At 39.5% G+C, this 284568-nt stretch overlaps 2 protein-coding genes, 1 non-coding gene and 1 pseudogene across 8 annotated transcripts; 1 reads left to right on the top strand and 3 right to left on the bottom strand.

Moving 5' to 3' along the window:
* Nucleotides 1-59051: 59051 nt before the first annotated feature.
* On the bottom strand, nucleotides 59052-221221 carry PAK1 (p21 (RAC1) activated kinase 1). Of its 6 annotated transcripts, none has more exons than XM_065937213.1 (16): nucleotides 221085-221219; nucleotides 217208-217268; nucleotides 138828-139038; nucleotides 128846-128946; nucleotides 125064-125211; nucleotides 119931-119968; nucleotides 108838-108954; nucleotides 103996-104170; nucleotides 101603-101666; nucleotides 87760-87808; nucleotides 81568-81680; nucleotides 78227-78344; nucleotides 72662-72761; nucleotides 68097-68293; nucleotides 65207-65344; nucleotides 59052-60362 (listed from the first exon to the last, which is right to left on the bottom strand). In XM_065937213.1, exons 3-16 carry the CDS (start codon nucleotides 139015-139017, stop codon nucleotides 60276-60278), a joined length of 1635 nt encoding a protein of 544 aa, XP_065793285.1. In that variant the 5' UTR covers nucleotides 139018-139038; nucleotides 217208-217268; nucleotides 221085-221219; the 3' UTR covers nucleotides 59052-60275. The 6 variants fall into 6 exon arrangements, with proteins under 6 accessions (XP_065793285.1, XP_065793288.1, XP_065793286.1 ...); XM_065937216.1 differs by having other exon boundaries at nucleotides 138828-139035; XM_065937214.1 differs by lacking the exon at nucleotides 217208-217268 and having other exon boundaries at nucleotides 221085-221221.
* On the bottom strand, nucleotides 84858-85883 carry LOC136169836 (nuclear migration protein nudC pseudogene; annotated as a pseudogene).
* On the top strand, nucleotides 145051-145123 carry TRNAR-UCU (transfer RNA arginine (anticodon UCU)). The gene has a single exon. It is a non-coding gene; the product is annotated as a tRNA-Arg (tRNA).
* Nucleotides 221222-270963: 49742 nt separating the features above from the next.
* Nucleotides 270964-271386, bottom strand: LOC136168848 (large ribosomal subunit protein eL34-like). The gene has a single exon (XM_065936558.1). The coding sequence runs from the start codon at nucleotides 271351-271353 to the stop codon at nucleotides 271000-271002; it is 354 nt and encodes a 117-aa protein (XP_065792630.1). The 5' UTR covers nucleotides 271354-271386; the 3' UTR covers nucleotides 270964-270999.
* Between the last annotated feature and the right edge of the window lie 13182 nt (nucleotides 271387-284568).

Genomic DNA, 284568 nt, shown 5'->3' with positions numbered 1-284568 from the left:
TGGAATGCAAACCAACCTTTTCCGGTCCTGGGGCCACTGGTGAGTTTTCCAACTTTGTTGGCATATTGAGTGTAGCACTTTAAAAGCATCATCTTTTAGGATTTGAAATAGCTCAGCTAGAATTCCATCACCTCCACTAGCTTTGTTCGTGGTAATGCTTCCTACAGCCCACTTGACTTCACACTCTAGGATGTCTGGCTCTAGGTGAGTGACCACACCATTGTGGTCATCTGGGTCATTAAGAAATACATAGTTCTTCTGTGTATTCTTGCCACCTCTTCTTAATATTTTAATACTCTTAATATCTCTGCTTCTTGTCATTTCAGTCCTTAATTGCGCCCATCTTTACATGAGATGTCCCCTTGGTATCTTCACTTTTCTTGAAAAGATCTCTGGTCTTTCCCACTCTATAGTTTTCCTCTATTTCTTTTCATTGCTCACACAAGAAGGCTTTCTTATCTCTCCTTGCTTTTCTTTGGAACTCTGCATTCAGTTGGGTATATCCTTCCCTTTTTCCTTTTCCTATCATATCTCTTCTTTTCTCGGCTCTTGTAAGGCCTCCTCAGACAACCACTTTGCCTTCTTGCACTTTTTTTTCTTGGGGATGATTTTGGTCACCACCTCATATACAATGTTATGAACCTCTGTTCATAGTTTTTCAGGCACTCTGTCTACCAGATCTAATCCCTTGAATTTATTTGTCACCTCCACTATGTGGAGGGATTTGATTTAGGCTCAATGGCCTAGGGGTTTTCCCTACTTTCTCCAATTTTAGACTGAATTTTGCAGTAAGAAGCTGATGATTTGACACACAGTCAGTTCTAGGCCTTGTTTTTGCTGATTGTATACAGCTTATCCATCTTTGGCTGCAAAGAATATAATCAATCTGATTTAGCTATCGATCATCTGATGATGTCCATGTGTAGAGTTGTCTTTTTTGTTGTTGGAAGCTAACTCATCTTAGCGAATGCTAACACCTTAGCTGATGGTATTGCTTTGTATTAGCTTAGCATCAATAATGTTGCCTGGATTCCATTTTGTTTGTCCAATGAACCACAGAGACCTTAAATTGACACTAGCACTCTCAGGTGCTAGTGATCTAGACAAGATCTAGACAGCAGCCCTTAGTCGTAAGCAAATAAAAGTTCTTGATATGACTTTCCCAACAGTCCTTATAGTCAACAGTCTCCCATGTTTCCCAGCACCTGTGTGCTTTATGTGCCCCTTAGATAAGACTCTCATAGGGCTTACAAGAATTTTCCTCTTATAGTATGATTTAACCAATCTGGCCCTAGCCCAGGAATCACAAAGCACTCTAGCCATAGACCCTAATAAAGGCATGTGCCTAGGTTCTGCCTCGCTCTCTGTCTACATTCTCCCTTGGCCTCCCTGGGTGGGCTCAAAGCACCGTGTACTTCCTCCAGTACCTACAAATAATAAACTTCTCCATTTTAATTTCTCTTGCAGTCTGTTGCTGAACCATCTTGTTGCTTCAGCTCACTAGCATCCTGTGCTCCACCTAACAAATGTTGCTATGATCACTCACCTAGAGCCAGATATCCTGGAATGCAAAGTCAAGTGGGCCTTAGGAAGCATCACTATGAACAAAGCTAGTGGAGGTGATGGAATTCCATTTGAACTATTTCAAATCCTAAAAGATTATGCTGTGAAAGTGCTGCACTTAATATGCCAGCAAATTTGGAAACCTCAGCAGTGGCAACAGGACTAGAAAAGATCAGTTTTCATTCCAATCCCAAAGAAAGGCAATGACAAAGAATGCTCAAACTAACGCACAACTACACTAATCTCACATGCTAGTAAAGTAATGCTCAAAATTCTCTAAACAAGGCTTCAACAGTACATGAACCGTGAACTCCCAGATGTTCAAGCTGGATTTAGAAAAGGCAGAGGAACCAGAGATCAAATTGCCAACTTCCACTGGATCATCCAAAAAGCAAGAGAATTCCAGAAAAACGTCTGCTTTATTGACTATGCCAAAGACTTTGACTGTGTGGGTCACAACAAACTGTGGAAAATTCTGAAAGAGATGGGAATACCAGACCACCTGATATGCCTCTTGAGAAATCTGTATGCAGGTCAGGAAGCAACAGTTCAAACCAGACATGGAACAACAGACTGGTTCCAAATCGGGAAAGGAGTATGTCAAGGCTGTATATTGTCACCCTGACTACTTAACTTATATGCAGAGTACATCATGAGAAATGCTGGACTGGATGAAGCACAAGCTGGAATCAAGATTGCTGGGAGAAATATCAATAACCTCAGATACGCAGATGACACCACCTTTATGGCAGAAAATGAAGAACTAAAGGGCCTCCTGATGAAAATGAAAGAGAAGAATGAAAAATTCGGCTTAAAGCTCAACATTCAGAAAACTAAGATTATGGCATCTGGTCCCATCACTTCATGGCAAACAGATGGGGAAACAGTGACAGACTTTATTTTTGGGGGCTCCAAAATCACTGCAGATAGTGACTGCAGCCATGAAATTAAAAGATGCTTGCTCCTTGGAAGAAAAGTTAGGACCAACCTAGACAGCATATTAAAAAGCAGAGACATTACTTTGCCGACAAAGGTCCATCTAGTCAAAGCTATGATTTTTCCAGTAGCCATGTATGGGTATGAGAGTTGGACCATAAAGAAAGTTGAGCACTGAAGAATTGATGCTTTTAAACTGTGGTGTTGGAGAAGACTCTTGCGAGTCCCTTGGAATGCAAGGAGATCCAACCAGTCCATCCTAAAGGAAACCAGTCCTGAATATTCATTGGAAGGACTGATGCTGAAACTGAAACTCCAATACTTTGGTCACTTGATGCAAAGAACTGAAAAGACCCTGATGATGGGAAAGATTGAAGGTGTGAGAACAAGGGGATGACAGAGGATGAGACAGTTGGATGGCATCACCAACTCAACAGACATGAGTCTGAGTAAACTCCAAGAGTTCATGATGGACAGGGAGGCCTGGCGTGCTGCAGTTCGTGGGGTCACAAAGAGTGAGACATGACTGAGCGACTGAACTGAATTCAGTAGTCATAACACACTTCCTCCAACCTTGGATAAAAAAGGTGACCCGCAGAAAAAGTTCATGGTTTTCATCATTTAGCCACATTTAACTAATCTTTCCCAGGATATGAAGAAGCTGAAGAAGACCTGGCAGGAGCAAGAAGAATGTGGGCCCAAGTGCTTCCCCATGCCAACTAAGTGAATTACTAGGTACTGACATTGCATGGAGGCTGTCATAACACCTGGGTGTATCACTGATCTTTAGAATATAAAGAAATAGCTATGATTCACTTCCTGCTTCCAAACTAAATGAATTTCTCCTGTAACTAATCCTAACACAATCTTATATTGGGAAAGGAGCTGTGAGAAATATAGACTTGGTTTAACTAAGTGGACCCCATTATTACACTACCACAATCTACTCATGGTCAACTTGATATTCATACATACCTCTATTAACCATCCTTGCTTTCTATCTTACACAATGTGATTATTTCTCAAAGAACCAAAACTATACCAATCCTCTCTCCAAAACAGGATACAAAGGTCTTTTATCACCTCTATGGGATGTTTACATCTCTAATTTAAGTACTGATATATATGGTTAACTACCATGAATGCATCTTATTTTCAATGGTAGAATGGAAGAAGAGAAAAATATATTGACACACACACACACAGAATTCTGCTCTCATGATCTTTATCATTTAGTATCATATGAGTGATGATGTTAAATGTAAAGGGAACTCTGCAGATATAATTAAGGTTAAAATCAGCTGACTTTAAAATAGTCAGTCAAAGTGGCTATCGTCACAAAATCCACAAAGAATAAATGCTGGAGAGGGTGTGAAGAGAAGGGAACCCTCCTACACTGTTGGTGGCAATGTAAAGTGGTAGAGCCACCATGGATAACAGTATGGAGGTTGCTATAAAAATTAAAAATAGAGCTACCATATGATCCTACAGTCCACTTCTAGACATATATTCAGAAAAAACATAGTCTGAAAGAATATATGCACCCCAGTGTTCACTGCAGTACTGTCCACAACAGCCAAGACATGGAAGTTGTGTCTCTCTATAGAAGAAATGTCTATCGACAGAGGAACAGATAAAGAAGTTGGGGCACATATTAATATATACAATGGAATACTAATGAGCCATTAAGAAGAATAAAATAATGCCACTTGAGCAACATGGATGGACCTACAGATTGTCATATTGAGTGAAGTAAGTCGGAGAAAGAAATATTATATGACATCCCATATATGCAGAATCTAAAAAAAAAGGTGATACAAATGAACTTACTTATAAAACAAAAACAGACTCACAGACTTAGATAATGAACTTATGATTATGGGGGGACGGGCTGTTAGCAAGTTTGGGATCAACATGTACACATTGTTATATTTTAAATGGATAACCAAAAAGGATCTACTGTGTAGCACAGGGATCTCTGCTCAATGTTATGGAACAATGGGAAAAGAATTTGAAAAAGAACAGATACATGTACATGTGTAGCTGAGTCACTTTGCTATACACCTGAAACTAATACCACATTGTGAATCAACTATACTCCAACATAAAATAAAAAGTTTTTTAAAAAAAGAATAAATGAAAAAATTAGGGAGATTACTCTGGATTATCAGACTGAATCCAATGTAATCACATAAGCTCTTAAATCAGAAGAGGAAGTCACAGAGATGATAAAGGAGAAGTCAGAGAAATTTGAGAGTGAAAAGGACTAGAAACACCATTGCTAACTTGGAAGATAGAGAATGTCACAAGCTAGAAGTTGAGAACAACTCCCATCTGACAATCATTCATGAAAGAGCACTTCATTCCTATAACCAGATGGAACTGGATTCTGCCAACAACTTGAATGAACCTAGAAGTGAATTCTCACTCAGAGACGCAGGTAAAAGTTTAGGTTAGTGGACACCTTGACTTCATTATGAGATCCTAAGCAGAGTACACAACCAACCACGCCCGACATCTGACCCAAAGAACTACGAGTAAATAAATGGATACTGCTTTAGGCCACTGAATTTGTGGTAATTTGCTATGGGAACAACTTGGAATATGGAGCAAATATGGAATATTGCCCAATAACTTTACCTATAGCTTTAGAAACAATGGGACTTCACTCTTGTGTTTTAATAACTTTTATCTGAAGATGGAGTACTGCTGTGAGGATTCTACCTGCTTCTGAGTATTGTATTCCAACTATGCATTCCAAACCTAAAGAAATAACCGCAGGGTGGGTTTGGGGATTCCAATGATTACCTACTTCCATTGATTACTCTGAGTGGTGAATTATAGTGCTGTTCTATATCTCTAGAAATTTGTATCAATTCAGAGTCAGTACCCAGTTACTGTCCCAAAAGTATTTCTCTTGGCCTGGTGCACAACCACCCTTGTAAATAGCCAGATCTTCCTTGGAGGGTGAATTATACAGTCCTATATGGGTAAATCACTTTATGCAGCAAGGCTCTTCCTCAAGGATTTCTCTTCATTCAAGAGCTAATTTACTTGGTAAACGAAATACAGACTAGGAACAAAGAATAGGAAAACAACAGAAAAAAACTAACAAAACTAAGACTTCATTCTTTGAAAAAATACACATAATTGACAAAGCATCAATAAGATTAACCAAGGAAAAAAGAGGATCCAAATAAATGAAAATTTAAATTTAAAAGGAATCTCTACAACTGATATCACAGAAAGGAACATAATAGATGACTATGAACAACTTTGATGCTTTCAAACTGTGGTGCTGAAGAAGACTCTTTAGAGTCCCTTGGATGGAAAGGAGATCAAACCAGTCAATCCTAAAGGAAATCAACTCTGAATATTCATTGGAAGAACTAATGCTGAAGCTGACGTTCCAATACTTTGGCCACCTGATGTGAAAAGCTAATTCATTAGAAAAGACCCTGATGCTAGGAAAGATTGAAGGCAGGAGGAGAAGGGGGCGACAGAGGATGATATGTTTGGATGGCATCACTGATTCAATGGATATGAGTTTGAGCAAATGCCAGAAGATACTGAAGGACAGGAAAGCCTGGCATGTTGCAGTCCATGGGTCAAAAAGAGTTGGATACGACTGAACAAGTGAACAACAAAATGCACAATCTAGAAAAAAGGATAAACTTCTAGAAACAAACAACCTACCAAGACTGAATCATGAAGAACTAGAAAATCTGATCAGAGTAAGATTTGAAGTAATGAGAAAGGAGAGTGAATCAGTAATCAAAACCCTCCCAAAAAAAGAAAAGCACATGACCAATTGTTTCACTGGCAGAGTTTAAATATTTAAAGATGGGTTAACATCAATTCTTCTCAAACTCTTAACAAAAGCTGAAGAGGAAAGAGCACTCTCAAATTCATTTTACAAACTTTTTTTTAAATGTTTTTTTAAAAAAAAAACATTTTTTACCAGCATTTTCCTGATATAAAAGTCAGATAAGGAAAGACAAGAAAAGAAACTACAGGCCAAAGTCTCTGATGAATATAGATGCAAGAATTGACAACAAAATACTACAAGTCAAATATAACAGCATATTAAAAGAATCATACACTATGATCAAGTGGGTTTGTCCCTGTAATACAAGAATAGTTCTCTACACACAAATCAATAAATGTCATCATCACATTAACATATAGAATGAAAGATTAAAATCATATTATCATTTCAACAGATGAAAATACAGCATCTGACAAATTCAATCTCCATTCACGATTAAAAAAAAAGAACTCTCAACAAACTGGGTATAGGAGGAATATATCTCAGTGAAACAAAGCCACATCTTACTCCATGGTGAAAGCTAAGAGCGTCTCCTGTGAGATCAGGAGTAAGACAAGACTGTACACCTTCACCACTCCTGACCAACAGAGCACCAGAAGTCCTAGTGAGAGCAATCAGGCAAATAAGAGAAAGAAATAAAAGGCGTCAGGGCTGGAAAGAAGTAGTAAAACCTTCTCTATGCGAAGATGACATTTTACATAGAGAAAATATTAAAGACTCCATCAAAATACTGGAAAGATCTAATTGATTAAAGTTGAAGTTGCAGGACACAAATATACAAAAATCTGCTGCATTTCTACATACTGATAATAAATACATAAAAAATTAAGATTAACAACCTTAGTTACATCAGTTCAATTCAGTCGCTCGGTCGTGTCCAACTCTTTGAGACCCCATGAACCACAGCATGACAGGCCTCCCTGTCCATCACCAACTCCCGGAGTCCACCCAAACCCATGTCCATTCCAACCATCTCATCCTCTGTCATCCCCTTCTCCTTCCCTCAATCTTTCCCAGCATCAGGGTCTTTTCAAATGAGTTACATAATCATTAACAAAAATAAAATATTTAAGAATAAATTTAATCAAGTACCTTAAAGAGCTATCCACTGAAAATTATAAGACATGAAATGAAAAGATACCTCATGTTCATAAACTGAAAGAATTAATATTGCTAAAATTTCCATACAACTGAAAGCAATCTAAGGACTGCATGCAATCCCTATCAAAATTCCAATAGCACTTTTTATAGAAATAGGATAAGCAATTCTAAAATGTGTAAGGAACCACAAAAGATCCCAAATAGCCAAAGTAATACTGAGAAAAAAGAACTAAGCTGGAGACATTACACTTTCTAATTTCAAACAATACTACAAAACCACAATAATAAATAGAGTATTGGCACGGAAATAAACACCAGATCAATGGGATGCCACAAAAAGCCCAGAAATAAACCCATGATTATACATGGTCTATTATTTTATGACAAAGGAGACAAGAACCAGGATATTCAATGAGGAAAGGACAGTCTCCCCAATAAACAGTGTTGAACAAACATGCAAAACAGTGAAACCAATATCTTATACCACATACTGAAATCAACTCAATATGCATTGAATTCTTGAACATAAAACGTCAAACCAAAGAACTCCTACAAGAAAATATAACCAGTAAGTTCCTTAATATCACCCTAGGTTATTTTTTTTTTAATTTGACATCAAAAGCAAAAGGAACAAAAGCAAAAACAAACAAGGATAACTATACCAAACTACTTCCTCTGAATAGCAAAGCAAATGGGAGAAAATATTTACAAAGCATATATCTGATTAACAGATTAATATCCTAAAAACATATACAGAGTTCATACAACCAAATATCAATTAAAATAATCCAATTTAAAAACAGAGAGGATTGGAATAGACATTTTTCCCAAGAAGACATACAGGCCACAGGTATATAAAAAGGTATTCAGCAACAACTAATCATCAGGAAAAACCAAATCAAAACAACAATTAGATATCACTTCATATTTGTTAGAATAGTTTCTACAAAAAAGACAAAATATAACAAGTGTTTGCTAGGATATGGACAAAAGGCAATCCATGTGTACCACTGGCTGGAATGTAAACTGGTGCAGGCACTATGGAAACCAGTATGTGGGTTCCTCAAAAAAAATTAAAATAGAGCTATCATATAATCCAGGAATTCAGCTTCTCAGTATTTATGAAAAACACTAACTTTAAAAGATATATTCGCATCTATGTTCACTGCAGCATCATTTACAACAGATTAAAAGAATTAGATCTGAAAGACAGAGTGCCTGAAGAACTATGGACTGAGGTTCGTAACACAGTACAGGAGGCAGTGACCAAAATCATCCCCAAGAAAAAGAAATGCAAGAAAGCAAAACGGTTGCCTGAGGAGGCCTTACAAATAGAAGAGAAAAGGAGAGAAGTGAAAGACAAGGAGAAATGGAAAGATATACCTATCTGAATTCAGAGTTCCAAAAAATAGCAGGAGAGACAAGAAAGTCTTCTTGTGTGAACAATGAAAAGAAATAGAGGAAAGAAATAGAATGGGAAAGACTAGAGACCTCTTCAAGAAAACTGGAGATACCAAAGGAACATTTCATGGGCACAAAAGATGGGCACAATAAAGGACAGAAATGACAAGGATCAAACAGCAGCAGAAGATATTAAGAATAGATGGCAAGAATACACAGACGAACTGTACAGAAAAGATCTTAAAGACCCAGATAACCATAATGGTGTGATCACTCACTTAGAGCCAGATATCCTGGAGTGTGAATTCAAGTGGGCCTTAGGAAGCATTGCCATGAACAAAGATAGGGGAAGTGACGGAATTCTAGGTGAGCTATTTCAAATCCTAAAAGATGATGCTGTTAAAGTGCTGTAGTCAGTATGTCAGCAAAGTTGGAAAACTCAGCAGTGGCTGCAGGACTAGAAAAGGTCATTTTCCATTTCAATCCTGAAGATAGGCAATGCCAAAGAATGTTCAAATGACTGTACAATTGCGTTCATTTCACATGCTAGCAAGGTAATGCTCAAAATCCTTCAAGCAAGGCTTCAATAGTATGTGAACTGAGAACTTCCAGATGTTCAAGCTGGATTTAGAAAAAGCAGAGGAACCAGAGATCAAATTGCTAACATGCGATGGATCAGAGACAAAGCAAGAGAACTCCAGAAAAACATCTACTTCTGCTTTACTGACTACACTAAAGCTTTTGATGGTGTGGATCGCAATGAACTATGGAAAAGGCTTAAAGAGACGGGAATACCAGACCACCTTACCAGCCTCTTAAGAAACCTGCATGCAGGTAAAGAAGCAGTTAGAACTGGACATGGAACAATGGATTGGTTCAAAATTGGGAAAGGAGTACATCAATGCTATATGTTTTCACCTGCTTATTTAACTTATATGCAGAGTATATTCTGCAAAATGCTGGCCTGGATGAAGCACAAGCTGGTATCACAACTGCCGGGAGAAACACCAACAACCTCAGATGTGCAGATGACACCACCCTAACAGCAGAAAGAGAAGATGAACTAAAGGGCCTCTTGATGAAAATGAAAGAGGAAAGTGAAAAAGCTGGCTTAAAACACAACATTCAAATAACTAATATCATAGCATCTGGTCCCATCATTTCAGAGCAAATAGATGGGGGAAAAGTGGAAACAGCAGCAGATTTTATTTTCCTGGGCTCCAAAATCACTGTGGACAATGACTGAAGCCATGAAATTAAAAGACGCTTGCTCCTTGGAAGGAAAGTTATGACAAACCTAGACAGCATATTAAAAAGCAAAGACATCACCTTTGCCGACAAAGGTCTGTCTAGTCACAGCTATAGTTTTTCCAGTAGTCATCTACAGATGTGAGAGCTGGACCATTAAGAAGACTGAGTGCCAAAGAACTGATGCTTTTGAACTGTGGAGCTGGAGAAGACTGTTGAGAGTCCTCTGGACACCGAGGAGATCAAACCAGTCAATCCTGAAGAAATCAACCTTGAATATTCATTGGAAAGACCGATGCTGAAACTGAAGCTCCCATACTTTCGCCACTTGATACGAGAGTCAACTCACTGGAAAAGACTCTGATGCTGGGAAAGACTGAAGCAGAAGAAGGGGATGACAGAGGATGAGATGGCTGGATGGCATCACTGGATCGATAACATGAGTTTGAGCCAGCTCTGGGAGCTGGTGATGGACAGGGAAGTCAGGCGTGCTACAGTCCATGGGGTCACAAAGAGTCAGACACGACTGAGCGACTGAACAATAATGATATAGAAACAACCTAAGCATCCACTGAAAGATAAATGGACAAAGAATATGTTGTGTGTATATACAATAGAATATTTAGCCCTAAAAGGGAAGGAAATCTTGTCATTTGTGACAATCTGATGAACCCTTGAGGGTATTGTGATTAGCGAAATACGTCAAACAGAAAGACAAATACATTATGATCCCCCTTATATGTCGAATCTAAAAAACAAAAAAATAAGCTCATAGATAGAGCAGACTGGTGGTCGCCAGAGGTGAGAGTGTATGAAATGAGTGAAGGGAGTCAATCGGTACAAACTTCCAGTTATTAAATAAGTAAGTCACTACAATGTAACATATAGCATGGTAACTACACTTGATAATACTGCATTATATATTTGAAAATTGCTAGAGAGTAGATATTAGAACTTCTCATCACAAAAAAAGAATTGTAATTATGTGCGGTGATGGATGTTAAAAAAGTTTATTGTTGTGATCATTTTACAACATATACAAATACCAAATTATTATGTTGCAGCCACCTGAAACTAACACAATATTACATCTCAATAAAACATTTTTAAAAATTGAGGGAAGTTTTATTTTAAAAGAAAACAATTTTGTATCTCAAGTCCTGTGGAATAATTTAGAATGAATCCATAAGCGAAGACTGCATGTAAATTAATGAAAAATTAGTAAAGATCCCACAAAGTAAACAAAGCAATAAAACTGAAAAGTAAATAAATTAACCAGTTCTGGAACTTAATGAATGATTAGATCAAAACAAATTCCATCTATAAAATTAAAAATGATCAAAATTAGAACATTTATAACCTCAATGAGGTACCATTACACACCAGTCAGAAATGGAAACAGAACTGCCATATGACCCAGCAATCCCATTCCTGGGCATACACACCGAGGAAACTAGATCTGAAAGAGACATGTGTACCCCAGTGTTCATCGAGGCACTGTTTATAATAGCCAGGACATAGAAGCAACCTAGATGCCCATCAGCAGATGAATGGATAAGGAAGCTGTGGTACATATACACTATGGAATATTACTCAGCCATTAAAAAGAATTCATTTGAATCAGTTCTAATGAGATGGATGAAACTGGAGCCCATTATACAGAGTGAAGTAAGCCAGAAAGATAAAGACCAATACAGTATACTAATGCATATATATGGAATTTTAAAAGATGGTAACAATAACCCTATAAGCAAAACAGAAAAAGAGACACAGATGTACAGAACAGACTTTTAGACTCTGTGGGAGAAGGCGAGGGTGGTATGTTCAGAGAGAACAGCATTGAAACAAGTGTACTATCAAGGGTGAAACAGACCACCAGCCCAGGTTGGATGCATGAGACAAGTGCTCAGGGCTGGTGCACTGGGAAGACCCAGAGGGACGGGATGGAGAGGGAGGAGGAGGGGGGATCAGGATGGGAAACACATGTAAATCCACAGCTGATTTATGCCAAAGTATGGCAAAAACCACTACAACACTATAAAGTAATTAGCCTCCAACTAATAAAAACAAATAAAAAAAAAGAACATTAATTGCTGTCAATGGCATGTTAAAACAGAAACTCTTGTATCTCTATTGTGAATGGAAATTATTAGAATCTTTTGAGAAAATATAGGCATAATCAATTTTACTAGTGTTTATTTTTCATAACTCAATCGCACTTATGGGAATCTATTGTGAGAATGTCACTTACAGCACAAAGATTTCTCTGTGCTCTCATATTAGAAACATGCATAATGCTTAACAACAAAAAACATCATGGAGAGATAAGAAAGCTTTCCTCAATCATCAGTGGAAAGAAATCAGGAAAACAACAAAACGGGAAGGACTAGAGATCTCTTCAAGAAAATCAGATACCAAGGGAACATTTCATGCATAGACTGGCTCAATAAAAGACAGAAACGGTATGGACATAACAGCAGCAGAAGATATTAAGAAGAGGTGGCAAGAATACACAGAAGAACTATACAAAAAAGATCTTCATGACCAGATAACCATGATGGTGTGGTCATTCACCTAGAGCCAGACATCCTGGAATGCAAAGTCAAGTGGGCCTTAGGAAGCATCACTAAGAGCAAAGCTAGTGCAGGTGATGGAATTCCAGTTGAGCTATTTCAAATCCCAAAAGATGATGCTGTGAAAGTGCTGCACTCAATATGCCAGCAAATTTGGAAAGTCAACAGTGGCCACAGGACTGGAAAAGGTCAGTTTTCACTCCAATCCCAAAGAAAGGCAATCCCAAAGAATGCTCAAACTACCACACAATTGCAGTCATCTCACACGCTAGTAAAGTAATGCTCAAAATTTTCCAAACCAGGCTTCAACAATACGTGAACTGTGAACTTCCAGATGTACAAGCTGGTTTTAGAAAAGGCAGAGGAACAACAGATCAAATTGCCAACATCTGCTGGATCATAAAAAAAAACAAGAGAATTCCAGAAAAACATCTGTTTCTGCTTTATCAACTATGCCAAAGACTTTGACTGTGTGGGTCACAACAAACTGTGGAAAATTCTGAAAGAGATGGGAATACCAGACCACCAGATCTGCCTCTTGAGAAATCTGTATGCAGTTCAGGAAGCAACAGTTAGAACTGGACACGGAACAACAGACTGGATCCAAATAGGAAAAGGAGTATGTCAAGGCTGTATATTGTCACCCTGCCTATTTAATGTATATGCAGAGTATATCATGAGAAATGCTGGGCTGGAAAAAGCACAAGCTGGAATCAAGATAGCTGGGAGAAATATCAATAACCTCAGATATGCAGATAACACCACCCTTATGGCAGAAAGTGAAGAACTAAAGAGCCTCTTGATGAAAGTGAAAGAGAAGAGTGAAAAAGTTGGCTTACAGCTCAACATTTAGAAAATTAAGATTATGGCCTCCGGTTCCATCACTTCATGGCAAATAGACGTAGAAAGAGTAGAAACAGTGGCAGACTTTATTTTGGGGGGCTCCAAAATCACCATAGATGATACTTCAACCAAGTAATTAAAAGACTCTTGCTCCTTGGAAGAAAAGTTATGACCAACCTAGACAGCATATTAAAAAGCAGAGACATTACTTTGCCAACTTTAAAGGTCCATCTAGTCAAGGCTATGGTTTTTCCAGTAGTCATGTATGGATATGAGAGTTGGACTGTAAAGAAAGCTGAGCACTGAAGAATTGATGCTTTTAAACTGTGGTGTTGGTGAAGACTTTTGAGAGTCCCTTGGACTGCAAGTAGATCCAACCAGTCCACCTTAAAGGAGACCAGTCCTGAGTGTTCACTGGAAGGACTGATATTGAAGCTGAAACTCCAGTACTTTGGCCACCTGAGGCGAAGAACTGACTCATTGGAAAAGATCCTGATGCTGGGAAAGATTTAAGGCAGGAGGAGAAGGGGACAACAGATGATGAGAAGGTTGGATAACATCACCAACTCAATGAACATGAGTTTTAATAAACTCTGGGTGTTGGTGATGGACAGGGAGGCCTGGAGTGCTGCAGTCCATGGGGTCACAAAGAGTCGGATGTGACTGAGCAGTTAAACCGCACTGAACTGAACAATAAAAAGTGGTTTAAGTAAGTGTATTAGAGTACTTTCATGTCAGGACATATTTTTAGACTATTTTGAATGATATTCATTAAGAGTTTTAGCAATCTGTCAAAATGTGTGTAACTATTTTAAGCAAAAAGGAAAAGCAAAATTATATATCTGGCATGAGGATAATAATGTAAAAGTAAGCATTAAAAAACTGGAAGTATATCAAGTGACTATTACTCAAAAGTAAAACTAAGTTGAATTTTATATTTTCTACTTTGCATTTTTACATTTAAAATAAAAACTTCTATAAAAAGGTCTTCCATTTTTAAAAGGCCCCATACTCAAACACATACCTTCTCCCCCAGATATCAAATAATGGGTAAGATTTTCAATAATCAGGTCAGAAAAACTGAAAGAGCTAGGAGTAGTTCAGAGTAGGAACTGGGCTACAAAAGGTGTTGAGATGGGACACTGTTTCTGTCTCCAGAGTCTTCGGAAGCCCAGTAAGGACAGAAGGAAGAAGCAGAGGCTGGAGATGAGGCAGAGACATCAGGGTTCATGGACAAAGATCATGAAGATGGACTAGTGTAGGCATCAGTAACCCAGACAAAAGGCTGAGGAGCAAGGTATCAGGGAGTCATCTGAATAGAAGGACTGGCGGCACTGGAAGCACAGAGAAAGCTTCCCGCTGAACCAGATTTGGTCTAAGAGTGAGAGTGAGCAGGGAAGGGAGGTACAGTAGCTGAGGGTGCTGAGCATCCTTACTCCTCCCCAGAGTCAGGCCTCCCATCCACCAGCTGCAAAAAATCCAACTTTGTCCACCCTCCCTCTTATGTCACCAGATCTTTTCAGCCTGAAGTAAGATCCATGTGGCTATTAGACCAAAGAGCCCTTACACAAATGGAAAAAAAAAGTGAAACTCACCAGTCAAAGCCATTGTATTCATTTGATGATTCTACCCACACGAACACCAAAAGCACAGACATGCAAAATGAAATGATCAGACATGGGTAAAATAATCGTTCTCTCTGGGAACAGAAAGAAGAAAGTATAATTAAGTTCCATTTACTCATGGTATCTCAGCAACATCTGCATACACTCATCAGAGGTCTGTATAGCTGCAGTGCAGCATTACCCTCCCTAGGCTGGAGAGACCTCTATATTCTTTTATCCCTACAGAAGCTTGTATAAGCCTATTTATAACATTTATTACACTGAAATGCAATCATGTTTCTATCTGATGCAAATTTCTTCTTTGAGGAAAAGGAACTTTTGTTACACATCTCTGTACTGCCAGTTCCTTAAATGCAGCTGGCTCTTTGTAACCATCTGTTGAATTCATCCACCTCCTGTCCACCAAATGTTTTTTCAGTGATTCATTCACTGAGTAATTCATTCATTCATTATTCATCAGGTCATTTAGCCATTTATCTTCCCACATTTGAGGAAGGAGAGAAGTAGGTAAGGGAATAAACTTTCTTTTGGAGTAGTTTATCTTGAACAAATACAAGGCCAGGGATTTCACAAGTTACTTTCATTTTCTTCATTTCTCAATACAGTTTTATAAGGTATTGGCAACCTCATGTTGCAGAAGAGAGAACTAAGTCTCAGAGAAGTAAAAGTAATTCACTCAAAGTCACAGAACCAAGAGTTATCAGATGCATTGCCCAGATCTGTGAGCCCAAAGCCAAGATGGAGGATATCTTTATGGAGAAGTGGTACAAACTGAGCCTTGAGGGTAACTCCCTGCACTGAAATTACAGCACAAATCAACCAAATCAGAGGCTGTCAAACCCTTCCTGGAAACAAAGCAAATTAGGTTTAATTTGCTACCTGAGTTATAATCCTAACATTTCTATATCACATGGATGAAAAATTCTGTTTCTTTGTGTCTTTCACACTGCTTGTATTTTGCAAAGCATGGATTTAATAATCCCTGCCTTGTGCAAAATATGGGGCTACTGTGAAGTAAGAATTAAGGAATAAAACAGAAAACATAGAGTACTAACAGACCCATTCTGATGAGAGACATTATAGGTACCAAGCCACTAAACCACAACTTCTGCTGTGTAGGACGCTGAAGAGAACAGGTTTTAACTCAGGTTATACTCACTCTCTACATAAAACCTGTGAGGACTTTGATAAACATATATCAGATAAACTTACTCCCCTGCTTACAAGCCTCCCAGATCTTCCCACTATACAAAAATATAATCCCAACTCCTCGCCATGACCCAAAGGTGCACATGATCAAGCCTTGTCCATCCCTGACCTCATCCCACTCTACACATTGACTCCATTTCTGAACTCCAGCCACGCTGGCTTTCTGTTTCTAGAATATGACCAAATCTGTTCCCACCCCAAGAGTTTCACAGTTCCTGGTTCCTCTTCCTGGAGTATTTTTGCCCTCAGATGTATACATGGATGGCTCCACCTTTATATTTAAGAGATTGCTCACGTGACATTGCTTCAAAGCAGTCTTCTCTAACCAGGTTCCCATCCACCTAACCTATTTTCCTATGTATTATCTTCAAAGCTCTTATCACTGTCTGAAACCATCTTTCTTCATTACTGTGTATTACCTAACTCATCCCACTAGAATGTGAGGTATAGGAAGGCCAGAGGCCTTAGTGGTCTTACTCACTTACACACATTCAATAAACTTGTTTTTGTTGAATAAACACATCTCCTTATTTTGATTCTCACTGTTGTCACTCTTGCTCAAAAATTCAAAGGCTCCCCACTGTTTACAGGACAAAGTTCAAATATTTTAGGCTAACATAAAGATGCTACATAATTAGATTAAAATATTCCTTTCCAATCTGATCACTTACCATTTATCACCTTACCTGCTCATAAATTCAATACTGGAAATTTGTTTTTCCCTAAACACACCACTGTGCTTCTCTGTCTCTGGACTTCTGACTATTGTGTTTCCTCCACCCAGAATCCCCTATACCATCATTCCTGTAAGTGAAAGATGACTTCACCAGTCAGTGACTCCAAGAACAATAAAATGACAGCTAACATTTATTTAGTCCTAACTGTATTCCAAGCCCAGTTCTAAGTATTTACACATTTTATCTCTTCTTTCCTCACAACAAACTCCATTGGTGGGCACTGCTGCTACCATCACCATCATTCAAATATCTGGAATGTTAGGTAACTGGCCAAGGTCCCACAGTGGTTAAGCTCTAGTTTGGAGATAGTCAATGATGAAGTCATAAATTGAATCCAGCCAGCTATATGCTAGATTTCTTCCCCTGAGCATAAACAGGGCCTTAAGAATTGCCCAGGGACTTTGAAAATTGTATAGTTTAACTCCCTCTGTAGAGAGGCTCAGAGATAGCATATAACTAGCCCTAAAGCAGAGCTGGAACAAGCACCAAAACATACTCCCAGGCAGTGGTCCAGGGACTTTTCCATTCTACCACACTGCCTCCAATGCCACCTTTCCTAGGAAGTCTACCTTTTTCTTTCACTCAATGTCCTTTATAGCTCTCCTGTAACTTACTTCATCACTCCTAAGTAATATGTGTTGCATCAATTTGCTGTTCTTCATTTTTACCATCACTTCACTAATCCAGGACACTAACATCTCTAACCTTGATTACTACTGTTGCTTTTCTCTTTGAAGGCAAAGACACCTTTCTGCATTACTCTCATACTGTTTAATGCATCTTCCACATGATCCAATAATCATTCCAAAACATAGCTCAGACAACAGTAATAGTTTAAAATCTTTAGGGACTCTCAATTCCCTACATGGAAGAAGTCCAATTCTTAAAACCACACTACATCTACCAACTCCCTCTCTATGTTCACTTCCCATCACTTCTCCATTCATATCTTCTGCTCCACCTAAAATAAACCTCAGACCAAGCCTTTTGACTCCTCCAATACCCTCTCTTTTGCCACCCTCTATTCTTTATCTATCCAATTCTTAATCACATTTCACATTCTAAACAAAGTTATTTTTGGCTCCCTCTCTTGTAACATGGACAGAGACGTGCATGCATATGAATACACACACACAATCATACCATTGTCTCAGTATATTGAGATTAATGTATACTTGTCTTTTCCTCCAGTAGACTGTGAATTCCTTGAGAGTAAGTACAATGCCTGAGGAACTTGTGTTGTCCTCAGTCACTGGTATAGAAACCAAATATCTGGGGGGGAAAGATACATGAACTGAAGGATACTCATGCCTAATGGGAAGCCTCTCATTGCCACTGCTTTCTTTGTGCTCCCCATGTCAGACAAGATAAATCAGTAATCCAACTGGTCAGAATCCTGGACCCAGCTAGACCGAGTTTATAATTAAGTGAAGATACATAATACGTCCTTTTCTCACTTCAGTGTGCTCATCACTTCATCTCTTACATCACAGTGCCCACCACAGAGGCCCAAAATATGACTTAAAGAAAGAAAAAGGTGCTCAATGAGGACAGACCACATGCTACCATTCAGCCTTACAGTGATCCTTCATTAGAGAAAAATCAAATACTTGCCTGACCAATAACAAAGGAGCACCTTATTTCCTACCTGCTGGTTTTTGTTTTTGTTTTTCCTAAGCACAGCTCCTTTGGGAAATTCACACTGAAGAGAGATTTAAAAATTCAACTATTCCTATACTCCACAGCCAAGAACATCTGATTGACCTAGATCTCACTTCTTCTTTCAGGTTCACTTACTAATAAAAGAAAAGATGAATAAGTGAATAACAGAATGACAGCAAAGAAATTAATAATAAAAGTGAAAGAAAACAAGCACATGTTTCAGTAAAATTAACTGTGGCCCCAGAATTGTGGCAGACCTTTCACAGAAGAGTTAGAGCCCCTGCCCAGTCCTGAAGACTTTAGTGAACCTGTATGAGGGTAGGAACCAGCCCATGTTCCCCAAATTAAGAAAATGTGATCCAGCTTCTTCCCATCTCTCTGTACCAAAGAGCAGCACTGTCCACGTTTAAGTTTTTTCTCCTGTTTGATTTTCCAGTGGCAGCTGTAGCAGCCAATAATGGTAGTAACAAAGCATTTGTGGTTGAAGATGTATAAAATCCATGGAGTATGCTTTTTTTGTTTTCTTGTCTGGATCTGAGGTTCAATCTTGCTGGCCTTCATAGGCATGGTTCACCTTTTTGCTGTAATGACAAATAAAACAATCAGGATCAAGTAGTTTCCTCAAATGTTTCCTACCCTACCATTCTACCGAAAGTGCCATCAAAATAGATGGATTTAAAAATTTTTTTATAATCTAGCATAATGCACTGGATTTGGTGTAGAAAATGAGAGCTTCATCCTATCTCTCCCACTATCTAGTTGAGTGTTTCCTGCAGTCATTGCACCATTCAAAGCTTAGTTTTCCTAGCTCTAAAAACGGGACCATAGTCTCTGCCCTAGCCAACTAACAGACACTGAAGGAGTCAAATTCGGTAATATGGAAAGTAAAAATTTTTTTTACTTTATTACGCTCTTGAAATAACCTGAAAACTTAGGCAACATGAGGGAGTTACATAAAAAAACACAGTTTTTGACTAATAAGTGACTCCAACACACAGCTGCCTGCCCTTCATAATCCAGATGCTTTAAAACACTTATCAGTGTTTATCAGTCTTGATCAAGAGAAAAATCTCAAAACTAGCTAGCAAAAAAGACATATTACAAGTAGAGGAAAAAAGGTAAGAATGTCTCTTAACATTCTTTCAACAATGATTTCTCATTGAAAACAACACAAGCCAGAAGACAGAGGAGCAGCATCTGTAAAAACTTAAAAAATGAAACAAATTAACCTAGAATTCAGAACTCAGCAAAAACATAAAAGATGAATGTTAAATAAAGACCTTTTCAGATATTTGAAACAATAAGAATTAATCAATAAGTGATTTATACTATGAGAAATTTTTTAAAAAAGCATTGAGTATGAAGGGAAAAGGTACCTGGTGGGAATCCACATCTCCATAAAGGTATGAAGTACACTGAAAATATTAAATATATCAATGGATATAAAATACTGTTTTTCTTATTTTAAAAATTACTTCAAAATTTAATAAACTGTTTAAATAAAAAAAAATACAATGACTATTGTAGCTTATAACAACTATTAAAGTAAAATGTATGACAATGGTTCCAAGGCCAGGAGCAGAAAATGAAACTACAGTGCTGTACAGTTCTCATACTATATATAAAGTGGTAGAAAGCAGATTCTAATATGTGAAAAAAAAGTATGCTATAAACTTCAAAGTGATCTCTGGAAAAAGGTATACATATATGATAAGTCAAAAAGGAGATGAAATGAAATCGTAAATATTACTCAATCCAAGAGAAAGCAAGAAAAAAAAAGATACATAGAACAGGAGAACAAATAGGAAGCAAATAGTAAATGCCAGATTTAAGCCTAAATACATCAGTGTGTGTTAGTCACGCAGTCATATCTGACTCTTTGTGACCCCATGAACTATAGCCCACCAGGCTCTTCTGTCCATGGAATTCTCCACGCAAGAATACTAGAGTGGCTTGCCAATTCCTTCTCCAAAATACAGCAGTAATTCCTTTCAATGCAAATGAACTAAATGCTCCATTTTAAAAAAACAACAAAATTGACTAACTGGATTAAGAGAACAAACAACAACAAGCTCCTTACAAGAGTTTGGTTTGTCAAGATAGATTTAGAAAAAAACATGGAAAAAGACAGTCCAGTACTTAAGACCCTATGCTCTCACTGCCAAGGACCTGGGTTCAAACCCTGGTCAGGGAACTAAGATCCCACAAGCTGCACCATGTAGCACAAAAACAGGAAAAAAGAAAAAGATACACCTTGTGCATATATCAGTATTCAACTACCACGATAATGCCATGGACCAAGCATGGACAAAACTTCAATCATATATAACAAAAAGCTTCTACTACTCACACATCTGAGCTGATTTGCTATCCATTCTGCTGATCTAGACCGGCCTTAGCTATTATGACCAGACAACTCTGCTCCATGTGTCACTCAACCAGGCTGACCTGAGTATGTTTTCATGGTGATGGAAGTAATTCAAGAGAGCAAATCTCAATGCGCAAGCCCATTTCAAGCTTCTGCGTCAAGGGATGTCTTGAAGTCAAAGTCAGCTCATAGTAGAGGGCACTGTAAAGTTGCATGGCAAAAGGTGTGAACACAAGGGTGTAACTAAATGAAGGATGAAAATTGAAGTCAAATGATATGATCTACCTTACTATATTATCATTAAATCAAAAAACTTTAAAGCAAAACCATTAGCAGAGACAAAGAGGGACATGTATAATGATGAAGAAATATTTTAAAAACATTTGTGGGCACCTAATTACATAGCTTCTGAAGGAGAAATAGACAAATCCACAATCACAGTAGCAAATTTAGCACACTTCCCTCAATAAATGATATAATAAGCAGATAAAAAAATGTCTGTAAGGATATAGAAGATGTTAACAATTAATAAACTAGTTTTAACTAACATTTATAAAACACTGTACTCAATGACTGCAGAGTTTTATTTTCAAGCGAAAATGAAACATTTATCAAAAAACACAATTAAGCCGGAAATCAGTAAGAAAAAGAGAACTAGAAAATCCCACACTTGGGAATTAAACACCATATTTATAAAAACCCATGGGTCAAAGGGAAATGACCACAACTGAACTGAGAAAACAGTCTGAACTAGTTAATGAACTTGCATGAACTTGGTGTGACTACAGTGTCCAAGAAAGATGTTGTGAACAAAAGTTGTGTGTCTGGGAGGAAGGTAAGCTGTTTGAATACTAAATAAAAGGCAACATTTAAAGCAGAATCATTACCATAACCATTTTCCATATGTACAGATCTCTTAACTTTGTGTATATCAGCCAGAGTAGCCAAGTTCATATGAAAATCAATAATATTTAGGGAAAGATCAATAAATATTGTTTCCCTTGCAGCTCCTTGAGATTTCCAAACCCATGTATTCAACAGTCTACTGAAATTTCCACTTATTATTTATTTCCCGTTTCAGTAAATGACACCACTCTTCACCTAGTTGCCTGAGGCAAAAAGGATTGAGATACCAGAAAAACTCACCCTTACCCCATAAAAACTAGGAAACTGGAAATATATATGTGTGTGTGTGTGTGTGTGTGTGTGTGTGTGTGTGTGTGTGTGTGTGTGTATACATATATATATATAAAACTACTATAAGACGTCAAAAAGGCAGAGATGAGCAGTGATCCTGGAGAAGAGAAACCAACGAACATGCCCTTCACACCTGCAGTGACTTGCAGATAAGCCGAGGCACCTGGCATGCAGCGGAGCTTGGTGGGCCCCCCATCCATCCCCTCTACTCACCCTCCCTCACTCCCCCACTCCTCACCTCCCCCAACCCCCGTCTTAGATGGGGACTGGGGACTGGCTCAGGTCCTCAGCATCCTCTGTAGAGCAGAGGGGATAATGGCAGCTCCAGCTTTATTGGAGGACGTGGTGAGGATGAGCTGACAGGATAGAGAGCCTCAGGTGTGCCTGCCACCTTGAGAGTATTAATGTAGCTTTCTCTTTCTGGAGATGCTTAAGGGGGAAGTATTTATGTGACTTCACCACGAGAAACCTAAATCTGGAATTCAAGCTGGAGGGGCCGACATCTCTCAAGCCAAAGGGGCCAACATCTCTCAAGATGGAGGCCAGGCAAAATGAGACGCCCAAGGCTGGAACGCGGTGGGCGTGGCCAGGGGCGTGGCCTCGGGTGTCTAGTCAGACGCTTAGACTGAATTTAAAGCCAACCGCAAACCTTAGCTCAGACCAACACGCTTTAAATGTTTTTTAAGGTATGACGTGTTTGTTTTATTGTTGGTTCTTCTAAAAATATTATTTTCGTTCTTCTAAAAATAACATAAACTTAGTTCTTGTTAATCACTTAGTTCAGGCATTTATATTCTAGCCCAGTTATTCACAGTTTCATTTTTTAGCTATTTTTTCTTGCCCCTTTTTCCCCCTAAGCTGCTTCAAAAATAGACCTGTGTAGTTTTGTTTCTTTGTTTAATCTTTGATTCACGCAGCTATTTCTCTAGCTCTGACTTTATTTCTGAGCTCTAAATTCTTGTACCCATCTGCCTACTAGTCATCTTCATCTGAATGTCCTGGGGTAGACACGTCAAATTCAGTAAACTCTCACCTGAATTGTCTTTCGCTTCTAATCCGCTCCATCACCTGCAAATGCTTCCAGATTGCCAAATAACAAGATCTGAAATCTATGCCTCATTCTTAACTCCTTCTTTTCCTCTGCAAACCCCCCTCCCTCCTAATAGGGACCAAGTTCTGCTTGTTATACTTCCTGTTCATTTCCATCCATGTCTCCTAGTTATTCCGTGTTGATTTCAATGCCTACTAGGCCTGTAATCACCTCCCTGGGTACCAACTGCTTAGTATTGCTATAGTAAGCCTTTAAGGTAGTTATAGTTACTACAGTTGACTCCCAAAGAATCTCACTACTTCCAGTTTACCTTCCCGAAAATCTACCTTTCAAAGATCAGGTAGTGAGTGATCTACAGGAGTTAGGCACTAATTGCCTTAATGTGTTTCAGTGTATGGTGTTCTAATTGGCATGCTGTGTGAAGCATTACCTAGATTGTACAAAGAGGAGGCATTATGCAGACTACATTTAGCAACTGTGTCCCTGTTGGCTGGTCAGTTAATTTGACATCTGGCAACCTCTAGTGAGAACCAAAAGCTGTTAGCTAACATAAATTTCCTTGTCCAATCACAGTCCCTATAGAAACTACAGAAAAAGAAAAGAACCTCAGCAAGAATAGAGTATTTTTTCTTTTTTTCAGATCACAGCATAAATTCAAGCTTGAGAGGATGAAAATATTAAATATATATCTTTAGAAAAATGACCTCAAATTTTTTAGAAGTGTCACTGCAGTCAATTACTCCTCTAAAGAAAATTAAAATGTATACAAATAAAAGGGAAAGTGTGAAAAGCTTAATGATAACATAAGTATCAAAGAAAAAAAGAAAATAAAATGACTTTTCTATATATTACAAATAAAACTGGACAGTTATTTGACATTTGTTTTCAACAATTATTTTTACAAAATATATGCTCAAAGTTCAGAATGATACAATTTTACTATATTTTTAATTAATCCTATAAAGCATAGTATTAGTCCCTGAAATTAAGATATTAAATAATTAAGTGTATTTCAATGCCAAATGTAAATGTATAAATAAATACATACAATATGAATGAGAATATCATGGCCTTAACTCTCAAAGCACATAGCACAGAACTTGATATTCTGATAAATCCATAACTTTTATAATGATTCCTAGTTGATTAAGATCAATATATATTAACAGGATAACATAGGCATAGAAGGATGAATGACATATGGTCACACTCTGAATGAGTGGATGGATGTCTCATCTAGTAGAGTGGATATCAGAAATAATGATCAAATGTGATAAATACCTTGTATGATGAACAAATGAAAGCTTATAGATGTTCCATTAAAAGTGATCACTTTGCTCTTGCACAGCAAAGGAAACTATAAATAAAGTGAAAAGACAACCTTCAGAACGGGAGAAAATAATAGCAAATGAAACAACTGACAAAGGATTAATTTCCAAAACATACAAGCAGCTCATACAACCCCATACCAGAAAAACAAACAATCCAATCCAAAAGCAGGCAAAAGAACTAAATAGGCATTTCACCAAAGAAGACATACAGATGGCTAACAAAAACATGAAGAAATGCTCAACATCACTTATTATTAGAGAAATGCAAATCAAAACTACAATGAGATATCACCTCACAGCAGTCAGAATGACCAGCATCCAAAACTTCACAGATAACAAGTGCTGGAGAGGATGTGGAGAAAAGGCAACCCTCTTGCACTGCTGGTGGGGATGTAAATTGATACAGTCACTATGGAAGACAGTATGAAGATTCCTTACAAAATTAGGAATAAAACCACCATAAGACCTAGCAATACCACTTCTAGGCATTTAGCCCAAAGAAACCAAAACTGAAAAAGACACATGTACCCCAATGTTCATTGCAGCACTGTTTACAATATCTTGGATGTGGAAGCAACCTAGATATCCATCGACAGATGAATGGATAAAAAAGCTGTGGTACATATATGCAATAGAATGCTACTCAACCATAAAAAGGAACACATTTGAGTCAACCCTAATGAGGTGGATGACCTAAGCCTAATATAAAAATTGAAGTAAGTCAGAAAGAGAAAAACAAATATCATTTACTAATACATATATATAGGGTCTAGAAAGATGATACTGATGGACCTATTCACAGGGCAGCAATGAAGATGCAGACATAGAGAACAGACTTGTGGACAAGGGCAGGGGATAGGAAGGAGAGGATGAGAAGAAAGGAGAGAGTGGCATGGAAGCATATACATGAACATATGTAAAATGGATAGCCAATGGAAATTTTTTGTATGATTCAGTGAACTCAAACTGGGGCTCTTAATAACCTAGAGGAATGAGAAAGGGTCAGAGGTGGGAGGGAGTCTCAAGAGGGAGCAGACATATGTACACCTATGATTAATTCTTGTTGATGTATAACAGAAATCAAACCAATATTATAAATCAATCATCAGTTAAAGATAAATAAATATAATTATTAAAGAAAAACTAAATGCAAACCTGAACATGGTTAAAATTCATTCCTAAGCTCCTTAAATTAGATCCTACCTTTCTCTCCAGCTTCATTTTCCCCCTTACTCTCCTTCATTCCCACTCATATTGAAACCCCAGCAAAAGCAAATCCCTTGCACTGCTCCCCTAGACCACTATGTGTGTTTATTCATGATGTCCCTACTGCCAGGCTGACCCACTTCCCATCCTCAACTTTCACCTTGCTAACACCTCTTGTTAGTGTAAGACTCAGTTTAGGAAGTCTTCTTTGATCATCACCACCTATTCCTCACCAGCAAACTTGGTTAAATACTTGCTCCTCTTGTCCTGTATGTCCCTTGAAATGGTTGCACCCACTAAGATTAGGTAGCAATCAAGGGATTAAGCAATCTTTTGTGATATGAAGATTGTCTGGAACTTCATTCTGATTTCTTCTTTAGACATCTTTTCTTCTTATCAACAGAGAATGAGGCATAGGTCCCCTGTTAGGGCAAATACAGACCTGATCCTGTCACTCTTGGTTTTAAAGCAGAGGCAAGTAAAACAAAACTAAAGCACACAAAACAGAATGTAGAAAAGGACACCAAAGAGCTTATCAAATAAGTCTAATTATAACATTCTTATTTCAAAGAACCTTAGTATTCAGTTAATCTCTGTGGGAGGCTTTAACTTTTAACTTGCCTGTTAAAAATCAGTAATGAAAGTTGACTTGGGGACATGATGCGTTACATAAGAAACCACAGATTCCCACTGATACTTGGGAAAGGTTATTTTCCCAGCTTTATTGTCCCAACAGAACTACTCAATCTTGTAAATTCATTATAAATCTAGTTAAATTGTTCTTTTGTAATGAATATTATTTTAAGTTTGGTGGACCCTTTCCTATCCAGACAAAATATGATGAACTCAAAAAGATTGTGTTGGAAGAATTAGTATATTTTAAGACTCCTTCATAACTACAAACTGAAAGTTTGCTAGTCATTTCTTCAAAACTCTCCTTTCCTTCTGCAGAATATAAGCTTTGAGTCCAAAAGTTTCCATAAGGAGCAAGCTAACCTGTGATTTTTTTTCCTAATGATCATTGTTACAGTACCATCTGAGGGGAAAATCTACTAAAAACAACATAAGAGAATTTGTAGTTTGCTATAGACTGTAAAGCCTAATTCAAATACTTTAAAAATGTATATTTTCTTCCTCTCTCTCTCTCACACACACACTCCCACATACACACACACACACATATACACACAAAGTCATTTGCTATTTAAACACATAGACTGATGCATGGTCACCTAGGCTGTGTGTATAGAAATTTCACAACAAAATATAAGAGGCTTATATGTTACATAAAATATTCTTATATATAAGAATATATGATATCCTTATATAATATATATACTTATATAATAATAAGTATTATAAAAGTGTAGCAAATTCCTAACTTTGCCTGCTTTTGAAAGTCTAGGCAATAGCTATCTCAATCTTTTTTTTTTTTTCTAATTACTATAAGAGCAATTTTATTCCTCACTGCTTGGAATGAAAGATGAGTCAGGACTTACAAGTCAGGAGTTGTTTTAAGTAAAGGTTATCTAAATCTTCAAAATGATAAAATTGACACAAAGAAAGGGATAAACTTGAGACCTATGGATACATGTCACCTCACCAGCTGAATGCTAGCCTCTGATTTCTCTTTCTTGGCAGCATCCTGGGGCTTGATATACATTCTAGCCATATGTGCAGCAGTGTATCAAGCCCAAAGTTTGGGCCCTATCACTGCTAAATATATATGATATTCCTGTTTTAAGAAATATCCTTATTTTTTAAAATGACTTTTAAATGAAAGATCACTGAAATTAATAATTTGTTTTTAATATACCATGATAAAGAAATATTGAACTGCAAGTCTGAAAGATACTAAATACTAATATTAGAGCTTGCTCTCTTAGCATTTTGGCAAGAAAGAAAAAGAGGCCCAGCCAGGATTTTGAACAGAGTAGCCTCAAGCAGCCTCAAGTAGATACAGGTTTTTATAAGTGTTGATTGACCTTTGATTCTGTGCCCAGAAACCAGTTACTGGCTAAGATGCACCTGGTTGTTGGTTCTTCTATAAAACCTTCAGTTTAGTACCAATAAGAGACTATAAGGTATAAAATCTGACAAACCAGGTTGTTGTTATTCAGTTGCTTATTCACATCTGACTCTTTCTGACCCCACGGACTGCAGCACACCAGGTTTGCCTGTCCTTCAGCAACTCCCGGTGTTTGCTCAAATTCACATCCATTGAGTTGGTGATGCCATTCAACCATCTCATCCTCAGTCACCCGCTTCTCCTCCTACCCTCAATATTTCCCAGTATCGGAGTCTTTTCCAATGAGTTGGCTCTTTGCGTTAGGTGGCCAAAGTATTGAAGGTTTAGCTTCAGCATCAGTCCTTCCAGTGAATATTCAGGTCTGATTTTCTTTGGGATTGACTATTGTTTTTCTTTTTTAATTATTTATTTTCATTGGAGGCTAACTACTTTACAATATTGTGGTGGTTTTTGTCATACATTGACAAAAATCAGCCACGGGTATATGTGTGTCCCCCCATCCTGAACCCCCCTCCCACGTCCCTCACCATCGCATCACTCTGGGTTCTCCCAGTGCAGTGGCTTTAAGTGCCCTGTTTCATGCATCAAACTTGGACTGTTCATCTATTTCACATATGATAATACACATGTTTCAATGCTATTCTCTCATATCATCCCACCCTCTCCTTCTCCCAGAGTCCAAAACCCCATTCTTTGTATCTGTGTCTCTTTTGCTGTCTTGCATATAGGGTCGTTGTTACCATCTTTCTATATTCCATATATATGCATTAATATATTGTATTGGTGCTTTTCTTTCTGACTTACTTCACTCTGTATAATAGGCTCCAGTTTCATCCACCTCATTAGAACTGACTCAAATGTGTTCTTTTTAATAGCTGGATAATATTTCATTATGTATACATACCACAGCTTTCTTATCCATTCATCAGCCGATGGACAACTAGCTTGCTTCCATGTCCTAGCTATTGTAAACAGTGCTGCAATAAACACTGAGATGTACGTGTCTCTTTCAATTCTGGTTTCCTCGGTGTGTATGCCCAGAAGTGGGATTGCTGGGTCATATGGCAGTTCTATTTCCAGTTTTTTAAGGAATCTCCACACTGTTCTCCATAATGGCTGTACTAGTTTGCATTCCCACCAACAGTGTAAGAGGGTTCCCTTTTCTCCACACCCTCTCCAGCATTTATTGTTTGTAGACTTTTGGATAGCAACCATTCTGACTGGTATGAGATAGTACCTCAGTGTGGCTTTGATTTGCATTTCTCTGATAATGAGTGATGTTGAGCATCTTTTCATGTGTTTGTTAGCCATCTGTATGTCTTCTTTGGAGAAATGTCTGTTTAGTTCTTTGGCCCATTTTTTGATTGGGTCATTTATTTTTCTGGTATTGAGCTGCATGAGCTGCTTGTATATGTTTTAGATTCTTTGAAAGTTGCTTCATTTGCTATTATTTTCTCCCATTCTGAAGCCTGTCTTTTCACTTTGCTTATAGTTTCTTTCGTTGTCCAAAAGCTTTTAAGTTTAATTAGGTACCTTTTGTTTATTTTTGCTTTTATTTCCATTACTCTGGGAGGTGGGTCATAAAGGATCTTGCTATGATTTATGTCAGAGAGTGTTCTGCTTATGTTTTCCTCTAGGAGTTTTACAGTTTCTGGCCTGACATTTAGATCTTTAGTCCATTTTGAGTTTATTTTTGTGTATTAGAAAGTGTTCTAGTTTCATTTTTTTACAGGTGGTTGACCAGTTTTAATAGCATAATTTGTTAAAGAGATTTGTCTTTTCTCCATTGTATATTTTTGCTTCCTTTGTCAAAGATAAGTTGCCCATAGGTGCATGGATTTATCTCTGGGCTTTCTACTTTGCTCCATTGATCTATATGTCTGTTCTTGTGCCAGTACCATAATGTCTTGATGACTGTGGCTTTGTAGTATAGTCTGAAGTCAGCCAGGTTGATTCCTCCACTTCCATTCTTCTTTCTCAAGATTGTTTTGGCTATTCGAGGTTTCTTCTGTTTCCATACAAATTGTGAAATTATTTGTTCTAGTTCTGTGAAAAATACCATTGGTAATTTGATAGGGATTGCATTGAATCTATAGATTGCTTATAGGTAGTATACAGGTAGTATACTCATTTTCACTATTTTGATTCTTCCAATCCATGAACATGGTATATTTCTCCATCTATTTGTGTCCTCTTTGATTTCTTTCATCAGTGCTTTATAGTTTTCAATATATAGGTCTTTTGTTTCTTTAGGTAAATTTATTCCTAAGTGTTTTATTCTTTTCGTTGCAATCATGAATGGGATTGTTTCCTTAATTTCTCTTTCTGTTTTCTCATTCTTAGTGTATAGGAATGCAAGGGATTTCTGTGTATTAATTTTATATCCTGCAATTCTACTATATTCATTGATTAGCTCTAGTAATTTCCCAATGGTATCTTTAGGGTTTTCTATGTAAAGGATAATGTCATCTGCAAACTGTGAGTTTTACTACTTCTTTTCCAACCTGGATTCCTTTTATTTCTTTTTCTTCTCATTGCTGTGGCTAAAACTTCCAATATTATGTTGAATAGTAGTGGTGAGAGTGAGCACCCCTGTCTTATTCCTGACTTTAGAGAAAATGCTTTCAATTTCTCACCACTAAGGATAATGATTGCTGTGGGTTTATCATATATAGCTTTTACTATGTGGAGGCATGTTCCTTCTGTGCCTGCTTTTTGGAGAGTTTTTATAATAAATGAGTGTTGGATTTTGTCAAAGGCTTTCTCTGAATCTACTGAGATAGTCATACAGTTTTTATCTTTCAATTTGTTAATGTGGTGTATCACATTGGGAGAAGGAAATGGCAACCCACTCCACTATTCTTGCCTAGAGAATCCCGTGGACAGAGGAGCCTGTTGGGCTGCTGTCCATAGGGTCGCAGAGAGTCAGACATGACTGAAACCACTTAGCATGCATGCATAAATTGGAGAAGGAAATGGTAACCCACTCCAGTATTCTTGCCTGGAGAATCCCAGGGACAAAGGAGCCTGCCAGGCTGCCATCTATGGGGTTGCACAGAGTCAGACACGACTGAATCGACATAGCAGTAGCAGTAGCACATTGATTCATTTGCAAATATTGAAGAATCCTTGCACTCCTGGCATAAAACCCACTTGGTCATGATGTATGATCTTTTTAATATGTTGTTGGATTCTGTTTGTTAGAATTTTGTTGAGGATTTTTGCATCTATGTTCATCAGTGACATTGGCCTATAGTTTTCTTTTTTTGTGATATCTTTGTCTGGTTTTGGTATTAGGGTGATTTTGGCCTCACAGAATGAGTTTGGCAGTTTACAAACTCTTCTTCTTTTGTAATTTTCTGGAACAGTTTGAGTAGGATAGGTGTTAGCCTTTCTCTAAATCTTTGATAGAATTCACCTGTGAAGTCATCTGGTCCTGGGCTTTTGTTTGTTGGAAGATTTTTTATTACAGTTTGAATTTCTGTGCTTGTGTTGGGTCTGTTAAGATTTTCTATTTCTTCCTGGTTCAGTTTTGAAAAGTTATACTTTTCTAAGAATTCATCCGTTTCTTCCAAGTTGTCCATTTTACTGGCATATAGTTGCTGACAGTAGTCTCTTATGATCCTTTGTATTTCTGGGTTGTCTGTTGTGATTTCTCCATGTTCATTTCTAATTTTGTCGATTTGATTATTCTCTCTTTTTCTCCTGATGAGCCTGGCTAATGGTTTGCTTATTTTATTTACCTTCTCAAAGAACGAGTTTTTCGTTTTGTTGATTTTTGCTACAGTTTTCTTTTTTTCTTTTTCATTTATTTCTGTTCTAATTTTTATGATTTCTTTCTTTTTACTAACCCTGGGGTTCTTCATTTCTTCTTTTCTAGTTGCTTTAGGTGTAAACTTAAGTTATTTATTTGATTTTCCTCTTGTTTCTTGAGGTAAGCTTGTATTGCTATGAACCTTCCTCTGAGCACTGCTTTTACTGAATCCTGTAGGTTTCGGATTGTCGTGTTTTCATTTTCATTTGTTTCTGTGCATATTTTGATTGTCTCTTATATTTCTTCAGTGATCTGTTGGTTATTCAGAATCATGTTGTTCAGCCTCCATATGTTTGTATTTTTAATAGTTTTATTCTTGTAGTTGGCATCTAATCTTACTGCATTGTGATCAGAAAAGATGCTTGAAATGATTTCAATTTTTTTGAATTTACCAGGGCTAGATGTATGGCCCAGGATGTGATCTATTGTGAAGAATGTTCCATGTGCACTTGAGAAAAAGGTGAAATTCATTGTTTTGGGTGAAATGTCCTACAAATATATCAATTAGGTCTAACTGGTTCATTGTATCATTTAAAGTTTGTGTTTCCTTGCTAATTTTCTGTTTGTTGATCTATCCATAGGTGTGAATGGGATATTAAAGTCTCTCACTATTATTGTGTTACTGCTGATTTCTTCTTTCATACCTGTTAGCATTTGTCTTACATATTGAGGTGCGCCTATGTTGGGTACATATACATTTATAACTGTTATATCTTCTTCATAGATTGATCTTTTGATCATTATGTAGTGCCCTTTCTTGTCTCTTTTCATGGTCTTTATTTCAAAGTCTATTTTATCTGAAATGAGTATTGCTACTCCTGCTTTCTTTTGGTCTCCATTTGCATGAAATATCTTTTTCCAGCCCTTTACTTTTAGTCTCTATGTGTCCCTTGGTTTGAGATGGGTCTCTTGTAGACAGCATATATACAGGTCTTGTTTTTGTATCCATTCAGCGAGTCTTTGTCTTTTGGTTAGAACATTCAACCCATTTACATTTAAGGTAATTGTTGATAAGTATAATCCCATTGACATTTACTTTGCTATTTTGGGTTCGAATTTATAAACCTTTTCTGTGTTTCCTATCTAGAGAAGACCCTTTAGCATTTATTGAAGAACTGGTTTGGTGATGCTTAATTCTCTTGGCTTTTGCTTGTCTGTAGAGCTTTTGATTTCTCCTTCATATCTGAATGAGATCCTTGCTGGATATAGTAATCTTGTTGGTTTTTCTCTCCCATCACTTTAGGCATGTCCTGCCATCCCCTTCTGGCCTGAAGAGTTTCTACTGAAAGATCAGCTATTATCCTTATAGGGATTCCCTGGTGTTATATGTTGCCTTTCCCTTGCTGCTTTTAATATTTGCTCTTTGTGTTTGATCTTCATTAGTTTTATGAACCTGTGTCTTGGGGTGTTTCTTTGTACTGATCACTGAGGAAGGCTTTCTTATCTCTCCTTGCTATTCTTTGGAACCCTGCATTCAAACAGGTGTATCTTTCCTCTTCTCCTTTGCCTTTCACTTCTTTTCTTTTCACAGCTATTTGTAAGGCCTCCTCAGACAACCATTTTGCCTTTTTGCATTACTTTTTCTTGGGGATGGTCTTGATCACTGCCTCCTGTACAATATCACTAACCTCCTTCGATAGTTCTTCAGGCATTCTGTCTATCAGATCTACCCCTTAAATCTATTTGTCACTTCCACTGTATAATCATAAGGGATTTGATTTAGGTCATACCTTAATGACCTAATGGCTTTCCCTACTTTCTTCAATTTTAGTCTGAATTTGGCAATAAGGAGTTCATGATCTGAGCCACAGTCAGCTCCCAGTCTTATTTTTGCTGACTGTATAGAGTTTCTCCATCTTTGGCTGCAAAGAATATAATCAATCTGATTTCATTACTGGTCATCTGATGATGTCCATGTGTAGAGTCATCCCTTGTGTCCTTGGAAGAGGTTGCTTGCTATGACCAGTGCATTCTCTTGGCAAAACTCTATAAGCCTTTGCCCTGCTTCATTCCATATCCCAAGGTCAAATTTGCCTGTATTTCAGGTATCACTTGACTTCCTACTTTGCATTCCAATCCCCTATGATGAAAAGGACATCTTTTTGGGTGTTAATTCTAGAAGGTCTTGTAGGGCTTCATAGAACCATTCAACTTCAGCTTTTTCAGCATGACTGGTCAGGGTATAGACTTGGATGACTGTGATACTGAATGGTTTACCTTGGAAATGAACAGAGGTCATTCTGTCGTTTTTGAGATTGCCTTCAAATACTGCATTTTGTACTCTTTTGTTAACTATGAAGGCTAATCCAATTGATTCTTGCCCTCAGGAGAGGATATAATGTCATCTGAGCTATATTCACCCATTCCAGTCCATTTCAATTCGCTGATTGCTAAAATGTTGATTTTCACTCTTGCCATCTCGTTTGACCACTTACAACTTTCCTTGATCCGTGGACCTAACATTCCAGGTTCTTATGCAATTTTGCTCTTCACAGCATCAGACTTTACTTCCATCACCACTCACATCCACAACTGGGCATTGTTTTGCTTTTGCTCCACCTCTTCATTCTTTCTGGAGTTATTTCTCCTGTCTTCTCCAGTAGCATGTGGGCACCTACTGACCTGGGGAGTTCATCTTTCCGTGTCATGTCTTTTTGCCTTTTCAGACTGTTCTTGGGGTTCTCAAGGCAAGAATACTGAAGTGGTTTGCTACTCCTTTCTCCAGTGGACCATGTTTTGTCAGAACTCTCCACCATGTCTGGTCAATCTTGGGTGGCACTACATGGCATGTCTCATAGGTTCACTGAGCTAGACCAGACTGTGGTCCATGTGATCAGATTGGTTAGTATTCTGAGATTGTGGTTTTCAGTCTGTCTGCCCTCTGATGGAGAAGGTTAAGAGGATTATGCAAGTTTCCTGATGGGAGAGACTGACAGGGGAAACTGGGTTTTGTTCTGATGGGTGGGGCCATGCTCAGTAAATCTTTAATCCGATGTTCCCTTCATGGGCAAGGCTATGTTCAGTTCAGTTCAGTAGCTCAGTCGTGTCCAACTCTTTGCGACCCCATGAATCACAGCACGCCAGGTCTCCCTGTCCATCACCAACTCCCGGAGTTTATTCAAACTCATGTCCATCGAGTCGGTGATGCCATCCAGCCATCTCATCCTCTGTTGTCCCCTTCTTCTCCTGCCCTCAATCCCTCCCTGCATCAGGGTCTTTTCCAATGAGTCAGCTCTTCGTATCAGGTGGCCAAAGTATTGGAGTTTCAGCTTCAGCATCAGTCGTTCCAAGGAACACCCAGGACTGAATCTCCTTTAGGATGGACTGGCTGGATCTCCTTGCAGTCCAAGGGACTCTCCAGAGTCTTCTCCAACACCACAGTTCAAAAGCATCAATTTTTCGGTGCTCAGCTTTCTTCACAGTCCAAACCTCACATCCATACATGACCACCAGATAAATCATATCCTTGATTGGATGGACCTCTGTTGGCAAAGCAATGTCTCTACTTTTTAATATGCTATCTAGGTTGGTCATAACTTTGCTTCAGGAGTAAGCGTCTTCTTATTTCATGGCTGCAATCATCACCTGCAGTGATTTTGAGCCCCAAAAAATAAAGTCTGACACTGTTTCCACTGTTTCCCATCTATTTCCCATGAAGTGATGGGACCAGATGCCATAATCTTAGTTTTCTGAATGTTGACCTTTAAGCCAACTTTTTCACTCTCCTCTTTAGTTCTTTAGAGGCTCTTTAGTTCTTCTTCACTTTCTGATGTTAGGGTGGTGTCATCTGTATATCTGAGGTTATTGATATTTCTCCCGGTAATCTTGATTCCAGCTTGTGCTTCTTCCCCAGCTTGTGCTTCTTCCAGCACAGCGTTTCTCATGATGTACTCTGCATATAATAAGCAGGGTGACAATATACAGCCTTGATGTACTCCTTTTCCTATTTGAAACCAGTCTGTTGTTCCATGTCCAGTTCTAACTGTTGCTTCCTGACCTGCATATAGGTTTCTCAAAAGGCAGGTGAGATGGTCTGCTATTCCCATCTCTTTCAGAATTTTCCACAATTTATTTGACCCGCACAGTCAAAGGCTTTGGCACAGTCAATAAAGCAGAAATACATATTCTTCTGGAACTCTCTTGCTTTTGCGATGATCCAGCGGATGTTGGTAATTTGATCTCTGGTTCCTCTACCTTTTCTAAATCCAGCTTGAACATCTGGAAGTTCACAGTTCACGTATTGCTGAAGCCTGGCTTGGAGAATTTTGAGCATTACTTTACTAGCATGTGAGATGAGTGCAATTGTGCGATAGTTTGAGCATTCTTTGGGATTGCCTTTCTTTGGGATTGGAATGAAAACTGACCTTTTCCAGTCCTGTGGCCACTGCTGAGCTTTCAAAATTTGCTGGCATATTGAGTGCAGCACTTTCACAGCATCATCTTTTAGGATTGGAAATAGCTCAACTGGAATTCCATCACCTCCACTAGCTTTGTTCGTAGTGATGCTTTCTAAAGCCCACTTGACTTTACATTCCAGGATGTCTGGCTCTAGCTGAGTGATCACACCATCGTGAGTATCTGGGTCGTGAAGTTCTTTTTTGTATGGTTCTTCTGTGTATTCTTGCTATCTCTTCTTAATATCTTTTGCTTCTGTTAGGTCCATACCATTTTTGTCCTTTATCGAACCCATCTTTGCATGAAATGTTCCCTTGGTATCTCTAATTTTCTTGAAGAACTCTTTAGTCTTTCCCATTCTGTTGTTTTCCTCTATTTCTTTGCATTGATCGCTGAGGAAGGCTTTCTTATCTCTTCTTGCTATTCTTTGGAACCCTGCATTCAAATGGGAATATCTTTCCTATTCTCCTTTGTTTTCGCTTCTCTTCTTTTCACAGCTATTTGTAAGGCCTTCTCAGACAACCATTTTGCCTTTTTGCATTTCTTTTCCATGGGGATGGTCTTGATCCCTGTCTCCTGTACAATGTCACAAACCTCCATCCATAGTTCATCAGGCACTCTGTCTATCAGATCTAGTCCCTTAAATCTATTTCTTACTTCCACTGTATAGTTATAAGGGATTTGATTTAGGTCATACCTGAGTGGTCTAGTGGTTTTCTCTACTTTCTTCAATTTCAGTCTGAATCTTACAATAAGGAGTTTATGATCTGAGCCACAGTCAGCTCCCAGTCTTGTTTTTGCTGACTGTATAGAGTTCTCCATCTTTGGCTGCAAAGAATATAATCAATCTGATTTTGGTGTTGACCATCTGGTGATATCCATGTGTAGAGTCTTCTCTTGTGTTGTTGGAAGAGGGTGTTTGCTATGACCAGTGCGTTCTCTTGGCAAAACTCTGTTAGCCTTTGCTCTGCTTCATTCCGTACTTGAAGGCCAAATTTGCCTGTTACTCCAGGTGTTTTTTGACTTCCTACTTTTGCATTCCAGTCCCCTATACTGAAAAGGACATCTTTGTTGGGTGTTAGTTCTAAAAGTTCTTGTAGGTCTTCATAGAACCGTTCAACTTCAGCTTCTTCAGTGTTACTGGTTGGGGCATAGGCTTGGATTACCGTGATATTGAATGGTTTGCCTTGGAAACGAATAGAGATCATTCTGTCATTTTTGAGATTGCATCCAAGTACTGCATTTCAGACTCTTTTGTTGACCATGATGGCTACTCCATTTCTTCTAAGGGATTCCTGCCCACAGTAGTAGATATAACAGTCATCTGAGTTAAATTCACCCATTCCAGTTCATTTTAGCTTGCTGATTCCTAGAATGTCGACATTCACTCTTGCCATCTCCTGTTTGACCACTTCCAATTTGCCTTGATTAATGGACCTAAGATTCCAGGTCCCTATGCAATATCACTCTTTACATCATCTGACCTTACTTCTATCACCAGTCACATCCATAACTGGGTATTTTTTTTAATTTGGCTCCATCTGTTCATTCTTTCTGGAGTTATTTCTCCACTGATCTCCAGTAGCATAATGGGAACCTACCGACCTGGGGAGTTCCTCTTTCAGTATCTTATCATTTTGCCTTTTCATACTGTCCATGCAGTTCTCAAGGCAAGAATACTGAAGTGGTTGGCCATTCCCTTCTCCAGTGGACCACATTCTGTCAGACCGCTCCACCATCCGTCTTGGGTAGCCCCACACGGCATGGCTTAGTTTCATTGAGTTAGACACGACTGTGGTCCTGTGATCAGATTGGCTAGTTTTCTGTGATTGTGGTTTTAGTGTGTCTGCCCTCTGATGCCCTCTTGCAACACCTACCATCTTACTTGGGTTTCTCTTACCTTGGACATGGGGTATCTCTTTACAGCTGGTCCAACAAAGCACAGCTGCTGCTCCTTACCTTGGACGAGGGGTATCTCCTCTCCCTGTTATTTGACCTGAGGCCAAACTATAGTGGAAGTAATTAAGATAATGGCCACCTCCCTCAAAAGGTCCCATGCACACACTGCTATACTTAGTGCCCCCAGCACTGCAGCAGGCCACTGCCGTCCCATGCCTCTGCCAGAGACTCCTGGACACTCACATACAAGTCTCAGTGATCAGTGCAAATGAATATAGGAAAACAACAGAATGGGAAAGACGAGAGATCTCTTCAGGAAAATTAGAGATATTAAGGAAACATTTCATGAAAAGATGGGCACAATAGAGGACAGAAATGGTATGGACCTAACAGAAGCAGAAGATATTAAGAAGAGGTGGCAACAATATACAGAAGAACTATACAAAAAGATCTTCACGACCCAGGTAATCACGATGGTGGGATCACTTACCTAGAGCCAGACATCCTGGAATGTGAAGTCAAGTGGGCCTTAGAAAGCATCACTATGAACAAAGCTAGTGGAGGTGATAGAATTCCAGTTGAGCTATTTCAAAATCCTAAAAGATTGGGCCTTAGGAAGCATCACTACACACAAAGCTACTGGAGGTGATGGAATTCCAGTTGAGCCATTTCAAATCCTAAAGATGATGCTGTGAAAATGTTGCACTAAATATGCCAGCAAATTTGGAAAACTCAGCAGTGGCCAGGACTGGAAAAGGTCAGTTTTCATTCCAATCCCAAAGAAAGGCAATGCCAAAGAATGCTCAAACTACCACACAACTGCACTCATCTCACACACTAGCAAAGTTAGTATGCTCAAAATTCTCCAAGCCAGGCGTCAACAGTGCATGAACCATAAATTTCAGATGTTCAAGCTGGATTTAGAAAAGGCAGAGGAACCAGAGATCAAATTGCCAACATCCATTTGATCACCAAAAAAACAAGGGAGTTCCAGAAAAACATCTACTTCTCCATTATTGACTATGCCAAAGCCTTTGTGTGTATCACAACAAACTGTGGAACATTCTTCAAGAGATGGGAATACCAGACCACCTTACCTGCCTCCTGGGAAATGTGTATGCAGGTCAGGAAGCAACATTTAGAACTGGACATGGAACAACAGACTGGTTTCAAATCAGGAAAGGAGTAGGTCAAGGATATATATTGTCATCCTGCTTATGTAACATATATGCAGAGTTCATCATGAGAAATGTTGGACTGGATGAAGCACAAGCTGGAATCAAGATTGCTGGGAGAAACATCAATAACCTCAGATGTGCAGGTGACACCACCCTTATGGCAGAAAGTGAAGAACTACTAAAGAGCCTCTCGATGAAAGTAAAAGAGGAGACTGAAAAGCTGGCTTAAAACTCAGCATTCAGAAAGCTAAGATCATAGCATCTGGTCTGATCACTTCATGGCAAATAGATGGGGAAACAGTGACAGACTTTATTTGGTGGGGGGGGGGGGGGGCTCCAAAATCACTGCAGATGGTGACTGAAGCTATGCAATTAAAAGATGCTTGCTCCTGGGAAGAAAAGCTATGACCAACCTAGACAGCATATTAAAGAGCAGAGACATTACTTTGCCAACAAAGATCCATCTAGTCAAGGCTATGGTTTTTCCAGTAGTCATGTATGGATATGAGAGCTGGACTATAAAGAAAGCTGACGCTGAAGAATTGATGCTTTTAACTGTGGTGTTGGAGAAGACTCTTGAGAGTATCTTGGACAGAAGTGAGATCCAACCAGCCCGTCCTAAAGGAAATCAGTCCTGAATATTCATTGGAAGAACTGATGCTGAAGTTGAAACTCCAATATTTTGGCCACCTGATGTGAAGAACTGACTCATTTGAAAAGACCCTGATGCTGGGAAAGATTGAAGGCAGGAAGAAAAGGGGACAACAGAGGATAAGATGGTCGGATGGCATCACTGACTCGATGGACATGAGTTTTAAGTAATTCCCAGGAGCTGGTGATGGACAGGGCAGCCTCATGTGCTATAGTCCATGGGGTCACAAAGAGTCGGACGCAACTGAGCAACTAAACTGAACTGAACTGAGGTATTTCGCCTTGGGTTTGTACTGTTTAGGACTCTGGGTTTCTTGGGCTTGGGTGGCTATTTCCTTCCCCATTTTATGGAAGTTTTCAACTATTATCTCCTCAAATATTTTCTCATGCCCTTTCTTTTTGTCTTTTTCTTCTGGGACACCTATGATTTGAATGTTGGGGTGTTTAACATTGTCCTAGAGGTCTCTAGGTTGTCAATTCTTTTAATTCTTTTTTCTTTTTTCCTCTCTGCTTCACTTATTTCCACAATTCTATTTTCCACCTCACTTATCCTCTCTTCTGCCTCGGTTATTCTACTTTTCATTCCCTCTCAGAGTGCTTTTGATCTCAGTTATTGCATTATTCATTATTGATTGACTCTTCTTTATTTCTTCTAGGTCCTTGTTAAACATTTCTTGCATCTTCTCAATCCTTGTCTCTACTCTATTTATCTGTAACTCCATTTTGCTTTCAAGATTTTGGATCATCTTTACTGTCATTATTCTGAATTCTTTTTTGGGTAGACTCCCTATCTCCTCCTCTTTTGTTCAGTTTGGTGGGTATTTATCATGTTCCTTTACCTGCTGAATGTTTCTCTGCCTTTTCATTTTCTTTAGATTCCTGTGTTTGGAGTGCCCTTTCTGTAGGCTGGAAGTTCGTGGTTCCTCTTTATTGTGGAGTCTGCTCCCTGTGGGTGGGGTTGGACTAGTGGCTTATCAAGGTTTCCTGGTTGGAGCAGCTTGCCTCTGTGTTCTGGTGGTGGAACTGGATCTTTTCTCTCTGGATTGCAATGAAGTGTCCAGTAGTGAGTTTTGGGGTGTCTATGGGTCTGGCATGGCTTTGGGCAGCCTGTCTTTTAATGCTCAGGGTGGTGTTCCTGCATTGCTGGAGAACTAGGCATGGTTTGTTTTGCCCTGGAATTTGTTGGCTCTTGGGTGGAGATTGGTTTCAGTGCAGGTATGGAGACTTTTGCATGACCTCTTTTCTATTAATGTTCCCTGAAATCAGGAGTTCTCTGATGTTCTCAAGATTTGGAGTTAAGCCTCCTGCCTCTGGCTTTCAGTCCTTCTCTTAGAGTAGCCTCAAAACTTCTCCATCCATATAGCACTGATGATGAAACATCTAGGTTAATGGTGAAACAATTCTCCACAGCTAGAGACACCCAGAGAGATTCACAGAGTTACACAGAGAAGAGGAAGGAGAGAGACAGAGGTCACCAGGAGAAGACGAGGGGGAGTCAAAAGGGGAGAGAGCAATCTAGCCAGTAATCAGCTCCCTAAGTGTTCTCCATGACCCAGAACAACCAGACAGATTCACAGAGTTAAGTAGAGAAGAGAAGGGGGGGGAGGAAATAGAGGTGACCCAGAGAAGAAAAGGGACAGTCAAAAGGGGAGAGAGCAATCAAGTCAGTAATCACATCCCTAAGTGAAAATGAATACTGAAGATTAGAATTCTTAAAGGTACAAAATTAATAACAAATACCAAAAAGCAAAGATTAAAAATCTAGAATAGAGGTTAGGCTCTCAAAAATACAATATAAAAAGTACAAAACAAAATCAATCACAAAAATTAAATATGTATATATATGAAATTTGCTTTAAAAATAGGGTCTTTTTTTCCCCAAGGTCATAGTAGGTTATAAAAATGAATTAAAGGAGTAGTAAAGAATTTAAATTTTTTTAAAACATTAAAAGTGATAACAGTAAAACTGTATCTAGGAATTTCTCTGGACCTGTTGTGGGCAGCGTGGAGTCAATTCAGTTTCAGATAGTTCCTTGTTCCAGCTTGTACTTGTTCTCAAGGTCCATAGGTTCCCTCCAATGCACAGTGTTAACTATAGGGTTTTAATCTGTTGCACCTGTCACTTCCAGAGAGATTCCCTCATCTTTGTTTATTTTGGCTTCCTTGGTTTGCAAGTATCTTCAGTGTCTCACTTCCGCCCTGACACAAGGGGGCGAAGGTGGTCACTTATTGAGGCTCACTTGTTCAGCTGTGTTGTGGCGAGGGAGGGACACTGCAAACAAGTATCACTGGCGTGTGTGGGGAGTGCTCACAGTGTATGGACCACACTGGGTTTGCCACAGCCCAAGGCGGCATGTGCTCCCCAGGTCTACACTGTTCAAGCTCCAGGGTACCCTGCAAGGGCGCTGACCCAAGTGGGCCCTGTGTTTCATGCACGTCCCAGGTCTGAGCCTCTCAGGTTCTCGGGTACTCCGCAAGGACACAGACCCGGCTGGGCATGCGTTTTGTGCCCTTCCCAGGTCCAAGCAGCTCAGGCAACCAGGTGTCTGGCACGTGCACTGTCCCAGGTGGACCGTGCATCTTAATCACCTCCCCGTTTCCAGCTGCTCGCTCGGTTTCCTAGGTGCACTGCAAGAGCACCATCTCAGGTGTGCCGTGTGTCTCCTCTGGGGAGCTGATCTCAGGCTGCGACCCTCCTGGCCAATGTCAAACGTCCAGGATCCCAGGAAGGCGTGGTTAGCAACTGGGAGCCTGCTCACAGTTTGGTGGAAGATGCTGTCTCTGGGACCAAGATTGCGGCAGCCCAGCTCTGGCTGTAGCACACCTGCCTCTCTGCCTCTGGCAGGGAGGGGCCTGTAAGCAGCCAGCTAGCTCTCCTTTGATATTCGCTCAATCTTTAGTTCAGTAGCAAGCCAGGCTGCCTGCTTGCGGAAAGGTTCTTTTTTTTCCTCTGGCAATCCCAGCGTTTGGGTTTCTATCTTACATTAGCTCCCTCAGATTGTCCTCAGGGCATTCAGGCCCTATCCTTACCCTAAGGACCGATGATGCAGCCCACACCTCCCTGCCCAGTCCCGGCTTGCTAGTGGCCGTCGCAAGCATCTGGGTTCCTTCTCCACTGGCAGTTGCGGTTAGACGCTTACTCTGTGGGTTTTTGGTTTTTTTTTTTCCTCCCGGTTACGTTGCCCTCGGAGATTCCAAAACTCCCCACAGACCTGCCTGTGAGAGGGTTTCCTGCTGTGTGGAAACCTGCTTCACAACTCCCTCCCCAGGACGGGTCTCCTTCCCTAGATCTTTTGCCTCTCTTTTTGTCTTTTATATTTTGTCCTACCTCCTTTCAAAGAGAATGGGCTGCCCTTCTGGATGGCTGGTGTCCTCCACCAGTATTCAGAAGTTGTTTTGTGGTATTTGCTCAACGTTCAAATGATCTTTTGATGAATTTGTGGGGGAGAAAGTGGTCTCCTGGTCCTATTCCTCCGCCATCTTGGGACTGCCCTCTAGGATTGATTGGTTTGATCTCCTTGCAGTCCAAGGGACTCTCAAGAGTCTTCTCCAGCACCACAGTTTGAAAGTATCAATTCTTCAGGACTCAGTCTTTATAGTCCAACTCACATATCTGTATGTGACTACTAGAAAAACCACAGCTTTGACTATACAGACCTGTGTTGGCAAAGTGATATCTCGGCTTTTTAATACGCTATCTAGGTTTGTTATAACTTTTCTTCCAAGCCTCCTGACAAACCACATAATTCCAAGCATTATAAAATAGGACTGCATTTGCTATGTGTCAGGGATTGTGTTAAAAGCTTTGTACACATTATTTTATTTCCTTGGAGACTTAAATACTACCATTGTACTCATTTCACAGATCTAGAAACTGAGGCTCAGAAAGGTTAAGTAGCTTCTCCACAAACACACACACGTCTGACAGACCCAAAAATTAACCCAGCATATTTGACTCTGATTACACTATGCTACACTTTCCTTAGACATATGCTGTTCAGTTAAGTAGGTACTAGCTACCTATGGATATTTAAGTTTTAATTAATATAAGTTAAATAAAATGTAAAAATCAGTTCCTTAGTCACTAGCCACATTTCAAGTGTTTATTTAACAGTTGTGTGTAGCTGTGTATACCATACTAGACAATGCAGTTACAGAATTCACTGTTGAAGAAAGTTTACTGGACCGTTCCGATCTAGAGTCACAGGTAACTGAGATGTCCTCTCTCTTTTCTGATAATGAGAATTACATAAATTACCTTGTTACTTGACTTCCAGGAAGTTTGATTCCAAAGTTGAAGCTCAAGTATAGCAATACATTAGCCCTTGTGATCAGTATATTTATGCTCATCTTTTCCTTGGTCCTGATTTTCTGACTATATTTATTTATTATTGTTTCACTGAACATGTTCTTTCTGCAGGTTTTGTTAAAGTATTGTGGAAAAGGCAGGATATAAATACAAATAAATAAAAATCAGAGGACACATGACCTGATTTTTGTATGACGTCCCTTGTGTAAGATGATGGACCAACTATATGCTGTCTTCAAGATACTCACTTCATATATAACAATACAGGCTGGATTAAAGAAAATGAATGGAAAAAGTTTTATCATGTAACTTTTATCATGTATCAAAGGAAATCAGAAGAGGCTACATTCATATCAGATAAATTATATTTCAGAGCAAAGATTATTACTAGAAATAAAAGGACATTATATAGTGATAAAGGGTCGATAATCCACAAAGAAGATATAGCAATTCTAAATGTGTATTTGCAGCAGACAACAGAATTGAAAAACATGTGAATGCAAAATTGGTAGAACTGAAAGGAGAAATGGACAGATCCACAATAACAGTTCAAGTCTTTAACACCCAAATCACAATGGACAGGGCAATTAGACTGAGAATCAGCAAATATTTAGAATTCAACAACAACATAAACAAACAAGATCTAATTAACACTTATAGAATATTCCACTCAACAGTATCAGTATATGCATTCTTTTCAAGCATGTATAGCACATATAAAACACAGGCCATATTCTGTACTTTAAAACAAACCTCAACAAATTTAAAAGGTCTTAAGTCATACATAGCATATTGTCTCATACACTGGAATCAAACTGGAAATCATAACAGAAAAATAACATAAAAATCTACAAATATTTGAAAACTAAACCACAAACTTCTAAATAATCAATGGGTCATAGAGCAAGCCTCATAATAAATTTTTTAAACACACTGAACTGAATGAAAGTGAAAATACAACACAAAAAAATTGTGGGACATACCTAAGGCTGTGCTGAGAGGGATATTTATTGCACTAAATGCATAAATTAGAAAACAGGAAGTTGCAAATCAATAACCTAAGCTCTCATCACAAGAAATTAGAAAAAGAAGAGCAAAATAAATCCAAAGCTAGCAGAAAGAAGGAAATTATAATAAGGAAGTATGGGGCAGGAGTGAAGTAGATGTGGCTATAAATAATATGTGGCAGTAAAAATGTTTGCATTTTCATTATATCAATGTTAATATATTGATTGTAATACTGTTCCATAGTTTTGCAAGGTATTACCAGGGAGGATACTGGATAAAGAGTATGTGGAATACCTCTGTATTGTTTCTTACATTCCATGTGACTCTGTAATTATCTCAAAATAAAGTTAAATTTTAAAGACAAGAAACAAAGTATTTTATAACACAAATATAAAAACAATTACCCAGAATATGCAAAGAATTTCAGCAAATAAAATATTTTTAAATGACAAAGTAGAGAAAAATGAGGAAAAGATTTGAAAAGGCACTTCACAAAAGAGCAAAAGCAATATGAAATACTACAACAGACACACCAGATTGGTTACAATGAAATAGTCTGACAGTATCAAATGTGAGTACAAAGTTGAGCAATTCGTATGGAGTCCCACACTGGTGGGAGACTAAATTGGTACAACTTCCTTGGAAAACTCTTAGGCATTATCTTAAAATGTTGAAAAGGTATGTGCCCTGTGATCTAATAATTCCACACCTAGGGTATCTTCTAGATAAATGTGTGCTTATGGGCAGAATAAACATACAAGAATGTTCACAGCAACATTCACAGTAATGTTCACAGTAACATTATGCGTCATAGCCCCAGTTAGCAAATAACTCAAATGCTCAACAGAAGAATGAATAAATAAAGTCCACAAATTCATACAACTGAATAACATGGAGCAAACAAACCCAGATGATCAGATAGTATATACACCAGGCCTCTGGAATAGGATTTACAGGAAGAAATCAACAACAGGTTTAGAAGCCCCTGTTGCTCACTGCATTTGGAGTCAGCACACAGGAATAAAAGTGATCCTGGTACTGGCATTAATATGGCTGTACAGTGTCCCTTAATCAACTCTCTCATTCACTGCCAATAAAGGTTGTTTCTTCACAAAGGAAGAGATTTAAAAACCACAGAGTGGCACTGGGATAACCCAGAGGGATGGGATGGGGAGGGAGGTGGAGGGGTTCAGGATGGGGAACACATGTACACCCGTGGTGGATTCATGTCAATGGATGGCAAAACCAATACAATATTGTAAAGTAATGAGAAACAAAAACAAAAATAGATTTCACAACTTTAAAAATAAATAAATAAATAAAAACCACAGAGTGGCTGCCTGACAAGGCTGTGATTCAATAGATGGCGTGACATGGCAGAATCATGGCTCCTAGCCCTGTTCACCACTTTATCATACATTAGGCAGGAGTGTACAGGCTCTTTCCTACAAAGTAAGGAGTAAAGGCCATGTCTTGATATGGTAGACAAGCATTCTAGTACAATTGATTTCCTTAAGTATTCAAACGTAGCTAGTTTCCATGGAGCTCAAAAGCTAACTCCTTTTCTGGGAGGCCAGCCTGCAAAGTGAAAGTCAATCAGTCGTGTCCAACTCTTCGCAACTGCATAGACTATACAGTCCATGGAATTCTCCAGGCCAGAATACTGGAGGGGGTAGCCTTTCCCTTTTCCAGGGGATCTTCCCAACCCAGGGATCAAACCCAGGTCTCCCACTGTGCGGGCAGATTCTTTACCAGCTGAGCCACCAGGGAAGGCTGCAAAGAATCTTAGGCAAGTTAGCCCTTATTTCTCAACCACTGTAGTTCTCCACCTCTGAACTTGGTGTGGCCTGTATGAATCATACCCCATTCCATTAGTAATATATACCATTTCAAACTATAGGCAACACTGGAGAATGGTTAGCATAGTTTCTAGGGCAGTGTTATCAAAGTTGAACTTTTGGAGCCACCTTGAGGGCTCATCTGCAGACTGCAGATCCAGAGGGCTATGAGAATTTGCATTTCAGAATATGGATTACTCTACTTGCCATTAATCATGATTCATAAAAATAGGGTGTGCTGATTAGGGTACAGACAGTCCTTTGGCTATAAGATTGTGAAGATTAGTTCTGTGATTTAAATGCACTCTGGTTAAAATAACAATAATAACAACAATAATAAACAAAAATAAAATCGTCCTGGCTAAGGAATTCAGGCTAATCCACTCAGTGGCGAGAACAGTCTCATAAGCTATTGGTGTGTTCAGTCTCTCAGTCACGTCCAACTCTTTGCGACCCCCTGGACTCCAGCCTGTCAGGCTCCTCTGTCCATGGAATTTTCCAGGCAAGAATCCTGGGATTGGTTGCCATTTCATTCTCAAGGGCATCTTCCCAACCCAGGGACCGAACCCATGTCTCTTATGCCTCCACACTGGGAGGCGGGTTCTTTACCAATAGCGCCACCTGGGAAGCGAGTCATAAGCTATTTAGCCAAGAATAACTGGCAGATTTCCTATCATCTTCAGCTTCAATTACCCCACCCAGAGGTAAGCCTATGTAGTGTCCTCCCCCACCCCAAAGCCAACTGGGAAGCTTTCCCTTTACTTCTGAGTCAGGTGGTAGCTATGGGCCAAAAATCACAGAAAACATGAATCAGCTCTGTTATCACCTCAAGTTCCAGGTTACGGTCCATGAAGGGAAACAGGCAACAGCCATTTGATCACACAGAAAAACAGTCTGGCGTGGGGTGTGGCGGGGTGTGGGGTGTGGGTGCGTGATTCATATTTACAGGGCTTGAATAAAGACTAACCAGGACTTGCAGAATTACTCCCAAGTCTCCAAAAACCAAGAATCCTGTTATCCCAAGAAGTGGTTCACTTCAGTTCAGTTCAATCACTCAGTCGTGTCCGACTCTCTGCCACCCCATGGACTGCAGCACACCAGGCTTCCCTGTCCATCACCAACTCCCTGAGCTGGCTCAAACTCATGTCTATCGAGTCCGTGATGCCATCCAATCATCTCATCCTCTGTAGTCTCTCATCTCTGTCCTCCTGCCTTCAGTCTTTCCCAGCATCAGGGTCTTTTCCAATGAGTCGGCTCTTCCCAACAGGTGGACAAAGTATTGGAGCTTCAGCTTCAGTATCAGTCCTTCCAATGAATACTCAGGACTGATTTCCTTTAGGAAAAACTGGTTTGATCTCCTTTCAGTCCAAGGAATTCTCAAGAGTCTTCTCCAACACCACAATTCAAAAGCATCAATTCTTTGGCACTCAGCCTTCTTTATGGTTCAAATCTCACATCTACACATGACTACTAGAAAAACCATAGCTCTGACTAGATGGACCATTATCAGCAATGTAATGTCTCTGCTTTTTAATATGCTAAATTGGTCATAGCTTTTCTTCCAAGGAGCAAGTGTCTTTTAATTTCATGGCTGCAGTCACCATCTGCAGTGATTTTGGAGCCCAAAAATAGAAAGTCTGTCACTGTTTCCATCGGTTCCCCCTCTATTTGCCATAGAGTGATGGGACCAGATGCCACGATCTTAGTTTTTTTTAATATTGAGTTTTCAGCCAGCTTTTTCACTCTCCTCTTTCACTTTCATCAAGAGGCTCTTTAGTTCCTCTTTGCTTTCTGACATAAGGCAAGTGTCTGTCATCTGCATATCTGAGGCTATTGACATTTCTCCCAGCAATACTGATTCCAGCTTATTCTTCATCCAGTCCTGCACTTCACATCATGTATTCTGCATATCAGTTAAAAAAGCAGAGTGACAATACACAGCCTTGACGCACTTCTTTCTCAATTTGGAACCAGTCCATTGTTCCATGTCTGATTCTAACTGTTGTTTCTTGACCCACATACAGATTTCTCAGGAGGAAAGAAAGATGGTCTGGTAGTCCCATCTCTTTAAGAATTTTTTGCGGTTTGCTGTGACCCACAAAGTCAAAGACCTTGGCATAGTCAATAAAGCAGAAGTAAATCTGGAACTCTCTTGCTTTTTCAATGATCCAATGGATGTTGGCAATTTGATCTCTGGTTCCTCTGCCTTTTCTAAATCTGGCTGGAACATCTGGAAGTTCTCAGTTCACGTACTATTGAAGCCTCTCTTGGAGAATGTTGAGCATTACTTTGCTAGCATGTGAGATGAGTGCAATTGTGCAGTAGTTTGAGCATTCCTTGGCAGTGCCTTTCTTTGGGATTGGAATGAAAACTGACCTTTTCCAGTCCTGCGGCCACTGCTGAGTTTTCCAAATTTGCTGGCATATTGAGTGCAGCACTTTCACAGCATCATCTTTTAGAACTGGAAATAGCTCAACTGGAATTCCATCACCTCCACTAGCTTTGTTCATAGTGATGCTTCCTAAGGCTCACTTGATTTCATATTCCAGGATGTCTGGCTCTAGGTGAGTGATCACACCACCATGGTTATCTGGGTCATGAGATCTTTTTAGTATAGTTCTTCTGTGTATTCTTGCCACCTCTTCTTAATATCTTCTGCTTCTGTTAGGTCCATCCCATTTCTGTCCTTTATTGTGCCCATCTTTGCATGAAATATCCCCTGAGTATCTCCAATTTTCTTGAAGAGAACTTGAGTCTTACCCATTGTATTATTTTTCCCATTCTATTGTTCTAGTCTTCCCCACTCTATTGTTCAAGAATCCTCTCATCCCAGGAGGTGGGGCAACAAGTAAACCTGGGACATAACACTCCATTGCTCACAGTGAATTTCACAGGCAGGTAGTGGGTAGTAATCCAATGGAGTAGGATAGAAAACTGGGAGTACATATGTGTTAGGAAACACTGGAATGCTTAGAGCTCTCCTTACTGCATCTAGTAACTGATCCAGCATTGTGACAGATTAGCAAAGAGGTCACTATAAATAAAAGGTGCATGGAAGGAAACAATGGAAAGATTGTGCAAGCATCTTTTAATTTCATGGCTTCAGTCACCATCCACAGTGATTTTTGAGCCCAAGAAAATAAAAGACCTGGCCATACTGACACCATAATCTTCAAGGTCCCAGCCTCCAGGGCAGTGAGAAATAAATTTCTGTTGTTTATAAGCTACCCAATCCATGGTATTTTGTTAAGCAGCCTGAACAAACTGACAGCCTCCCAAGATTCCCTGCCTTTGGCATACATGTACCTTTTCTCAGTTGTTCAGTCATACAGAGATCTAGGTACTGTGTTGTTGTTGTTCTGTCGCTAAGTTGAGTCCAACACTTTGCAACCCCATGGACTGCAGCAGGCCACGCTTCCCTGTCCTTCCCTTATATCCTGGAGTTCTCTGAAATTCATGTCCAATGAGTCAGTGATGCTATCTAACCATCTCATCCTCTACTACCCTCTTCTCTTTCTGCCTGCAACCTTTCCTAGAATCAGTGTCTTTTTCAATGAGTTGGCTCTTCACATCAGGTGGCCAATATTTGGAGCTTCAGCTTCAGAATCAGTCCTTCCAGTGGATATTCAGGATTGATTTCCTTTAGGATTGAATGGTTTGATCTCCTTTCTGTCCAAGGGACTCTCAAGAATCTTCTCCAACACCACAAGTCAAAAGAGCTTCAATTCTTCGGCACTCAGCCTTCTTTATGGTCCAGATCTCACATCCATACATGGCTACTGGAAAAACCATAGCTTTGATTATACACACCTCTGTCAGCAAAGTGATGTCTCTGCTTTTTAATATGCTAGCTAGGTTTGTCATAGTATCTCTTCCAAGGAGCAAGCAGTTTTTAATTTCATTGCTGCAGTCACCGTCCACAGTGATTTTGAAGCACAAGAAAATAAAGTTTGTCACTGCTTCCACTTTTTCCCCTTCTATTTGCCATTAAGTAATGGGACCAGATGCCATAATCTTACTTTTTTGAATGCTGAGTTTTAAGCCAGTTTTTCACTCTCCTCTTTCACCTTCATCAAGAGGCTCTTTAATTCCTCTTTACTTTCTGCCATTAGGGTGGTATCATCTGCATATCTGAGGATATCTCTCCCAGCAATCTTGATAACAGCTTGTAACTCATCCAGCCCAACATTTAGCATGATGTTGATAGCTTATGAGGAATGATGTTGGATTGGTGATCTCTGAAGAAGATTTAGCTTTGGGATCAGAGACCAGGCTTGATCACTAAGAGCTTTTGTGTGGCAGAAGTTTTATTACAGTGAAAAAGGACAGAAAAAGCTTCTGACATAGACATCAGAAGGGGAATGGAGAGGGCCCCCCTTGCTACTCTTATCAAGGCCTTACATACTTTTACCAGACCCAGTCATATGTCTTAAGATAACAAGATTAGTCAGAAGGTTCCTGTTAAGAAGAAACATGTCCTTGAGCAAGATACATTGTTGTCATATAATCATTAGTACAGAGCTTAAGGAAAACACACCCTTGAGCAAGATGAGTTGTTTTGTTGTATAATCATTAGCTCTGGGTTTGAAAAAAGTTAGTGTTAAAGATTGTTTTCATAACAACTCAGAGCTTAAGATAAATCTTATGTGACTAAGACAAAGCAATATAGAAAAAAAGTTTGTCCCTTTCTCCTCCTCAAGAGCCCCATACCCCTTTCTCCTCCTCGGGGACCCCAGACTTCTTATCAACCTGTCTAAGAATTAGAAACAGTGACAGACTTAATTTTCTTGGGTCCAAAATCACTGTTGATAGTGACTGCTGCCATGAAATTAAAAGATGCTTGCTCCTTGGAAGAAAAGCTATGACAAACCTAGACAGCATATTAAAAAGCAGAGACATTACTTTGCCAACAAAGGTCCGTCTAGTCAAAGCTATTGCTTTTCCAGTAGTCAAGTATAGATGTGAGAATTAGACTATAAAGGAAGTTGAGTGCCTAAGAACTGATGCTTTTGAACTGTGGTATTGGAGAAGACTCTTGAGAGTCCTCTGGATGACAAGGAGATCCAACCAGTCAATCCTAAAGAAAATCGGACCTGAATGTTCATTGGAAGGACTGATGCTGAAGCCGAAACTCCAATACTTTGGCCACTTCATGCAAAGAACTGACTCATCTGAAAAGACCCTGATGCTGGGAAAGATTGAAGGCAGGAGGAGAAGAGGACGACAGAGGGTGAGATAGTTGGATGGCATCACCAACTCGATGGACATGAGTTTGAGCTCCAGAAGTTGGTGATAGACAGGGAAGCCTGGCGTGCTGCAGTCCATTGGGTCACAAAGAGTCAAACATGACTGAGCAACTGAACTGAACTGAAGAAATTACCTCTCTTAATGTACTCTGCATAGGAGTTAAATAAACAGAGCAATGATATACAGCCTTGTCATATTCCTTCCCCAATTTTGAACCAGTCATTGTTTCATGTTCAGTTTTAACTACTGCTTCTTGACTCACATACAGGTTTCTCAGGAAACAGGTAAGGTGGTCTGGTATTCCCATCTCTTTAAGAACTTTCCACAATTTGTTGTGATCCACACAGTCAAGGCTTTGACATAGTCAATAAAGCATAAGTATATTTTTTTGGAATTCTCTTGTTTTCTCTGTGATCCAACAAATGTTGACAATCTGATCTCTGATTTCTATGCCTTTTCTAAATCCAGCTTATACATCTGGAAGTTCTTGGTTCACATACTGCTATAAACTAGCTTGAAGGAATTTGAGCATAACCTTACTAGCATGCTAAATGAGTACAATTGTCTGGTAGTTTGAACACCTTTCTTTGGCACTGCCCTTCTTTGGGATTGGAATGAAAATTGACCTTTCCTGTGGCCACTGCTGAGTTTTCCAAATTTGCTGACATATTGAGTGCAGCAATTTAACAGCATCATCTTTTAGGATTCTAAATAGCTCAGCTGATATCCCATCACCTCCACTAGCTTTATTCATAGTGATGCTTCCTAAGGCCCACTTGACTTCACACTCCAAGATGTCTGGCTCTACGTGAGTGGTTATTCCAATCATTAAGACCTTGTATAGGTCTTCTGTGTATCCTTGCCACCTCTTCTTAATCTCCACTACCTCTGTTAGGTCCTTACCATTTCTGTCCTTTATCATGTCCATCCTAGGATGAAATATTATATTGGTATCTCCAGTTTTCTTGATAAGATACCTGGTCTTTTCCATTCTATTGTTTTCCTCTACTTCTTTGTACTGTCCTTTTAAGAAGGCCTTCTTATCTCTCCTTGCGTTGACCTGGAACTCTGTATTCAGTTGGATATATCTAAGGTCCTGTAGTGAAGGATGTAATTAAGTTCCCAAATCACTTGACTTTAAGACAGTGTGATTATCTAAGTGAGATTGGCCTATTCATATAGGCCCTTTAAAAGCAGTTTTCTCTGGCATTGCCAAGAGAAAAGTGGAAATCAAAGAGCTATGTTCACTCATTTTGTGAACTGCCTGTGGGAGCCATGTGGCAAGAAACTTCAGGCAGCCTCTAGAAGCTGGCTGGGTCCTCTGCTGACAGCCAGCAAAAGAAAGAGGACCCCAGTCCTAAAGGAAACGAATTCAACCAACAACCAGAGAGACTGGAAGATGACTCCAATGCCCACATGAACTACAACCCTGACTAACACCTGGATTTTCAGCCTGATGGAGCTTGAACAAAAATCCAGCTGGAACCAAGCAGAACCCTGTGCCACCTGCCCCACCCCAGTACAAAGGCCCCCTCCATATCTCCTGCCTCTTCTTTATAGAAAAGCTGAAGTCTTCCAGGCCTTCCTGAGTCAAAAATGAGAAGGCTCAAGCAGCTAATGATTAGGACAATACAATCACAGATTCAGTGTCTGAAGCATGTTCCTGAGTTGTTCTATAGATACTGTAACTGACATCAGAGGGGGAAAACAACTGCAGGATGACTGGATTGCAACCACACTATGAACTGCTCCATATTAAGTAATACTGAATCTATGGCTAGCACAATTCCAAGAACTGGCCTTAAGAGAATGGGATTAACACTATAGTTCATAATAATGTATATATTTGTGGACATCAAAATAATTGTAGCTTGTTCTGCCTTTTTATGTAAATGGGCAACTATAATAGTCAGCAAAGAGATGGTACAGACCCATGCCAATATTTTCCACTCAAGAACATGGTGCCCTATGTCAGCATGATAGTTATAGAAGACCAACCTTTGCCCATAATCCCATAGAAATGGAATGATGTTCTAACAAGTGGTGATTTGTAAGCGGCTTTCGGCAGGAAGGGTTCACTGTAAGGTGCACCCTTTTGTCACTAACCTTAACCAGGCACCCCCATGCTCTATTTTTCTCTGGCCCTGGCATACCTTTCAAATCTTTTGATCACACAATATTTTTCCTAATCTGTTGGCTCTTTCGGTAGATCAATGAAGTAGAAATGAATTAACCAATGATCAGATCTCTTTCCCTTCAGTAATTTTGTGAATAAACTGTGTGAACAAAATAGCATCTAAAAAAAAAAATCACAAGAAGTTGACAAGCCTGCACAACAGCCTGTATAGTGGGGGATGGTGACAACTCTAACCCCCATTATTTTAATGATTAACTGATATTACTTCCCTTTTTCCCTTTAAAAACTTTCAGGGAGGGGCAGAATCTTTGGAGATGGTTTTCGGGAGACAATGAATCCACCATCTTCCCAGATTGTTGACATTCTGTTTAAAAGCAACTCCTTTCTAACATTCGTCTGTCTCTCTCTCAATTATTGATTTTTGAGCAAAGAGCAGTCAGACTTGATTCAGTAACACAACCACATCATGCTCCACCATGCTTCTTTATCATGGCCTACAGAAACTGTCAGACAGTTTCTGTTGTTTTAAGTCATGATGTTTGTGATAATTTGTCACGCAGCAATAGAAAACTAACATATAGGGGACAGATGTGTTCAGTACTCATAAAAATTAGACAAGCAGTGATTATCTGAGTAGACAGTTTCAGAGTTCTGGTTCCACACTCCGAAGGCAATGAAATGTAAGGAAATTTGCTGTTAAGTTGTGTGGAAATGAAGAATATTTCATTATGTGAGTGGATGTCTAGATATCCCCATAGTAAATGATACCGAACAAAAATTTGCATGACTCAGTGGTAAAGAATCCATCTGCCAATGCAGGAGATATGAGTTGGACCCGGGGTCAGGGGATCTCCTGCAGGAGGAAATAGCAACCCACTCCAGTAACTCTTGCCAGGAAAATCCCATGGACAGAAGAACCTACCAGGCTACAGGCCATAGGATCTCAGAGTCAGGCCTGACTGAGCGACTGACCACGCATGCACAGGTGCACAGTAAGGCCAAACAAACCCAAACATCAGTTTGGGGCAGAGAAAGGCTTACTGCAGGGCAAAGCAAGGAGAATAGGTGGATCATGTTCAAAAATCCCAACTCTCCAATGCTTCTTAGGGAAAAGTTTTTATAGGCCAAAATTTGGGATGAGGGTTGCAGGGTGTATGACTCCTTCTGACTGGTCGGTGGTGAAGTAACAGGTCAGTATTCCAAGAATCTTGTGTTCAGCCTAAAGTTGCCATCGTCTACCTGTGTAGAGGCTTTAGTTCCTACCGAAGTACTCAAAGACACTTAATGTATATTCCTTGAGAAGGAACCAGGATCCTGTTTTTAATGGCTGCAGTACAGCTTCCTGATTGTTCTTCCTTTGTTTCTGCATTTCCTTACTTTACTGACTAGAAACTGTTTGAATCTGCTCTTTGGAACTCAGGAATGTCTAGAAGGTCAAAGCCTTGATCCTGCAAATAAGAAACTAGGAATACAGAACCACTTTTGTGTCGTCCAGCAGAGCCCAATGGGGTCCTGCTTGATTACACAGTCATCACATGCTTAAATTGTTGGAAAGTTCACAGGAGAGCTAATGCTTGTGGAACACTGCACCTGAGATGGTAGTTGAACCCACATGCTGGGACTCAAACCCAGCCAAAAGCCAGATTGGGACTTGAACCCATGGTCTTTTAACTGAGATCACACAACTCATCTCAGGACTCAATGAAGCTCAGGTTCTTTACGACTCATCACAGAAAGAAATCAGTGAGAGACAAAGCCATAGATAAGAAATGGATTTACTTAGAGAGATACACATTCCATAGACAGAATGTGGTTCATCTCAAAAAGCAAGAACAGCCTTGGGGGAAAGGGAAATACACTCCACAGACAAGAGTGTGGGCCATCTCAGAATTCGAGAGGCCCTGAAATATGCTATAGTTAGTTACGGGCTGGGAAATATCAAAGGCTAATGAGTGGGAAGATTATTCCAACTATTTCAGGGGAAGGGTGGAAAGTTGCAGGATTAGGCCATCACCCACTTTTGGCTTTTCATAGTTGGTCTCAGAACCATCATGGTGCTGGTGGATGTGTCATTTAGAATATGCTAATGCATTATAATGCGCATATAATGAGGCTCAAGGTCTACTGGAAGTCAAATCTTCTGCCATCTTGGTTCTAACCAGTTTTTGTCATATTCTATGGCTATGTCAAATTCTCTGAGGGTTCTCAATTTCTTTGCCAGATCTCCATGTTGGGAAATCTATTGTGGGCCCTAGAACTTTGGCAACAGTGCAGGAACTTCTTTGGTATAAGTGTTCCCCAGTTTGGGGTCGTCCGCTCAGAGACTCTATGGTGGGGCTAATGGCAACCTCCTCCAAGAAGACTTCTGCCACACACTGTGGAAAACTCTTAAATAGATGCAAATACCAGACCACCTTACCTGCCTCCTGACTATGCAGGTTAAGAAGCAAGAGTTAGAACCAGACATTGAACAATGGACTGATTCCAAATTGGGAAAGGAGTACATCAAGGCTATATATTGTCACCCTGCTTATTTAACTTAAATGCAGAGTATATTATGAAAAATGCCAGGCTGGATGAAGCACAAGCTGGAATCAAGACTGCTGGAAGAAATATCAATAACCACTGATATGCAGATGATACCACCCTTATGGCAGTAAGCAAAGAGAAACTAAAGAGCCTCTTGATGAAAGTGAGAGAGGAGAGTGAAAAAGCTAGCTTAAAACTCAGCATTCAGAAAACCAAGATCACGGCATCTGGTCCCATCACTTCAAGGCAAACAGAGGAGGAAACAATGGAAACAATGTCAGACTTTATTTTCTTGGGCTCCAAAAACATTGCAGATGGAGACTTCAGCCACGAAATTAAAAGACGCTTGCCCTCTGGAAGAAAAGCTATGACAAACCTAGACAGTGTGTTAAAAAGCAGAAACATTACTTTGTCAACAAAGGTTCATCAAGTCAAAGCTATGGTTTTTCCAGTAGTCATGTATAGATGTGAGAGCTGGACCATAAGGAAGGCTGAGCAACAAAGCATTGATGTTTTTGAACTGTGGTGTTAAGAGAAGACTCTTGAGAGTCCTTTGGACTGCAAGGAGATCAAACCAGTCAATCCTAAAGGAAATCAGTCCTAAATATCCACTGGAAGGACTGATGCTGAAGCTCCAATACTTTGGCTACCTGACACAAAGAGCTGACTCATTTGAAAAGACCCTGAAGCTGGGAAAGACTGAGGGCAGGAGGAGAAGGGGACGACAGAGAGTGAGATGGTTGGATGGCATCACTGAAATGAGTTTGAGCAAGCTCCAGAAGATGATGAAGGACTGGGAAGCCTGGCATGCTGCAGTTGATGGAGTTGCAGAGTCAGACATGACCCAACCAATCAACTCTAAAATTCCAGAGAGGCAATTAACTAACAATTTTCAGCCCTCATTAGACTAACCAGTTTACCACTGCAGTCTAAGAGTAAAGAAGTACAATCTTTGGATCTTCATCATTTCTTCTGGAACATTATCTAATATTCCTTCTGTCTTACACAGAAGCAATCCAGTCGTACTTGTCCTTTCAGTAACTACAAGAGGATCTCGTGTTGCTCTGCATTTTTCTTCATAAGACAGTATCAGGTCTCACTAATCATCACTTTTGACCCCCTGATCTAAAAGCCATAATCACACAGCATTCTAAGAGTTGTCAGGTGATCAGTCCTCCCTGGAGTTATCGCCTTCATTTGGAGGTGGGAATGGAGTGTGTGATGGCTAATTCTGTCAACCTGACTGGGTCATCAGGAGGTTATTTCTGGGTGTGTCTTTGAGGGTGTATCCAGAAGAGTTTAGCATTTGAATTGATGGACTGAACAAAGCAGATGATTCTCCTCAATGTGGGTAGACATCATTCAATTAGCTGACAGTCTGAACAGAACAAAAATGTGAAGGCTATTTTCTGACTCTACCAATAGGACATTGATCTTCTCCTGTCCTCAGTGCTCCTGATTCTGAGGAATCAGACTTCTACCACTAGACCCACCTTTTTTTTTCCACGTACTTTTTATTTTATATTGGAATATAGCTGATTAACAAAGTTGTGATAGTTTCAGGTGGACACCACAGGGACTCAGTCAAAAATATAAACATATATCCATTCTTCTTCAAACTCCCCTCCCATTCAAACTGCCACATAACATTGAGCAGAGTTCCCTGTGCTATACAGTAGGGCCTTATTGCTTATCCATTTTAAATATAGCAGTGCAGACCTGCTTTTTTTCCTTTTTTTTTGGCCACGTCACACAGTATGCAGAATCTTAGTTCCCTGACCAGGGATTAAACCCATGCCCCCTGCAATGGAAGGGCACAATCTTAACCACTTAGTCACCAGGGAATCCCCTAGACTTCCACTAGACTCTACACCACTGCTCTCTGACTGTTTGGTCTTCAAACTACACCACTGGCTTTCATGGGTCTTCACCTTTGCAAAAGTGTTAAGAATAAAGAATACACAATAAAGTAAGTATATAGTGGTAAAGCAGCATCTTATCTGCAACTTAATCTCAAATGATTCTGGAAGAAAAAATATTTTTATAATGTATATTTTTTCTTAACTTAGAAAATATCAAAATAAGAAATCAGAAAAGAAGGGAAGGGGGAAAAGGAAAGAAAGGCATACACCAAATAGAATATTTTCATCTCCTTTTATTGAAGGAAATAAAACTGCAGAGGCAGTGGTACCTCAGAGCATGACAAGGTAGCCATTGGGGCTAATATGACAAGCCACAATGCTGGTCAGGGGTCCTACAATAATGGGAGGACCAAAACCACAAAGACAGCAGGAGGTAGCAAACATCCCCAACACCCAGTGCAAGCATTTCCATTTGCAGAGAGCTTGGCCATGCAGAGTAAAAACAGGGTCCCCTCACAGCTGGCAGACTATCATCTCAGGCCAACAAATACATCCAAAACTAACATGTAGTCTCAGATTTGGAGATCTTTCTCTTTCACCCAGTGACTAGGGCAATCACAAGATGAGTTAATCTTTTAGCTCCATGTTGCAGATGGAAAAACATGCTGAGTTCTTGAAACATCACATGGGTATAGCTGGACAGGTGCTGATGTCCAGCTTTGTTCTAAAAGCAGCTTTTTTTTTTCCCTTGACTTCTCACACTGCTCTCACCTAGCATGTGCCCTAGGAAACTTCTCAATGTTCTAAACAAAGACAGAATGGGGGCAGCAGCCTAGGGGATTTAGGGAGTCAAAAGCTGCTACATAGCCAAGATCATTTCACAAGAAATAGCATGGGGAACACGATTGGATCTAGATCCTCCCAAAAAGATGCTTGAAGCATACACAAAGAAAAATACGGTAGCTCTCCCACCCATATCAGGATCAGCTGTGTCAAAGTCATGGTCCAGAAAGAAGAGCCATTTCATGTCCTGGCTGAATATCACCCCCATGGCATTCCTTGAGCTATTCTGATTTTCAAGTACAATAATGTGTTTGGGCAGTCTGATAACAGAAAAGCAAGCACTGAAAAATATCTCAACTGATCACAAGTTGATAATGTTATAAAGTCAAAACTTTATATAGTCAAGAACTGATTGGTGCGGGGGGGGGGGGGGGAGAAATAGGAGTCCAAGGATTTATTTATGTAAGCCCTTGATCATAAATCACCCTCACATCCACAGATTGGGAGCAAATTCCTTATTTTAAAATGGCCATCATCCAATTAGTCAATTGCAGTTCTCTTCAATGCTGGACACATGGTTTTCCAGGATCAGTCTTGAAAGCACTAGACCAGGAAATGGGAGGAGAAGGCAAGGAAGAGCCTCAGGGGTTGGAATTTCCGAAATGAGCATTTATTTCACAGAAGGCTTGGCACAATGAGAAAGGGGTGATGTGGTTTTAGTGATTGTTCTTGGTTGCCTCCTTTGCTGCAGCAATCAGTGGAGTGAGGCTGGAGAGAGGCTTGGCAATCTTCAGAAATTGATGCTAGAAAGGAGAAAAAGAACAAAAGACACATAACAATTTACCATTCTCCCTCAGTAACCATTACAAGATTTTCAGGGCATCCATGTTTGTATACTGTGCAGATCATCAGCTTCAAATGGAAGGACATCTTTCAAAGATAACATGTCATTTTGAAGAACTGCTTGGCAGTATCTACCTACAGCTAAATACATGTCTATCCTATATCCCACCAATTCTACTTCTAGATCTATTTCAAAAGAAGTTTTTGAATTCACCAGAAGACACACACATAAATGCTCACTGCAGTTTTACTTATGACAGTCATAAATGAAAGAACCTAAATGTCCAAGAGACTGAAAGAACAAGTAACATTATATTCATAGAATACTATACAAAAATTACAGAGCAATAAAAAGGAATAATTGATACACTGATAATAGGACGAATCCTACAGAAGACATGCTACATGAAAGAAGACATGCACAAGAAGAGTTCATACTGTAAGATTTCATTTAATATTAGATAAATCCAAAATATGGTGAAAATCAGAACAATAATGAGCTCAGAGGGAAGGTTATTAACTGATTGTGACCCAAGGGTACACTGCTGCTGCTGCGGCTAAGTCACTTCAGTCATGTCCGACTCTGTGTGACCCCACAAACGGCAGCCCACCAGGCTCCCCCGTCCCTGGGATTCTCCAGGCAAGAACACTGGAGTGGGTTGCCATTTCCTTCTCCAATGCATGAAAGTGAAATGTGAACATGAAGTCACTCAGTCGTGTCCGACTCTTAGCGACCCCATGGACTGCAGACTACCAGGCTCCTCCATCCACGGGATTTTCCAGGCAAGAGTACTGGAGTGGGCTGCCACTGCCTTCTTCGAATGGTACACTACAATGCTGCATTTCAGAAGCACTGATTTGGGAATTTGTTGTTCTATCCTTGAGTTTAGTAAGGTTAATTAACCCAGGAAAAACTTGTTCCTTTTCCAAATCACTTTCACTGGGCTATACTGTGGGTCATACCACAACTATTAAAGAAGACTATTGTGGAAAAAACACCATTTGAAAATTACATTTATGTTTTCAGTAAAAAAAAAATTATGAAAAAAAAACATTATGGAAAATGGTCATTATAGAACTCTGAACTCGCAACTAAAAATGACTTTTCTTCATTTACTAGTGAAAAGACTTTGTGTCTTGAGGGTGTAGGATGTTTCTCCCATTGGATAAGAAACATAGGAACTAACTAATGTATTTTCTTTTCTGTCTTCGTTACCAGGACACTAAGAACCAAATTTGATGTTTAAACAAAACTATTTAATGCAAATGATTAGCATGTTTGATTCTTCTGGCCATCCTCCTAAGTCTCTTTTATTAATCATATTGTATATGTGTATACACACCCATTAAATTTTAAAATTTCTATATTTCTAAATATAGAAATATCTATAAATATTCTTTGCTAGAAGTGCTTCAAATTCTTTTTGAACAGAGATGGGATTCAAAGAGGTACTGAGAATAAGAAACTATTACTACAAAAGGAATAAAAGATCTTGGCTAAATTATGAAGATATGGATTCCAACAAAAGCCCCTATGTATTATTTCTATCCATATGTATCATTCTCACAGGAGAAACAGATGTGAAGCTTTCATGATCTGAGATTCTGAAAGTCATCGTTTAGAATATTTACAATGTACAGTAACAAGTTAGAGTCAGTGTTCTCAGATTGCATGTTTATACAACTCCCCTGAGTTGAGAAAGCAGCATGATCCAACACCCAATTAGGAGGCCTCAGTTTCCTTCTCTCTGTAATGAACAAATCAGACAAGATAAGCCCTAAGGTCTTTCCAGCTTTAATACTCGGAGCCAGGCAGTGGCCAAGAATATACACACTTGAGAGCCAAATACACATAGTTTAAATCCTGGATCCACCACTTCTCAGTTACTTTAATCAAGCAAAGCTATTGAACACTTGAAATCTCAGTTTCCTCACCTGTAAAAATGGGAATACAAAACCTATGAATCACAGGTTTATTAAAAAAGAATAGATTAAAAAAATATGTAAAGTGCTTAGCACCTAGAAAGTGGTAAAGTTTCAACACAATGCATTTATTATTTGTCATGTATTATTATATCAGGAAAAAAACTCTAGAAGGCATTAATCTTTCAGTAACTGTATTTTAATACCTGGTTAACAATATCATCTTAAGGCTTAGACTACTTGCACATTTCCCAAAGCTTAGTGTTTCCAGAAAAAACTTCATATGAAAGGAAAAGGATCCTGTATTATATATACTGCCTTTTATAAGGAGTTTTGTCCCAAAGGATGCTAGAAACTAATGGGTTTGGCAGAACCCAGATCTCATATCTAATATATCAATGCTCTATAGTCAGTAACTCTGATTACAAAGAGATGCTAAATATCTCCAGAAGGTAACATTTCAATGAAGGTTTAAGCAATTCTATTCACTTCAAACATTTTCTGAACCTATTTTTTAATTGAAGTATAGTTGATATACAATGTTATGTAAGTTTGATGTTGTTCTTTAGTCACTAAGCCATGTCCGATTCTTTTGCAACTCCGTGGACTGTAGCCCGCCAGACTCCTTTGCCCATCGGCTCTCCCAGGCAAGAATACTAGAGTGGCTTGCCATTTCCTTCTCCGGGGAATCTTCCCAACCAGGGATTGAACCTGCCTCTACTGTACTGGCAGGCAGATTCTTTACCACTGAGCCACTAGGGAAGCCACTGCATAAATCACAGGTATACAATATAGTGATTCACAATTTTTATAGGTTATACTCCATTTATAATTATTATAAAATATTGGCTATATTTCCTGGGTTATACAATATATCCTTGCAGCTTGTTCTACATATAATAATTTGTATCTCTTAATACCCTACCCATATAATGTCCCTCCCCCACTTTCCCACTCTCCACTGGTAACCATTAATTTGTTCTCTATATCTGTGAATCTGTTTCTTATGTTATATTCACTAGTTTATTTTACTTTTTAGATTCCACATATAAGTGATGTCATACAGTATTTGTTTTTCTGTCTGACTTATTTCACTTAGCATAATATCCTCCAAGTCCATCCATGTTGCTGCAAATGTCAAGATTTCATTCTTTTTTATCATTGAGTAGTATTCATCCACATCTTCTTTATCCATTCATCTCCTGATGGACACTGAGGTCACTTACATATCTTGGCAATTATAAATAACGTTGCTATGAACATTGAGTTGCATGTATCTTTTCATATTAGTGTTTTTGTTTCTTTCATATATATATTCAAGACTGGAACCACTGGGTCATATCATAGTTCTATTTTTAGTTTCTTGAGACACCTCCATACTGTTTTCCATATTGGCTGTACCAAGTTATATTCCCATCAAGCGTGTAGGAGGGTTCCCTTTTCTCCACATCCTTGTCAACATTTGCTATTTGGATTCTTTTGGATGATAGCCATTCTGACAGGTGTGAGGTGATTTCTCACTGTGGTTTTGATTTGCATTCCCCTGATACTTAGCGATACTGAGCATCTTTTCATGTGCCTGCTGACCATCTGCATTTTCTCTCTGGAAAAATGTCTATTCAGGTCTTCTGCCCATTTTTTAACTGGGTTGTTTGTAAGTTTTTTTTTTTTTCCTGAGTTGTATGAGCTGGTATATATTTTGGATATTAATGCTTTATCAGTCATATCATTTGCAAATGTTTTCTCCCACTGAATACCTATTTTGATTCAGGTCCCAGGTAAGAGGAGACCAAGGATTAATAACATAGAAGTTATGATCTACTAACAGTAAGGAAGACAGAATTGTTCATAATTAGCTTTAATGTGATGCAGTATGGTACATCCTGCCCTGCCCTGCCCTGCCCTGCATTAGTCCTCAAAATACAAAAGTTTTATGACTTTTGTATACTGACTGACTGTGCAAATCTACACGTTACTCATTGTCATTAAGTTGCATGTCACACTTATTAAATCACCAGTTGGCAATGTAGTAAAATAACACTAGTAATGAGAAATTGTAACTGAGACAAAAATGCTAAATATAGATAATGTGGTCAACTAAAAGCAAATTTTGAAACCATATAAAATAATTACACTATAACTTCAGGATTAAGCTGGTATAATATATAAAACTTGGTAAACCCCCAACTTCAGGTTCCCCACACCCTGTCAGGATCTCACTCCAAACAAGCAGACTATAGGGACCTTCCTGGTGATCCAATGGTTAAGACTCCAAGCTTCCACTGCCGGAGGGCACAGGTTTGATCCCTGGTCAGGGAACTAAGATCCCACATGCCATGTGGCATGGCCAAAAAATTGAAATAAGTGAACAAACAAGCAGACTCTCATTCCCACCATCTGTAAGGGTTTCCAATGAAGAAACTGGGAACACTTGAAATGTGGCACTAACTATCCTCTAAATGAATCTCTTCTGATATTCTTTCCTGAAAATCTATCTTTTGGGTTTATCCCAGTAAAATATAACTTGTGTAAGATTTTCATGTCAAAGAATTTCTTCTCATCAAGACTCACACTCTGCCAGACTAATTCAGGCAGAATAAAACGAGCACCAAAGGAAGATACATGCAAAGTTCAATAAGAGCTCAGAAAGTAACTCTGTAAGATACAGCCTAGGAGAAAGTACAGAGTTATAATAGGCTGAGGAAGAGCCCAAGGGAGTAACATGAGCAAAGGTCCAGGGATGAACAAGATGAGGGAAAAAGGAATGTGGGCCATGCTAGGAGAAAAGCCTAGTTCTATAACAGCCATACAAAAATGCAGCAAAAAAGCCTTGGTAATGTGACTTCCTGAATTAGGTGCCTCCCTACATAGGGACAGTTACCTGCAACAGTTCTTTAGCCGAACCTCTCTTCTCCACATCCATCTCAAGACAGCGGTTCAGAAAGTCTCGGAAGATAGCTGACAGCTTCTCTGGGTTCTGAAGCTCTGGCGTCCCATTGGTGGCGATGAGGTACAAGGCCTGGAAATACAAACAGAGAATTGCCCTGGGCTCTACCTGGGGTTCGTTCCTGGTTCCCAGACAGGCCCTCTAGAAATACAGTCGGCTGCTTTCTGCCTTCAGAAGACAAAGAGGCAGCTCTGGTATACTGGAGAGAATATGACTTAAGAGCCAAATTTCCAGTGAATTTCTAACTTCCTCATCTGTAAAACAGTGATGTTAACAGTACCTATCTCACATGTCTATAAAATAAAACAAGATAATATACTGAAAGCACTTCATAAGCTTATTAAGTGTGTTACAGATCCAAGGAATTATTATTATTATTATTGACTTAAATCTAAATGGTTTATTACACATTTAGCCTACTGAGTTAAACACCTGCCCATTTGCTGAAGGAAATTTATTATTCCTGGTGCCATCATCTCAGTCATCTATAAATTGATCTCTTCCAGCAGGAAAAGAACATATAAAGGAACTGTTCTGCAAAGGAGCAATCTGTTTCAGTGCTACCATCTTGGTTCTCTAATATGAAGCCATCCCCTGGGAAAGGTAAAGAAAAATATAATCATACTAAATCTTTTAAAGCAATCTGCACTTTATTTCATAAAGTGTTTACACAAACACTATCTCATTTAATGACCACAATAACTCTGGGTAATAGGCAGGGCAAGAATTATCATCCCCATTTCACAGATAAAGTCCTAAAACATAAAGAGAGATGCTTGGGATCATGCTGTTTACACAAGCTCATGTCCTCTGACTCTGATCCCAGTCTTATTTCTGTCACTATTACTCATCATCATTTTCAAGGCCACTCTAAGGTGGAGGAAGATGAATGGCATGTGGATCCACAGGGCAATACTGGGAGCCAAGGGAAGAAACTATGGAAGGTAGTTTTAGTTTGGTACACTAAAGCACTTTTCAATAATTAAGGCTATCCAAGAGGTAACAGGCTAAAATTACATGACTGTCTATCAGCAACAAAACTCAGGGAATTCTGGCACTGAGTGAGAGGCTGGAATAAACAACAAAATAAAAACAATCAGAATAACTCACATTTGCCCACGATCAAAATTACCAACCTACTTGTATCTATATTCACATACGCTGCTTTCCTTCTCCTATTATAATAATAAACTGTCCAAGTTCTAATTTGATGATCTTTACTTCAGTACTTGATCCAATCCCCCTGATCTACTTAAGGATATCACTATCTCTTCTACAGATGTCACATCTCTCTTGTACATGACCATTTTCCTCTCTACTAGATAATTCTCATCAGCACAAAAACATGCTATGACAATATCATCTTCAAAACAAACAAAAAAAGAAAATCCCCCTAGTCTCCACTTCAAGATATGGCTCTACTCACTTCTCTGTTAGCATAACTGCAAAATTCCTTTGAAAGAAAACGATGAAAAGTAACTGCTTATACATGTCATTTCTTCACTCTGGTGGATTTACTCTACCAGGCTTTCATTCCCACCACTCCAGTGAAACTGACTGTCAAAGTCATCAATAACCTTTACACGGACAAATCTAATGATCATTTCTTAGCATTATCTTAAATGCAGCTTAGTCACTTTTGACACTGGTCCATCCTCCTTCTCAAAATACGTTGTCCTCTTGGCCTCCGGGACACGTCTCTCAGGTCTCCTTCTACCAGGAAGGCCGCTCATTGGTCAACTTTGCTGGTTCCTCTAATTTGTAAATATGAATATATCCCAGGTCTCATTACTCTAACCTCACTTCCTAGGTGAGTGATCTCATTATCATCTACCTCTGATTTTTAAATAAACCAACTACATAATACCTACTAATAAATTTGTATTTCAAGTCCTGAATGCTCACTCTTGAACTCTGAACTCTTATGCCCAATTCTACTCAATACCTTCACTTAAGATGTCTAATAAACATTTTTTTTTGTTTTTTGTTCTTTTTGTTTGTTTGTTTTCATTTATTTTTATTAGTTGGAGGCTAATTACTTTACAATATTGTAGTGGTTTTTGTCATACATTGACATGAATTAGCCATGGATTTACATGTATTCCCCATCCCGATCCCCCCCTCCCACCTCCCTCTCTACCCGATCCCTCTGGGTCTTCTCAGTGCACCAGGCCCGAGCACTTGTCTCATGCATCCAACCTGGGCTGGTGATCTGTTTCACCCTAAATAATAGACATGTTTCGATGCTGTTCTCTCAAAACATCCCACCCTCAAGATGTCTAATAAACATTTTAACTTAACATGGTCAGAACCTTGTCCATTCTGCTTACTCACTTCAGGGACACTAGTCTCCTTGGTTTTCCCCAGGATGTATCAAGTACGTTCTCTAAACAAGTTCTTTATACACTTGATAACTCAAAAATTCTTACATCAGATTAATCTCAAGGGTCATTCCTTTTTTCTTTAATTTTTCTATTTTTTCATTCCTTTTTTTTCCTTCAGATTTCTCCTCAGATAACTTATACAAGAGGAACCCATTCTCTACCTAGAATAAAACAGCACACTTCTCCCTCCTTCCCCCTCTTACTCTCTTAAGCCCCTTACTCTTTCACAGCTCTTACCTTCTGTTACTATATATTAATTTGTTTTCTTATTATCAGAACAGTTTCTTGCCCATAAGAACTCAAATAATCACTGAATACATGAATGAATGACTGCTAATTTACATTTCCTTAAGCATGTATACTGTATCACTGCCTAGTTTGATCCAGAAAAGAAAAAACCAACAGCCCAAACATCTTGATATGGGGCTAGTAACACTCACTCTCAGAGGGTTTTCATTGAGGTATGGGGGCTCCCCTTCAATCATTTCAATAGCCATGATGCCGAGGGACCAAATGTCAACCTTAGGCCCATAGGCTTTCCGGGTCACAACCTCTGGTGCCATCCAGTACGGTGTTCCCACCATGGTGCTCCGTTTGCTCTGCTCTGGGGTGATCTGAGCACAAAATCCAAAATCAGCTGAAACAGAAAAGACAAAAACGATTCATATGCAGAGTGTTCCTTCTGTAAATACTGAATGTGTGCCTACCCCGAGATATCAAGCTCTGCCTGTGTCCTAGCCACTACATCCCTTCTCTCTACAAAGCTGGAGTCACACAACCGCCACCTTCATATCCTACTCCTAGGCTGTACCCTGTTCAGCTTTAAGGAAGAACATGAAACATGAGTTCTGCCTTCCTATCCCTCCTCAAACCAGAAACACTAGGCATTAAAGGCTAAACTGCCCATTTTGACCTTTATTACCTGCCCCAATTCTGCTTTCTTCCTGAAAACCATCCCCATACACCAGTATCTGGTTACTAGGTCCTTATTTTATTTCCTAGACATGAAAACTAAATCATCTACAACTAGGCATGAAAAAATGTGGTCCACTAGAGAAGGGAATGGCAAACCACTTCAGTATTCTTACCTTTAGAACCACATGAACAGTATGAAAAGGCAAAAAGATAGGACACTGAAAGACGAAATCTCCAGGTCGGTAGGTGCCCCATATGCTACTGGAGATCAATGGAGAAACAACTCCAGAAAAATGAAGAGATGGAGCCAAAGCAAAAACAACACCCAGTTGGGGATGTGACTGGTGATAGAAGCAAAGTCCAATGCTGTAAAGAGCAATATTGCATAGGAACCTGGAATGTTAGGTCCATGAATCAAGGCAAATTGGTAGTGGCCAAACAGGATATACCAACAGTGAACATCAACATTTTAGGAATCAGTGAACTAAAATGGACTGGAATGGGTGAATTTAATTCAGATGACCATCATATCTACTACCATACTACTACTACATTCTTGTGGTCAAGAATCCCTTAGAAAAAATGGGGTAGCCATCACAGTCAACAAGAGTCCAAAATGCAGTACATAGGTGCAATCTCAAAAATGACAGAATAATCTCTGTTCATTTCGAGGCAAACCATTCAATGTCACAGTACTCCAAGTCTATGCCCCAACCAATAATGCTGAAAAAGCTGAAGCTGAATGGTTCTATGAATACCTGTAAGACCTTCTAGAAGTAACACCCAAAAAAGATGTCCTTCTCATTATAGGCGACAGGAATGCAAAAGGAGGAAGTCAAGGAACACCTGGAGTAACAGGCAAATTTGGCCTTGGAGTAGAGAATGAAGCAAGGCAAAGGCTAATAGAGTTTTGCCAACAGAATGCACTGGTCATAGCAAACACCCTCTTCCAACAGTACAAGAGAAGACTCTACACATGGACATCATCAGATGGTCAATACCAAAATCAGACTGATTATATTCTTTGCAGCCAAAGATGGAGAAGCTCCATACAGTCAGCAAAAAACAAGACTGGGAGCTGACTGTGGCTCAGATCATGAACTCCTCATTGCCAAACTCAGACTTAAATTGAAGAAAGTAGGGAAAACCACTAGACCATTTAGGTATGACCTAAATCAAATCCTTTATGATTTTACAGTGGAAGTGACATATAGACTCAAGGGATTAGATCTGATAGAGTGCCTGAAGAACTATGGATGGATGTTCGTGACACTGTACAAAAGATGGGAATCAAGACCATCCCCAAGAAAAAGAAATGCAAAAAAGCAAAATGGCTGTCTGAGGAGGCGTTACAAATAGCTGTAAAAAGAAGAGAAGCAAAAAGCAAAGGAGGAAAGGAAAGATACACCGATTTGAATGCAGAGTTCCAAAGAATAGCAAGGACAGATAAGAAAGCCTTCCTCAGTGATCAGTGCAAAGAAATAGAGGAAAACAATAGAATGGAAAGACTAGAGATCTCTTCAAGAAAACTAGATATACCAAGGGAATGTATCGTGCAAAGATGGGCACAATAAAGGACAGAAGCAGAAGATATTAAGAAGAGGTGGCAAGAATACACAGAAGAACTATACAAAAAAGATCTTCATGACCCAGATAATCAGGATGGTATGACCACTCACCTAGAGCCAGACATTCTGAAATGTGAAGTCAAGTGGGCCTTAAGAAGCATCACTACAAACAAAGCTAGTGGAGGTGATGGAATTCCAGTTGAGCTCTTTCAAATCCTGAAAGATGATGCTGTGAAAGTGCTGCACTCAACATGCCAGCAAATTTGGAAAACTCAGCAGTGGCCACAGGACTGGAAAAGATCAGTTTTCATTCCAATCCCAAAGAAAGGCAATCCCAAAGAATGCTCAAACTACCACACAATTGCACTCATCTCACACGCTAGCAAAGTAATGCTCAACATTCTCTAAGCCAGGCTTCAACAGTACATGAACTGTGAACTTCCAGAAGTTCAAGCTGGTTTAAGAAAAGGCAGAGGAACCAGAGATCAAATTGGTAAGATCTGCTGGGTCATTTAAAAAGCAAGAGAGTTCCAGAAAAACATCTACTTCTGCTTTATTGACTACACCAAAGCCTCTGTTGTGTGGCTCACAACAAACTGTGGAAAATTCTTCAATAGATGGGAATATCAGACCACCTGACCTGCCTCTTAAAGAAATCTGTATGCAGGTCAGGAAGCAACAGTTAGAAGTGGACATGGAACAAAAGATTGGTTCCAAATTGGGAAAGGAGTACATCAAGGCTGTATACTGTCACTCTGCTTATTTAACTTATATACAGAGTACATCATGAGAAACGCTGGGCTGAATGAAGCACAAGCTGGAATCAAGATTGCTGGGAGAAATATCAATAACCTCTGATACACAGATGATACCACCCTTATGGCAGAAAGTGAAGAACTAAAGAGCCTCTTGATGAAAGTAAAAGAGGAGAGTGAAAAGGCTGGCTTAAAACTCAACATTCAGAAAATTTACATCATGGCATCTGGTCCCATCACTTCATGGCAAATAGATGGGGAAACAGTGACAGACTTTATTTTCCGGGCTCCAAAATCACTGTAGCTGGTGACTTCAGTCATGAAATTAAAAGACACTTGCTCCTTGGAAGAAGTGACCAACCTAGACAGCATATTAAAAAGCAGACATTACTTTACCGACAAAAGTTCCGTCTAGTCAAAGAGATGGTTTTTCCACTAGTCATGTATGGATGTGAGAGTTGGACTATAAAGAAAGCTGAGCGCTGAAGAATTGATGCTTTTGAATTCATGGTATTGGAGAAGACTCTTGAGAGTCCCTTGGACTGCAAGGAGATCCAACCAGTCCATCCTAAAGGAAATCAGTCTCGAATATTCACTGGAAGGACTGATGCTGAAGCTGAAACTTCAATACTTTGGCTGTCTGACTCATTTGAAAAGACCTGATGCTGGGAAAGATTGAAAGCGGGAGGAGAAGGGGACGAGAGGATGAGATGGTTGGATGGCATCACCGACTCAATGGACTTGAGTGTGAACAAGTTTCAGAGTTGGTGATGGACAGGGAGGTCTGGCGTGCTGCAGTTGGGGTCGCAAAGAGTTGGACACGACTGAGCCACTTAACTGAACTGAGGCATGACCCTGCTTTAATAAGTTCCTCCCCTTGTGCCCCAGGGTACAGACTGCTAACAGTATTCCCCTAAGCTGCCCATCTGCCCATGACACAACCTGTTTGTCTGGATTCTTGGTCCTTACACTTCTAAACACAATGTTCTGCCTGCAATTCATTCCCGTTATATTGCAATTATATGTTTACTTAACTACAAGGCCTTCAATAAGAACTATGTGTTTCAGATGTACAGAACAGACTTTTGGACTCTGTGGGAGAAGGCGAGGGTAGGATATTTTGAGAGAACAGCATCAAAACATGTATGTTATCTATGGTGAAACAGATCACCAGCCCAGGTTGGATGCATGAGACAAGTGCTCGGGCCTGGTGCACTGGGAAGACCCAGAGGGATCGGGTAGAGAGGGAGGTGGGAGGGGGGATCGGGATGGGGAATACATGTAAATCTATGGCTAATTCGTGTCAATGTATGACAAAAACCACTACAATATTGTAAAGTAATTAGCCTCCAACTAATAAAAATAAATGGAAAAAAAAAAAAGAACTACGTGTTTTTACTCACGTTTCATTCTCAGATGGCCAACCACATAAACAGACATTTTATAAAGCTTGCTAAATGAATGAATGAAAGTTATTACACTAAACTCTTTTTTCTAATTATGTATTTTATGTTTCCCATAGTAGATTGAGAACTACTTAAATACAGGCAAAAGTATCCTTGGTGCCCATCACAATAAATGTTTTTCATTGAACATATAAATGAGTGGGGAAAAAATGTCATCCTCTATAGTGCTGAGTAATATAAAGTGCCTGCATATCCAAGGAAATAGATTCTCTGGTGAGTCTTATAGCTATTCTTACATGATTACTATCCCAGAGGAGACAGGGTTCCAGAGGGAAGAGAAGCTATTATTACTCCTACTCACTTAGCTTGACAGAGCCATCCATTCCCAACAGGATGTTGTCACTCTTGATGTCTCTATGAATAACTTGGTTCGAATGCAGAAACTCCAAAGCTTGCAGGCACTGTTGAAGTGATGTGGGCAGAAGGATAAAAAAGGACAAATAATTATGAAAACTTACAGAAAATAACTAATCCAATCTCCTCATTTTATGATAACAAAAGTGAGGCCCCAGTGAGTAAAAGAACTTAATCCAAATAAATGGAAGAGGCAGGTCTAAAAGCCAGTCTCCTGTCTCATTACTAAACATACTTTTAATACTCGATGCTGCCTCATACCGTTCTTGTAAGATACTTGACCACAGTGTATTGTAACATAGCTTATAATAGTTGTAGGTACAGGAGTTCCTCCAAAGTGTTTTAGAATTGTTTATAGAATATTAGCACCTTGACAAAGAACCCAAGGCAAAAAAAAAAAAAAAAAAAAAAAACTGAGGAAGAATGGAAAGGATTTTGTAAAGAAAAAACTTCAGGAAAATGACAAATAAGAGTCACATTTGGGAAACTAGACAAGTGGAAATGATACTAGAAGCCGTGAATTTAGGAAGATAATCTTATTTTGGTGAGGAGGTAAGTTTGTATTGTTTGCTGTATTCTGGTTTTTACATTCCCAAAAACGTCTGCAGACAAATGTCCAGCAGGCAACTGCAGGTGTGAATCTTGAGTACTGTAGAGAGGCTGGACTTGAAATAAACATTTACAAGCTTTTAAGTTATGGTAATGGTTGAAATTGGCAAATGCTATAGGGAATAAAGAAGAAAGAAAAGAACCTTGGAAAACACAGAGACTCAATAGGCAGAATGAGCAATATGGCTACTGAAAACAATAATAAAAATGCCTGGTTCTGACCAATAACATTATTCTAGACAAATCTCTTATTCCCTCTGGGCTACTGTCTTCCCATCTGTAAAAGGTGAGGATCAGAAAAGATACTCTCAAGGTTACTACTCAATCTATTAGTAAGATCATAACCCAAAGGTAAATTTTAGAGGCTTCTACCCCTAAAAACATGAAAAAGATGCAAATGAATTAGAGGACACTTAAAATATTCTCAACTTAATACTTCACTTTCTAAGAATACACCAATGGCTAAATTAAAAACAAACCAATATCCAGAAGAGGCTTTCCCTGGAAAAGTAAGACCTGTTTTCCTAAGGAGGCTAGAGACTTTGGCCTCTGGACGTCAAAAATTATAAACAGAAAGGATGATTTCTAGAAATTGGAACCATCATGCATTGCTGGTAGGAATATAAAATGGTACAGCCACTATGGTAAACATTTTGGCCAGTCCTCAAAATATTAAACATAAAGTCTCTACATGACCAGAAGACCCACTTCTAGGCACACACGCAAGAGAAGTGAAAACATATCTAACCAACAACTTATCCATGAATGTTCACAGCATTATCCATAAGAATCAAAAAGTGGAACTTACCTAAATGTCCATCAGCTGATGGACAGGCAAATAAACAAATTCTTACTTGTTAATAAAAGAACATATGCTGTAAAACGGATGAGGTTTCAAAATATTATACTAAGCAAAATGAGCCAATCAGAGCACATATTACATTTATATGAAATACCTGGAACAAGCAAATCTACAGAGAAACAAAATAGACTAGTGACTGCATAAGGCTGGAAGGAATAAGAAACAGGTTGGGTGGGGGCAGCCGGGGGTGACTCTTAATAGGTATGGAGTTTCTTTTTCAGTTCAGTTCAGTTGCTCAGTTGTGTCTGACTCTTTGCGACCCCATGGACTGCAACATGCCAGGCTTCCCTGTCCATCACCAGCTCCCGGAGCTTGCTCAAACTCATGTCTATCTAGTCGGTGATGCCATCCAACCATCTCATCCTCTGTCATCCCCTTCTCCTCCTGCCTTCAAACTTTCCCAGCATCAGGGTCTTTTCAAATGAGTCAGTTCTTCATATCAAGTGGACAAAGTATTGGAGTTTCAGCTTCAGCATCAGTTCTTTCAACAAATATTCAAGACTGATTTCCTTTAGGATGGACTGGTTGGATCTCCTTGCAGTCCAAGGGACTCTCAAGAGTCTTCTCCAACACCATGAATTCAAAAGTATCAATTCTTCAGTGCTCAGCTTTCTTTATAGTCCAACTCTCACATCCATACATGACTAGTGGAAAAACCATAGCTTTGACTAGACGCAACTTTTGTGGGCAAAGAAATGTCTGCTTTTTAATATGCTGTCTAGGCTTGTCATAACTTTTCTTCCAAGGAGCAAGTGTCTTACCATCTGCAGTAACTTTGGAGCCCCCAAAAATAAAAGTCTCTCACTATTTCCATTGTTTCCCCATCTATTTGCCATGAAGTGATGGGACCAGATGCCATTCAGTTTTCTGAATGTTGAGTTTTAAGCCAGCCTTTTCACTCTCCTCTTTCACTTTCATCAAGAGGTTCTTTAGTTCTTCTTTGCTTTCTGCCATAAGGGTGGTGTCATCTGCATATCTGAGGTTATTGATATTTCTCCCAGCAATCTTGATTCCAGCTTGTGCTTCATCTAGCCTGGCATTTTGCATGAGGTACTCTGCATATAAGTTAAATAAGCAGGGTGAAGAATTTTCCACCATTGGTTGTGATCCACACAGTCAAAGGCTTCGGCATAGTTACTAAAGCAGATGTTTTTGTGGAACTCTCTTGCTTTTTCGATGATCCAACGAATGTCGACAATTTGATCTCTGGTTCCTCTGCCTTTTCTAAATTCTGCTTGAACATCTGGAAGTTCATGGTTCACATACTGTTGAAGCCTGGCTTGGAGACTGCTGAGCATTACTTTGCTAGCGTGTGAGATGAGTGCAATTCTGCGGTAAGTTTGAACACTGTTTCTTTCTAGGGTGATGCAAATGTTCTAAAACTGATTATGGTGATAGCTGTATAACTAAATATACTAATACCTTTTAAATTATGCACTTTAAATGGGTGAATAATATGGTATGTGAATTCTATCTTAATAAAGGTATTTTTAGAAAGTTGCATTATCTCTATGAGAACTTATGGATAATAGTAATGCCATGTATTTGCATAACATTTAAATGTTCTTCCAAGTGCTTTTTGATCCACGTGGTACCCCTAAGGTATACAAATTATGAACGTAGAAATTCCTAAGATAAATCACTTGAGACATATTGATTTCCCCAAGCATATATTTGCACGTATCTCAATCAGTAAAAGTCAGTTCTTCAGATGACTGAAATGAATAACATCTTAGATATTACAATAACTCTGCATTTCCAAAGGTCCCCAGAATATAAACAGATATACAGTTTATCTATGATATTAAATTTCATTGGGGAAATGTGATTAGGAAAAAATGTCTTTCAAGTTTCCTGGTGGGGGAGGGAGGATAATGAAAAAATTTGAGAAACACCACCTCAGTGGCACAATAAAGACAATAAATCAGATCTCCTAAGAATCCCAGGCCTGTGTTAATTCCATTAACCTACCTATGTATGTGTTCTAGATCCCAGGGTTTTTAATGAAAAGATGATTACATTTTCTAGGACAGTAGTGATTTCACATGACTTTATTTTTCCTAGTATTATTACAAAACCATGTAATTTCATCTGCATGCTTCTAATTCCTCTATCATCAAACCCTAGGCATACTCATCCCCATAAAACTCTGAACCTAATCTTCTAACACTTAATCATGCACTCTTTCCCTAATTCCCAAACTTTTATACTCTTAGGCTATGAGAAACTTTCAGTCTCTTATCAGCAAAGCACCCAATACACCCAACTTCTCCAAATACTCCCTTCATCCTCTCACTCTAATTTAAGATGTGGCCATCCCCTCAAGACACTGCTTCTCACGTAGGCCTTGTCAAGGTTTTTATTCTCCCTCCTTATACAAGCATTTTACAGATTTTTTTTCTTTTTCTTTTTTTTTATTTTTATTGGTTGGAGGCTAATTACTTGACAATATTATAGTGGCTTGTGCCATACATTGACATGAATCAGCCATGGATTTACATGTGTTCCCCATCCTGAACCCCTCTCCCACCTCTCTCCTCCCTCCCCATCCCATTCCGCTGGATCATCCCAGTGTACCAGCTCCGAGCACTTGTCTCATGCATCCAACCTGGATTGGCGATCTGTTTCACACTTGATAATATACATGTTTCTATGCTGTTCTCTCAGATCATCTCACCCTCCCCTTTTCCCATAGAGTCCAAAAGTTTGTTCTATACACCTGTGTCTCTTTTTCTGTCTTGCATATAGGGTTATCGTTACCATCTTTTAAAATTCCATATATATGCATTAGTATACTGCATTGGTGTTTATCTTTCTGGCTTACTTCACTCTGTATAATGGGCTCCAGTTTCATCCATCTCATTAGAACTGATTCAAATGACTTCTTTTTAATGACTGAGTAATATTCCATGGTGTATATGTACCACAGCTTCCTTATCCATTCGTCTGCTGATGGGCGTCTAGGTTGCTTCCATGTCCTGGTTATTATAAACAGTGCTGCGATGAACATTGGGGTGCACGTGTCTCTTTCAGATCTGGTTTCCTCGGTGTGTATGCCCAGAAGTGGGATTGCTGGGTCATATGGCAGTTCTATTTCCAGTTTTTTAAGGAATCTCCACACTGTTCTCCATAGCGGCCGTACTAGTTTGCATTCCCACCAACAGTGCAAGAGGGTTCCCTTTTCTCCACACCCTCTCCAGCATTTATTGCTTGTAGACTTTTGGACAGTAGCCATCCTGACTGACGTGTAATGGTACCTCAGTGTGGCTTTGATTTGCATTTCTCTGATAATGAGTGATGTTGAGCATCTTTTCATGTGTTTTTTAGCCATCTGAATGTCTTCTTTGGAGAAATGTCTGTTTAGATCTTTGGCCCATTTTTTGATTGGGTCATTTATTTTTCTGGGATTGAGCTGCAGGAGTTGCTTGTATATTTTTGAGATTAATCCTTTGTCCATTTTACAGACCTTAAATGTTTGACAGCAACGAGGAGAGAGAATACTGATTTAAACTTTGTTTCCTATTTCTTTTGCCTGGAAGTATTTTACCCTAGATTTCTGCTTGACTTACTTTCTCATATCATTCAGATCTTTACTCAAATATATGGCAAAACCTTCCCTGACTATCTGAAATAGTACCTCTTCTGTCACTATCTCTTTACTCTGCTTTATTTCCTTCATAACACATGAATAAAGCAGGAAAGCAGAATAAAAAAATATGACTAAAATATATACCCATATTAAAGAGATAAAGGAAAACAAGTGTTCACAGCAAGTATTTTTAAGAGGCTGAAATAATACATGATTATATATATGTACATATATATGAACTTTCTTTCAGAATATAGTTACCTTTAAAGAAAAAAGAATGGTGATAAAAATCTCAAAACAGGTATCATAAAAGGATAATGGGAGAGTACAACTAATTTCTCCCACCTCTACAGTGCCCAGGCTGAGATCCCATCAGATGCAGAACCCTGAGATACATAGATATGGAAGCTCAAGATATGTCCTGCTCAAGTCTGATTGGCTGTTGGCCTTACCTCACGGCACACAGCTGCGATCTGACCTTCGTCCATGCAAGTTTCCGTTACCACGTCTGTCAAAGAACCTCCAGCCAAATATTCCATGACAACCCATAGCTCATCTCCCACGAGGTAACTGCAGGGGTGAAGGTAGAGGTGAGTAGGAATACAGTGAGTAGGGTACGCTGAGCCACAGCAGCGGCTTTCAAAGGACAAGCGCATACACAGAGTGACTGCATTTCCCTCAACTCTGAAAGCTGTCCTTTTTTCTGAAGGAAAGCAGAGTCCATGGGACTGTTTCACTAGCTTAACATCTCTTAAGGATTCGACTAGAGAAAACAAAGTACACTGTACTGTGATGCTCCAAAAGTCAGAACTAAAATCACTAGGTTGAAAATGCAATAAAATTTTATTTCATCACGACACAAAGCAGTATTTCTTAAAATCAGGCATGGTTCCCACACTTCTAGAAGCAAGAAAGCAGACAGTACCCAAACGTCTGACGAAGATGGGATCTGGAGTCCATGTTACCAATATTAGGGAAGTCACTAAACATCCTTGAGAGTTCTACTAGATTTGAGATCCATGAGACCAGTACCAGGTCATGTTCAAGATTCCATCCCAGAGAGAGCGGCACAGTAGATGCCATTATTTACTGAATAAATCAATGAGTAAAATAAAAGATAACTGCAAATGTTAAATAAAGTAATGGTTATAAAAACCATTAAGAAGCTGTAGAGTTTTATACACACAGCCATTCTGCTGACAATGATCTCCATTTTGAACATCTCTGATTCTAAGAAGGGAATAAATTCAGTAAGGGTTGCAGAACCAAAGCCTCTTCTGGAAGCCAAGGGTTTCCAATTTAGTACTGTATCACTAGAGAGACTGTGGGCTGAGAAGGGCTGAAACTGATAGTTTCAATCAGGGACTGGATCACTCAGCTCTGTTATATGATAAGTAAAAAGGTCACTTAGCCTGTCAGTTTCCTCTGCTACAAAATAAGACAAATAAACAACAAAGACAGTCTAGAGCTCTACAAACTCTTGTGCTAGCTTTAGACAAAGGAGGCAGACTGGATTGGCTTGAGCTGTGTGGTATGTCATCTCATCTTCATCCCCATATTGGGACTACTGCTGGGCAGATGGGAGGCTACTGGAAAAAATAAATAGTCTCAAGTAAAGGGTAAGACTTAAATCCTGTTCTCTTGCCTATTAATCAATTCAGTCCTTTTTCTATAATATTATGCATTCTTGATACATCAAAGTCTTGCAATTTTTTTAATGTCCATGAAGAATAAATATGACAGATTAATTTCTCCTTCAATAATCTCTTATGAGAAGACTGTGGGGACTTGGACCAAAAGAGAATTCAGGACTGGGTAAAAAGCACTCCACTGGCATAAGCTTATTTCATCCCTGACAAAGAATGTGCATTTATAGACCATCCCCCAGCATATCGAAAAGACATCTGTCAACTTGGACTGCCTGGGGGGAAGACACGAGTGTACAAAAGATTATGTGGACACTGACAAAGCAGAGTCCCTTTAGCTGGGCCTCACATAATGCTCTCAAGACCAGATTCATGTTGTCTCAATTACTATGCAGTTATACACTGTGCCAAAATACCATCAAAAAAGCTTCAGAGCATCCCATATTCAGAGAAGAAAAAATATGAATGGAGTTCTCCTCTGGGAACTCACGAAAACCACAGATTCTCAAATGTAGCACTTTCACTGAATGTTCAGCTTAAGAGTACCCACTCTTCTCCTCCAGCACAAGCTCCTAGGTATGTTTTTCTATATCAGACTGACTGATGGCAGGGACTGAGCCTAATTATTTCTGACTACAGAATATAATAAGCCTCTGGAAACACTGACAAAGGCATGATAAACAAGCAATTTATAAACCTTCTAATCCCATTCCCAGAACACAGATTCATTCAACCACATGCATTTTGTTGTTTACTTACCTCCACTAATGAAGAACTCACTATTTTATGAGATAGGCCATACCCTTAAGACAGCTTTCATTTTTCCTTATCCTGAGCCAAAATGTGGTATCCTTATAACCTTCAGAAGCTTATCCATGCTTTATTCTCCATATAATAAGTTCTTAAAAGAGATGGGAGGATGAATAACTTCAGAGGATTCTTCAGAGTCAGTCATGACCTACATCATGGACAGACTATCATCTCCAAAACAGAGAAGGCCAAAGTCCAACTCATTTCCTCTTTAAAGAAATGAATGCTTACCACTTTTAGATTCAGAACAAGAAATCTGGCATAATCTGGCAGCAATGAAAACAAGTTGGCAATTCACGATAAATAGTAAGAAAAATTACTGAGAGTCCAAGACTTGGTCCAATATCACCTTCACCTCTGATGTCTCTGAAACCCAGGCAAGAAGCACTTTCTTTGTTCAGATACGGTAGAAAAGAATATAATATGATGGAAAGGGCATGGACGTTGATGCTAGGAATATTCAAATCCAAAACCCTCATTTGCTACTTACTGGCTTACTGGTCTTGGATAAGTTATTAACTTCTATGAATCTCAGTTTCTTCATCTGTAAAATACAGACAATAAACCCTACCTTATAATGAGATACTGCTAGTCACGAAAGTGCTTAGTACAAAGAAAAGCATAACACAAATATTAGCTACAACTCTTACTATTACCTTAAAGAGCAGAATTCTTACAGGCTGGAAAGATGGGTTAAAAGAATCAAAATGGAATTTAATGAAGATAACCAAAAATCTATGTTACCAGTTTAAGGCAAGCTCTTGTTAAGAGAAAAAAAAAAAGGATCAGGGATTTGAACTAACTACATACCTACTAGGGGTCAACAATGAAAATAGAACACTTAAAATTAAAAAAAACAAAATTTTAATGAACAACAACAAAAAAAGAATGAAATAAAGTTCCATAGAGTTTAGAACAAAGGAGGGGTTGTACTCTCTCCATACAGCTCAAATCTCAAACAAAACTACTGAATGTCACATTTTAAGATAATACAGACAAACTAGAAGTTATTCAGCAGGGTAAGCAGGATGCGGAAAAGATTTAAGATGCAGAATGATTTAAAGACCTTTGCATCTGACTCAGCAGATGGGCTGAAGGCATTCCCTGGGGCAGGACCAGCTGGGAAAAGCTGTAGGATGGTGGGGTTCAGCCTAACCCAGAAGACTGTGCGGCAGTTAGAGATGTCCAGCAACATGCAGGCTCAGAGGCACAAAGCTGAGCACCTTAAAAGATTCCTGAATGGAAACAATTCTGAGTGCTGGTGTTGCTTCTCTAACAGCACTACCATCCATCAGTCCCAGAGGCCTTATTTCTCTAACAGGACGACCACTCCATACCTGTCCAAGTAGTTCACAATATTTGGGTTCTTGTTTTCCCTCATGACCAGGATCTCATTAATAATCAGCTCTTTCTTCGGCTGTTGCTGAAGGTTCATCTGCTTAATGGCCACCTGAAATCAAAGTACATTCAATGTATAACCAGAATCACTCTGAATTTACTGAGCACCTATTAAGTACCAGACATAAACACTTAGGAGACAGAGATGAATAAAATATGGTCTGAGCCCTTGAGGAACTCACAGTTTATCACTGGAGACCAATGGTACTCAATGCAAAGTCCAGCAACATCAACATTATCTGGGAATGTGCTGGAAATGAAAATTTTCAGGCCCCAACCAAATCTACTGAATCAGAAACTCTGTGGGGTTTGTTTGGGTTTTTTTTGGGAGGGGAGTGGTTTGCACAAATTTTCTATTTAATGGAAAAGTTCACTTGCTAAGTATAAGGATCATTTATTACTTGGCATTGGTACTGGTGTCACTGGAGGTGAGGATAATACATGGTTATGAAGAATTTAAATGAGGAAGTAAAAGAATTTTAAAACTGATCTTTCCATTCATCTCTCTACCTTCTTAGATCTCTACTTAATCCAAGCTCAAGTACTGATAAATAGGGACTTCCTTTTCCTCAAAAACCCTGTATTTTAACAAGCCCTCCAAGTAATTCTAATGTGAACCAAAGTTTGAAGATCAAACTTGCTACAAAATACTTATATTAGAAAAAAACACTTTTAAAACTCACAATATAAAAGATGTGTGCTTTAACAAAAGCCCACACAAAATGTTACAGAAACATAAAACTGGCAAGAACTCTTTCACACTATCAATGTAGAGGCTTCATAAAGGGGAGATGCCTTTTTAAACTGTGGAAAAGTAAATCAGAGTTGACCTGGTTAAGAGAGAAGAGAAAAAGGGGATCCTTAATGTTTATGTATGAAAAAGATCTTGATAGGCTTTTTGTCTATAAAAATAAACAAATTTTCACATAATACCAACTTAAGGGATATGTGCATCCATTTTTGCACCGTGTCAGGTACTACATAGAATATTTTCAAACATATTTCATTTAATCCTCTGAGACACGTTATGACTTAAATATTACTACCAACCATGTTTGACAGATGAGGAAATTGTAATTTAAAGAGGATATGTGACTTGCAAACCCAACAATTCATTAGCAAAATCAGGATTAGACTCTCAAAAGCGATGCCCATTTATTCTGCACACAGAGCCAGATTAATCTTCCCCACTGTACACATTTGATAACACTCTCCCAGATTCAAAATTTAAAAGGTTCCTGTTCCGAGAGATGTTCTGAGAGATGTTCTGAGAGAATGTTCCCGACATTCAAAGTCCTTCTGATCTGACCTCTATCTTACTTCTCACTGTATTCTTTCATATGCTACAATGAAAGATGTAAGCTCATATCTGAGCTTCTCTCCATTTGGAACATCTTACACTGTTTTCACATGTTCAAAACCTTCTTATACTTTGTATCAGACCTAAAGAAAATTCGTTCTCCAAACCAGAGAGATTTGTTGCCTTCTTTAAAGCCCTATAGGACCGTATTTACACATCTCTTGGGGAACTCACCACACTGAATTGTATGATGACTAGTTAGGGTGTGTACCTCGAGACACTTGAGAGGTCATTTGAAAGCTCAGGATCCCTGGTGCCAAGCATAGGGCCTGACACAGTGTGTGCTCAGCAAACCTTTTTGGCAATGATGAGGAAAAGATAGAATTCAGTGGGTTGATAAATTCTTTGTTTTTAAACCACAAAGAGCATCAGCAATAGGCTACTCCATCCCACAGGACTAGACTTCAAATTATTTAAGTGTTTATTTCCTAGAAATAACAGTGAAGAACATGAACATCTAACAGAACAACTACAACTACTCATTCTAGAATCATTCAGAAAAGTAAAAGATGAATAATTCAACTTTTATGGGAAGACTCCCAACTCTATTAAATTTCTTCAAATCAAGTATGGACAGTATTCTACCAAGAGTCATTTATCAGTAAGAACAGAAACTATTTTTTTGAAACATTTTGACCACCTCTACTCCCTACCCTAAGTGAGAAAAAATTGCTTTGGAGTAGGGTCTCCTATCAGGGAAGGCTTCTGGTCTGGCTACAGTTTTCTGTAACACCTGATGTTAGCTTTTTCTAACATCTGAAGAGGAAAACACTGATCTAAAGTCCCATCACATTAAGACTGTAAGCCCTTATAACACATATTAAGATCTGGACCCTGTGCAGTTCCTAAGGCCATCCTGGAGGATGGGACAGTGCTTGTGAACTTCACAGAGGTCACTGCTAAAATTCCCTCTAAAAATAGGCTTGAAAATTAATTGTCGGATCTAGAACTAGAAGACTTCCAGCACTAACACGCTAATCTTCCTACATGTGACAGATAATAGCTCTCCTTTTCCATTGGGGAACTCCCAATATGCAGTCACTCACAAAGACAGAGCATCCCGCCAGCTCCACTAAAGATTTATACTCCCTGGGGGAGAAAATGAGGCTTTCCTGGCTACACTGCATTAGCCACCCTAATGGACTTGCTTCCATTCATAGTTTTGTAACCACAAAGCAAGCACATGACATCAAGTTTGTTTCCCGTGGCCAGCTCCTCACACATGCAGCTCCAGACTGTCCAGGAACCAGCCAGCACCAGCCTGCCTCCCATCAAGGGCTATGAGGCTCCAGAGGTCAGAAATATGACAAGGGGCCATGGTGCCAAACCTTACCACAGCCTAGCAGTCAAGAAAACACAAGCTAAGATTTTAGAATCAAAAGATTCTAACCCAGTCCTTGCTAACTGCTGGCAGCACAACCCCGCAAAAGTTACTTTAACCCCAAGCCTCAAATTCCTCATCAGCAAAAAGGAAGTAATATTGCCTACTGTGTAGGGTTCTTTTTAATATTGGTATAACCTCCTCTTTTCTATCTCTGCCTCCAATATAGCATATTTAAAATCAGCAAAATGATATCATCCTTCCTTCCTTCCTTACAATTATTTCAACACAGGTTTCTGTAAGCATTATAAGAGTTTTATATGTACACAACAGAAAGTATGGTTTCTTACACTTATACATATATATGTTTTTATTATTTATTTTTTGGGGGGGTAAATAGTTTTAATGTGTAACAGCAGGCCAGCTGGGGAGGACAATACCCTCCAAGGCCCCAGCCCTTCTCCCATGATGGCCTGGGACCTGTGTGCCAGCCAGACCTGTGCCTGCCCTGGCCCTGCAGCCCACCAGTCCCAGGGAGGGTGGGAGAGGAAAGTGGGGAGCCAGGAACTCAGCCTGGAGAGTTCAGGGGAGCAAACACAGTGGCTAGTTGAATCTAGGCTTGGAAAAGTCCATCTCTGGATGCTGATCCATGAACTTCTTCAGAATCTCCTGTTTCTTCTGAATGGGCTTCTGTCTCTGGTCATACATAATCTTCTCCACCATGCTACAGGTCTCACTATCCAGGTCTGACAGCTTGGAGTTCTCGGGGTTGATCTTAGTATTGATCTCGGGGTCACTGGATACCAAGCGGCTCTACCACTCCATCTTGTTGATCTTCTCCAAATGCACCGTCACCACCTTGCCGTCCTCGATGAGCCATGAGCTCTCCTCGACCTTCACCTTGTTGTAGAGCTCCCCATCCATGATCGCTGGTTGTCCCTTGAGCCCCACACGGAGATACCTCCGCTGGATATCCACCACCACGTCCTTCCCATTCAGCCTGAAGTTCACGCGGAATGGAACGGCCAGGTCCAGCTCCGACAGGGTCCAGGTCCAGCGGTAACTGGGCAGGTCCGCCCCGTTGCTGAGGTTGGGCTTCAGTTTCCCTTTGTCCTTCTCGTCCTCCTCCTCCTCATCCTCGCCCTCTGCTTCCCTGGGGAGCCAAGACTGCCATTTTTGAGCTGGGCCTCCTGATTATTGGCATTCTTTTTCTGGTCAATTTCCAGCTGTAGCCTCTCGACCTCCTCCTCAGTCAGTTCCTTGATCTGGGGCCCGGAGGTCTCTGACTTGGCCTCCTTGGCCAACCTGGCTGCCCGCTCCACCTTCTCCTGCCGCTCAGTCTCCTGCCAAGCTCGCTTCTCCCTCCAGGCCTTCTGTGCCAGCTGGTTGTGGTGGTTGATGGTCTGTGTGATAAGCTTTTCTGCCATGCCTTCTTCTCCTCCAACAAAGAAGTCTGTTTTGCATCGAAGGAAGCTGAAGAAAGTGTTCACCAGCTCCTGCACGCCGCCCTCATGCTGCTGCGCCATGGCCAGCAACATGCCGTCGAACCAATCCTCCTCCTGCTCCCCGCCCATCGTGCCAGCTGCTAGCCACGCTCCGAAATCCAAGCTCCACACTCACATCCCGCACTCCTTGACCCTTCGGATCGTGTCCAGTCCAACGGCTCCGGTCTGCCTTCCTTATATATGTTTTTAATGTCTGAATCTTTCATAGTTCTTAGCGTAAGTGTAGTATAAAGCAAATGATCAGTAAACACTGTGTGAAACAAATATGTGCAGATAAAACTTAATATATATGTAATTCTTAGTTTATGATGTATTTTTCAAATGCATTCCTTCACATAACTTATTTAACAGTCTTGTGAGGTGTATGTTATCATGCATATTTTATAAAGAAATAAAATTCAAGCTCCAGAGGTCAAACGACTTTTCCAAGCTTTTATAAGTAAGTAAAGGTAAACATCTGGGCTTCCCTTGTGGCTCAGCTGGTAAAGAAGCTGCCTGCAATGAGGGAGACCTGAGTTCTATCCCTGGGTTGGGAAGATCCCCTGGAGAAGGGAGAGGCTACCCACTCCAGTATTCTGGCCTGGAGAATCCCATAGACTGTATAGTCCATGGGGTCACAAAGTATTGGACACAAATGAGCGGCTTTCACTATCCACTAAAGGTAGACATCTAGTTATCTGGTTCTCACATCAAAGAAGAATTAATAAATCTTTCAACATAATTTTTTTTAAGTTGACTTACCCTCAATGGAGCCTCAGTATTTGCCTCAAACACTTGTAAAAGCCTGACAAGAGCACAGTGAGTTATGTGACTTCTCCAGTACATCATGGGGTTTCAACCACCAAACATATACAAGCAGGTCCTAATTACCTCCCTCAGAGGAGCCCAACTCTATTTTCACTGGAACAAGAGGTGCCTCTAAAGTTCTGAGCCCCATCTTTGAACTAAGACCTTTCCCAGGTAACTCCCAACCACAACCCACCTGCCAACATTCCTGCTCTGCAACCAAAGAGTACAAGGCAAAGAAACTTCAAGCATTCTAGATTCCCTTCCTGCTTTCCTTCTGCTGAAGATAAGATCTTGGGTCATTAGGCCTTAGCAATAAGATTAGAGATTTCCCAGCTTATGAAATGTGAGAGACAAAGAGGTGCCTCCAAAGGAGAACTTCAATGTCTACCAGAATCCTAGGCACAGAGTAATGGAAGACCCACTAGATTAGAGACAAGAGACAAGGTTTTAGATCTCATCTGTATCAGATTTCTCTCCTAAGCACCAAATTTGTAAAACTGCCCAACAGGCAGTTTCACAAGGTCTCTCAGGCAGTATCTAACTTCTTCAAATCTATACTTCCTCTGATCACTCACTTGGGCTTCCCAGGTGGTGCTAGTGGTAAAGAATCCACCTGCCAACATAGGAAACACAAGAGATGCAGGTTTGGTCCTTGGGTCAGGAAGACACCATGGAGAAGGAAATGCCAACCCAGTCCAGTATTCTTGACTGAAAAATCCCATGGACAGAATAACCTGGTGGGCTATATTCCATGGGGCCACAAAGAGCGGACACAACTGAGAACACACACACGTATCACTACTTGTGAGTCATCCTCACATTCACCGAACTGTCAAATCTACTTAAGTACCTCTCAAATACATCATTTTCCCCCATTTATAATGTGCTACCACCTTAGTCCAGACATCATCTCTCGCATGGAATTACCCAATAACCTGCCGAGTCACCTGTTCCACACTTATCTCTTCAAATCTCTTCTCCACCTTGCAGCCACAGTAACTTTCCAAAACCTAAGTTTCACCATGTTGAAAGACTTCTAGTCTACAACAGTAAGAAACCAGCAGAGTCCCTGTTGAGCTAAGAAGGGCTAAAACTTAACAAAAAAGAGTAAGAAACAGTCAAACTGAAGGAGCAGCAGTTGGTGGTGGATACTCACCTCCTGTCCTGTGGCTACATCCATGGCCGTGTACACAGTGCCCGAAGCGCTGAACAGGGGTGGGAAAGGAAGAAAAAACAGGTGTTAGATGAGGTGACACTTGTCAAATGAAGCTCTCCACACACAAGCTGGCAATGCAAGTGTTAATAAAAATAGTAGCAAAAAATGATCCTCCCCTTCATCTCGTCCACTCTCATGAAAGGCAGTATGTAGCAGCAAAGAGAAAATAGGCTCCAGTGCCCATCAGGAAGTGAGGAAAGAAATTAGGGACAGAGAAAGAAAACAGAGAAAGAAAGCAGAGAAACACTGAAATAATGCTAGGAAAGTGAACATGTCCATTCAAAATGACTAAAAATCTCACTTTATGCCTATGAACTCTGTATATCTGTGAGTGGTATGCAACAATATTTGTAACCTTACATGACAATGTGTCAGATTTACACAATGCAATTGAAAGAAAATTAAAATTCTATGTACTGCAAAAATGTATTCTTGGCAAGCCCTGTGATTACACTTCCCAGAGAAGTCATGTCAATTCAGGGAGAAAAGTCACTTTTAAGTTTGCCTGGAAGCCAGAAATTACGGTCATCAGCTTCCAAACTACAACTCTTTGGTTAGGATTTTATTGTAGCTACATGTCAGGAAGTTGAGATCAAAGATATGGACAATCAAATAAGGACTGGATTCTCTACATTAGCAATTACTTACTCATTACTCATAATCCTACCTCTAGCCATCTTCTGTCATAAAATTGATGTCTATATTCCTGTCCCCATTCCCCCTTATCCCACCAGATATACCATTCTTAAAAGGCAAAATGCCCAGGCCTCACAGGACTGGACATTTTCAGACTGTTTCTCCATGATTATAGAGGCTCTGAAAGCTATTTGGGCCCACTGGGTAGTACTTAATTGCTTCTACCTCTAACAGACATATAGACACATGAATTCCAAGTCAAACAAACAAAACTCTTCACTCTTAAAGGGGGAAAAAAACAAGCAAAAATTATAATAGTACCAATTTATCGTGTATATGTGATATGTATAGTTTTTTTAAGATTTTTTAATTTTTTTATTGAAGGGTAATTGCTTTACAGAATTTTCTTGTTTTCTGTCAAACCTCAACATGAATCAGCCATAGGTATACATTTATCCACTCCCTTTTGAATCTCCCTCCCAACTCCCTCCCCATCCCACCCCTTTAGCTTGATACAGACCCCCTGTTTGAGTTTCCTGAGCCATACAGCAAATTCCCGCTGGCTATCAATTTTACATATGGTAATGTAAGTTTCCATGTTACTCTTTCCATACATCTCACCCTCTCCTCCCCTCTCCCCATGTCCATAAGTCTATTCTCTATGTCTGCTTCTCCACTGCTGCCCTTTAAGTTCCTCAGAACCATTCTCCTAGATTCCATATATATGTGTTAGAATACAATATTTGTCTTTCTCTTTCTGACTCACTTCACTCTGTATAATAGGTTCTAGGTTCATCCACCTCATCAGAACTGACACAAATGTGTTCCTTTTTATGGCTGAGTAGTATTCCATTGTGTTTATGTACCATAACTTCTTTATCCATTCATCTGTCGATGGACATCTAGGTTGCTATCATGTTCTAGCTATTATAAATAGTGTTGCAATGAACAATGGGATACATGTGTCTCTTTCAACTTTACTTTCCTCAGGGTATATGCCTAGGAGTGGGATTGCTGGGTCATATGGTGGTTTTATTCCTAGTTTTTTAAGGAATCTCCATACCATCTTCCATAGTGACTGTATCAATTTACAATCCCACCAACAGTGCAACAGCATTACCTTTTCTCCACACTCTCTCCAGCATTTATTGTTTGTAGACTTTTTGATGATGGCCATTCTGACTGGTGTGAGGTGATATCTCATTGTGGTTTTGATTTCCACTTCTCTAATAATGAGCAATGTTGAGCATCTTTTTATGTGTTGTTAGCCATCTGTGTGTCTTCTTTGGAGAAATGTCTGTTTAGGTCTTTTTCCCACTTTGTGACTGGGTTGTTTGCTTTTCTGGCATTGAGTATATGAGTTGCTTATACATTGTGGAAATAAATCCTTTGTCATTTGTTTCATTTGCTATTATTTTCTCCCATTATGAAGGTTGTCTTTTCACCTTGCTTATAGTTTCTTTTGCTATGCAGAAGCTTTTAAGTTTAATCAGGTCCCACTTGTTTACGTCTGCTTTTATTTCCATTACTCTAGGAGGTGGGTCATAGCGGATCTTGCTTAGATTCATGTCACTGAGTGTTCTGCCCATGTTTTCCTCTAAGAGTTTTATAGTTTCTGGTCTTACATTTAGGTCTTTAATCCATTTTGAGTTTATTTTTTGTATGGTGTTATGAAGTGCTCTAATTTCATTCTTTTACATGTAGCTGTCCAGTTTTCCCAGCACCATTTACTGAAGAGGCTGTCTTTGCCCCATTGCATATTCTTGCCTTCTTTGTCAAAAATAAGGTACTCAGTGGTGCGTGGGTTTATTTCTGAGCCTTCTATCTTGTTCCATTGGTCTATATTTCTGTTTTTGTGCCATACTGCCTTGATGACTATAGCTTTGTAGCATAATCTGAAGTCAGGAAGGTTGATTCCTCCAGCTCCATTTTTTTTTCTCAAGACTGCTTTGGCTATTTAGGGTCTTTCATGTTTCCATATGAATTGTGAAATTTTTTTGTTCTAGTTCTGTGAAAAATGCCATGGATAATTTGATAGGGATCGCAATGAATCTGTAGATTGCGTTTGGTAGTACAGTCATTTTCACAATAGTGATTCTTCCTACCCAGGAACATAGAATCTCTCTCCATCTGTTTATGTCATCTTTGATTTCTTTCATTAGTGTCTTATAATTTTGTGTGTACAGTTCTATCCTGGAGAATATTCCATGCACACTTGAGAAGAAGGTGTATTCTTCTGCATTTGGATGGAATGTCCTGAAGATATCAATGAGAACCATCTCATCTAATGTATCATTTAAAACTTTTGTTTCCTTGTTAATTTTCTGTTTTGATGATCTGTCCACTGGTGTGAATGGGATGGTAAACTCTCCTACTATTATTGTGTTACTGTCAATTTCTCCCATTTATATCTTTTAGTGTTTGTCTTATGTATTGAGGTGCTGCTATGTTGGGTGCATAGATATTTACAATTGTTACGTCTTCCTCTTGGATTGATCCCTTGATCATTATGTAGTGTCCTTCCTTATCTCTTGTAATATTCTTTATTTTAAGGTCTATTTTGTCTGATATGAGGATTGCTACTCCAGCTTTCTTTTGTTTCCCATTTGCGTGGAATATATTTTTCCATCCTCTCACTCTCAGCCTATATGTGTCTTTAGCTCTGAAGTGGGTTTCTTATAGACAGCACATATATGGGTCTTGTTTTTGTATCCATTCAGCCAATCTGTGTCTTTTGGTTGGAGCATTTAATCCATTTACATTTAAAGTAATTATTGATATATATGTCCCTATTGCCATGTTCTTAATAGTTTGGGGTTGATTTTATAGCTCTTTTTTCATTTCTTGTATTTCTTGACTATATGTCCCTTTAACATTTGTTGTAAAGCTAGTTTGCTGTACTGAATTCTCTTAACTTTTTCTTGTCTGAAAAGCTTTTTATTTCTCCATCAATTTTGAATGAGATCCTTATCAGGTCCAGCAATCTTGGTTGTAGATTTTCCCCTTTCAGTACTTTAAATATATCTTGCCATTCCCTTCTGGAGAAGGCTTTCACTTTTCACTTTCATACACTGGAGAAGGAAATCGCAACCCACTCCAGTATTCTTGCCTGGAGAATCACAGGAACAGAGGAAGCTGGTGGGCTGCCATCTCTGGGGTGGCACAGACTCAGACACAACCGAAGCAACTTAGCAACAACAGCAGCATTCCCTTCTGTTCTGCAGAGTTTCTGTTGAAAGATCAGCCGTTTCCCTTGTATGTTACTTGTTGCTTCTCCCTTACTGCTTTTAATATTCTTTCTTTGTGTTTAGTCTTTGTTAGTTTGATTAGTATGTGTTTTGGTGTGTTTCTCCTTGGGTTTATCCTGTATGGGACTCTTTCTGCCTCTTGGACTTGATGGACTATGATTGACTATGACTTCCTTTTCCACGTTGGGGAAATTTTCAACTATAATCTCTTCAAAAATTTTCTCATACCCTCTCTTTTTCTCTTCTTCTTCTGGGACCCCTATAATTTGAATGTTGGTGCATTTGATATGGTCCCAATGACAACCCACTCCAGTACTCTTGCCTGGAAAACCCCATGGACAGAGGAACCTGGTGGGCTGCAGTCCATGGGGTCACTAAGAGTCGGACACGACTGAGCAACTTCACTTTCACTTTTCACTTTCATGCATTGGAGAAGGAAATGCCAACCCACTCCACTGTTCTTGCCTGGAGAATCCCAGGGACGGGGGAGCCTGGTGGGCTGCCGTCTATGGGGTCGCACAGAGTCAGACACGACTGAAGCTGTATAGCAGCAGCAGCCGTCTCTGAGACTATCCTCAGTTCTTTTCATTCTTTTTACTTTATTCTGCTCTTCAGAAGTTATTTCCACCTTTTCATCTTCCAGTTTACTGATTCATTTTGCTTCAGATATTCTGCTAGTGACTCATTCTAGAGTATTTTTAATTTCAGTAATTGTTTTGTTTGTCTCTGTATGGTTAGTCTCTAAATCTGCTAGATTCTTCTAGATCTTCTAGATTTTGTTAGATTCTTGCATTTTCTCCATTTTGTTTTCAAGGTTTTTGGTCATCTTTACTATCATTATTCTGAACTCTTTTTCAGGTAGTTTGCCTACTTCCTCTTCACTTACTCGGACTTCTGTGGTTTCTAGTTTGTTCCTTCATTTGTGTAGTATTTCTCTGCCATTTCATTATTTTTTTTAACTTACTGTGTTTGAGGTCTCTTCTTCCCAGGCTTCAAGGCTGAATTCTTTCTTCCTTTTGGTTTCTGCCCTCCTAAGGGTTGGTCCAGAGGTTTGTGCAAGTTTTGTACATGGTGAGATTTGTGTTGATTTGTTTTTCCTTTTTTTTTTTTCATTTATTTTTATTAGTTGGAGGCTAATTACTTTAAATATTGTAGTGGTTTTTGTCATACATTGACATGAATCAGCCATGGATTTACATGTATTCCCCATCCGGATACCCCCTCCCACCTCCCTCTCCACCCAATCCCTCTGGATCTTCCCAGTGCACCAACCCTGAACACTTGTCTCATGCGTCCAACCTAGACTGGTGATCTGTTTCACACTTGATAATATACATGTTTCTATGCTGTTCTCTCTAAACATCCCATCCTTGCCTTCTCCCACAGAGTTCAAAAGTCTGTTCTATACATCTGTGTCTCTTTTTCTGTTTTGCATATAGGGTTATCGTTACCATCTTTCTAAATTCCATATATATGTGTTAGTATACTGTATTGGTGTTTATCTTTCTGGCTTACTTCACTCTGTATAATGGGCTCCGGTTTCACCCATCTCATTAGAACTGATTCAAATGAATTCTTTTTAATGGCTGAGTAATATTCCATGGTGTATATGTACCACAGCTTCCTTATCCATTCGTCTGTTGATGGGTGTCTAGGTTGCTTCCATGTCCTGGCTATTATAAACAGTGCTGCGATGAACATTGGGGGTGCACGTGTCTCTTTCAGATCTGGTTTCCTCGGTGTGTATGCCCAGAAGTGGGATTGCTGGGTCATATGGCAGTTCTATTTCCAGTTTTTTAAGGAATCTCCACACTGTTCTCCATAGCGACTGTACTAGTTTGCATTCCCAACAACAGTATAAGAGGGTTCCCTTTTCTCCACACCCTCTCCAGCATTTATTGCTTGTAGACTTTTGGACAGTAGCCATCCTGACTGGCGTGTAATGGTACCTCATTGTGGTTTTGATTTGCATTTCTCTGATAATGAGTGATGTTGAGCATCTTTTCATGTGTTTGTTAGCCATCTGTATACCTTCTTTGGAGAAATGTCTGTTTAGATCTTTGGCCCATTTTTTTGATTGGGTCATTTATTTTTCTGGGATTGAGCTGCAGGAGTTGCTTGTGTATTTTTGAGATTAATCCTTTATCTGTTGCTTCGTTTGCTATTATTTTCTCCCAATCTGAGGACTGTCTTTTCACCTTGCTTATAGTTTCCTTTGTTGTGCAAAAGCTTTTAAGCTTTTCCTACTTTCTTTTGGTCTCCATTTGCGTGAAATATTTTTTTCCAGCCCTTCACTTTCAGTCTGTATGTGTCTCGTGTTTTAAGGTGGGTCTCTTGTAGACAGCATATATAGGGGTCTTGCTTTTGTATTCATTCAGCCAGTCTTTGTCTTTTGGTTGGGGCATTCAACCTATTTACATTTAAGGTAATTATTGACAGGTATAGTTCCGTTGCCATTTACTTTGTTGTTCTGGGTTCGCATTCATACAACCTTTCTGTGTTTCCTGTCTAGAGAAGATCCTTTAGCATTTGTTGAAGAGCTGGTTTGGTGGTGCTGAATTCTCTCAGCTTTTGTTTGTCTGTAAAGCTTTTGAATTCTCCTTCATATCTGAATGAGATCCTTGCTGGGTACAGTAATCTGGGTTGTAGGTCATTCTCTTTCATTATTTTAAGTATGTCCTGCCATTCCCTTCTGGCCTGAAGAGTTTCTATTGCGAGATAACTGTTATCCTTATGGGAATCCCCTTGTGTGTTATTTGCTGCTTCTCCCTAGCTGCTTTTAATATTTGTTGTGTTTGATCTTTGTTAATTTGATTAATATGTGTCTTGGGGTGTTTCAGCTTGGGTTTATCCTGTTTGGGACTCTCTGGGTTTCTTGGACTTGTATGACTATTTCCTTCCCCATTTTGGGGAAGTTTTCAGCTATTATCTCCTTGAGTATTTTCTCATGGCCTTTCTTTTCGTCTTCTTCTTCTAGGACTCCTATGATTAGAATGTTAGGGCGTTTCACATTGTCCCAGAGGTCCCTGAGGTTTTCCTCATTTCTTTAGATTCTTTTTTCTTTTTTCCTCTCTGCTTCATTTATTTCCACCATTTTATCTTCTACGTCACTTATCCTATCTTCTGCCTCTGTTATTCTACTGTTGGTTCCCTCCAGCATGTTTTTTATCTCATTTATTGCATTATTCATTTTTAATTGACTCTGTTTTATTTCTTCTAGTCCTTGTTAAACATTGCTTACATCTTCTCAATCCTTGTCTCCAGGATATTTATCTGTAATTCCATTTTGTTTTCAAGATTTTGGATCATTTTTATTATCAGTATTCTAAATTCTTTTTCAGGTAGATTCCCTATCTCCTCCTCTTTTGTTTGACTTGGTGGGCATTTTTCATGTTCCTTTACCTGTTGGGTATTTCTCTGCCTTTTCATCTTGTTTAGATTGCTGTGTCTGGAGTGGGTTTTCTGTATTCTGGTGGTCTGTGGTTCCTTTTTATTGTGGAGGTTTCACCCAGTGGGTGGGGTTGGATGATTGGCTTGTCAAGGTTTCCTGGTTAGGGAAGCTTTGTGTTCTGGTGTATGGAACTGGATTTCTTCTCTCTGGTGTTTGTTTTTCCTCTGATGGGCAAGGCTGAGTGAGGTGGTAATCCTGTCTACAGATGACTGAATTTATATTTTTGTTTTATTTGTTGTTTAGATGAGGCATCCTGCACAGGGTGCTACTGGTGGTTGGGTGATGACAGGTCTTGTACTCAAGTGGTTTCCTTTGTGTGAGTTCTCACTATTTGATACTCCCTAGGGTTAGTTCTCTGGTAGTCTAGGGTCTTGGAGTCAGTGCTCCCACTCCAAAGGCTCAGGGCTTGATCTCTGGTCAGGAACGAAGATTCTACAAGTGGCCCGTTTTGGCATTAAGTGAGATTAAAACAAATATCCAAAAACGAGAAATCAAAGATGAACCCCAGACAAATGGCAATTACAAAATCAGGCAAATAATAATCAAAATAAAGGAATATACACATATACATATATACCCAGGAGCAAAGTTCAAACAGTTCAACAAAAATAAAGTCCAGCAGATTGACCCAGCATACAAAAGAAATCAAAAATTATATTTACCAGTTAAGAACAAAACTAACTAAAGTGCAAACTGGAAAACAAAACTAAAGCAAGGTGCCAAGTGGGGAATAAAGCAATGAAAACAAAAATAACAAATATGTTGAGAGGAAAGAAAAGAAAAAAAGAAATAATACATATGCAAAGTAAAATAGATAGATGAAGATTTATATACATTAAAGATTAACTGCAAGGAAAAAAGAACAGTAGGAAAGGCAGACAAAGGAATAAACATAGAAAAAATATAATAGGTTTAAAAAAATTAAAATTATAAAAAAGAGAAAAGAAAAAAAATCAGAAGGAGAAAAAAAAAGGAAACTTCCACAAAACTGCAAAAATCCAATGTAGAAGCAGAAGTTTATAACAGCAATAAAAAGTGTCACTGTCAGAATGACCATCATCAAAAAGTCTACAAACAATAAATGCTGGAGAGGGTGTGGAGAAAAGGGAACACACTTGCATTGCTGGTGGGAATGTAAACTGATACAGCCACTATGTAAGATGGTATGAAGACTCCTTAAAAAGCTAGGGAAAAAACTGCCATATGACCCAGCAATCCCACTCCTAGGCATATACTCTGAGGAAATCAAAACCGAAAAAGACACATGTACCCCAGTGTTCACTGCAGCTCTATTTACAACAGCTAGAACATGGAAGCAACCTAGATGTCCATCGACAGATGAATGGACAAAGCAGTTGTGGTATATATACACAGTGGAATACTACTCAGCCATAAAAAGTAACACATTTGAATCTGTTCTGAGATCGACGAAACTACAGCCCATTATATGGTGAAGTAAGTCAGAAAGAGAAATATAAATATCGTATACTGACACATATACATGGAATCTGAGGAGATGACACTGATGAATGATTTTCAGGGCAGCAGTGGAGAAACAAATACAGAGAACAGACCTACGGACAAGGTGGAAGGAGAAGAGGGAGAAGGGCAGATGTATGGAGAGAGTAGTATAGAGATTTACAACACCATGTGGAAAACAGATAGCCAATGGGGATTTGCTATATGAGTCAGAGAACTCAAATAGGAGTTCTGCGACAGGCTGAAGGGTGGGGTGGGGAGGGACATGGAAGGGAGGTCTGGGAAGGAGGGGACATGGATATACCTATGGCTGATTCTTGGTGATGTATGACAGAAAACCACAAAATTCTGTAAAGCAATTATCCTTCAATTAAAAAAAAACATAAAAGTGAATATATGTATAACTGGTTCACTGTGCTATACAGCAGAACACTGTAATTACAACACTGTAAATCACCTATATTTCAATAAAAATTTAAGGATAAAAAAAAGGTGTGACTGAATATATACATATACATATACACCCATAAGCAAAATCAAAACAATCCAACAAAAATAAAGTATAATAGATTAACCTGGTGAACAAAGGAAACTCAAAATTACATCTACCAGAACAAAACTAAGTAAAGTACAAACTGGAAAACAAAACTAAAGCAAGTTGCCAATTGGGGAATAAAGCAATGAAAATAAAACTAACAAATATATTGAGAAGAAAGGAAAGAATAGATATGCAAAGTTAAATAGAGATTGATAAAGAAGATTTATATACATTAAAGATTAACTGCAAGGGGAAAAGAACAGTAGGGAAAGCAAACAAAGGAATAAATGTAGAAAAATATTTTTAAAAAATTAAAAATTAAAATTAAAAAAAGAGAAAAGAAAAAAATGGAAAACTCCACAGAACTGCAAAAGCCCAACGTCGAGACAGAGGTTTATAACAACAATAAAAAAATGTCACTGAGGAAAAAAAAAAGAAGCTCAAAACTTAATTTCATAGTGCCAACAAAATCAACAACAACAGAGGGGGGGAAAAAGAAAAAAAAATCCAAAAGAATTTACAGAACAAGTCAAAAGATAAGAATAATAAATGTTTTTCTTGAGTCACTGCTGTCAGAGTCCTTTCCCTCACTTAGAGTCACAGACTCCCTAGGAGGCCCTCCAACACTGTACTGATCTCTGGACCTGCTGTGGGGGAGTCTCAGAGTCTAATCTGGTCCTACTCCCGTGTGTTCTTGCCTCCAGTGTCCACAGCCATCAGAACTAGTGCGCTTTCTTCTGTGGGAGCTCTCAATGTCCTTTTATATATTCCATGGACACAGAGTCTACCTAGTTGACCCTGTGGATTTAATCTGCAGCTTGAACAGCTGGTGGAAGGCTTGGGGTCTTCTTCCTTAGCCACATTGCCCCTGGGTTTCAATTGTGGTTTTATTTCCACCTTTACATGTGGGTCGTCCACTGGGGTTTGCTCCTGAGGCTGCTCTGGAGGACTTGGGCTTGCCCGTGAGGGCCAGGTGTAGAGGTGGTGAGCTGCTCGGGTTGCAGGGGTTCTGGCTGCACCAAGTACTCAGGGGAGTTGGTGGCTATGCAGCAGAAAATATAGTGCTCTAGAAGGGTATGGCAACCAGTATTGGCCAATAAGCTCCAGTATTCTTGCCTGTAGAACCCCCCTCCCTAACAGAGAAGCCTGGCAGGCCACAGATTACAGGGTTGCAAAGAGTCAAACACTACCAAAGCGATCCTGCGCGCATAGATGCAAGACTTTTTTTTGCCTGTGACAGCTCTGCCCCAGTGAGAGTTGAGCGTGAAGGTGACCCAGTTGCTTGGCTTTCGGGAACCCTGGCAGTGCCAAGTGTGCAGGGATACGGACTGCCTCCACCGCAGGAGTTATGGCCCTATCAGTCTGTTTTCGAGCCTCTTGCAGCTTGCGATCAGAAGGCCTCTTAGGCCAGTCTTTCTCCGTAGCTCCACCCATGTAGGCACTTAGAAGGCTCCCTTGCCTGGGGTCCTACTCTGTAGACCAGCACACGGGGCACTTAAAGGGGCACCCTGGGTGGGGGTCCTGCTCTGTAGACCAGCACGTCGGGCACTTAAAGGGGCACCCTGGGTGGGGTCCTGCTCTGTAGACCAGCACGTCGGGCACTTAAAGTGGCACCCTGGGTGGGGTCCTGCTCTGTAGACCAGCACATCGGGCACTTAAAGGGGCACCCTGGGTGGGGTCCTGCTCTGTAGCTCAGTGTGTCAGGCACTGATGGGTCAGCCTCTCTACTGTTCAGCAGCTGATGTTGGCATGTGTAGAGAGAGAAGCTATGGTGATGGCCCCACCCCTCTATGTGTGACTCAGCAGTATCACCTTGCTTCCATGGCTGCCTGGCTTTCCTCCACCAGCATTTCCCACCACAATCTTCTCCCTCACATCCCCTCCATCTGTCTCTCTCTAGTCAACAGCAGCCCTCACCCTGAGATTGCTCCACAATCCCTAAACTCCAACTCCCAGCCACTGCGCCTTCCAGGGGACCTGCATCCCTGTCCAGGGTATGTATGGCTGCAGCAAGGATAGTCTGATTCTCATTTCATTTAGGCTGCCACAGATCAGCTGTTTCACTCTCAGCCTTAAATGTTTCTCCTCTGGCTCAGACAATTGCCCCGATGTAGGGATTGGAGCCCTGCTTCAGTTCCCCCACTGGCCAAAGGTCCAGTCCTACTAACACTCCTGTTTATCCCCCTAGTTGCTTCATCCTACTGAGTTTTGCATGGTTCTATATATTCCTTCCACTGGTCAGGTACTCCTGTCCACTCTCAGCTGGTATTCTGCATGCACTTCTGTGTCTGAAGGTGTATTCCTGACGTATACCATGGAGAGAGATGTACTCTACATTCACATACCCTGCCATCTTGTCTCTTATAAGAATTTTTTAGGTGGACTATTTTTAAAGTCTTTATTGAATTTGTTACAATATTGTTTCTGTTTTGTTTTGTTTTTTGGCCCTGAGAAATGTGGGATCTTAGTGCCCCAACTGCAACCAGGGGTGCAGTATTGAACCTGCACCCCTCCAGTGAAAGGCAAAGTGTTAACAACTGGACCACCATGGAAGTACTCCATGTATAATTTTAAAATAATGGAATGTGGAAACATCAGCATAGGTGCTTAATAAGTATTGCATTCTTCTCTTAGCACTAACAGACCTGTCAAGGAAGCAAGGACAAAACTTTTGCAGATAGTGCCTATTTATGGGCCACATAATTTGCATATGCATATATATAAGATATATAATCAGCAGTTTGGGAGGTGAAAGACCCTGAATCCACAATCCCTCTCCCTTAAGTGAAGAAACTGATGTCCAGAGATAGGATCTGACTTATCCACACTTGTCTGTGTACCTTTCTTCTACATTCTTAGTATCTCAGTGTAATTAGCTAAAGAAAATACCATCCCAGATTACTCAGAGGCAAGGAAAAAAATGCCTTTTCAATGTGTTAAGGCTATTTTGAGGATTAAATTAAACAATAGATGCAAATAACAGCTGTAAACTATAGAATACTGTATAAATACAACATCAGTATACTATGCATTACTTTATCTTATTTCAGAAGTTTTTCGGTACATAAGAAAGAAAACTGAGGAATTCCCTCGCATTCCAGTGGTTAAGAATCCACCCTCCAATGCAGGGGATTCGGGTTTGATCCCTGGCTGGGGAATTGAGATCCCCCATGTCGCAGGGTAACTAAGCCCACATGCCTCAACTAGAGAACCCATGTACTAAAAACTATGAAGCCCATGCACCACAACTACAGAGCCCACACACTCTGGAGACTGCACAACACAACCAGAGAGAAGCCACCCTACCACACCTAAAAATCCCCCATGCTGCAAGGAAGATCCCATGTGCCACAACTACGGTGCCACAATTTCTGATGCCCTGGCGCACCAAAAATTTAAAAAGAAAGAAAAAACAGAAAGCTTCAATGACGTCATTAACAACAATGTTTTCATTCATGTAACATTGAGCGCTTTCTACAAGCCAGATACTTTTTTCAGTTTCTTTTTAATTTTAGCTAACTGGGTATCTCTATAGAAATCTCATTCTTTTTCTTTTTAAAAGCATAACTTACCTAAACTAATCTGCACAAATCTCAAGTATACAACTTGATGAATTTTCGATATGTACACACCTACATGTTCACCATCAACCCCTCAAGGTTCCCTCATGCTACTTCCTAATCTTCCCAGACACAACCATTATTCTGACTTACATTAGCATGTATTAGTTCTGCCTGTTCTTTAACTCCATATAAAAAAATCACACAGTATTTGCTCTTTTATATCTGGCTTCTCTTGCTTAAAAACACTTTTAAGACTTATCACAGTATATTATAATTTTTTTGTTTGATTGTCTATCTCCTTCTGTAGATATGAGGGTCTCTCTGAAAGCAGACACAGTCCGATTCATAACTGTACTCATGGCACCTAGTATCTAACAGAGATTCAGCTAAGATTTGCTGAATCAGTACATTGAGGTCAAGATGCAGAAATGGAACCAGAGAGGAAGAGACATGATTTCTGTCATCCATGAGAAAAACAGGGCCCATTATACTAGCAGAAGAGTCTGTAAGGTCTGTCTTCCATTTCATATTAGTGCTGGGAAGTCTCAGCACCAGGTAAACAAGGTTAATATGGAAAAACAGAGCTATAATTTGGGAAGAAGGTTTTTGTAGTAAGAAAATAAATGGATTTTGCACTCTCAGTGCAGGGATATTTTTAGCAATAATGTCAGCTAATCACACATCTCACATATTAAAACATAACTCTGGAAACCTGAGATCAGCCTAATAAAACACCTTCAGATGGGTGAGGGGTGAGGTGGAGAATGAAGAAAAAGGTTTATAAGAGGCAAAACAAAAGCAAAATCATATACATCAGCACACATAATTTTTAGTCACTTTTCTAGGGAAACAAAAGGCGGCTACTAACCCTTGTCCAATCTTCTCAAACCGTGTGTATTTCTTCTTAGGATCACCCACACTCACTATGCTCCCTTTGAAAGAAACAGAGAACATAAAGAACATAACATAAAGAACATAACATAACATAAAGAACATAAGTTTTTCCCAGATCAACAATACAAAACAAGCTCCATATTCCCCCAACTCTGAGCCAGCAAAGATTAAAGAACTATCTCCAATAGCCCAAAACCACATTAAGACGCTTAGCTTTCCCTCTTAAAGTTCAACCAAAAATTTCACCTCCTTACCACTTTGAATAATAGTACCCTAATCCACTTCTAATCTCCTAAAAGTTATTCATTCATTTTTAAATTCATCAATTCAATAAACATTTACTCATTTTAATATGCTCACTTATTATGCACTAAGCCCTAGGTTGAGTGCAACAAATGAAGAGACAGATGAAACCCAGTTAAGGCAGTCTCTGCACTCAAGAAGCTGTAATCTCATATAGGAAACAGACACCATGTATAAAGTTCCATGAACATATAATAATTGCTGTGACACAGAAAGAAGCAAAAATATAGACCAGAAAGGCCTCAGAAGGGAAATGAATCCGCACTAATTTTTACAAGGGTTAGGAGGAATTTGCCAGGGAGAGAAAGTCAAGAAGGGGTTACAACAGAAAGTATTTCAAGTGCAAAAACACAGAGGTATGAGAAAGTTCACAGTTTCAAAAAAAAAGTGTTCTGGAGATGGTAAAACTGAGCCCCACCAAAGGGAAGATACTTCCCCTCAAGGTCACACAGCAAACTGGTGTCAGAATTAAGATTAGGAGTTCAGGTTTGGTCTCCCAGTCCAAAGCACTTTCCAATAATATCAATTACTAGGATTTGATACACTTCAAATACATTATCTTATTTGATTTACAAATGAGACAGGTATTAACATTCCTATTGAAAATATGAGAAAAAGGAGGGCCAGGGAACAGTAGAAAATTGCCTAAGACCCAAGTTAATGACTGTGCTAGGGCTTCAACCCAAGGGTCCTTAACTCTCAGGTCAATCTGTTTTTGCAAATTCTATGTTCCAAGTATTACTGTTTCTAAAAAAAAATCTGATTCAGAGAAAAAGAATACAAACAAGAGTATATAGATGACAAGGGAAGTGGCTTTTCTTATTTCATCATTTCATAAGGGCTCTGGGGAAGGGCGAGGCTTCCCTGGTGGCTCAGACAGTAAAGAAATCTACCTGAAATGCAGAAGACTCAGGTCCCATCCTGGGGGCAGGAAGATCCCATGGAGAAGGGAATGGCTACTCACTCCATACCCTTCCCTGGAGAATTTCATGGACAGAAGAGCCTGCTGGACTACAGTCCATGGGATTGCAAAAAGTTGGACATGACTGAGCAACTAACACTGGGCAAGAGCAACTTTGGAAAGAGTGAAAATTTTTTAAAAAGTCAAATAAGAATTATCAGGATGAAATCAAAAGCCACTAAGCTGAGGAACCAGAAACCTCAGCTTTAGAAAGCAATGCCAGTGGGCAGACTTCGCCAGATCAGTCACATCAAATCCTCTTTAGAAGTAGATAAGTTCAAAGAATAAATCAAAAGCCTTGTCAGATGATTTTTTCAAGCCTACAGGCCAACCCATTCCTTTCTTCTCATATGAATTCTCCTGCAGATTACTGAAAAAGAGAAACAAGCTGCCCTAATATTCCTCATCACTAAAGAAAGAAAAATGGGAGTTCCCACCTGACTACAAGAAATAGCATGCTCTGATTACAGGAGCACAAGCTGCATGCTAATCCCATATCTGTGAGTTTTTGGCTGCATGAATTTTTGCAGAGTATTTAGCATTCCTAGCCTCAAATAACTTAACTGCAAAAAATAAGGATTATAATGTCTGTCTTCACAGCCCTAAAATGAGGAATAAATGTTCATTTGGTACATACTGCAGGCTCACAAAATGTTAGTTTCCCTTCCTTCTTTTCATACCAAATGGCAGATCCGTCTTCTGCCAACAGAAGCATCAATAATCAACATAGCACTCTTCTTCACCAGGTTTAGACAAGGCCTCAGTCTTTCTCAACACCACCTTTCAGATTATATCGTAAGTAAAAGCTATTTGTCATCTCCATAAGCCAAGCCTGTGGTAAGTGATTCCCAGCCTCTGAAGTGTGCTATTCACATACTCTCTCATCACATTCCCATCCTAATGAAGCATCTAATCAGGGCTGGTGAGACAGAGGAGGTGGCTGTAGGGACAGGTGAGAAGAGGCACAGTCTGGCAAGATATAAAGCACAGCTGCCACTGACATACACCTAGCATAGAACCTAGATCTTTATAGCAACAGAATTCTCCTTGGGCTCAACCAGTCACATACCAGAGGGAAATTAAAAAACCTACTAAGTGCTTACGTAATTTCTCCAAGATCTCCTCATCGGACATCTTAGGCTTCTTCTTCTGCTTCTCAGTATTCCGGGTCAGAGCATCAGGTGGAGTGGTATTATTCTCAGTAGGTGAAATGGGAGATGTAGCCACATCCCGAGTTGGAGTAATAGGAAGTGGTTCAATCACAGACCGTGTGTATACCTGCATTGTTGGTGCAAACATTTGGTGAGGCCAGCCTCTCTTAGATTTATATGTTAAAACATCCAAAGAAGAACAAATCTCAGTAAACTCATCTCTTCTCCTAGGTCAAAATCTATGATACTCTTCCTCTACGCCCAGGCTCTGAGAATGAAATGATCTTCCTTGCTCTCAACTTTTTACAATAAGGGTTAGTGAGAGTCTGAGCACTTAAGATAATCAATATAAGCTACACAACTCTCACTCTAAAGAGTTTAAAGGACACCCTATGGGAATCCCCTTCATCTGTAAAATTCTGTTTTTTCCCAAGCTGAAATGAATATCCTGTATTCCTACAATACTTTTCACTGCTAATACAACATTGAACATTACCTTCATTTGAGTTACTCCCTCTTTAAATCCTGAATGCTCACAGAGAAAAAACTGAAATTGTTCTCCTTTGAGAGGCCATAGGATATAGTTATTTAGATTACAGACTCTGGAACCTGCCTGCCTGGACTTAAATTCCAAATCTTATTCTTATCATTTGTATGACTTTGGGCAGATTACTTAACTTTTCTATGCTTTAGTTTCCTTGTCTGTAAAATAGTGATGTTAGTGATACTTATAGAGTTGCTAATAAACCATAAATAAGCTAATTAATGTGTGAAATAAGCAGCATCATGTTCAGGAGACATTAAGCTTTCAAATTTCAGCTAATATTATTATATTGCCTATTCACTGATTTACTTAATAAGCATTTAATGAGAATCTGCTCTCTGTCTTGCTGTACAAAATGCTGCCCCATCCACTATTTCTAAGAAGGAAGTCTTGGAGAAAGTCCTAACTACAAGGCAGAAAAGGACAAATATCAGAAAAAAAGAACAATCTATATACTACTGAGGTTCAGAAGAAGTGATTACATGTTCTACCACCCTTCCCCAAGAGATGCTTCAAGGCATTTATCACTTTTTTCAGAATAATATCACAACAATTTTTGGGTTAGTCTAAAAGCTCTGTGAAGATAGAGAATCTGTGTCGTTCATCACTGCACTTCTATATCTAACCAGTCATCTAACAAAAAGTAAGCATTCAGGTAAAAGTTTCATGAATCACTGAACAAATAAATGGGGTTCTTCAGTCGGATCTTGAAGGATGGACATGGTTATAATAGGCAGAAATGGAAGAGAACATTCCACTAACTTATTGCTAGTAGAAATAGCAATGAGATGAAACATTGAGATCAGACACGATTAGTTCTTTACTGACTACTCCAGGATAGTGATTTCTTAATTTTCTATTCTTACCAGGTCAGTCATTCAGTCGTGTCTCACTCTGCGACCCCATGAACCACAGCATGCTAGGCCTCCCTGTCCATCACCAACTCCTGGAGTCCACCCAAACCCATGTCAATTAAGTAGATGACACCATCCAACCATCTCATCCTCTGTTGTCCCCTTCTCCTCCTGCCTGCAATCTTTCCAACCATCAGGCTCTTTTCAAATGAGTCAGCTCTTCGCATCAGGTGGCCAAAGTACTGGAGTTGCAGCCTCAAAATGAGTCCTACCAATGAACACCCAAGACTGATCTCCTTTAGGATGGACTGGTTGGATCTCCTTGCAGGCCAAGGGACTCTGGAGTCTTCTCCAGCACCACAGTTCAAAAGCATCAATTCTTCAACACTCAGCTTTCTTTACAGTTCAACTCTCACATCCATACATGACCACTGGAAAAACCATAGTCTTGACTAGATGGACCTTTGTGGACAAAGTAATGTCTCTGCTTTTTAACATGCTGTCTAGGTTGCTCGCAACTTTCCTTCCAAGGAGTAGCGTCTTTTAATTTCATGGCTGCAATCACTATGTGCAGTGATTTTGGAGCCCAGAAAAATAAAGTCAGCCACAGCTTCCACTGTTTCCCCATCTATTTGCCATGAAGTGATGGAACTGGATACCATGATCTTTGTTTTCTGAATGTTGAGCTTTAAGTCAACTGTTTCACTCTCCTCTTTCACTTTCATCAAGAGGCTCTTTAGTTCTTCTTCACTTTCCGCCATAAGGGTGGTATCATCTGAGAATCAGAGGTTATTGATATTTCTCCCGGCAATCTTGATTCTAGCTTGTGCTTCCTCCAGCCCAGCATTTCTCATGATGTACTCTACATAGAAGTTAAATAAGCAGGATGACAGTATAAAGCCTTGACATACTCCTTTTCCTATTTGGAACCAGTCTGGTGTTCCATGTCCAGTTCTGACTGTTGCTTCCTGACCTGCATACAGGTTTCTCAAGAAACAGGTCAGGTGGTCTGGTATTCCCATCTCTTGAAGAATGTTCCACAGTTTATTGTGATCCACACAGTCAAAGGCTTTGGCACAGTCAATAAAGCAGAAATAGATGTTTTTCTGGAACTCTCTTGCTTTTTTGATGATCCAGCAGATGGCGGAAATTTGATCTCTGGTTCCTCTGCCTTTTCTAAATCCAGCTTGAACATCTGGAAGTTCACAGTTCACGTATTGCTGAAGCCTGGCTTGGAGAATTTTGAGCATTACTTTACTAGCGTGTGAGATGAGTGCAATTGTGCAGTAGTTTGAGCATTCTTTGGCATTGCCTTTCTGAGGGATTGGAATGAAAACAGACTTTTTCCAGTCCTGTGGCCACTGCTGAGTTTTCCAAATTTGCTGGCATATTGAGTGCAGCACTTTCACAGCATCATCTTTTAGGATTGGAAATAGCTCAACTGGAATTCCATCACCTCCACTAGCGTTGTTCACAGTGATGCTTCCTAAGGCCCACTTGACTTCACATTCCAGGATGTCTGGCTCTAGGTGAGTGATCACACCATCGTGATTATCTGGGTCATGAAGATCTTTTTTGTACAGTTCCTCTGTGTATTCTTGCCACTTCTTCTTTATATTTTCTGCTTCTGTTAGGTCCATACCACTTTTGTCCTTTATTGTGCCCATCTTTGCATGAAATGCTCCCTTGGTATCTGATTTTCTTGACAAGATTTCTAGTCTTTCCCATTCTATTGTTTTCCTCTATTTCATTGCATTGATCACTGAGGAAGGCTTTCTTATCTCTCCTTGCTATTCTTTGGAACTGTGCATTCAAATGGGTATATCTTTCCTTTTCTCTTTTGTTTTTCACTTCCCTTCTTTTCACAGTTATTTGTAAGGCTTCCTCAAACAGCCATTTTGCTTTTTTGTATTTCTTTTACATGTAGACAAACTATATCTCTGGCACCTAAACATGAATTTCATGCCTTGTCCTCCTTTAGTTCTGACATGGTTCCTTGAGGGGAAGAACCCTGCCTTTTCCCTCTCTAACATTCTCTTTTTCTGGCTCCCAACACAGGTCTGCTCATATAAAAAAGGCCACTGTGATATGCTGGGATATAACCTGGACCTGGGGTCAATTACCTGCTTTCAGTTTTGGCTATTTTGCTTAGATACTTTGGATAGATCGCTTTACCTCCTCAAATCTCAACTTCTTCTTCTTCTACAAATTAGGAATTAACATTATCTTTTTAGAAAGGAATGGTATGAAGATCAAATTTATCAGTTCATTCAATACTGCCATTCTAAAACCTTTCAAGAACTATGTTAAGCACTGCAAACACACACATATGTGTGTGTTATGTGTGTGCATGTATACATATATACACACATTTACATACACAGACACACATATATATTTCCTATACTTATAAGGAATTCATGGTTTAATGGGAAAATTTTTTTAAATGAACATGCTTGCAAATCAAAGAAAACCTTTCCAATGTGACATCTCTGGACAACTCTCTGATTCTGAAGCTCATTTTCCTTAAAGTGACTTTGTAACCTACACAGGTGGTGATTCCACAGATTTTGCTTATGAATTCTAATTCTAAAATGTCACAATCCCCTTGAATTGCCTCCACAGCATCTCCCATACTCAGTCAACCAACATCTGCTTGAATACTTCCATGAATTCTCTAGTTCAGAGACAATCTTTTTTATATTACCACAGAGTTTAAGTCCTAAATTATTCTTTCATTCTGAAATTCTTGTCATAATAAAAAGTCCAAACAAAGAAACATTAGTAGAGTATCATCTAATGATAGATCAGTGCTCAGTGATGCTAAATCATGTAAAACGCAGATTATGCAAAGGATCATGGCAATTATGAAATACAAGAACCTCAAAGGAAGTTAAATAAAAATCACTGCCAATATCCAGCATCAAAATGCACTCCTGATGTCCAGGATATTAATAGCACTAATGTTTTTACAAATTCTCTAGAGTCTTTCAGTATCATCAGTAATGTCTTAAGGGCCTGAACACTGGACTTTAACTGAGAAGAAAAGGTCTATAGCAGGCTAATTTGTTGCTTCTTAGGAGACTGGAACAATTTATGTTACTTCTACACTAAGTAACATTAATTCTGTATATCTTCCTGTCTGTAAAGAAAGTAAGGCTAAGTTGGTACAAAGACCAACTACATAGGACACTTTGGGACCATCTGCAAACGAGTGATAAAGAAATACACCACTTCCTGTCTTTAATCGTACAGAAAGTACCCTTCAGTAAAGGTCGTTTGGTTATTTCACCACCTCCAAAATCTAAGGACCCCTGCCAGAGAATTAAACTTCCAGACCTTGGCACCCATCCCTTACTCCCCACCTCCGAACTGTAATAAATCACAAAAACTTACAGATTTTGTGTGCTCTGGGCGTGGAGCAATCACTGGAGGTGGGGTAGCATCATCATCATCATCTTCATCTTCTGAAACTGGTGGCACTGCAGGGGTCTCAGACACTGCCTTCACATTCTGCACAGTGAAAAAAGCCAGATTCATTAGGTTAAGCCAACATGGAACTTAATCTACCAGGGTTACCAGTCTCCCAGAAGAAACCTTCTCCTGACCCTTTCTGAATCACGCATCAGCCTCCAAGTTCTCCACCATTGTAGCCAGCCTCAGGAACTCAGCCATCTCCCCTCTCTTCTTTTAGCTATCACTCCCCCTTCAGTCCCTGGAGGGCTTCCTTCCCGCCCAAAGCTTATTTGTGGATGGGGAAACCAACTGACAGCTTCTCTACCTGCCTACCCCAAACCAAACCCTGAAGACAAGCTCATATTTCTTTCTTTTCTATGAATTTTACTCTCTGTGCTGAAGAGAGGATAAAGTACAACATGTGGGAAAGGGATCAAAAGCTCAGAATTTTACAAAGTTTGTCATTATAATTCTGTAGTCCTTTCTGATATAGTAAATAGAAGTTCTGAAAGGTCTTTGCCTCTCCTTTTCCTTCTTTACCAAAACATACTGCATCCCTTATGCTATCAGGTACCCTCACCTCAACCTGTACATACATAACATCAGGAGACCCTTGTCTCAAGAAGCAATGAGATTTTCCCCAGATCAGATGCTACCTGTTTTCTTAAGCTTCTGCCTTGCCTTAGAATGACCCTTACCAGCACCACTAATTGAATCTGCTATAATCTCAGAAACTTGATTTTCCCATGTAAACTATAACAAAGCTGGGCCAAGACTGGCAGGTTTCAGGGCAAGTCCAGGCAAAAAGATCATACCATTACTGTTTACAACACATATTCAAGAGATAAAATAGCAAGATATGAGATTTTTGATAGAGATTAAATGATTACAGTATAGGACCAGAGAAGCAATAGAGACCTTTTAGTAGATACTGATATAGTTCAACAGTTTCAGATATTTTCAGACCATCTACTTTGTGCTCAGTAAGATACTGTGATGGATGTTTTTGATATAAATGTACGAAGATGAAAAAGATGGTGTGAGTCCTAAAAGTAGCTCACCATCTGATGCAGGAGACAGATGCATGGACAATTCCCCTTCTGCTGCCATTTGAGGCCGCTGGAGAGAGGAATGTCAGAACAACATGGGATAAGTGAAGGAACTTATTTAGTTGAATATTATACTAGAGTTATGTGTGGGAGAGTGGCCTTTACCACATTTGACATACTAAGTAAGGAAATTTGGCATCCTCATAGATTCTTACAGGACCTCCAGTGCAGGACATAATTCAAAAACTGCCAGTGACACAAAAGACTACGTGGTCTATGAGTCCATTTACATAAAATGTCTGGAAAATGTAAGTTTATATAGACAGAAAGAATATCAGTGGATTCCTAGGGTTGGGCATGGGAGTTTTTTTTGGGGGGGGGGGCGGGCATGGGAGTTTGAATGAACTGTAAAAGAATACTAGGGAACTCTTTGTGGTGATGGGAATATTCCAAAAATAGATTGTAGAGACAGCTGCACAAGTCTATAAATTTAATACAATCATTGAATTGTACAGTTCAAGTAGTATGGATGAATTTTACGGTACATAAATAACAGTCAATAATGCTACCTTTTAAAAGTAAAAATTTTTAAGTTAACTAGCAGGTTCTTATCTTACATTTTATATAATACAGATATGTAAGGAGTTAAAAGCAAAAATTCCTCAGGAATGCCTGATAAAGATGGCAGATTGAACATAGGCATCTATTTCTTAAAATCTCATTAGAACTATAATAAATAATGGCCTGTTAAAGCCATTAAACTCAGAAGGTTGGGGAAAATAGGAAAGGAGGCAGGATTAGTAAAGGAGGCAAAGACAATAGATGAGAAGTAACTGTTAAGAAGACCAAATCTCAATTTGATGGTAGGCAAATTTGAAAACCAATCTACATATCTATGCTGCAAAATTAAGGCAAGAAAAAGAGTAAATGTTTTAAAAAATCAGAGAATTAGTCCAGCAAGTCTTAAAAAAAATAGGAGCTCCAAAAAGAGAAAACAAAGAAAAGAGGGGATGAAATCATCAACAACGCAGGCAAATTTCCTAAAATTGAAAGCTTGAGTTTCCAGGTTGAAAGAGTTCACAAAGCTCCTCATGAAATAAATAGGTGAATATAAAGGTGAAATTATGAAACTTCAAAGTGATGGTGACAAAAAATGTCACAAGCCTCCCAAGTGAAAAATAATTAAAAAACAGGTCAGGTACAAAGAGGCAGGAATAAAACACCTTAGAAATTGAATAGCTAATGCTGAAAACTAGATGACAAAACTGCAATGCTTCCCAAATTCTGGTGGAAAATTATTTTAAAGCAAGAATTTCATATTCAGCCAAATATCAATCAAATGGGAGGCAGAATAGAGGTGCTTCATTTTGAGACCTGAAAGATAGTAAGTATTTACTTCCCACTTACTTTCTCAAAGCTACTGGAAGATGGGATCCACCAAGCTAGGAAGCAAACTAAAAACAAGGAAGCACTGCAAGTGAAATATAAATTCCAACACAGAAATGCAAAGAAATTTCAAAGACAACAGTGAAGAAAACCCCAGAATGACAACTATTAGTTACTAGCACTTCAGTCCTAACTGGTTTTTCAATCTAATGCTTGGGTAAAAAGAATTTTTAAGTGAATATTCTTAATTACCATCAATCCAACAGGTCAGTTCAGTTTAGTCGTTCAGTTGTGTCCAAGGCTTTGCAACCCCATGGACTGCAGCATGCCAGGGTTCCCTGTCCATCACCAACTCCTGGAGCTTACTCAAACTCATATCCATTGAGTCAGTGATGCCATCCAACCATCTCCTCCTCTGTTGTCCCCTTCTCCTCCTGCTTTCAATCTTTCCCTGCATTAGGATCTTTTCAAATGAGTCAGTTCTTTGCATCAGGCGGCCAAAGTATTGGAGTTTCATCTTCAGCATCAATCCTTCCAATGAATATTCAGGACTGATTTCAGTCAGGATGGACTGGTTGGATCTCCTTCCAATCCAAGGGACTCTCAAGAGTCTTCCCCAGTACCACAGTTCACAAGCATCAATTCTTTCATGCTAAGCTTTCTTTATGGTTCAACTCTCACATCCATACACAACTACTGGAAAACCCACAGCTTAGACTAGACGGATCTTTGTCAGCAAAGTAATGTCTCTGCATTTTAATATGCTGCCTAGGTTGGTCATAGCTTTTCTACCAAGGAGTAATCGTCTTTTAATTTCATGGCTGAAGTCACCATCTGTAGTGATTTTGGAGCCCAAAAAAATAAAGTCTGCCAATGTTTACACAGTTTCCCCATCTATTTGCCATGAAGTGATGGGACCAGATGCCACGATCTTAGTTTTCTGAATGTTGAGTTTAAAGTCAACTTTTTCACTCTCTTCTTTCACTTTCATCAAGAGGCTCTTTAGTTCTTCGCTTTCTGCCATAAGGGTGGTGTCATCTGCATATCTGAGATTATTGATATTTCTCCCGGCAATCTTGATTCCAGCTTGTGCTTCATCCAGCCCGGCATTTTGCATGATGTACGCTGCATATAAGTTAAATAAGCAGGGTGACAATATACAGCCTTGACATGCTCCTTTCCCAATTTGGAACCCGTCTGTAGTTCCATGTCCAGTTATAACTGTTGCTTCTTGACCTGCATACAGATTTCCCAGGCGGCAGATAAGGTGGTTTGGTATTCCCATCTCTTGAAGAATGTGCCACAGTTTGCTGTGATCTATACAGTCAAAAGCTTTGGTCTAGTCAATAAAGCAGAAGTAGATGTTTTTCTGGAACTCTCTTGCTTTTTCGATGATCCCATGGAAGTTGGCAATTTGATCTCTGGTTCCTCTGGCTTTTCTAAATCCAGCTTGAACATCTGGAAGTTCACAGTTCATGTACTGTTGAAGCCTGGCTTGGAGAATTTTGAGCATTACTTTGTTAGCGTGTGAGATGAGTGCAATTGTGTGGTCATTTGAACATTCTTTGGCATTGCCTTTCTTTGGGATTGGAATGAAAACTGACCTTTTCCAGTCCTGTGGCCACTGCTGAGTTTTCCAAATTTGCTGGCATATTGAGTGCAGCACTTTCACAGCATCATCTTTTAGGATTGGAAATAGCTCAACTGGAGTTCCATCACTTCCACTAGCTTTGTTCATAGTGATGCTTCCTAAGGCCCACTTGACGTCACATTCCAGGACGTCTGGCTCTAGGTGAGTGTGAGTGATCACACCATCGTGATTATCTGGGTCATGAAGATCTTTTTTGTACAGTTCCTCTGTGTATTCTTGCCACCTCTTCTTAATATCTTCTGCTTCTGTTAGGTCCATACCATTTCTGTCCTTTATTGAGCCCATCTTTGCATGAAATGCTCCCTTGGTATCTCCAATTTTCTTGAAGAGATCTCTAGTCTTTCCCATTCTATTGTTTTCCTCTATTTCATTGCATTGATCACTGAGGAAGGCTTTCTTATCTCTCCTTGCTATTCTTTGGAACTCTGCATTCAAATAGGTATAGCTTTCCCTTTCTCCTTTGCCTTTAGTTTCTCTTCTTTACTCAGCTATTTGTAAGGCCTCTGCAGACAACCATTTTGCCTTTTTGCACTTCTTTTTCTTGGCAATGGTCTTGATCACTGCCTCCTGTACAATGTCATGAACCTCCATCCATAGTTCTTCAGGCACCCTATCAGATCTAATCCCTTAAATCTATTTGTCACTTTCACTATATAATCATAAAGGATTTGATTTACCCAACAAGTAATTATTATTAATATTTAGTGTTTAGCCTTTCCAAGGGTGGTAAACTAGATCATCACATGTTCAAACATACCTTTATGTTAACCTCATGCTTGAAAGCTAGTTTGATTAGGTACAGAATTCTTGGTTCTAAATAATTTTCCTCTTACCTCTGAAAATACTGCTCCTTTGACCACTACTGCTAATGAGCCACATTAGCTGTGTTTTTATTTTGAAAGCTTTGAAAATATTTCTCTTTATTCTTGGTTCTCTTTACAGTTATCTGACTTGGTAACTGGTAGGCTCTTTCACCTGAAGACTCATACCTTTCTTTAGCTGAGAGATTTTTCTTCCATTATTCCTTTATTTTTTCTACTCTAATGTCTTAATCCTCTAGTTCTTCCTCAATTTCACTGGATAATGTCTTATATCATTTATTCTTTTACCTTCCATATGCCTTTATGTTTTATATCATTAATCTACCTTTATGAGCATTTTTTAATCCTTGGAAATTTATTTCTTTAATCAGATTTTTTTTTTATCCTCTGATTGCTGTAATCCATGGGTCCGCAACGCCAGGGCCACAGCCCAGTACCAGTCAATGGTCTGTTAGGACCCAGACCACACAGCAGGAGGTGAGCAGTGGACAAGCAAACAAGCCAGCCAGTGAGCAAAGCTTCATCTGTATTTATAGCCGCTCTCCATTGTTTGCATTACTGCCTGAGCTCCACTTCTTGTCAGATCAGCAGCGCACTAGGTTCTCATAGAAGCACAAACACTATTGTGAACTGCACACATGAGGAATCTAGGCTGTGTGCTGCTTATGAGAATCTAATGCCTGATTGGAGGTAGAGTCAAGGCAATGATGCCAGTGCTGGGGAGTAACTGCTAATATAGATTATCAATAGTACAATAAATGTAATACACTTGAATCATCCCCAAACCATCCCCACTCCCCTGCCCCTAATCCATGGAAAACTAGTCTTCCACGAAACTGGTCCCTGGAGCCAAAAGGTTGGGAACCACTGCTCTGATTGTAGCATGTTTTGGGAGGTGCAATATCTATAAAATCTTTGAATATATTGGGTTGGTCAAGATGTTCATTCCAGTTTTTTGAAACGTCTTACAGAAAAGCCCACATGAACTCTTTGGCCAACCCAATATTAGAGTTCTTTTTAATTTTCTTTCCTGAATTATCAATTTCCTCTGGGATCAGTTTTATTTCTTTATCATGGTCCTTCTCTTTAATGCTTTGTTCCTCTCAAGTGTCTGGAGATCCTTGGCTCTCCTCTCATATTTATCAGTGAAAAATCAGATTAATCAGGGTATACACCTAGCATATGCTTCCACTGTAGTCATATGAGTGTGCTTCTCTGCTGTCTCTTCCTCTGAATGGGCAGTCTGATGCAGTCTGTATATGAGTTATACAGATGTGGTAACTGACAAGTATCATTTCAGAGTGTGTCAGCACGGAAGAGTATGTATGGTAGAGATTCCTCTTCTGCCAGTTATCAAAGGCATAAGAAATTTATCCTTGGGATGCAGAAATTTAAAGTATTTTTTTCCACTTCAGAGCTTCTTTTCCTTTTCCTCTACTTTATTTTTTTTTTCATTTATTTTTATTAGTTGGAGGCTAATTACTTCACAACATTGCAGTGGGTTTTGTCATACATTGACATGAATCAGCCATGGAGTTACATGTATTCCCCATCCCGATCCCCCCTCCCACATCCCTCTCCACCCGATTCCTCTGGGACTTCCCAGTGCACCAGGCCCGAGCATCCTTTTCCTCTACTTTATACCTGCTGTAGAGATTTGTAGTTAACTCCAGTTCTGCTCTGTTCCTCTCTCAGGCCACTGTACCCATATCAGGCATTCTCCTGATATGGGTAATTTACAAAGAGGCAGGGTACTTTCTTTAGAAAAGTGTCTGGTTTAAGCTTAGGATCAATCTTCTGATACCTTTTGCTCACTTAACATGGAGACTGCCCCTGCTTTTTCAGTTACAGGATTTAAATTAATTTACTCTTCAAGATGACCCAGGAATCTTTCCTGTTTTCTATATATATTCTCTCACACCATTTTCTCTGGAGCTACTTTTACTTTCCTAGGATTTTTCTCTTCCCCATACACAGAGCAGCTGTACTTTCTGCTGCTCCAGCCAATCTAATCTTATCTGCTTTCTATCTTCCATGAATTTCCAACAATGGTTCACTAATAAGCACTGTTTTTGATTTATTTTTTATGTATCTTTTCTGAACTTAAGAAATTAAGCATGGCAAGAGAGACAGAGATATGAATTCATCCCACTCAGTTCAGTTCAATTCAGTCGCTCAGTCATGTCCGACTCTGCAACCCCATGAATCGCAGCATGCCAGGTTTCCCTGTCCATCACCAACTCTCGGAGTTTACTCAACTCATGTCCATCAAGTTGGTGATGCCTTCCAGCCATCTCATCCTCTGTCGTCTCCTTCTCCTCCTGCCCTCAATCCCTCCCAGCATCAGGATCTTTTCCAATGAGTCAACTCTTTGCATGAGGTGGCCAAAGTACTGGAGTTTCAGTTTCAGCATCAGTCCTTCCAATGAACACCCAGGATTGATCTCCTTTAGGATAGACTGGTTGGATCTCCTTGCAGTCCAAGGGACTCTCAAGACTCTTCTCCAACACCACAGTTCAAAAGCATCAATTCTTTGGCACTCAGCTTTCTTCACAGTCCAACTCTCAACACAGATCCAAATTCCAGAGGTATCTTTTTAAAATGGTTGTTGCTGAATAGTAGTTCAGCCATATCCAACTCTTTCTGACTCCATGGAGTGTAGCCTGTCAGGCTCCTCTATCCATGGAATTTTCCCAGCAAGAATACTGGAGTGGGTTGCCATTTCCTTCTCCAGTGGATCTTGCTGACCCAAGGACCAAACTCACATCTCCTGCACTGGCAAGCAGATTCTTTATCACTGGGCCACCAGGGAAGCCCTTTCTAAGATGACAGTTTAGACTAAAATAAACATCTAACTACATTATTTAAAATACTTCCTTAGCCTGAGTGGAGAGTCCAAGTTCTTTCACCTGACATGATGGATCCTTAACAATGTGGCTTTTGTACATGCTGCCTCACACAAGAAAGCATTGATTGCCCTTTTCTCTGGCTGGTATCATTGCCTACATTTACCTGACACTGTGTTACTTACCTGACACTGTGTTATCAATCCTTGCTTACGTGTTCTGATTCCTCACTAAGTTGTGAGATCAAGAGCAAAGATCTTACCCATCCTTGACTCTTGGGCACTCACGGAGCCTATAACATAGTAGGTGATCATTTTATAAATGAGAGATCAGGCACTAAAATGCTAAATAATCTGAGAGATGGATCTCAGACCAATGAGCTACAAATAAAAGAATTTTAGAACTAGAAGAAACATTAAAGGTTATGTTTATTAAATGAACAAACTGTGAGGGCCCAAGAACCTTGTGCCAACTATCCTGTACTACCAAGCAGAATAAATCACTCCATCAAATATGACCCCATTGTACGTTATTCATATACTCCTCTTGTAGTCCTCATCCTTCTGTTAATTTTTTCTCAAGGACTAAGATAACGCAAAAATTTTATCTCTGTATCACCAATACCTGGGCACAAAGAAAGTGCTAAATAAATAGCTATGGTTAAATGTACAAATGAATGTTGAGGAGAACTTAATATTATACTGGTTTCTACTACTAATTCATTCACGGATAGGAAGCAAGTCACGTAATCTCTGAGTCCCAATTTGTTGTGTCATGGAGATTACAATATCATTCAAATATTTCCAACATCAAATGGCATGATTTGTGTGAAACCAATATGGAAAACGATGCCATGCTATCATAGGACAAACCATAACCCTACATATAACTAGTAAGGAAATAAAAAGAACTGAACCACAGGGATAATGTTCTGAATTGGGGAGAAAATGTCCTTGACAATCTGGCGGTTTTAATTGTAGATACTAAAATCAGTACAGGTTTTTACAAAGCAGGTGTTATCCTCTCCACCATATGGCATGAGCCCCAGGGCTCCACCTCCTCACTAAGGAACAACAGACCAAAGGCTTTACTGCAGTCTCCTTTATAAGACCTCTCTGACATCTTCTTTCTCAGTTTCCTGACACAGTGGGGAAAAAAACCCAGGACAGAGACTCAGAAGACCCTAGTTCTAATCTGGTTGTATCACAATAGCAATTATGAGTCTCCAGGAAAGTCTGTTTCCTACCTGTGAAGTGGGGATGATAATTTCTTCAAAAGGTTAATTTGTGAGGACTAATTATGTTAACATACATAAGTTACTGGGCTTCCTTCATAGCCTAGTTGATAAAGAATTTGCCTGCGATGCAGGAGACCCTGGTTTGATTCCTGGGTTGGGAAGATCCCCTGGAGAAGGAAATGGCAACCCACTCCAGTGTTCTTGCCTGAAGAATCCCATGGAAAGAGGAGCCTGGCAGGCTACAGTCCATGGGGTCATGAGAGTTGTACACGACTTAGCGACAAAACCACCACCATATAAGTTAATAACACAGTGTCTGGCACATCTTAGCTACTCAATAAATAATATCTGCTACCACTCCTTTAAAAGCATAAAGACATTTGAGCCACAAAGTACAGTTCAGCTTTCATTAACATCCCTTCTTCAACAATTTACAACTCAATAATGGGGAGAAATTTCCAAGGACCTTAACATCAGCAAGTTCTTCACCACCTTTTAACTATATCTCTTCCATTTGATGAAAAAATGAATCAGTGGAAAGCAAATGAACTGAGAATCAGTTACCTATTGCCAATAATCCTTCTCAATTTCAGTTTTATCATCTGTTATACAAGGATAATAACCTGTCTCATTAAACTCCTGTGAAGATTAAAAGAGATCATGAATATGAAAGGACCCAGGATGCTACTGGCAATGGACATGTGAACCTTTTTTTTTTAAATCACTGACTACAGTATACACGACTCAGAATAAATGAGTCTCCAATGCTGGAAGCATGACTTTTGGATTGTGACTCAGTATTATGTATGACTCCTCCACTTAAGATCCTTCAATAGCTTGTTATTACCTTTAAAAGTTAAAATTCCTACATGATCTGACCTGCCTACACTTCACATTCCAATCATAACAAACCACTCGCAGTTCTCTCTGCAAGCAAACGTCACGAACCTCCTTGCCTTAGCACATGTTATTTATCCTCTGCCTGGAATACACTTGTCTCTTTATTATTCTTCCCCAAGATTACTAATGCATTCAGTTCAGACTTCACTATCAGGAAGCTTTCCTTAAATATCCAATCTTTTATTCAGTACGTGCCATAGTATAATTTTATTCAGTATTATATCATTATGTGCCACATGCCATGGAACCTGCAACTGACAGGTGAGACACAGTTCCGGGCCTCATGCAGTTTTAGCATCCTGTACTATAACTGTTGGTGCCTTCATGACACTCACAAGGCTGGGAGATCAGGAGTTTGATCATGTCTGATTCATCCCTACACTGTCATTTCTCCACAGAGGACCTGGCATAGAAGAGCGGCTTTGCAAATGTTTAGTTAATCAACATAAAATAACCAACTTTGCACAAGAGACAGCACTAGATAAAAACAACAGCAGTAATCTAGTATAATAAGCCACAGTTTACTCATTATAAGGCCCTTTCAAATACGTCAACACCTCATCTCATCATCTGCTTTAGAAAAAGGAATTGGTAAGTTGTGAAGGTCAGAGGGACCCATGAGGTCAACAATGACTTCCATACATTCCTTCAAGTGATAGGACATTCACTACAACTTCAGAGGACTGAATGAATGACCTTAAATTAATAGAATCTGCTCCCTTCAACAATTAATCCTAATCCTGGTTTTGTAAACCCAATTAACCCAAAAAAAGGAATTCTCTTTTAAATGCAGCTATTTGAGGACATCTCCAGGTAAGGCAATGTGTATAGTCCTCATTCTACTGAGGAAAACACTGAAGCTCAGAAAGGCAAATTGGCTTTCCTAAGACTCAAAGCTAAAACTGAAAACTGAGTCTAGTAGCCAGTACTTCTGGTTCCAGGGTTAGGATTTCTAGAGCATTAATAAATTAAAGCTGGAAGGGATATCTACTGCTTATTAAGTTCAACTCCTTTACTCTGAGGCCCAGGGTGGGAGAGTGACCAAGATGAGTGCCCACCAGCCCAGACTCTGCATCTACCTCACTGACCTGATCCCTAAAAATCATGCTTGCCCATATCAGAATAGAGGAAATAAAGGCTTACCAAAGTGTTAGAAGAATTATAATCCTCAGCTGATTTATCTGCAAAAGAAAAAAGACAAGTGATTTAAGCAGTAAACAATTACAGAGAATTCTTTCTTGAGACTTAGGAAGCCTATTCAGTAAAATACTTGCCAAGCTTAGAATAACAGTGTTACTAATACTACAGTCCCAATACCATGCTAAATACTTTATACACATTACCACCTCTAATCCTTGCTACAGCTGGGTACTATTATTATGTCTATTTTTATAAATTTGGAAACTGACATTCAGTGAAGTGATTTGTCTACAAATTAAACACACAGGTTATTAGGAGTCAAGATTTGAATCCTGGTTTAATTCTAAATACTATGCTAGAACTATATCCACATTATCAAGCCTCAGTGATTAAGGAAATTTCCTCCATTCTAAGGGAAAAGGAAAGAGTTCATAACTGGTATCACCCTGAGATGTCTATAACAAATCATGATCAGCATGCAGCTTCAGCTTTTAGAAAGGATCCTTCTATACCCATGTCTATTCTCCACAAGTAGAGAAAAACTAAGCCTTAGGAAAAGAGCTTCCTGGGTAGTTCAGCTGGTAAAGAATCTGTCTCCAATGCAGGAGACCCTGGTTTGATCCCTGGAGAAGAGATAGGCTACCCACTCCAAAATTCTCACCTGGAGAATCTCCATAGATAGAGGATCCAGATGGGCTACAGTCCATGGGGTCGTAAAGAGTTGGACATGACTAAGCATCTTAGCACAATACAGTCATGTCAAGTATAATTAAAGGTATGGTCTCATTTCTGACACTAGATCTAAACTCTCTCAATATCACCAAATTTTATTAATTCTGAGATATATATTTTTTCACATTAACATTTCTGAAACAAAGATGTGTCCTACAGTCAAAGGTATTTCATGATTTAATTTAATTGGCAGCTTCTTTTTTCTTCACATATGTAAAATAACAATGCATCTTATAATCAATGATATCTTAAACTTGATAAAGTATGAAACACAGACCCAATAGAGATCTAGCAAGAGAATAAGTTTAAACACCAAGTATTACATTTGGATTTATTCTTTAATTCCTAGAAGTCCTAGAAGAAATCAATTTCATCAGTTCACCACCAATGGAATTAAGGAGAAGAAATATTATATCAAATCCTACATCTACCTCACCAAGAAACAAGCCCAGATAATGTCCAAGATCTCACATACATGAAAGTGTCAGGTATAGCTCCTGTGATCCTATAACAAATTATGAACCCACAAACTGTGATAACATGTTCTTAAAGCCAGCCCTGAATGGCAAGCTGTACCCCAGAGAAATCAAATCAGGATATAGCTTAAACATAATTCACTTGTTTTTCTTGTCCAAAAGCATATTCCATACCAAGCAGAATACTATGCCTTCACTGAACCACCTCCAAGCTTCCATCCTACTAGTGTTTTTGAGGACTGGGTATTCTGGTAATAAACATATCTCAATCGTATAAAAGAAGAGTAAGTTTGCACCTTCTAAATGAGATGTACAATTTCTATATATAAAAATTAAATTTCATAGCACAGAGTAACACAGCAGAAAGCACTTCCAATCCTTCATTTTACAAATAAATAAACTAAGATTCAGAGGAAAAGAAACTGGTTTAAGATTACATAAATCAAATGCCACAAATCCATGACAAAGAGGGCTAAAACCCAGAACATGAGGTTGTCAGTTCAGTTCAGTTCAGTCGCTCAGTCGTGTCCAACTCTTTGCAACCCCATGGACTGCAGTACGCCAGGCCTCCCTGTCCATCACCAACTCCCGGAGTTTACTCAAACACATGTCCATCAAGTTGGTAATGCCATCCAATCATCTCATCCTCTGTCACCCCCTTCTCCTCCCACCTTCAATCTTTCCCAGCATCAGGGTCTTTTCAAATGAGTCAGTTCTTCACTTCAGGTGGCCAAAGTATTGGAGTTTCAGCTTCAACATCAGTCCTTCCAATGAATATTCAGGACTGATTTCCTTTAGGATGGACTGGTTGGATCCCCTTCCAGTCAGAGGGACTCTCAAGAGTCTTCTCCAACACCACAGTTCAAAAGCATCAATTCTTCAGTGCTCAGCTTTCTTTATAGTCCAACTCTCACTTCCATATATGACTACTGAAAAAACGATAGCCTTAACTAGACAGACCTTTGTTGGCAATGTAATGTCTCTGCTTTTTAATATGCTGTCTAGGTTGCTCATAACTTTTCTTCCAATGAGTAAGCGTCTTTTAATTTCATGGCTGAAGTCACCATCTGCAGTGATTTTGGAGCCAAAAAATGAATAGAAGTCTGCCACTGTTCCTACTGTTTCTCCATCTATTTGCCGTGATTGATGAGATTGGATGCCATGATCTTTGTTTTCTGAATGTTGAGCTTTAAGCCAACTGTTTCACTCTCCTCTTTCACTTTCATCAAGAGGCTCTTTAGTTTGTCTTCACTTTCTGCCATAAGGGTAGTGTCATCTGCATACCTGAGGTTATTGATATTTCTCCCAGCAATCTTGATTCCAGCTTGTGCTTCATCCAGCCCAGCATTTCTCTTGGTGTACTCTGCATATAAGTTAATTAAGCACGGTAAAAATATACAGCCTTGACGTACTCCTTTTCCTATTTGGAACCAGTCTGTTGGTCAATGTCCGGTTCTAACTGTTGCTTCTTAACCTGCATATAGGTTTTTCAAGAGGCAGGTCAGTTGGTCTGGTATTCCCATCTCTTTCAGAATTTTCACAGTTTATTGTGATCCACACAGTCAAAGGCTTTGGCATAGTCAATAAAGCAGAAATAGATGTTTTTCTGGGACTCTCTTGCTTTTTCAATGATCCAGCGGATGTTGGCAATTTGATCTCTGGTTCCTCTGCCTTTTCTAAAACCAGATTGAGGTTGTCAATCTAGTCTAAATTTTGCTTATCACATTACCTATTAGTTGGTACAGAAAATAAAGTGCTAAAAAAACAGGAAACAACAAAAAATTGGCATGAAAAATTGTGCTTTGGTTTTAGGATTTAAAGACCCAAGTTGAAAACACACATCACTGGTGTATCACTCAATTGATATGTTAAGGCTCTATGAATAAATCACTTACTTCCCCTGAGCCTAAATAATTTCTCTGTATATGCAAAATGTGGGTAACAGTACCTGTACTGCCGTTCTCTCAATGTCATCATGAGAATCAAATGAGATAATTTACGGACAAGCATATACAAACTGAAGTAGTGTTGTCATAATTAATATGACAATAGTATGAGAAGAAAGGAAATAAGAAAAGGAGAGATAGGACATTTAAAATAACTGTGCCATAAAAAATGAGATCTACCGTATAATACAGAGAACTATATTCAATATCCTATGATAAACTGCAAAGCAATTATCCTCCAATTTAAGTTTTTAATAAATAATGTTTTTAAAAAAGGAAAAATTATCGTATGATAAACCATACTGGAAAAGAATATTTTAAAATAGAGTGAATATATAACTGAATCACTTTGCTATATAGCAGTAACTAACAACACTGTAAATCAATCATACTTCAATAAAAAAATAACTATGACAAATATACAGTTTTGCCTGGAGCTGCTTTGGTCTTCAACTTACAGAATACAAAAAATCCTTCAATGTTATTCATTTATGCACACATGCAGGAACATACACACAATTACCTGAATGTGTATATCATATACCCATATTAACTCATATATACTTAAAGTGGACTTTTTATATTCCACACATACAGAAACCCACAGAGCTGCTTCCATAAACATAAACAGTATTTGTACATATCTACACACACACACATAAAAAGAGATTATTTCAAAGACTCTGCTACTGAAGCTTTCAAAACCAGCTCCTAATCTGACATCTCCATGACAAACTCTTGAAACAAACCCTAATCTAGAAAACTTTCCTACCCATGATCTCTCACACCCATACTGCCTTGGAATAACACTCCCTCAATGGAAGAAGTGAGACAGACCCAGCGGGGACAGCTATCAGGAAGGGAATATGCTAAGGACATGTACAATGCTCTGCTGGGCACCACTATGCAGAATGAGCAAAGCTGCAGTCTGTCATCCTCACCATCTGTGCCCTTTGCTATAAGCCAGATACTTGCTGGGAAAAGCATCCTTCAAAACCAGTTAGATCAACCTGCTTCTCACTTTCCCCAAAAACCCTGACCTTTAAGAGAGACAACAGTAACACCAGCATTAAGCACTGAGCTCAGTTAAGAACAGTGGTTAAGAGACCACTAATTTAGCCACAGTAGAAAGGCAATTGGGGCTCTAATGTTTGCAAAACAAGAGGAGACTGGAAGTGGTATATACTAAAGATACTACTTGCCCTAAACTTCTAAGATGCTATATAAAAGGCTAGTTTCCAGAAATGTAGGCCTTCTTAGGACTTGCTTAAGAAAAGAAAACTCTCTCTGCCATGGAAGGAGGTATTCCAAGTAAGAGTTATTAGAAGCAAGTGGTAATTCCTAGTCCAGGAATTAGGAGACCTGGACTCTAATCCCAATTCTGGTATGAAAAACATTCTGAAAAACACAGCCCTTTATACAGAGACAAAGAATACATCTAAAGAACATTCATTATTATTGGCCTTTTTTCATTTGACTGATAAAAATTAGTTCCTTGAGGAAGAAATTGGGCTTGCCTACTTAAAATGTGTTATCACATAACTTATTGATATTGAAAACAATGATGACAACAATGGCTACATTTCCATGGTGCTATTTTATAACCTACAAAGAATTTTCACATCAATGAGCTCATTTATTCTCATTACAACCTCTTGAGATAGGAAATAACATCCCCATTTTGAAGCTCAAAGAAATGAAGTAATTACTAAAACCTAGTCAGTACCAGAACCCAGATTTTCTAACACAAAGTCTATGTTTTTAAACATAATATCACAGTATTTTTTAGAAACATGCAGTTTTAGAGTAAAGACTCAAGTTTGATGCAAAAACTCAACATCGTAGCACTCAAATTTCCAAAATTCCATCTTAGTGAAAGTCCCATCTCTACTCTTCCCATAATGTTCTTCCTTCACATCAATGGACATCCAATATGAAAACATTTTTTTTCCACTAGACTGTCCTGGACACAATCTCCATACCTGTGAAGCTCATGTACTTCTGGCTGTTGGAGGTCTTCTTTGAGTTATAAAATTCCAACACGTCCAGAACAGCCTGAGGGTTTTTCTTCTGCTCCGACTTGGTGATATTTGATGTCTGAAGCAAGCGGGCCCATTGCTCCGGCATTCCCTGTAACAGAGATATGCAAGGCTGTCAGCAAGGCACAGTCACAGGGACCCTGAAGCAAATTCAGAACTCACTGTGGAGTAGAAGATTGGTTCAAGATGGGGAAGCAGAAGGACATGTGCTCACCTCCTCCTTCAAAACTCACAACTAACTGCTGAGCAGTTAGCTAGTTTGCTGGAACCCACCAAAAAAAAAAAAAAATCCAAAGACAAAGGTGTAGCCCCAATGAGACCGTAGGACAGGCACAATCACTGTAAAATGAAATCCAATATCCGCCAGGTGGGAGACCCACAAACTGGAGAACAATTATACCACAGAAAAGTTCTGCCACTGTTGTGAAGGTTCTGAGTCCTATGTCAGGCTTCCCAGACTAGGAGTCTGGCAATGGCACTAGGAATCCCCAGAGAATCTAACTTTGAAGGCCAGTGAGATTTGATTACACAGCTTCCACAGAACTAGGGGAAACACACTCCAGTTTTGGAGAGCACATACAAAACGTTCAGCCCAACAGGACTCAGGGGGAAGGAGCAGAGACCCCACAGGAGAATGAACCAAACCTATCTGCTAGTGCTGGAGAGTCCCCTGAAGAGGCAAGCGGCGGCTGCAGCTCACCAGTGACAAGGGCGCTGACAGCAGTACTACCCATTGGCAGGAGCCCTCCTGGAGGCTGCCACAGCCCTATCATAGAGCCTTTAGGCTCCAGGGTTGGGTCACCTCAGGCCAAACAACTAACAGGGAGGGAACACAGTCACACCCATCAGCAGACAAGTAGATTAAAGTCCCTGCCCACCAGAGCAAAATCAAGAATACTATACCCAGTGAGGCTCTCATTTACATTTGACATGGAAATCAAAAGATTTAAAGACAAGCAAAAAGTAAGAGAATTTAGCACCAGCAGACCCGCTTTGCAACAAATGCTAAAGGAACTCTGGGTGGGAAAGAGACCAGCAACTTTAAAAAAGAAAAAAATATTACGTATTGTTATATCAAAACCTCATGGGTGCAGCAAACCCAAAAACTACATTGTGTGTTAGTCACTCAGTCATATCTGACTCTTTGCAATGCCAAGAACTGTAACCTGGCAGGCTCCTCTCTCCATGGGATTCTCCAAGCAAGAATACTGGAGTGGATTGCCATTTCCTTCTCCAGGGGATCTTCCTGACCCAGGGCTTGAACCAGGGTCTCCTGCATTGCAGATAGGTTCTATAAATACACATAAGCAAAAGAAAGAGCAACCCAAACACAACACTAAAGATGGTAATCAAACCGCAAGAGAACAAAGGAGAAAGGGAAGAATAAAGACCTGTGAAAACAAACTCAGAACAATTAACAAAATGGCAATAGGAATATACATATTGATAATTACCCTAAATGCAAATAGATTATATGTGCCAACCAAGACACAAAGACCGGCTGGGTGGATACAGAAACAAGACTCATATATATGCTGTCTACAAAAGACTCACTTTAGAACTCGGGATACATACAGACTGAAAGTGAGGGGTTGGAAGATGGTATTCCATGGAAATCAAAATAAAAAGAAAACTGGAGTAGCAATACTCATACCAGACAGAACAGACTGTAAAACAAAGACTGTTATAAGAGACAAAGAAGGGCACTACATAATGATCAAGGATCAATCCAAGAAGATATAAAAACTGCAAACGTATATGCACCCAACATAGGAGCACCTCAATATATAAGGCAAATTCTAACAACTGTAAAAGGGGAAATCAATAGTAATGCAATAGTAGTGGAAATTCAGCACCACTAATTATTAGAGAAATGCAAATCAAAACCACAATGACTATTACCTCACACCAGTCAGAATGTCCATCATCAAAAAATCCCCAAACAATAAATGCTGGAGATGGTGTAGAGATAAGAGAACCTTCCTACACTGTTGGTGAGAATGTAAATTGGTACAGCCACTATGGAGAACAGTATGGAGGTTTAGTTTAAAAAACTAAAAATAGAGCTACCATATGACCCTTCAACCCCACTCCTGGGCATATAGCCAAAGAAAAACATGATCTGAAAGGATACATGTATTCCAATGTTCATTGCAGCACTGTTTACAATAGCCAAGAAATAGCCAACAGAAGCAACCTAAACGTCTGACAGAGGAATAGACAAAGAAAATGTGGTATAGACAGACAATGGAATACTACTCGGCCATAAGAAAGAATGAAATGATGTCATTTGCAACAACATGGATGGACCTACAGATTGTTATACCTAGTGAAGTAACTCAGACAGAGAAATATCATATGATACCCCTTACATGCAGAACCTGAAAAGAAATAACACAACTAAGCTTGCTTACAAAACAGAAACAGACCCACAGACAGAGAACAAACTTATGGTTATGGAGGGAAAGGATGGAGGGAGGGACAGTTAGGGAGTTTGGGATCACCACCTACACACTGCTGTATTTAAAACAGATAACCGAAAAAAAAAAAAGAAAAAAAAAAGAAAACAGATAACCAACAAGGTCCTACTGTATAGCACAGGGAGGTCTGCTCAATGTTACATGGCAGTCTGGATGGAAAAGGAGTTTGGGGGAGAATGGATACATGTATACGTATAACTGAGTACCCCTGCTGTCCACCAGAAATTCACAACATTGTTAACTGGCTATCAGTCAGTTCAGTCACTCAGTCATGTTTGACTCTTGACAACCCCATGGACTGTATCACACCAGGCTTCCCTGTCCATCATCAATTCCCAGAGCTTGCTCAAACTCATGTCCATCCAGTCGGTGATGCCATCCAACCATCTCGTCCTCTGTCATCCCCTTCTCCCCCTACCTTCAATCTTTCCCAGCATCAGAGTCTTTTCTAATGAGTCAGCCCTTCGCATCAGGTGGCCAAAGTACTGGAGCTTCAGCATCAGTCCTTCCAATGAATATTCAGGATTGATTTCCTTTAGGATTGCCTGGTTTGATCTCCCTGCAGTCCAAGGGACTCTCAAGAATCTTCTCCGACACCACAATTCAAGAGCATCAATTCTTCGGTGTTCAGCCTTCTTTATGGTCCAACTCTCACATCTATACATGACTACTGGAAAAAGCATAGCTGTGACTACACAGACCTTTGTTGGCAAAGTAATGTCTCTGCTTTTTAATAAGCTATCTAGGTTTGTCACAGCTTTTCTTCCAAGGAGCAATACTCCAATATAAAATAAAAACAATCTTTTTTAAAATTTTTTTAAAAGAACTAATTTTGATAACTGATAGCACCTAAAGATGAGTTTAGTCATTCCTTTCTCTGCCTTCAGAGCTTCTCACAGGCCTCTCTTACAATACATCTTACTGTATCAGTTAACTTCTTGAGATGTTTGCTCCTCACCAGGCTATTCCTCCTTTAAAGCATGAACCTTGTCTGATTTGTCTCTGGATCATCAATGCCTACCACAGAGTCCCTGCCAAAAGGCCACTTAACCGAGGTCTATTTAAGGAATGGAGATTCAAAGGCTTCTCTGGTACAATTCTGGAAGTGCAGAAACAGTCCCTCTCAAGAACCTGAGACGATAGTAATAAGGGTCTCAGGCATCAGAAGTCTGGAAAAGATTAAATCTAACAGTGCATAGCCAGAACTCTGAAAGACCAAACGTCTTTCTGTGACCCAAAACTTACTGTAAACTCGCCTGTGACAGCATCAAAACCAACATGAATCGTGTGCTCAAAATCTGAAGGAAGAGAAATCTCTGGACGTTCCTTCTCCTTCTTTTTATTTGCTGCAAGAGAAACAAGAAAAAGGAGATAAAAGCAAGGATATTACTACATCTTTATTTATTCAGCTCTTTTGTTGAGCTCTAAGCTCTTTTAAAGGACAAGGTCTATGATACAAATTCACCTGTGTATTTACAGAGCCCAAAACCAGACCTAGATTGAAGTAGATGCTCAATTCATGATTAAAGGTTTAATTTTTCATTGAACTAAAGTAAGGCAGGAGCAGAAAGAACATTTATCAGAATGTCCTGGTTTTACCACTAATGAGTTTGTTGATTCAGGGCAACTAACCTCCTTTTTCTGAACCCTGGTTTCCCCATCTGCAAAATGAGAAGACTCAAGTAAATGATCTTATTTGGAAACAGAGCCATTGCAGATCTAATTATTTAAAATATGATTAGGTCATACTGGAGTAGGTTCAGTCCCTAATCCTGTCAACGTCCTTATAAATAGGAGATATTTGGAGACAAATGCACCAGGAGATAAATGCAGAGGTCAGAGCAGTGATTCTTCAAGCCCAACAAATTTTTCCTTGCAGCTCTCAGAAGGAACCAACCCTACAAACACCTTCATCTTGGACTTCCAGCCTCCAAACTGAAACAATAAGTTTCTTGTTTAAGCTCCTTGTTTGGGGTAATTTGTTGCAGCAGCTCTAGCAAACTAATACAATGCTCGCCCAACTAAAAAGAATTTCAGATCTTGGTATTAGCTAGACCTAGTCCATTGGAGCCTCAATGCAATTGTGTAACAAGTAGGATAGTGATACTGGTGCCCATTTGACAGAAGAAACCAGAAATTTCAAGAAGTTAAGTAGCCTTTCCAAGATACAGAGCAAGTAAGCAGCAGATCTGGGGCCAGGACTGAGGTCTTCAGGCTCCCTCCCAGCCCCAAAGCCTTTGTATTCTGTCACTCCTACTATATATAAAATAGATAATGAGGACCTACAGTATAGCACAGGGAACTCTACTCAATACTCAATAATGGCCTACATAGGAAAAGAATTCAAAAGAGTGGGTATATGTATGTCAGATTCACTTTGCTATATACCTAAAACTAACACAGCATTGTTAACCAACCCCAATAAAAAAAGTTTTTAATAAAATATTTGGTTGGAAAAAATTTTCATTCAGGCTTTGAGAACTCTGCTCTACAGACATATCCTCTACTTTATCTCCCACTACAGGAAAACCTTGTTTTACTATGCTTGGAGTTACTATACTTCACAGTAACTAAGTACTTTTTACAAATTGATAATTTGTGGCAACCTTGCATTACCAGATGATGATTAACATATTTTAGTGATTAAAGTACTTTTCAATTAAGGTATGTACACTGTTTATTTAAAAATAGATGTCCACTTAATAGACCACAGTACAGTGTAAACATAACTTCTATATTCATTTGGAAATCAGGAAAATTCATGTGACTCCTTTTACTGTGATGCTCACTCTATTGGGGTAGTCAGAACTAACCCCACAGCATCTCCAAGGCATGCTTGTACTTGGGTTTCATACAGTCTACACCAAATACACTGAACCAGTGGTAATGGTCCACCATTAGCACATAATGTGCTCTTCCACACCTCTTGACTTTGTCTCTAGTTACTCCCTTTGCCTGTAAATCCTGTCTTTCCCTTTCCCTTCCCTTGCCACACCACCACACAAACCCTTTCCTTTATCCTTGTCAGGTCTCAGCTTAAAGCTTCTGTGAAGTCTTCTCTGATCTCTGCACGGGGGTGTTCACCTGCCCCTCTGTTCCCACATCCATGACAGTTATTGCCTACTTTCAGAGTTTCTTTTCCTAAGCAGACTCAGTCTAAGTGCAGGGATCATGTCCAACTTATCACAAATCCCCAACAGCCAGCAAAAGCCAGGCATAAAACAGGTGCTCAGACACTGAGTGAAGAAAGAACAAATGATCAGACACCTAACTCAACCTGGCAAGGAATCTAAGGAATCTGCCTAAGACATGCAAATTCTCTCCAGGGCAGGACTGTATGTTTCATTTTTACCAGCTCTGACCTGAAGTATACAATCCTGTTTTAAAATCCTGTTCTGTGGTAGCTCAACACACTGGCCAAAAGATATTCTGAAGTCCTAATGCCTTCAACAGACCCAACACAACCCTAAAGAAAGGCAGTTTTTGGTCGAGGGGGGAGCTAGGGAAGGTCAGGACAAAGAGGTCTAAAAAATCCAGGCCAGTTTTGCCTCTACTATACTACATAGTGCAGGTTGTCAGCTTTCTCATCTGAAAAATGTGGAAAATGAACTAGATGATCTTAAATGCCCTTTCAGCTCCTACATTCCAAATGTCTATGAAAACAGAAAGATCAGCACTCTCAAAGCCCTGTAACTACATCTCTTCCTGACACAGCATCCCACAGTTTTAATAGGTACTTCATATATATCATCTCATATAATCACCACAATCCTGAGAATCAATTTTTATTTGGACACTATGAAACTGAAATATGGACTTGTCTACAGTTATGGAAGTAATTTAAATTTTTTCAGATGTGGCTTTAGAGTCAAGGCCCTTTTCTACTACTTTACCCCCTCTAAACAATTTCAAGCTGCATCAAGAAAACTTCCTCTGAATCAGGTGGAGAGGGAGGTGGGAGGGGGGATCGGGATGGGGAATACATGTAACTCCATGGCTGATTCATGTCAATGTATGACAAAACCCACTGCAATGTTGTGAAGTAATTAGCCTCCAACTAATAAAAATAAATGAAAAAAAAAAAAAAAGAAAGCTTCCTCTGTTATGAAGAGGAGAAATAACATTAAATAAGAGCTAACCACATATAAGATACTAGAATATTTTCCTTAATTGTCACAATCCTATGGGATATATTATTATTACTGTCATTTTACAGATGAGGAAACTTAAAAGCAGTTAAATAATTTGCTCAAGCTTATACAGCTAATAAGAGATGAATTTGAACCCAGGTCTGATTCCAAAGGTTCTTCCCTTAGTATCTTAATAAGAACCATTTGCCTACATTCCAACTGCTAGGGTTTAAGCTATTTTTACACTTGGCAATTTTCCTTCCAGAAGCAGATGCTTTGTGAAAGGGAAGGGCTTGCTATGGCCCAAATTAACCATTCATTTATGACTTAAGTCCATCTGTCTTACTCATAGCTAGAATGCACTGGACATGTTGCAAGCCTTTAGAATTACTTTCTGTTCCTAAATTTCTCCTGATCTAGTCAGTTAAAAGATTGTAGGGAAGGACACTTTTACATTATTTTTATGTTTTACCTAGATCTTTTGTTTTCCAGATCTAATATTTTTATATATTATTTCTATGATATGTTATTAATATGCCATATAATATACCCATCACAGGCACAAAATGTCAAAAAGAACCTTGGTAATGGAAACAAAGAGAGTGGTTCACAGGATGAATAGTCTATAGAAAAGAGTCCCTGGGAAATGAAATCACTTAACACTTGAACATATAAAGAATATTTGAGATAAGCAGTTTCAAGAGGCTTATCATTTTGGCCTCAGCTTCAAATATTGAGTACTTGTCCCAGAGAGCTAGGTCCATGTCCAGAGTTTAGAGTTCTGCTTCTGACATTACAGAGAACTCTTGAGAACTTCTTAGGAAACCTTTCCTTGGGTCTGCTTAGTCCTAGTGCACTAAATTTTTTAATGTGGCCCCCTCTAATAGCCCTGTCTAAACCAACTGAAAATACAGCCTACATACAAGAAGAGAAAGGTATTTTCCCAGGACCACTCTTCAATTCATTTTTGGAGGAACCTCATTAAGAGTTGTTATTTTGTACATCTCAAACAACTTTTAGGTGTTAATCACAGATTTCAAAAAAAAACCATGACAGTAAGCAATAATAGCCACAAAATTACTACCAACTGTTAATAAAGCTTCAGTTTGCATCTTTAGTTTTAATAACCCAATCAGGGACTTCCCCGGTGGGCCAGTGGCTAAGACTTTGTGCTCCCAATGCAGAGGCCCCGGGTCCCCTCCCTGGTCAGGGAACTAGATCCTATAAGCCACAACTAAGATCCAATACAGACAAATAAATAAATATTTTAAAAATAATAATAATCCACTCAACAACTCTAAGAGATAAATATTATTATGTACCCATACTACAGGTTGATTTCCCACATGGCTCAGATGGTAAAGTGCCTACCTGCAATGCAGGAGACCCGGGTTTGATCCCTGGGTCAGGAAGATCCCCTGGAGAAGGAAATGGCAACCCACTCCAACACTCTTGCCTGGAAAATTCCACGGACAGAGGAGCCAGGTGGACTACAGTCCATGCGGTCACAAAGAATCAGACACGACTGAGTGATTTCACTTTCACAGGTTAGATAATTGAGATGAAGATAGGTAGAGCAACTCACCAAAGGTCACAAAGTCAGGGATGGTCAATAGTAATAACCTCAAGGGCCTGAACTCCAACATAGCTTCTTCTACATGCACTGTGCCTTCCCTATATTGCAGGCTAAGTGAATATGAATGGATGCCATTAAATGCAAATTTGTTTTAAAATGAGTTAAAAGAACTAACCAAATCAGTTCTACCAAAGGCATTAGTCTGAACATCTATAGGATGGGAGCCTTCAAACAGTACATTGGTGTCAGAGGACTTAGAAAAATTAGAAGTCAAGACAATATTTCAAATGCCAAACACCATGCAACTATGTGTCATATGACCTCGAGCAAGTCCTTAACTCTCTGAGCACAAAAGTATCACAGTTGTAGAGTAGAAAGGTCCCTGGAATCACAGAAAAGAGCTACAATCTCACATCAACCACTCCTAACTAGACCTTGGTTAAGTTATTTAAATTGAGTTACCTCAGTTTGCTGTCTACGAAGTGAAATATTTATCTCCATGAAAAACTGGTATATTTCACAACCATCAAAGCTCCTAATATAATAAGTGAGCCAAAGAACTGATGGTCTCAAACTGTAGTGCTGGAGAAGACTCTTGAGAGTCCCCTGGACAGCAAGGAGATCAAACCAATCAATCCTAAAGGAAATCAACCCTGAATAGTCACTGAATGGACTGATACTGAAGCTGAAGCTCCAATACTTTGGCCACCTGATGCAAAGAGCTGACTCACTGGAAAAGACCCCAATGATGGAAAAGATTGAAGGCAAAAGGAGAAGAGGGCAGCAGAGGATGAGATGTTAGATAGCATCACCAACTCAATGGACACGAATCTGAGCAAACTCTGGCAGACAGTGGAGGACAGAGGAGCCTAGTGTGCTGTAATCCATGGGGTTGCAAAGAGTCAGGCACAACCAAGCGACTAAATAACAACAAATGTTATGCTTATTACTATTGTGTTAGTACTACTTGTTATTTCTACATTTATTACTATTATTTTAAGGATCAACTAAGGTGAAGAGAATGCATGTGTTTTATAAAAGCTAAAGAGCTTTACAAACATGAATTACTATTAATAAAGCAAAGTGTCACAGTAGGATTTACCCAACCACTCATTAAGACAGAGAAATTGTGACTGAGGAAAAAGAACGAATCACCTGATTTCATGAAACCAGAGATCACAGACTTACAGAAATAAAGTAGAAAAAGAAGTCTACAACCCCATCCATCCTAATATTAATATTAACCCTATCTTTGGCTAATTCCATTTGACTTCCTGATAGCATGGGAAATAAGGCTGACATTGCAAAATTCCAAGTTGCAGTATAGCTATCCAAGTTCCAGCACAAATCATTGACTTTTTTTTTTTAAGATTTATTTTTAAGAAGCCCCTCTCATGGGTTCAGCTGAGCTAATCTGAGCTCAAGGCAGTAAAACACTCCAAACTTGGAGAGATAAACACCAATGTAGTCCAGTTTTAAAATTAACTTAGCTAAACTCTTCCCAAGCTTGGAGAATTCCACTTTGGTTGTGAAAATGCAGCCAGAAAAAAATTCCAAACTAAATGCTGAAGAACTTCTTAGAATAAACCAAAGGCTCCAGATCCTAACCACAGGAACCAGACTTTCCCACATGGAATTCTGCAACTCAGCGCCACCTATCACAGGCCCTCAATTACAGCTTCTCACAATCATTTATGCATCCCTCCAGGCACACACAAAGCCATGCTGGAGGTAAGCATTAGGTGATGACTACAGACATTCTACCCATTGCCAGCTCAAGTCTCAACCACGAATGCAGCCCACGGAGAACTCTTCTTTCTCTTCTTCAAATCCCCTTAGACCCCAAGACTGTGTGCCTGCTCAGTCACTTCAGTTGTGTCTGACTTTTTGCAACCCTATGGACTATAGCCTGCCAGGCTCCTCTATGGAAATTCTGGCTCCAAAAGTATGGGTAGGACTCAAGCATCAATTTCAAAAAAGAACCATGAAAGAGTCAGATGTGTAATCTGGGTTGGGAACAATTAACAGATAGTATTCTGTGACATGGTAGATACTTTACAAAGATTTAGTTTCACACTCATTCCTGCCATCTTCCAGTTGTAAGACCTTGATAAATTTACTTTTCTCTAAGCTTTAGCCTCTCCAACTGAAAATGAATTGTTAAAGATACCATATCAAACAGGAAATGAGGTCTCCCTTTAAAAAAAATTCATATTTCTGTAGTGTTTTACAGTTTAAAAAATGCTTTTATATCCACTACATGAAATGACAATAGCCTACTCATAATATGGGATGACTGGAAATTATAATTATTCCCACCTTACAGTTAAGGATACATGGATTAAAATAAACAGGTAAAAGGACTTAAAAAAAAAAAAAACAGATTTAATCAATGTTAGAGGTAGGACTCAATTCAGGTTCTCTAAATTCAATTCTAGCTCATTATTCTGTGTAGCAGGTATAAATTCTCAAATAATTTATGAAGGGCATACTGCTTCAAAGACTGCCAACACTGCTATGCATCCCTCTAGGACTAAGTCAAGCACAAAGCATCAGGTCAACAAATACCTATTGGTTGAATGAAATCAAGCTGAATAAAATTTCCAAACAAAGGGAAAAAAACTCATTTATTTCATTTTGATGTATGCATTAATTACAGCCATCTAATAGGGCTTCCCGGTGGCTCAGACGGTAAAGAATCTGCCTGCAATGCAGGGGACCTGGGTTTGATCTCTGGGTTGGGAAGATCCCCTGGAGAAGGGCATGGCAACCCACTCCAGTATTCTGGCCTGCAGAATCCCCATGGACAGAGGAGCCTGGCAGGCTACAGTCCCTGGGGTCACAAAGAGGTGAACACGACTGAGTGACTAAGCACAGCACAGCGAAGTATTAAAGCAAAAGAGTAAAACCTATGTGTTTAGGGTACGTATAGAAAATCCAAAACTAGGGAGTGAAAAAGAGGCCACTAGACCATTTCACAAGAACTTCTCATAACTACATGCTTTCTACCTCTATGCTTTGAACTTACAGAAAACTTCTATGCTTTGATCTTGAGCTATGAGTTTTATTTTCAGGCCAGATTTGGCCTAGGGTTACTCAACAAGGATTTCTAGAAGAACTTCTGCATCTACAGCTTTATTGCTGATCAAAGTACTTCACAATGGCCTAATTTTGTTTCCCATAATATACAACCTGATCCCACTTCATATTTATATCTCATTTACATAATCATAGAATTTCAAACTGTAAGAGACTGTATTTCAACTTGTTTGACCAATTTATTATCTTTTAATTACTTTTTATTGAATGAAAGATCCTTTAAATTCTATAGCACTTTATGATTTTCAAAGGTTTCACACACATGATTTCATATAATCCCGTAACAACCCTCTTCCCTCTTCCCTCTCCCCACTGGTATCACTAATGTGGTCCCTATATCTGTGTGGCTGTAACATTTTAGATAAAGGCACTTAAGTTCACAGCCAATACCTGACCCAAACCAGGTAGCCAATTTATGAGAGAACCAAGACTATACCAATATCTAGATCTCTACCTCCCCATTCAATACATAAGGTCATCTCCTCAGTTCCCAATGATGTTTAAATGCCTCCATCAACTGCTTTTTTTTTTAAAACAGAGTTTTACTGAGATAAAATTCACATACTATAAAATTCACTCCGAGTGTAAAATTCAATGGCTCAATATGTTCACAGAGCTGGAGAACCATCCCCACAATCAATTTTAGAACACTCTCATGACCCAAAAGGAACCCCCTGAGAACATACTGTATAGCACAGAGAACTCTACTCAGTGCTCTGTGGTGGCCTATATGGGAAGGAAATCCAAAAACGAGAGGATATATGTGTATCTTTAGCTGATTCACTTTGTGTACAAGAGAAACTAACACAACATTGTAAAGCAACTATACACCAATAAAAAGTAAAAAAAGAAACTCCACGCCTCTTAGCCATCACTCCCTAATCCCATTCACCAACTCCTACAACCCTAGGCAACACTCTTACTTTTTATCTATGAGCTTGCCTGAATAATTCATATAAACAGAATTATACAATATGTGGTCCTTTGGGACTGGTTTCTTTCACCAGTTTTCAAGGTTCACCCACCCTGTAGTATGGATCAGGGCTTCATTTCTTTGTTACCACATATTATTTCTTTGTATAGATATATAATATTTTATATACCCATTCATCCTCAATGAATATTTGAGCTGCCCCTGCTTTTTGGCTATTATTAATAATGCTGCTACAAGTATCCATGTACAAGTTTTTGTGTTGACATAATTTTTCATTTCTAGGTCATACGGGTAACTCTTTATGTATTTTTTATAAGTTCCTTATCAGATATATGATTTGGGAATTTTTTCTCCAACTCTGTGGGTTATCTTTTTACTTTCTTAGTGAAGCACAAAAATTTTAAATCCCAACCTTTCCTAGACACAGGAAACTAAAAGTCAAAGGAGTTAACTGACATACTTAAGGTTAGAGAGCTATTAAGTGATGAATCCACGATTTGAACCAGGGCTACCTAAGTGAGAAGCTCATGATGACTATTTGTAGACAAAAGGGCAATTTTTTCAGCATGCCATAAGAAACAAGCATAAGAAACAAGCCCTTGTTTCTTGTGGCATAAGAAACAAGCCCTACAAACATGGCTGAGAACTTTACTTCATTTCAACAGCCACTTACATATTTGGGTGGTCAAACCAAAGTCATTTAGTCTTGTAGACAAACTAACCCTCTATTTCACTATCTTAATCATAGGATATCAGTGACTTCATTAGATACACTGTTAAAGTCCTGATTATTCTAAAAGCTTTGTTCATAAAGAGGAAATGAGCCCTGGCTGGACTACATGGTTTGTGGGAACTTAGTTCCCCTACCTGGAATTGAACCCAGGCCTCCAGTGAAAGTATCAAGCCTTAACTGAAAGTGTCAAGCCTTAACCACTGGACTGCAGGGAATCAGGGAATTCCCTAGCATTACTTCTTCCTAGTGAAGTTATGCTGAGGCCTACTTTTTTTTTTTTACCTCAGCTATTACTTGTCTTTCTAACTGATATTTAATCCCTAAATCTGGGTTGAAGTCTAGGACATATGATTAAAGAAGAGGCAATCAAAAAATCTGGAAAGAAGACCTTCCAAATGAAACTAGTTTGGGGAGAAAAAATTTCCAAATGAAGACATTTCAATATTCCTCATATTTTGTGAGGTCATAGACAGTTATGAACTTAAGAAGTAAGTAAATTCAGATTGACTGAGATCTAGCAACAGCATTAATTATTTCCCTCATATTTTGCTCAGATATAATTAATAGAGTATAAAAATGGGTCTATTTTCTATTTTACTTCAGTCATTTCAGGAAAAAAGACAAAGAAACTATTTAATGAGAAAAAGGGGGATTAAAAGAAAATTAGGTGAAAGAAGCAACAAATATTTTATTCAGGTTACAAAAAATAAAAAAAGTAAGTATACAAATGATGAGAATGAAATGAAATACTGTACTTTTATCTCCAGGTAAGATGGCTCGGTAAAATCGGTCCTTTTTTTTCTTTTCCTCTGGGTTTGGTGGCAGAGGTTTGGAACCGTGGTTTAGGGTTCCAGAGTCTTTGCTGCCAGCTCCAATCATAGTGCTGGTGTTTCTCATCGGAGGGGCTGGTGGTTTGTCTTGAATGTCTAGGCCGTTATTTGACATCGTCACCACCAGCAGCAGCTACTGGAATCAGAAAGAAAAACAAACGTCTTATTTTTGAGCAAAAGGAAATACATTTTGGAATTTTAGAAAAATCCAAATTTTACAACCCCTTCTCCAGGACTTATCTCAAGCCCTTCTACTGCATTCCATAACTACTGCTATTTTATTTAGTTCACTATACTCAAAGATGGAATACCTACTCAGTCCTAAGCACTGCTGAAAATTCACAAGGTTCTTGCTTTTCTCTTCATTCTCCTATCTAAGGCATTCCAAAGTACAAAAAACCATAATGATGTGGTTTAAAAGGCAGAAATTTGGCCTAGCTAAACTGAGTATGAATCCATGTGCTACGTACAGGCTTTAGAGAAATTCCTTAATCACTTGATGTTTCCATTTATACATTCACATGAAGATTAAATAAAAGTACGAACAGAATTCCACATAGTGAGTTCTCTGCCAAGCCTTAGTTTCGTTAACTTAGAAAAATCATTCCTTCTCTGGTAGGAACTGTATCACTATATCAAAGGTCAGTAATACTGCTGGCTTTGTAAATGGTTTTACTGAAACACTGTCATATCCATTCATTTACCTATTTTCTATGACTTCTTTCATGTTCCAATGGCAAAGCTGAGTAGCTGTAACAGACCTAAAATATTTAGGTTGTTCACAAATCTAAAATATGTGCTATATGGTCCTTTACAGGGAAAGTTTGCTGACCCGTGACCTTTATCATCATCTCTCCAGGATCTCCTTCCACTAAAATTTGACCTTGTTCTAAATATACAATGATCAACGCATAACCATCTTATCCTATACAGCACTGAATTTACAGGCGATTTCTAATGCTTCTGAGAAATAGAAGGAATAAAATCTAAAAGAAAGCAGGAAAAATCCCCATCACATGGAATCAATAGTTTTAATGAAGATAGATGTTATTACCTTAAATAAGTAGGTTTGACAATAGATATAAATATAGCCAGAGTTAATAAAGTTTTTCATTATTCTTCCATACTACAATGGAAATTATATCTTTAACCATGACCATTTAGAATATATGTTCCTTAGAGTCAAATACAACAGTGCTTTAGAAACTACAGTTTCTAATTATTTTAAAAAAAACAAGCATAATAATCAACAAGAACTTTTCAGAAATACAAATGTATTTGTTTGACCCCCATAAATTCTGATTTAGTATGGCTGGCCATAATTAAGGCCAAAATTTTATAATTTTAAAACTTAAGTGATCCCAGTGACTGCCAGAATTGAATACCACTGCTTTAGAAGTCAATTACTTCAATGCTATGGACAAAATTGATGAATTGTAGTACTGGAGAAGACTCTTGAGTCCTTAGGACTGTAAATAGATCAAACCAGTAAATCCTGAAGGAAATCAACCCTGAATATTTATCAGAAGGACTGATGTAGAAGCTGAATCTCTAATACTCTGGCCACCTGATGAGAAGAGCCAACTCACTGGAAAAGACCCTGATGCTGGGAAAGATTGAGGGCAGGAGGAGAAGGGGGCAATAAAGGACAAAATGGTTAGATAACCGACTCAATGGACATGAACCTGAGCAAACTTCAGGAGACAGTGAAGGACAGGGAATCCTGGTGTGCTGCACTCCATGGGGTCGCAAAGATCAGACACAACTTAGGGACTGAACAACAACAACAAATGGACAAAATCTACAGTAGTCTTTTTAACATTTTCTAATAAATGCAGAGCTAAATGATCCCTCGCATCCATTTTTTCCCCAAACTTTTCTCCACCTGTCATCAATGACCTTAAAACACTCACACTCTACTCAAAACACTTGAGTAACATTCCAAAATAAAAGCTAAAGTTCCTTAGCTTGCTTTTGAAGGCCCTTCCATTAGTTAACCAGTTCTACCCACCAACTTCATTCCCCACCCCTACCACTCTCTCTAATTCCCCTTACATTCTAGTCACACCCAACTTCTCTAACTTCTTTAAATATACTGCTGCTTTCACACTTTCATTCCTTTGCACATGCTGTTCCCTGTGCTTAGAATGCCAACTTTCCTATCCTCAAATTCACCCGTCCTTCAACTGCTATTTCATCTAAGAAGCCCTTTTTAAATGTTCTCATCTTCAAGACGTTAAGGTCCCCTCCTTCAGACTCCCAAGGCAATGGGTATCTTTCCAGGTTATCATATTTATTTTCACTATTATAATTATCTTCACCAGGATCCAGAACGATATCCAAAAGTCAGGCACAATTTTGTCACCTTTGCAATCCAGAAGAGTCTAGTATAATATGTGATTCACAGTGGATTCAATAAATATTTTTATTAATCAAAATTTTGACAGAGATACATATCTTGCCTTAAGGAGATCAGTACAGATGAAATTTTAAGGTCCTTCACAGTCTGATAATGAACTGCCTCACAAACTAAGCCACCATACCTGAACACAGCTTACAGTCAAATTACACTTCAGAAATCTCTGTTCTCTTGAATTTGTCAAGTAGTCTCTTACCCTCCTCTTGCCCACCCATCCCACTTCCCACCACCTAATGCTTCTTGTCGATGATTTCTCTCTTCTGACTGATGAAAACTTTACTCATCTTTTAAGGCCAAATTCAAACTTCAGCTATTTATATAATTCATCCTGACCTACCTACCTCTGGCAAACCAACTGCTCCTTACTTCTCTTTTTGAACAAAAGAAATCAAGTAGCAAGGACAATCTTGTTAATCTAGAGCAACTCTCTGGGTGGTGCACTTTTTATCCATTTCTTCCAGTTTTGTTTTGCAGATCTGCCTTCATTTTCCCTCCCAAACCCCAACGCAAGTCCCTCAGCTCCCGCAAAGAGAATTTCTACCAGCTCAGTTCTCAAGTGTACCTTCCCACTCCAGACTGCCAGTTCCAAAATTATACTCCCTGCAGCCACCTGATACCCTCAGCAGGCCCTTCTTTGCCTCTTAAGTCCTTCAACCAAAAGCTTCATTGAATATAACTCCTTTTCAGGATCACAGCCCAGGAACATGCCAAGAAAGGCTTAAATCTTTCTGATAATGCTTTTCTTCATTTTTCAGTTCTTCCACTGTGTTTGCTGAAGCTGAAACTCCAAAACTTTGGCCACCTGATGCGAAGAGCTCACTCATTTGAAAAGACCCTGATGCTGGGAAAAATTGAGGGCAGGAGGAGAAGGGGATGACAGAGGATGAGATGGTTGGATGGCATCATCGACTCAATGGACATGGGTTTGGGTGGACTCCAGAAGTTGGTGATGGACAGTGAGGCCTAGCATGCTCATGTTCATGTTCATGGGGTCGCAAAGAGTTGGACATGACTGAGTGACTGAAGTGAAGTGAAGCGTCTGTGTTTGGAAAATTGCTGGTGGTAGATCTCCACTTTCCAAAATATTCTCAATTATTAAATCCTAAAATCTATTGTTGGAATACAACCTTTGGATCCTTTGTACAGCATTTCAGCCCATGTCATCTAGCCCATTACTTGAAAACCTCCAATGATAAGAAATCTACAGTCTCACAAGTCAGCCTATTCTATCTTCAGTGATCTCATTTGGAAAGTTTTCATTTATATTAAGTTTTTATCTTCTCACACTGAATTGCAATTATCTGTTTATACATTTACCTCTCCCTACAATTCTCAGCCCTGGCAGACTTAAGATTATAAACTCAAGAAGACTTCAGTCATTTCACAATCCCCAATACCAGTCCTGGTACAGAACAGGTAATCAGTAAAGATTTGGTGAACAAATGAACAAACAAGTGACCAAATAAAATAACAACAAATGAACAAATAAACACTACTTGCACCTATTACTCCTAAATCCTATCTCAGGGCAACTCAGAAAGGCCAACTGCCTCTTACTCTGATAGAAATTTAGGTACCTGAAATCATCCCAAAATCTATTTTTTCAATGCTAAACATTGCCAGTACTTTCAACAATACTCACAGAACACAAGTTTGTGCTTTCTTGAACCTTCCCTTTGAACTTACTTGGGCTTAGTATTTCTATACTACTTTCCAGTTTCTCTGAAGCCCTCCAACCAGTCCTTTCCTATGGCTTCTCCACATGTTTTTACTCTCTTTACACTTCATAGATCCACTCACAGGTCATTTTGTTCATCTATACCTAGCACAATAATCAGAACATTTTAATAATCAGAACATCAGAAAAGGGCACAGTAATCATAACCTACGCTATCGTAAACTTTGTTTATAGGAAAACAAGTACAAAATTTCAATCCTGAGAGGAAAAAGAATTACACTTGATTCTTGAATATCATGACCAAACATATTATAAATCTTCTAGCAATCTCTGCAGGCCAAAGATTTGGGAAGATGACAAGCCAATGCCTTCTGACAAGCTGCAAGATAAAGCTAAGCCCAAGGCCAACACTAAGAATCAGAGTTCAGATAGCATCACTTATCTATATAGACAGGGCTTCCCTGGTGGCTCAGAGGGTAAAGCACCTGCCTGCAATGCAGGAAACCTGGGTTCAATTCCCGGGTCAGGAAGATCCCCTAGAGAAGGAAATAGCAACCCACTCAGCAACCCAGCAACCTTGCCTGGAAAATCCTATGGATGGAGAAGCCTGGTAGGCTACAGTCCATGGGGTCACAAAGAGTCAGATAGAAGACAAACAGACAGAGAGAAAGACAGAACAACCATGTTTACCAATGCTCCAGAGCCTCAGGGAGCCTAATAATTTATAAGCAACTAATTATAATGAAGTATAAATTGTTAATCAACTGAATGACTCTATAATAAATGCAGGATCACTGTGAGGTTTCAAAAGGGCCACTGGCAGGGTGATAAGAGTAAAAATATGACTGGAGTTAAAATCAGATGAAATTTTTAAAAAATTAAAAAAAGAAAATCAGATGAAATTTAAGTCCTGCTCTGCTTTTCACTAGCTATAGTTCTAATAGAAGCCTCTATACCTATGAGCTGCAAATTTTTGTTTCCCATGAGCATTCTCACAACAGATATGGGTCAAGAGGCAACCAGGGAGGGGAAGTATTTATGTCTGTTTTTTCTGTAAAAAGCATATAAAAACATGCATGCTCAGCTGTGTCTGACTTTATGACCCCAGGAACTGTAGTCCGCCTGGTTCTGCTGTCCATGGAATTCTCAGGCAAGAATACTGAAGTGGGTTGTCATCTCCTACTCCAGGGGATCTTCCCATCCCAGGGATCGAACCTGCATCTCCTGCATCTCCTACACTGGCAGGCAGATTCTCTACCACTGCACCATCTGGGAACATCAATCAAGCATGCTATAAAAAGCATGAAGATAGAGTGCTGAAGTAGAAAAAAGGAAAAGAAAACACTTTTCAAGTAGCCACTATGTGCAAGTATACTTTACATACTAAATAAAACCAGACAGGGATTCAGAGGAATGTGCTCACCAAAAACCACTTCTTTCTACTTTATTACATCTGGATTCCACAGCCACTAGTATAATACACAGTCAAGATAATCAAAGATTTTAAGATACCCATAACATCAAAGCCAGAAAAAAATCTTAAAGGTCATCTAATTGATCCCCTTACATAACAGGTAAGAAAACAGAGGCCCAAAAAACACAGAGAAACTGCCTAAGACTACACAGAAATTTAAAGGTGAGGACTGGAACCCAAGTCTTCAGATACGTTGCCAAAGACTTTTCCAACTATACTTGAGGTAATTCTAGCCCCTCTGTACCTTCACTGACCTGAATTATGCCACTTCTGATTTACATTTAGATCAGTCAAATCTAGCCAGTGGCAAATATAGAAATATATAAACACATTTAGGCTGGACTTGAGATTGATATTTATTAAACGTCTGCCATGAGGTAAGCAACAGAAAAGATAAAATAGTTTCTTGTTCCTCAAATAAGTCAAGTGAAAGTTATGTACACCTTTTACTGCAGCTGTGGATCCTTCATTCAAGTACAATTCAAATAAATAATTTTGAATGTGTACTTACTTATAAGGTTCTATGCCAGAAACCAGGGATATAGAGATAAATAAATGAGTAGGGGCTTAGAGAAATTCCCTGGTGGTCCAGTGGTTAGGACTCTGTGCTTCTACTGCAGGGAGCCTAGGTTAGAACCCTGGTCAGGGAACTAAGATCTTGCATGCTATGCAGTGCAACCAAAAAAATAAAAGAGGAGGGGCTTAAAGAATAAATGGGTCAGATAGTAGTCTTTGACTCTAGACTATAAGAATTCACTTGGAGCTTTTTAAAATACCAGATGACGTACTTAAGAGAGGAAGTATGCTAATACCCGCAATTTACTTTGAAATGCATTTTTAAAAAATAAGATACATAATGGTTGACCATAGGGATGTGATATAATATACATGTCAATATATAATGGAAGTGATAAAGCAAGTTAACATGAAAATATTAATGATATAAGAATCTATATGGTGATTATATATGCATTCACTATAAAATTCTTTCAACTTTGCTGTATGTTTCAGATTTTCCTAATAAAGGGAGGGAGGGGTGGATACCACTGCTTGAACTCTGATTTTAATTGGTCTGGGATAGGCCCAGACACTGAAATATTACCTTGACCAAGAAAAACAGACAATAAATAAATGAATGATTTTGATAAAGAACAATGATGGCAAGTATACTCCAGACCATAGGAATAACCTAAGTGTGAGAGTATGGCGTTGAAGAATGCAACATGAAAGTGAAAAAATAGGACACAGCAATCAGAGAAGGCCTTTTATTTTCTGTGACGCATACAGCTATAGTCAGAAAATGGTCCCTTCTAAGCAGTTCTAGATCTGTACAATGAAGCTCCGTGTTAAAAATAAAAGATGACATGGTTGATTAAGAAAAGGCTGAGAGATTGACAATGAGAAAGAAGGTATAGCCTGGAGGAGGGGATCAGCTGCTATTTGTCTGTACTGAGGACTCTGTGGTGCCTTGAGCTCACACAATGGGACTTGGGAGTTTAGGAGAGGCCTCTAAATGCCTAAACGAAGTTGCCAAAATTCTTTGAGAGCATCCCCATAGAACCTCCTGGACTAACGTCTTTACAAATAGGGTTTCAGACATCACTTAGGTCTGATATTTTAATAACTACTAACATTAGTGGCATTTACAAGAAAACTTGGAAATCTGTTTGGCTGGTATTCTTTTCCTCATTCATTCATGCAAACATTTATTCATCTCCTACTTTTTGTCAGGCTGTGTTAGGTGCTGGGGATAAAATAGTGAGTAAGTCAGAAGAAAAATCTCAGAGATGCCACCAGTCACCCAGGGTCACACAGCTAGTGGGAAACAGAGGCAGGGACCGGAAATGAAATCTGTGTGACCACAGAATCAGCTCTCTTTCTGCTGCACCATCCCTTACTGTTCACTCAAGAGGCAAAGGAATGGACCACATAACCGCTAATAATACCTCAGGCCATTATTTAAATGAACATGGGAAAGGAAAAAGGAAATAAAACCTATCTCATATATTAATCACATTTTTCAGTTCCAACAACTTAGAGCTGCTGAGACTTGCATGACCAGCACTCCACCCAAGACTGGGGAGTACATGCCCTTGACACCTGGTTATGAGAATCTGATCTTTAATTAAATCGTGCCAGGAGGTTTTCTTTGGCAGGAGCCTGGAATGTTGCAGTCTTGAATTTGCTGAGGGATGTCCTTTTGACAAGTCAAAGACATTCCCACTATGCAACCTCCAGTCACTTGCACTGGTTTAGCAACAAGAAAGCAAGTGCTGAGATAGCAGGGAGGAAAAATGGAGGCTGTTTCTGGGCATAGAAAAACTACTTTAATTTCTGACCCCCAGTTTCCTCTTTGGTAAAATACAAGTAAGACTGTCTCTTTCACAGAGTTATTATGAGAATTTAAAAGAATATATTAAAAATAAATAAATAAAAGCATATATAAAGTCCCCAGCAGGTTGTCTGACACAAAATAGATATTCAATAAATACCTGTTATCTCCAATTATCTAACCAGCTTCATGTCTTTTATCTCTAAACTTCTCATTCTAGCCCAATCTGATTTCTTGCTTTTGCCCACACTGTTCTCTCTGCCTAAAACGTCCCAACTTGTCTGCCAAGAAAATTCCTACTCATTCCTCAACACCCAGCTTGACTCACTTCCTCTACAAAACCTTCACACAGCCCTCCTATTTCTACCTTGCCCCAAATTTTATAGCATTTTATACATTATTCTGTGCAGCAGGTTCCATATTTCATGATATCAATCTCACCAGTCCATGAACAAGTCATGGAACAAAAGTAAATATGATTAATGTCTATGTCCCCAAGACAGCACAGACCTGGTCCAATTAGGTAACTAGTAATGGTTCACTGACTGAGGCAGCCTGGTTTAGAGAAGAAAAACACAGGGGCTGGAAGTATCTTATAAAGTCAGCTAATTCAAAATTTTTATTTTATAATTCCACTATGAAACCCATAGGGTATGCAACTTACCTAAGATCACTCAATGAAACAGTGCAAAGGACATGACTAGCCTGGTTATTCAGATTCTCTTAAAAATACTTTCTCCACTAATTAAAAAAAAAAAAAGAAACTTTCTCCACTAATTATAACTTGAGACAGAATGAACAAAGGGCTGTACCTGGAAAACTTGGAAAAAATTGTACCTGTAAAGCAAAATGGAAAAAGCAGAGAGACGGAGTCAAAGATTTAACTTACGCTGACCTATACCTTCACCCTCCCTCACCCTACCAATAATGCCACACATCTTTCTCACTCCTATCACCCCTGCAGATGGCTTGCAGAAAACAGCACCAAAGGTCTTATAATCCTCTTCTATCATCTTGGGAAATTCCTGACCTGCATCTCCAATGCAGGAGACAGAAGAGAGGTGGGTTCAATCCCTGGGTCAGGAAGATCCCCTGGAGCAGAAGATGGCAACCCACTCCAGTATCCTTGCTTAGAGAATCACATGGAGGGGGAGCCTGGAGGCCTACAGTCCACAGGGTCACAAAGAGTCAGACACAACTGAAGCGACTTACCATGCACACAGTCCAAGTTAACCACTATTCTCATGATCACACCCTAGACTTTATTCCCAAAACGTTCATTGACTGACATCTAGAGTGAATCATCCAAACAAAACCTCCTATTCATGTAGCTCACCTGTTCAAGAACTTCCAAAAGCATTCTTAGACTTTATTTTGAACTTCAATCTACTATCAGTTAGTCCCTACTGGCATCACATCCTTTTTTCCCTAAACATAAATCACTTAAACATCAAAAATCATCAACTCTCTAAAACTCAAAAACAAAACATGAACAACCCAATTCAAACATGGGCTAGCTAAGGATCTGGACAGACATTTCTCCAGAGAAGATATATGAATAGCCAATAAGCACATAAAAAGGTGCTCAATATCACTAATATTTAGGGAAATGCAAGCCAAAACCACAATGAGATACCACCTTACATCCACTAGGATGGCTACTATCAAAAAAACAAAACAAGACAGAAAATAACAAGTGTTGATGAGGATGTGGAAAAATTGGAACCTTTATGCATTGCTGGAAGAAATATAAGATGGTATAGCCACCATGGAAAATAGTAGAGCAAATGGTTCCTTAAAAAATTAAAATATTATTGAATTACCATATGATTCAGCAATTCTAATTCTCGGGTATATATCCAAAAATATTGAAAACTGAGTTTGGAAGAGCTATCTGTACACTCAGGTTCATAAGAGAATTATTCACAATAGTTAAAATGTGGAAGCAACTCAAGTGTTCATTGACAGATAATGGATAAGCAAAAAGTGGTATGGAATGGAATATTATTCAGAAAATGAAGGAAATTCTACAACATGCTACAACACTGATGAACCTCGAGGTATTTTATGCTCAGTAAAATAAGCCAATCACAAAAAGACAAATATTGTATAATTCCATTACAAAGACAGAAAGTATAATGGTGTTGACTAGGGGCTGGGGGAAGGGAAGAATGAGAAGTTGTTGTTTAACAGGTATAGAGTTTCAGTCTTACAAGATAAAAAGAGTTATGGGGATAGAGGGTAGTGATGTTGTGCTGTGCTTAAGTCGCTCAGCCGTGTCTCTTTGCAACCTCACGGACTGTAGCCCACCAGGATTTCTCAGTCCATGGGATTCTCCAGGCAAGGATACTGCAGTGGGTCGCCATGCCCTCCTTCAGGGAACCTTTCCAACCCAGGGATCAAACCCAGGTCTCCGGCATTGCAGGCAGATTCTTTACAGTCTGAGCTACCAGGGAAGCCCAAGGATACTGGAATGGGTAGTCTATCCCTCTCCAGGGTATCTTCCTGACCCAGGAATCAAACCTAGGTCTCCTGTGTTGCAGGCGGATTCTTTACTGGCTCAGCTACCAGGAAAGTTCCATGGTGGTGATGGTTGTACAATAATGTATTTTAACACCACTGAATGGTACACTTCAAAATTATTAAGGTGGTAAACTTTATATTATGTGCATTTACCACAATAAAAAAGAAAAAAGTAAGGAGAATTAGAATTTATCACCTAATAAATACACTACAATGTGCCAAAAGTGCATAGTGGTATCAATAGTCATATTATCCTGTTAATGCCAGGGTAAAGATCAGTTAAATGAGACTTAAGATATTAACTGTGGACACTGGACGACTGACTCTCAGTAAAATTTGTAGGATAATAAGATGGCTTATAATAGAATTTCTCTGCACATGTATATACTAAACCACCAAGATAAAAAACAAGAACAATCTACCCCCTTGCCTCCTCTTCCTTTCCAAAATTCAAGTGGCAAAATCCCAGCTTCAGGATAGTTGAGCTTAACTCTCTCCAAACTGCCTCTATACTAAAAGAGCTGAGTATCCTAGAGAACATTACCTGGTTGACTGCTGTAGCTTGAAAATTATGATGCTCTTCCAACTTAAAAGATTACCTTGCCTCAAATCATCAATTGGGATTCTCATCCACCCGTTCCCTCAGACAGTGATCCAACTTTCAATGAGAAAACAGAAATCTTCTCAGGAGAAGTCTATCTTCTTACTCCTAAATCTGTATGTTTCCCGGCACCCATACCACCCACTGTACCATACAATGAAGGAGGTGTCTCTTCTCTTATCAGAAGTTATCCTCTCCTTCTCTCTTCTCCCTCTACTCCCGCACTTGTACTCCATCTCACCTGGAATGTTCTTCTCCTTCAGCAGCTATATTAACTTCTCCCTTTCTCTCTCTCTCACACACACACACATATTCAGTCATTCAGCAAATATTAACACTCATTTAGCATCTATACTGTACCAATTCTAATCTAGCTGAATAGAAAAAAGTCACTGTGTTCATGGGCTTTATGGATTGATTAATAAGAGAAGCGACGAAATAAATAAATAAATACACAATGTCAAGTCCATAATGAAAATTAAACAGCAGTTCATGTGACTATAAATGGACAGGGATGGGGTGGTACATACGATAATGATCAGGACAGGCTTCTCTGAGGAAAAGACACTTAAGACATGGATGAAATGCAACAGCAAATCACAGTAATATATGGAAGCATTTTAAGCAGTAAGCACAAATGTCCTAGACAAGAATATTTGGGGCATGCAGAAGAGCAAAAAGGCCAGCAATACAGAAGTTGAGTGAACAAGGAGAAATGTGGTTAAGAGTTTTAAGAGTAGAGATGTAGTCAGAGGTCAGAATATGCTGGACCTTACAGGCCACAATAAATTTGGATTTTGTAGCAAGTGTGAGAAGACACTCAAGAACTAATTTATGTTTTGAATAAACCACTGTGGCTGCAGAGTACTGTCTGCAGAGGAGCAGAGGAAAAGCAGAGAGACAATTAAGAAGTTATCACAATAATTCACATGAGAACCGAGGGTGGCTTAAACAGATCGCAGTAGGCAGAGAGCATTTTGAAGGTAGAGCCAAATGACTTATTTATAGACTAAATATACAATGTGAGAAAAAAAGGAAAAACCAAGAAGATCTCTAAATTTTTGGCCTGAGTGGGTGAATACTGGGTGAATATAAACATGCTATGCATCTCCTATTCAAAGACACACACACACACACACACACACACACACACCCCTTGACACTCACATACTCCTCCAAACACTATTTATTTCTGTTCCCCTTCATAACAAAGCTTGTCAAAAGAACTGTCTACTTATACTACCTCCACTTCCTCCCCTTCTGTTTGCCAGCTAACACCCTACTATTTGGCCAAAAGCAGATTGTCAAGCCTCCTTGTCAATCATCTCCACGTTGCCAATCAAATGGTCACTACTCTGTCCTCATCTTACTCAACCTCCCAGCAGTGTTCAATATAACCGGTTCCCTTCTCTTTCAAATGCTCTACTTTTTTGGCTTCTGGGAAAGCACATTCACCTAACTTTCCCTCTATCTTTCTGTCCATTCCTATCTCCTTTGTAGACTCTTCCTTCACTAGCTATCCTCCACATGTCCCAGGCTAGGAAGGTCCTTTCCTCATACTACACTCTGTCCTAGATGTTCATCCATTCAAATGACTTAACATATTATCTATATGTTGATGATACCCTAGTTTTTATCTTTAGTCCCAAAGCTTTTTCAGACCAATAACTATCTGTTAGATCAGCAGTCTCCAACCTTTTTGGTGCCAGGGACGGGTTTCACAGAAGACTATTTTTCCACAGACAGGGTGGGAATGCGGGGGGGGGGGGGGGGGGGGGGGGATGGGGAGATTCAGTTCAGATGCTAATGCAAGCGATGATTCAGGCAATGTAAGTGATGGGGAGGGGCAGACAAAGTCTCACTTGCTTGCCTCCTGCTGTGTGGCACAGTTACTAACTTGGGTCCAAGAGTTGGGGACCACTCTTTTAAACATTTTGCCTGCATGTCTCATAAGTACCCTCGGAGAAGGCAATGGCAACCCACTCCAGTACTCTTGCCTGGAAAATCCCATGGGCAGAGGAACCTGGTGGGCTGCAGTCCATGGGGTCGAGAAGACTTGGACACGACTGAGCAACTTCACTTTCACTTTTCACTTTCATGCACTGGAGAAGGAAATGGCAGCCCACTCCAGTGTTCTTGCCTGGAGAAACCCAGGGATGGTGGAGCCTGGTGGGCTGCCGTCTAAGGGGTCGCACAGAGTCAGACACGACAGAAGCGACTCAGCAGCATAAGTACCCTAAAGCTAATTTCAACAAGTGGAATTCTGGGTTTTTTTTACAACATCTAACATGAATTTTAATTATATTTGCTTACTTATTATACATCACTCTCACTAAACAGTAAGCTTCACAAAGGAGCAACTTCATCTGTTGTATTTATCAATGTATACTTAGAAATTAAATAGGGCTTAATAACAGCAAACACCAAGATTTACTAAACCTTCTCTGTCTAGTAAATATTCACATGCTAACAGGAGAGAAAGATACATAAACCCCAACGAGAGTACAACATGGTAAGTGCCATTATGAGTGACAAGAGGAAGCACATGAATACAAAAAACGGGGCCCTTAGAACTAGACTCAATATTTTGTAATACTGATAAGGGAAAAGAATCTGAAACATATATATATATATATATATATATACACACACACACATATATATATAAAATTACATCACTGTACACCCGAAACTAACACAACATTGTAAAATCAACTACACTTCAATGAAAAAAAATAAAAATAGAAGCCCTTAACAGCCTAGGAGTCAGGGAAGACTTTCTTAAGAAGGTAACTTCAAAGGTATTTTTGCAGGATAAAAGTTAAGTACAGCTATAAAGTATCTACTATATATTCTTTTCTTTTTTATATATAATTATTTTAAACTTTATAACTCAAGATATTTATAAATATCTCCTATTTTATATATGAATATTAGAAAGATTAAAAACCAAGTACCTAGTAGGTGAACTGAGGTCAGTTCAGTTTTAATCCCTTTCCCCCTTCCTTCTTTTATTTTGCTTTTTTTTGCTATAGCACAGATATCACTAAAATACTTCTCATCCTTGCTACCTACCATTTGTTTGACCGTAAGAGTAAACACTGTGTTTCTCAGGTGGTGCTAGTGATAAAGAACCTGCCTGCCAATGCAGGAGACATAAGAGACATGGGTTCAATCCCTGAGTCAAGAAGATCCCCTGAGGAAGACTTGGCAACCCACTCCAGTATTCTTGCCTGGAGAATCCACTGGACAGAGGAGCCTGGCGGGCTACCATCTATACGGTTACAAAGAGTCGGACATGACTGAAGCAACTTAGCACACATGCACACAAAGAAAACACTAAACCTCTCAACCTCAGTTTTCAGTACCGGGCTCAATTACCAGTCTCTAAAGCAAAGCATCCTCTTTCTAGCCCCTTTCTTTCATTATTAAGGATTAAGGCTCAGCTTTAAACTAGTCAGTGAACAACCCTTGGCATTTCCTCCAGGCTGCAACATCTGAGCATTTTTCATGGCTGAAAATACACTTAGGAACAATCACAGTAACGTTTATGCAGCACTTCACAGTTTACAAAGTCTTTTCACACATTTATTATTCCATTTGATCCTTACCAACCCTATTAGTTATTAAATCCCTATTTTACAGAGACCAATGGAAATAAAATGCTTCACCTAGCTCCATCTGGTCTCTCGGCTCTATAGTCTGCCAGAAATTGAATTAAGAAATTGGAGGCACTGGGAAGACCCAGAGGGATGGGATGGGGAGGGAGGCGGGAGGGGGGATTGGGATGGGGAACACATGTAAATCCATGGCTGATTCATGTCAATGTATGGCAAAAACCACTACAATATTGTAAAGTAATTAGCCTCCAACTAATAAAAATAAATGAAAAACAACAACAAAATAAATAAATAAAATTAAATTAAAAATAAAATAAATTGGAGGGGTGCAGAAGGAGAGGGGAGCACAAATGACTTATACAGGGAGCTCAGCATCAAGTCCCCCAAGTGGCCCAGAGCCAGAAGTTAAGAAGGAAAAAGTGTGTTTCCCTTCAAAAATAATGAGCGTTTGGCCATGGCACAGTGACCTATCACAGGAGTCTGTTCTATTTTCATATCAGCAGGACTTAGAGTCTAGTTCACAGAAAGGCAGAAAGGAAAACAGAAGAAAACCCTCTGTACACTGTATGTACACACAGAGTCAGAAGATAATGTGGTATAAAAGCACAGATATCACCTTTAGAGAAGACCTGAGTTTAGGGTCCAGCTCTGCCACTTACTGAATCAAAAGTTCCCTCCTCTGCATTATTATAATTCCTTGTGCTTCTCTTACATCACATATCCTTATCACATGAGGTTTCAGATACCCACTCTTAGACTTGCACTGGAAGGCAGCAACTTAGTTCAATTTCCATTTTTGCATCCCCAACACCTGGTACCATAACTAACATAGATGGTTCAGAGAAGGTTTAAGGATGAAGATATCATATTTAAAGCTTTTTGTACATAAACACATTGTCTAGACAGTAAGTATATGTATAATAACAATCTTGCCTCATTATCTCTGCTTTCCCTCTCACTATCCCACACTGAGGACACTCTTGAAAAAAAGTTTGCTGAGGAGAAAACAAATCAGCCCAAAAGGCTAGTTTTCAGAGAGAAAGAAAATGAATGAATACGGTCCTCTTTCCCAGATTACAGTGTTTCCCAATACAACAACCTCTACCCCTAAACAACCCCTATCTTATCCTGGCCACTCTCTTCTTCAAAAGACCATTCTTCTTCCCCCTCAGGATTCCTCCTCCTCTCCCTCCAACCCACTCCTGCTATCCTCCTCTTCTTCCCTGGGTACACAGGTCTGCCTCCCTTCCTCCAGGTCAGCAAAGCTTCTAAGCTGCTAAAGAGTCTGTGTGTGTCTCCTAGTTGCTCACCATTTCCCTGGTGACTCAAAATGGTAAAGCATCTACCTATAATGCGGGAGACCCGGGTTTGTTCCCTGGATCAGGAAGATCCCCTAGAGAAGGAAACAGCAACCCACTCCAGTACTTTTGCCTGGAAAATCCCATGGACGGAGGAGCCTGGTAGGCTACAGTCCATGGGGTCACAAAGAGTCGGATATGACTGAGCGACTTCACTTTAGTTGCTCATCTCACTAAAGGAAGTTAGAGCCTCCAGAAAACTCTTGCCCTCCTCCCACCCCAGTTCCTAAGTCCTCCCCTTCCCATCTGGCTTACTCTTATACTGCCTCTGGGAAATAAGGTGGGGGACAAATCCAGGAAGAAAGATTGCTTACTGTTGGGCCCAAAGCAAGGCAAAGAGGCAGTAAGGAGAGACTGGCGCTTGGGAAAGATAGATTCATGGTGAAAAGCAAAAGTAAGGGAGCTGGGTAGGGAATAGTGTTTGGATTTCACTAACACCATAGCAAAAGTCCCTGCAAACCAGTGACCTGCCAAGAATGAGAAAGCTGAACCAAAAGGAAAAGAGAAGAAAGCCTAACCAAGAAGAGGACTCAAGAGAAAAACTGGCTATGGAGGGGAAAGAGCCAGAAAGGGAAAGTACAAGAGGAAGGGGGAGCAGGAAAAAGAAAATGGGAATGGGAGAAAAGGTGGGTAGGGGACAGAACAGGAAAAATGATCAGGAGTAGGAAGTAGAAAGGGAAGTGGTGAGAAGATAAGGTTAGTAGAGTCATAGAAAAACTGGGAGAAGAAGGCAGTCCAAAATAATCAAGGTAGGTTAGTATCAGCCTGACATGTTTCTTGGTCCCAGATGATCATGATTAAGACATTACACAGTCCCAAGGTCTGTCATTAGCTCGACATTCTAAGGAGGAAGTTCCTGAGAAGATAGCTACGTTTAAAGCAGTTTTATGCCCAAGTATCAAAGAACTGGCCAATCTGGAGAAAAACTATTAATATACCTTGACCTGCTTCTTCCCAACTGTCTCCCTACAACCAATATACCTACACTCAATACTTTAAAAAATCACCATTCTTAACCTCTGCTTTGTCTGTGAATTCACAGAGTCCTGAGCAGCCCAATAAGATGCCATTCAAAAGACTGGCTGGAAGAAAAGGTACCAAGATCTGTTTCCCAAGCTTGCCTATCTCCTACAGTGTTGAGGGGGACATTTCTGCAGTCTACTCTAGGGCTTTTACCAACTTGCCTGTCCAAAAGGCAGTCTGAAAAAAAAAAAAGGCAGTCGGGCAGTCTGAAAATGCCAGTCACAAACAAAATGTCAAGCCCTTCGCTGCACAGATAAGGAAACTGAGGCCCACAAAGGCTGCCTAAACAGGACTAATTCCCCCTCACCCCAGGTCTCTCATCTCTCAGTTCACTCCACCTCTTAACAAGTCATTTATAATACAGTGCCCCTCCTCAGCACCGGAGAGAAAAGCCCCCTCGGTCCGGCAGGACAGCAGCTAATCCAAAACAGAGGGAAGCATCACCCCGGCCGCCAAGCAGAAGGGTGCTTGCAAAGGAGCAAGGCTCCTCAGGCAGAGCAAGTTCCCCAAAACCAGCTTCCCTTTCAGAGCCTTCCCTAGCCAGGGCTCTGGTTCCATCCCTGGCCTAGCCCTGGGTGGGCTCATTTGAGCATTCCACCATAAACCCATTCTCTTACTTAGGGTCTCTTTCCTTAAGAGACCCTAAGTCTACCGGACCCGCGTCACCACTCCCCGGAAGCTAGCAGAGTCGTCCCCCCTCACCAGCACCGCCCAGCTGAGCATGCCCCATGGTGGGCCAGCATTACCTGGTCGGGGGAGCCGGCCCCGGCATCTCTGCTGCGGTTTCTGTCGCAGAGCCTAACCTCTCCCACGCCTGGTCGGCCGCGCGACACCCAGGCTCCACCCGGGCAGCTATACTTGGCTGGGGCCGGGCTCGCAGCAGCTCAGCCGCCCCAGCTCTGGCTCCGGGGAGCAGCACGCTCCCGCCCTCACAGGGCGCAGCAAAGGCTCCGCTCCGGGGTTGGAGAAGCAGAAGGGGCGGGGAAACAAGGGAGGGAAGGAGGCGGGAGAAAACCTGCTTCTCCTTTCAGTAAAGAAGCTCTGAGGGAAGGCAGAGAGACTACTACCTTCCCACCCCCGCCCTCCGTTGTTCTCTCCCACCTAGTCTCCAGCCGGGGTCTTCTCAGTGAATCCAGGCTTTCCAGGGACTGTCTGAGCTTCCTGGGTGGGCCCCAGAGTCAAGAAAGAGAACCAGAGCTCTTCTGTGCCTTTGCTTCTCCAGCTGGGTCTGGACCCCAGGGCAAGTCAAATCAAACCTACCATTCTCAATTAGGCTTCAGGCAAAAAGAGGCACCCACCCAGGGCCCCAACATAGGTGTCAGGTTCTAGTTCGAATACCCCAGGGAAAACAATGGGTGGATGCTTACAGCTGCTTCTAAGCAAAGAAATCTCTGTAGCAGCTACCATTTATTAAGTGCCATTCTGTACCACATACTCCACAAAATGTTACGTCTCTCTCACCACAACCTTAGGAACTAGTTGTTTGTTGTTGTTTAGTTACTAAGTTGAGTCCAACTCTTTTGCAACCCTATGGACTATAGCCCTCCAGGCTCCTCTGTCCCGTGGGATTTCCCAGGCAATAATACTGCAGTGGGTTGCCATTTCCTTCTCTAGCAGAATCTTCCCAACCCAGGGATCGAACCCACCTCTTCTGCACTGGCAGGCAGATTCTCTCCCACTGAGGCACCAGGGAAGCCCCACCAATTCACACGTGTGGAAACTGAGTTCTGGGCTTCCCTGGTGGCTCAGTGGTGAAGAGTGCCTGCCAGTGCAGGAGACATGGGTTCAGTCTCCAGTCCAGGAGGATCTCACATGCCACAGAGCAACTCAGCCAGGGTGCTACAACCATTGAGCTTGTGTTCTAGAGCCTATAAGCTGCAACTCCTGAGCCCACACGCAGCAACTACTAAAGCCCGTGCGCCCTAGAGCCTGTACTCCACAACAAGGGAAGCCATCACAATGAGAAGCCTGTGCACTGCAGCTAGAGAGTAGCCCCCGCTCACCACAACCAAGACACCAGTCAAAACAAAAAAACTGAGTTCCAAGAAAAATATGGTTTTGTACAGTAAGTATTTCTTAAACACATACTGTAAATCAGGCATTGTAAAGGGCACTGAGCAGAACAACACATTACAGAATATTTACCAACACTGGCCCACACCCTCTAAATCCTAGTGTTGACCCCCCAAAATTGAAATGATTAAAAAAAAAACTTTCACACATTTCCAAGTGCTTCCTAAGGGTAATTTACCTTGTCAATTACCTCTATAAACAATTGAAATGATTAAAAAAAAAACTTTCACACATTTCCAAGTGCTTCCTAAGGGTAATTTACCTTGTCAATTACCTCTATAAACTTCTCTTGAGAGATGCCAGGAGTCAAGAGTATGTAGGACCTCTTGGGGGTCATAACTAGGAGTTTGGGTTTTGTTCTAGGTTTTAGTAATGGGAAAGATTTGGAAAGTCTTAAGCATAATGACAAGGTCTAATCTATATCTTTTTTAAAATCACCGACTGCTGAATGGAAAACAGAGGAGAGGGTTATGAAAATGAGAAGTCAGTAAATTCTTTCAGAACTTTGGCCAAGAGAAGAAAGTAATGATTTAGACTAATATATTGGAGAAGAGATAAGGAGAAATAAACATATTCTAGAGATATATGGCTTGGAAGCAGTAACAAAAGTTGGTAAAAGACAGGATGTGATGAGTGAGAGATGGCAGTGACTTCCCCAAGACCACACACTGGTAAAGGACTGAGTCATTCCAACTTTGGTTCGACTCCCAAGCCTATGTTTTATTTCTCTCTGCCATGTCAATTATCTTTGTAGCAACTGCCATATCCCTCTCCCTGCAGCCTGGCAAAAAGCAGGTAACCAGTATTACATCTGATCAGAAATTTAAGTGTACTAGAGGGAAATTTAATGGAATTTATCCATTTTCCCCGACAGATGTCCACACATCCATTCAATATGCCAACATAATCTGCCTACAGAAGGATGCAGGGGAAGAACTCCAGGAGGACGAGAAAAGAGCTCTTCTGTTAAGTATCTTTCACCCTTCCCAGACCCTCAGTATCTGTGCTATTACAACTACCAAAATCTCAATTTTAGTGGAGGAGATGGAATTCCATAAAAATCTCTTCCAGCACGGAGAGAATCAGTCAATAACACAGACTAGAGGGCTCTGCTGCACTATGAGAACTCAGATTCAAAGTAGTTTTAATAATGTTCTTTTAACCCCCATACCCATGTCCTTCAATTTATGAATGAGAGGAGAACCGAAAAGAGTTCTCAGCCTTAAACATAGTTTTTCAAAGTAATCATCCATAAGCATAACATCTGACCTTACCTAATTTCCCATCCCATACAGCATCTGCTCTTATATATGGGCTCTGCTGAAACGTGAAGGAACAGAAAGCTCAAGAGCACTGAGCACTATGAGACAGTGCTTCCTAATATTCAGCCAGGTGCCTCTCTGTAAACTTCTAATTCTACCTCCTAGAGCACTCAGAAAGCATCCTTCAATGCCAAGTCATATTAAAGGCTTTCAGATATGTGTATATAATGATCTATCAAGGCCATGCACATTTTCTCTTCTCCAAAATAAACATATTCAGTTCTTTTAATCATCTGCTCATTCAACAACTATTTAAGCAAATTGTACAAGCCACTAGAGACAGACATACCAAAGAGGACCACACCTTCAAGGAGTTTATGGTTTTAGTATGCTGGTTTTTGACTCTCCGTATGTATCAAAATTACCTGGGAAGATTTAAATATATATACTTAAGTCCTAGCAGAGATTTTTACTAAATTGGTCTGGGATATAGCCTAGGTGACATATCTTATGAATATAACTCTAGCTATATATAGGTATCTATCAGAGAACTAATATTATGTGACTTCAAGACTTATTACAAAGCTACAGAGATAAAGGCAGCATGTTATTGGTGAAAGAATAGACAAATATATCAATGGAACAGAATAGAGACCCTAAATAGACATACACAAATACGGTCGACTGATACTTGACAAATAAGCAAAGGAAATTCAATGGAGAAAGAATAGCCTTTTCAATAAACAGTGTGAGAACAACTTGACCTCCACCTGCAAAAAAATTTAGACACAGACTTTACACTTTTCACAGAAATTAACTCAAAATGTATCACAGACCTAAATGTAAAATCCAAAACTATTTTTAAAAAGTCTAGAAGATAACAGAGAGAAAAACTAGATGACTTCAGAATGGGTGATGGCTTTTTATACAATAAAATCACAATCCATAAAAGAAAAAGCTGAAAACTTGGGCTTATTTAAAAATTAAAACTTTTGTTCTGCAAAAGACACTATTAAGAGAATGAAAAGACAAGTCATAGACTTGGAAAAACATTGCAAAATACATATATGATAAAGGATTTATATTCCAAATATACAAAGAACTCCTAAAGGTCAACAATAAGAAAACACACAACCCAATAAAAAAATGGACAAATTATCTAAACAGACACCTCATCAAAGAAGATATAGAGATGGCAAATGAAAACATGAAAAGATAATCCCCCATGTGTCATTCAGTTCAGTCGCTCAGTTGTGTCCAACTCTTTGTGACCCCATGAATCGCCAGCACACCAGGCCTTCCTGTCCATCACAAACTCATGTCCATTGAGTCGGTGATGCCATCCAGCCATCTCATCCTCTGTCATCCCCTTCTCCTTCTGCCTCCAATCCCTCCCAGCATCAGGGTCTTAGGGACTTGCAAATTAAAACACAACAAAATACCACTAGATAACTATTAAAATAGCTAAAATCCAAAACAGTGACACCACCAAATACTGGTGAGGATGTGGAGCAACAAGAATTCTCATTCACTGCTAACGGAATGTAAAATAGTACAGCCACTCTGAGAGACAGTTTGGCAGTTATAAAGCTAAATATAGGCTTACCAAACAATCTAACAATTGCACTCCTAGATATTTATCTAAATGAGTTGAAAAATCTATCCACAAATATTTATTGCAGCCTTATTCATAATTGTCAAAATTCAGAAGTAACCAAGATATGCTTCAAATAGATGAATGGATAGACAAACATCCATAGAATGTGTATTAAATTCAGCAATAAACAGAAATGAACCATCAAAACATTAAAAGGTCTTTACCAGCCCAGCCACCAAGAAAGCTCATTAAAAGATTTAGAAAACCCCAAATATATACTGCTAAATTAAAAACATTAGTCTGAAAAGGCAGACTCCAATTACAGAATAGTTAGGAAAAGGAAAAACTAGAGAAGCAGCAAAAAGATCAGTGCTTGACAGACACTTAGAAAGTGGTGGCAAGGATGAAGAGGACATTTTTTATATAGGAAAACTATCCTGTGTGATACTATAATAGTAGATACCTGATACTATGCATTTGTCAAAACCCATAAAACTGTACAACACAAAGAGTGAACCCTAATATAAACTATAGGCTTAGTTAATAATAATGTACCAATACTAATTCATCAATTGTACCTACTAATGCAAGATGTTAAGCATTTCCAGAGGAAGTGCTGGGAGCAGTGGGACAGATATGGAGTATGGTCTTTGCACTTATTGGTCAATTTTTCTACAAGTCTAAAACTGCTCTAAAAATAAAATACAGGGAAAGCATCAAACAAAAAAAGACTTAAGATAAATTTCATTTTCTTTTTATTAGATGCATTAGGCAAAAAATTATTCTGTCAAATTGTTGTACAAGTTTCTACACACTCTCAATTTCTATGCTTACCTCATTCCAGACTGTGAAGAGTTCAAACTCTACTTTGAGCAGTGATGCTTTAAGGCACTTTCCACTAAACACAGTTCTGTCTGCAATGAACCTCTTATTGCCTGGTTCCCCATGGGGAACATGACAGTCTAAGTACAGTCCATCCTCTATAGAATGTAGCTGGACTGTCACCTCCATTAACTATACTTCGAACTTCCAATAATTCAGCCTGAAGCTGCACTAGCTTTATAGTCACAGTAGTACCTTTGGCTGACATTGGATTCAGGCAGTCAAAACCACAATTTTCTTAAGCAGAGCATCATGCTAGGTCTCCTCTAGGCTCCCCATATGTTGCCATTTCTTTGAGACTTAAAATGTAGCACTGTCATCTTCCTTAAATTTCATCTTTTTGGCTTTAATCCACCTTGTCAAGTTCCCTTGCTCTCTCATTCACTCTCTTCTCTCTCTCTCGTGCCATCTAGCACAGTAGCTTTTCTTTCCATTCTTTATCATCTGCAAATTTACTAAGTACTCTATCTCTTCAAACATTTATCAAACACATCCCATGTGGTCTTGCCTGTACTTGGTCATCGGGATTAAATATGACCTAGAAATGGCCTATGACTCCAAGAATCATAACCAAGAAGGGAGGCTAGCATACAGAAAAATGTAAAAGGTATTGCACTAGAAAACTGAATAAACAAAACAAACAGGATATGGTGGAAGAAACTATAAAACATGAATCTTACAGTATAAAGGAGGACCACTGATGTCTTCAGCAAGAAAGAGCAGATTAAGGCACCTTCTGTTTTTAGACCTCAGTTCTCAAAAACCAGATGCTGGTTTGGTGACAGAAGGCAGACCAGTCAACTCACATGCTGTCTCTTTCAGAGGTGAGCTATAGGAAGCTTGGCTAAGCTTGGTTCCTCTGAAGAAATGAAAGACACGTGAAATTGAGGTATATTAATCAGAAGCCAGTGTTTTATTTATTACTGAGGGCTAATAGATTATAACCAAGAAAGAAACTATAGGCTAAATACATGAAAAAGCAGAATCAGATGAAGTAGAAGGGACTTTAAAAGACTAAACTATATAGTCAAAGAAAGAAATTAAATCTAAGATATATAATAACATGGCCAACTTTACAGAAGTCAGCAGTTGACTTCTTTTAAGTCCAATTACTCCTTGCATTTATATAGTCTTTTGTTTTTACAAAATAAAAAAAATCACAAACTGTTCTTTCAACCCAAGGACCTTGACTAATAATGTTTTGTCTATGAAGTCATTAGCCTAATCAGGACCTTTCAGGTCACTTAGGTCATGTAGATGCAAGCACTATTCAGTTCAGTTCAGTTGCTCAGTCATGTCTGACTTTTTGCGTCCAAGGAGTCCATGGACTGCAGCATGCCAGGCTTCCCTGTCCATCATCAACTACCAGAGTTTATTCAAATGCATGTCCGTTGAGTCGGTGATGTCATCCAACCATCTCATCCTCTATCTACCCCTTCTCCTCCTGCCTTCAATCTTTCCCAGCATCAGGGTCTTTTCCAATGATTCAGTTCTTCGCGTCAGGTGGCCACAGTATTGGAGTTTCAGCTTCAGCATCAGTCCTTCCAATGAATATTCAGGACTGATTTCCTTTAGGATTGACAGGCTGGATCTCCTTGCAGTCCAAGAGACTTTCAAGAGTCTTCTCCAACACCACAGTTCAAAAGCATCAATTCTTCAGCGATGAGCTTTCTTTACAGTCCAACTCTCACATCCATACATGACTGCTGGAAAAACTATAGCTTTGACTAAATGGACTTTTGTTGGCAAAGTAATGTCTCTTCTTTTTAATATGCTGTCTATGTTGGTCATAACTTTCCTTCCAATGAACAAGTATCCTTTAATTTCATGGCTGTAGTCACCATCTGCAGTAATTTTGGAGCCCAAAAAAATAAAGCCTCTCACTGTTTCCATCGTTTCCTCATCTATTTGCCAGAAAATGATGAGACTGGATATCATGATCTTTGTTTTTTGAATGTTAAGTTTTAAGCCAACTTTTTCATTCCCCTCTTTCACTTTCATCAAAAGGCTCTTTAGTTCTTCTTTGCTTTCTGCCATAAGGGTGGTGTCATCTGCGTATCTGAGGTTATTGGTATTTCTCTCGGCAATCCTGATACCAGCTTGTGCTTCTTCCAGTCCAGCGTTTCTCATGATGTACTCTGCATATAAGTTAAATAAGCAGGGTGACAATATACAGCCTCGATGTACTCCTTTCCCAATCTGGAACCAGTTCATTGTTCCATGTCCAGTTCTAATTATTGCTTCTTGACCTGCACACAGATTTCTCAGGAGGAGGGTAAGGTGGTCTGGTATTCCCATCTCTTGAAAAATTTTACACAATCTGTGGTGATCTACACAGTCAAAGGTTTTGGCATAGTCACTAAAGCAGAAGTAGATGTTTTATTGGAACTCTCTTGCTTTTTCGACGATCCAATGGATGTTGGTAATTTGATCTCTGGTTCCTCTGACTTTTCTAAATCCAGCTTGAATATCTGAGTTCACAGTTCATGTACTGTTGAAGCCTGGCTTAGAGATTTTTCAGCATTACTTTGCTAGCGTGTGAAATGAGTGCAATTGTGTGGTAGCTTGAGCATTCTTTGGGATTGCCTTTCTTTGGGATTGGAATGAAAACTGACCTTTTCCACTGTGGCCACTGCTGACTTTTCCAAATTTACTGGCATATTGAGTGCAGCACTTTCACAGCATCATCTTTTAGGATTTGAAAGAGCTCAACTGGAATTCTATCACCTCCACTAGCTTTGTTCATAGTGATGCTTCCTAAGGCCCACTTGACTTCACATTCCAGGATGTCTGGCTCTAGGTGAGTGATCACACCATCATGGTTATCTGGGTCATGAAGATCTTTTTTGTATAGTTCTTCTGTATATTCTTGCCACCTCTTCTTAATATCTTCTGCTTCCGTTAGGTCCATACCATTTCCTTCCTTTATTGTGCCCATCTTCGCATGAAATGTTCCCTTGGTATACATCTAATTTTCTTGAGGCAATCTCTAGTCTTTCCCATTCTATTGTTTTCCTATTTCTTTGCATTGATCACTGAGGAAGACTTTCTTATCTCTCCTTGTTACTCTTTCGAACTCTCCATTGCCTTTTGCTTCACTTCTTTTCTCAACTATTTGTAAGGCCTCCTCAGACAGCCATTTTGCTTTTTTGCATTTCTTTTTCTTGGGAATGCTCTTCATCACTGCCTCCTGTACAATGTCACGAACCTCCATCCATAGTTCTTCAGGCACTCTGTCAGCTCTAATCCACTGAATCTATTTATCACTGCCACTGTATAATAGTAAGGAATTTGATTTAGGTCATACCTGAATGACCTAGTGGTTTTCCCTACCTTCTTCAATTTAAGTCTGAATTTGGCAATAAGGAGTTCATGGTCTGAGCCACAGTCAGCTCCCGGCCTTGTTTTTGCTGATTGTATAGAGCATCTCCATCTCTGGCTGCAAAGAATATAATCAACCTGATTTCGGTATGATGTCCATGTGTAGAGTCTTCTCTTGTGTTGTTGGAAGCGGGTGTTTGCTATGACTAGTGCATTCTCGGCAAAACTCTGTTAGCCTTTGACCTGCTTTGTTTTGTACTCCATGGCCAATTTGCCTGTTATTTCAGGTATCTCTTGACTTCTTATCTTTGCATTCCAGTCCCCTATAATGAAAAGGACATCTTTTTTGGGTGTTAGTTCTAGAAGGTCTTGTAGGTCTTCACAGAACCATTCAACTTCAGCTTCTTCAGCTTTACTGGTCATAGCATAGACTTGGATTACTGTGACATTGAATGGTTTGCTTTGGAAACAGAGGTCACTCTGTCGTTTATGAGATTGCATCCAAGTACTGCATTTTGGACTCTTTTGTTGACTATGAGGGCTACTCCATGTATTCTAAGGAATTCTTGCCCACAGTAGTAGATATAATTGTCATCTGAGTTAAATTCACCCATTCCAGTTCATTTTAGTTCACTGATTCCTAAAATGTCGATGTTCACTCTTGCCATCTCCTGTTTGGTCACTTCCAATTTGCCTTGATTCATGGGCCTAACATTCCAGGTTCCTATGCAATACTGCTCTTTACAGCATCAGACTTAACTTCCATCACCAGTGACATCCACAACTGGGTGTTTGTTTCTGCTTTGGCTCCGTCTCTTCATTCTTTCTGGAGTTATTTCTCCTGTCTTCTCCAGTAGCATATTAGGCACCTACCGACCTGGAGAGGTCATCTTTCAGTGTCCTATCTTTTTGCCTTTTCATACGGTTCATGGGGTTCTCAGGGCAAGAATACTGAAGTGGTTTGCCATTCCCTTCTCCCATGGACCACATTTTGTCAAAACTCTCCAACATGACCCATCCGTTTTGGGTGGCCCTACATGGCATGGCTCATAGTTTCATTGAGTTAGACAAGGCTGGGGTCCATGTGATCAGTTCGGTTAGTTTTCTGTGATTATGGTTTTCATTCTGTCTGCCCTCTGAGGGATAAGGATAAGAGGCTAATGGAAGCTTCCTGATGGGAGAGACTGACTAAGGGGGAAACTGGGTCTTGTTCTGATGGTTAGGCCCATGCTCAGCAAAACTTTAATTTCCTGTTGATGGGCAGGGCTGTGTTCCCTCCCTGTTATTTGACCTGAGGCCAAACTATGATGGAGGTAATGAAGATAATGGCAACCTCCTTCAAAAGGTCCCATGCACGCACTGCTGCACTCAATGCCGTTGACCCTGCAGCAGGCCACCACTGACCCACGCCTTGCTGGAGACTCCTGGACACTCAGGGACAAGTCTGGGTCAGTCTTTTGTGGGATCACTGCTCCTTTCTCCTAGGTCCTGGTGCACACAAGGTTTTGTTTGTGCCCTCCAAGAGTCTGTTTCCCCAGTCCTGTGTAAGTTCCGGCAGCTCTATGGTGGAGTTAATGGCAACCTCCTCCAAAAACTCCTCCAACCCCTGATATTACCAGTTAAACATAAGAGGAAGTCGGTCAATGATGATGATTTTGGTTCTCTTAAAACAGTCATCTAATATACCATGCTTTCTTGTAATTAGATGGCAGAACCAATTGTCTATTAAGGACTATGAAGTGAGGCAGAGTATAAAATAAATAAGCAAACAATAATAGCTTACCAAAATATTTCAAGAAAAGAAATAAGCAATGGAGGGATGGAAAGAGCAGGGAAAGGCAAAAATCTACTCCTTGGCAGTCAGTTCCAAAGCAACTAACTAAATCAAAATGTACTTGAAGTTCAAACAAGGCAAAAAAGTACTAAGGAAGACATCAATTACATCTGTAGAGCTCGAAGTTTTGTAGAGGAGACAGTACCTGGGCTGGGTTTTAGGAGTAGAATTTTTTCACAGATAAAGGTACTGACAATAGGGGTGAGGATAGGGAGTCATCTTGAGGGACCACAAAAGCAAAGACCCAAAGAATGAAAAAACATGAGCTCTATTTAGGAATAGTAAATAATCTAGATATTCAAGGAAATAGTAAACAATCTCATTACTCATTCACCATTTTCTGAATTTGTTCCATACACTAGATTCAGTGCAGTCACAAAACATGAGACCTATTTCCTACCTTCAAAGACAGAGTATTTATAAAGACAACAGAAGACAAATGTGTCACTGACAGTCAAACTTAACAGATCCAAAAATCTGTTGTTTCTTCACTTGTCCCCCTTTCAATAAATGGTAATTCTACTCTTGCAGTTACTCAAGCCAAAAAATCTAATTCATCTTTGACTCCACTTTTCCTATCACCTTCACATCAAGGCCACCAGCAAATTCCAACTCTACCTTCAATATTGATCTATAATCCAATCACTTCTCATCACCTTTACTTCACTGCTACCATCTTGGTCCACACCATCAGCAACTTTTACCTAGAATAGTGTATAAGCGTGTATGTGTGTGTGCTCAGTTGCTCAGTCACGAACAATTCTGCAGTCCTATGGACTGTAGCCGGCTCCTCTGCCAATGGAATTTTCCAGGCTAGAATACTGGAGTGGGGTTCCGTTTCCTATTCTAGAGGATCTTCCTGACTCAGGGATAGTGGTACTCAGTATTTCAAGGCTAGGAAGAGAAATTTTTCTCCAAAGGAGAAATTTGGCCATGTCTAGAGAAATTTGTGCTGGCACAACTGGGGAGGTACTACTGGCATGTAATGGGTAGAGGTCAAGAATGCTACTAATTACACTATAATGCACAGGAAAGCCCCTCGTAACAAAAAATTATCTGACCCAAAATGTTAACAGTGCCACTGTGGAGAAACTCTGGCTTAGAGTTCTGCAGTAGACTCTTAACAGATCCATTCTTGCCTCCCAAAATGATCCTCTTACAATGTAAGTCTCAGACCACATCACTCTCTTCTGCTCAAAATCTTCCAGTGGCTTCCCAAATCACTCAGTGTAAAAGCTAAAGTCCTTATGAAGACCTACAAGGCCATACATGATCTTACTTCTATCCTCCTCCTCCACCCCTCATCTTACTCTGCTGTATCTCTGACCTGGATCTCCTTCTCCCTCCTTCACTCACTCTGCTCCAGGTATAACGGCTTCTACCAACAGGATATATACACTCCCACCTCTGGATCTTGGTACCTTTGGTCACCTGTCTAAAAATATTTCTCCCCAGATATCCATATGACTTGTTTTCTCAGCTCCTTCAGGTCTCTACTCAAATATCACTTCATCAGAGGTCTTCCCTGACTACTCTTTATAAAACAACAAAAACCTCTCTTCACTCCATCTCTCCTCCTACCCTCCTTTATTTGTATGCACAGCACTTAACATCAACTGACATATTTGTTTGTTTATTGGTTGACTCCCACCAATAGAATAAATGCCCCACAAGCAAAAAGTTTTCATTTATCTTCAGACCTAATAACTATTCCTTGCACACAGTAGGAGTATGGTAAGTAATGGCTGAATGAATAAGTGAAACTGGAAAGACCAGTCAGGAAGAAACTAGAAAGAACAATGAAGGCCAGAAAAGAAATGTGGATGTAATCTTAGGAATGGCCTAAAGAAGTGACTGCCCAAGAGTGATTATCTTGTCATATGTTATAAAAATCACCTTGTCTTCTCTACCAAGTAGAGAGTCTATTTTGTATCATTATAATAGTCAGAGGTATCCAAGAATGAAATGGATAACATTTAAGGTATTAATACCTCCAATCAACCTCTCAGCAGGGAGGATGCAGTAACAAAGTACTCTCCCATAATTTCCCCCTCTGGCTTATCCTTTTGAACTCTGTTCAAATGTCACCACCTCTAGAAAGGTTTTCCAGAATCCCTCAAGCAGAGTTAGTCACTCTACTTATAGTCCTCAGAGCAATCTGCCCACTAATCCCCATTTACTAAAAGTGTTTGTTAATATATTATTATGACTGAATTGTGCTCCCTCCCCCACCTCCAAAACTGATAGGCTGAAGCCCTAACCCTGTGGTGAGCCCCCCAAGCCACGCCTCCACAGGAGACCCTTCAACACCAGCAGGCAGGTTGCTTCCGTCTCCGGTGGGATCACTGCTCCTTTCCTCTGGGTCTTGGCATGCACAAGATTTGTCTGTGCCCTCCAAGACTGGAGTCTCTGCTTCCCCCAGTCCTGCGGAAGTCCTGTAATCAAACCCTGCTGATCTTCTAGGTCACATACCCTGGGGATTCTCAGGCCCTCTGTCAGATCCCCAGGCTGAGAAGCTTGACATGGGGTTCAGATCATTCACAACAGTGGGAAAACTTCTTTGGTATTATTGTTCTCCAGTTTGTGGGTTACCCACCCAGTGGTATGGGATTTGATTTTATCATGATTGCACCCCTCTTACCGTCTTACTGCAGCTTCTTCTTTGACTTTGAATGTGAGGTATCTTTTTTTGGTGGATTCTAGTGAAACTCAATAATTTGGCCACCTCATGCAAAGAGTTGACTCACTGGAAAAGACCCTGATGCTAGGAGGGATTGGGGGAAGGAGGAGAAGGGAACGACAGAGGATGAGATGGCTGGATGGCATCACAGACTCGATGGACATGAGTTTGAGTAAACTCCGGGAGTTGGTGATGGACAGGGAGGCCGGGCGTGCTGCGATTCATGGGGTTGCAAAGAGTCAGACACGACTGAGAGACTGAACTGACAGAGTGTTCAACAGCTAGTTGTGATTCTGGTGCTCTCGCAGTAAGAGATAAGCATATGTCCTTCTACTCTGCCATCTTGAACCAAAAGTCTCAGATTTATGTGTATTTACTGAATGCTTTAAGTACCAGGTAGTACCCTAAGCCTTCATGCCTTTGTTCATGCTGTTATTTCTGACTGGAATGGCCTTATCTCCCTTTGTTTCCTGGGAAACTCTTAATCTTCAGGTGTCCTCTAACTGGCCCTCTCTGAGGCAGTCCTGCCCAGAAGTTTCAGTAGGTCCTCCTCCCTTAAGATATGAGAGCACTTCATGGAAATTCCTCTCATCTATTTACCACAGGCACTGTGCATCTCCAGCCAGAATATAAGTCTCATTGATAAGGAAATGCTTCATTCACTCATTTCTGTTCCCTCAGTACTTAAAGCCTCATACATAAAAGGTTCTCAATAATTATATCAACTAAATCCAAACAAAACTAAAAAATAAAAATATAATGTATCTTCTCGCACAGCCATCCAATTTCTCTTTGTCTTGCTCTGATTCCTCTTATATCCCAGGATATATTCTTGTTTCCAAGGCTGCCTTAAATATCTCTCCTAAATATTTAAAATGCTGCAGGAACACAAGTGCTTCTTTAAAAAGATGATTATAAATAAGTTCGTTATAAACCCAAAGCAGTTTGAAGGTCTACCACGTCATCAAAGCAAAAGATAAAAGGTATGTTCCAACTGAAGGACTCCTAGACTCCAAACACTTTAAGACATGGAGCTTTCTTTAATGAGCTCCCAATCCTTCTTGCCACTGAAAATTTTCTTCTTAATTAAGCTTAGACTCCAACCATAGTGCTCCACTAGGTCAGCCAAGGCTTTAGGAAAGATGTGCCCTCTGTAACAGTGGTCTTTCACCTTTTTAGCACTGTGTGCTGTGCTTAGCTGCTCAGTCGTATCCAACTCTTTGCGACCCCAGGGACTGTAGCCCGCCAGACTCCTCTGTCCGTGGGGATTCTCCAGTCAAGAATACTGGAATGGGTTGCCATGTCCTCCTCCAGGGGATCTTTCCAACGCAGAGACTGAACCCAGGTCTCCCACATTGCAGGTGGATTCTTTACCATCTGAGCCACCAGGAAAGTCCTTTTGGCACTAGTGACCACTTTTGTGGAAGACAATTTTTCCACAGATGGGGGTGGGGAGAAGGAGGATATGGTTTCAGGATGATTCAAATGCAGTAGGGTTTGGGCTCCTATGAGAATCTAATGCCTGATCTGACAGAAGGTGAAGCTCAGGCAGTAATGTGAGCAATGGGGAGCAACTATAAATACAGATGCAGCTTTGCTCATTCACATGCCACTCACTTCCTGCTATGTGGCCTGGTTCCTAATAGCCCAAAGACTGGCACCAATCTGTGGCCAAGGGGTTGGGGATTCCCTCCCTGTTCTATAAGATATGACAATTTCTAATATTTATGCAGTTATTTACAATCAACAAAGCACAATCATACCCATCATCCAATTTAATTCTTGCACACAACCCTGAGAGATTTCTCCTCACAAGCAAACCCAGTCCCAAAGCCCTCTCTCCTGCACTGCTAACTGCACTGCTAACCATCACCAGGCCACCCTTCAACGCCACCACACACACACACACACACACACACACATACACATACACATACACATACACACTTGTTATAGCTCTTCTCATTCATACAGACAAAGTACTATCCATAGTGAAGTGTAAGGAGCCTAAGGAAAGGAACCAGGCATACCACAGTGTATAGCATGGTAAATGTTTGATAATTGTCTGCTGAATAAACAAATCAAAGTGAGTTAGACACAACAGTCAGCATTTTTGTCTTCATAAAGTAGAAATTGAGATGACTTTCCCAAATTCTCCTAGCTAAAACTATAATCAGGATGTTCTCGACTTTCAATTCAGGACTCTTTCACCACACTGCCCTTTCCAAGGACTGGGCAGTGCACAAAAGAAGTGTCCTAAACTGGGACTTGGAAATCGTGGTCCCCAGACAATCTACTTAATTTTTCTGAGCATCAGTTTCCTCATTTTTTCCAAGTGGAAACAACCACATGGTCTTTTCCTCTCAGAACACACTGTGAAGATTATATAAGATAATGTGAGTAGAAGTGACTTGGGAAGTATGAAATGATACACTTGGCCAGAGACAATTCTTAGGTTGATGGCTGGGATCCCACTTGTCACTGACAAAGTCAAAATCAGTCTTCCCTAGAAGAAACATATTTATTGTAACAGCTCTAAAAAATTGGCTTTATCATCCTCATTTTACAGATCAGAAAAAGAAGGCACAGAGAGCTTAACACTTGACAAAGACTACAAACCTAGTAAATATTAGTAAATATCAGTCCATCACATCCTAAAGATCTTCCCATTCTGCTTCCGCAACACTATAGAATAAAAGCTTTTATATTTCTTTAATCTCAGTTACCTCTAGACCGATAAAACAGTGATAATCTTGAATTGAGAACATTTCACCATCTCTCAGGCCAAATCAAACTAAGTTAGCCTTATAAGTAAGTACAGCTTGATAGCAATTTCTGTGGTGCCACACCTCAGTAGGATGAGCTAAATACTGAATATGTTTAGTATTAGAAAATGTTCTGACATCAATTTTGAAATTATTTTAGACTAAAAACCTCAAAAGTGAACTATCTATTTTTTGGAAGGTAAAGCACATTTCATTTACTGACAGATTAAAAACTGTAACTCCAGGTAGTGCAAAATACACTACTGAACCCAATTACAAAGAACTGCTGCTAATACACAAAGTTTAAGCAATGCTACACTTATTTTTGGCAAAGTGCTGCACTGTTTAGTCTGTGTATACAACTGATCATCTATGAACCAATTAGTTTAAATATTTATTTTTACCATTCATTGCTATGATTATGAAGTATGGAAAGAGCCTAGGCTTTGAAATGAGACAATTAAAACTTAGAGCAGAAAAGAAAAGCCAAGTCCTTGAGAAAGTCTAAAACTCTCCTTTGCTGATACTTCCTCCTAAATGCCTCTCTGGAGACAGACTGAATGGCAAACAGGCTGTCAGTAGACACACATTGTCATTATACTGTCCTTCATGCAGTTTGGGGTAGAGATTTTTTGGTTGTGATGTAGCTGCTATTACTTGCAGTTTTAAATACCCATATATGTAGAGCCAGCAAATTCTTTTATTTGGAATAAGAGCATAAAAAAATCATTTTAAAAAACATATTTGGAATTTATAAAAGAGAAAGACAGTGTAAATATATAATTTTATCAGAAAGAGCCCTGGTATAGGGCAGGTATCTGACCCAGCTGTGCCACGGTCCAAACTCCTTCCTACAGTCAGCCTTCTGAACCTCACAATGTCTATAAACAAATTTTAAGTAAAAACAACAGATTCACTGCTGCCATATGATCCAGCAATCCCATTCCTGGAGCTGTACCCAGACAAAACTATAATTTAAAAAGACACATGCACCCCTACAAGTACAGCAGTACCGTTTATAAAAGCCAAACATGGAGACAATCTAAATGTCCCCTGACAGATGAATGGATAAAGAAAATGCAATGTGTGTGTGTGTGCGTGCACGTGCAATGGAATATTACTCAGCCATTAAAAAGAATGATATTATGCCATTTTCAGCAACATGGATGGACCTAGAGATTATCATGCTAAGTGAAGTCAGAAAGAGAAAGACAATCACCACAGGATATCACTTATATGTGGAATCTAAAATACAACACAAACATATGTACAAAACAAAAACAGACTCACAAATATAGAGAACAGACTTGTGGATGCTGGGGGGGGGGAATGCAGAGGGAAGAATTGGGAGTTTGGGATTAGCAGATGAAAACTATTATATACAGGGTGGCTAAATAACAAGACCCTACTGTATAGAACAGGGAACTATAGTCAATACCAGATGATAAATCATATTGGAAAAGAAAATTTTAAATATATATATGTGTGTATAATTGAGTCACTTGCTTTAAAGCAGAAAATAAACACAACATTGTAAATCAACTATACTTCAATAAAATTTTTTTTTTAAAAGGCTCACAACTCAGAATTCATTATCTCAATAAGTTCCATCAGGTGCTTTCAAGGACTAGCCCATGAACCAGAGATAACAGATAAAAGTTAAACATGGAAATAGAAAGAACGAGGGAAGTACTACATCAGAAGAACAAAGGGGATTAATTTTTACCATGAAGGTCAGAGAGGCTTCACCAGGTAATCCCGCCCCTTGGAGATCCCCTCCACATTGGAGTCAGTCTCTGACATGCCACACCAGATGTCTGAAATAGGACCCCTAGGGATTCTGTCAGACAGTGAAAAAAGGAGTTGGCTAGACTGATAGAGAAGAAGGCAAAGGCAAAATGAAAGAGTAAATGTACTGAGGTTTGTCTAAGGAATGGCCAGGGACCATGACTGGAGTGCAGGATACACAGAAGAATTAATAACAAATGAGGCAGGAAAGGTACATTTGGGTCAGATCTTAGGAAATCTTTAATGTCAGCCTAAGGAACTTGAAAATTATTCTACAAGCAAAGGGAACTATTATTAAGCAGAGCTGTGGCATTTGAAATATTTTAGAAAGATCACTACAGCAGAAGTATGTAAGGTAAGGGAAGATAGCAGCAGTAAGACTGTTAGGAATCTGTTGTGTTATGACAGCCTAGTTAAGAAATGATGACGGCAACCCAACCTTGTGACCAGAGCCTTGGTAGAGTGAAAACGGCCTACAACGGGCAGTGGAGAAGGGAGCGGAAGACTAGTAAGGAGAATCGGAGGTCGAGGAGGACAGAAGGGCATCCACACAGGGGGCAGGCTGGCAGACTCAGTACAGCAAGGAGGGCATGCATATTGGGTGTGGGGATGGGTGCCTGATACACTGTGTCAGAGTCCAGAGTAAAGAAGTGAAGAGTCCAGTGGTGAAGCAGCCTGGTTTAGTGTGTTGGAACCTATACAGAATGAGGAGGGCACCCACACAGTGTGAAGAGTCTGTCATAGGGAACTGGAACCTCATTTCCTCACTGTGTCCACAGACAGGGACTGGGAGCAACACCAACCCAATAACAATAAGCATAACAGCAGCCAGACTCTGGCTTCTAAACACTACTTAACAATAAAAGAAACTATGGCTCCTTGATGAAATGGATCACTACAGGGCTGGGGCACAGAAAGCACAAATGAGTCTAGAATATCTTGTTGGGTCAGAGACAAAGGGAGTGGTCAAAATAGGACATGTCCAAAGTAGATAGAAGTAAACCTGGATGATGTTCCTACTCGCCAAATCAGGCAGAATTTGAGGATCAAAATAATGATACAGCAATAGATTGTTACCCATTGAATAAAGTAAGAAGTTATGAGTCCAAACAGGTAAAAATCATTAAATACATTGTTTGGCAAAGAAAAATATACTCATATAGTTTCATAGTACCTTCCTATAAAATACTTATTACTTATAACTTCACAGTGGAGAAGCCTGGCAGACACCATCTTGACCAAGTTAGCAAACTGAACATCAACAGTAATGAGACAGCCATGAAACGCAGAATTAGGTCTAGTTTCAATTCCATACTCTGCCATGTTGGGTTGATTATTTAATCCTTCTGAAATGGAATTTCCTCACCAGCAAATGAGATAAAGTTCTTGTGAAGTGTTGAAGAGATAATGCTTAAAGCACATAGCAAAAGTGCCATGAATAGTAGGGTTTAAAATGTGTCTATTATTTAGGCATATTTTGCTACATTTCTAAACATTGACAATCATTTGCATTATTGTTTATATTCACATTATTTCATACATTATTTACATTATTTGTAACTTAACCTCTGCGATTAAGTCACATTTATACACAATTCTACATGCATCTAGGATATCATTTACAACTAGTACGATGCCTGTGAGATTACACAATAAGTGATATTCTCTTTTCAATTTGACAGATGAGAATATTGAAACCTAAATAGAATGCATTGATGTGCCCAATGTTTAACTTACAAATATAGCTGAACCCTGAAAAATACTCGTAGTGGCCCTTCCCTCTCATAAAACTTACATGTTACCTAGGAACATAGCCTTTCACAAGGGTTATCCGTTTTCACCAGAATTTGGAATAATATGAAAGAAAATAATCCCTCTGAGATGCGAGTGTAATTAAAGCCAACTAACAGAGGTGAAAGCGTCTGCCTCCAATTCGAGAGACCTGGGTTTGATCCCTGGGTCGGGAAGATCCCCTGAAGAAGGAAATGGTAACCCACTCCAGTATTCTTGCCTGGAGAATCCCATGGAAGGAGGAGCCTGGTAGGCTACAGTCCACGGGGTGGCAAAGAGTCATACACGACTGAGCGATTTCACTTCACTAACAAGGAGTTAAGAATCTTTTTACCATTCAGAACTGGAACAGTCACCTAACTACCTAAGCCACTTGAAACTTATCAAAAAAACAAACTCTTCAGACAGACTTAGGTGAAGGAAGCCCTTTAAAAAGCAAGTAATTTCACACTATGTTAAAACTAGAAGGGATCTTAAATACCACCAAGTCCAATCTACCCATGTACAGCTGATAAAGCTGAGACCTGAAGAAGGCAAAGGAGGTATCTCAAAAAGAGTTACAATATGCCAACCCTCAGGAATTCCCTGGCAATCCAGTAGTTAGGATTCGGTGCTTCCAAAGCCAGGGACCCAGTTTCAATCCCTAAATGGGGAACTAAGATTCTGCAAGCCACGCAGTGAGGCCAAACAGAAAAAAACCAACCCTATAATCACTGGCCTGAAAATAAGGTCACTGTGGAGTTCATTTGGTAAGTATTTATCACATATCAACACACAAGGTACTGTCTTTATCTCACTCTCATTCTCAACTTTAAGCCTGTATGTTTTTCTGTCTCCTCAAATATAGTGAATGGCCCCAACATCTTAGTAATCCATGTACTTCTATAGGCTTGGTAAGTAGTTGGTGCCCAATAAGTACTTGTCATAAAACACAGTATGATCCTAGGTAGCAAGGTTTGTTTAATGTCCAAACTTCAATCAATCAATACACCATATTAATATAATAAATGACAAAACCATTAAGATCATCTTATTGATAAAGAAAAAGCATCTGACAAAAATCAACACCCTTTCATGATAAAAACACTCAAGAAACCAAGAATAGATGAAAATTTCCTTATATCTAATAAAAGGTATTCATGAAAAACCCACAGCTAATATAATATGTAATTGGTTAAAAAAAAAAAAAAAAAAAAAAAACTGCATGCTTTCTCCCTAAGATCAGGAACAAAAGAAGGACACCTGCTCTTGCCACTTTTATTTAACATTGGGTTGAGTGCAGCACTTTAACAGCATCATCCTTTAGGATCTGAAATAGCTCAACTGGGTTTCCATCACCTCCACTAGCTTTGTTCGTAAAAATTTGCCTTTAAAATTCAGACTTAAATTGAAGAAAGTAGGGAAAACTACTGGACCATTCAGGAACGACCTAAATCAAATCTCTGATGACTATATAGTGGAAGTGACAAATAGATTCAGTGGATTAGATCTGATAGAGTGCCTGAAGAACTATGGACAGAGGTTAGTGACATTGTACAGGAGAAGTGATCAAGACCATTCCCAAGAAAAAGAAATGAAAAAGGGCAAAATGGTTGTCTGAGGAGGCCTTACATATAGCTGAGAAAAGAAGAAAAGCACAAGGCAAATGAGAAAAGGAAAGATATATCCATTTGAATGCAGAGTTCCAAAAAATAGTAAGAAGAGATAAGAAAGTCTTCCTCAATAATCACTGCAAAGAAATAGAGGAAAACAATAGACTGGGAAAGACTAGAGACCTCTTCAAGAAAATTAAAGATACCAAGGGAACATTTCATGCAAAGATGGGCTCAATAATGGACACAAATGGTACAGACCTAACAACAGCAGAAGTAACTAAGAAGAGGTGGCAAGAATACACAGAAGAACTATACAAAAAAGATCTTCATGACCCAGATAACCATGATGGTGTGATCACTCACCTAGAGCCAGACATTCTGGAAGGTGAAGTCAAGCTGGCCTTAGGAAGCATCCCTATGAATAAAGCTAGTGGAGGTGATGGAATCCCAGTTGAGCTATTTCCAATCCTAAAAGATGATGCTGTTAAAGTGTTGCACTCAATATGCCAGCAAATTTGGAAAACTCAACAGTGACCACAGGATCGGAAAAGGTCAGTTTTCATTCCAATCCCAAAGAAAGGCAATGCCAAAGAATGTTCAAACTACCACACAATTGCACTCATCTCACACACTAGCAAAATAATGTTCATAATTCTCCAAGCCAGGCTTCAACAGTATGTGAACCATGAACATCTAGATGTTCAAGCTGGATTTAGAAAAGCCAGAGGAACCAGAGATCAAATTGCCAACATCCTCTGGATCATAGAAAAAGCAAGAGAATTCGAGAAAAACATCTACTTCTCCTTTATTGACTACGTCAAAGCCCTTGACTATGTGAATCACAACAAACTGAGGAAAATTCTTAAAGAGATGGGAGTACTAGACCACCTGACCTGCTTCCTGAGAAATCTGTATGCAGGTCAAGAAGCCACAGTTAGAACTAGACATGGAACAACAGACTGGTTCCAAATTGGGAAAGGAGTACAACAAGGCTGTTTATTGTCATCCTGTTTATTTAACTTATATGCAGAACACATCATGTGAAATGCCGGGCTGGATGAAGCACAAGCTGGAATCAAGATTGCTGGAAGAAATATCAATAATCTCAGATACGCAGATGACACCACTCTTATGGAAGAAAACAAAGAAGAACTAAAGAGCCTCTTGATGAAAGTGAGAGAGGAGACTGAAAAAGTTGGCTTTAAACTCAACATTCAAAAAATGAAGATCAGGGCATCCGGTCCCATCACTTCATGGCAAATAGATGGGGAAACAGTGGAAACAGTGACAGACTTTATTGGGGGCGGGGAGCTCCAAAATCACTGCAGATGGTGACTGCAGTCATGAAATTAAAAGACGCTTGCTCCTTGGAAGAAAAGCTATGACCAACTTAAGCAGCATATTAAAAAGAAGAAACATTACATTGCCGACAAAGGTCGATACTATGGTTTTTCCAGTAGTCATGTACAGATTTGAGAGTTGGACTATAAAGAAAGCTGAGTGCCAAAGAATTGATGCTTTTGAACTGTGATGCTGGAGAAGATTCTTGAGAGTCCCTTGGACTGCAAGGAGAACAAACCAGTCAATTCTAAAGAAAATCAATCCTGAATATTCACTGGAAAGACTGATGCTGAAGCTGAAGTTCTAGCACCTTGGCCACCTGATGCAAAGAACTGACTCACTGGGAAACACCCTGATGCTGAAGACTGAATGCAGGAGGAGAAGGGGATGACATCAGATGAGATGGTAGGATGGCATCACCAACTCAATGGACATGAGTTTGAGCAAGCTCCAGGGATTGGTGATGGACAGGGAAGCCTGACATGCTGCAGTCCATGGGGTCACAAAGAGTCAGACACGACTAAGCAAGTGAACTGAACTGACTGAACTGATGGTTCCAGCCAGAGCAATGAGGCAAGACAAAGAAGTAAAAGCATCCATATTAGAAAGGAAGAAGTAAAATGTTTTCTATTTGGGATGATATGATCTTGTGCATGGAAAATTTTGAGGAACCCACACAGGCACACACATATACACATACACACAAACACACACACACACACAAAAGTATGAGAATTATAAACAAGTTTGACTAGGTTGCAGGATACAAATCAACACAAAAATCAATTACATAGCTATATAATATATATATATTATATATAATTGTATAGAAATACAATGTATTTCTATACAGTTATATAGATAATTATATAATTGTATGATGATAATTTCAATAACCCAAACATTGAAATTTTTAAAAATTCCATTTATTATAGCATCATATAGCAGCAAAATGAATAAAGTAAGTAAAAAAATCTGTACACCTTGAGAAATAAGAAGAGAAGTGCAGGAGTCACACTCCCCACTTTGAAAGCTGACCACCGAGCTGCAACGTGGCACCAGCATAAAGACAAACACACAGAGAGCAACAGGACAGAACTGAGAGTTCCAGAATCAATGCTTATAACAAAAGCGAAATGACTGTGACAAAAATGCCAAGACAAATTCAATGGGTAAAGAAAATTCTTCAACAAGTGGTACCAGGCCAACAGGACATGAAGTGGAACATCTACATCATATCCAAGTAATTCAAAATGGATCCTAGCTCTAAATATTAAAGCTAAAACTACAAGATCTTTAGCAGCAAACATAGCTGTAAATATTCATGACCTTGGACTAGATAATAGTTTTTTTAGATATGGTACCAAAAGAAAAAAAAAAAACTAAATAAATTGAACTAAATCAAAATTTTGTGCTATAAGAAATAGCATCAAGAAAGTAAAGAGACAATCCATGGGATAGGAGAAAATACTTGTAAACCATGTATCTGATGAGGGACTTGTAACCAGAATAAATAAAGAACTTAACAAAAACACTAAGAGGACAACCCCATTTTAAAATGGACAAATGATCTAAATAGACACTTGTCCCATCCAAAGATATACAAGTGGTCAATAAGCACATAAAAAGTTGCTCAGCATCATTAGTCATTAAGGAAATTCAAATCAAAATCACAAAATAGATACCATTTCATACCCGATAGATAATAAAAAAAAAAAGAGAGAGAGACAGAGAGAATAATAAGTGTCTATAAGCATGTAGAGAAATTAGAACCCTCATATAATGCTATGGGAATAAACAATGCTGTAGTTCCTCTGGGAGAAAGTCTGACTGTTCCTCAATGAGTTAAACATAGGGTTACTGTATGATCTAACAATTCCACTGCTAGATATATACCTAAGATCAATAAAAATATACATCCACACACAAAAAAGTTCAGAGCAGCATTATTCGTAATAGCAGAAAAGTGGAAACAATCCAAATGTCCATCAACTGATAAAAAGATTATTAAAACATGATATATCCATACAATAAAACATTATTCAGCAAAAAATGTCACCAAATATTATTCAGCAATAAAAAGAAATGATACAAGTTACAACATGGATGAACCTTAAAAACACACTAAGTGAAAGAAACAGGGTACAAAAGGCCACATATTGTATGATTCTATTCACATGAATTGTCAAAATAGGCAAATCAAATCTAAAGAAACAAAAAGTAGATTAGTAAGTGTCCAGGGCCACAGTGATGAGGATGGGGGAGAATGGTGAGTCTCTACTAATGGATACAGGGTTTCTTTTAAGAGGACAAAATGTTCTAAAAGTGAAATACATGATGATGGTTGTACAACTCTGTGAATATACTAAAAAAAAAAAAAAAAAATTCAACTGGACACTTTAAGTAAGTGAATTTTTTGGTATGTGAATTATGTCTCAATAAAGCTGATAAACACAAACACATGATGGAGTGACATGAGCACTCTTCGCCACCCAATCTTAAGAGTCAGACCTAGGTTCAAATCCCAGTTCTACTACTCTCTACCTGCATCAACCATGACTTCTCCCTGAACCTTATTTTCTTTATTTGTAAAACTAAGGTAATAAAAGTAATCACTACCTTTGCAAAATGACTGGAAAATGAAGTAAGAAAATAGACATGAAAAGTGCCCTGCATACAGTTAATTTCCTAAGACAGTTATTTTCTCTGGATAGACATTTATTGTCACTGGTTTTACTGACCAAAACAATTGAAACAAAGAGAAAAGGACATTTTTCTCACCTAAGTAGCTTTGTGACTTTTTCCTACAAGCTAAAGAGAAAATGAGCAGAACACAAAAAGTACAATGAAGAGTAAGGAAGCTCTAAAGTTATGAACTCAGAAACTTAGTTGTGATACTGAAAAAAGAAGAGATGTAAGTAGATGCCTAAGTGCCTTCTTCCCCTAGAAGGTAAACCTACTTTGTTTCAATCCTTATACCCTCACCACCACATCATCGCTGAAATATGAAGTCACTGTTCAGGAGAGGTGACATGATTCCTATCTGGATTGGCAAGGAGAATGGGGTGTCCCTGGTTCTCAGCAGACACTTATCCTATGGTTGGAGGCCACACCAGGACACCACTGGTGGGCAACCAAAGATGGAAAGGAGAAATGAGCAGCTGTTTAATACTTTTGTTTATAGAAGGGAAAATCAAGGGATTTGCCTAATGCCCCAAAGTAAGTCCATATAATCTCAGCTGTATGACAGGTACATGGCAAGCAGTACAATGTTTTACAAAGAATTCCGGTTCTAAAGATAGGAAAAATCAGATCTAGTACCCAAACTGCTACCAAAGTGCTGTCTGACCATGAATAAATCATTCTCTCTGACTCTATTCCCTTCCCATGTGCCTACTGATTCAGAAAGTTCACAAAGTACTACACACAAGGCACTGTGCTCAGACGGTGTGGTGAACAGTCTGTTTACAAGTACGTCTGTATTTAGGAGTTTATGGTTTAGAACGCTACAGAACTCAGTTATTAAAAAAGAAATAAGCAAGTCAATTTTAACATAATTACAACTTGTAATACACAGCCAGTGTCAATCAGGAAGTGCCTAGGAGAGCAGACGAAAACCTCACCAACAAACTTTAGATTACAAATCAGGAGTGGCTCCCCACTCTCCATCACAAATAGGGGCTCAGTACTGGTCCCATCACTTCATGCGAAATAGATGGTGAAACAGTGGAAACAGTGTCAGACTTTATTTTGGGGGGCTCCAACATCACTGCAGATGGTGACTGCAGCCATGAAATTAAAAGACACTTACTCCTTGGAAGGAAAGTTATGACCAAGCTAGACAGCATATTAAAAGGCAGAGACATAACTTTGCCAACAAAGATCCATCTAGTCAAGGCTATGGTTTTTCCAGTGGTCATGTATGGATGTGAGAGTTGGACTGTGAAGAAAGCTGAGTGCTGAAGAATTGATGCTTTTGAACTGTGGTGTTGGAGAAGACTCTTGAGAGTCCCTTGGACTGCAAGGAGATCCAAACAGTCCACCCTAAGGGAGATCAGTCCTGGGTGTTCATTGGAAGAACTGATGCTGAAGCTGAAACTCCAATACTTTGGCCACCTGATGCAAAGAGCTAACTCAGTGGCAAAGACCCTGATGCTGGGAGGGATTGGGGGCAGGAGGAGAAGGGGATGAAGAGGATGAGATGGCTGGATGGCATCACCAACTTGATGGACATGAGTTTGAGTAAACTCCGGGAGTTGGTGATGGACAGGGAGGCCTGGCGTGCTGCAATGCATGGGGTCGCAAAGAGTCAGACACGACTGAGCAACTGATCTGAACTGGACTGCATTCCTTGGCTGCATGTTTCCACTTAACCGCCTGCTGATTTGTGTGGCTAGAAGCATCATGGTTAACCACAAAATATATATATATACACAAAACAAATGCCAGCTCCACTCACCAGTTTCTTCCCCTTTCTCTGAACCTCAGTGTCTACAACTATAAAATGGAGATGATTCTATCTACTTCACAATACTATTCTGAAGACAAAACAAAAAAAGCACTCTGGCACCAACCCACTCCCCTGTGTCCGCAGTGCTCACGACCAGATTAGACAGTACAGCTTTCCCATTTGTAAAACTGCAGTAACACCTGTTTAACACCTCACAGACTGCCTGTGAGGATTAAATGAGATAACACAGATTAGGTGCTTAGCGGGGCCCCTGACACAGCATTTCATATAAAATATCAGCAGTTATTAATTCACTCAATCTTATTCCCTCAGTTCACCCCTCTGTAAAACAGGGACAATAATAGTACCTAACTCACAGGGTTATTATGGAGATTAGGTGGGTTAACATATTTAAAGCCTTAGAACAGTCTCTGGCACATGGTACTTGCCATGAGATTTTTTTATCATCATCATCAAATTCATCTTAAAGGCCCATATAGTCAAAGCTATGGTTTTTCCAGTAGTCACATATGGATGTAAGAGCTGGGCCATAAAGAAGACTGAGCACTGAAGAATCGATGCTTTTGAATTGTGGTGCTGGAGAAGACTCTCGAGAGTCCCTCGGATTTCAAGATCAAACCAGTCAATCCTAAAGGAAATCAACCCTGAATATTCATTGGAAGGGCAGATGCTGAAGCTAATGCTCTAAAACTTTGGCCACCTGATGCAAAGGACTGACTCACTGGAAAAGATCCTGATGCTGGAAAAGACTGAGGGCAAAAGAAACAGCGGCAGAAGATGAGATGGTTAGACAGCATCACTGACTCAATGGACATGAATTTCAGCAAACTCCAAGAAGTAGCCTGGCAGGCTGCAGTCCATGGGGTCACAAAGAGTTGGATACAACTTAGTGACAGAAGAACATCATCATCATTAAATTTAACTTTTAGCTGTCCCCACAATTTGTATGTATATACATCACTGGTTTTCGATCAGGGCTGATCTTATTCCCTAGGGGATATTTGGCAACATCTAGAGACATTCCTAATTGTCACAACTGGAGTGGGGGTAGATACTATGGGGCAGAGGACAATGATGCAGCTAAACATCCTACAATATATAGGCCTGAGCCCCCAACATAAAACTGTATGATCTAAAATATCATTAGTCTCACCACTGAGAAACTCCAATACAGACCAAACAAATCAAACAGAAGTTCTCTCTCTCCTCCAGACACCTAGAGTATTTTATGTGAATCTTTCTTCTAGATGCTATTAAATAGATATAAAAGTTTTAGACCGGAAAGAGACTTTAGAGAGCTCCTTATAGAGCTAAAACAGACAAGTAGTTTACAAAAGAACAGAAACTCAGTAGGCAAGCCAGCACTGTTGCTCCTTCCATAGCTAATTCAGATACCTAACAAGCACTTCCTTTTTCTCTTCCCTACTCTCTCTAAGCCTCTCCCCTCTTCAACTCTCCCTCCCTCATCCACAGGTTTGAAAACAAAATCTGTTTCTTTTCTAGCATCATCAGAAGTCAGAGAAGTGCAGACATTTCTCCCCACCCTTTCATTGCCTACCTTCGCAAGGACCTGCCTCTAGAGCTTCAGGCTAGGCTCTGGACAAGAAACCAAGATTTCTTTCCATTTACCTGCCCTAGGTCCCTTCTGGCAGAGGCCACGCTCAAACTCCTTTGGTTTCTACTGTCTCCCGACGTTAGGCAGATGTTCTGCCTAAAAGTATAACTTGGGTCAGACAACTTGGGTTAATCTCCTTTTCCCTGTCTATGGGAACGAACTGGTCTCAGGGAGGGGCCAAAGGCAAGTTGTTACAGCTTACGTTGGACTTTCTCCCCAGGAAGTGGTTTTGAAGAGAAAAAAGACTGTGGGTATCTTGGTGAGGAAAACATGGAAAAAGGATATGTAAGAGAAAAACACTGAGGCCTTTAACAGAGTAAAACATGCAAGACATACCTTTAACAGAGTCTACATGCAGGACTTTTCAAACATTTCCCATGTCTAATTCCTATCAGTACTTCAAGGCCAAGTGCCTGCCTCCTCAAAAAAGTCTCCCGTGACCACTTTCATTCATGAAGATATTAAGCAAGTGTTCGTTATGTGTCAGCCACTATAGCAACTTCATCTTATTTAACCCTCACAACCTGATGTAATTATTTATCTCCATTTTAGAGATGAAGAAAATGAGGACAGCAGAGGTTAACCTGCTTACTGCTTTGGCCAGTAAGTAGCAGAGCTGCAATTTACCCCTAGATCTTTCAGACACAAAAACCTAAGCTCACAACTATTTTACTAAGTTGTTTCTCAAGACCATTTCCCCTTTCTTTGATCCTATATCTCATTTACTATCTGTATTATATATTAAGCAATTAATTTCTGACTGCCTTTTCTTAGTTTCATGCACATCACATGTGTTCCACACCCTGTGCTAGGCCTTGTGAATAAAAGATATAAATAGCAGCCTCTTCCATAAAGCAGAGTTTATCAAACTATTTTGACTACAACCTAAAATAATACAATTCAGATGGAGACCAGTACACACACACATGCACATGTGCACACACATACCTATAAATATAAAACTGAAACAAAAGTTTCAAAAGATAATCCATGTTCTTTGTGTATATAATATATCCTGACATTTCTTCTGGTATATTATACTTGACATTTTGCTTTTTTAATTTTTAAAAATGCTGGTCCAGCGTACTATGCTAAATTCACAACTCATGGGTTACGACATACAGCTTAAAAAACATAAAAATTTCCCTTCAGAGCCCCCAGGTTAAAGGGAGAAATAAGACATGAGTAATAATAAAAAATAATTACAGGAACAGTAGCCAACATTTCAGGAACTCTTATTATGTGTCTAGCATGCTGATAAGCACTTTACATGAATTACTAGAGCCAAGATCCAACCCAGGTCTGTTGGTTTGAATCCAACATTCATATTCTTTTCACCACACCACACTGCCCACGCAGCATGAAAAGTTCTATTGTAAAAAACATTTCCATGAAGCACGGAGGTCAGGGGAGAGAGGGAAGAGTTTGGAAGCTTTACAAAATGAAGATTCTGAATTGTGACCTGACAGACATTTTCAAGAATGTAGCAAATGAAAGTAATTAGCCTCCAACTAATAAAAATAAATGGAAAAATAAATAAATAAAAACAAAACATTAAAAAAAAGAAAAATAAATAAATAAAAAACAGTAATTTGTGGACCTAACTTGACCATGTAGGGACAAGGAAAATCCCCTGCTCAAGCTGAAGGAGGAGCTGATGATAGAAGCATGATGTCTACTCAAGAAAGATAAAGAAGTTCTTCTTTCCCTCCCCATTTTCCTTTGATTATAAAACTGTAGCCCAGTAAGTTATCAAGGCATGGCACCCTCTTGCCTGCCCAGTTGTAAACATCAGAAGCATCCTATTCTAATAAATCACCTCTTATCTTTCAAAAAAAAAAAAAAAAAGAATGTAGCAGATGAGCTCCTATAGGTGCTCTATAAATATTTGTGGATGGAATTCTTCTACCTTGTCTTGTGATGTAGAAAAACAGCATGGTATTTTTAGATGAAAATCTATGTAATTTTTAACTGATTCTATGTCTCTCTCAAGGGACACAGCCACATGGCACTAAAAAAAAAAGTTTCAGCATTTGGTACAACTTCTCTGTAAGAGATGTCTATGAAAAGACATCCAGGACTAGGTCCTCCTGACAAGGAGACCAAGGTCCTAATCTCAGTTCTGTCATAAGAATTTCTGTATATTACTTTAAGCAGATGTGTTTACCTCTCTGGAATTCAGTTATTAATCTATAAAATGATCATCAAAACAGACATATGATCACCAAGTTTCTTTCTAGTACTAATAAACTTGGGGGCTTCCCAGGTGGCACTAGGAGTAAAGAACCTGCCTACCAACACAGGAGACCTAACAGACATGGGTTCAATCCCCGGGTGGGAAAGATCTTCTGGAGGAGAGCATGGCAACCCACTCCACTACTCTTGCCTGGAGAATCCCATGGACAGAGGAGCCTGGTGGTCGACAGTCCACAGGGTCGCAGAGTCAGACATGACTGAAGCAACTTAGCACACACGCACACACACACACTAGTAAATTTGAAGAATAATACATTCTAATTATTCTAGTCCTAATAAACTCAGCAAATCCATGAAAAAGAAAAAATAGTTTTAATAAAAACCACTTACCTACAAAGACACGAGGATGAATCTGAGGCTCCAGTAACACGCTAATGGGTCTCTTGTCTGATCCCCTTAGCTGGAGGCGGAAGGGAAGATGCACACACAATGGCCTGACATACCATTTCATCTGCCTGAGCCTAAACTTCCTCACGTGAGAGGCCAGTGATTAGAAGCCCACAGAGCAGCAGATTTTAGTTTTAAGAGCCAAAATGTCAAACCATGAAAAGATCTGCCTCCAGCAATAGAGCACTCTCCATAGTGGATGTATGCAGATACTGGAGAGATGCTTGACAGGAACTTTGCAGAAGAAAGCTAAACGTGGAGTAAAGGCTGTGTTAGATGTCCTAGAAGGGAACATTCAGTCTTAAAATTCTACAATTCTCTCCTCACACAACAACAGAAAGATCAGCAGATTCTGGAGGGCAAAAATTACCCAAGGAGTTTTCTTTTCCATTCCCCTTCCCTCCTTCTCCAGGTCCACTGTTTCATTGTAGAAATGTAGAAAGGAGGGTACTCCAGCACCCCGAGACAACTGCTTACCCAATGGCATCAGAAAAACCAACCCCTTTCTTTACCCAGAGAAGTCTTTTAAGATCACTCAATCCACTCAGTTCCAAACTTTTTCTGAAGGCTTTCAACCTTTCTTCCAATCAAATCTTACAGAAACACCAATACTTAAACAGATTAAAAAGTAGAACTGCACTGCCTGAAAAGGAGATGGGGAAGTTCCACTTCCTCAGCCTCTTTTCCACTTCCCAATCTCACCCCCATATTCTATGAGGCTGCACTTCAAAACCCTGAGACTCTAGTGTAACACCTCCATGCTAGACTTAAGAAAACTAGGGTTCAGAGAGAACATGTCTTTATCAAGATCACACAGTCAGTGCCAAAGCTGGAACTCAAAAATCAGAGGTGCTGACTTACAGAGCAGTCAATTTCCCATATTATCACATTACTCCCTTGGGATAATCACATGCAAATCAATATGAGAGCATTTTTAAAAGCACTAAGTGAACAGACCTGTACAGTTCCCTCTGCAAAATTTCTCTTAGGGTAAAATAATCATAATGCTCAGACTTCCAAGGAAAATTTCACCACACAGCACCAACGACAAAGAAATCCTCTCATGGTCTCAACCCCTCAGTAAAGTGTCTATCTGTAAAAATAGGCATAATTATATCACCAACTTAGACTGCGAGTAGATAACTAAGACTCAGGAGGCTTCTGAAGGATTCTTTGCTCCCTGCATCCTGAGAAACCATCCCTTAAAGACATATGGAAATTCTCCTGGTATCCACCATGCATGAAACATGGAACAAAATCTGCACCTGTATATTATGGTTAACTAGGCTTCAAAGATTCTCTACAACTGTGATAACCAGCCTCCAAGACAAATAAATACCCTGCCTTCTGATATTTGCACCCTGTGTATCCTTTCTCATTAGGTAGAAGGATCAGTATGTATGATCAAAAGAATATAGAAGTTAAAGCATGTCATTTCTGAAATGTATCTTCTGTTCTGGTGGCTCTCTCCTCCCTCTCATCATTCACTGTGGGGAGGCCAACTCAAGGGCTGTAAGCTACCCTATGGAGAGGCCATGGGGCAAGGAACTGAAGATGTCAGCCTGTTAACAGCCAGCAAGAAACTGAGGCTGGCCAACCACCAGATGAGTGAGTGTGGAAAGGGATCCTCTAGGTTCAGTTGAGCCTCCAGATAATTGCAGCCCTGGGCAACAGCTTGACAGTAACCTCATTAGGGACACTGAGCCAGAACCACTCAGCCTAGTCACTCTAAGATTCCTCACCCTTAGAGATTGTGTGAGATAATAAATGTTTATTTTTTAAAGCTGTTAATTTTCAGAGGTAATTTATTTAGAGAGCAATAGATAACTAATGCAACCACAAAACTAAGGTTTCCTGGGTTTACATCAGAAAGTCCCTGTTATGAAACCAAAAGTCCAGCTGAAACAAAACCCAAGGCCTCAAGGATTGGAGCTTCCCCTTAAACAATAACTGTCTCCAATGCTTATGCATAGGGTGACCAAGTCACTTAATCTCTCTAGCTGTGATTTCCATGAATATATAGGGACATTTTCCTTGCAGAGTACTGTGAGGATTAAATGAGAATAATCTGTAAAAGTATTTTTAAAATGGTTGGAACTATACAAATTAAAGTTGTTACAAAGACTAGAAGATAACCCAACAAATCCCACTTCGAACAGTAACCAAAAGATGACACTGCTCAGTGTACTCAAATGGAAAGGACTCTTCCCTGCCACTTATCCAACTGCATTAAAAGTATCCTCCTCTATCACTGCTTCTCATAATAACAACAAGAAAAAATTACCAGTCAAGCATAGTGCTAAGTGTTATCATATCCTTTTCTCATTTAATGCTGTATTTAATCTATAGAGAAACTGAAAAAAAGAGGTTAAAATGATTTGGTTAGTAAGATAGGCAGAATTGGACTTCATATCCACACAACTCCAAAGACCATGTTCTTTCCACTAAACCAATATGCTGTTCACTACAACAAGGAGACTGAAAATATCCAATACAGAAGGCGTACAGGCCCCACTTCACAAAAAAGCTAAAAGAAATTAAACAGACAGGAAGAAAAAAATCACCTTCCAAGTTAATGAGAAAATTGAAAGGTTCAGGAAATGTGAAATCTAGTCCTGTCTAGACCAGCAAGCAATTTTAACACCTTGGGCAAGTTATAAGCCATTGAAAATTTTCTAAACCCTCACATTTACAGAGTACTTTGGATTCTACAAACCATTCTGAGTACCCACAAATATTTGACTGTCACAACAACCCTGGAAGGTAGTTTTAATAATCTCCATTCTAGGGCTTCTTTGGTGGCTCACTGGTAAAGAATCCACCTGCCAATGCCAGAGACAAAGGTTCGATCCCTGATCCGGGATGATCCCACATGCCTCGGAGCAACTAAGCCCCTGCACAGCAACTACTAAGGCTGTATTATAGAGCCCAAGCGCCACAACTACTGACACCCAGGCACCCTAGAGCCTTTGCTCCACAACAAGAGAAGTCACCACAATGAGAAGCCTGCACATAGCAACTAGAGAGAAGTCCCTGCTACCCACAACTAGAGAAAAGCCCACGCAGCAATGAAGACCCAGCAAAATAAACAATTTTTTTTTTAATCTCCATTCTATAAATGAGAAAACTGAGGCTCAAAAAGAATTCCAGTAATTTGCCTGTGGCTATTAGACAGCTGGTACATGCCAGAGATAAACATCTAGATTTCTTATTCTCGGAAGTACCTGAGACGCAAAGGTTTTAGGGAATGCACAAAGGTCACAGCAAAGGCAAGAATCCAATTTATTTCTTATTCCCCCAGAATAAGCTACAACCAGATATGCAAACCTGGAACGCTTTTTAAAAACACTAATTCCTGAACCCCATAACTACTTCTTCACCCCCTACACCTGCAAAAAAAAATATACTGGGAAAGGAAGAGGGATCTGAGCATCAACATATTTTTAAACCTTCTAGAAGTACCCACACTTGAGAACTACTGCCCTAACCCCAAGAGCCGCAAGTTAAGAAACATCATGATCCACCCTCAGTTTCTAATGTGAAATTCTCTGAGTGAAGTTATCTACTTTTTTGTAAATTCATTACATTTACAAAGCAAAACATTTTCTATTATTATAAATGACATCTAAGTTAAAATAATTTAATTTCTGTCACCTAAATTTTTATGGGCCATTCAATCAGCATCAAGACTGGTTATGTGGTATGCAGCAATAAAATTGCTTATAGAAAAAGAAAAACTGTCCACAATAGTATGCTGTGAATAAAACAACTAAGATAAAATTGAAGTAATCTTTTGTCTCCAAATGTCCCTGCTTGGGGATCTCAGAACTACTTGGTTCCACTAAGATGAATTTCCTGGAGCATTCTCTAATTAGGGTTTTTTGGATACTGCACAAATGGAGAAGGAAATGGCAACCCACTCCAGTATTCTTGCCTGGAAAATCCCATGGATAGAGGATACTGCAAAGATTTGTCTCATAACATTTCTACTTCTCTCTGCTAATTCAAATCTTACCTGACCAAGTTCTTTCCTTAACCATAAAACCCATTGCTATGGGTTTAAATGGTGTCTGCTCTTGCCTGGAAAATCCCATGGATGGAGGAACCTGGTAGGCTGCAGTCCATGGGGTCGCGAAGAGTCGGACACAACTGAGTGACTTCACTTTCACTTTTCACTTTCATGCATTGGAGAAGGACATGGCAACCCACTCCAGTATTCTTGCCTGGAGAATCCCAGGGACAGAGGTGCCTGGTAGGCTGCTGTCTATGGGGTCGCACAGAGTCAGACACGACTGAGGCAACTTAGCAGCAGCAGCAGGCAAAAAGAAAGATTTGTTAAAGTCCTAACCTCTGGTACATCAGAATGTGACTCTGTTTGGAAATAGGGTCTTTACAGATGCAATCAAACTAAAATGAGATCATGAAGGTCAGCTCTAACCCAATACAACTTGTGTCCTTATAAGAAGGAGAAATTTTGACACAACAGACAGATACACATAGAGAAAAGACTGTGAAGAGACACAGGGAGATGTTCAGCTACAAGCCAAGGAATGCCTGAGATTTCCAGAAGCTAGGGAGAGGCCTGGAACAGATCCTGCTCTTGTACATTCAAGGGGAGCGTAGCCCTGCCATCACCTTGATTTGAGATTTCTGGTTTCCAGAACTGTAAGGTTATAATTTTCAGTTGTTCTAAGCCAACAAGTTTGTGGTACTTTATTATAGCAGCCCTAGGAAACTAATCATCTACCTTTCACTAAATTCTCAGTTTGTACCCAGTTTATTAGCTGGGCTATGTAATTTTTTTAGCATATGCATCCTATATTCCTAATGAAATCAAAGCCTCTCAGGGAGAAGAACACCATTTCATATATCTTTTATATTATCTACCACTTTTAGGGAAAGACTGACCTTGGAAAAGGTACTCAGGAAACATTTTCTCACTTGATTACCTTCTGGGAAATGCTCAAAAACCACTGCTGTTTGTTTCAGAATTTGATAACCAGAAACTCACTTTTCCTACTTCTATCATTTTGTCACATTGGAACTGGCTATTTTAAAATCAAAAAAATTTTATGAGCTTTTTATGTATCTATTATATAGATAATACCACATACTCTCTAGTACTCATAAATAAAAATTTCACAAAATCACAGAACCATGTACTATTTGGGACTGGGAGAGAGCTTATAGACCATCTAGTGCAATCATGAAGTAATATCTTCTTCAAAGTACACAATATCATTTCTCTCTTTTACAGTAAATGCCACATTCTTTCTTGTCCATTGTACTTGTTACTGGTTTTCAGGGCTCCTTCTCACCACCCACCCACCACTAGGCTATAAGTACACCAAAGGTTGAGAAAAAAGCAGCAAAGTCAAAACAGAATCAATTTTTAGTCCAAAAGGAAAAATATACTGGTGAGATACATTAAGAGAATTAATCACTGAGGTACCTAATAGATTAGGTCCTAAAGACCCCACAACTGCCTGTGATGACAGGAAGTAGAGATTCCAAACAGCTCTCAGAAATTCACTTTGGTAGCTCTCAAAGGGGCAAACACAGCTTTCTGCTTAATTGACATAAATGAATTAGTAGACCCAAACCTCAAACAGACTAAGAACAACAGTCTGGCCAAGTATCCTGTTGTCCCACATCACCACTAAGTATAAAGAAAAGTCTAAGCCAGCACCAGAAAAACACTAACTCAGACTTTCAAAGAACTTCTCTGTTCCCAACAGGCTCCAATGAATTCCCAAAGGAGCAGTCTTCTAGGTTGTGCTGAGATCCATAGAAATAGGGCAGAGAAACACTAAAACACATCAATACATTTTCAAATTGATAAACTCTTGTTCTTCTCACTCAAGTGTCTCCTCCTCTATGGAGTCTTTATTGTCTCTTCTCCCTTCTTGCTTAAATAATACTTTGTACATCCCTCTATTATACATTCATCACTGAATGTTACAGCAATTCTAGTGCCTCTCTCTCTTCTAAAAGCAGACACACAATAATCCATGGCTGCAAAAAGCTCATTGTAAAGCAACTGTCCTCCAATTAAAGCTAAAAAATAAAATAAAGTTTTTTAAAAAGCTTGAACCTGCTCCTTCTCATGCTAAGACCTCATTACCCTGGCTTGTCCTAATACCAGAAAGAAAAGAAAAAAAAGATGAAACATTTTCAACTAGCTGCCTGTTTACTGTATGTTGTCTAAGAGCCATGGATCTGTACACTGTGATCCTTCTTTTTCTTTTTCAAGTATCAAGTTCTGGTCAGTATGGTAAGCAGGTACAGACAGACTTTAGAACACCCAATCCTGTTTTTCCAAGACTTAGGCCTTAATCAGGCTAAAAAGGGACTGGAAAGTTAGCATTAAAGAATCAGTGCTCTTCAAGAATCAGGAGAATCTCAGACTCCTTAAAACAGTAAGGGAAGAAAGAACTCAGAGGACATGCAGTCAACCTCCTCATTCTACAGAGAGAGAATCTAAGGCCCAAAAAGGGGTAAGGATTTGGTCACGGTCTCATAGTCTGCTACAACAAAAATCATATTTTGATTCCTAGCTCAGTATAACTTCTAATAGATCTTTTCTCTTAAAAAAAAATAATAATCTAAAAAATGAGACATAGGGAGGTAATTTGTCCAAGGCCATACACCCAGTACATGCAAAGTCAAGATCTGAACCTAGGACAGAAGATTTATCCTCTCATTTATTTTCATGGTGAAGTTTTCTCAACTCCATTATATAAATGCAACTTTACTTTCTGTTTCTTTAACTTCTTTTGAAGTTTGCTTCTAGTTAAATTTGGCAGATTAAAAATACATTTAACCTGTGTTCTTCCCCCAAATCACACTAAAATGACAGTAAAGGAATTTTTTAAAAGGGCGGGGGGAATAAACCTAAACAAAGAAAGAGAATGGGTGAGGGGGACGTCAGAAGATGAGATACTTCAACAAAATTTTAGACCATCCATAATGAATGGGGTATTTGTAATCAAAAAAGAAGGGCAAAAAAGCCATAACCCAGAACCTTGCATGGTCCCTAGGCCACAAAGATATGTGGTACTTGGACAGCAGGATCACATTCCCTGGAAAGAATCACTGGGTTAAAACACATAAAGGAATAGGCCTAGGAAGTAGAAATTACTTGCTCAAATTCACAGTGGGCTAACAAGAGCTTGAAACCCAGTCTTAATCTTCTTGTTACCCTTCGGTAACTCGTTCGCTATTAGTTAGACTTCAGCAGCCCACGGCACAAAACAAGGAGACAGAGGTGCTTCCCAAGGTCCACCTTTTGTCCTCCTTTACCAGCTACAAAAAAAGCATTGTGTTTGGGCTCTCCCTGGTGCGAGTTCAGGCTGTTAAAACAAATGGGGTAAGAACCCCATATTCCAATTCATGCTCCAACTGTCTGATTCTACAGTGCAGAAGATGTAGGTTACCAGCACCTGACAAAAATATGACAAAGCTTGAAAACGAAAGATTTCAAAAGCACTAACACTGTTTCAGGTCAAAGCTGAGCTCATCCCCCTTGCCTATGAAAGTGTAAGAGAGGCAGCTTTTCATCCCTTTTTAGAACAGAACATGCCCAAAAGTAGGTGTTGTTACATCTGCCAACCAACTAAAACAGATTTATTTTTAAATGCCTAGTTATAGGATTGCCTACAGAACCAATTAAGGCATTAATGAGTCTAAGGCCATTTCTTAATACACAGCAATAACGTTGCGTGCTTGAACTTTCATCCATCAATGCATTAAACGTCTACGTATTCAATTTGTGTTTTTCTGATGCACAGAAAGAATGCTGAATTAGGAGTCAGAATAGTTCTAAATACAGCTCAAGCTTTGGAGTCAGCACACAGGTTTGAATCCTAGTCTTCTGAATCCAATCTCTTTGGGTCTCAATTTCTTCATATGTAAAATGGACATAATACCTACATGAGAGACCTAGTATAAGGATTGAGATTATGTATATAAGACAGCTTGCACAACAATAAGTCACTCAATAAATGTTAGTTTCTTCTTTTATTAATCACCTGGTAAATACCAGGTACTTTCAACCTTCAAAGGGCTGACTGCTTTGAAAAAGTGTTTAGGGTGAAACAGGACAGGTGAACAAATAATTCCAATATAATATAATGCAAATAGGTACAATACAATACAGTAAATGCTTTTATAGTCATTGGAACAGTTATCACATAAATACTAAAAAAAAGGGGATATTAATTCTGTCTGGAACAGGAGAGTATCAGGGAAGGTACCAAAGACAGAGATATCTGAAATGGGCCTTGAAGACTGTTGAGCGAAAGAAGAGTAAGCAAAGGAAAACATCTTAAACAAAAGAAACCATGAAAAGCAGGTTAGGGAGACATGAAAGAGAACATATGGCTTATTTAAGCAACAGAAGAAAACTTAGAAGAGAGTAGAAATGAATAGGTTACACAGGACCAGAAGATTAGCATAAAGAAGGGCCAACCCATAGGAATATTCTGTGGAGAGAAAAGTGGTATGAGAGGCAAAGAGAGGTAGTCATTTGAGAAACTCTTGAGAAAAGTATTCACCAGAGGAGAACAGAAATGAAAATGGCCTAGGAATATTAATCATATATAAAGTGAGGCATTTGGAATTTAAAAATAAATGGCCTTTCTTCAAGGAGTGAAAATAACCCAGAGAGCCCAAGGAAGAAACTGCTATCTGCTGGCTAAGGAACCCAGGCTGCTTCTTCCTCTTTGAGGACAAGACTAGACTTGATGGGTGTTTGGTGCAACCAGGTTTGAGGAAGGTGCTTCTGCCACTTCCTGAAGCTTTACACAACTCAGTTCAACCTCAAAAGGGAACACTAGCCCACACAGAAACAGTCTAAAAAAGAAAACTAAAGCAGACAATAGACTTTAAGAGAAACTAGGCAGAGGACTTAAAGAGGGACAGTGAGACTATACAATATGAGAGGCTTCAATGATCTGTTATCACATTAATGGAGAAAGTAGCAATAGAACAGCTTCAAGACCATTATCTAAATGTCTGACTTGTGGGAGCCACAGAGGTCATCCAGTCCCATACCTCATTGTACAGAGTAACAGGCAAGGAGAGCTTGGCCTAAAAACAATTTAGCATACACCCTACACTTCAGGCAGGCTCTTTTACTTATCTCAAGACAGAAGAGTGAAGGATGTGTTATTTTCCCAATGAGACACTAAGTTCTTTAGAGCATTATAAAGTTTGCATTAGTTACTCTTATGGATTTCTAGAGTATATACTGCTTTCCTTTTTGATCCCATGGGTTACAAAAAATTCACCTTGAGGACTGGGTTATCTCCAGGCAAATAACATAGACTAGAAGATAGCTTCTTAATACCTCATCCCAACTGCCCCTGTCTGAATCTATGACTTTCCAGATCAAGGCATCTGGTCCCATCACTTCATGGCAAATAGATGAGGAAACAGTGGCTGACTTTATTTTCTGGGGCTCCAAAATCACTGCAGATGGTGACTGCAGCCATGAAATTAAAAAGACGCTTACTCCTTGGAAGGAAAGTTATGACCAACCTAGAGAGCATATTAAAAAGCAGAGACATTACTTTGCCAACAAAGGTCCGTTTAGTCAAGGCTATGGTTTTTCCAGTAGTCATGTATGGTTGTGAGAGTTGGACTATAAAGAAAGCTGAGCACCAAAGAATTGATGCTTTTGAACTGTGGTGTTGGAGAAGACTCTTGAGAGTCCCTTGGAATGCAAGGAGATCCAACCAGCCCATCCTAAAGGATCAGTCCTGGGTGTTCATTGGAAGGACTGATGTGGAAGCTGAAACTTCAAGACTTTGGCCACCTGATGCGAAGAGCTGACTCATTTGAAAATGATGGTGGGAAGATTGAAGGCAGGAGGAGAAGGGGACGACAGGGGATGAGATGGTTGGATGGCATCACCGACTCAATGGACATGAGTTTGGGTAAACTCCGGGAGTTGGTGATGGACAGGGAGGCCTGGCGTGCTGCAGTCCATGGGGTTCACAAAGAGTCAAACACGACTGAGTGACTGAACTGAACTGATGACTTTCCAGGGTAGAAAACGTTCAGTAACATCTATTCTGTTTCGATTCCTGTGCTGAGAATAGGAAACACAGATTTCAATCAGGTAAGACCCTTGCTTTCAAGAGGCTCCCATTTGGTAAAGAAGACAGACACGGCAATCAGTGATTATCTTTGAATCATAAAGACGGGTACAAATCTTAGGTCTATCTTTTGCTAGCTGAGGGAAGTCATTTCCTTTATCTAAATTCCTTATTTCTTATCTGTGTAACTGAGGGCAATATTATCAGCTTACCTCAAAGAGTTACTCATTAGCATTTGGCAAGATGATGTATTTAAAGTATCCAGAAGAATGCCTGGCCTCCAGTATATACCTTTAGTATGCATTAATGAATTAATGACTTATATGAGAATATCCTTTTTGTGAGGGGAGGGCGAGAGAACTCCTCAGCATTACGCTTTCCCATAATCCTGGAACATCTGAGGAAATAGTTTCCCTGACCATGAAGATCTCAAGTTCCCCAGCTCCCATGCATTATAACCACAAACCCCATCCCAGCATTAAAAACCAGAAAGAGGAACCTGGTAGGTGCCACACAGACTAGGGTTGAAGAAAATAGTTGTCTGGCGTAACCAAGACTGCAAAGGGAAGTCAACAGTAGAGTAAAACTTAAAAACCCGAAGACCTGAAATCCTTCAAATCCCTGAGGTTAAAAATTAGAAACACCTGGTTAAATATAAATATCTCTGCCAGGTAGAGCTGGTGAGAAATTAGTGGCCACCAGGGATTTATGGACCCCTATGGGTCACAGCACTTCTCCATTTCAGATATTCATTCTTTCAACAAAAAATATATTGGGTATCTACTCAAGTCAGGTGTTTGGAGTAACAGAGGATTTAGATATTGTCCCAAGACTTTGAGGTACTTACAGTGTCAGAAACTTAGATCATAATGAAAAAAAAGTTTTCACTTTTAATTAAGGTCCTGACATATTGATATTCTGTGGACTGCAGGCAGTAGTGACCAAAAAGAGCAACATCTGCCCCATTTCCATTCTTCCTCCCAAGTTTCCCGGTCACCAAGCTTCCTCCACCTTTTCTTCAAACAATTCACCACATTCAATGCCTGCCATCTCCAGAGGCTCTTCCCTGGGTTGAAAAGTCTGACTATAGACCACTAAAGTTTAGAATGGAAACCTGACTAACAGCAAAACCCATACCCTACCCCACCTATAGTTCCTGATTCAGATTCTACAAAATAGTTTCAAAGGCACAGAATGAGTTCTGCTATATCCATGCTAAGCCTTTAGAGGAACACTTCTGAGAAGGCAGAACTAAGTCATCTGAGAAGAGCTCACTCACCCACTGAACATCTATTATGTGCCAGGCACCATTCTGAACGTTTTACATACACTAAAGCCCTCAAAACAACTCTGCAATAGAAATACTATTGTTCCAGTGTTACAAAGGAAAAACTGTGTTCACAGCAATTAAGTGACTTGCCTAAAAATCACTGTTTATAGGTGATACAGCTGAAATCCGTAAGCAAATTGGCCACATCTGTCTTAAGCTCCCTTTTTTTCCAGTACATCTTACATGTTATTCTAGTAATAATAACCTATGAAGCAGGTAAGACAGTATCAGCATTATCCTGTTTTACAAAGGAGGTACTTATGGAAGTAGTATTACTTTTCTCAGGAACAAGCCAGTAAGTGGCAGAGTCGTAGATTTTACCTAGATCCTTTGCTCTCAAATCTGTGCTCTTCTCGCTACTCCAAGTTTCCTCTAATACTCACTGCCTTGCAGAGCGGTGTAGTAGAAATATATTTAACAGAATCAGAAGGGCCGAGATGTGGTCCTAACTCTGGAACTCGCTTATTGTATAACACTGAGTAATTTGTCTTCTTTTGGCCTTAGTTTTCTCATTCATAAAATAAGGGTATTAGATTGGATAATCCTTAGGCTCCCCTTCAGCTGGAAATCTAGACTTTAATTACTACCAACAAAATTATGAAAAGCGGTTTCTCTGGTTTCCTTGACACCCAACAGTAACTCTTCAAAAGAAAAAATAAAATTTAACTGTTATTTATAATACAGATAAGGTAACTTCTACTCTACGCCACAAAGTAGAAATTATCCATTCGATTTCATTCCTTCCTTCCTCAGATGTAAACACAGAAAAGGCCACAAGCCACCTAATAACTCCAGTAAGTGGCACATCTGATAATATGTCAAATGTGTCTAGGAGGGAAGAATGTGTTTATGTCAGGGCCCTTCTTCCCACTGCTGGATTCACAACACTTCCATTCACTTGGTAATCTTCCTAGGTCGGGACATCAGTTCTGCTTCATTTACAGTAGACTATCAGATAAAAACAATTTACAGGTGACTTTTTTTCTTAATAATTTTTTAATTTATTTTTGGCCGTGCTGGGTCTTCATTGCTCCGCCGGCTTTCCTCTAGTTGCGGTGAACAGGGACTACTCTAGTTGCAGGGCTCAGGCTTCTCAAGGCAGTGGCTTCTCTTGTTGCAGAGCCTGGGCTCTAGGGTGCATGCGCTCAGTAGTTGCAGTTCCCGGGCTCTAGAGCAGAGGCTCAACAGTTGTGGTGCACGAGCTTAGTTGCTCTGTATCATACGAGATCTTTCTGGACCAGGGACCAAACCCATGTCTCCTGCATTGGCAGACTGATTCTCTACCACTGAGCCACCAGGGAAGCCCCTACAAGTGACTTTTGACTAATTAATATTACAGAACCAAAAATGAAATGTAACTCCAGAAGTAATTCTTCCTTGCCAAGAAAACAGAAGAGGCCAAGAAGTAGGACCCAAGACTGGATAAATTACTTTCCTATCTTAGTTTCTTTACATGTAAAGTAAGGAAGACAGAGTCCAAGCCAATCCTTAAACACCTTTCCCACTGTAATCTAATATAATTTATAAATGTTCTATATTTAGAAAATGTGAAATGTATAAAAAACAAAAGAGGAAGAGGGCATAGTTTTACAAATTAAAAAGACCTTAGAGAAGAAAATAAAAAGCCAAGGCAGAACATAAAATATGTATGGTCACATGACCTCCAGCACATGGTAGTTATAAAAGAAAAAAGAAACCTCTATAGTCCTGTGACAGCTGAAGTAAATAATTCACATAATTCCCTCAGGATAAGACTGCAGAGGCAAAAAACCATTGCTCATGCAGCTAAACTAGAGCTGACCTGAATATGAATATGATCTGAATATGATTAGATCTAAAACAATTACTGAGAATCAGGGAACTGTCTCAGGAGGAAAGGCAATCCTAAGGGAGCACACCTCTCTTACCCTCAGAATAAAAATCATCCTGCTTTAGCCACGCATCATTATTTTCAGTAAATATTTACTTATTAATAGGCTAAATGATGAACTGAGCACTTCTGCATACCTTTGTTCATTTAATTCTCCCAACACTCCAGTAGTTATACAGTCCCTATTTTACAGAAAAGGAGTTTGAAGCTCAGAGAGGTAAAAATGACCAGGATGAGAGCCTAATCTCTGACTCCAAGTTCAATGTACTTTCTACTGCATCCCCATTACAATTTATCTCCTTCACTGGTCCCTCACACATCCCTTATCTAATCTGAAATCTCACAACAGCCTTGTGAGGCAACATGAACTGATTGATCCCTACTCACCTTTACAGGTCTGAGATGGATGCTACTGGCTGCTCAGCATCCATTCCCCTTTTCCTCCCTCTTATTAGAGCCCTGATTTTTATCAGGTATTCATTCCTCAATAACCAATGGAACTAAGGCAGTTCTCAAATTTTAGTATATTGCCAGAGTCAAAATCACCTGGAGAGCTTGTTAAAACACAGATTCCTAGACACAGCATTTTTGATACGTGCCCTGAGAATCTGCATTTTTAACAAGCTCCCAAGTGACCATGGGCTTCCCCGGTGGCTCAGAAGGTAAAGCGTCTGCCCGCAATGCAGGAAACCTGGATTCGATCCCTGGGTCAGGAAGATCTTCCTTCCTGGAGAAGGAAATGGCAACCCACTCCAGTATTCTTGCCTGGAAAATCCCATGGACGGAGGAGCCTGGTAGGCTGCAGTCCATTGGGTCACAAAGAGTCGGACACAACTGAGCAACTTCACTTTCTTTCTTTCAAGTGACCATTTTTTGAAAACCACTGTCCAAAGGGAAAGCCGACCCCAAAACTAGCTCCAGGGGTAGGTCTTCACTCTACATCCAAACCAAACATAGTAATCCCATTCTTTTTGCCAGTGAATAGTCCAAGAACGCAGGCTTAACCAACTGGCATCTGGCACATCCCTGGAATCTCTTGGTTGCTCAAGGATGGATACGTGGCCTAAGGTGGTCCAATTGGACTAAAGAGAAGAAATTTTGTCCATTTTGGGAGATGAGGTCAGTATCTGTCTCTCTGCCTCTTTCTACCTCTCCCCCTGTCTCCCTCCCTTTCCCCTGACCATTCTTTCTGTCTATGTCTCTCTCTCATCCACTGGTTAACAAAAAAAATTAGCACCATGATGGAAGGCAACTTGGGGATAAAAAGTAACACAATCTTCTACTTTTGTGTTGTTATAATTCTAAGTTGACATAAATTTCACTATGATTTTTGCCAAATTTGAGTAGAATTGCTGCTTACAGAATTCCAAATGATACAGAATCTGATTGTCAGTCAGACACGACTTAGTGGCCAAACAACAATAACTGGAAAAGGGTACAATCCACTTGAATACTCTCTACAGCAGAATATGTAAATCAATTTGCTCAACACCTATTCTAACCCCTTTCAAGCTTTGAGTACTACAGAGATTGAAAAGAAAAAAAAATAAACCCTTTATTTCCCAGATTCCGGTTTTTTTTTTTTTTTTTTCATTTTTTTACTTCCATTCTATTATATTCCATAATACTCAGAATCCCACTTCTTATCTACCAAAGCACTTAATATTTATTAACTATCAATCCAGCTAGCTTTTATCTGACAAATAATAGGTACTCCCAGACTCCCCTCTAAAAGTCATTTTGGTTCTGCTAATCAGATGCTCTCACACTAGATAATGATTTGGAACAATATTAGAGGAATGGAGAGAGACTGGGCATAGGACACCCCTTTTGCTGGAACAAACTGCAACTAAGACAGCATAGTTCTAGATCTAGCAGTTGCACCAACAGCCTCCTGATTCTGCAGCTTCTAAAGCTGCAAAGACAGTGGCATCCTTGAGAGCTCTGTTCTCTGGTGCAGTTTAGAAAGTTTATTCCTAGAAATTCAGCCTGGGTTCATTTCTTCCATTCTCCCAAAGACTCATTAATCTCTCTGGTACCCATTAATAAATCCATTTTCCTTGAACTTGTTAGAGTAGATTCTGTTACTTGCCCCCACCAATAAGAACCTGACCAATAAACTGCCCTAAAGATAACACATAATATTTACCATCATATTCCCATAACTGACCCTTTCCTTCCTTGTCTTTGCATCAATTCTTCCCTCAGTGTGGAAGGTCCTCCTATATAATCATCCCATTTGCAAAAGTTGCCCACTTCCTCCGTGAAGAGATTTACATAATGAGGAATTAACTGCGGAAGAAAGGAAGAAAACCGACTTGACAAAGGAAACTGAACCCTGAAGAGCAGTATGACATCCGGGAGAGAAGGGGCAACGTGAAGGAGAGTGTTTCAGGGGTAAAGAGTAACATTCACAAAGGCAATAAAGTATCTCTTGCCACCAAGGACTGACCCTACAAATTCACAACTTGCTAGAGCTGGGAGTGATGCTGTCCCACATACTGAGGTTTGCTTAAAAATTAATATGGATACAAGTGATTTTTACAGTCACTTGTCAGTAATTACAAAGTATAATAACTATGCACAAAAAAATATTATATCAGGGGCTACAGAAGCTAATTCCCAAAGCAGAGATCACAGTCTTCCACTCTTAAAGATTTATAGCGTAAAGGGAAACAAAAACATCTGAGATGATCCAGGACACAACACAAAATCTAAAAAGTGAAAATTCACATAAACTATAAAGAAAAAAGGTCCAAGTTACTGGAATATCTAAAAGTAGGTGTACAGATATATAAAAAATGTATCTAAAAATATTCAGAGAAAATTTTCCTAAAAGAATTCATTAACTCACCAAGTATTTACTAAGCATCTAATATATGCTAAAAATTATTTTAGGTACTTGAGGATACAGAGAAGCAAGTAGATAAGGTCCTTGCTTTTATAAGACTTAAATTCTAACTGAAGGAAAATTGGGAACAAAGGTTTTGAGGACAGGGCTATAAATTAAAGCCCTGGTCATTAGGCTCATTTTCACTCCCCTCCTCTGCAATAATAATGACAGTCAGCATTTACAGAACAATTATTAAGTGCCAGAATCTGCTAAGTACATTACAATTATTATGTCATGTAATCCTGGTAACAAACCTATGAAGCAGGTACTACTGTTAGTACCACTTTAAGGATAAGGAAACAAAAACTACAGAGGTTAAGTAACTGTGCCCAGATCACAGAATCCGGAATTGGTAGGGCCACAGGATTCATGGTTAGGTCAGTAGCAAGGGTGTTTAGCTGCTACATAATAGAGGACAAAATTATCTTTACATGAGATAAAGCTTTGTTAAAATGGGGGCATGGAACTGTTAACATGGCACGAGATTGACCATCTCTGAGGTTTTCTTTTTCCTTATCCCGTAAAATGAAGGAACAGATTCCCTAAGCAAGGGTCACTTTCAGCATCTGTTTCTATAGTTTCAAAAACAATGTCAAAAGGTTTCTAGGTGCCTAGTCCAATTGTTGCTAGTGAAAAGGTACTTTGAAAGCTGACACTATATAGTCCTTAGCCACGGGCTGGGACCCTGTGTTTCCATGCTTTCATTAAGGGGTATATTAGCATCATATTAATTGGCACAAACAGCTGTAGCACAAACCTCCTGCAGGATAGAAGCCTGGCGGCACAGAGAACAAAGGGAAAGGCAGGAAAGCAATGATTGGCTGACCTGGATCCATCTAGGTCAGGCATGGCATTTGGTCCCTCTGCATTTCTAAGTTCTCATGAATGTGGATGCCCAGGCAGCAGCCCAAAGCCTTCCTCATTTCCATCTCAATCTCCAGGAAGAATTACAATGAGAACAAGAGCTATTGAGGCCGACAACAGACTCTGAATATTAAAGTACACGCTAGGCAGGAGCTAGCAAGGAATAATAAGAGAGGTTCTCCATTAGGACATAACAAAGCACAGCAGTCTATTGTAACTCTACTCACTTACTTGCCACATAAACTCTGCACCAAACAGTACCTTCTTCCCCATCTTCAGCCACACCACGTGGCTTGTGGGATCTTAGTTCCCCTCCCCAAACAGCACCCTTTCAAAGCACTTTTCCAAATCTCTTCTATTACTGTTCACTTCTTCCTAACACTTTGCTTTATTAGGCATCTCCTATACACCAGACTCTGAGCTAGGCCCCAAAGGAATATAATGAATAATGCACAGTCCCCAACATCAGGGAACTAAACCCAATAGGGACAAAAACATACAAAGGAATTCCTGTTATCTGAGGATAGCTAATACCTAAAAATGCCAATTAAGTTAACTGATGAAAGACAAAAATTTCCTAGTAAATAAAAACAAATAAAAATTAGATGAGGCTTTTATCAAGATAAGTATAAAACAAAATTTTGTAATCTGTAATTTAACAAAATTTAAGCTGTAATCACCACCAAGGTAATTCTTAAACCAAACAACATTGGTCATTTCACATTTGGCTTTCAGAACACACCGATGAGAGGATCAATTCTGTAAAAGTATTCAAGAGCTTCACCAATTTTTCCCAAGCGTCTCTCTGAATCCTTTGTTACTCAAATCATTTTCCTCTGAGTCTGCTATTATGTCTTTATTCACATTAGTTTTTCCTTCCATTTTAAACTGGTTTAACTTTACCTAATTCTCATTTGTCAATGACATGGGTGTGTGTGGTTCAAGCCATTCTCCAGTATAACTTTATTTCAAATTCATAAAATTCTTCATGTTTTGCAGAAATTTCAGCCTTTGTTTTAGAACATACTTGCATCATATTCTTAGATGTTAATTATCCTACCATTAGAAATGTAACTACTGACAAAGAGGGTGAGGAGAACAAAGTCGAGGGGTGAGCGACAAAGGGGATGTTTGAGTGGGGACTGATTTTGTAAGTGATTGTTTGCCATGGATAACAAATGACCATCCATACATCTAAGTATAGTCCAAAGGACAGAATGAGTGCTATGAAAATTCAAAAAAGCTTAATAAATATTTGTTGACAGTGGATAAATTATTTATTCAAAAATTCAGTAAGTTTATTGAGAAGTTTATTGAGAGCCTACTACATCCCAGACACTGTTCAAGATATTGAGTATACAGCAAGGAACAAAACAAAGTATTACCCGTCTTATACCTTTTGGGCTGCTATAACAGAATAGCTGATGCAGGGAAAGATGGTTGGGTGGCATCACTAACTCAATGGACATGAGTTTGAGCAAACTCCAGGAGATAGTGAAGGACAGGGAAGCCTGGCATGTTGCAGTTCATAGGGTTGCAAAGAGTTGGACACAACTAAGTGACTGAACAACAACAACAGAATACCACGGGTAGCTCAGTGGCAAAGAATCCACCTGCAAAGCAGAAGATTCGACTTTGATCCCTGGGTTAAGAAGATGCCCTGGAGAAAGAAATGGCAACCCACTCCAGTATTCTTGCCTGGGAAATCCCACGGACAGATAAGCCTGGAGGACTACAGTCCACGGGGTCATAAGAGAGTCAGACATGACTTAGCAACTACATAACAACAACAGAATACCACAGACTATGTGGTTTACAAGCAACAGTAATTTATTTCTCACAGTTCTGGAGACTGAGAAGTTCAAAATCAAAGGACCAGAAGGTTCAGTGTTTGGTGAGAACTCTTTACCTGATTCATAGATAGTCATTCTCTCTCACAGAGCAGAAGGGGAGAATAAGGACACTAATCCTATTGTGTCCTCATGACCTCAACCCCTCTTAAAGGTCCCACCTCCAAATATCACCATATTTGGTATTTGGATTTAACATATGAATTTGGGGGAGACATATACATTCAGTCTATAGCATACCATCAAGGAATTTACAGTCATTAATGAGTATATGAGAACTAAAAGACTACAGGGAAAAAATGGCAGCTCAGTTGATTTAAGATGAATCTTAAAGAACAAAGAGCTTTAATAGCATAAAGGAAAAAGGAATTCCAGGCTGAAGGAACAAAGTGATATATGAAAGTGAATAAAATTCAGTCTTTTTAGGGATGGATTAGGGTCAAGTGAGATGAGGCTAAAGAAGTAGATGGGATCATATTGTAAAGTTCCCTGAGTAACAAACTAATTAGCATATTATTCCACCAGCAATAGGGACACACTGATGGGTTTTGAGAAGAATAGTAACAGGATCAGAAAAATTATTCCAGACAGACTAATGGATGAATAACAGGACAGAAAGACTGGTGGCCAGGACACTAGTTAAGAGCTAATTAAAAACCTAGAGGAAAGATAATTATGGTCTAAACCAGAGCACAGAAGATAGAAAGATAAAAACAAATTTGGAAAAAACTTCAGAGATAAAACTGACAAGGCTTGATAATTCTTGATAATGTGAACTCATTCATTCAGCAAATATTACAACACTCACTATATTCTGGCACCACATTAAGGTGATGTGGAACAAAGGTGAATGAAAGAGATATGATCTTCGACCCCATGGAGTGGAAAAGCTAAACATAAAACAGTCAGTAAGGATAGAATTACAGGGCATAATAAAAGCCATTACAGGGGCTTCCCTAGTGGCCCAGTAGTTAAGAATTTGCCTGCCACAGCAGGGGACACTGGTTCGATTCCTGGTGTCGCAAGATTTCATATGCCACAGGGCAACTAAGCCCCTGGGCCACAACTACTGAAACCTGCACACCCTAGAACCTGTGATCTGCAACGAGAAGCTACTGCAATGAGCAGCCCAAACACTGCAACCAGAGAGTAGCCCCCACTCGGCACAAATAGAGAAAGTCCATATGCAGCAATGGAGACCTAGTACAACCAAAAATAAACAAATAAATTAAAGCTATTACAGAAAGAAACAAAATCCAGTAAGAGGATTATATAAAGGCGATCTTCTTTAGATCAGATAGGTCCTGGTTCACAGTAGATAACCAATATTTAAAAAGAAGAAAATACTCAATTTTCTTAAAGAAGAAAAAAGAGGGGGGAGAAAGAAGCTAGACTTCTGAAGGAAACCAGAAACAGCAGTTAGGGGAAGCATACCGGGGGAGAACAGGTGTGAAGGCCCTGAAGCAAGAAAGACTTTCTCAAACTTTAGGGGATGCCAACCTCTCTGAATCACAACCACTGAGGTGGAGAGTTGCACAAGATGAAGTTAGAGAATCAAAAAACAAGGCCAAGTCACTCAAAACCTTAAAATCATGTTTAAGATTTGATATTTGGGAATTCCCTGGCGGTCCAGTGGTTAAGACTCAGCACTTTCAGTGCTTTCACCAGGGCCCAGATGCAATCCTGGTTGGGAAACTAAGATCCCACAAGAAATGCAACGTGGCCAAAAAGAAAAAAAAATTATATTTTTTTCCTAAATAAAATAGAAAGCTTTTACAGGTTTCAAGCATAGAACTCAGTTAAAAGATAATCCAAGGTAGAGACGATAGTAGTCTGGATTAGAGAGGTGACAGCAGAAATGAAGAGAGGTAGATGAATTCAAGAAATATACAGAAGTAAAATTAACAAGGTTGGGAGTGCAGTTTTCCATATGAAGGAAAGAAAAGAAGGTGGTGTCAGAGATGAATCTTAAATTTCAGGTTTGAGCAACCAAAAAACAAAAATCCCATTTAGTAAGACAGTGGTAACTGGAAGAGGACCAGGTTTATGAAAAATGACCAAGAATGTAGTTTAGAGCATATTAAGTAGGAGATGTTATAAGACTCCAAAGTAGAAATATCAAGCAGGCAATCGAATACAAGGATCTAGAATTAAGGAGAGAAATTTAAGCTAGAGGTATCTGGGAAAATAGGGAAGTTGTGATCATATATACAGTATTCAAAGGTAGGACAATGAATGAAATCAAGTAGAAAGAGAGTACAGTGTAAGAGACGAGGATCTCTCCCTTGAGGAACTGCAACATTTAAAGTCAACACTGTAGAAAAAGGCAACAAAATAAAGGGAGGAATGGTCAGAGGTAGGAGACAAACAAGGAAAGTGATAACACAGAAGGTAAAAGAATATTTTTAAAGTGGGAGTAATCAATAAAATAAATATATTGAGAGGTCTAGAAAGATAAGAACGAAAAGGAAATTCCATGGCTGCTAACAACACAAAAGAGGGCCATGCAGGCACTGTGAGCCTCTTGATGAAAGAACACACCAACACATATAAAGTGGTCATGCAAAACAAAACAAAAAACCTAAATTTTATCAAGCCTCTAGATTCTAACTTATAAGTAATATATAGGACCAAGGAACTTCCTAAACTGTAACAGGGTGATGCAAAATGCAGAGAGTGAGAAACTAAATAGGACAACTGGTTTCTTCAACAAATATTCTGAAGGGGGGGGGAGAGAGACTGAGAGGGAATTTAGAAATTAAAGAAGACATAAATGAAATATCAGCCAATCTCTCTGTGTAGCCTTTATTTCAAACTACTAAAGGAAAAAAAAATGATTTCTGCACCACAACAGAACATCTTGACGACATTAAAGGATTATGGAAAGGGAGGTGGCATATGTGTGGCTATGGTTTTGAAGTGGTTTGCTTTTTTCTTTCTTAAGTAAATCTGGCACCGTACAGGACATTATGGACTTTAGCACAAGCAGTTATAAGGTGGTGGGGACAGAAACAGAGTGGAGTAGGCTGCCAAGTAAATAGGAGGTGAGGACTTAGAAGCAGAAGTTGTAAACAGCTATTTAAAGAAGACTAGCTTTGAAAGAGAGCAAAGATAGTGCTTAGCTGAAGGCTGACATGGGATCTCAGGAGCACTACTGTGTGGTGGAGAAGAAAACTGTTTTCCTTTAAATAAAACATTTGAATACTGCTTATGATAACTCTAAAAAGCAAAACGTAACAAGATAGTGAGGTGAGGTTTCTAAGACAGGACCACAGGAATCTAAAAGCATACAAAGGATCAGATCTTTCCTTGAAAGAGAATCACTTCCTTCATGAAGGAATGGGTTCAAGTTCAAGTAGATTCTCAAATTCAGAAGTAGGAATATACAGCTTCTATTTTATCTATTCTTTTTTATTTATTCTATTTTGTGATAAATGAGACAAAGTTGGGGGGGGGGGGGGGAGTGAAAGCACAAAGAGAAAGTGACAGGTAGAGACTGAAGGGAGAACTGAAGATAACCCTGAAGGAAAGTGGCTATTTCCAGATTTAGAAAATGCGGTGGGGCGGGGCGGGGAATAGGCTTTTGGAAATGGGAAATAAGTCAGTTGAACAGACCAACTCCCAAACAAATCAATAAAAGAAAAACTGTGGTGGTATTTTCAGTTTCCAAATATTAAATCCTATTAGGTATACATATCACTGATTCAGCAACTTCACTGATTAGAATTTATTCTAAAGAAATAAACTCTGAAAGTAGAAAGCTATATATAATGTTACCGATAAAATTACAGCGTAATTTCTAACAAGGAAAAAACTTAAAATGATTGTGATGGTTAGTTTTATGTGTCAACTTAACTAGCCTACAGTATCCAGTAACTCAACTAAATACTAATCTAGGTGCTGCTGTATTTTATAGGTATTTCATAGATATAGTAAACATCTACATTCAGCTGACTTTAAATAAAGGAGATTATTCTTCATAATATGGGTGGGCTTCACTCAAAAAAAAGGACTTAAGACCAGAACTGGGGTTTCCATGCTAAGGAATTCTACTAGTTCTGTTTCTCTGGTAGAACACTTACCAACACAATGGTTTTAGGCAAAGTATGGACTATCATCTTAAATTTTATAATGGATACTCAGGTGTAACATGGGGGAAATGTTTACTGTAAGTCAAGAAAAAAAGACAAACAACAAATGTAGGTCTATATTGTGATTATAATTATGTAAGTATATTTACAAACAAGGAAAAAGAAAACAAAAGAGTTCATTTATTTGACTGATGGAATTGTGTCTGAATTTTAAATTTATTAACAGTGTTACAAAAGTTGGTTAAACAGAGCTCTGTTATTTTTAATTGATGAAACTAATGTATATGTTAAGCCTTATTAGAATTACTTGGCACTATAAAGAAACTGATACAAAACCACTGCCTGGGATAACACTAAGAAAGAAAAAAAAGAACATTCTGGAAAGCAAATATGCCTAAAAGGGCCTTAATCCAATACCATCTTTCAGTAACATAATTCCTTAACTCAAATAAAAGGAAGAAAGACCCAGAATGGCAAAGTAGCTGGAGATCCCCTTAAGAATTTTCCACATACTTACTGAGCATCAGGGCATACATTCAACTTTGACTCAGGTCAAAGGTGTTTGTACTGGGCAGCTAAATATTTAACATAGTGAGGTTTCCTCTCTCCTGGCCTCTCCCAACACCAATGAAAGGATTCTTGCATATTTGCTAAACTTGAATAAAGAAGTCATATGCACTTCAGTTTGAATGCTGGCTCCACTCTTACTCATTCAGTCAAAAACATTTATAAAACAGCTACTATATATTAGGAACTGCATCTACAACAGAGAGCAAAAAAAAAAAAAAGATACTTTTTATTTTAAGGAAATAGGTACTATGTTAGAATTCTTTCTCTTCAGAAAAATGATTCTCTGGAGAGCAGGGTCTAGTAGGCAGATATTAATCAAATAATGCCAAAGAGTAACATGTCAGATTATGGATGCTTCCCAGGTAGTTCAGTGGTAAAGAATCCCCCTGCCAATGCAGGAGACACAGGAGACATGGCTTCGATCCCTGGGTTGGGAAGATCCCCTGGAGTAGGAAATGGCAACCCACTCAGGTATTCTTGCCTGGAAAATTCCATGGACAGAGGAGCCTAGCAGGCTACAGTCCATGGGGTTGCAAAGAGTCGGACACGACTGAGCGACTAAGCACACAAAAGACATACTAATTGTCTCCAGGCCACAGGAAACTTGGACTTTCAAAAGTCTATCACAACGAAATTTTACCCTTTGCTCACCCACTTTCTAGTTTTGTTTTCAATTACTTTGTAGATTACATATAGATAACGTCTTGAACTGACCAAGCAAAATCTATCCAGATATCAAATAAAAATCTCTGAATCTGGACTGGCCAGCTAATTCCAGATGGGAAAATAATTTTAAATATAAGAAATTGTTATAAAATAATAATTCTTCAAAAAGTTATAGGGGAACTAAGAGTCCTCCCAATTATACCAAGTCCCTTTCTACCCATGCCACAGCCTGGAAATTAAAATTTTGCTCTGCTAGCCCATGGAGAATTGTTTCCACAGTGAAACACTATTACTATGGGGATCAGGGACTATTTTACTAAGTAGTAAAAGTGAGGGCGGGGAAGAGGAGGAGAGAAGGTAAAAACAAACAACAAACAAAACTAAAATAAAAAAACAACAGTCATAAAATAATTGAACTAAGAAGCTGACATCAAATTTAATACATCTATATCACAGCTAAGGAAAACTGAGGCTCAGGGTGGTTAAGTGACTTGCCATAGTTACACATTAATAATTATAAACATGTCTTTAAATCCCAACTTGATCTCTCTACTTCTAAAATTCCTCATCTGTAAAATGAGTATAGAACTGTATCACTCTTACAGGATTATTCTGAGGAGTAAATAAAAAATCAAATGTAAAGCATTCAGCACTATCCCCAGTAAAAGGTCAGTTGTAACAAGGCTGAGGGTGATGATTTGTTCCTGCTGTCATTTATCCTCAATATACAATGAGATTGGGGGTAGAAGGTGCCTGAGAAACAGGGACTTCACCATCCCAAACTCACTTTTTAAAAAGATCAGAAGGGAGTAGATGAAATGCTACCTATTATTGGTTATCTTTGTAAAATAAAACTCTGACATTTGTTGTTGTCTTTGTTTTACCTTTTATTCTTCTGTATTCTCCATATTTTCTGCAAGAATCATGTATTACTTTCATAATAAAAGAAACACAAGTATTTTAAAAACAAAGAGACCTGAGTAAAGACAATCAAACTGGAGGAGTAACTATCTGATACTATTTTAGCTTGCTGGACCCTGGTTACCAACTCCTGGTGGAAAAAAATATATGTATCTTTTTAAATGATAAAGGAAAATCCCAGAAAATGCCCACAGAATCTTAAGAGCTAAAAGTACTTTAATAGGTCACTTAGTCCAAACTCCCAACTAATAGCCAACATGAGTCAAGCACTTTACAGCTTATGAATTGCTATGCATTTATCTACAGAGCTCACCTGATCTCCCTTAAAAGTATAAGACAGCTAGTCTTATTGGGAAAAGTGTGTTGGAAAAAACATGCACTCGAGTCAGTCAAACCACAGTTGTGCTGTACAGCCTCAGGTATTTCAATTAACCTCTGTTTTCACTTCTATAAAATGGACACGAAATAATACATGTCTAAGCTAACCCAGGGAGCTGTTTAAAGAATAAAGTGAGATAACATTAGTGAAAGTACTTTGTACACTATCCAAAAGGCCGTTCATCATCTGGACCTTGCCTTCCTGTCCTTTCTTACCACTCCCCACTTCGCACCCCATCCTCTAAGTGTACTACATTACTCAGGGTTCCCCAAATTATGCTCTCAAGCCTCCTAATCGTCATACTGCTCTCTTTCAGGAAGGTTCTCCTTTCTCTTCTCTTTCTACCCCTCCCCCACTGCCTTGGTTAACCCCTGCTTATCTCTCAAAATCCAATTTAGGTTCCACTTCCATTGAGAAGGCTTGCCAAGCCATCCCTATTTCAGGTGAAGTAGATGCCTTTCCTCTGTCTTCACATACCACCAGTATACATACCCATGTGTCATTTTTTTCTCAATATAGTACAATTGTCTACAGACATGTTTGGTTCTCAACTATAAATTTAAAGGTAGGCAAAGGTTACAATCTGTTTCTTCAGGGCCCATGACAATGCCTGATGCATAATATGTGTTTAGCAAATACATGGATTTTAGATGACAATTGGAGAAGGAAATAGCAACTCACTCCAGTATTCTTGCCTAGAGAATCCTGCAGACAGAGGAGTCTGCTGGGCTGCTGTCCATGGGGTTGCACAGATTCGGACATGACTGAAGTGACTTAGCATGCATGCATGCACTGGAGAAGGAAATGGCAACCCACTCCAGTATTCTTGCCTGGAGAATCCCAGGGACAGAGGAGCCTGGTGGGCTGCCATCTATGGGGTCACACAGAGTTGGACAAAATTGAAGCAACTTAGCAGCAGCAGCAGATGACAATTAAAACAGTTTTCATACAGAAAGTACAAAAGACATTTACACAAAATATAAGGCAGTACTTTTCAAATTTGGCTGCATATCAGAATCATCTGTAAATTTTCAAGAATAAGGATTCCAGGAGACTTTGCTTAAATAGACCTGAGATACAGTCCAGGCAACTGTATTTTTTTTTCACATCTTCACAAGTAGTTGAAGCACATAGCCAAAACTAAAAACCACTGTTATACATAATACACATAAATAGTAGTCACAAAATTACAACAATTGTACCTAACATCTATATAACTTAACATCTTACAATTCATTTCTACATATTCATTTAATCTTCACAACAACCCTGTAAGTTAGGTATTATTTTTATTTTCCAAATGAAGAAATAGAGGCCTAAATAAGTGTCTGAGTAAGTCTTTGCCTAACTTCAAAATAGTGCTTTTCTTTCTACATCTATCTCCTCCCCTAGAAAAATTATAAATAATATTAATATACAAAGTACTGTGAGACAAGAGTTAAGATGAGGAAGCCATCAATCCCTTTGTGCAAATCAGAGAGAGAATGAGAAAAGCTAAATCATGAAGATACAGGCAGGCAGACAAAGGTAGAGGCTACACATATACTGTCATTTATCATCCCCAAAGATTCAAAAGGCAGATTCTATAAAGGAGAAGAATGCTCTTGCCAGCCTCAGTACTTACACAAAGTGAAAGGGAAAGGGACATTGCAGAGGACTGGAAGTGGAAAAGTGGAAGAAGCAAGCCCCATAAATAAGACTGAATTTCCCAGTGCTGCATGCAAACTACCACACACCATCTCCATGAATAAGAGCCAAAACATAATGGAGTTTTTTAAATTAAGACTTAGATCAATTTTAGAGAATTAATCAATACCAAATAAAATCATATTTATGACGGATCAATGAGCCTCTGGTTCTTTTCTGACTTATTACTACACTACTCCTAGAGAGGGGATAATCTAGAGGATCCTGACACACAGATTTCTCCCATCTCAAAGACTAGATGAGAGAGTGAAGGAAGTTATTTATAAGAGATAAAGCTTAACACTAAAGCAGAAAAATGTATTGCACCATGTTAATAAATTTACATTGGCAAAGGAAAAACAAATATTCAGGCACAAGTGACTCAGAATACAGACAAAGTCTGATCTCTCAACTTCAATGAAAAAGTGTTATCCTATAAGTCTGCAATATCATGACCATATGGCAGAGTTTTATCAGCAATTATTTTTTTTGTGGTTCAAACCATGGACTTCAGTCAGGATTTTCTTAGTGAGATGAGAGTAAGAGTTTAGAGAGCAATCTAAAAGGACATTTCTAGTACCCCAAAGTTTAGCCTCATAGAGTTTAAAAGGCCATTGCCTTTTATGATATAGTGGCAAAAATAAAGTAACACATTTAGATTTTTAAAACGTAGCTTGAAATCAATATTTAGTTATTTCCTAATGATATGCCTTTGAGTAAGACAACACCTCTATGATACTAACTCATAAAACAGAAATATCTGTCTCATAGATGGCTGTTGTGAAGCTGAATAAAAAGCACCAGGGAAGGATGTCATTCTTTTCCCTAATCATGATAAACATAAATGCATGTAAATCTTTCTTCACCAGTTGTTCTATGCACAAAGAAAGCAGGCTAAATGAAGAAAAAAAATTTTAACTTTCACAGCAATAAACTTACAAAACATTCCTAAAATCTGCCACACAGAAAAATTAAAGCAGCTGGAACAACAAACACGACACACAATTGCTTGTATCAGGTGGATTTGGACTGGAACTGAGGTCTGTCACTTTCAGCAAAACCTTGAACAAGATTCCTTCACCAGTCTAAGCCAAGCCTCCTTACCGATGAAATGGAGATACTAGCAATCATCTTACAGGTTCATTTTGAAGACTGGAAAAAATATCTCACATGGTATCTGGTACAGTGTGGTCTGCAACCTTTTTCTGCATGAAGGACTGATTTCATGGAAGACAATTTTTCCACAGAAGTGGGGTGTTCAGGATGATTCAAGTACATTACATTTATTGTGGACTCTTTCTATTATTATTATTACCTCAGCTCCACCTCAGATCATCGGACATTAGATCCCAGATGTGGACCCCTGGGTTGGAGACCCCTGCTAGTTGTTCAATAAACTGCTGTTAATAAGTTTACCACAATCTAACAACTAACTAACAAATCATACTTTTCAAAAGTGTTTTTATATTCAATACTTTTTTAGTTGCTTCATAAGCCTGTAAGCCAGTCATAGCAGCTGTTACTATCCTGATTTTACAGTTAGAACCAAAGGCACAGAGATAAAATAATTTAAAGTCATGCAGTAATATCAAGACTAAATTAAGGTCTCCTGACTTTCTCTGGGTTTCCCTAACACCCACCCAAAATAATAACATTAGTCCTCAGGAATTAAAATAAAACTTTGTATTCTTTTTGATAAACTTTTCTCTTTATTATTTAAAAAAAAGAAGTTTTTTCCCCCTACTTTCTAGTCATGATTTTGAAAAATAAAAAGGGGGGAAAGAAAATTCATTAAAATCAGCAACAATAGAATTGAGAAGTATCTCAAATTAGCAACTGCTGATTCTACCGTGATTTTTGTTTTAGTTTTCCCCAATAAAGCTGCCAACCTCTTAACTAAAAGATGTTTAAGATCTGCTTATCAAAATCATGTTTGTTTGATCAACTTAAATTTAGAAAGGCAGCTTTCTCCCATCTTTATGAATACACATCACTTTATCCCTCCATTTAACTCCTTCATTTCCATACTTTTTATATAATGCTGTAATATCTTTAATTGCTTAAGGACTTGAACCACATCCTATGTGTATCTGTCCCAGCATGGGACCCAGCACATGGCAGAGAAAGACTCAACAAGTGTTTATAAATAAAGAATAATAAATGAAGCCAATCTCCCAGAGAGAAGTTAGAAAAAGAGAAAATTGGATATGGTATCTTAGGGCTAATAAGAAAGTGAAAGAAACAAAACACTTGAAGAGCTTCACAAGGAAGAGAAACCTTTGTGTGGAGTCAAACAGGTCCTTGTATGGCTTTAAGTTATCACTAGAGAAAGACAAAAACCACAGGAGATCCGGAAGAGACAGTTTCAAGTTAAAAGGTTCAAAAGTTAAGGTGCTTACTTAAACTTGTAAAACTAAGTCCAACCCCGGCCTAGGATATTTCAACTGCAGTTTTCAGATCCTGAGAAAAAAGAACAAAAGAAGAAAAAATCATGCAGATTCTGGTGGAGAAAAACAGAAGTAAAAGGGGGGGGGGAAAGCTCAATCTATTGATAAAATAAATCCCCCAAAATGCTGGAATCCATTTGGATTTGCATACTGGAGTGAGGTTCCTCTTCCTACCGAAAACTATTCTTGAATAAACCCCAATGCAGCAGCTGGCAGTAAATAGAGTTAAATCATTTTTATATTATTCATTCAACAAATATTTGAATGCCTGCTATATGCAGTCACTATTTTAGCCCCTGGGATTACAGAAGTAAATAAAACAAAATTCTCTGCTTTCAGGAAGCTTTCAATTAAGTGAGAACAACAGATGCTATGAAATGGAATGAAACCGAATAGGATGGAATGGCATGAAACTGAACAGAATGGAACAGATGGGATGGAATGGAACAGAATGGAAGGAAATGGAACGGAAGGTCAGGCACTTTGTGCTATGGAAGAAAAAGGAGGCAGGGAGAAAGGAAGCAGGGAGGAAGGTGGCAAGGTAATGGTCTTATTAAAGGCAGATCTTTTAACCCAGTGGTTCTCAAACTTTGGCAAGTATCAGAATCACGTGGACGACTGTTAAAAACCTGGGGTCCCCAACCCTAGAGTTTTTCATCTGTACGTCTGGAATGGGACAAATAATTTTCAAGTCCAACAAATTCTCAGATTCTATTGATGATCCTGGTGCAGGGACTACACTTGGAGCTAAAATTATTCTAACCCAAAGAATTAGGTAATCTCAAACTCAAGGGCCTTGATTTGCTTTCTTCACTCATATATTCATTTCAAACACTTATTCAGTACCAGAAACTTGCAAGGCACTAAGACTAAAGAGATCCTGCCCTCAAAAAATTCACAGGTTAATATTTGCAACAGTGTGATAAAGTCAAAAAAATTTGCAACAAAGCACTATAAAGATCTATAAGAGTGGAACTGTACATAAGCCCGAGAATGGAAAAGCAACTCATTATACGGAGACAGTAGGAGGAAAAACTAAGGGACTGCTTCCCAGAAAGGGCTTCCCTGGTGGCTCAGATAATAAAGAATCTTCCTGAAATTCACGGAGACCTGGGTTGGATCCCTGGGTCAGATCCCTGGGTCAGGAAGATTCCTTGGAGAAGGAAATGGCAATCCACTTCAGAATCATAGCCTGAAGAATTCCATGGACAGAGCAGCCTCATGGGCTACAGTCCATGGGGTCACAAAGAGTCAGACACAACTGAGTGACTAACACTTTCATTTTTCTCCCAGAAGTACAAGTGCTTCTCCATAAGCAGGTGCAGGATGGCATTTTTGGCAGAAAGAATAAAACATGCAAAAGCAGAGATGAAAAGAGGGTGGCAAGGAAGTTGTAGAAAGTGAGGCTGCAAAGGCAGACAGTACTCTAATTTCTGAGAGCTTCTTATTCGTGTCAAAAAGTTTAAAATTTTATCTTTAGGCACTGACTAGTCAGGAGTCGGGATAGATGACTGGGTTTTGTTTTACAAAGATCTCTCTGGATATATAGTGCCTTCCTTTTAGAAATACTTGGACTACCTGATGTGAAGAGCCAACTCACTGGAAAAGACCTTGATGCTGAGAAAAACCAAAGGCAAAAAGAGAAGGGGACTGCAGAGGATGAAATGGTTAGATAGCATCACTGACTCAATAGACATAAATTTGAGCAAACTCCGGGATACAGGAGAGAACAGAGGAGCCTAGTCTAGCATGCTGCAGTCCATGGGAGTTGCAAAGAGTCAAACACATTAGCGACTGAACAACCACCACCTTTTAGAAAGCAGTCCTTCCTCCAAATTTAACACAGGGCCTCATACCATGTGCTTAGTAAATGTATACTGAATTGAGTACACATTCAAAAAAGCTCTTTGTCAAGTGCTACCTCACAGAAGAGAGGCAGGTCACTACCTTCCTTGCAGGACTCATTGTGACCAGAACGAGACTTGTAAAACAGGTCCAGCAGCCTCAGTAACTGCACACTACTCTCGGTATAGCTGGAGTAGAGACTAGGGGAGGCCTTCATTGTTTACAGGCCTACCTCACCCACTAGACTTTGAGCGCTCTGACAGACAGGGAATGTCTTAATAGATTCTGAATCCCCATAGCCCTAGCAGGAGACCTGAAACACAGTAGCTCTCCAGACTACAGTAATGTTGGGTAAATGAATGACTGAACAAGCAAATTTACCAGACAGACCCATGAGCTAACTGGATAAGCTTCATGGAATGTTTCATTATCTACCATTCAAAAATCCTTTTTTTTTTTTTTTTTGCCACTTTATTTTAATTGAAGGATAATTACTTTACAGAATTTTGTGGTTTTCTCTCATACATCAACAAGAATCAGCCATAGGTATACCCATGTCCCCTCCATCCTGAACATCCCTTAATCTCCCTCCCCATCCCAACCTTCTTGATTGTCAGAGCCCCTGTTTCAGTTCCTGTTCCAACTTCCCCCGTTCAGTTACAATACACACAGTATTGTAAATTTCCATGTTACTCTCTCCATACATCTCACCCTCTCTTTTTTGAGAAGTAGAGTTTCTAGTTAAGGTGAGGTGGATTTCATATGCACCTGATTCAGGATTTTCCAAATAGGAACAACAACAACAAAAATGTTAACAAGTACTGTAGTATAAATCCTACCAAGCCTCTGAGGGATTCAATGAGAAAGTTTTGCCTGAAAGGAATATGGGGGGTCTGTGCCAGCAAAAACTTCATGGGAGGTTTGGTTTGGCGGGAGGGGGGGGGGGGGGGGGCGTGCTTCAGTAAAGTCTTGAAAACTAAGTAGCACAAAAGCAAACAAGCAAAGTCCTGGACCTTTAAAACTGGAAGTGACCTGCTCAAGGTCACAAAGGAAGTAGGAGAAGTCATAAGGTAAGACTAGTGAGATATTTGTGTACTGTCACCTCCTCTTTTCCCCTGACAAAGTTTAGACAGGGCACAAAGACACAGTAGGCAAGATGAAAGATTTTTCTAGGAACAACTCTTAAAGGTTAGACTAGTGACTTCAAATTTTTATTGGTAACCACACTACTAACCCTTCTCATCACCTTTCACAGTAGTGGGGGGAAAAGCGTAAGACAGTTATCCAAAGGGCTGAATAAACAAAAAGCACTTTGCTCTCAACACCCAAAACTTCTCAAGCATTCTTCCAAAACACTCCCAGCAATGTTTGGTGTGAAAATATTCAAGACAGTAAAGGCTATAATAATCACGTCTTTTAAACTGGAGTAAGAAACAAAGTAACTCCAAATCTCGTCTCCTCGTGTTTTAACGCCACAGGTTAAGAGTATTCCCGGGATGGGGGAGGGGCGGCATAAGTCAAGCACTGTCCACTCGTATTTTTCAAGGAGTTCAACTCTATAGGTGATCCCCACGGTCAGGACAAAGGTGACTTTTCTCGTGCACAATGAACCTGTCGCCGCCTTGCGAGGTCCCCCTACGCTGTCCAGAGTTAGGATCCGAGGACCGCAAAGTTCAGGAGGCAGTCGCCCCCGGAGCCGGACCTGCGAGGTCTCCCCTCCGCTGACTTCCCCTGGGTTTCTGGGTCCCCAGGCGTCAGAGACCGCGGCCGCGCGGTAACTACACAGGGAGCCTTTGTTGGTACGGGAGAAACGGCCAGCCTCGCAAGAGACGCCCCCGCCTTCCCTCACCTGGCGCCCGCATCCGCCCGGCCGCGGCGGGGAATGAATGGGTCCCGGAACCCCCACCCCGCGCCTCCCCCACCCCGGCGCCGCAGCCCCGCAGCCCGCGACGCCAGAGGTACCGGGCGGGAGGCCGGCTCTCACCGTCCGCGCTTGTTCGGCTCGATTCGGCTCCTCCTCCTTCTCCACCCCGGTGTCCGCGGCCGAGCCGCGGAGTGAGCGCTCGAGTGTGCGCAAGGGGCCGCTTCACTTTCTCCCGCCCGCCGCCGCCGCCGCCGCCGCCGCTCGCTCGGCTTCTCCCCACCCGCTCGTGCTGGGGAGTCCCCTCAAGACAGGGCGAGGATGGGGGGGCCGGTCAGCGACCGTGGCTGGAGTCGGGGAGGCGGAGGGACCTAGGCGACGTGGCTGAGGGGGGCACTTGCTCAGAGGGGTGAGGAGCTCGGGTGGCCTTGGGGGAGGAGGTGGAGAGACAGAGAGTTCTTTGAGGGGCTCTCGAGAGCGAGGGCTGCGTGAAAGAGGGGGTAAAAGTATGAGGGAAAAAAGCGTCTGGGCAGGACGGCAGAGTCGTCCTGAGGAAGGCGCTACAGACGAGCAGAGGGGGAAGAGAGTGTGGGGGCGAAACCGTGAGGGACCGTCTAGGGTGCTGCCCACACCTTGGACTCCAGCTGCAGCGGCCACTGAGCCGCCTCCCCCACCTCAGCCGAGCTATTGTACGCCGCTGGCCGGGCGGACCGCCTCGCCCACCGGCCCCCGCCCCTCCCCCGTGAGGCACAGGCGCCGGCGGAGCCCCGGCCCGCCCCACCTCCCGCAGGTGGGAGGGGGCGGGGAGGGAAGGACGGACGCACGTGAGCCAGGCCAACCCAGGCGTGGGGGCGGGGGAGGGCCAGCTCCTGGAATGACGTCATCGGTGCATGACGCCAGAGACTGGGGAAAGCGCCCGGCTGCCGCGTGACGTCATTGCGCTCGCGTCTCTCCTCAGACTGCGCAAGGTCTACTGCTTCGGGCTCTTTCCAGGCGGAAGGCTTTGGGACGGTTTCAGGGTTGTTAATGGTATAGTCCTGGTCAAAGAGTACGGCTCACCGCCTAGTCTTATGGTCCTCTCCGCATCCGCTAGCTCGGTGCCAAGCGCTGATTTTAGAAACTACACCATCTCCTATGACCTCAGAGCCAGACGTTTATTATACTGGATTTTTTTTTTCGTGGGAGGGCTCGGTCGGAAGGAGGCAAAGAAATGGAAATGGAGGTTTCAATTGTTGTTACTGACAGAAAAAGAATGGGCTTCTTTTCCTAGTTTTTCCCTATGAAGGAGGCTGCATTCGACGCAAACCTTTTGCCTGAGCTCGGATTCTGTTTCCCAGTGACTCCTCTATTTTCTAGTGCAGTGTTTGCATACCCGCTCTGTGCCTGAGATTCCACACGACCAAAACTGTAACGTTTAACAGTAGCGAGGAAGGGTTTGGAATCAGATTGCTTTGTTTCAAATTTCAGCTATACAAATGTTAGTGATACGACTTTAACATTTCTAAGCCATAGTTTCTCTGTAAGTAGTACCTGTGTATCCTTCTTTCCGTTAATAATAGTTAAGTGCAGTTTAGCACATATTAAGTCGTTTGGAATGCTGGCTATTCTACCACCATTTCCCCACAAAATTGTGACTCACATTATTTCTTGATCTTAGAGAATGGACCGTCATTCACCAGTTCACTGACCCAGAAACCTGAACTTAGCCCCCATTCTTCCTCGCTGAGCACTCATCAAATTGGTCACCGTCTCAAGTTCTTGCCCTTCTCTTCACTCACCACCATCACCTAGACAACTGGAGCAGCTTTCAGAGTCTCCAGATTCCATCCATTCTTAATGACCAGATTATTCTTGGGTTTTGGTGTGTTTTTTTTTTTTTTTTTTTCTTTTGTCTTGGGGTATAGTGGATTAACAATGTTGTAATAGTTACAGGTGAGGAGCAAAGGGACTCAGCCATACATATACATGTATCCATTCTCTCCCAAACCAGAGTATCCTTTTAAAACCACAAATCTGATGCCTTCCCCTGTTTAAATACTCTGAAAGGGTTTTGTTGCTTTCAGGATAAAATCTAAACTCCTTAACTTAGCATTGTACAACCTTGGTGCTTACACCAGCTTGTCTAGCTTCATCTCACATGGTATATCCTTTGTTCCAGATACACTGAAATGCTACTTAATGTTCTTTGAACGTACATTTCTTCTATCTCTAGCCCTTCTCTTTTATCTCACTGGCCAAAGCCTGTTCATTCTACAAAGCCCAGCTCAAACGTCCTGTTCCTTTGTTCTTTCAATTAATATTTCTTATGTTTCTCCAGTCCATCCTAAAGGAGATCAGTCCTAGTGTTCATTGGAAGGACTGATGCTGAAGCTGAAACTCCAATTCTTTGGCCACCTCATGCGAAGAGTTGACTCTTTTGGAAAAGACCCTGATGCTGGGAGGGATTGGGGGCAGGAGGAGAAGGGGACGACAGAGGATGAGATGGCTGGATGGCATCACCGACTCGATGGACATGAGTTTTAGTAAACTCTGGGAGCTGCTGATGGACAGGGAGGCCTGGCGTGCTTCGAGTCATGGTGTAACAAAGAGTCAGACACAACTGAGCAACTGAACTGAACTGAACTGAAGTTTATCTGAACATTCACAATGCTGTCATCTTATAGTACTTCATGCCGTCTATGGCATGTAGCAGACAGTGACTCCATGTATGTGGAGTCCGTGTATGTGACTCCATGAGCTCCTTTAGAGCAAGTCATATTCCTACCCATACTATCCGTATCACCAGTATCTAGAATATGCCTGACACATAATATGTTATGAAAATGTACTTAATAAATGATCACATAGTACTTATCGTCTGCCAGATAACTGTTCTAAGCACCACCTCTTTTAAACCTCTGACAACCCTCTGAGATAGTCAATTGTTATCCTCCACCCCTCCAGTTTATTGGTGAGGAAACTGAGGTGCAGAAGGGTTAAGTAACTTAACCCAAGATCATAACCCAGTAAATTAATCCTAAACTATTTTTGGATAGTCTCAGTGGTGGGCAGAATAATGGCTCCCTAAAAATGTTCACATCCTAATTCTCAGAACCTATGAATATGTTGCTTCCTTTCACAAAAGGGATTTTGCAAGTGTGATTAATTAAAGGTCTTGAGATGAGGTTATTCTGGATTGTCCAGGTCGATTTAGTGTAATCACAAGGATCCATAAAAATGGGAAAAGTAGGCAGAAGAGTGAGGAAGCAGTAGAGTAGACTACATAAGAGGCCAGATGTGAGATGTGATTCAGTGTGAGGAGCACTCCACTCACCTTTTGAAGACAGGAAGAGAGCTACCAGCTAAGGAATAAAAATGACTCCAAAAACTGGAAAAGACAAGAAAATAGATTATTCCTTGGAGCCTCCAGAAACTAACAGAGCCCTGCCAACACCTTGATTTTAGCCCAGTAACACTTTGGACTCCTGGACCACAGAACTATAAAATAATGAATGTTTGTTGTATGAAGCCACTACAATTGTGATAGTTTGTTACAGCATCAATGGGAAACTAAGAGTCTCAAATCAAGGGTGACTGCTCTATGCTAACAAGTGAGAGGGACTGCTTGTTAGAGGTACAAGGTTCTCAGCTGCATCCTCCCAAATGTCTTCATCCCAGGCCTCAGGGTTCCACCCCCTACCTATGGAAACTGATTTTAGAATAAGAACAGCCTTATAATAAAGGGTCTCTGACACACCAAGTATTACATTCCAGGCCTGATTTTCAGCATACTCTCCTCTCTAGCTGCAGGAAAAAAGGATTTTTAAAAAATTTTCATGGAGGTCTTCTGGATCTCATACATGCCCTGAGTTGATAGGTAGATGACCTGAATCTAAAATTGTCTTTTACGATATCTAACAAAATCCAGCCAATTCCACGAATTATAATATCATTCAAGTTCTAGGGCACACAGTCTCAATGTTGACGATATATCTTCCCCAAGGAAGTAAAAACTTGTTCTTATGTGGGCAAAAAAACACCTAAGATTTTATAATGGTTTGTATCCTCCAAAGCTCAACCCTATTTGATAAAATCTTGCTTTTTAGTATTTCATTTCCCTGGCTAGAGATAATTTATTGAGTTATAGTTGATATACATTATATTCATTTTAGGTATATAATATAATGATTTGATACATGTATATATTATGAAATAATTGCCACCATAAGTTCAGTTAACATCCATCACCACACATAGTTGTAATTCTTGTTTCTTATGATGAAAACTTTTAAGACCTACTCTCAGCCACTTTCATATATACAAAACAGTATGCTCAACTATAGTCATCATACTATACATTACATCCCCTAGACTTATTTGTCTTGTAACTAGAAGTCTTTTTGCCTTTTCATACTAGATAGTGTATTAAAAAGCAGAGACATCACTTTGCTGACAAAGGTCCATATAGCCAAAGCTATGTCTTTTTCAAGTACTCATGTATGGATGTGAGAGTTGGACTAAAAGCCAGTCGTGTCTAACTTTTTGTGACCTCATGGACTGCAGCCCACCAGGCTCCTCTGCCCATGGAATTTTCTAGGCAAGAATACAGGAGTGTGTTGCCATTTCCTACTCCAAGGGATCTTCCAGCCCAGGGATCGAACCTGAGACTCCTGTGTCTTTTGCATTGGCAGGTGGATTCTTTACCACTGAGCCACCTGGGAAGCTTTAGGCTTATTGCAGAAAAATTGATGATTCCAGTGCCACAATTCAAAACAAGACTGAGTGCCAAAGAATTGATGCTTTCAAATTGTAGTACTGGAGAAGACTCTTGAGAGTTCCTTGGATGCAAGAAGATCAAACCAGTCAATGCTAAAGGAAATCAACCCTGAATATTCACTGGAAGGAATGATGGCTAAAGCTGAAACTCCAATACTTTGGCCACCTGATGCGAAGAGCTGACTCATTAGAAAAGACCCTGATGCTGGGAGAGATTGAGGACGGGAGAAGAAGAGGATGACAGAGGATGAGATGGTTGGATGGCATCACCGATTCAATGGACATGAGTTTCAGAAAATTCTGGGAGATAGTGGAGGACAGGGAAGCTTGGCCTGCTGCAGTCCATGGAGTCACAAAGAGTCAAACACAATTTAGTGACTGAACAACTAAAAGTCTGTATCTTTTGATCACCATCACCTCTTTTGCCTACCTCCCACCAAGAATTCTTCAAATTAATTTTTCTCCTTAGGGAGCATTAATTTTTTTTAAATAGCTAAGAATCCCTATGCTGAAGCTACTACATATTCTGACATACTCCTTTCGCTTGCACTTCTAGCCTCCCACTGGTTAAGAGCTTAGTCATTGTGACCACACAGCATATCAGGGGCTATCTTTGCTCAACTTATCATCAGCAACAGAGTCCTTGTTGTCATCTGATCAGTGAGTGATTCAGTTCCAGAAACTATCCTGAGGGTATTCAGCCTGAGGTCACTTCTGGTATCAACTACCTAAGTTTAGATTTCAAAAAAAAAACACAACAGAGCCTGAGATAAATACTTGGGTTCAGTTTATTTAGAAGGTGATCCTAGAAAACAGAAATGAGACAAGGGGAAGGGAAAGCCAATGGAGAGTATGTTATGGAGGGTCTCACTTCCACCATAACCTCAGAGAAACATACAGAATGTTCTAATCCCGAGATTAGAACCACTGAAAGATAAGAGCTTTTATCCACTGGCTTCCATCCCTCATTGAATGACATTATCCCCAGAGATGTTGACTCCCAAAGGCCTTGTGACTTTGCTTGTGCGTCAACTACAGGTATCAGAGAAGATCCTGAGGCAAAATAAGGAAAGATGTGAGGTGACACCAGCACCAGGAGGACAGTTGGAACTGTCTTCCACAGTTTTCAGCTGAAATCAGATGTAGGTTAAAGGAATGCGACAAGTGTAAGAACTCTGCCACAGACTAAGTGGGTTTCTTTTAAAGGTTCACGTTTTAAAGCCAGTTTAGAAGATAATGCCAAACCTATCTTCCAAAATAGTTGAACCAATTTACACACCCATGAGAGGTGTGTATGAGAGGTCCAGCTGTTTCACATCTCCACCAATACTTGGTATTATCAATCTTTATTATTTTAAGCATTCAGTGGGCATGTAGTGATTTCACATTATTATGTTTATCTGCATTCCTTTGATTACTAAAGAGGTTGAGAACTTGTTCATAAGTTTGTTGGTCATTTGGATATCCTGTTTTGTAAAGTGTCCAGATCTTCTGCCCAAGTTTTAAAATCAACTTTATTGAGGTATGAAAGTGAAAGTGAAAGTCGCTCAGTCATATCCAACTCTTTGTAGACTCTTTGGACTGTACAGTCCATGGAATTCTCCAGGCCAGAATACTGGAGTGGGTAGCCTTTCCCTTCTCCAGGGGATCCCCCCAACCCAGGGATTGAACCCAGGTCTCCCTCCTTGCAGGCAGATTCTTTACCAGCTTAGTCACCAGAGAAGCCCAAGAATACTGGAATGGGTGGCCTATCCCTTCTCCACCAGATCTTCCCGACCCAGGAACTGAACCAGGGTCTCCTGCATTGGATTCTTTACCAAGTGAGCTATCAGGGAATACGTTATGTATAGTAAAAATACACCTGTTTTAAGTGTTTAGCTTGATGATTTATGACATATGTATATCCCTTGTAACCACTCTACACCCATTCTTTTTGTTTTTTTTATACTTTAAAATTTTATTATTGTCAGTTAAATTGCATATAGGAAGGGTTTATTTTTTTTTAATTTTATTTAGTTATTTTTTTTTCAGTGGGTTTTGTCATACATTGATATGAATCAGCCATAGAGTTACATGTATTCCCCATCCCGATCCCCCCTCCCACTTCCCTCTCCACCCGATTCCTCTGGGTCTTCCCAGTGCACCAGGCCCGAGCACTTGACTCATGCATCCCACCTGGGCTGGTAATCTGTTTCACCATAGATAATATACATGCTGTTCTTTCGAAACATCTCACCCTCACCTTCTCCCACAGAGTTCAAAAGTCTGTTCTGTACTTCTGTGTCTCTTTTTCTTTTTTGCATATAGGGTTATCGTTACCATCTTTCTAAATTCCATATATATGTGTTAGTATACTGTAATGTTCTTTATCTTTCTGGCTTACTTCACTCTGTATAATGGGCTCCAGTTTTATCCATCTCATTAGAACTGATTCAAATGTATTCTTTTTAATGGCTGAGTAATATTCCATGGTGTATATGTACCACAGCTTCTTTATCCATTCATCTGCTAATGGGCATCTAGGTTGCTTCCATGTCCTGGCTATTATAAACAGTGCTATGATGAACATTGGGGTGCACGTGTCTCTTTCAGATCTGGTTTCCTCGGTGTGTATGCCCAGAAGTGGGATTGCTGGGTCATATGGCAGTTCTATTTCCAGTTTTTTAAGGAATCTCCACACTGTTCTCCAGAGTGGCTGTACTAGTTTGCATTCCCACCAACAGTGTAAGAGGGTTCCCTTTTCTCCACACCCTCTCCAGCATTTATTGTTTATAGACTTTTGGATAGCAGCCATTCTGACTGGCGTGTAATGGTACCTCATTGTGGTTTTGATTTGCATTTCTCTGATAATGAGTGATGTTGAGCATCTTTTCATGTGTTTGTTAGCCATCTGTATGTCTTCTTTGGAGAAATGTCTATTTAGTTCTTTGGCCCATTTTTTGATTGGGTCATTCATTTTTCTGGAATTGAGCTTCAGGAGTTGCTTGTATATTTTTGAGATTAATCCTTTGTCTATTTCTTCATTTGCTATTATTTTCTCCCATTCTGAGGGCTGTCTTTTCACCTTGCTTATAGTTTCCTTTGTTGTGCAAAAGCTTTTAAGTTTCATTAGGTCCCATTTGTTTATTTTTGCTTTTATTTCCATTATTCTGGGAGGTGGGTCATAGAGGATCTTGCTGTGATTTATGTCAGAGAGTGTTTTGCCTATGTTCTCCTCTAGGAGTTTTATAGTTTCTGGTCTTACATTTAGATCTTTAATCCATTTTGAGTTTATTTTTGTGTATGGTTCTACACCCATTCTGACCCAGAAAGTTCACTTGTGCCCCTTTACTGTCAATTCCATACTTCTCCCCCACCATGGCAACCGATGGTCTGCTTACTATCACTATAATGTAATTTTGCCTATTCTAAAATTTCATGTAAATAGAACTATAGGTACTCCCTTGTGTCTAGTTTCTTTCATTCAGCATAATATTTTGAGATAATCCATGTTGTTCATGTGTCAGTCAGTGCTTCCTTTTTATTGTTGAGTAGTATTCCATTGTATGGATGTACTGGGTTGGCCAAAAAGCTCATTTGGATTTTCTGTAACATCCCCCCAAAACCCACATGAACTTTTTGGCCAACCCAATACTACTACTAATTTATCCATTTAACTATTGATTGTCATTGTAAGATTTTGGCTATTATGAATAAAGCTACTATGATCGTTCATGTACAAGTCTTTATTGGGATATATATTTTCAGTTCTCTTGGATGTGAAATGGGTGGGATGTAGGGTTAAATGCATACTTAATAAAAATCACTAAACTGTCTTTCAAAATAACTATACCACTCATCCTTTTGACATGTCCCTATCATTCTCTGAGCAATTCCTTGCTTTTTGCACCAAGATGTTCTAGGCTCTTGTACTTTCTTTGAACCAGTCCTCAAACAAGTCATGTCTCCAAAGAGTTCTTACTCTTTTCATTAAGAATAGTATTTAGAAGTCAAGAGCTAAGCACTAGCTGAGCTCATTTCTAGAGTCACTATCCCCAGGTGCTCTCAGTATTTATGATTCCCGGCAGACTCATTCTCACTCTCCTTCTGACAGTCATCAAGACAGTGTGGTACTGGCACAAAGACAGAAATATAGATCGATGGAACAAAACAGAAAGCCCAGAGTTAAATCCACATACCTATGGACACCTTATCTTTGACAAAGGAGGCAAGAATATACAATGGAAAAAAGACAACCTCTTTAACAAGTGGTGCTGGGAAAACTGGTCAACCACTTGTAAAAGAATGAAACTAGAACACTTTCTAACACCATACACAAAAATAAACTCAAAATGGATTAAAGATCTAAATGTAAGACCAGAAACTATAAAACTCCTAGAGGAGAACATAGGCAAAACACTCTCTGACATAAATCACAGCAAGATCCTCTATGACCCACCTCCCAGAATATTGGAAATAAAAGCAAAAATAAACAAATGGGACCTAATGAAACTTAAAAGCTTTTGCACAACAAAGGAAACTATAAGCAAGGTGAAAAGACAGCCCTCAGAATGGGAGAAAATAATAGCAAATGAAGAAATAGACAAAGGATTAATCTCAAAAATATACAAGCAACTCCTGAAGCTCAATTCCAGAAAAATGAATGACCCAATCAAAAAATGGGCCAAAGAACTAAATAGACATTTCTCCAAAGAAGACATACAGATGGCTAACAAACACATGAAAAGATGCTCAACATCACTCATTATCAGAGAAATGCAAACCAAAACCTCAATGAGGTACCATTACACGCCAGTCAGAATGGCTGCTATCCAAAAGTCTATAAACAATAAATGCTGGAGAGGGTGTGGAGAAAAGGGAACCCTCTTACACTGTTGGTGGGAATGCAAACTAGTACAGCCACTCTGGAGAACAGTGTGGAGATTCCTTAAAAAACTGGAAATAGAACTGCCATATGACCCAGCAATCCACTCCTGGGCATACACACGAAGGAAACCAGATCTGAAAGAGACACGTGTACCCCAGTGTTCGTCACAGCACTGTTTATAATAGCCAGGACATGGAAGCAACCTAGATGCCCATTAGCAGATGAATGGATAAAGAAGCTGTGGTACATATACACGATGGAATATTACTCAGTCATTAAAAAGAATACATTTGAATCAGTTCTAATGAGATGGATGAAACTGGAGCCCTATACAGAGTGAAGTAAGTCAGAAAGATAAAGAGCAATACAGTATACTAACACATACATATGGAATTTTAAAAGATGGTAACGATAACCCTATATGCAAAACAGAAAAAGAGACACACATGTACAGAACAGACTTTTAGACTCTGTAGGAGAAGGCGAGGGTGGGATGTTCTGAGAGACTAGCATTGAAACAAGTATACTATCAAGGGTGAAACAGATCATCAACCCAGGTTGTATGCATGAGACAAGTGCTCAGGGCTGGTGCACTGGGAAGACCCAGAGGGATGGGATGGAGAGGGAGGAAGGAGAAGGGTTCGGGATGGGGAACACATGTAAATCCATGGCTGATTCATGTCAATGTATGGCAAAAACCACTACAATATTGTAAAGTAATTAGCCTCCAACTAATAAAAATAAATGGAAAAATAAATAAATAAATTCTATGTAATGAAAAAAATAAAAAATAAAAAGCAAACCACTAGGAATTCTATAGCCACAAGGAAATTAATTCTGCCAACAACTTGAGGAAGCTTGGAAACCTCTGATGATAATGCAAACCGCCAACACCATGATTATAGCTTTCTGAGAGACCCTGAGGAAAGGACCTACCTAAGTCATCCACAGACTTCTGGCCCAAGAAACTAAGATGATAAATATGTGTTGTTATAAGCCACAAAGTTTGTGATAATTTACTGAGCAAGAAAAAACTAATACAGGAAAGGCAGGAAAGAAAGGTCCATGAATTAAAGGCACTCATGAAAACTTGAGAAGGCAGAAGTAAGGCAGATCATCTTCCTGATGCTTTGGCTACAGCTGCTGGAAAGAACAGTTAGAGAAACTGGGTTTTTCTGTTACAGTATCTCAGTGGCTAATCACTAACTTTTTCACTATCTAGAGGTAGTTATTGTCATAGCAGCAGCGATAGCATCCCAGTTCCTCAGATGCAGCTATGTTGTATAGTATTGAAAATCTGTAGCTCCATTGGTGGGCTCCTGACCCGCTTGCTCCTTAATTATACAAAAAATGGCAGCTCCATTGGCAAGTCAGTTTGGCAGTGTTATTCTGAGAGTTATTCCTGAAGGTTCAGCCTACAACTTACTCCTAATTTACAACTTTTATAAGTACCTCATTTTTCCTTAAATCATTTTCTACTTACAATAGCTATGGTGATTTTTATTTCCTGCACCTAAAGCTTACCCATATACCCATCTTTGCTTGAGCTCATTTAAAAGGCTTCTGGTTCCTTGTAGCCAAGTGATCCTAGTCTAAGATACCAATGGGGTCATTAAGAGTTGATGGTTGCAACAAGGGGATACTGAGGAGGTCAGTGAGGCAAGGCTATGGTTAATTCATTCCACCAACACAGTTCACTCATCCCCTGCTCTGTGTCAGGGCCTGAAAATAAAGAGCTAGATCATGAGCATCCCTGCCCTCAAAGAGCTCAAAAAGCTACTTGGAGAGACAGATACATATATGAGTAAGTCATAGTAAAACATGTTATGACCTGTAAAGGAATTAGTTAAAGTGGTAAAAGCCTGGAGAAGACAACAATAATCTTGCCTCCCCAGGGATATTAAGAGATGGCATTTGAGCTTGCTTTTACAAGATGAGTAAGTCTAAAAAGAAGGAAGAGAAAACAGAGCCACTATCTACAAGTCTTGGTGAACTCAGAGTAACTCAGTCACTTACTGACTTTTAACCCTCACAACATTCCCATAGATAGGCATTATTATCTCTCTCTCTCTCTTTTTTAATAAAAGAGGAGGCTCAGTTCCAAAGAGTTTAATAATTTGACAGTGTCACATAACTGAATATAATAGGAAAAACACATAGGATCTACTGTAGATAATGGATAAAAATGAAGCATAAGATTATTTATTTCAGGGTATGAAATCACCTGAACAATCATTGGGAATGCAAAAGACTCCAGTCTGAGCTTTCAGGAGTGACTCCCAGGTCCTACTGGTGGGGGCCACCACAGGAGCTGTGGGCCTCCCACAATCAGAAAGCCTCTCTTAAAGCTGCTGACTCCAGAACCATGCCATCTCCTGCACTTCATCTCAGCACAAAGGGTTACCTTATGCTCTGCCTCACTCCCTACTTAACTCAGTTCCAAACTCAGGTCTTACCAAGGTAGATCTGATTTGTGGTCCTAGCTGGAAACAAGTCTGGGAAATATGATTCGGTTTTCCAATCTCCAGTTCAGGAAGACATACCAGAAGGCAGTAGCATGGGATGTTGAGTGAGCCAGTCAATCATTTCTGCCTCATTCAGTCTGATAGGATTAAGAATATTGATTCATCCTTTTCCCACTCATAATATTGAGCAGAGCTCCCTGTGCTATACAGTAGGTCCTTGTGGATTATCCCTTTCATAACTTATTTATTTATCTACCGTTTGGCTGTGCTGGGTCTCTGTTGCTATGCGAGCTTTTCCCCAGTTGCAGAGAGCAGGGGCCGCTCTCTAGTTGTGGTGCACAGGCTGCTCGTTGCAGTGGCTTCTCTTGTCGCGGACCACACGCTCAGCACATGGGCTCAGTAGTTGTGGCTCCTGGATTTATTTATTTTTAGTTGGAGGATAATTGCTTTACACTATTCTGTTGTTTTCTGCTATATATCAACAGGAATCAGTCATAGGTATACGTATATCTCCCCCCCTCTTGAACCTCCCTCCCCATCCCCCTCCTATAGGTTGTCACAGAGCAATAGACCATTTTAAATATAGCAGAGTGTACATGTCAATTCCAAACTCCCTAACCATCCCTTCCCCCCTCCAACTCTTTTCCTCAAGAGTAGATACATGCGAGACTTCCCTGGAGGTTCAGTGATTGAGAGCGTTCCTGCCAATGCAGGGGACACAGTCCGATTCCTGATCCAGGAAGATCCCACATACCAGGGGGGAGCCAAGTCCATGGGCCACAATTACCAGTCCCACGCTCTAGAGCCTGCGGGCCACAACTACTGAGCCGGTTGCTGCAGCTACTGAATGAAGCCCAACAGCCTAGAGCCTGTGCTTGCAGCGAGAGAAGCCACCACGTGAGAAGCCTGCTCACCGCAACTGGAGTAGCCGCCACTCACCGTAATAGAAAAAGCCCTCATGCACCAACAAAGACCCAGCAGAGCCATAAATAAATAAAAGTTTTAAGCAAAAGAATAGATACATATATAGTATAACTGAATCACTTTGCTGCACACCTGAAACTAAGACAAATTGTTAACCACTTATACTCCACTATAAAAGAAAAAGCTTAAAAAAAAGGAATATTGCTTAAAAAAATACTCAGTGAGTTCCCTGGTAGCCTGGTGGTTAGGATTCTGGGTTTTCACTGCCATGGCTTGGGTTCAATCCCTGGTCAGGGAACTGAGATCTGGTGTAGCTTGGCCAAAACAAACAAACAAACAAAGACCACTGCAATGATTGATAAGGCCAATCACGTGGACACTCTCATACACTATTGGTGGAAGTGTAAACAAACATAAACTTATTGGAAAGTACTTTGACAACATCTAATAATATTAGAAACATGTATTTTTTATCTTTTAAGAAAACAGCACTTTTTTAGGAGACCATCCTACCAAGAAAAAAAAAAAGAGCATAAATAAGTAAAGTTCAAGAACTCTTATTACAGTACTGTGGCTACATAAATCTGAAAACAACCTAATATCCATCAATAGGTAAATAATTAAATAATCAAATGATATATCCACACAGCAGAATACTATACAACATTAAAAGGAATTAGATGGATCTCTATATACTACACTAAAAAGATGCCCTTTATTGTTGTTGAGTTGTGAAAAAACAAGTTGTGAGAACTTTGTATAATATGATCTTATTTTTTGTTTTTGAAAATGGAGGTAAATGTCAGTATAAAAATAGGGGAAATTGATAACAGTGCTTGCTCTTGGGAACTGAAAGGGGAGAGGTAAAGGAATTGGACTTTTATACATTTTACTCCATATAATTTTTTTAAATGCAGTTATAGGTAAGATTTGCCTTTATTGGTTGAGATTTCCAGTATTTTTCATATATATATGGGGTGTGTGTATGTATCTTAGAAACTTTTTTGAAGAATAAACTATTTTCATATTTTTTATTGAAGTATAGTTGACATAATATGTTAGTTTCAGGTATACTACATAGTAATCTGACAGTCAAATGCATTACAAAATGATCTGTAAATCTGTTTTGTTTTGCTTTTATTTTTTGAGACTCCACATGTGAGATTAAATAGCATTTGTCTTCTTCTCTCTGAGTTACTTCACTTAATTTAATACCCCCTAGGGCCATTCCTGTTGCTGCAAATGGCAAGACTTCATTCTTTTTATGGCTGACTAACATTTCATTGTATGTATATACTGCATCCTCTTTATCCATTCTTCTATCAATGGACATTTAGATTACTTCCCAGAAATAAGAAAAACTGAAACTCGTAGTTCTCCAGTAAGTAGGTAGGTCCATGTTGAGATCCAAATGTGCAGGGTCAGTAAAAGCTAATCTAGCTTGACTCTGCCCTGCTAGGTGGAGGAACAAGATGGGGGAAGTACACTTTTGGGAACTGCATGAACATCTGCAAGTCCATGGAGGGGAAGGTGTGCCGAGGTCCTTATGTCTCCCTAGAGATGAATCTGCCATGAGGGCCTAGACATGGTTATAAGACCTACAGTTATGAAAATATGTAATATGATCCTTGTTCTCAAAATGTTTATCATACAAAACAGAATAATACCAATGAAAATTGATATCAGAGGTCATAATTTTTCTATAGATCTTTATTTTTTATTTTTTTTTAAGTTGCTCAGTCATGTCTGACTCTTAGCGACCCCATGGACTGGAGTCTACTAGGCTCCTCCGTCCATGGGATTTTCCATGCAAGAGTACTGGAGTGAGAAGAAAAGTGTTTTATAAATTAGTAAGTAGTTATAAAGATCTTACTAATTTATAAAACACTTTTCTTCTCACTTGATTATCTCAACAGCCCTGAGAGGGAGCCAGGGCAAGAGTCATGTCCCCATTGTACAGATGAGGAAGCTGAGACCCAGAAGAGATAATGACTTGTTCAAAGTAAATATATCAACTGCATTTTACCAACTGCTTTTATAACCATTAGTTAATTCACTAAGAACAAAGCCAGGCCTAAGAGAAGGGCCTGGGGAGAGTGGTACTAAGTTTAGCTACTGTTAATAGTGTGTTCCTATGATACATCCCATTCACCTGCTTGATTCAAGAACACCATCCAACTCAACAACATGTACAGGGCCAGTTACATTCTATTCTAAAGGAGAAGGCTGTTCAGTACATCAGTAGGGAGAATGAAAGGATCACTCTGCTCTGCTCTGTCCTCTCTTAGTTCTACCTATGTTACTCTGCATTTCCTGACTTTGCACCAGTGTTTATATTATTGTATTCAAATATTTTGTTTTGCTTTTAACTAGAATATTAATCTCCATAATGGCAAGAATGCTTAATTCTTTGGCATCTTTTAGCACTATGTCTCTTACTTTTTTCAACAGCCACTTTCAGTAAAACTACAACCTATAGTACATGTAATGGAAACAAGTTCCACACAACAGTACTTATTCTTAATCTGAGTAATGTACCCTGATATTTTGTATTGTTTATACAATTTCACTTTTTACTTGACTCCCAAATACAATCCAGGATTGGATTCTAAAACAGAAAAAAACATCAGTGAAAGAACACATGGAAACCAAATAAAATCTACAATTTCATTAATAATATTGGACCAATGTTAATCTCTCAGTTTTGATAAATGTACCATGGTTATAGAAGATGTTAACATTTTAGAGAAAGCTGGGTAAAAATATGCAGAAACTTTTTGAAGTATCTTTGCAATTTATCTGTAGATCTGAAGTTATTCCAAAAGAAAAAGTTTATTTAAAAAAGAAAACAGATATGAGGGGTAGGAGGTATTGAAATGGGTGAAAGGGGTTAAAAGGTACAAACTTCCAATTATAAAATAAATCATGGAGATGTAATATACAGCATGGCAAATATGGTTAATAACACTGTATTGTATATTTGAAAGTTGCTAAGAGAGTAAATCTTAGAAGTCCTCAATACAAGACAAAAAAATGTATAACTATGTATGGGGGTGGATGTTAACTAGACTCATTTCACAACATATATCAAATACTAAATAATTATGTTACATACTTGAAACTAGGGCTTCCTAGATGGCTCAAGTGGTAAAGAATTCGCCTTCCAATGCAGGAGGCGCAGGAGGTGCAGGAGACACAGGTCGGGAAAGTTTCCTGGAGGAGGAAATGGCAACCCACTCCAGTAGTCTTGCCAGGATATGGGCCAAGGAACCTGGCAGGCTACCATCCACGAGGTCACAAACACTCGGACACAACTGAGCAACTGAGCACAGACACACATGCACACCTGAAACTAACATGATGTTATATGTCATTATATTATAATAATAAATGCATAAATAAATTACATAAACATGAAAAACGTTCTAGCTTGACCATTTAAACTGATTTAATGACCCATTAATGGGCTGCAATTCCCTTTGAATGTTGTAGGTATTTGCTATCATTTTAGATAATGCTGGTGGGAATAGTTGTAGTGATCCATGAAAGTCCAGGATTGTTCTTTCTCTGACTCTCATCACTCCCAGAGTGCCACAGCCAACCTCTCTCCCAGCCCTTGGCCTTCTCTGCTTTGTCTTATGCTCACGTTCATCTGTATGACCTGTCTTTGAAGGGATCTCTTTGCCTGAATTCTCTGTAGACCTTGAAAGGGATACATGATGTATATTTGTTAAATAAATGTTTGAAGGAATAGCTGTGTTTCAACACTTTTATTTGAGTTTTTCTGCCTCTTCAAAATGTAGGAAATCTTTCTGTATACATAGAAATCTACTATCAAATCTTTTCTGAAAGCCTTATACAAAATAAAAATTTTCAAACTTGGCAGAAAGTCTTTCCTGACAAAAAACCTTCATGACCATCTTTGGGACTTTCAATAAGAAAGGAAGACTTTCAATAACAAAGCTCCTCTGAAAAAGGTTTAAACTGTTCTTTAACTTTTATTGCTATTTTATTTCACAAGTGACACTCATTCACTACTGAAAAAAAAAGATTAAAATGGATGAAAATAAAAAATGAAATCCTATAAGCTCACCTATAATCCCACCATAAATAAGTATTACTTAATATTTTAATATATAACTTCTTTTGTATCTGCATACATGTAAACAAATACAAATACTTTAAAAATAAATGGTCCTATTTTCCATAAAATTTTAGAGGTATCTTTCCTCAGGTTGTTCCCTCATCCTGGAATGCATTCCCTCCTTTTTCTTTTCCATCTGAATATCTCCTGATCATCTTTCTAGAGTCAACACATGATCACACCAATGGGAAGACTTTTCTTTCCTCCCTGCTTTTCTCTACCCTAGATATATTAGGTGATACCTCTCAGGTTTTCCAACGGGCCTTAAGTTATCTCTTTATTACATTTTGTATCTTAATTAGTTTTTTACATGTCTCACTGTCCCAAGAGGCAGGGAGTTCCTCAAAGGCAGGGATAATGGCAAGAACAGGTTTTGTTGAATGGTGTATGGATGGATGAAGGTGTATGGATGAATGGACAGCTGAATGAATGATGGATGGAAAGAGACACGTGATTTTTCATCTACTATGGAGAGTATCCTTAGTTTTTTGGTCTTGTGGTCTCAGCCTCAGTTACATTGCCGTGGAAGGGTCATTGGTAAAGAGAATATGGATGATTCAATCACCTTATTACTGGGGCTACAAAGACAACTCAAATGCTTGTGTTGAGTGCTTCCACAAGGAAACTTTCCAAATCCCATCAGAGCTTTGAGCAAAGTCCAGGACTCTGGCCTCTCACTCACTGGAGAGGCAACAGACCAGCTTAGCCATCCTGAAAATTAAGCATCAGGGGACCAACTTTCAGTCTCAGTTTCATGATAAAATTGCTGTGCATGGCCTTGGATACACTGCTCCCCTGCCAAAATCTTCAGTTTTCTCACTTTACAACAAAAGGAGTAGACTAGATGGTCTCTAATTCTCCTTTCAACACTCACTTTCTGTGGTCTTGTGATTTTCTCACAACTGATCCCACTCAGAGAAGAAACAGGATGGAGGCCATTGCCCACCTTGACTTAGCTGTGCTCACTGCCACTACTTCACCAAGTGCCCTTGGGGAAAATCTTTTTACTTCCCAGGGTCTCAGTTTCTTCATCTGGATTGGGAAGATTAGGTCAGCTTTTATACACTGAATGTATGCTCTAGAGTGACTATAAATGCAATTTATTTGTTGTTGTTGCTCAACCCCTCAGTTGTGTAAACTCTTTGTGACCTAATGGACTGCATAAACCAGGCTTCCCTATCCTTCACCATCTCCCGGAGTTTGCTCAAACTCATGTCCATCCAGTCAATGATGCCATCCAACCATCTGATCTTCTATCATCCCCTTCTCCTTCTGCCTTCAGTCTTTCCCAGCATCAGGTCTTTTCCAATGAGTCGACTCTTCACATCAGGTGATGAAAGTATTGGAGTTTCAGCTTCAGCATCAGTCCTTCCAATGAATATTCAGGATTGATTTCCTTTAGGATTGATGGGTTTGATCTCTGTGCAGTCCGAGGGACTCTCAAGAGTCTTCTCCAATATCACAGTTCAAAAGCATCACTTCTTCAGTGCTCAGCCTACTTTATGGCCCAACTCTCATATCCAGACATGACTACTGGAAAAACCATAGCTTTGACCAGATGGATTTTTGTTAGCAAATTAATGTCTCTGCTTTTAATAGGTTGTCTAGGCTGGTCATAGCATCTCTTCCAAGGAGCAAGCATCTTTTAATTTCATGGCTGCACCAGGAAATCACCATCTCCAGTGATTTCGGAGCCCAAGAAAATAAAAGTCTGTCACCGTTTCCATTGTTTCCCCATTTTTTGCCATGAAGTGATGAGATAAGATGCAATAATTTTAGTTTTTTGAATTTTGAGTTTTAAACCAGCTTTTTCAGTCTCCTCTTTCACTCTCATCAAGAGGCTCTTCAGTTCCTCCTCTGAGCATTTTGAGCATTACCTTGCTAGCATGTGAAATGAGCACAATTGTGTGGTAGTCTGAACATTCTTTGGCAGTACAATGAAAACTGACTTCACCAGTCCTGTGGCCACTGCTGAGTTTTCCAAATTTACTGGCATATTAGGTGCAGCACTTTCACAGCATCATCTTTTAGGATTGGAAATAGCTCAACTGGAATTCCATCACCTCCCCTAGCTTTGTTCGTAGTGATGCTTCCTATAGCCCACTTGACTTCACACTCCAGGATGTCTGACTCTAGGTGAGTGATCCCACCATCGTGGTTATCTGGGTCATCAGATCTTTTTTGTATAGTTCTTCTGTGCATTCTTGCCACCTCTTCTTGATATCTTCTGCTTCTATTAGGTCCGTAACATTTCTGTCCTTTATTGTGCCCATCTTTGAATGAAATGTTCCCTTGGTATCTTTAATTTTCTTGAAGAGATCTCTAGTCTTTCTCATTCTATTGTTTTCCTCTATTTCTTTGCATTGATCACTGAGAAAGGCTTTCTTATCTCTCCTTGCTATTCCTTGGAATTCTGCATTCAGATGGGTATCTTTCCTTTTCCCTGATAGCTCAGTTGGTAAAGAATCTGCCTGCAATGCAAGATACTCCAGTTCAATTCCTGGGTCAGGAGGATCTGCCAGAGAAGGGATAGGCTACCCACTCCAGTATTCTTGGGCTTCCTTGTGGCTCAGCTGGTAAAGAATCCACCTGCAATGAGGGAAACCTGGGCTTGATCCCTAGGTTGGGAAGATCCCCTGGAGAAGGGAAAGGCTACCCACTCCAGTATTCTGGCCTGGAGAATTCCATGGACTGTATAGTCCACGGGGTCGCTTAGAGTTGGACACAACTGAGCAACTTTCACCTTCACTTTCTCTTCTTAGCTATTTGTAAAGCCTCCTCATACAACCATTTTGCCTTTTTGTATTTCTTTTCCTTGGGAATGGTCTTGATCACTGCCTCCTCTAAATGTCACAAACGTCCATCCATAGTTCTTTAGGCACTCTGTCTGTCAAATATAATCCCTTGAATCTATTTGTCAATTCCACTGTATAATGGTAAGGGATTTGATTGAGGTCATACCTGAATGGTCTAGTGGTTTTCCCTACTTTCTTCAATTTAAGTCCGAATTTTGCAATAAGGAATTCATGATTTGAGCCACAGTCAGCTCCCAGTTTTGTTTTTGCTGACTGTATAGAACTTCTGGAGAAGGAAATGGCAACCCACTCCAGTATTCTTGCTTGGAGAATTCCACAGACAGAGGAGCCTGGTGTGCTGCAGTCCACAGGGTTGCAAAGAATCAGATATGATTGAGCAACTATCACTCACTCACTTACTCATAGAGCTTCTCCATATTTAGCTGCAAAAAACATAATTAGTCTGATTTTGGTATTGACCATCTGGATATGTCTATACATAGAGTTGTCTTTTATGTTGTTGGAAGAGGGTGTTTGCTATGACCAAAGTATTCTCTTGATATAACTCTGTTAGACTTTGCACTGCTTTATTTCATACTCCGAGACCAAACTTGCAAAATGCAATTTTTGGAAGCCCCCCATAAAAACATCTACTTCTGCTTTATTGACTATGCCAAAACCTTCGACTGTGTGGATCACAATAAACTGTGGAAAATTCTGAAAGAGATAGGACTACCAGACCACCTGACCTGCCTCTTGAGAAACCTGTATGCAGGTCAGGAAGCAACAGTTAGAACTGGACATGGAACAACAGACTGGTTCCAAATAGGAAAAGGAGTATGTCAAGGCTGTATATTGTCACCCTGCTTATTTAACGTATATGCAAAGTACATCATGAGAAACTCTGGGCTGGAGGAAACACAAGCTGGAATGAAGATTACCAGGAGAAATATCAATAACCTCAGATATGCAGATGACACCACCCTTATGGCAGAGAGTGAAGAGGAACTAAAAAGCCTCTTGATGAAAGTTAAAGAGGAGAGTGAAAAAGCTGGCTTAAAGCTTAACATTCAGAAAACTAAGATCATGGCATCTGGTCCCATCACCTCATGGGAAATAGATGGGGAGACAGTGGAAACAGTGTCAGACTTTATTTTGGGGGGCTCCAAAATCACTGCAGATGGTGACTGCAGCCATGAAATTAAAAGACGCTTACTCCTTGGAAGGAAAGTTATGACCAACCTAGATAGCATATTAAAAAGCAGAGACATTACTTTGCCAGCAAAGGTCTGTCTGGTCAAGGCTATGGTTTTTCCACTGGTCATGTATGGATGTGAGAGTTGGACTGTGAAGAAAGCTGAGTGCCGAAAAATTGATGCTTTTGAACTGTGGGTGTTGGAGAAGACTCTTGAGAGTCCCTTGGACTGCAAGGAGATCCAACCGGTTCATCCTAAAGGAGATCAGTCCTGGGTGTTCATTGGAATGACTGATGCTGAAGTTGAAACTCCAGTACTTTGGCCACCTCATGCGAAGAGTTGACTCATTGGAAAAGACCCTGATGCTGGGAGGGATTGGGGGCAGGAGGAGAAGGGGACGACAGAGAATGAGATAGCTGGATGGCATCACCAACTCGATGGGCATGAGTTTGAGTGAACTCTGGGAGTTTGTGATGGACATAGAGGCCTGGCATGCTGCGATTCATGGGGTTGCAAAGAGTCGGACACAACTGAGCGACTGAACTGAACTGACTGAATACAAAGAGAATATTTCATTTAAAAATAAACATTCAACGTCTCTGAGTAAGATTCCCTTTGTTGATATTCTCTCCTTGTTTATTCTTGGAGGCCACCATGTTGAGCTGAAATGTTTTGCTTTTACAAAAATCATTATGATTTGGAGCAAAGCAGTTCCTAAACTCATTGCAACAGTAACTACCAGCTCACACTGAATTTTAGAGCTGCAAACAAAATAATGGTTAATATCAAGACTACAACTGCTACTAAATTTTCTGCTGCTTCAGAACTTTTCATCTTTTATTCATAGAATGATAACAGTTTAGAGCTGTCTAAAGGTTGGAATTCAGTATCAATATTATATCAAACTTGAAGCTACTTTTCCATTAGAAAAACACCATAGTTATTACATTAATTATGACAGAAATATTGACCACCAATATGAAATTTCAACAATGAACAAAAATTTGGGAAAGCATTTCTCTCCGTGTAGTAAAGGATTAATAAAAAGAACAGAGAGAAGACAGGAAGGAAATACATTAAAATGTTAACAATATATGACAAGTTGCTCAATATCATTAGCCACTATGGAAATGCAAGTTAAAACTATCATGAAATATTACTGTTTACTTTTCAGAATGTAAAATATTAAAAAGACTTACCAAACCATGTGTTGGGCAAGAATTTGAAAGAGTGGTAATACATACAAGATTGGGAAATTGTTTCTTAAAAAACAATCTGGCAGTGTCTTAAAAAGTTAAATATATACCTACTAAATGATCTAGTAATTTTAACCCTAGATATTTTCTAACAGAAAACGTAAAAGCTATAGCCATAGCAAGTCTCATATATGAATATTCATAGTAGTTTTATATGTAATAGCCAAATGTTGGAGATAAACTTTTTTTCCCATTTATTTTTATTAGTTGAAGGCTAATTACTTTACAATATTGTAGTGATTTTTGCCACACACTGACATGAATCAGCCATGGATTTACATGTGTTCCCCATCCTGAACCCTCCGCCCACCTCCCTCTCCACCAGAGAGACCCTCTGGGTCATCCCAGTGCACCAGCCCCGAGCATTTGTCTCATGCATACAACCTGGACTGGTAATCTGTTTCGCACTTGATAATATACATGTTTCGATGTTGTTCTCTCAGATCATCCCACCCTCGCCTTCTCCCATAGAGTCCCAAAGTCTGTTCTATACATCTGTGTCTCTTTCTGTCTTGCATATAGGGTTATCATTACCATCTTTCTAAATTCCATATATATGTGTTAGTATACTGTATTGGTGTTTATCTTTCTGGTTTACTTCACTCTGTATAATGGGCTCCAGTTTTATCCATCTCATTAGAACTGATTCAAATGTATTCTTTTTAATGGCTGAGTGATATTCCATCGTGTATATGTACCACAGCTTCTTTATCCATTCGTCTGCTGATGGGCATCTAGGTTGCTTCCATGTCCTGGCTATTATAAACAGTGCTGTGATGAACACTGGGGTACACGTGTCTCTTTCAGATCTGGTTTCCTCGGTGTGTATGCCCAGGAGTGGGATTGCTGGGTCATATGGCAGTTCTATTTCCAGTTTTTTAAGGAATCTACACTGTTCTCCAGAGTGGCTGTACTAGTTTGCATTCCCACCAACAGTGTAAGAGGGTTCCCTTTTCTCCACACCCTCTCCAGCATTTATTGCTTATAGACTTTTGGATAGCAGCCATTCTGACTGGCGTGTAATGGTACCTCATTGAGGTTTTGATTCGGATTTCTCTGATAATGAGTGATGTTGAGCATCTTTTCATGTGTTTGTTAGCCATCTGTATACCTTCTTTGGAGAAATGTCTGTTTAGATCTTTGGCCCATTTTTTGATTGGGTCATTCATTTTTCTGGAATCGAGCTGCAGGAGTTGCTTGTATATTTTTGAGATTAATCCTTTGTCTGTTGCTTCATTTGCTATTATTTTCTCCCATTCTGAAGACTGTCTTTTCACCTTGCTTATAGTTTCCTTTGTTGTGCAAAAGCTTTTAAGTTTTATTAGGTCCCATTTATTTATTTTTGCTTTTATTTCCAATATTCTGGGAGGTGGGTCATGGAGGATCTTGCTGTGATTTATGTTGGAGAGTGTTTTGCCTATGTTATCCTCTGGAGTTTTATAGTTTCTGGTCTTACATTTAGATCTGTAATCCATTTTGAGTTTATTTTGGAGATAAATTTTGACAGTGACCGGTATCGTGGTTGGAGCAATGGTTCTATGTGTGTATATGTATGGCAAAACTTACCAAGTTGTACCAAGGTTCATCAAAAAGTGAATGGATAAACAAATTGACGTATATCCTTACAATGGAATACTACTCAGACATAAAAAGGAATAAACAACTTATGAATCTCAACAAATTATTCTGAGTAAAAGAAGCCAGAGAAAAAAGAATATACAGCATATGATTTCATTGATTAAAAAATTAAAGGGAATGTGAACTAATCTATAGTAGCAAAAAGGAGATCAGGTATTTTCTAGATTTGGGAGAAAGAGCAGGAGGTAGTGATCACAAAGGGCACTTTGGGGGGTGATGGATATGTTTGTGATCCAGACTGACAATGATTTCACAAATATACCTATATGCCACATTTATCAAATTGTACACTTTAAATACATTTAAAGAAAAAACTACATATTAACAAAGTTATAAAATATGTTGTTAGGCACCATATTTATTGCCTGTATTATATCAATATCAATATATAAATAAAATATAATAATAAATATAATAAAATATTAAATACATTTATTTAAACTAAACTGACGTTTATTTTATTATTAACCAGTTTAAAAAGAAAAGAAAAAGGGAATAAGAGCTCAGCCATTCTCAGTACTTATTTGTGAGGAAAATACAATAATGTACTTTACAAGTTTTTGTGCAGGAGCTGCTCTATGGGACAACTCACACATAGACCTATGAACCAGAAGTATTCATCAAACCAGCTAGCCCAAGTGGGAATGCTAATTGATGTGAGCTGACATGGTCCTGAGCTCATGCCACTCCCTCAAACATCGAGTTGATATGTGCTGCCACCACACACACACAGACACACACACACACACACACACACACTACTGAATCTTCTGACATTTGGGGCTTCTACAGACAGAACAGACACATTCTGGTTGCTATATCTTGTCCCCTTGACTTTTTCTTGCACTCATCTTGCAAATCTACCTTCCTACATCAGCCAACACTTCCATTCTCCACTTCTACATCTGGTTCTGAGAGTGACTGGAAGGCCTTTGAATACACACGTGCAAGATAAGCAAGCTCTGTCCATAAGAGATTGAAAGAAGTCTGTTCAGTTGGAAAAACCACTTGTAATCAGTTCATAAAAGTGAAAATAGATTCAAATAGCAGAGATGAATGTATGTAACTCAGTTCAGCTGGAGACTGCCTTTTCTGAAAGGCTGAGATAAAATTGGACACCTCTTCTTGAGAGGAGTCCCTATTTCAACTACCTATCTTGTGAAATTCCAAAGCCCTCTTCAAGATTTCCATTTCTTCCCAGTGATCTTCTGTTACCATAACCACCTGGCCTCTGGTCTCCTGGCTTCACACCTCTTCCTTTTTTCTGCAGGGCATGGATCCAGACTCAATCCTATTCTGTCTCAGTTGTTCTGACATCCTCTGTTGTGCCACAATTCAGTTCTGACTCTAAGCACCCAAAGTTGTTGTCAGACTCCACAGCACACAGTCCCCAACAAGACTCCCTCCCCTTGAGACACCAGCAGCAAGTGGAGTCCCAGACCCCCATACTTCTGACCAACTTGGCTACAAATCCAGACAGTTCCTAAATGTCCCTCAGGTTTTATAATCCAAATGATTATAAAATGACACAAAACTGAGGATAGCACTATACTTACAGTTAGAGTTTTATTATAAAAGATTCAAATCAGACCAGCCAAATGAAGAGACACATAGGGCAGGGTTTGGAAGGGTCCTGAATACACAGCTTCTGTGTGATCTCTCCTCATAGGATGAGGGCACCTCATCTTCCCAACATGAGTTCATCAACAAGAAACGTCCACTGAGCTTTGCTGTCCAAAGTTTTACAGGAGTTTCACTGATTAAATCATGGACCACATGCTTGAACTCAACCTCCAATCCCTCTTCCCTCCCTGGAGGTTGGGCTGGCCTTCTAACCAGTGGTTGGTCTTTCTGGTGATCAGTCTCTAACCAGTGGTTGGTCTTTCTGGTGATCAGTCTCTATTCTGAAGCTACTGGAAGGTCCCACCATGAGTCCCCGCATTAACGTGAACTCAGCAGTGATCTAAGGGACTCATGAATAATAAAGACACTTTAATCACTCAGGAAATCGCAAGGGTTTTAGAAGCTCCATGCCAGGAATTGTGCAAATTATTTTCTGGAACTTCCAGATGGCGTGAGTAAGACTGACCCCCATCCTATTCCAGTGATCCAAACACTGTCAAATCCAAGTCAGTAAACACAGATAATTGGTGCATCCCATATCCACGGCCAGACTGCCATTCAGGTATAAACTTGTGGGAACTCCTGTGAGTGAAGGACTCTTATCCCTGGTGTCACTGAGCTGGTAGAAAAGTCAGTCTAGCATCACTAGTGCCCATTTTTGCCACCACATGTAAACAGCCTGCTTGAGAGTGAATGATTCAAAGAAAAAGAAAAGAGAAGAAAATCAAGAGATGGAGAAAGAACACAAATACGAACGACAAAGCTTGGTCCCTGAATCCAGCCATGCCTAACTAGATATCAGGGTTTTCCCCTTAAGGCAGACTGGGTTAAATTTATGTCATTTGCAATTGCAAGAGCATTGACCAATACCTTCTTTCTTCCCCTTCCTTTTTATAAGCAATAAACCATACTACTTTCTTTGTTTCATGCAAAGCAGCTTCCCCATGTCTAAACTGGGCATATGCTGACATCTGTGCTGGCAGGGCATTTCAGAGTTTTTGCAAAGACAGTTTCCTCCATATGAGATATGTTGGTGCCAACCATTAAGATAAGCTTCTTTTCACTTTGTAACTGAAATATTTATATATTCAAGACTGTACTGTATATACAGTTTCTTATCTGCTATTTTCAGTAAACAAATATTTATATAAAAACTGTATGCTAGTCATATAGTAAGCAGATAACTCTATGTTGAGAATTTTCCCACATCATTCAAAAGATTTTCGTAAATGTCATTTATTACTAACTGGCAAAGAATTACAAGCATATAGACAGGTGTTTTTTTTTAAGATTTTCATTTTTTAGAGCAGTTTTAGGTTCACAGCAAAGTTGTGAACCCCTATTCCCATATAACCCCTGTTCCCTTACAGATAGTTTTTAAACTAAACCTGTATTGTAGAATATTAAGCTTACTTCCAAGTTTAAGTCTTATGAATAATAATAGATACCTAATGCCATCTACATCTCTCATGATTTTCTTAGAATAGATTCCTAGAGGTAGAATTTTTATAAGGACTTCATTTTATCCCCCAAAAATGCAGGAAAAAATTACCAGTTGCTTCTGTAAAACAGCATCTATCCCCTCTGGGGATATAGCCTGGAGAGAGCGGGCCTAAAGTGCCTCCAGATAGCACAAGAATCACGTTCCTTGAGTTCCCCTTCTCAGCTGTCCTTAAAGAGCTGGGGACTGACCAGGCAGCAGGCAGCCTGTCAACCCGAGAGACCTCTGGAGACATAGTTCAGATAACTGCTTGTAGAAATTGTTTGAAAAGAATGTCATTCAGGGTAAGCCTGAAAAGGAGCTGGATGCCAAGACAAGAAAGTCAAGGTTAATCATGACCCTATTTTCATTTTTAAGTCTCTTTTTCCCCTACTTTTCTTTATTTTCCTTAAGCATGTGTGGTTTATGATGGAAATTTTTAATTTATGGTCAAAATAACAACAAAATGAGTTTCTCAAATTCACTATGGGACTGGAGATAATCTGGCTCCTGGAAAAGCAGCTGTGAGCTATCTGGGTTGGTAATGCTTCCTACAAATCACTAGCTGACTCAGAAAAATACATATGCACATTAGTCACCAGAAGAACAGGGTGATTTCCTCTGGGGCCACCACAAAGAGGAATTGATGACAGTCTTCCAGACCTGGAAGAGGGCTCCAAACTGCAAAGTGTGAAAATAAGAGGTGAGTCTAAGAACAGTCAATGGGGCCTCCAAAATAAGGATTTTTGGTTCCTTGCCACAACTTTCTAAGAGGCAGAGTAGACCAAAGATAAAGCCAGCTGTTCCAGGAGGTGATGACCTCCCCATCCTGTGAAGTGTTAAGGCCCACACTGGAGGCCAGCTCTCCTGGGTGGGATGGCAGGGATCCAGCTGCAAGGCAGAATAATGGTTCTTGATCATTCTGGTCTCAGGAATCCTTTATGCTCTTAATTACTGAGGATCCCAAAGAACACAGTTTAAAAGTTTCTATCTATCAACATTTACCATATTAGAAATTAAAATGGAACATTTTAAATACTTATTACCTTATTTTAAAATAGCATTAGTGGAACTTCCTTGGTGGTCCAGCGGCTAAGACTCTGTGCTCCCAGTGCACGGGGCCTGGGTTCAATCCCTGTTCCCACATGCTGCAGCTAAGAGTTCACATGCCACAGCTGAGTTCCATGTTGCAAATGAAGACTCTACATGCCCTCACAGCAAAGATGGAATATCCCGAAAGCCCCAGTTAAGACCCAGAGCAGCCAAAAGTGGAGGAAGGAGAGAATAAGAAGAATTGAGAGTAGCATTGAAATATCTATATTCAGTTCAGTTCAGTCACACAGATGTGTCTGACTCTTTGCAACCCCATGTATTGCAGCACGCCAGGCCTCCCTGTCCATCACCAGCTCCCGGAGTTTACTCAAACTCATGTCCATAGAGTCGGTGATGCCATCCAGCCGTCTCATCCTCTGTCATCCCCTTCTCCTCCTGCCCCCAATCCCTCCCAGCATCAGGGTCTTTTCCAATGAGTCAACTCTGTGCAAAACAGACAACTAGTGGGAAGTTGCTCTATGACACAGAGAGCTCAGCCTGGTGCCCTGTGATGGCCTAGAGGTGAGATGTGGGGGGCAGCTATGGGAGGGAGGCTCTGAAGGGAGGAACACGTGTATACTAATGGGTGATTCATGTTGTTGGATGGCAGAAACCAACACAACATTGCAAAGCACTCATCCTCCAGTGATTAATAAAAATAAATATTTAAAAATAAAATAATGTTATTGATTCCTTTTATTAATACATTAACATAAAGAAAAGATTTTATGGAAAGTATATTTACTCAAAAAAACTCTAGGAAGAGTAGCATTGCCTATTTTCTTTTTAAATCTTATCACTATCTAGTTCAATAGAACACAGCTGGATTATTTTACCTATTTCTATACTCAATCTTTTGCAATATGTTCTTCAAGGTTGGTTGCAATGTGGAATCTGAAACCATGTCACTGAACCTGGGATACAACTATGATAGGATACAACCCCTATGCTCAAAGAGATCACAACTGAACAATAATAAGAGAAAACACTTATTAAGTGCTTACCATTATCCAGTTATGTGTCAAGTACTCTACACACATTACTTCAAGCAACATCTATAAAGAAAATCTACCTATTTTTATATATGAAGAAACTAAAACTTAGAGAAGTTACATACCTTATTACACCAGGTCACACAGCCTGGCAAAGGCAGGATTTAGAGTAATTTAGCCTAATTGTTCTAATCTTGGCTTATTTTAACTAGCATAATGTTTTTGAGGTTCATCCTTGATGTACTTCATTCATTCTTAAGACTGAATAATAAATATCCCACTGTATACATATATACCACACTTTGCTTATCCATTCATCTGTTGATGGATGAATCATAGTACATTTTAAATAAACAATTACTAAGTTCTGTGATGGAAGCAAGCACAGGTTCTTAGAGGGAAGTAACAGAGGAGGAGCCACTGATCCAGCTTGGGCTGGGGCAATCAGGTGCTGGTGCCTGAGCAGTGACTTGAAGGATTGATGGGAGACACCCAGGAAAAAGACAGGAAAAGGGAGGAACCATGGCCTGGAGGTGTAAGAGAACCACAGCCAGCCCCTCTGGGCTAAGTCAGGTTTGTATGGAAGAGGGACAAGAAGTAAGGCTAGAGAGGCAACAACACTGATGTTTGTTGTTACTGTTGTTCAGCTACTAAGTCATGTTCGACTCTGTAGCCCCATGAACTGCAGCATGTCAAAGTCCTCTGCCCTCCACTATCTCCTGGAGTGTGCTCAAATTCATGACCATTGGGTTGGTGATCCTATCTAACCATCTCATCCCCTGCTTCCCTGTTCTTTCTCCCTCAATCTTTCCCAGCATCAGGGTCTTTTCCAATGAGTCAGTTCTTCACATCAGGTGGCCAAAGTACTGGAACTTCAGCTTCGGCCTCAGTCCTTCCAATAAATATTCAGGGTTGACTGGTTTGATCTCCTTGCTGTCCAAATGATGTTCAAGAGTCTTCTCCAGCACTACAATTTGAAAGCATCAATTCTTTCAAATGCTCAGCCTTCTTTATGGTCCAACTCTAACATCTGTACCTGACTACAGGAAAAACTATAGTTTTGACTATATGAACCATGGATGTTACAGAGCATTTAAGACAGGCCGGGTACTGTGCAAAGTCTTTTAGATGTTTTAACTTATTTAAACATTACAGCAATCATCTTAAAAAAAAAAACAAACCAGCACTTCTTGTGTATATTCTGAGGACCAGGCACTTTTCCTTCATTCTGGAATAAAAAGATCAGTTTTCATTCCAATCACAAGAAACTGCAATGCCAAAGAATGTTCAAACTACCACACAATTGCACACATTTCACACGCTAGCAAAGTAATGCTCAAAATTCTCCAATCGAAGCATCGACAGAACATGAACTGAGAACTTCCAGATGTTCAAGTTGGGTTTAGAAAAGGCAGCGGAACCAAAGATCAAATTGCCAACATCCATTGGATCAAAGAAAAAGCAAGAGAATTCCAAAAATACATCTACTTCTGCTTCATTGACGATGCTAAAGCCTTTGACTGTGTGGATCACAACAAACTGGTAAATTCTTAAAGAGATGGAAATGCCAGACCATCTTACCTGCCTCCTGTGAAACCTGTATACAGGTCAAGAAGCAACAGTTAGAACCGAACATAGAATGACAGATTTGTTCCAAATTGGGAAAGGAGTATGTCAAGGCTATATATTGTCACCCTGTTTATTTAACTTATAGGCAGAGTGCATCATGAGAAATGCCAGGCTGGATGAAGCACAAGCTATAATTAAAATTGCCGGGAGAAATATCAATAACCTCAGATATGCAGATGACACCACACTTACGGCAGAAAGTGAACAAGAACTAAAGAGCTTCTTGATGAAGGTGAAAGAGGAAAGTGAAAAGTTGACTTAAAGCTCAACATTCAAAAAACTAAGATCACGGCATCCAGTCCCATCACTTCATGGCAAATAGATGGGGAAGCAATAGAAACAGCGAGAGACTTTATTTTCTTGGGCTCCAAAATCACTGCAGATGGTGACTGCAGCCATGAAATTAAAAGGTGCTTGCTCCTTGGAAGAGATGCTATGACCAACCTAGACAGAATATTTAAAAGCAGAGACATTACTTTGCTGACAAAAGTTTGTGTAGTCAAAGGTATGGCTTTTCCAATGGTCATGTACATATGTGAGAGTTGGACCATAAAGAAGACTGCGTGCCAAAAAATTGATTCTTTTGAACTGTGTTAGAGAAGACTCTTGAGAGTCCCTTGGAATGCAAAGAGATCAAACCAGTCAATCCTAAAGGAAATCAGTCCTGAATATTCATTGGAAGGACTGATGCTGAAGCTCCATACTTTGGACCTGATGCAAAGAGCCGATTCATTAGAAAAGACCCAGAGGCTGGGAAAGATTGAAGGCAGGAGGAGAAGGAGATGACAGAGGATGAGATGGTTGGATGGCATCACCAACTCAGTGGACATGAGTTTGAGCAAGCTTCAGGAGATGGTGAAGGACAAGGAAGGCTGGTGGGCTGCAGTCTATGGGGTTGCAAAGAGTCAGACACGACTGAGCAACTGAACAACAAGGCACTATTCTTAGTGCCTTGTGTGCAATAATACATCTAATTCCCATGACAACTCTTGAAGTCAGTGCAATTATCATTGCCATTTTATAAACGAAGAAGTAAGGCACAGAAAGGACAAAAGAATTTTACCCAAGGTTATGCTGGTAAGCAGGCATGTGAACCCGGATTTCAGCAGCCACGCTCATGATTTGACAGCTGCAAACACGAGAACAAGGTAAGGAATTTAGACTTTCATCTGGCAGCGCCACTGGACAGGTTCAGGCAGAATGCAACTTGTTCTGATTTGCATTTTATAGTCATTCTAGCAGCTATATGGAGAGTGATAGGCAGGAAAGTGACTGGAGGCAGAGGCCAGTTAGTAAGCCAAAAAAAAAAAAAAAAAAAAAGAATGAGAACAGGGCTAGGCAGTGCAAATACAGACAAATGGAAGGTTTTGAGAAATATGCAGGTCACAGAGTAGTCAGCCTATCGTGATTTACTGAAAAGGGGTCAGGGGTGACTCTCAAGTTTCTGAGAAGATGACAGAGGAATCGTGGAGATGGGGGATGCATGGTAAAAACAAGTTAAGGAGAATCTAGGGGTGAAGATGATGAGATCATTTGGGACATCTTGAATCTTTGTATGCCTAGTGAGAGAGATCTGGGCAGGAAAACTCCATGAAGGCAAAGACCTCTGTCTGTTTCATTAATTAACATGGACTAGTGCCAAGAACAGTACTTGGCATAAGAAAACACCCAGTAAGATAAACCAATGTGTAGTTGCTAAAGTAAAGAATATGGGTCTAGAGGAGAAAAGGGTGTGATCTAGAGGTTAGGAAATTGTGTTGGGAGTTGGAGCTACAGAGATTATCAATAGAATGTAAAGTGAGGAGAAGTACAAGGACAGAACTCTGGGGACACAACACTTACAAGACAGGCAGAAAGAAACTAGGGGTACCCTAGATAGACTGATGAGTGGCCAAAGAGGGAAAAACTAGAAGGGGGTTGTCAAAGGCATCTCAGATTTTTAAAGCAGAGGAGACTTTGCACTGCTTCCTAGTTTATAAGACATACTTTCTCAGATATTTCTTTTTCTTTTAATTTTAGTACAGTATCAGTTCAGTTCAGTTCAGTCACTCAGTTGTGTCCGACTCTTTGCCACCCCATGGACTGCTGCCTGCCAGGCTTCCCTGTCCATCACCAATTCCTAGAGCTTGCGCAAACTCATGTCCATCCAGTCAGTGATGCCATACAACCATCTCATCCTCTGTCGTCCCCTTCTCCTGCCTTCAATCTTTCTCACCATCAGGGTCTTTTCCAACGAGTCAGCTCTTTGCATCAGGTGGCCAAAGTATTGGAGCTTCAGCTTCAGCATCAGTCCTTCCAATGAATATTCAGGACTGATTTCCTTTAGGATAGACTGGTTGGATCTCCTTGCAGTCCAAGGGACTCTCAAGAGTCTTCTCCAACACCACAGTTCAAAAGCATCAATTCTTCGGTGCTCAGCTTTCTTTATAGTCCAACTTTCACATCCATAAATGACTACTGGAAAATCCATAGCTTTGACTAGATGGACCTTTGTCAGCAAAGTGATGTCTCTGCTTTTTAATATGCTGTCTAGGTTGGTCATAGCATCTCTTCCAAGGAGCAAGCGTCTTTTAATTTCATGGCTGCAGTCACCCTCTGCAGTGATTTTGGAGCCCAAGAAAATAAATTCTCTCACTGTTTCCATTGTTTCCCCATCTGTTTGCCACGAAGTGATGGGACCGGATGCCATGACCATCGTTTTTTGAATGTTGAGTTTTAAGTCAACTTTTTCACTCTCCTCTTTCACTTTCATCAATAGACTTTTTAGTTCTTCTTCACTTTTGCCATAAGGTGGTGTCCTCTGCATATCTGAGGTTATTGATATTTCTCCCAGCAATCTAGATTACAGCTTGTGCTTCATTCAGCCTGGCATTTCACATGATGTACTCTGCATATAAGTTAAATAAACAGGGTGACAATATATAGCCTTGACATACTCCTTTCCCTATTTGGAACCAGTCTGTCATTCTATGTCCGGTACTAACTGTTGCTTCTTGACCTGCATACAGGTTTCATAGAAGGCAGGTAAGGTGGTCTGGCATTTCCATCTCTTTAAGAATTTACTTTTTGTTAAACTTTTATTGAGTAAAAAGTACTTTTATTATAAGCTGCAATGATCTTAAGTGTATTATGTGATGAATTTTTGCATCTGTGTAGCCCCCATCTGGATCACAGTAGGAACACTCCAGCACTCAGATGTTTCCTTCACATCCCTTCTCAGTCACCACTCTTCTTCCCACTGGGGATAAGCATTCTTCTGGCTTCTATAATCTTCTATCAGTTCTTGAATTTCAATCAGTTCTTAAATTTCATATATATTAAATAATACAGTATATATTATTTTTTATCTGGCTTCTTCCTCTCAATATGATAGCTATGAGAGTCATTTGTAATATTTTGAGCATCAGTAATTAGACTTTATTTTGGGGGGCTCCAAAATCACTGCAGATGGTGACTGCAGCCATGAAATTAAAAGACGCTTACTCCTTGGAGGGAAAGTTATGACCAACCTAGATAGCATATTAAAAAGCAGAGACATTACTTTGCCAACAAAGGTCTGTCTGGTCAAGGCTATGATTTTTCCACTGGTCATGTATGGATGTGAGAGTTGGACTGTGAAGAAAGCTGAGTGCCGAAAAATTGATGCTTTTGAACTGTGGTGTTGGAGAAGACTCTTGAGAGTCCCTGGGACTGCGAGGAGATCTAACCAGTCCATCCTAAATGAGATAAGTCCTGGGTGTTCATTGGAAGGACTGATGCTGAAGCTGAAACTCCAATACTTTGGCCACCTCATGCGAAGACTTGACTCATTGGAAAAGACCCTGATGCTGGGAGGGATTGGGGGCAGGAGGAGAAGGGGACGGCAGAGGATGAGATGGCTGGATGGCATGAGTTTGAGTAAACTCCGTGAGTTTGTGATGGACAGGGAGGCCTGGCGTGCTGCGATTCATGGGGTCGCAAAGAGTCGAACACGACTAAGCGATTGAACTGAACTGAACTGAACTGAATTTGTTCTCAGGTATTTCCAAAAGTGTAATTCTCCAAAAATGTAACATCTACCTCTAAAGGAATTAAACAGGATTGTGCCTAGTAGTCACCCTACAAAATGAATGTTTATTGATTATATAGCTTTGGTTCAGTATCAAAAGAATTTAATTCTTATAGAGGAATCATTATTCCCTTTTAGCAGAATTTAGTAATAGTTTGGAGGGGAGGGAAGAATGAAACAATGGTATGCTGGTAAACCAGTTTTCCAGGGGTGGAAAGTTCTGACTAGAGATCTAAATAGACACTCTTATAGAGAAAATAGGCAGAGGGCCAACAGGTACCCAAAAAGGTGTTCAACATCACTAATTAACAGGGAAATGTAAATCAAAACCACAATGAGATATCACGTCATGCTCCTTAGAATGGCTGTTATCAAAAAGACAGGAAATAACAAGTGGTAGAGAGAATGTGGAGAAAAGGGAACCCTTGCGCACTGTTGGTGGTGTATTTATATATATGGAGAAAGAAATGGCAACCCACTCCAGTGTTCTTGCCTGGAGAATTCCATGGACCAAGTGGAGCCTGGCAGCCTACAGACCATGGGGTTGCAAAGAGTCAGACACGACTAAGCAACTAACACACACACACAAATATATATATATAATACTACTCAGCCATAAAAAATAATGAAATCTTGCCATTTTTGACAGTATGGATGGACCTTGAAGGTAAGCCAGGCAGAGAAAGACAAATACTCTATGATTCTATTTTTATGTGAAATCTAAAGACCAAAATGTACAAAGAACAACAACAAAAATCTCCTCATAGATACAGAGAACAGATTGGTGATTAACAGCGGTGTTAGGGGTTGAGAAATTGGAAAAATGGTTGCAGGGGTAAACTGTATGGTGATAGACGGTAACTAGAGTTATTGTGATGATCACTTTTTAGTGTATATAAATATTAAATTATAACATTGTGCTTCTGAAACTTATATATTGTATACCAATTATACTACAATAAAAATTTAAACCATCTGAAAAAAATTCCTGATCTATAGTGTTTGCTGATTTTTGTAGTATAATACTCCCATTGTGGCGGATATCAAACTATTAATGGTTTAACAACTGGTCTGCAAAAATTTTGGAAATTAAACTATCAGCTTTCCAGCACTGACATGAGTCAGTTCTGAGCACACCACAGAGTGATTCACAGACTCTAAAACTCAGTCCAGCTAAGATTCTTGCTTGAGGTCTCATACTTGGAAAGATCAGCCTTTAAAAACCAGTCTTTTCTGATTCTAATTCTTTATGCTTTTTCCCCCTAGATTCTTTAAAAATGAGTTGGCATCTACTGATGGATCTGAGACTTACTGAGGGGTCTCAAAATGATGCCTAAATTCATAATTTTATAAACTTTCATTTTCATTAGTCACCTACTAAGTGACTAATTATCCATTAATTAGTGGAATTATCCATTAATGGATAATGGAATTATCCATTAATAAAATGTGGTATTCATAAACTGAAATTGGGCTGCTACTAGAAGTTATTAAAGATTATAAATTCAGGATTCCATTAAGAAGTCAGAGGCCAATCTCATAGCCACAATTTGCCTCCTGCTGCTTATTATTTTCTCACTCAGATAGTTGGAATACTCTTAATTTGGGGAATAGACTCCCTATGATCAGAGTGTTAAATCCTCATAGTAGTATCATCTTTGGTTTGTTGTGATGCTTCCATTGCTGATATTCTTTCTCTTTAATTTAAAATTACTGTTAGCTCCCCCTTTTTTGTTTGTTAAGGTTGTTAAGTGACACATATTTGCACCAGCAGCAATTTTGTGCTATAATTTTCTAAGAACTAGACTTTAAGATATATATATACATCATGGTTCAATCATGACTCATCCAATACCCATGTGACTGAAGCTGATGTAAACATTATCTCTCTAAATTTCATTTTTGCACTCACCCTTCTGTGGTGATATGTGTGGTTGCCTCTGAAGTGGTGCTGTTTAAACAACTTGCAATACACTTTCAATATAAATACAATTAAATTACAGGGTTATTATCAATTTACAAGGTATTGTTTAAAGTACAAAATTATATGGAAATAATAAATATGAATCTCATTATACATATGCCTGTATTCTTATATGTGGGAACAAGAAAAACAGGCAAGTTTATTGAGGTTTAGGAACAATTTCCACACATTATACCAGGAGGTAATATAATACAGTTGAAGATACAAGCTTTGGAATCAAAATGACTTGAATATATTCTAGTTGTGGTACCTAGAACAGAACATTTTTGTCTCAGTTTCCTTGCATTTAAATGAAATAAATGCCAGCTACCACAGAAAGATACCTTAAAGAGTAAATGCATAAAAAAAGTCACAGAATCAAGAGCACAGAAATAAATCCATGCATATTTGGTCAACTAATATTTGACAAGAGAGTCAAGAATACGCAACAGGAAAAGGACAGTTTTTTTCAATAAATGGTGCTAGTAAAACTGGATGTCACATGTAAAAGAGTGAAATTGGACCCTATCTTTGTACCATTCACAAAAATCAACTAGAAACAGTTTAAAAAGTTAAATGTAAGGCCTTAAACCATGAAACTCCTAGAGAAAAAACAAACATGTGGACAAAGCTAAGTGGCCTTGGTCTTGCAACAATTTTTTGGAGATGACACCAAAGCAGTTGACAAAAACAAAAACAAAGTGGGACTACATAAAACTAAAAAAAGCTTCCATAGCAAAAGAAATGATCAACAAAATGAAAAGACAAGCAGTGGCACGGAAGAAAATATTTGCCAAACACATATCAGATAAGGGGCTATCTATCCAACACTTACACAGCTTAACAGTAAAAAAGACTAATACTTTGATTTTAAAATGGGCATAGATGTGAACATTTTTCCAAAGAAGATGCACAGATGTCCAACAGGTATATGAAAATATGCTCAACACACTAATCATCAGGGAAATGCAAATCAAAACCACAATGAAATTTCACCTTACACCTCTTAGAATGGTTATTATCAAAAAGACAGGAAACAACAATGGTAGAGAGCGTTGGAGAAAAGGCAACCTTTCTGTATTGTTGGTGGGAATGTAAATTCAGTGGAAATGTAAATTGGTACAGTCACTATGGAAAACAACACGGAGGTTCTTCAAAAATTTAAAAATAGAACTATTATATGATGCAGCACTTCTACTTTTGGTGATATATCCCAAGGAAATGAAATCACTATCTTGAAGAGATATTTGCATCTTAATGTTCATTATAGCACTATTTACAATAGCCAAGATGTAGAAAAACCTGAGTGTCTGTCAACAGAGGAATGGATGAATAAAATGTGAGATATATATATATAGAGAGAGAGAGAGAGTGAGTTTTTAATTCAGCTGTAAAAAGAAGGAAATCCTTCTACTTGCAATATAGAGGGATCTTGATGGTATTACTGTAAGTGAAATAAGTCAGATAGAAAGACAAATACTGCATGATCTCACTTATATGTGGAATCCGTGTAACTCTATGGCTGATTCATATCAATGCATGACAAAACCCACTGAAAAAAAAAAAGAATATTCATACATCCTATCAAAACAAACAACAAAAAAAAAAGGTCAAACTCATAGAAACAGAGTATAGAATGATGGTTTCCATGGCTTAGAGTGAGGAGTAAGAAGAGATGTTGGTCAAGGTTAAAACTAAATTTTTTTAAATTAAATGAGATAAGGAGATTGGGATTGACATATATAAACCTTATTACTGTTTAAATGCTAAATCATGTCCAACTCTTTCCGACTCCATGACTCCATGACTCCCACCAGGCTCTTCTGTCCTTGTCCCAGGCAAGAATACTAGAGTGGGTTGCCATTTCCTGCTCCAGGAGATCTTCCCAACCCAGGGATAAAACCCGCCTCTCCTGCATCTCCTGCATTGCAGGCAGATTCTTTACCACTGAGCCACTAGAGAAACCTCAATATATACTATTATGTATGAAATAGATAACTAATGAGATCCTATTGTATAACACAGGGAACTCTACTCAATGGTCTGTGGTGACCTAAACGGGAAGGAAATCCTAAAAAGAGGGGATATATGTGTACATATAACTGATTCACTTTGCTGCACAGCAGAAATTAATACAACATTATAAAGCAACTATACTCCAATAAGAATTTTTTTAATTAAATGAGATAATCATACACCCAAAATAAAGTAAATGATGTCTATTATTATTTTCTTTGTGTGGCCTCCTATCAAGTAAATTCATGAACCTCTTTTCCCTATTGCTTCTCCAAGATTTCACCAGATATATGAAAGTTATTTTGGCAGGTTGATAATATAATCTGTCAAGCAGCCAAAATATATCTATCCTAGAAAATCTGAGCGAACTCGTTCTATTGTAATAACTGGTCACTCCTGTGGATTTATTTTCTTACCCCAAATCCAGAACTTAACAGTCCTACTCTTTTTCAGTTTGAAGATGTGCTATATGCTAGAAATAATTGGCAGGGTGTTAACTCTCTGATGGAGCATGTTTTTAAGAGAAAGTCATAGTTTGAGGAAAGAAAAGAGATGGGTAGGTACTAGATATAAGAAGTGATGTTGCATAAGAAGAGAGTAACTTTGTTGAGCACCATAATATGGCGATTCAGAGTGAGTGTCATGGAGAGTAGAGGGGTGGTTACCAGGAGTTGGGGGTGGAAGTAAGGGGGAGATATTGTTCAAAGGGTGCAAACTTTCAGTGATAACATTAATAAGTTTGGGGATCTAATGCACAGCCTACTGATTATAGATAATAATGTGGTATCACATACTTGAAACAGAGTGTATCTCAAATGTTCTTACTATAAAAAACAAATGGCAACAATATCAATGGATGAAGGTGGTGACAAGTACTATTAGGGTAATCATTTTGCAATTTATAAATGTATCAAATAACATATTTTTACACCTTAAATTTGCACAATGTTATTATGTGTCGATTATACCTCAATAAAGCTGGAAAAGTTTTTGTTTTGTTTTTTTTAAGATTGACGGTCACAGAGGCAAGTGCTCTGGGTTGGAGTCCAGATCGGTAAAATCTAGCCTTCTCTGTGCCTGTTTCATCACCAAGAAACTGGTGATAATAATACCTAATAGTAATACTTAATACAGTTGACATGAAGACTAAACAATTTAATACATGTAAAGTCCAAAATCATTGCAGATGGTGACTCCAGCCATGAAATTAAAAGATTCTTGCTCTTTGGAAGAAAAGTTATGACCAACCTAGACAGCATATTAAAAAGCAGAGACATCACCTTGCTGACAAAGGTCCATCTAGTCAAAGCTATGGTTTTTCCAATAGTCATGTATGGGTGTGAGAGTTGGACTATAATGAAGGCTGAGCACCGAAGAATTGATGCTTTTGAACTGTAGTGTTGGAGAAGACACTTGAGAGTCCCTTGGACTGCAAGGAGATCCAACTAGTGCATCCTAAAGGAAATCAATCCTGAATAGTCATTGGAAGGACTGATGCTGAAGCTGAAACTCCCATACTTTGGCCACTTGATGTGAAGAGCTGACTCATTGGAAAAGACCCTGATGCTGGGAAAGATTGAAGGCAGGAGGAGAAGGGAACAACTGAGGATGAGATGGTTGGATGGCATCACTGACTCAATGGACATGACTTTGAGTAAACTCCGGGAGTTGGTGATGGACAGGGAGGCCTGGCGTACTGCAGTCCATGGGGTTGCAAAGAGTCAGACACAACTGCCTACTGAACGGAACTGAAAGCCCAACAGAAGTACCCAAGATATGATAAACAGTCAGTGAACGTCAGCTATTACTACCATGCATCAGGTTTGTTCTAGGCACTAGGGCACAGTGAAGTATAAGATAGACAAGGTTATTGCATTAAAGAGCATAACTCCCAGGCAAGGGGTGTGCCAAATTTCTTGTTAGTTCTCCAGATCCTCTTTCCACACTTTTCCAGTCTGCTCTGTGCCTCCAGAACTGACTATGAGACCACATCAATGAGTTTCCTTGTCTTCTGGCTTCTAATAGTGTACCCAGGCTATCTACACTTTTTCCCAGCAGGTTATAAATTCAGTGGTTCCCATAATACCCTTGTTCAGGTTTGATAATTCACTAGAGTGACTTATAGAACTCAGCAAAGTGCTAAATTTATCCCTACACTCTATTATAAAGGATACAAATGAACAGCCAGATGAGGAGGTACATAGATTGAGGTCTGGTACATAGTAACCTCTGCGCCCAGGGAGTCAGGCTTTGCCACTCCTGAAAACAAGGATGTATTCACCACCTCAGAAACTCTCTTAGTCTTGTGGTCCAAGAGTTTTTATAACCCAATCTCTAGTCCCTATCACTTTCCAGGAAGTCAGAGACTGGGGATGAAAAGGGAAATAAAATTGATTGTTCTTTCTACTGACCGGTCTCTATTCCAAAGCCACTTAGGAACCCCATTCTGAGTCATCTCATTAGTATAAACTCAAGTGTGGTTGAAAGGGGCTCCAATGAACAACAAAAGATAACCCTATCACTCAGGAAATTCCGATGGTTTTAGGAAATCCACGCCAGGAACTAGTGACAAAGACCAAGTACATATTTATTATACCATAATCTGTATGAAATTGTACACACATCCAAATTAGGACTCATTTCTCTTTTTTTTTATTAAAACCTTTAAAAAATATTTTTTCAAATTTCAGTTAAAAATGATATATTAGAGGGAAATGACATGTTAGAATTTCATCAACTTTTTGAATAAACTTTCTTCATTTTATTTGTGTTCAGGTTTCTCAGCCAAGTTTTAAAAATATATTTTAGAATCTTGAAATGTTTCTGTATCTATATGGTAAAATTCGAACAACTTTATAATGGGTAGGCTCTCTAACTATACTTTGACTCTTTAAAGAAAAATCCATGTTAGTATGTATGTTTAAACTACTACATTCACAAAATAATGCAAAATAGAAACAACTGTTATAATTCAAACAATCTAATTAGTATCCTCACAGAAGACAAAGCATCTATAAAATAAAACAGGATGTTATGAAAAAGGGAAATAATGTCAGAAAACAAAAATATAAGTGCTAAAATTTTTAACCAAAGTGTTGAAAGGTGGAAAAGAAACCTCCCATAAGATGGGGGGGTGGAATCTGCATAAAATGTGAGACAAAAATACAAAGTTTAAATTTGACTAACAAGAGATCAAGAAAGACAGCAGATTAAAAAAAGAAAGAAAGAAAAAGAAAGACAGCAGAAATGGCAAGGACAAAATTGACAGAGAACTAACAGTAATGAAATATTTGGAGTTGAAGGACATGAGTCCTCAAGTTGTAAAGTTCATGAAAGTCTAGCATAAGGAGGGACTCAAAGTCCATGCTCAGACAGATTGTTCTGAAATAGTAGAACCACAAAGAAAAAGAAGGGAAAATCAGGTCACCTGCAAAGGATGACTTGAAAACCAGAAGACTATCAACAATGCCTTCCAAATTCTGAGCGAATCTGACTACAACTGTACAATTTATGGAGAAGAGAAAAATCACTGAGAATGAAATAATATCTACATGCCCACCATTCAAAGTAAGTACATGCTAACATTTTTTTCATTTTTGCTTCAGAAAATAAGTAAAAAATAGAGCACTCCATCCTTCAAAGCAGCTATTCTCCCAAATTGGATGTGCATCTCCCAGTCTATATTTTCACACTTTTACTACCTGTATGTGTAGCTGTAATCAATAGTGAGAGCTCTGGGCTTCCTAGGTGTCAAAGTGGTAAGGAATCTACCTGCCAATGCAGAAGACGCAAGAGATGCGAGTTCGATCTTTGGGTCGGGAAGATCCCCTGGAGTAGGAAATGGCAACCGACTCCAAAATTCTTGCCTGGAAAATTCCATGGACAGAGCAGTCTTGTGGGCTACAGTCCATGGCATCACAAAGAGTCAGACACGACTGAGCAACTGAACACACACACCATGAGAGTTGTGTATTTGAAAGGTATTTGAATTGAAATCTTGTGGTATATGCCCTTCTGCAGTTTGTTTGACATCTCTGTTCTATCTGCAGGCAATGTAGCTCACTGCCAGGGGCACACCCAGCCTTTGTGGGCCCTGAAAGTTACAGTTGGTGGTGAGAGGAAGGGAAGCCCTCTTTAAGAAAAGAATATTAAATTGTGAATATAAAATTATATCTGACAGAAAATTTTTATTTAGAGTGAGGAAAAAAATTGCAACAAATCACAGATATTAAACGCTGACACACCTGTTTATACTTTTTTGCCTACAACTTTATTTCTCGATAACCTCTTCATAGGACAATTATCTTATAATATCATTTTCAATAGAGAGAAAGATAAGTCAGTCTTGTCTTTATGGTGATCAAAATTCACTCTCTGTAGCTGATAGCTTAGAAAAGTTTCTTTCTGCCTCACGTATCATTATCTGTAAGGTCATACAAATTGTCAGGTCATTTGTAAGGACATACAAATTTTGCACTCTGACATTTTCCTTTTTCATAGCAATCTGTTCTTATTTTTTGGATGTACCATCTTTTATGAGGATACTGATTAGACGATTCTTTTAAATGTTTATTTCATGTTTTGGTTTGTTCCCCTGAGTTATCTCTGCTTCCTACAGTATTATTACTTTATCTGTTAGCTTATCTTGTCCTGGTCATCTTTGATTGTCTATACACCCTTGAGAATGAGGAGAGAGGAGAGTTGCCTGTGACTTCTGTGTGGGAGGGTGGTTGGGAGGCTGAAAGTTTTGTTTCATAAAGAGCAGGTAGAGAATCAGCCATTATACTTGGAGAGTCTAAAATCCAAACACCAGAGAAGAGTCCTAATTCATTCCCTTTCTTTAAAATAAACCACCAACTTCCTTGCAAGCTTTGGAGGGATATCCTGGCAACCAGATTCTCTGTACCCAGGGATGGGATGGGAGGATTGATGACTGTTTAGGCTCTATAGCTCATGTCTATCATGAGGGTAATGGCGGCAAAAACATTGAGAACACAGCATAAAGAACATCCTCTCTTATTTACCTCTAAAACTCATCTATTTATAGAGGTCTATTTTACTATCTTCCTTTCAGGATGTGAAGGTAAATCTCAGGAACTGCTATGCCTCTGGAATTTTGCTTGAGAGCTGATCAATGCTTTCAGCAACAATGCCCTTCCTCCTCCATATGCTCACAGATCAGAAAACACTTCTCAACATTCATCTTACAGGAGTGTGAGCAGGGCGCAAAGATGTGACAAATACCAGTCCCACATTTTTAATAAAAACTGGGTCAGTCACAGACCTGAATAGCACCAAAACACAGCTGCTTTCTTCAAGTTTTTTTTCCCCCTGACAACAAGATCTAATTATAAGTTGTAAGAACAACTACATCAGAAATGTTGATTATAATATGAGTGTCATCTTTGGCAGGTGAATTTTGCATTGACTATATAACTCCCATTTCAGAATCAGAGTAGCTTCCAATTTGACTTAGAAACACAGAGCCCTAAATCCATACTGTTTGCAATTTGCAATATAGATAAAAAGGGGGGAGGATATTCCACCATCATTCCAACACAGAGGCCTGGTCAAACTGGTTCTGTCTAGTCCCACTTTTACAAGGGGGTAAGGAATTCCCTTCAGGACATTATAATTCCTCCAAGAAGCCACATCTCCTCTCCCTATGTTCTGGGGCTGACAAGAGTTAATGTTGTAATACGTGAAAGGTCAGATGGGAAAGAAGAGCTTGCCACGACCTTCAGGGCAAAAGAACTCATTCCAAATCAGATGCTCAGGGGCAGCCTAATTCTGCAGGCTGTGCGGGGTTCACTCAAGAGCAGCATGAGGGACAGCTGATCACCGAAGCAGTTTCCACTTCATGACTTCCCCACCTCCTTCTCCCCCCATTTCAGACTTCGCCACATCTTCCTCTTCTGTGATCTGTGGTGAATGCCACCCCCACTCTCTTCTCATCCTACTCTGGCCTGTGGTCATTTATCTGGTCTCGGAGCAGAAAAATCTGCAAGGCTGCAAACCAAACTTTACGCATGGAGCAGAATTTCTAGACTTTGTAGGTAAGTGACTCATGTCTATCATACAGGCCAGGAATGGGAATGGGAGCCACTATTACGGATGAAGTTAACAGGTCGATGAACTCAGTGGTACTGGGAAGGCATGGGGAGGAAAGGAAAGATTGTATCTTATTTTTTTAAGATTTCCTGCTTTAGAGACTTCCCTGGTGGTCCAGTGGTTACAATTCTGTGCTGCCAGTGCAGGAGGCACAGTTTCGATCCCTGGCTGGGGAACTAAGATCCTACATCATGTGTGGCACGGTCAAAAGATTTTTTAAAAAGATTTCCTGCTTTAATCAACTTTTTTGGTCACTTGACCAACTTTTAGTTTAGATAGAGGCCTCCTACTGTAACTAGCCGCAATCTACCAAATATCTGTGAGGGTCAGCACTGTCTTACATGTTTTTCATTATTTCAATTCTTTTCATAATTCTTGCAAGGTTGGCAGTTGTATCTGCATTTATAAACAAACTGAGGCTGCTAGAGGCTGATTATTTCACTCAAGACAATCCTGCAAGCTAAATAATGGAATAAGAATTTGAGTATTAGTCATTTCCACTGGAAGACTAAGAAAAGACTGTGTGCAGGGTCAGACCAATGGGCTATCCAGACTAGAGTCTTTGTGATGACAGCAAGAAGAAAGTGTTAAAGAAAGGCTTACTTGCAATTCCTTAGCTCACAGGTTAGCTGTGTGCCCACCACATTTCTATCTATTTACATTCACCTATTAGAAACTAACATTTATTAGGTATTGACCATATGCCAAGTACTGTGCTCAACACTTGACACGTCATCTCATCTGCTTCTTGTTACCTTCTATAAAGTGAGAATCATTACCCCCATTTTTCTGAGGAAGAAATTGATACTCAGAATTATTGTGTAAGTTTCCTGAGGTTAAAGAGCCATGCTTTGAATCCAACCTGGGGAAATTCCAGAGCCTGCTCCATGTAGCCTCCATAATTTGGAACCTGTGCCTCTTGAAGCCATTCCAATGGCCCCTTTAGGCTTCAGGACAGATCATTTAGTGACAAAATATAAGAAAGCCTCTGGGGACTTCCCTGGCAGCCCAGTGGTAAAGAATCTGCCTTGCAATGCAGGGGATGTGGGTTCATGCCTGGTCTGCATCCCCTGATCCAGGAAGACATGCCTTTGGGAAAATTAAGCCTGAGCACTGCAACTAAGACCCAACCTGATGCAGTCAAATAAATAAATAAAAATTTTTTTAAAAAAAGAAAGAAAAGAAAGCCTTTGTGCCAATGCATTTCAGGCCTTCAGGATGTTATTCAAATGCTGAGAAGCTGGATGACATAATGGTGTCAGCATCTGAAAACATCTAGCAGAGTTTCCAATTACATTTGTGAAAATCTGCTTCAACTCACCACAGGGCAAGTGGAGCCGAAAGCAGACAGTCCTGTGCTGGTCTTCAGGCTTCTGGAGGCAGGGACTATTTTGTTCATCTGTTTCCATAGCCCCCAGCACAAGAACAAGCACACCATATATATATATGTATACATACATATATATATATGTGTGTGTGTGTATATATATATATAGCCATTTGTTGAGTACTCACTATGGACCAGATAAACCCGCTTAATTTCTACAACCATCCTGAAAGGTAAATATTATTATCTGCATCTCACAGATATACAGACTCTAAGGCTTAGAGAGATTAAGCAACTTGCTGCTGAGTCACAGAACTAGTAAAACTCAGTCTACCTCAGAAGTCTTCTCAGACGAGATCAATCTGGAGGAAAGCATTTGAAGGAGAAAAACAAGAGACAAGGGGTTCTAAACAGCAGCACTAGGCCAAGTCATAGAGACAGGAAAGAGTGGTTGGTCTTGCTCAGACCTAATTCAATAGCAACCTTTTTTGAAACTCACCTTTATCAAACCTTTCCAAAACATTCAATTTTGTTTTCATAGAAATAATAGCTCAATCTCTCTTTATATTCAGACTTCACAGATTTACACTTTATTTAGTTAAATTATACCATGTGTGCCTGGCAAAAATCAGTCTGTTAGCAAACATCACTGAATCCTGGTAAGCATCTAACTCAGCTGGCGCTGAGTTATTTAACTTCCTTATGCCATATTATTCTCGCTTGCAAAATGGTGGTGTTCTAAGTATTTAACGAGTTAATCTGTATTAAAAAACTTGGTAAGTGCTCAGTAAACATTGGATACAGAAGCACACATGTATACCTTCACTGATACATTTTCCAGAAGGAATGGAGAACATCAATTACTTTCATGAGTTGGTTACATGGAGTTTTATTAGATAAGTATGCCTGTTAGGGATCATAGAAAATCTACCCCCTCCTCCAAATACTGTCTTCTGCTCCCTGGTTTTCTAATTAAACATGTAGTTTGTCCTCAGTATACCTGACACATACCTTATCCAAGAGACTTCTTATTCACAGGTCTTGTTGGAAGGCCGGACACAGAACAAAAGCAAGTTGCTCCTTCAACACCTGAATGGCTACCACAAAAATAAACAAATAACATCCACTTTATTCTCTCAAAGAGACACTTCCAGTGAGTTTCTTAATCTCTCTGTGTCTCTCTACAGCAGATACATTCTCAGGGCCATCAGGCTGCAAGGTATACACAAATTCCAAGAGCACCACTGTGGACAAAAAATACTACACTCTCTGGCACTGAAGGGCTCCCACTGTTGGCTCCATTCCCCAGTTACTGGCAGCCGGTCATAAGCATCCTAGCCATGTGACATCTCGCTAAAAAATTATAGCTAGAATTTAATGTACCAGCTAGAGTCATGTGCCCATCCACGTGTTAACTTCTGCGTTCAAGGAAATGGGGAGTAATGTGTGTGGTTAGTCCTGCACCCCATGTAGAAGAGAAGGGGCAGACCTATGCAAACAGACATATTTTCTTAAAGTAAAGAATATTCTGTTATAAGGAGGATAGGCAGGCAGAAGCACCAGATCCCCTAACATAGGCTGAAAGATGGTTGTCAACCTCATTAGTCCTAGACCATTTCAGACAGTAAGAATCTGCCCAGTTTTAAAAGGCCTTTTAAGAAAATTAACTTAATAGTTCTAATACTTATTCATAGATGTCGGTCTCCTCACATGAGACTCTTCCTCAAATCCAATCTAATCTAAATTCCTTGAGTTCCTATTAAAGGTATTGTTTAAAGTTTAAAAAAAAATAGTTACATAAATGCTTTATTCCATAATGTAGTCTGAAGATGTTTTTGAGTAGGAATTGTTTTGTAGCCGAGTAAGACCCTATAGGACCTTCCCAGAACAGGACAGCCCGTCACCCAATGTCCTTTCTCTATCTCTTGTCTATAGGAAAATTTTAGCCTCCTTCCCCAAGTGTCAAAGAATACATTTAATCAAAGAAGTGAGAAAATGCAGAAAGAAAACAGCAGGTAAGACACAATAATACTTTAGCCATTAAGTATGGCTAAAAAGTCAAGGACCTTTAAATCTTCCTAAAGGGCTGTAAGTAATATTCTGAGCCCTACCCTTTGAGCTGTTTTGAAGCTCCCAGCAGGTAGAAGAAGTTATCTGTGTGCAGTCCACAAGCATGTAGGCCTTTTGGGATGGAACCAAAAGACTGATCATGTTGATTCCCAATTAACTTATTGCCAACAAACCAGAAGAATGCCCAGGACCTGATCATACACCCCATAGCTCCCCCTCCTTCACCCTGTCTTTAAAAATCTTCTCCTGAGCACACTGGAGAAGCCAGGTTTTTAAACTAGCTGCCTGGACTCCTTGCTTGGCCCCTGCAATAAATAGTACATTTTGCTTCATGGCAATCTGGTGTCAGTAGATTGGCTTTACTAAGTGCAGTCGAGCGGCCCCGAATTTGGTTTGGTAACAATTTCATCAATATGGTGCTACTTGGAGTAGCATGGCAAGAAGAGTCCAGAGAAAGAAAACTGATCATTTTGTGATGTCTGCCTGCTCCAGGTTCTGGAATGGAGAGGGGGCCACACACTTGGCTGCATTTGCATCCCTGATTTTTATAATCCATCTGAAAAAAAAAAAAAGTCTTCTTCCTTCATCCAGCACTCTTACTCAAACAGAGCAAGCATAGAGGAACTGTCAGGAAAAGTGGGATACGGACAACATGTTTGCTAACTTCTTCAAAGTCCCCATTTAAATCTTGAGATCTACTTACAGGGTCAGAAGTTATTCCTCAGTGAATCAGCAAAGACACTGAGTGTGATTAGCAGTTTTTGGATGCAAAAAAACATTTCAAACTGCCCTGTACCCTGATTGGGTGTGCTGAGGTGCCATCTCAGGTGTTAGCAAAAAAAGATGTGAGAGAGAAAGAATCGTTACACCAGCAACAGCCCTTCCTTTCACCATGATCACATCATCCAAGGTGTGATCACGGACATCAGATGTGCTTTCACCACATAGTGTGAGTTGACAACTAAAGAACAGCAAGATAGTCTGTTCTGCAAAAAAGTTTTTCTATTTATTTGCTCCATTGACTTTCAAGGGTCAGACTGAATTATCATCCTGAAGATTTTTTCTTTTCTTTTTCTTTTTGGCCATGCTGTGCAGTTTACAGGTTCTTAGTTCCCCAACCAGGGACTGAACCCGAGGCTACAGCAATGGAAGCATCAGATTCTAAACACTGGACAGCCAGGGAATTCCCTCCACTATCTTTTTTAATACAAAAAAAAAATCAAATAAATAAAATTGGAGAGAATAGTACAAAATATACCCATCATCCAATTCAATAATAATTAGAATTTTGCCACACTTGCCTTATCTATCTTCTCCTTTTTCTGTGGAAGTATTTTAAAACCCTCATTATTTCTCCTCTAGATACTTCATTTCACATCTCTAAATTATATGAATATTTTCTTATAAAACCACTCTGCCAGAAACACACCTAACAGGAGTGGTAATTCTTTGATATCATCTTATTCTTGGACTATATATCTAAAGAAATATATATTTTTATAGTTGGCTCATTAGAATCAGGATCCAGGTGATTTCTATATTTTGTGTTTGATGGTTATATCTTTTGAATCTTTCTAAACCTAGAACAATCTCTCCTCACCTTGCCCCAACTTTTTTTTTTATTATTACTCAAAAATGGTTCATTTTTTATTTAGCTTTCTGACTCTGTGCTTGTGCTTTCAATACTTTCACAACGATCTTCTGCTCTTCAATAAGGAAAGAGCGCTTGATCCTGTCGCGGGCACATTTAGCACACACGGAACCACCATAGGCTCGGCTGACCTGCTTCTTCGTTTTAGACAACCTCATGAGCACTTCAGGTCTCACAGCACGAACGCCTCTGAGTCGGCCTGGGCACACACCACATGCGGATTCTGGTGCTTTCCCAACCTTCTTGGTATAAAGGTAAACAATTCTATCACCAGGGGTTCGGGACAGCCTGGTTTTGTTAGAGGCTGTATTGTAGGACAGCCTACGACGGTACGTCAGACACTGCACCATCCTGAATGCCTCTAGATGCCGTCCCCGAAAGAGGAGAAACCTTGCCCCAACTTTTAATTTTTCTTTATGCCATTGATTTCCTGATTAAATTAGTTAAATTGTTCTATAGACTATCCTATGGATATATTCTGAGTTTATCCGCTTATGTCCTTGTGACTTAAACTTGAGGCTCTACCTCCTGTATTTCATGTAAACTGGAGGTTAGTCCTAAAAGGCTTGTTAGATTCAGGTTCTGTTATTCATAAGGGGGAATCTCAAGAAGCACATACCATCTGGTGGTCTCACTCTTAGGAAGTTAAGACTGATCAGCAGATTCAGGTGGTGTCAGCTAGATCTCTTCATTGTAAATTTCTCCGTAAGCTGTTTTTTCTAGGGAAGGGCCAAGATGTCAGAGTAGGAAGGCCCTGAGCTCACCTCCTCCCAAATTACAACTATTTACAGAGCAACTATGAGAACTACTTGAAGACTAGCAGAAAAGATCTTCTACAACTAAAGATATAAAGAAGAAATCACAATTAGATAGGAGGGGTGGAGTTGCATTATACTCAAGACCCATAACCCACAAATGGGAGGTTAGTTACAATGGCAGAGTTTCTTCCCAAGGAGAAAGTGTTCTGAGCCCCTGACCAAGGGTCCTGCAACAAGAAGAGAGGGCCCCTAGAACATGTGACTTTGAAGGCCATCAGGGCTTACTTTCAGGAGAGTCAGAAGGCTGTGGGAAATGGAAACTCCACTCTTAGAGGGCACACACAAAATCTCTCAGGCTCTAAAACACAGGGACACAGCTCTACCCACCAGCAGGCCAGCTGCGTGGTTAGCTGTGTAGCCTGGGAAATCCCAGAATTGGTGCCCACAAACTGGTGGGCCCATCCAGGTCCAGGGACTAATAAACTATAGGAAGGACTCCAACAAGGCGCTTGCCAACACCAGTGGCCTCATGATAGAATAAGCTCCCCAAAATGTGCTGGGAGGAAAAACCCTACAAGCAAAAATATTCTGCAAAGCTATCATTCAGATTTGAAGGAGAGAACAAGAGATATACAGACCAGAAAAAGCTGAAAGAGTTCAGTATCAAGAAATGCACTAAAGTCCCCCATAAGCCTTTCATCTAATGCTGTCATCCTTTACTGATCTTTGCCTTAATCAATTCTATCATTAGGATAACAAAATGGTGATTTTTCTAATTCTGTCATTCCTTTCACATTTATTAGCTGGGAACAGTCTGTATAGAAGAACTTTTCTTCAGTAATTAGGGCTATTTGGTCATCCTGAAATACAGACCGAATTGAAAAAGCAGGAAAATTCTTACTTATTTCTCTTAAATTGCTAATTTTCAGGGTAAGGTCCATGACCTAGTTACACCAATGTTACCCAAAGAGTTTGTTAATCTGCTTAAGATACTCCTCCACCCCACCCACTCATGAACTCATTAGGTTTTACGTATTCTATGTATTTCAATCAAATTCAATCATTACTTTTTTTTGCATACTTCAGTTATTCCATCTTTGACCAATTGGAGCCCCTTCATGTTAGCTCTTGAGTCCTTTTGATAAAAAGAATCTTTGATAACTTCATAGTTTTGGCTCATCAAGATGCATAAACTTTATCTTGTATGTGTACTGCCCCAAACTTGTAATCAGTCATCCAAGATCCTAATTCTTTAAAACAACGAATGCCATTTGGGGACCACAATCTGGGCACTAGACATTGCCCATTGCTCATGGGGTTTTAATATTTCTAGGCCTTTCTGAAAAGTATAGAAATAGTAGAAACTATCATAAGCAAATACTGATATGTCTAATTCAAATTTAATACTCAAATTTATTTTTAGTAATGCTTTTGACTTTATATTTCTCTTCTCTTACACTAAAAATCTTGGTTCCTAAAAATATTAACATAATTATTTACTACTTTGTGCTAACTATATAAAAAATGTTGAAAACACTAATATAAAAACTTCTATTATACCTATGGCTGATTCATGTTAAGGTTTGGCAGAAAACAACAAAATTCTGTAAAGCAATTATCCTTCAATTAAAAAATAAATTTTTTAAAAAAGACTTCTATTAGCAATATAACAAAGAAGTGTTAGATTTCTTTACAGCTCTCTTTGCCCTTAAAATATACTCCACTATGTATGTATAGCGAATGTACCATATTTTAGAATCTCTTTAAATTTTTTCTCTCTGCAGTTACTTAATTAACTTCATATACAGTTAAGACCATTGTTTTGGGTTTGTTTTAAAATCTTAGGAATTGTTATTTTAAATTAAATTAAAATTTGAATTTGTAAAAAACATTTATGTGATTCCAATGTCAAAAATTCATAACATTCAGAAAAGTCTCTTTTCTGTGCTTGTTTCCTCTGCCCTATATTATGTTGAATTGTGCAAAATTGCCAAAGATTAATTATTTTATCAGCAAAGATGCAATTTCTGTGGTTGAGCCATATACAAATCCCCACACATTGTACAGAAAAGATAGCTACTATATGTATTATTATCCACTTTGTTTTTTTCACTTATATATTCTAGAGATCATTTCTCCTCCTTCATTCAGGTACACTATCTTCCATGTGTGTTTGATGTACCATGATTTTTATTCAACCAAAACTCTATTACAAAGCATTCAGTTTCCAATCTTTTGCTATTAAAAATAATGCCTCCATGGAAAATAGACATAGAGAATAGACTTATGGAAATGGGGAGAGGGGAGGAGAGGGTGAGATGTATGGAAAGAGTAACAAGGAAATTTAACATTACCGTATGTAAAATAGATAGCAAACAGGAATTTGTTGTGTGGCTCAGGAAACTCAAACAGAGGCTCTGTATCAACCTAGATGGTGGGATGGGGAGGGAGATGGAAGGGAGGTTCAAAAGGGAGGGGGTAAATGTATACCTGTGGCTGATTCATGTTGAGGACTAACAGAAAAAAACAAAATTCTGTAAAGCAATTATCCTTCAATTAAAAAGTAGATAAAATTTTAAAAAATGTTTCCATGAATAACCCTGTAAGTATGTCACTTCATATTTTAACTCAGTCCATATTTTAATTAACAGATATAAGTCCACCCTATCTATAAGAGAACACTCCCTGCCACACCCAGCCTAAGTCATTCATCTGGTAAAAAATTGTCCTGGTCTTTGGGTGCCCAAGGGCTCCCCTTGTGGCTCAGCTGGTAAACAATACGCCTGCAATGCGGGAGACCTGGGTTCGATCCCTGGGTTGGGAAGATCCCGTGGAGAAGGGAAAGGCTACCCACTCCAGTATTCTGGCCTGGAGAATTCCATGGACTGTATAGTCCATGGGGTCACAAAGAGTTGGAGATGACTGAGCAACTTTCACTTGGGTACCCAGTGCCTTTGAACAGCCTTCTGATGTTAGGTGAATTTTCCCTTTCTGAGTTCCACAAAGTTAGAACGCAAGATACTCATTCCCCTTCCCCCTCCTTTGCAGTTAGGGCAAGGGCACGTGACTTCTTTTCCTCTAATCAAATGTATTTGTGTGAGATTCTGGTCAAGAAAGGGGCAGTGAGAGGGGAAAGCCTGCACAGTGCACTCCTTTTCCGGTGAGGGGTGGGTGGCAGAGCCAAGTGGTTTGGGGGAACTGGGGTGGTCTGTAAGGTTGAGGTTCTGGTGCAGAAGTTGCACTGATGCTTTTGGCAGCAGTTGTTGTTCAGTTGCTAAGTCGAGTCCAATTCTTTGCGACCCCATGGACTGTAGCCTGCCAGACTCCTCTCTCCGTGGGATTTCCCAGGCAAGAATACTGAATTGGCTTGCCATTTCTTTCTCCAGGGGATCGTCTCGACCCAGGGATTGAACCCATGTCTTCCGCATTGGCCGGCATATTCTTCACCACTGAGTCACTTGGGAAGCCCCTTTGGCAACGGTGGCTGTACCCACAGTCAAACTGAGTTCTTGGCAGCATACAGTGGCTGAATGGTGACGGGGCAGCGGTCTCAGTCTGCTCATTAGGCCAGCTATGCTATTAATTCGAGGGGATTCTCTTGGAAACTTAGCCCCACAATTGTTTCCTCCAGTCTTCCCAACAATTCTATGAGCTACCCATTACCCTCTGAATGAAACGTTTTTCTGTTCAATCTGCCAGCATCAGCTTCTGTTACTTGTGGCCAGGAAATAATTTATGCAACAAATCCTGGGAGTTAGACCAGTGCAGCTTTAGTACCACAGGGGCCTGACCATCCTCTGATTTGCACTTTTACCTTTCCTCCTTCCTCTCAAGAATGCTTGTGCATTCAGGGATAGAAGGTCTGGGTCTAACAAAATTAACTGGGTCATCAGGAACCCAGAGCTCTTTTGCATGAAATCCCTTTGAAAATCTTATGACTTGAAAGTCATAAAAAGTAGAGGGACCTCCCTGGTGGTCTAGTGGCTGAGACTCTGCACTTTCAATGCAGGGGTCCCAGGTTCACTCCTTGGTCAGGGAAGTAGATCCCACATTCCACAACTAGAGTTGTATGCTACAACTAAGATCCAGCACAGCTAAAAAAAAAAAAAAATATATATATATATATATAAAAGAAGTAGAGAGTGCTTTCCTGTTAGTTAGAGGAGAAGAAGACAGATGTCAGTGGTGGGGAAGAGGTCAGCAGTGGCCCAGCAGAATTCCTGAGGTCAACAGAGCAGAAGGATGGTGAGACCAACAGACAGAACAGAGGGCCTAAATGTTAAGAATCTGGCCCTCAATTCCTAGGCTTCTCAGGTGAATAACTGGGGCAGGAGATCTTGAAAAACAAATACAATTTCTAGATCATATGATATATGATATCATTATATGTGGAATCTAAAAAATGGTACAAACGAGTTTGTTTACAAAACAGAAATAGAATCACAGCTATAGAAAACAAACGTATGGTGACCAGAGGGGATGGCTGCTGTTCTTCAGTTGTGTTGCTCAGTCATGTCTGACTCTGTGACCCCACGGACTGCAGCACGCCAGGCTTCCCTGTCCTTCACTATCTCCCAGAGTTTGCTCAAACTCATGTCCATTGAGTCGGTTGATGCCATCCAACCATCTCATCCTCTGCTGCTCCCTTCTCCGTTTGACCTCAATCTTTCCCAGCATCAGGGTCTTTTCCAATGAGTCGACTCTTCGCATCAGGTGGCCAAAGTTTTGGAACTTCAGCATCAGTCCTTCCAATGAATATTCAGAGTTGATTTACTTTAGGATTGACTGGTTTGATCTTGCAGTCCAAGGGGCTCTCAAGAGTCTTCTCCAGCACCATGATTCAAAAGCATCAATTTTTTGGTGCTCAGACTTCTTTATGGTTCAATTCTCACATCCATATATGACTACTGGAAAAATCATCGCTTTGACTATAAAGGCTATTGTCATCAAAGTGACATCTCTGCTTTTTAATACACTGTCTAGATTTGTCATAGCTTTCCTCCTAAGGAACAAGCATCTTTTAATTTCATGGTTGCAGTCACCATCCACAGAGATTTTGGAGCCCAAGAAAATAAAATCTTTTACTCTTTCCACTTTTTCCCCATCTATTTGCCATGAAGTGATGGGACCACTTCTTTTAATTTCATGCCATTAGAGTATCATCTACATATCTGAGGCTGCTGATATTTCTCCTGGCAATCTTGATTGAAACTTGTGATACATCCAGTCCAGCATTTCACATGATGTACTCTACATAGAAGTTAAATTAGCAAAGTGACAATATTCCAGAGAGGGGAGAGGGGGATAAATTAGGAGACTGAGATTGATATATATACACTACTGTATATAAAATAGATAACTAATAAGGACTTACTGTATACTGCAGGAACTCTACTCAATACTCTCTGTAGTGACCTATATGGGAAAAGAATCTAAAGAAGAGTGGCTGTATGCATACATATAACTGATTCAGTTCTCTGTACACGTGAAACTAACGTGATGTTGTATATCAGCTACACTCCAATAAAAATGTTTTTAAAAAGATGATGACTTAGAGTCATCTTGTGAGTGGACCCATCTGGATCCAGTGACAATCTACATGAGGCAATGTGTTAAAGCTACTAACTATTATCTCTCATAGATGGCAACTATTTCCCCCACTCAGTATATCATTTGTCCTTTCATTTTGTATTTGCTGACCAAAAAGTTTTAACAGCATATACTTGATTTTATTGATAGTTTCTTTGTCATATTTTCCATTCCTTTTCTGTTTAGGTAACATCATCCCTTTGCAAGAATATGTTCAATATTATATTCCCTTTTAGTTTTTTGTTTGTTTGTTTGTTTTATTCATTCATATTTAACCCTTTATTGTATCTAGAGCTCATTTTGATATATGGTGTGATCACCATGTGTCTTAATGGTCCTAATGGATAAAGCTGACAGGCTAAAAACAAGGCAACATTAGACATGCTTTACAAATTAAAAGAATGTTGTGCAGTAATGAGATACCATTTTGTACCTTAAAAATTATCAAGCAATAAGAAAAAAAAAACCTCGTGAAGGTAAGCATGAAGGAAATGGCACCCTAAAAGTGTTGTTTTCAATTTATCCATTATGTTAAGAGCCTATAGTTAAATAGAAAGCAAGGTAAGAACAAAAAAAGAGGGAACCTGTTAATTAAAGGAAATTTATACAAACCAACACAAATGTGAACCTTGTTTAAATTATGATTCAAATAAGTCAAATTTTTTTAAAAAATGAGACAACTAGAATTTGAACTCTGACTATATACTGATTGCAGTACAAAAATACCTCTTTGTTAATTATAATAATCGTGGATATGTTTTTAAACAAGTTCTTATCTTTTAGAGATACATACAAAAAGATCTGATGTCTTGGATTTACTTCAAAATAATGTAGTGGTTGGGAAAAGAAAAGAATATAAATGGGACAAGATTGGCTCTAAGTTGTTAATTGTTGAAGTTGGCTGATGGGTGCATGAGAGTTTATTATACTATCCTTTCTATTTTTACATATATTAATATTTGGATTTTTCCATAATAAAAGGTGAACAAAAATAGAGATTAAAAATATATAATGGCAAGGGGAATTGCTAAATATTCCCAGTTAGGTAATAAAGCTCCAGTTTCTCAGAGTGGCACAACTGGGCCAGATCATGGCCTCACCTAAGGTGACTGCACCTCACCAGTGTCCATGGAATTTCAAAAACAGCAGATCTTTACAGAGAGCTTTCTGGATGTCAGGCCCAATGAAAGAAAAAGGTCCTTCCACTGTGAAGCAGAAAGAGATGGGCAAAGTACCATTTACAAAAATAGCACAATGAAATCATTGCTCCCACAAAAAGTCCCTGAAGAGTCATCTAAAATAAACATCTGTCATTTGTGGAATTTTTAAAATATGTTTAAAAAAAGTCTTCTGGCCACACTATGCAGCATGTGGGATCTTATTTCCCTGACTAGGGTTCGAACCCGCACCCCCTGCATTGGAAGCACAGAGTCTTAACCCCTGGATCATCAGGGAAGTCCCGAAAGTATGTTTTTATTAAGAAAAGAATAAAACAATCAGACCAGGTCACATTGCTGTTTAAAATGATCCATGAATCTTCTAATTGTCATCAGGATAAGGCTCCTTAGCCAGGCCTACCTCATGCCCCAAGCCAGCCCCTTCCCCAGCTCCATCTTCTGCTCCTCATCCGCACACACTTTAAACTTCAGCTTCGGTAAAGGACTTGCAGTTCCCAGAACATACCTCATGGAGTTTATGTTCTTCTAAGGAAGTTCCCTTCATTCATTCAGCAGCATTCATTGGTCTCCTCATCTGGCCCAGGCCCTAGTCCATGTTCTGTCTCATCACCACCAGGATTGCCTTTTCCCCCCATCAATTCATTCTCCCAGCCTCGACTTGTTTGTTTACATGTTTCCCTGAGAAACATTCTTCAAACCACTCAAACTGAACAAGGTGCCCCTCCTCTGTGCTTTCTATATATAAGGATATAAGGAGGGCAGCAGAGGAGGAGAGGGGACATATTGTATTGTATTGTATTGTATTTCTCCTACTAGACTTTGAGGGCAAGGATAAAATCCTATTTAGGCAGAGTATGTGGTTTAAGGCCTGAGTCATATGAGACGATGAGTAAATGCTTATGGAATAAGCGAGTGAATGAATGAATGAAACTTCCCAACTAGCATGTAAACCCACAAAGGCAAGGATTTTTGTTGTTTTGTTCTGTTTTATCCTCAGCATCTAAGACAATACCCGGCACATTAAATATTTGTCAAAATAATTAAAGTTGCCTGTCAAAGAAAAACAAACGAGATTACATTAAGGCTCTTATGCAAATTTCCCATTTGCTGTAGTCAACCTATCTGTCATAGCAAAAGACTGATTCACGACTGAAACAGGAATTAGAGGCAAAAGGTGTTTTGTAGATCAAATGCAATGAAATGTTGTCCATACATTATTGAGTTAGTAACCTGGGTTTAAAACCTATCTCTGGGATTTCCCTGGTGGTCCAGGTGTTGAGAATCCACCTGCCAATGGAGGGGACATGGGTTGGATCACTGGTCCAGGAGGATCCCACATGCCTCAGGGCAACTAAGCCCATGCACCAAAATTCCTGACCCTGCATGCTACAACTATGGAAGCCTGAGCACCTAGAGCCCATGCTCTGAATCAAGAGAAGCCACAGTAATGAGAAGCCCACACACCACAGCTAGAGTAGCCCCACTCACTGCAAGCAGAGAAAGTCCATGTGCAGCAGCAAAGACCCAGAGCAGCCAAAAATAAGTTAAGGGGAAAAAAAAAAAAAACAGTCTATCTCTTCAGTCAAGAAAGACCAGGGCATCTATTTATTTAATTGTTTTTACATGTATTGTTTTAGAAGACACTAAGCAAGATGTTGATTTTACTTCACCTAAAAAAAAAGTCAGTATTTTGGGGACTTATATAGATTCTCATCTGACATAGGTCACTTTCTCTGTGGCCATACAGCCTATGGATCTGGAGAAATATATCCAACACTGGGGTAGCACATGATCTCCTACATGTGAGACAGCTGGGACCCAAAGCCATCCGTCGTAAATGACATCACCCTTACTGATCTAACTTAAAAAAAAACGACAACAATAGAATAATTTCTTCTTGCCCAGACCTTACTACAGTGGTTTGGACCAGCAACTCCATAGCGGGATGATGGGAGGGCTGCATGGACAAAGGACAATTGTTGGCCTCCCACAGCAGAAGAATGGTTTACAAAATGATCTTTCTTAGGAGCTCTGCCTGGGACTATTGTACACCACATGGCAGGTGCTCTGACATAAGTAAGGCCAACTTGGTTTCCATTTGGATTTATTTTCTTTTTGAAACCATCCTTATCTAGAACTGTCCTCTCTAAAAGTCACTAGAACAACAGGCGGGGAAAGTGAGATCTTGAACTCCCCAGGGAATCAAGGCAGACTTTCCTTCCCCTTTCTTTACTCATCCATCTTTCCATGACTGCCAGTCTCTCAGATCTCATTTGAGAGGAGGTTTTATTTACCTGCTTTCTTTCAAGATTCTGCCTCAAATAATCCTCACTGGCTTTCAATGAAGCAAAGTAGGACTCCTATTTACTTTATCCAATACACCCCTACATTCAACCTTGAAAACAGCATGCAGTGAGTTATCCTCTACAGGAACAAATAGCAGAATGGAACCTGACTCTCTTCCATCAGGCTGATTTTTGCTAATCAAACACATTTATTTTCTGAAACACTTTCACTGCCTGATGAGAAGTAAGAAAGGATATACCTCCCAGAACACAACTTAGAAATGTGTAGAAAATAGATAATACTGAAGTCCTCATGTGACAATAATTTGTGGAGGGGCAGCAGGACCATTTTGGAGCACCATCATACACACTACACACCCTCTCCCTCCTAACAATTTCGTATCATTCTATCTCACAGAAATGTTCATATCTGGGAGTAAAGACATATGAATGGCATTACTGATTGAATCACATGTAAGTGCCACATGAACTGACAAAAAGAGAGACTATATATTGTAATGTGATAAAAGTAAATTGCCAAATAATATGTAAATAATATAAGATTCCAGTTTTGTTTAAAAAACCCACATTTTATTTATGTAGGTGCATATACCTATATATATTTATAGATGTAAAGAAAAAGCCTAGAAAGATACCAGAACCAAACTGTTAACAGTGGTTCCTTTCTCCAAGAGTATAACTGGGGGAGTTTCATTTTTTACTTCATATACTTTGGTATTATTTAAATTTATTTTTTAAATAAAGGAAATAAATAACTAGATTAGTGTAAGGTAACTAACATTTACAGAGTTTTTATTCTCTGTTGGGCATGTGATGGACACTTTGTATATCATCTTACTTATTCTGCAAGCCATCTGGAGTAGGTAATAACCATCCCTGTTACAGATAAGAAAATAAGTTCAGAGAAGTCAGTAACTTGCCCAACCTAACAGGGTTAGTAAGTAGTGGAGTTGGAATTCAAACCCAGGACTTTCTAACTCCAAGACCCAAGATCTTCCCAATGGTCCCACAAAGCCATCTTCTGTGACATAGTCTTGACTCAGTAGGTGGGCCATTGCCACAAGGCTGCTGAATATTAGGTTTACTCTTTAAAACTTTTTTTAATGGAAATTTTCAAACATACACAAAAAGGGAAGGAATGATAAAAATGAATCCATGTGCTTGCCATCATCCAGAGTCTACAATTATTAATATTCTGTGTCACTGTTTCATCTATTCCAACATACACTTTTTAGAAAGCATTTCATGCAAATTCAAGACCATGCCATTTCATCATTAATATTTCAATTTCTGAATATAAGAACATAAAAAACATAATAGTATGTTGTAAATCCTCTATACTTCAATAAAATAAAAAATAAACCTTAGAAAAAATAATGGTGTGATAGATACTGCTATCAAAAATAATAAAGTTCACAATAATTCCTTAATAATATCAATATCCAATCTATGTAAAGTTTTCTAAATTGTCTCAAAAATATCTTTTTAGGTTTATTCAAAATTTGTCTCTTAAATCTTCGTCTCCTTGAATTCTAGTTTTTCCCCTCCTTTTTATTTCATACAATTAATTTTTGAAGAAATTGAATCATTTGTTGTATAGAATTTCCCATCTTCTTGATTTGATTTCTCATGTATCAATGGGGTCATTTAACATGCTCCTCTTTCCTTTATCCCCTGGAGAAGGAAATGGCAACCCACTCCAGTATTCTTGCCTGGAGAATCCCATGGACAGAAGAGCCAGGCAGCCTACAGTCCATGGGGATGCAAGAGTCAGACATGACTTAGCGACTAAACCACACAACCACAACTTTCCTTTATATTTCTCACAACATAATGGTGAGAGGCTTGTTAAATTCAGGTTCAATTTTTTTGGAAAGATTGTTTCTTAAGTGGTAATATGTACTTCCTATTGCACCTTATCAGGAGGCAATAAATGTCTGTCCCACTTTTAGTAAATACTAAGGTTCGGTAGTTGCCAACCTGGTATACACATTATAAAGTTCCTCATCAAATTTTTACCTAATAGTTTCAGCAGCCATTGATGATGTTTTTTTTCTCTTATATCCATGATTTCATTAGGAGCTTAGATTCATTTAAAATCCATAAGACTGACTTCCCTGGTGGTTCGGAGGTTAAGAATCTGCCTTGCAATGCAAGGGACACCAGTTCGATCCCTGTTCCAGGAAGAACCCTTATGCCATGGGGCAACTAAGCCCACGTGCCACAACTAGTGAGCCTGAGCTCTGGAGGCCTCCAGCCCCAACTACTGACCCCACATGCCACAACTACAGAAGCCCACGCACCCTGGAGCCTGTACTGCACAACAGGAGAAGCCACCACAATGAGAAGCCCTTGCACCTCAACTAGAGAATAGACCCCACTCACCACAACTAGAGAAAGCCAGTGTACAGCAAAGGAGACCCAGAACAGCCAAAAAATTTTAAAACAAATATACAAATAATTTTTTTTAATCCTACAAGGCTTAGGTATTTTAAAAGACAATCCTACGGGGACTTCTCTGGTGGTCCAGTGGTTAAGAATCCCCCCACCAGTGCAGGGGACACAGGTTCCATCCCTGGTCTGGGAAGACTCCACATACCACAAGGCAACTAAGCCCATGTGCTGTAACTACTGAAACCCCGCACCCTGGAGCCAGTGCTCTGCAACAAGAGAAGCCACTGCAATGAGAAGCCCATGCACCACAATGAAGAGTAGCTCCTACTTGCCACAACCAAAGAAAGCCTGTGAGCAGCCACGAAGACCCAGCAGCCAAAAATAAAATAAAAAAACAAGCGAAATTTTAAAAATAAAAACCATCCTAAGATAGCAATAGGGCATCTTAGTTTTGAGGTAAGGTATCAAAAAAAAGAAGAAGAAGAAATCTCCTTTTATCTATTACCTACCATGGGTTTGGATTGTTTGTTTGTTTGTTTGTTTTAGTTTGTTTTCACTTTTGGGTTCTTTTCACAAAAATGATTGTGTTTTTAGCCTTATTTTCCTAAAACCATCAGTATTCTGCAACCCTCTATCTTCCATGTGGGACCATTTTGCTACTTAGATTGACAGTTTGATTAACCTATTATTCAGAATTTTTAATCTATGCTTCAATCCCTAAGTAATCCATAAAAAGTAAGAAGAAAAAGGAAAGATATCCAGTTCCTCTATATAAATACTACAGTAAGTCAGTCAAACATTTCTGAATCATTTTCAATTTCATACCCAGGATAACGACCTGTACCTGTTTTACATTAGAAAAGCTTGTTATTTTCAGTGATTTTAAATCTGTTATTCATTCTACATTCATTATGGCTTCTGTCCTGGGCCAAGTTTTGAAGCTAAAGAGGGGAAAAGCCCAGATTCTGTCCTCCTAAGATTCACAATCATCTACACTGATAAAATAATGTCCAGAAGGTTCTTGGGACCTGGAGAAGAGGCATCTGAGACTATGAAGTCAGAGTAAGCTGAGTTTTGAAGGATGAGTGGAAAGTAACTAGGGGAAGGGTATTCCAAGAAGAGAAAAGCCATACAAAGTCATAGAAGTAGGGAAGAATAGGCCCTTTCAGAGCCCTGAACATGGTTTTGTATGACTGGGGACTAAGGTTTACAGGAAGAGGTGGCCGTGGTAAAGCAGCAGAAGGCCAGAGATGAACAGCTTTATCTGCTAAAGAGTAAGGAAGTCTCTGAAGGATTTTAAGCATGAGAGTGGCAGACTCTGATTTATGCTGTATGTTTTT

Source organism: Muntiacus reevesi, chromosome 5, assembly GCF_963930625.1.
Source record: "Muntiacus reevesi chromosome 5, mMunRee1.1, whole genome shotgun sequence".
In the NCBI taxonomy this organism is placed as follows: domain Eukaryota; kingdom Metazoa; phylum Chordata; class Mammalia; order Artiodactyla; family Cervidae; genus Muntiacus; species Muntiacus reevesi.
This window is presented reverse-complemented; position numbering and strand designations above follow the sequence as displayed.

What these genes read in the sequence shown, in the direction of transcription:
- LOC136168848 (XM_065936558.1), bottom strand. Translation starts at nt 271,353, where the DNA reads ATGGTGCAGTGTCTGACGTACCGTCGTAGGCTGTCCTACAATACAGCC.
- PAK1 (XM_065937214.1), bottom strand. Translation starts at nt 139,017, where the DNA reads ATGTCAAATAACGGCCTAGACATTCAAGACAAACCACCAGCCCCTCCG. An exon ending in GCCCAGAGCACACAAAATCT is followed by an intron (nt 104,171 to 108,837) that starts GTAAGTTTTTGT and finishes CCAACAATGCAG; the next exon opens with GTATACACACGGTCTGTGAT. An exon ending in TTTGAGAAGATTGGACAAGG is followed by an intron (nt 87,809 to 101,602) that starts GTTAGTAGCCGC and finishes ACCCCTGTTCAG; the next exon opens with CGCTTCGGGCACTGTGTACA.